The sequence below is a fragment of the Cydia pomonella genome, chromosome 15, assembly GCF_033807575.1.
Source record: "Cydia pomonella isolate Wapato2018A chromosome 15, ilCydPomo1, whole genome shotgun sequence".
Classification (NCBI taxonomy): Eukaryota; Metazoa; Arthropoda; class Insecta; order Lepidoptera; family Tortricidae; genus Cydia; species Cydia pomonella.
The window spans coordinates 6,572,167-6,860,524 of record NC_084717.1 but is presented as its reverse complement, the minus strand read 5'-3'; the positions used below and the strand labels follow the sequence as shown (position 1 = coordinate 6,860,524).

The window sequence follows — 288,358 nt, the reverse complement described above, 5'->3', positions numbered from 1 at the left end:
GATAAAATAGACTTTAAAACCGTCTTCGGTAAGCATGATAGTTATTCCTGAAATAAAACAATTCAAATAGTATAATTAATTATAAAAAACATTTTGACATTTATGGTCAACGGATGGACTAAGGAGAAATACGTAATATTCTGTAAAAAAAAAATCATTATGTAGAATTACTAATATACAAAATTACAACTAGTTGTAGGTACATGCAAAATAAAACTAGCTAATTCACATTATAATTGTTTTGTTTTAAGAGAGATACGTAGAAGTTCTACCCAGACAAAGTCGCAGGCGGAAGCAGTATCATTTATATTTTTGGCAAAAATATAATATAATATAATAAGTATGTATGTATAATATGTATGTATGTATGTATGTATGTATAATAAGTATAATATAGTAAGTATGTTATTAGGTATATTATAAAATTTGTTTTAGTAAAATGCCTCCATAGAGGTAGCTGCTCTGGAGAAAGACTTAAGGCGGGTGAACACTGAATTTTCTACTCTTGTAACAAATCCACGTCAGGCCACTGGCGATAATCCAAGAATTTGTGACCTCCTAAGGATGCTTCATGAATATAATCATACATTATTTATACTTATCGGCAGAAAGGGTTTACATTTGTCAAAACAGAGTAAAAAGCTTTCAATCTGGTCGACAATGATTTTGCCTACGAAATTGGAGGGTGGAGGTACTGGGTTCAAATTACGATAAGGTCATTAATTCCTGAGTTAAATACGGAGATTATTATGTATATATTATCTTGTCAAGTACCCGCAACAAGCTTAAGTATGGGACTTACTGTAGGACTAGGCATATTTGTGTACGATTGTCTCATTTTATTGAATAGTAATAAAGATGCTAGATGTTTTTTCTTAAAAATATATAAATGAGTACTTGAATTTGTTTTTCCTTTTAAAAATAATACAAATTACTGACTTATTTTTAATATCATTAATTGCAGCGTTTAAAACAAACTTTTATTTTTTGTGGGGGTATAATAAGTATGGTTATATACAGATGATTACTATAACTAGCTTATATCTAAAATAGGCCCTTGAGGCATTGTACCAAGGATGCTGGCGGCATTTCCTCGTTGTATCGCAATACTGATAGTATGGTTAATTGGTTAGAATGTTAACGCCAATTACACGAGATTTATCATTATCATTACACTAACATCATGAAAATGGACTTTCACAGAAATCGCAAACAGCTCATAATTTCACACGCGAAATACGAGTATTTATTTTAGCCTCAAAAATCCCCAAATTCCGCAAATGCGCCTTCAAAACAGACAAATACAAATACGAAGGGAATCCGCAAATAGGGAGTGATTACTCCGGCCCCCTTCCGTATTTCCTCATTAACTGTTTAGGGATGGTCCTTATTGTGAAGGTGTAAGGGCTATTGTTGTGGTACGTTTTAGGCCTTACCGTACCGGTTAATGTGCAGAGTCCGATCCTTCAACGTCCGAAACGCCTGCTCGAAGCGAATAGCTGACGTAATTAAAGTAGTTGACAGGTGCACGTTCAGCGGGAATGTACGAACAGAAATAGCTGAAAATCGAAAAATAGATGATAATTAAGTAGCCGAGCCTGATGCCTTTTATTTGAAAGCTTATTAGTCTTATAAATAAGATTTTATTTTGGTATTTGATTGGCGAGGCTAACAAAGCATAAACGGAACCTAGATACAAGGTGTAACAAAAATAGTGGGGATAAGTTTAAGGCTAATTCTATATCGTGGTCTGATAATAAAAAGTAAAAGAAAAAAAAAACATTTTTTTCTATGGAGGAGTTGACCTGTCAACCAAGATTGGTATACCCTTTAGACAAACAGCAAAAAATCGCGTAAAAAAATGTTCTACTTTCTTCTAATCGGAACACGATATCGAATAAGCTCATAAACGAATCCCCACTATTTTTTTTTTACACCTTGTAGTTTCGTTAAGGTCTACAGGGGTAAGTGCTGGCCTTCACATTAATTTGAACGTCACTTAGATATTCATGATTGATCACTTAGAATCAAAAGAGTAAAATTTCATATCGTACCCCTTAACCTAATTCATTTTTAGCACGTTTGATGTAAATTTATTATACTCATAAAACCACGCATCCGTAAGGTGCTACTTACCTACTATGCCACGCATGAAGTATTTTTTTTTTCATATTAATTAAATAAAATTTAATACTTGTCCCAGCATTTCCATTTAGCGGATGAAAGAGCTTAATGTGAACTCCTTTGGTTCTGGATAGTCATAGCAAAAGTCCTTTATGTTTACCCACACCGGTAAGTTACCCTGTTTTCATTGTAGGTAAATAAATACTATAAATATGTTAGCAAATGCTGCATACTAGCTCCGATGCAGATCGTCTAGTGAAAAAGAAATACTATTTTATTCATGTTAATATGTTTACACATGTAGATCAAAACGACGTTACTAAGTCCCATTACTATGGGACCACACGAGGCGTTATGTTTAATCAACTTTGTTTTAATTGCATGAGATTTTAATTATTGAAAATGGTCCTCTCCATTTGCACTTCTACATGCACATTGCACGGTCTCAAAGCAATATTGTCAGAGTTACGACCACGTTCGACGTGTTGCCTCCCTGTCACACTTCCGTATGAATGTACAAGTGCGACAGAGAGGCAACACGTCGAACGTGGATCGCGGTAGGCCCTCAGTACATCGGCAGACCCCTTTACCCTTCCCTAGTAATAGCCCTTTTCATAAATCTTTTAAATTCCTACCCAAAATAATAATAGAAAATCGGATTGTTTTCGCTTAGTACAATTAATATTTCTTGTCATTACATTTTGTTATTAAATAATCTTTTCATAGTTATAAAAACAAACTATGTTACTATTAATCTTAAACTTTTTTTTTTGTACATTGGGAGAACGTCATAAATACTTTTAACCGATGAGAAAAAGTAATAAAATCAATTGAAAATTTGTTAAAGCAAATAAAGTAGGGAAGATTAGCAAAACAAATTTATAGGGCAATAATTTCTTCTTAGCTACAAATAACTGGAGGGGAAGTTATGCCGCTTGGGCATAAAATTACTATTTTACGTGCCATAAAACTTGCTTCGTTCCTTGACATAAAATACATGCAAAAGGAGCAAAATTTTGGACGTAAATGAAATGATCAGATAAAGGTGTCATTTTAACAGTAGCTTACGAGTATATTTACATTAATTTTTTTTATTATAAAAGTTTTAAGTTTTTACATTAAAAATTGATAGTAAGGGCCACCCCACACAAGCGCCTTTTGAGCGTCGGCGTCTAATCAGCGCTATGGAAAATGGCGTCGCTGCGCAGTTGCGCCAACGTTGCGTCGGGCAGCAGCCATAGAGTTGACTAGACGCCGACGCTCGGGAGACGCTAGTGTGGGGTTCTAAACATCTAACCCGCAAACAAACACGATTGAAAATAGTGCTATAATATATATTTATGCTAATGGCAAGCCTCTAACGAATTACTAATAATTTATTTAACAACAACAAACAAGACCTAAGTGATTAATTATATTTTATTTATTTTTCAACCAATTAAACTTACAAAATGTCGAATAAAAACATCGACTTTTTCTTTTCTTATATGAACCTAATAGTGACATCGTTAAAAAATGCATTACGGTAGTTAAGAGTAGATAATATCGGCTGATACTTCCTGTACACACGCGCAGATTAACACTGGTAATTTAACAAATACGGTACGGAATAACGAAAATAGATTCAAAGTGTATTTACTCGTATGTAGCTGTCATGAGGTACAGTCAGCATCAAAAGTAGCGGATCAAATAACGTTTCATAAGTTGTGTGGGGTGGCACAAGCGCCTTTTGAGCGTCGGCGTCTAATCAGCGCTATGGAAAATGGCGTCGCTGCGCAGTTGCGCCAACGTTGCGTCGGGCAGCAGCCATAGAGTTGACTAGACGCCAACGCTCGGGAGACGCTAGTGTGGGGTGGCTCTAAATATCTAACCCGCAAACAAACACGATTGAAAATAGTGCTATAATATATATTTATGCTAATGGCAAGCCTCTAACGAATTACTAATAATTTATTTAACAACAACAAACAAGAGGTAAGTGATTAATTATATTTTATTTATTTCTCAACCAATTAAACTTACAAAATGTCGAATAAAAACATCGACTTTTTCTTTTCTTATATGAACCTAGTGACATCGTTAAAAAATGCATTACGGTAGTTAAGAGTAGATAATATCGGCTGTTACTTCTTGTACACATGCGCAGATTAACACTGGTAATTTAACAAATACGGTACGGAATAACGAAAATAGATTCAAAGTGTATTTACTCGTATGTAGCTGTCATGAGGTACAGTCAGCATCAAAAGTAGCGGATCAAATAACGTTTCATAAGTATCTACCATTCTGTAACGGCTTAACAAAAAATCATGTCTATAATATAGAACAACTAAGACTGCAAAAGATGTACTTTTGAGCGCGAATTTTAGAAATTTATCTATATTTGGAGAAGTTATCCGGAATATCAGATACTTTTGGCGCGTTGTTTCATCCGCTACTTTTGATGCTGACTGTACATAAGCAAATCTTCACACAATAGTTAGAAATACAAAGTGACCCGTTTTCAATGTTTTTGAATGCATTACATACATGGCTTTGTCATTTCGCTCTTTTTATTCTAAAGATATATATATATATGTCGGAATGGTCATTTATTCTCATCTCCGGATGCATTTAAAACTGCACGGCGGGAGAGAGTTATCTTAATTAAAATCAGTTTCGGTGCATTATGTTCAGGATTAATTTATTTCTTTCACAGATACCTCGAATTTATTACTGGTTTGGCAGTTATGCTTTATGATGGCAGAAATTTGTAACTGACTAGGATAGTCGACATAATAGCGTTATATATATTTATTTAGTCACCTGCAATAACAGTTGTGAATGATTGACGGTTAGTTTCACTAGACTTTAATTGACCGAGATATAAACCGTGATTACCTTTTATATTGTTTTTATGGAGCTCCCGATATTGTCAAATGTGTGGAATCCTGTGATTTGTTTATGTAAAAAAACATTGATATCCGAATCAAACACGCGTAGTGACACTGTGAGTGTGGTGGACTTAGATAGACTAACAAGTGTGGACGCGACCAGTGGTAACGTTGAAAGCGAACGCAGCCGACGCGCACGAATGAGAGTAGACCGAGCGCAGTCTACACAACTTTGACACCCACCCGCTATCTCCAGTTACCCGTGAACAAGATGCATGTAACTGCGTCGAAATATCGGAAGCTCCATAAAATCAATATAAATGGTAATCACAGTTTATCCCGGTCAATTTAAGTCACCTGCAATAATTTACGGGTGAATATATCGGTCATACTGAGCAACTTTTACTATGGGACCAACCCCGAAATCGCGCATAAAAAATGTACTCTCCCATAGAAAATGTCAAGGTCAGACAGCCAAAATATATGAAACAGCCAATTTTGTTTATACTATACAGGGTGTGTCAAAAATAATGGAGAACCGTTTAAGAGTATATTTGGTATCGTGTTCTGTAGGGCTAAGCTGGTCGGCTCTTTATCATTTGTCACCATACCTGTCACGTTCTACCAAGTATATAAGCTCGAAAGTGATGGGCATAGTGACAAGTGATAAAAATGGAGCCATGCTGCCACCGCTGATCAGGAAAAAATAGAAGAAAAGTTTATTTGACCTTTTAGGTATATAAGGTATAAGTTTGGGTATAGATAAGGTAAAGTTTGAAAAAAAAAAAATGTTTTTACTTAAACTTGTTTACGTGCAATAAGTGACACATATGTACAGTAACTGGATGCAAATGGCCCAGAACAGAGCGAAATGGGCATTTTTGGAGGAGGCCTTCACCTGCGGAGGGGATTAGTCTAAAAAAAAAAAAAAAAAAGTTTGTGTTATTCATAAATCTAGAGTTAATGTTTTTTTTTTAGCTATGGCAAAATGTATAGTCTTAGTTTGCAGGAAATAAAAGGCTTTTTTATTTTTTATTTTTATTTTATTTATTTATTTTATTTATGTACAGTAGCTGCAGAGTTAAGTGAAAGATCCCTGCATAGAAATTTGTTTGCACAGGGAGTCACTTAACACTGAAGCTTTACTGTTAACTGTACATTACATACATATAACATGCTGAGATGAGCCCATTTCGTGACGCTTTATTCTTTCTTCGTTTTTAATATTTCTATTTCATACAGGGATAGATGGTAGTCCTTGGAGGAAGGGGCATCCCATAAGGGGTTCTTGTTTGCTATAAACAGTTAATATTTTGTTATATTACAATAAATTACTGAATGAAATTGACATACTTAGATAAAAAAAAACTAATTTAAATATTAAGTAGTAATAGTAGATTAATCGTGTGATTAATAGTCGATTAAAAAGATCGTGATCACTAATTAAGTACTCTCGAAATAAAAAAGGCTTTTATTTTTATATTGATTTATTTTATACTATAAAGCAATGAAACAGCAACATTATTGCACATTTTCTTTATCTTTTTGCAAATACGAAACCCTTAAACATTAATACTTGTAAATCAGTTAGAAATATAAAATCCAATATCAAACTCGCACTCCAAACTTTTGGATCACTAAAAAACTTCACAAAGTTGTCAAAAGAAAACTTTCGGAGTTTTCCGTATCAAAGTGAAATTTAAACTATTTACGAATACACTTTGCTTTTTAAATTGCTTAAGGTTGTCGCACACCAAAAAGCTCGGCACCAGATCGGCACTGGCCCAACCCGACCCACTCAACATTTGTGAACATTTTATCTAAAAGTTTTAAAAACCAAATAGGTATTATGATATTGATTACTCAATATCAGTATTCTTTGCTAAGGCATATTTACTTTTTAAGGCGTTTTTACGTTCGTCTTGTCTTGCTTTTTGCCCTGCTTGTTTACCTGCTGTCTTGTGTGTTGTCGTGATTTTTAGTTTTAAAATGTTCTCAAGTAAAGTATAATCTACAGCTATATAGACATGCAATAGCAATCAACTTCATTTATTTATTTGATAAAAGACACCAATACAAGCGTGACAGAGTGGTCAGAAACAAGACAATGAAAATAATTTGTACCCAGGCCCGCAGTTCAATACTTAAACAGATACTCGTAGGAAATTTAATTTATATAAGTAGGTACGAAGCGGGATGCGCCACGATGTTTTTGTAATGCCAGTTTTACCCTTGTTAAAACAATACCCACAATAGTGCCCCACTATTTCACTGTAGATTTGTCGCTGGAGTCGAAAATTTAGTGCAACCTCTTTTAAACTTGACCTGTTAGTATGGACATGGGTAGCATGGAGTAGCTTTTATAAAATACTACTACTACTGTTTTACATCTTACGTGTGTATTGGCAATGCCACAAGTACTACATATTATATTCTGATTTTTAAAAGTTCTGAAAAGTGCACATTGTGGCAATATTATAGTTGCAGGCGGCTATAGGCTCCGGGGATAGTCGGGACGTACCTACTACGCTTATGTGGCAAAAAATGGTATAAAAATAAATGTGAAATTCACATTGAAACGTAATATTGTATAATTGATTACCAAATAACTTGAGACCTTACGGCTACCGCGAGTATGAAACTGACACATTCGCTAGCGTGTGCGTAACTTAGGGCTCATTTACACGGTGCGAGAACTCGCACGCGAGTTTACATTGCGGTATTTGATCGGTCGCCGAATTAGTTGTAACCTCAATAGTCCGCAATGTAACTAAAATCGCATGCGAGTTCGCGTGCCGTCTAAATCGGCCCTTTCTTTCAATATAACTCGCTCGCACTAAATATGCGAGTACGAGCGACATGCAAAGAATGTAAGTTACGCCAACGTTAACGAATATGTCAGTTTGCCTTAGCAGTAGTCGTGGTGCCCTGTGTCACTCACCAGTGAGTGATTTAAATGAATTATCTTTGATTGAACTCACTCACTCTTCAACTCACTTGAGATTTAATTCGCTCAGTAACTTATCTATCTCAGTGTTACTTGCGGTGTATTCCCATCTGTGCCCGCCCCACTTGACCACCGCCATACAAGAGACGGGCACAGATGGGAATGATTTGTATGTAGGTCTGTGCCTGGTGGGGACAAATGGGAATACACCTTACTTGCTCGCTATTTCCCACACATGATTCGAATGAGCCGGCCGAGCCTAACGGGTAAGACGTTGCGAATATACGAAACGACAGTTTCGGAGCGGTTCAGAAGATGTCGGGAAAACATGGCGCCATCATGGTCGTACTTATAGCTGCTGTGTGTATTAGAACTATCTCTTTTACGCACTCGACATATCCACTGAGCGAAATGAGTGATATATATCTCCGCGAGCGAAAGATATGAATCAATCTTATCAACTCAATGAAGCATTTGCGCATCTCTAAGTCGTGGTAAGACTAAAGTATTCTAATTAGAAATACCGTTTACTACCTGCTGTTCACTTCACTGGCATGTAATTAGATCAGCGAACGGTTAAGCAGAGTTTACACTTGCGTCTCTATGGACGCTTTCGTTCCGTGCCCATGGCACACACTACACGTTAGCAAACAGTACAGCGACGTCCACCTGAATAAGGCGTTATATTCATAATTGAAGAGTTCTTGTCACTTTTACCATTACTATTTTAACTAGTACATATGTTATTTGTGTGTTTAGGTAAACTAAAAGTGGGTAAATAAATTACCCGTATTAATGACATTTGTAAGTTAGGAATGACATATCGTGCCATGATATTTGAGAAGACATAAAACACTAATCAAATATGTATTATTATATAACCTAGATCAATTAGTGGTGGATCAAATAAAACAATCAAAGAAAAATTACTCAGGGGCTCAAGTCCAAATAATCTGATAGGACTAAATATCCGAAAAACTGACTTCATCAGTCTGTGTCAAGGTATATTCGCCATCGCCATGCAAGACAATTCCAAATACATCGTGGCAGCATTCTTGAAAACATACTTATTGTATTACCACGATTAAAATGAAAAAATATGTAAAAGCTGGCAACAGAAGGCATCGTGTAAATCGCCAGTAAAGGCACCAGTTACACGATGAATCCTTCTAATAGTTGTCAACTTATACTGCTAATAATTTTATTTTTTATTACATTTCATTTATTATTAAAATCAAACACTATTCAGTGCCTACCTATGTAAAGCAGTACCTATGTATTACGAATAGAGCCTTTGAAATGATAACTGTCAAATAACACCGCCTTGACAGCGAACTATGCGTCTGGTCTAGTTAGTAAGTTAGTTATGTTAGTTAGTTATTTTATTAACTTAGTTAAGAATTAGCTTTAAGTTTTTTGGTTGGGGACTGAAAATCAGCGGTCTCGCTGAGTCATACATTTAACTGCACAACTATTTGTAAATTCTACTTGGTTTTTTTTTTTATTGTACTTGAAATTCATTGTTTTTGTGTTGGAAATTACATATATTTTATTATTAAGAGGTTGCAATACTGTTTGCACAAAGGTGTCCTGTCCTAGCCCCCACATCCGCATGGCTTATGCGACACCGCGCCCGGTGCCATTTTATTATCTCCACCTATTTCTTTTGAAAAAACAAAGGGAAAACTCGTCTGTTTTCAAATTTTACACTCTCCTGCACCCGGCTTATAATGCGAAAAGAATTCGCAATTAAGTAATATAAAAAAGCGTTGTCATATTTTTCCTCTTCTGTGCGGACGTTCTTGTAATACCATTTACGTGTAAATGTAACCTATGGAGCTCTTTTTTGCTCGTGGCGCTTTTTCGTTTGTGTTTTGTTTTTAGCCAGTAAATTGTAATTTTATAAGAGCAACGTGTCTATACGTTTGGAATTTTGATATAATATCATATTCATAAAACATAACATGATCGATAGTTTAGATGAGAGAGATAGTTTTTAACATGAGAACACCATTTTTATTTTCAACGTTGGTACTCGTATTTGTCATGCTAGTTCAGTCAATGTCAGTATTTTGTGTAACGGAATTTACTGCAAGACACGTTCGTAAGTTTCCGTGAAAATACGATGGAAAATAATTATACACAACTGTTGTGCTAAGCAGTGTTATGTTGTCAGTGTCAACATTGTAACTAGTACTTGCCTGAAAATGCACAGGCCTAATAAAATCTACAAAACTAAAACAATATTTCGAAGCTAAAAACTGTTATTTTAGCGCTGAACTTGTAAGTGAGTTAGTGAATTGTGCACACAAAAAGATGGGAATCAAAGGATTCATTAGAGCCGCGGTTAGATGAAGTTGCGGGTACGATATGAATACAGTCGGGATTAAAATTTCAACTCGCTGCAGATTACCTTGTATAAAATTCTATTACAATAATAATTATTGCAAACGAACTCGTGGTGAAAGTTAGATATTGTTGATGTAAAATGTGGTTTGCGAGATACGTGCATGGTATTAATTGTATGAATAATAAATGCTGTATGTAATATCCCGGTTTCTTCATTGTTTCTTCTGCATTCGTCGTCATTACTAAGATATTGGTCAAAAGCGAGATTTTAACTGGTGGGATTCGATCTGGCCTTTTTATATTTTTTTTATTTAACTTGCCCTGTTAGTATGTACGTTTGCTAGTTAGTGTGGGTCAAATTTTAAGGCTCAGTTTGACCCACTTCCCGATATCCGATTGAGCTGAAATTTTGCATACATATACAATACAATACAAATCCTTCGCTTCAAACTTCGCTTCGTTCGCCATCTCACTATCTGAAGGTTGTCTGGAAGAGATCGCTGTTTAGCGATAAGTCTTCCTGTTGTTCCTTAATTGTGTTTAGAATCGTTAGAATTGTCTCGATGAGTATTAGTCGAAAGAAATGTAGGTACAAACAGCGATCAAAGCTTGTATCAAAAATGAAATTTTTGGCAAAAACTCATTCTGGACTAAAATAAATAAGTAGAGCAGTACCTACAGCGCGGCATTTTTCGTATTGCCTATTTATATTTAGGACTTTTGAATATATGGAAGAGAAGGCACATTATATAAGTTCATTCATTTTGTTGCAACAAAAATACATTGTTCCATTATTGTAGCGCTACCATTTAAAATAATGTTATCTTGCATTAGGATTTGAGTTAAGTAAACTTTTTTTACCTACCACTGCGTTTTGAGCATCGTTGTAAATTATTCCTAACTCAAGACCAGAAGGGTCTACCACCAACATGGAAAAATCGCGTCTACCTCTTTGTCGCTTGAATATGCAAGAGCAATAGAGGTAGATAATGATTAATGATATTAAATTTTTAGATTATTGCGGTAGGCCCTCAGTACCTGTAAAAAAGAGGTGACGTCCTGATTTCACCACATATGAAGGGATGTGTACTTTGATACTTCTGGGCATGCGTGGTGTGAAGCTCAGATGGTATTCCAACCACTTTCCTAGCGTAAGCAAGAGCTCGAGTTAAGTTGCCTACAGTAGCGTTTTTGCTGCAGTATTGGTGGTACAGTACGTGCAGTTTACCAATACTAAATATAACGCTGTACTGTAGCAGTAACACAGCTGCGGTGGCAATCTGAATGTTTTCTTTAGGCGAACAACAATAATAAGTATAATATTTATACAGTTACCCCCTTATTCATCAACGTGTACTAAAGTTACGATGCCGCTAATCATCGTTTGTCCCTTTCCATCATACCAATAGGTCGGAAAGGCACAAACGATGATTAGAGGCATCGTAATTTTAGTACACATTTATGAATAAGGGGGTTAGTCTTTGGAAAGAAGAAAGCTAATCAGGGCAGTCAGTTCCGGGGTATGGGTAAATACATGTAAGGCAGCTAAGTGGCATAGTTAATTAAAAAAAAAAAAATTTTATATAAAAAGTGGTTACTATTTGTTGTAACACGGGAATTACATTTAATTCAACCAAACAATTGAAAACTGTGACATATCAATGTCATTTCGAATATCAATCATCCGAGATACTCGTAGTACTAACGTTTAGTAGCAAATGAATACACTCGTATTAAACACTAATCTAAATGTGAGTAAGCAGGCCCCAAGGTAAAGGTATATGCTCGTCGAGTTAATTAAAATACCGGTGTCTTTGAGAAAGTTACTTAATTTAAGCTCAGGAATGCACCCTTGAAATTAATGGGAAAAAAAAACACGGTGTATAATATTGGTAAAACATCCATAACTCACGAAAAAACATACATATGTATATGTTAACCATACAAATGCCCTTTCCAGGACTTGAAGGCAGTGTTACTATCAACTAGAAGGCCATATAAACGCCATAGTGCTCACACCGCTGCGGCAGCTCATGCTGTTGTTCACGGTCACCTTAAATATCAGTCCAACGACCAGCAGGGCGAGAAGCAGCTATCAGGTTAGTCAGCTTTTACTTTCAGCTACATTCGCCAAATCTGTTTACCTGGCCCTAATTTAAGGGCTAGTGATTAAATCGGTATCGTTAGGGGCATAATATACCCACATGATTATGTAGTCAATGTGTGTGAATGTTCACAGCTGTCGATCAATTCCCGCCGAAGTATCTACGGTAGAATTTTGAGTAACATGCTGACACGGGCATGGGTATGGTAATTATTACTCGAAGCAACTCACACTGGTTCGAAAGTGTGAATACTCGCCTCCGCTAGGTAAGCGCTAGGAAGTTCGAGTCTGGAAGTGGGTCGCGAGATACTTGATGAAGGGGATGGCGCGAACATCTTGTGTTTACAAGTTTCGTAATAATGAAAGTTTTATTTTGTTAGATTTTAATTGATTATGATTTTCTTTTCTAAACTTCGCTGTACGTCCAGACGGATCTTCAATGTGTATTTTGTTAGTTTGTACACACAGGACGTGTTAAGTGAAATTTAGTTAAATTTAGACCATGGAGTCCATCATTCGACACATGGAGATATGTAGAGATGGAGTGGAGATGTGGAGATATGTATGTAGTGGTAGGTGATGGTATATGTGTGATCTAGGCACAATTCGAGGCTGATTAAATAAAAGATACCCATGTTTCGAAGTACATCCGTTCCCCAACCCAATGTTGATAAAGATTAGGTCATCGTGATAAGACACAATGAAAATCCGGATCAAAATTTTTTGATTTAAATATTTTGATTTGTTCATCATTGAGTTATCTTTGGGTTTTGGTGAATCATTGACCTATAGTTTAAATAAATTGATAAACGCAAAACACTATCCGGTACTAATTATGCTTTACTACCAACATAAGATAAGCAAAACTAGCAGTAAATTATGCTAAAATTTATGACAAATAAGATAATGTTTCGTTTATTTTATATATTTAGTTATGTAATAATATTGAATAGGAAGTTGCATTGTTCTCTGCTGAATAACGTTAATCAGTCCGTCAAGTGTGAGTGGTGCAACTGGCCCTAAAACTTAAGATCGTTACATAAGTTTATAACTTATATCTAAAGTTTTACATAAGAAAAAGTATTGGTATTGAATATAATGTGTGTACTTGTTTTTATTTTCCAATTAGTTCACATTTTATTTTATTTCATTTAACAAAAAACGGGCAAGTGCGTGTCAAACCACCCATAATGGAAGGTTCCGTAACTTGATGCAATACAAAAACCCATACAAGCTAAAGGGCATATTGAATAGGAACGGACGAACGGACAGGAATGTGTGATGGCGAGTGTTACCTGTTATACGTTTGTTTACCTATATATAAGTACACCTTCCTTAATTGTAATTACTTATTTACTACACAATAAGCATGCAGTTGAGCGGAGTGATACATTTGCACCACGCATAAACTTCTTTTAACAAGTTTCAGTGGTGTATCATAGATTTAATTTCTTTGTGTAATTTGTTGTGATATAAATAAATTAAAAAAAAAATATCTTCGCAACACTTGGTTTCAATAAGAAGATAAATGTTTTGGAAAAGCTTATTAATAGCTCAACCGATTCGATTCAAAATAATTATCATAGAAAATATTCATTAGGCCTGATTTTCAAACTATTTCAAATTTTTTGCACGCTTGGGTCAAAATTTAGAAGATTATTTCCAAAAGTATTAATGTATTTAATCAAACAACGCTCTTAGTAACTTTAATGTTATTTTTAAAGACCTGTCGAATGACACATGTATTGATTTTACATGAAAATTATATTTTCACTTAACTAAGTAGCGACTTACAACTTACACCTACTTTGCAAACATTAAAATATACCGAAGATTCCGAGTATAATTTCTGTGACATACGGATATTACGGATATGCAGACAGACGGACGGATAGAATGACCGGTAGCGATAAAGCTAGCTCACACCAGATCGTACAGTCGTCCCCAGAATGGACACAGTCTCCAATGCGGAAGAGACTTCACAACACCCAAGGAAGGATGTCGAATGAAACCCGCACACAAGGCCAGACAGATAAATATGAAGAAACTACCCAAACCAAACCCTGAAATGGTTGAAAAAAAAATTCAAACATACTTGTAATTATTTGAGTATATCGGGGTTTTTGTTGTAGGAATGATTTCGTGACTTAGTTTATTGTAAAATAATTACCAAACTATGAATGAAAAATAAGCTCTAAATGTGCTTAGAAATGTTAAAATAGTATCGATTTTTACAGTTTTGACCTACTTTTTGGGTAGTGTAAAACATTCCCGCACCGAAAACCCCGATGTATGCTCGTAATATACCGAAGTACATACCCTACCTTCAAAAACCGGTGTTGCAAATCTGTCAGTAAACTAAAATAGGTACTTACGTACATTAGACCTGACATGTTACGTAATTGCATTATCATAATTTACACTGGAATTTAATACATCGATCACATCGAAGCATGAAATTTCTTAATCAGAGTTAATTAATTGTTAATTCTTCTAGATTAGATAAATGTGACATATAAATTACGATTCTAATGTTGACAAACACAGTTCTTCCATATAATGAAGGTGTTAGCTGTATTGTTGACTTTGGCTATTGCTGCCTCATACGCAGATTCTGCTAGAGAGGTATCTGCTATAGGTTACCATGGAAAGATTGGTATCCCTTTGGCTAGGAAGATCAAACTGGCTGAAGAACAGGCACAACTAACACCGGAAGGTCAAAGGATCGTAGGCGGCTCTATTACAGATATCAGTCAAGTTCCCTATCAAGTAAGTTTTGCATTATTATCTTTCTGTACTGATGTGTTTATGTTCTGAATTACTTAAAGTTCTCGAAAAACGTTTTTACGAAAATTTATAGTAAAATACAATTTACTTATATATACTTATTATTGTTCTATACACAAGTAGGTATATAATGCCGCCAGAAAAATATTTATTTCTAGTTTTAGTATTTTATCTGACATTGGGGATCTTTTAAATCTCTAAGTTGATTAAACTTATATATGATTACCCAGATATTGGGTGTTGTACGAATATTTATAAATGCCGTTATGTATTTTGGATGTCACTATATGATGTCACTTAAAATTTTGTATCAATTTGTGAAAAAGCTCTTGTGGCACCCATACTCAACCATTTTCTATGATCGCCACAAAGGCGGTTTTGCCTTGTAGCCCCGGGCCGCAAGATGAATTTGCTTAAAGGTGATTGGATGGCAAGGAACAATACCATCATGATCACGTGGCGGGCTGCAGGTTAAGTTTTTTATTAGACTTACTACAGATTTGTAAGAGAACAAATATTTCTTATAGGTTGGTCTCGTCATCACAATCCTCTGGATTTTGACATCAGTTTGCGGTGGTAGCCTCATCTCCACTACCCGTGTGCTTACCGCTGCCCATTGCTACTACGATGGAACCTTCACCGCCAACTCTATCCAAACTGTCCATGGATCCAACTTGCTGTTCACCGGCGGAGTGCGGCACACCACTAACGATATTGAGCTCCACCCTAACTGGGATCCCGAGATGGTTGCTAATGATATTGCTATCATTCGTATCCCTGCTGTCACCCTTTCTAGTAAGTTTTCATTGTAAAACTAATCGTCTTTTAAATATTAAGGAGCGTGACGTCGTTTTTTTTTTCTTTTAAAGCTATGTCGCTGCGTCTATGCACCACTAATGCAAAGGCTTGTAATGATTTAGACACCTCAGCTCGGGTAGACAGTTTTTTTTTCCCAGGATGATAATGTTCAGCCTAGGTATTATAGAAATCTGTGGTAGGATATAATGACATGAAACTTTTAGTACAGCAAAGTAAAGAAAATAAAAGGGATTTGAACCAAATAAGTCATTAAGTAACATACAGTTAGTTATGAGTAAGACAGATTTTGAATTTTACAGCTTGTAACAGCTTTAAGGTTAACCTTACTCTTGCAAACGTTTATTTTTTTTATTTTGAATCTTTCAATTACAGATGTAATCCAGACGATCGCTCTGCCTTTCAATGATGCTTCAAATCTTTTTGTTGGAACTAACGCGCTCGCTTCTGGATACGGCCTACAGTCCGACGGTATGTATTCTTTTATAAAAAAAATAGAACCAAAATGATAAAGTGAGCAAATAGAATAACGACATAATGAATTCATACTGTTCTGTTAGTTCAGTATGATAGTAGTCAGTTCTTAGAAATGGCTGGAATCATTTATCAAACTTTATATCAAAAAGACATCTTAGGTATTAACGAAATCTTTTCTAAATGGAAACTTTTTTTAAACTTAGGAAACTGCTCATCTCTTTCTTCTTTTGCGTTACCATTTACTCCAGTTTATTTGTTACTGCCGTAGCCGAATTTAATCGAAAACCATAATTGCATTTTCTAGGTGGCAGCATCAGTATCTTCCAACGTCTAAATGCTGTCACTCTCCCCGTGATCGCCAATAGCGTATGTGATGAAGTCTACAGACCCTACATCACCAATACGAATATTTGCACCAGCGGCGCCGGCGGACAAGGAACGTGCAGCGGTGACTCCGGTGGTCCCCTGGCTCTTAACATTAATGGCGTTCCTACACTGGTATACTTTTTTTTTTCAATTTCTATGTTGAATTATATATCTGATCGCTGTGCTGATGAACGTGGCCACATATGTGCTGTGGATTGGGTCATGAGAATATGCGAAAAGAAATATCAGCGTTTTAAAAAGTTCATCCCTTAAAAGGGTTAAATAGGGGTTGAAAGTTTATATGGGGTTTAAATTTTATTTTAAGCTAGGAACTTGAAGCTTCGGAAAAGATATTTGATTGAAAGAGAAGACAACTTATTTTAGCGTTTTTAAAATGTGTCACCTAAAAGGGTTAAAAAGAGGTTAATAGTTTGTATGAGTTTCAAGTTTTATTTTGAGTACGAACTTGAAACTTTGTAAATAAGTACGAGTGTGTTCTTAAAATAAAAGAAAACTGATTTCAGCGTTTTTAAAAGTTCATTCCCCAATGTGGTGAAAAAGGGGTTGAAAGTTTGTACGGAGATCAAATTGAAACTTTGTTTAAAAGCATATTATTTGAATTAAAGAAAAAAATCTGCGATTTTGAAAATTTATCCCCAAGTTAGTGAAAAACAGGTTGAAAGTTATAAGTTAGGAAAAAGTCTTTGGTACGAGTAAATTTGTACAATTTTGTAGGTACGGTCGGCGCCCCAACTTAAGTAACCAAGTAGCTATACTGGTTGTATAGAAAAGTGGAAACTTATGTTAGGGAAGCGACTGGATTATTGGTCTAGATTTTAAACAATTCGTAATAACAAAGCTTTTTTTTCAGATCGGTGTGACATCGTTCGGCTCGTCTGCGGGTTGCGAAGTCGGTCTGCCTGCTGGTTACGCCAGAGTCACGTCCTATGTGTCTTGGATTACTTCCGTGAATTAATTAATTCAAGATGTAATGAAAATAAACTGTGCTTTTTTATGATATTTATTTATATGACTTTAATCCCTAATAATACCTATGCTAGTATACACAACCTACCTAGATATACACTACTACTTACCTTAATACTACCTACCCACTACTTAGATGCTTAGGTGCAGCTAGATAATACGATTAGGTACTTATTCTGTGCTATAGGTACCTATTTGCCATGGACAATTTACATACATGTAATGTATTTAGTTTTTTTTTATCATTTTATTAGTGCTTCGTACAAAACTTTGTTCACGAAGCACTTTTGTGTAGCAACTCTGTCTTATTATTTATACCTAAATAATTGTATCATATTCTTACAAAGCGTATTGCAATTAATTATAGCTAAGTAGGTACATATGCATTTGAATCTAATGGACAAACATGAAAATTACAAATGCTCCACTTCTCACTCCCCATCAACCACTTATTTTACTTACTGAGTATCTTCTTTCACGTCATTTACAAAATGAATCCTTATGGCAATCACAATAAAATCGTTTATTTCAAAATCTGACGACTGAGATAAGATGTTTTGAAAAGAAAGCAGTATTGCTTATCAAAAGCAGAAGGTCGTAACTTCCGTGATTTTCAGTTTAAATATGTCGTTTGTGTAGTGAACGTAGAATATTAGGTAATTAAGCTCACGTGTACGTTCTGTCGCTAAGTGCACTGCGGTTACAGGTTTGAGTGCGTTTATGGGGCACTAGAGAAGTTATCAGTTCCTGCTGCAGAGGAAGTAACACATTAGTGACCGTGGTTGTTAGTCACTGAACGCAACGAGTACGCTGTGATTTCAAAACTCTGTCTTTCACCATTATAATGAAATGCTCGAAAAATTATAGACGCTCTACCATACCAAAAATTAAAATGGAAATGATGTGGCCACGTAGCACGTTCCAATAAAGAAAAAATAACCACGCTATGTCGTGGCCCCACCGGGACCAGGAAACATGGGAAGCCCAAAGAAAGGTGGACCGATGAAATAGTGGTTACAGCTAGCAAATATTGGCCACAGAAGGCCAAGGATAGAAATACTTAGCGAAAACTGGAGGTGGCCTTCACCCAAAGAGGGGTCTATACGAGTACACATAAAGAAAACTTATATCTATTTAACATATACTGTAATCTCGCAGAGAATCAATAAAGGCTTTTTCATCTCGTCAAATTATCGAGAGTAGCGATTGAAACAACGCAGCAAAAGTATATGGCACCATATATTATTTTCCAAATAAAGATATATCTCTACAGTATCCGTTCAAAAGTAACTCTCACAACTAATTGTTTATTAGAAGAACAATAGAACTAACAAAAAAGAGATATATCTCTTTTGTTAAGTAAGTAAAGAATGGCTAGAGTGCCTAGTTAATAAGAAAAAATCTACTCATTTAAAATTATGTCCATCCCTACATTTTTGCAAATAAATATAATTTTTCTTTAAATATATATCTATCTTTGGATATACGTTTACCTTTCTGGGTTTCCTCTCTTATTTTTGCAGCCTTTGGTCACGCAGTTGGAGCATAAAACGCTTTTCACGTTAAATTTACTCTGCTTTCACGCCTCTGGCGATTAAACTGGGTCAAAATATGTTTGATCAACCCATCTGTAACCGCTAATGTGACGTGTTCATTTATAAAGTTTATTGTTCGAATCGGGCCGTTAGGCAGGGCGACTAGCGACTAGGAGACCGGTAGCAAGTGAAGGTTATTGATAAATTATTGTTTTTTTTTTTCTCACTTTAATTCCCTCCCGCTTAGTCATACAACTTCATAGTTAAGTAGTGCTCTAGATAACCTAAAAATTTCATACGTTTTATCTTTGAAGTAGATAAACTGGGTTCATGATAAAATGCGTATCTTCTAGATCACTAACAGTTAGACGTCTACAATATGATTTAAAAGACTGTAGTAACAAACATTTTTTTTGTTCATTTTATCAACAAACCGTATAACTTAACATTTAAACAAAGTCGAAAAACATGTTCAGCAACATGAAACTCAATTCACTAGTTATATTAATGTTTGCAGTAACAAATGCTTTCGTTATAAATTACAACTCAATATCATCAAATTTTAATGGTGTATATGGTTATCATCGAAATATCGGCATAAAACTGGCTGAGAAGATAAAGAAGCAAGAAAGTGAAATCAGCATGCAGCGGATTACTGGCGGATTAGTGACGGAAATCGAGGCTGTGCCTTATCAGGTAGAAACCATTTATGATTTTTAAATCCTTAATTAGATATTTTGTAGGTAAATATCATTACAATGTCATCACATTTAGATAATGTCAATACCAATAAAAGTAATTTAAGGCAAAGTTTGTCCTAGCCTCCTAAAGCTCACGGTCCTAGCTTTAGTATATAATATCATCAGGTGATAAGCAAAACTCACTAATTAGGTACTAAAAAATAATTAAACAAAAATCAACCTTATTTTAGTAGTAATATGGTTAATTATGGCTATGAACTTGTGGTGGTAATAAGTGAGTTTTGATTGTCAACTGACGATATTCAGTTTGATGAAATTTAAATCATATCCAGTTGAAACTGCGTTTGTTTTATTTCGTTCAATTTTTAAACAAAACAATATATAGGTTGAAATTTCAGTAGAAAATTTTAGATTTTTCATGTATATGGCTGGGTTATGGGAGGCTAAGTGCCACTTGCGCCAACCCACTAACTCGAGGTTACTGGTAACCATGGTAACTCCAAGTTTAACCAGTAAACTCGGGTTAGTGATTGGTGCAAGTGGCTCTAAGCTAAGCCAAAGTAGTCATGCCACGGCGCCAAAGTAAGTAAGTTAAGCCAAAGTAGTTATTAGGAGAACATAGTCAACAGTCACAATAACCTAGCCGCGGCCATACAATCGAAGTTACGCTTTTAATGATATTTAATGACACAAGTTGCTCAAAAATATCTCCCATAGCTCTTATATCAGCGAATTTAGAGTTATGGGACATATTTTTGAGTAAGTTGCGTGGACCCATATTTTTACACTTGACTGAACCGATTGGCTTTTTGGCGGAAGGCTCTTGTGAACCTTAAACCTATGACAATAAGGACTAGTATGGCTCGAAATCGGGCATACCGGTAACATGTATGTATCATATCTTAACTTTATTATAGGCAGGCATCCGAATATAAATATAATATACAGTCTAGTAGGTACATTTTATTCCATTAATCCTCAAGAGTATTTACATCCTGGTAGGCACTGTCCGTGTATAAATCCTCAAAATATGGGCATGAGCAATAGGTATTTCATTAAATTATGAAACGTATGTGTTGGTTTTATATCATACCGTACACGCCTTTAAAATGTCCGACACAATATACCTAATTAATTAACCGTGTACATGCGTGTGTAAATACTAACGGTTTTGAATAATTTGGATGCCTTGCCAGCTCTTAGGATGGACAGTATAATAAAACGATGGTACCTAAAACAAAACTAATTAAACTAATTATTTAATTAAGACTTAACTTAGTTAAGCTGATCTCCACTGGACTGTATCTCAACACTGAAATGAAAATAAACAGTTTTTTTTAGATAGATTCTGCAGCTGTAAGAAGTCCACGAACCATCGATGTTAACTATTGTACCTAGCCTAACTAGTCTAGATAACAACTGAAAAAAGTCATATGATTTTGGGTTAATCATTTAATTGCTCCCATCTCCCATCCCATAAAAAATGGTGTGGTTAATTTTTGTATGGGAGCAATCTTTTTTCTGCTGCGTTACTGTAGTAAATGTAACTTTTGTCAAATCAAGCTGTTAATTTTAATGTGTTAATGAAATTATTATGGATGTTATAATGCCCGTGTGAAGAAAAAAAGTAAAAATCTCAACATGGTTTTAGAAAAATCGATTTTTCTTTCTGAAATGGGTGATTAAAAACTGTCTACCTATAATTCATTACTACTTTCAGGCAGGTCTCATCATCTCCGTCCTCAACAATCTTTCTATATGCGGTGGCTCTATAATTTCTGCCACTAAAGTCCTCACAGCCGCCCACTGCTATGCTGATGGCAGTTCAACAGCTGAAGCCATACTGGTTGTCCTGGGCTCCAACCAACTTTTCTTTGGAGGCACAAGGGTAGATGCAGTAGACGTGGTTGCCCATTCTGGATTTAATCCCGTAACAGCAGAAAATGACATCGCCGTTATACGAGTGCCAAGTGTCGTATGTTCTTGTAAGCGTTTTCTCAAAATATTTATGTAACTTGAGAGTTAATTACAATACCGGGTCAACTGTGAATTTAAAAACGTACTAGTTAAAGAGTAGGTACAAACATTTAATTTCTAAAATTAAAATGGTTATATGCGAGTTTAGTACGTTAGTTCTGCTGGAAAGACTGTGTTATTAGTTAGGACATAGGATTCTGAGCCCCTAGTGTAAATTTATTCGATAGCGTGACGTGCGTTAAGTCTCATTTTATATGAGATTTAGAAACAGCGCGCCAAGCGGGACTTTTTGGAAAGTCAAAATCCCATATAAAATGAGCCCTTAACGCAAACGCGTAATCACGTCACGCTATAGAATTAATTTACACTAGGGGTACTGATAGCTCCGCTGTAGAAAAAATATTTGTAAGTTCTTCTCCTTGTTTGTCTTGCACAAATTATTACTCGTACAACTAAGTAACTCGTAAGTTATAAAACAAATTTAAGTCTACATTTCTCCGAAAAGTAAGTAAAATATGTTTAGTAATAAACGGAATACTAAAGTTTGCTCTTACTCGTATTTTAAAATTTCCAGCGCAGATCCAACCAGTGGCCCTTCCTTCGGGCGAAGTAAATATGGATTTCACTGGATACCAGGCGCTTGCCTCAGGGTACGGGATGACGAGCGACGGTTAGTAATTTATTTTACGGGAACTCTTCGACATCTGAGGCAATTAAAGATTAATAAATTTCAGCTATTAAACAATTTTCTATATAAGTGATAACTGTTTTAAAATGGAAATACGAGGTAAGTAATGACAATGAGTTCTATGAGCTTTACAAAAACAGATATATCTCTATATTATGTATATGTAACAAATAAATAATAAATAAACAAATATTATAGGACATTATTACACAAATTCACAAAGTCCCACAGTAAGCTCAATAAGGCTTGTGTTGAGGGTACTTAGACAACGATATATATAATATACGAGTATAAATATTTATAAATACTTAAATACATAGAAAACACCCATGACTCAGGAACAAATATCCATGCTCATCACACGAATACATGCCCTTACCAGGATTTGAACCCGGGACCATCAGCTTCGTAGGCAGGGTCACTACCCACTAGGCCAAACCGGTCGTCAAACACTTGAACCTATTAATAATTACATAAAAAATGTGTAAAATACTTGAACCTATTAATAATTACATCCACGCATCAGCTTTCAGCTGTAAGAGTATTAAACAATAAAATATAATTTAAAATACGTTTGAACGGGCACTGTAAAAATACATTTCTATCGGTGAAATTATTATAATGTCAGCAGATACTTTTGGTGTGTGTTCTATCGGCGACTCTTGATCTCTACTTACAGTCAACAAAATCAATCGTTTTACTACCATATAATGTAATTCAAGTCGAAAATTTTGTATTACTGCTTGTTATTTAATTATGTTAAATCAAATAACCTATTTGCACTTTAGCTACTAACTAACCAAGAAAAATAAAAATAAAATTCATGGGCAATAATCTAATTTTATTCTTTAACCACAGCGACCCATTCCACTTCTCCTCCTGGTAAGATGCGCTTTCAAAAAATAACTTATGTTTAATATAGATAAAGTAAACTTTATCAAATGTCGGAGTACAGTCAGCATCAATAGTAGCGGATGAAACAACTCGCCAAAAGTATCTGATATTCCGGATAACTTTTCCAAATATAGAGGAGGCAACGCGCATGTAACACCTCTGGAGTTGCAGGCGTCCATAAGCTGCGGTGACTGCTTACCATCAGGCGGGCCGTATGCTTGTTTTCCACCTACGTGGTATAAAAAAAAAAGATAAATCTCTAAAATTTACATTCTAAAGTACCTATATTTTTTACCGTCTTAATTGTTCTACATATAGAACCACCTCATTTTGTTAAGCTGTTTCAGAATGTGAACTTCTGAAACCTTGTTTGATCCGCTACTTTTGATGCTGACTGTACACTTTCCGTTTCAGCTGAAGACGTAGAGTTACTCCAAACTGTCAGTTCAGTGACAGTGCCTGTGATCAGTAACGCGGAATGTGCAGCAGTATACGGAGGTTTCATTCTAAGCCAGCACATCTGCACAGGCGGTGTGGGTGGTAGGGGTACATGCGGTGGTGACTCGGGAGGTCCGTTGGTGGTAAACCTTGACTCCAGGATTGTTTTGGTGAGTGAAGGCCAATCCACCGAAATAGTCGACTTAAACGCTACATTTTCAAAATTTTCGTCACACATCATTTGAAAACTAGTATAATGCTTAAAATATAACTACATGTTGTAGAGATCAAGCACTACATTTTATAAAACAAAGTCCCCGTGTCGTATGTCTGTCTGTATTTGTCTGTATGTGTCTATGGATTTTCAGTTGGTTCACCTATCAATAAAGTAATTCTTGAGACAGGTTTAGATGAATAATTTACCCGTGTGAAGTCGTGACGGATCGCTAGTGAAGAATATGTATATTGTTTACAGACAATTTTATCGTAACTTCAACCGTTTCTTAACCTTCAACGATTTTACAAGTTGTTTCTACTTCTATTTTTGTACCTACGTTTACATGAGCCACTTGCATGCAAAGTTTCATGCTTTTAACCGGATGGGTTTGTACTTTGAGCTAAGAACCCGGACCATGATAACTTTAATAACATTTGATAACTTGCGTTGAGTTCAACGATATATTTCTCATATTAATGTAGATTACTATGGTAACTGCCATACGGGTCATGTTACTGACAAACTTGTCGTTCTGGTGGAATACCTTTCTACTAAAAAAGAATTAGATTATTGAATGATTTGTAAGCCTTAGCGTCGGAACTTTGGCGAACAAGAACTAAATCCCGTAAAGCTTTTAACTCGTACAAAAATGCCAAGTGCGTGTTGGGCCACAATGGAGAGTTTCATACCTTTATACGATATGAAAAAGCCCTACAAGGATAAACAGCGTACCTTGGCGGCACTTACGTCTAGTTCTTTCTGGAAAAAACTCATTAATGGGTCACCCAATCACCTTCAAAACAATTTTTTGAAAAGTATTTATAAATAAAAATTGGGTCGCACTCTGGGAGTGTCATCAGAAGTGAAAACTTGAATATTAACGTTCTGCATTTTTTATATTTTGGAGAAATTGAGTAGCAGTTTTATAAAAGAGATATTTTATCTATTATAACTTACGTAAATAAATTTGAGTGTGGAAGATATTTTCAATTGCGAATTTTAGTGTTTTTTATATAACATATACAGAGTAATTCATGAGACGTGAGCAGAACTACAGCCAACACAATCAGTAAATGTTAATTAATCGTTCACCATCATATTAAGTAAAACAATCACGCTTCTTTTCTATTAAAACGTTGTGGTACCTAAGGAAAAATTTGAGTAGGTATCTACAATCATGGACACCCAACAACACAAAGATACAATACAACACAATTAACAAAGATTAAACCTCTTTAACCGTTATGAGAGCATTTTGATTATGAAGAAAATAAAATGTCACATTTAATGAGATACGATTTTTCAAAAGTAACCAGGCTTCGATGACATTCAATTTGCACATCACCATGATGTCACGTGTCCGTCTTACGAATTTTAAATCTGTCGGTCACGTGACCCCTGCCGAGAGTTTAACTTTTTTTTCACATCACAAAAAGTGCACAGCGCCGCTAAAGAAGATTTCACTTCAAAAATAATTTCACCTGATTAAAAATTTTTAAGAAGGGCTAATTTTTTTGGACTTTCGATACACAATATTTATTTATTTGATTGATCAAAAATCTTTTTTTGACTTTAAAGTATCTTAAAAACCTATAGAAAGTTGTACCACTCGTTGATATTTAAGTACCCAAAAAAAACCCTAAATTAACTAACCTAACCTACCCTAACTTAACCTTTGCCCTAACCTAACTTTTTTGTTTACAGGTTGGCATAACATCTTTCGGAGCCGAATTGTGTACGTTATCGTACCCGTCCGCGTATGTCCGAGTAACTGAGTTCTTGGATTGGATATCAGCACAGATGGACTAAGGTGTTACGTATTTACAAATACTGATTCGATATTTATAAATATCTCGTAAATAAGTGCTATACAATAAAAGGAAGAGAAAAAACTTATTTTAGTTGTTTTTCTAAGACCGAGCTGAATGTTTTTGTATAGTCGACTATAGCTCTATCTTACCAAACATTTCGAATGTTTAAAACCTCAAATTAGTTCTACTATGTCTAGGTTAATATGAGATGATTTTTACCATAGGAAGCCTCCGTATCGCAAAAATCTACACTATTGCCTATGTGCTAAAATATATGTCACAGTCTAAAAAAAGTGACTAAGTCCTGTTGCCGAGGCCTATTTCAGTTTATTATTATTGTAATTGTAGTGTGATTACTCAAAAACACAAATCACAATATTACATAAAATACATTTTATTCCCGTTCCTCCAAGTATTATCATGTAAATTATAAAATTCCCTATAATTATAAAACTACCTATTTGTTTTATGTAAGATATTGCCTTCACTTTTCAGCAGGAGAATCAATCAACCGATCATCATATTCCTACTTCCGCGTAAGAAAAGATTACAATCAAATATTCCTAAACTTTCTTAGAGTATAATCATGCAAATTGTAAAACTTACACATCCCAATTAAATTGCATTAAACTTAGCCACACCTCCCCTAAGCGAACAAAATACACCCGTCAGACGCTTGAAAAATGAATGAAGTTATCAAACCCGAGAAGGGAATAATTGAGAACGCGCACAATCGAGATATGATGGATCTCACACCTCTCCTGGCCCATCAAATCGCTCTTCAAAGGGTAAATCTATATTTAAGTGCCTCGAGAACTTGGTTGTAATTACATTTTTATGTTGTAGGGCCCGGGGTTGCTAATGCCCCTTACAAATACGAATATAATAGACCGCCGGGTTGAGATCTTATTCAGGCTCTGTTAAGATCTTTCTTCGTATAAATGTTTACATTTTATTATTGGACGTGTCGTTTTGTTGGTTGAAAATAAAATCTTGTAATGTGATGCGATTCTTTATTCAGACGCTATTATTATTTTTGCTTTGTATATTTTTGAATATAAATTAATGATCCCATTTATCTCCAAAATGGTACCTTAGTCGATTGCGGTTTTCGGTACCTACCTAAAGGTTTTACGAGTACGTGATACTCTAGAATGAATGCTGTGGCCCTAGTGAAAAAGGGTACAAGTCTCTGGCAGCGCAGGTGTAAAGGGGTGTAAGTTCCACGTAACACTTATGCCCTTATACACCTAAACTGCTAGAGACTTGTACCCTTTTTCACTAGGGCCACAGATTATGGTTTTTAGTATTAGAAACTAAATCAAATAATTTTATGAAAATATTTCAGAGGCCTCCGCACCGTAAGTCATTAAGAGATTGTATATACTTGAGAAAATTCGACCCATGCTGCCGTGGCCTGGGTGGCCGAGTGGTCTAGGCATCTGCCGCGAACGCAAAGAACGCTGCCGGCGTAGCCAAGGTGATAATCGCTATCGATACAACAACAAAACGCTTTGTGTCTCTCTATCACTCTTCCATATTAGTGCGATAGTAACATTTGAGTTTCGATCACTACGGAGCGTAAGCGATTTGCATGTTGGCTACGCGACCTGATTCGATTCCAGTCCTGGGCACTGGAGGCCTTGGTCACTTTTTCTTTCGTATATTACAGCTATTTCAGTTTAAGTATAATGGTTTTTAGAAATGTTTTAACTCACTGGATGATGCTGCGATAACCTTTTCGAGGAATTTTTTATTTAGGGTTAGGTAAGTATATTTATAGATATGTAAATACCACAGAATGGAAAATAATTATTTAAAAATCTATAATTTTACAAGACCTGTTTAAATGACTGTCAATTAAGTATGAAAAAAAAATAAAAGATATCTAGACCTACATACTTTAATATGTTTATGTTTACAACTGTATAGCTGAACTATCCAAGCACAACAACTTCGTATAGCTGTATTATAATATTCCTATTAGATTGGTCTTGTGGCATCTCCACTGGCTGTCAACGTTGTACCATAAGATCTAACAGATGGCATCAGTAGAGCCACTTCTATACAGAGTTCAACCTGGTATGAAGCGCCATACATCTCATACATCGCGCTTACGCAGTTCTCAATGTCAGTTGAAATAAATGTAACTCCTATCCAACTCACTTAGGACTTCGGTCCTGATACATAATATCCGCCTGAAGAGAGTACTCTTGCCCTCTCTACATACCACACTCTAAATACAGATTAAAACAACTCTGGGAGCTATAGAAAAGGGCAAAAGGCAAACTTACACGTAAACAACGACCATAATTCCGAGTAATCCAACAGTCTGGAATACCCTATCAAATTAATAGGGTTGTCACTTTTAACTGACGCAAACGACAAAACCATAATTAAATTGTATCTACTTTAAAGTAGATTTAATTATTTATTGTTTACTTAGTTAGTTGTTGCTATAAGTAAGGTTCTACTTAAGCAAAATTTAATGTACAACGTCTTAAATTGCTATATACGAAATACAATTACATATAAACTGATTAAATTAAAGTAAGATGATAGTAGTTGTTAGTAATGCAATGTTCTTCCCAGTTGTTTTTTTATCAACGAATGTTTTTTTACATATTCATAAAGATAAAGATAGTTTATTTCTAGTAGGCAAAATTACAATATTATGAACGTCAAAGCTACGCCGGCTCTAACCCTACACCTCTGACCCGAAAAGATTGAAATCCCTCCTAAATTGTAGGAGGTAGGAGGGTATCCCAATATGTTACTTCATTATTTCTGCATTACATTGTGAGAAATTTTATGATTTGGCACATTCTCCAAACCAAAACTCGAAAATGAATCTGCCAGGGTTTAAATTAACTAAGTGCACTATAAACGTCATATTTCATAGGAATTTGGCATAACCACAATCTATACAATTTTTAAATACCTTGATATTTTACGAGTACGCAATATACATACATTCATGCGGATCGTGCGGTTGTTTGCCACCATTTTAATAAAACAAACTATCTATACTTGACAACCCTAACTGCGAAGCCATATGACGGTGTCTCGTCGTGGTTACGACAGGGCGAAATGTACACTTACCTCTCATTTTATTTTATCACGTTGATAATTTTAGTCTAAGGAAAATGAAATTCTAAGCACAAAAAATAGTATTAGGTACAATATACAAAGATAAAACAGAGACAAAACCGCCCACGTATACAGATACGTGGGCGCCTTAGAGAATAACGGCTCTTCAGCGCTTAGAGCCCTTTTACAAAAACTCATTAAAATGAATTCATAATAATTATGTAAGTTATTAAATATTTTAAGTTCATTAACACCCTCAAGAGAGACCGTAGTTTCTGCTAATGACTAGTTAATTAACTACAAACCACATGTATTGTATCTGCAAGAGAGTTGAGGTTTGAGGTGAATGATTCTACCCACAGCTACAAAGATAACTAATCGCAAAAACATTATTGAATGAATTAATGTGACTTAAGTGCACGATATTAAGCTAAAAAAAACTTAAGGTAACTTTTTGATACATCTTGCAGCTGGCGTTTCAGCTTGCTATCGGTACGAAAAATGAATAGGTACTGTTGAGAACATACAATCGTTCAAACATATAAACTTTATTGTTATATATTTAAGTTTTAGTAAATAAATTCATACATTTCTTCTTTGTAAAAATAAAATCTATCACACCATAAGAAAAATAATTGGCATATATATCGTCAAAGTCAAAAAAAGAATTCAAAATCAATACGGCGATCAGCGGCCAGCAACGCATAAAGGTAGCACCAAGGAGGCGCTAACATACTCCCCCCCCTCGAGGAGGTAGAGCCTCGAGGACGGAGAAAGCTTCTTCCGGTTTGGGTAGTGGACATAGACGATGAACTGCTCTTCGTATTATGCCACGTGCCGTGCCAACATCCGCCACTCTGGATACGTTGTCTTGTCCGGGAACAATTTAACTATTCGGCCCATTCTCCATTTCATTGGAGGGACGTTTGTTTCTCTAACGACAACCACGTCGTTAACTTGAAGTTGTTGTGTGTTGACCTTCCACTTAATCTGTTCCTGTAATTTGGCCAGAAACTCCTTGTGCCAGCGATTCCAAAATTGCTGCCGCATTTTCTCGATGTGCTCATATCTGCTTAGCCGATTTGGGTTGATGACCAACAGGTTCGGAGAAGGTAAAGACATCAATGACTGTCCGATCAGAAAATGACCTGGCGTTAATGGGTCCAGGTCGTTGGGATCGGTCGATAAATAGGTCAGCGGTCGAGAATTCAGCATGGCTTCAATTTGATTGAAAAGCGTGGTCAATTCTTCAAAGTCATGTGAGTATTGCCTAGGACTCGTGCCATATGGAATTTAGCTGACTTGACTCCGGCTTCCCATATCCCTCCGAAATGTGGAGAAAAAGCCGGCGAGAACACGAACTTTATACCCTCATTAGCCCCCCACGAAGCTACAGAATTATTGCTAGACTTCAGAAAGGAAGCAAGTTCGTTACTCGCACCCACAAAATTTGAACCATTATCGCAATGAATCTCGTATGGATAACCACGACGAGATATTTTAAACCGTCGGAGACATTGAATAAAAGCGTCAGTAGAAAGACTACTTATGAGTTCTAAATGTAAAGCCCTTGTCGAAAAACAAACGAAAAGACCTAAGAAAGCCTTGGTTATCTTACAGCCTCGTCCTATACGATCTGTAATCAAAAGGGGTCCCGCAAAGTCAACTCCACAAACCTTAAATGGCAGACTCGGTGTGACTCTGGTTTCAGGTAAGTTCCCCATTATAGGATTTACAGTTTCTGCTTTCATAATCCAACACTTTTTACATTTATTAACCGTACTCCTAGCTAAATCTATCCCGCGTATAGGCCAAAATGGATTGCGTAGATTAATTATTATTAGTTTAACAGGTCCATGCAAAGTTTTATTATATTCACGCTAAAAAAGCAGCTTCGTAAATGTGTGTTTAGCATCTAATAATGCGGAGTGCTTTTGCGTGTAACTGCCTGAAGAATTCTGAATACGACCACCGACACGTAGTAGTCTGTCCTCATCTATAAATGGTAGAAGTTTGAGTATTCGAGACTTTAAAGGTAAAGGTTTATCTTTTTGCAGTAAGCAAAGATCATCCCTGAAAGACTCTAGTTGAGATTGCTTTATCAGATTTCTTCAATTGTATATAAATCTTTGCACATATGCAAAGACTCTTTGCAAAGTCGTCAACTTCGAATATCTTTCAAAGTCTACGACACAGTAGTTTTTATCTACTGTATTATCAATAAGAGTAAACGTTTTCATTTCGGGTATGCAACTAGTATCGCTGAGGTGCTGATTCAGTTATGGCCAATTTGACATACGGTCAGTAAGAAAAGACGGACCCTGAAGCCAAATATCGGCGGTACATACATTTTGACTTGATGCCAAATCAACAGGGTTCATCTCTTCTGGCACGTGTCTCCATGAACTATGATAAGACAATTCTTGAATCTCACCAACCCGATTTGCGACGAACGTTTTTAAACTCCGAGGTTCCGCTTGAACCTAACTTAAAATAGTATAATCTGAGGATACTACAGATTTCAAACTAGGTAACTCTTCCAGTTCCCAAAATTTTGACAACTGGTTTTTAATTTCTTGTGAAAAGTTACAGCGGATAGTATGAGAACTCGTAGAGTCCCTGGGCCTCCTCCCCGTAGGGCCAGCCACTATCCAACCTAGCTCGGTTTCTACTAAATATGGTCGTCTTATACCTAGCTTAATTTTTCTTTGCTCAATCAAGTCCCAGTATATATCAGAACCAAGCAAGAGATCGACTTCTGCCGGCGACTGGAACTTAGGATCAGCTAGGGTAATATTGTTAGGAATATCTACTTTTGTTCCTATCTTGACTGCAGGAAGCTCATCCGTAATCTTAGCTATGATATAGCACCGCACTTCAGCTATAAATGACGTGTGGAGTGAATGTAAATTAATGTCACAATATTCATTTATAAATAAAGGGATTTTGTTAAGACACGAAATGGAGCGATTTACAATAATTGTACTGCAACCAATCTTTTGTTCAGCCTTTTCAGTCATAAATGAAGACTGACTACCATTGTCTAGCAACGCGCGCAAAACAAACTTGTTTCCGTTAATAGTCACCTCAACTAGAGCTGTAGCCAACATAATATGACGGCGGTCTGCCGCTGTTAACGTGACAGTCGTGTCAGTCGAGTTTGTCAGGATAGCCGAATCACAAGTCTCATCATAGCTTGCGTCACCGCTACCGTCTTTATACATAAAGCGTGACTTGACCCACGAATCGGCGCGCGACAATGCTAGTCATGCTTGGGGCTTAGCTTCTTGACTTATGCTTGAAGGTGAAGAAGATGCTGACATTTGAGGACGTGAAATATTATTAGGTCCGGCAGCTGCTTCCTCTTCACCTTGCTGCTGATTAATCACTTCTCTATGCAATATGGTGTTGTGCCTTTTCTTGCAAACCCTACATGCAGTACTGGTGCTACACTGATACACAGTGTGGCCGGGGCGCAAACAGTTTTTGCACAACTTCCATTGACTCACCTGTAGGAAGCGGTCATCAACCGATAAGGAATTAAATTTGGGACAATCGTTTAGCCTATGATCCTGCTTACAATAGTGACAGTCATTTACCACTACGCTAGTCGAAGATCTCGGTGACAGGCCTGACGAAACAAAGCATTTAGTTGGAGTAACATTTTGACGTTTATCGTTTTTATTGAAATCCGTCTGAATATGACGTTTGTCGTTCCTCGAACTAGATACCGTTTCTAAAACGTCAGCTCTGTTACGAAGGAATTTATAAAACTCCTGTAATGACGGAGAAGTTATGTCACTACGAAACTCTTCCCATTTTCGCGCGGTACTAACGTCAAGTTTCGACGAGGCCATATAGATAACCAAGGTAACCCACTTATCGGTCTCCTCACCAAGAGACTTGAGTGCTTGTACATTTTTTGACAAATTATCAATTAATTTGCGTAAACTCTCATCACTTTCCTTCGACAAAGGCTCTATGCTAAACAAACCCTTTAAATGCTGATTGATTAACAAACGTTTATTATCATATCGCTCACGTAAAAGAGACCAAGCGATAGGATAGTTCTCAGCTGAGACGGACACAGAATTAATAACTAAGCTTGCGTCGCCTTGAAGGTATGACTTGAGATAGTGAAATTTACAAACGTCATCAATGTTCTCATTGTTATGTATTAAAGACAGGTAAAGGTCTCTAAATTCTAGCCACTTATCTGTCTTTCCATCAAAGGGAGGAAGTCTTAGCTGCGGGAGTTTCACATTTTTTGCTCCTCCCCGCTGACGGCTGCTCTGCCTGAAGAACTCGTCCCCTTGATGGTCCTTTTCCTTAAAGGCGGCGATTACCTCTTGGGCCTGAGCCATTGCACAATAAAACTCATTTTCTGTGGCCTCTCGAGCATCCAGCTCACTCTGAGAATCATCCTGTAATTCAATATTAGTTTGAATTTCATCGAAAAGATTAAATGCCTCCTGTAGTTTAGACAACCTAAAAGTGCATTCATTTACAAGAACATGAGTTAGATCCTTTTTATCTAACAACGGCGTGAGGAATTTTTTGAATAGGGTTAAAGCTCTCCGAACTTTTCCTCTTTGACGTTTGAGTTCCTCCATTTTGAGGGTGCGAGATTATTTTAAACTGGTAAATTATACTTGCATACGCATTAAAGCAAATTTAGGTACATAGAGGTACTTACAGTAATAATCTCGCGCTTCGTAGAATTACCCATTAATTACTTACGATAAAATAGCGATTGATAGTTGATGGGTACCAGCAATAGCCATCCGTGCTCTCACCGGTTTAAACTCACAACTCATCTGGTAATCGTTATTGGATAAACTGGGATATTCTCCGAAGGATACTCTTCATTTCAACTCAGCGCAATCTTCATACAAATATCAAATATTGCGTATTTGATCAAATAACGTCACGTCGATCACGTCGATCACGTCGGGGTCACCAAAATATGTTGAGAACATACAATCGTTCAAACATATAAACTTTATTGTTATATATTTAAGTTTTAGTAAATAAATTCATACATTTCTTCTTTGTAAAAATAAAATCTATCACACCATAAGAAAAATAATTGGCATATATATCGTCAAAGTCAAAAAAAGAATTCAAAATCAATACGGCGATCAGCGGCCAGCAACGCATAAAGGTAGCACCAAGGAGGCGCTAACAGGTACTAATTTCAAAAACTCCCTGTCATTACATGATTTTTATTGTTGTGTGCGTGACTTCAATTGTAGCTCGTGTCATTCACTGCCCATATAGATAGATCGTGTCATTCACGAAGACGCATCCCTTGGTTCGTATTGTCATGCCGTTAAAGGTTAGATTTGTCCAATTCTGAAATTCGTGCGTCATCGTAAATGACACGATCTATAAAGATCCTGATCAAATTTTTATATTTTTTTTCGAGAACAATTTTTCTCCTCTGTGCGCACCACACAAAAAAAAGAAAAGATACCGTCACTACCTACTTAGGTGTGTTGAGGTTAGTTTCTTACATGCCGAAGAACATGCTAAGTGGAAGAGAAAAAGTAAAGAGAGAGTCTTCCTAAGTCTAATGTGTAATTCAACCACGCAAATGCGATCTTTGTGAAAACAAATTTAACTTAGAAAAAATAAATAAGTATAAGTTGAGGCATATTTATAAGGTGACCTTTGCCTATATTTGAATAAACATTTCATACAGGATTATATTGTTGCGTACTATCATTGAGTACGTATTTTTATAGGAAAGCCAAGACTGCAGTTTTATAATATAGATTAAATAGGTTTATTATTAGGGGCGTATGTACGTTTAATTAATCTTACTATTTATTTCTAGTTTTTGACAATATCTTGTGTATAAATTGCATATAGAGATGTCAATCACAATGAAAAACTCAACGAAGATCAACTCCGGCCAACGTGAGACATCTGTATATGCAATTTATAGACTGTAATGTCGTACTTTCCACAATAAAAAAGGAATAGTATATTATTGCAGAGGCCGGGAAAGGGCAATTCGTGGATGAGTTTCGATTCGCGTCGTCCGACAAAGAAGACGAATCCACGAATTGCTGTTCCTGCCGAGGCATATATAGTGTTTTTCTCCAAACATGCGAGGAAATATCATAATTTAAACATGAACCACTCAAATCGAAACTTCACATCAAAAACGTCAAAAACAATTTCCCTCTTTAATTATTTTTTAAAAGTTAAAGGTACAACTATTCTGCCATTCAGTACGCTATAATAAGCTATATTTGCACACATGAGATCCTTAAAAAAATATTAAAGTTATATAGTCTGATTTGATGGCTCATAATACCGCTTATGGCTGTATGAGTTTTTCTTAGTGGATACATGTTTAAAAAAAGTAAAAAACTATACAGTAATAACATTCCCGTCCGCTAAAACATGACAATAATGGTTTGAATTTTTTTAATTTGAGTTTGACCATAACGAAGAACTTCCCGTACTATTTTAGCATATTCGAGAAAAAAATATTTACATTTAATATTTTGTGTGTTACAATATAAACCAAACGTCGAAAAGTCGGAATCCTGCATCGGACAAAGGCCTCAAGACCCCGCTACTACATTAATTAGTCATGAATCTTAATCAGCATGGTAATGTCGGTGTGGGCATTGTCTAGTGACGTCATGGTTTCGCCGGGATGTTTCCGTCCTATACGGATATGATGGTCGCACTTGTCCACGTCAAATCTCTTCAGTAACAGAGCGGAACCCTAAAAGTACAGATGTATAAGTTGCGGAAAGTTTAAAGTTGGAAACTTTCAAGGAAATTACACAAAATTTTCACAGGAAACAAAGGAATGTATCACCTTGGAAAAGTACAATTTATATTCCCATACACAAACACTTATAAAAAGTTTCCAAAAATATTCCCATGTGGAAATTTCGCAATTTTGGAAATTTGCATCAAGCTCGGTTTTCCATACAAACGTAATTACGCTCTCATTTTAAAACGACTACCTAGATTGCTCTAAAACTGTACTTGCAATAGGATAACGTGTATCTATTGCCTGTAATTAGTTTATGTAACTTCAGATACCATAGTCAAAGAAATACAGCGAATTAAAGTTTTTCATACAAAATTTATTTTGGCTCTACTTCGTTTGTTTTATAAGCTGCAGCTATACATACCTATAGATATACCTTACCGAAAGGTACTTACTTACCGAAACTCCGTTTGTATACTTTGTATATGTTAAATTATTTCAACAAATAAAGTTTGGACAATAATTAGATAAATTAAATCAGTACTTAGGTAGACAAATAGCTCGGAAACAGTGAACTGTGTCATAGTCCAACCATTGCACTCTGCAGATACCGTTATCAAAATTCATCTGCAAGTAAATAAGTATCATTATTAGCCACTCGTACGCATAACTTTCTACATCATTATATTCAAACAGTCTCGGCCGCGCCGTCGGCATGGCATCACGTCTTCACTATTTTCCACGGCTATCGAGGTCATGATCACACCATTAACACCGTCACCAGTATTTTTGTCCGTTACGAAATGACCACGTCATCAACGATTACCTCATACCTACCTATTATTAGATAACTACGCAAGCCGGCATCAATTCACGCCCTAGTAACCAATTCTCAGTGCAACAAAACGAACGCGTCCGCAAAAATGAGAAAATACGTTCTCTCCTATTTCCTTGCCACCCTATTCGTTGCAGACTGTTATAGAATTCTCGGCATATTCCCATCGTTGGATCGGAATAATTATCTGACTTACCGTGGTTTGTTTAGAGAGTTAGCTACGCGCGAGCATGAAGTGACTCTGATTACGCATTTCCAACTCCCCAATCCGCCAGCTTCGTATAAAGAAGTGCTGTTAAGTGATCAACAAGTGTATAAAGGACTATCGTATGAATCTGTGATCGTGAATGAAGTGTCGCGAGTGCCGTTCGAAACACTGGTGTCGACTAAGAACGGTAACGACGACTGCAAGAAGCTAATGAATAACAATCAAGTACTGCACTTGATCAAGACGCGACCTCGCTTCGATGTCGTTTTAGTGGAGTCGTATAACAGCGATTGTGCCATAGCATTGGCTGCCAATCTGAGCGCTCCGTACATTGCTTTCAATCCTCAGCCCGTCCAAGCGTGGCAGTACAACAGGCTCGGAATCAATTTCAATTCCGCATCCGTACCTTTAGCTAGCCTTCCGTATGGAAAGGATCCTTGGTACTTCGACAGATTGAAGAGCTATGTTCTATATCATATTACCAATTGGGTGTACTACGTTGGATCGCAAGTGACAGATCATGTATATTTGTACAAGTATTTGGGAGATGATTTGCCGAGTTTGGAGAGCATCGCGGCGAATGCCAGTTTAGTGTTTGTAAACACGCATCAGTCAGTGTTTGGCGGTGTTGCCAGGCCTGATAACGTTATTGATATCGGTGGCATTCATGTTAATCCGCCTAAAGCATTACCAACTGTAAGTATATCTGCTAATTATTTGGCTTACTTAATTATTTAAATACAATGAGTGCACTCTTATTTTATTATGTAAATCATTTTAATCGATTATCGCAAGTCAATTAGCATGCCTTTATCGGACCTGTGTATATGTATTATCATACGTCTTAATATAAGTAAGTAAAGTCTCTGTTTATACGTCAAAAACTGATAAGAAAGTTGGATTTTATCCACGAGAGTGGCAAAGTAAATACATTTACATTTACATTTTACATGTACATTTTTAGTTGTTTCCTTATATTGGCCGTTGGAATTGATTTTTAAGTAATGATTTTGGTATTTAGGGTTCTCAAAGGTTGGCGACGCATAAGTGGCTCCTCCGATGTTGCTATTTCCATGGCCTGCGATGACTGCTTCCCATCAGGCGGCTCGTCTGCACGTTTGATGCCTATGACATAAAAAAAATAACGATAAATATTTTATTGCATTAATTCGGATTTCATTTGTAATGTTTTACAGTGTCGGTGACTACTTTGTGTTTCACTCGGTATCATAGTTTGTTTAACCCACTTGCCTTGAAACCCTCACAACTCGCTACGCTCAATTTTTAAATCTTTCGCTTGCTCTTGTATCAATATTAAGCACGAGGAGTCAAATTGATAGTATAGTATACGTCTACTTTCGACAAATTTTAAAAGTGGATTAATAAGGGAAAGTCCATTCAAGGGCCAATAATACTTACCACTTATCTTTGCCGGGTTATGATAAATATGCAACAATTCCAACAACCTCATTATGGTTTTATATTACTTACTTCGTTCAGTAACATAATAGTAGTCTCAGAGTAAATTAAGTATTGAGTAGCCTTACCACGACTGCCTTAGCAGCAAGGCTTGGAAACCGGTTAAATTTCGAAACCGTGATCATATGCTTGGCGCAAAACCTTTTAATTTCGGTTTCGCTCGAAAAACGGTTACTTTTTAAACCGGTTTTATGAGAACAGTTCTTGTCTAATTAACCGGTTTAGAGCAATGAAACCCGGTTTCTTCCTATGTCGGTGTCTATGTTTACGTGACACACCACCAGGTCAGCCAGCCGTTTCGTCGCTCGTCGAATAAATCTTTTTTTAGGTTACAATAAAGTTCTTAAATCGTTCGCATTCTTATAAAAGTTTGGAGGATAACCGAAATAAACCGGTATTTTATAAACCGGTTCCGAGCTTTGCTTAGCAGTGTCAAACTGACTTATTCGCTAACGTCTGCGTCACTTATTTTCTAAACATCTCGCTCGCACTAATATGCGAATACGAGCGAGATACATACAAAGTAAGTTACGCACACGCTAGCGAATATGTCAGTGACAAACTAGTGGTAGCCGAAGAACTTCATTATCTTCATCCAGTATCTTAATAGGAAATTTCTAATACACATCACAGTTGACGTAAATTAAAAATGTCCCTATCTTTCCAGGAAATTGAAAGATTCATAAACGAAGCGGAGCACGGCGTTATATACGTAAACTTGGGCTCCACAACCAAGGACTCTACGATGCCAGCTGAAAAACTACGTGAACTGTTATCAACATTCAATAAATTGCCTTTAAGAGTACTTTGGAAATGGGACGGAGGCAGTATTGAAAATTTGCCAAGAAACGTGATGACTATGAGATGGTTCCCGCAGTACGATATTTTAAGTGAGTTATTTACTTAATAAGTATTATAGAGTTTTATTAAGTCATGAGAATCGAAATGTTTAACTGTAGGTACGAGTATTAACTTACTTTTAAGATATCTAATTGACATCAATGTTTCGAACATATCCTAACGCCCGGTGTCGCGTAAAAGCCCCCTTTAATTTTACTTGGATAAATAAATATTTGTGTAGGTATATTAATTCTGTTCACTGATATTAATTTTAGATTCAAGAGCAATGAAAAGTTTTGAGAAATTTTGTTATACATACATGGACTATACTGTTAACTGTATATGTATAGCTATATGCATGTTAGCTATTAAATTTTTTATTAAATTATAGTTACGGCATGTTTGAGTTTATCTCGTCATTATCAGCCTAAATACGTTCTACTGCGTAGCAAACAAATGTAAATAAAATGTGACGAGCTGATGATTAATTATTGAACGTAACCACATCAACTACGTACCTATACTCATGAGCAAAAGAGGAAAGAGAACGGCCGATTCTCCATAAAAACGTAGTCAACTAGGAACCCTTATAGTTTCGCCATGTCCGTCTGTCTGTCTGTCTGTCCGAGGCTTTGCTCCGTGGTAGTTAGTGCTAGAAAGCTGAAATTCGGCATGGATATATAAATCAATAAAGCCGACAAAGTCGTACAATAAAATCTAAAAATTTAATTTTTTTGAGGGTACCTCCCCTACACGTAAAGTGGGGGTGATTTTTTTTTTCTGCTTCCACCCTACAGTGTGGGGTATCGTTGGAAAGGGCTTTCAAAACTAATAGGGGTCTTCGACAAACATTTTTTGGTAAAGTGAATATATTCGGAGATAATCGCTCCGAAAGAAAAAAAAAAATGTGTCCCCCCCCCCCTCTAACTTTTGAACCATAGGTCCAAAAAATATGAAAAAAATTATGGAAGTAGAGCTTAAGAAAGACTTTAAATGAAAACTATAGCGGACATGATCAGTTTAGCTGTTTTTGAGTTATCGCAAAAAGTTTCCCCTTCATAGTAAAAAGACTTTAATTAGGTACTGATTATGCAAATTTGCCTATTTGTTTAACTCGCGTTTCATCCCTTGGTTAACAATTTACTATACTTTAACCTCCAGTTTAGCTTATTGTGACGGAAGAGTAACTACGGAACCCTACACTGAGCATGGCCCGACATGCTCTTGACCGGTTTTTATCTCTGGGTTTTGACATTTTGAAAAATATTTTTACGTAATTTGATGGATATTAACCATATCTATGCCCTTACGATTTTCCTTTTTTTTCGATTTTTAAAAATTATTATAAAAACTAGGAGCAAGAAATAGATTTAATTTTTTTTTAATGCTGTGCTGCATAGCTGTGGTTAATATACAAGATATTGCGTTATAAAAAATTCAACAATGTTAATATCCAGATTGGAAAATGAGGCCTATGTTTGTATTAAAAGGTGATTTCGCACTTTTGTCTTAAGCAATCTTTTTGCCTATTTCTTTCAAATACATAATAGTAAATATATTTATTTTACATATTTTACTGGATTCCAATGGCTCCATTTTACCGACCGCTTGCTGATATTCGAGCACGAGTATTTACCACATGATTTAATTGTCGATCGGCATAATATTGACATAATTTTAATGCCCTTAATAGCAAAAATGTAGCCCGCACTTGATTATTTACCTTACTTTTTAGTTTCACATTAATAACCCCAACTTGCATTTAGCACACACGAGACGCGGTCTTCAAATAGAAATTGTATTTGCGAGCATGACGTTATTGATGAAAAATATACACTCGTCGAAAGCTATTTTATTGCGCTCCGAAACTTCCTCCACATACTCGTATTTATTTTCGTACCTACTTGAATTTATTTAAAGTTAGTGTTCCGTATCCATTCTGATGGTTCTAGCCTCCTTTTAATATACAGGCTGGCCGAAAAGAACTTTTTTTTTCCACTGTGGCATATTGTAAGTTATTTTAACAAATATTGCGTTTGCGTACCAAAGCAAAAAGAGAACATTTTGAAAATAATACGTCATGTTTTATTTAAATGATTGGAGTTTAAAAAAATTGTGACATTTTGTAAAAGACGAATAAGAAAAATATCGTTAACTTTTTGGGCGCATGTGTTTACATATAAAGCCCGCCCAGAAATATATGACCATTGCCAAGAGGGCGCTGTTATTCTCATGTATAGGGTGACAGTTCAGTTTAGTATGAAAAATTTAGTTCCAATGAAATTCCGCAATATGGCGCGTGATCATATATTACTAGGTCAGGCTGTAAACAACTATAATATGTATAGGTCGTGTCATTCGCGACGACGCGTGCCTTAACTCGTAATGTCATGTTATTAAAGGTTAGATTTGATAACCTGAGCGTCATCGTGGATGACACGAACTATACTTATCTACCAAAATGAAACGCATATGGTTAGTAATGTCATAGTTTATCACAACGAATTATTTTTTTAAACAAATTCATTGACTTTTTAGTTCGATCATGCAGACCAAACGTTGCGACCAAACAAGACACAGCGTTGTTCCGCGTAGCATTAGGTATTCCCATTCGCAGTTTTCCCCACTAGAGTTTTTCTCCATTCATGTACTTGTACGTCCCTATGTGCATAGTACTCTAATACATTTTTATTCTAATCGTTTCTTTTCCAAAAACATTTCCTTCACAACGTAACTAGATGGAGCCCCGCGAAGCTCCTATTTCTGGACAAATAATCCTAAGCTACCTACCTATTGACTTAGTGTGACTACAGTGAAAACATTACACTTTGGGTAAAAAGGCGACTAGGATTTACACGTGTAATAAAAAGTAGTAATGTAATATGAAAATAAACGATTGGTTAAAAAATATATAAATGTGGAAAAATGCGACTGAGAATTTCGCTACACAGAACAAACGCGTTTAGGGTGTAGATCGAGCTACTCCTTTAAATGTCATCAATAATTATCAGATTTTAAAAATAATAATGGATTTGAATGATAAGGTGATGATGATGTCACCTCAGCTTATGAAAGGTTTAATTCAATTTTTAGATTTACAGAAGAAACAACTTTTTAAATTATTGATTAGATACCTTCACACTTTATGGATAAACGACGTTTTCACTATGAACAAAGACAATTTAGTATAGAGACGTATTGTTAAAGTTAATTAAATTTACTGCCATCTTTTGATACAGGACTAAAACTCATAGAATGGCATATGGCTATTTGTCCCATGTTGTTTCACTGATATGTGTTAAATATCAAATAGATTCGCCATCTACTCGAGTATAGACCAAAGGTATATTGCCATGTATTCTAGCATATATATATCTTTGCTATTAATAATGTTATATCACCTATTCGCCTCATTAGATTAAGTTATGCTAATATCTAGAGCGTACTTCGGAGAAGTGTCTCTCGTGAGCATACTCGAGAATAGAATTGCTTGTTTATAGTATATATAACTAAATATAGTTTAATACTTATATCTTAAATATATAGGTATATTTCTAATACGACTACAAAACATATTACTAATATCTAGTGTCTTGAAAAAATTGTACTTTGATTGTCATATGTGTACCGTTGTTCATCAAACTTAATTTGTATTGAAACTATATTGAACTAAGTAGATGGTGATGGTGAAAGCTGACCCCAAACCAACTAGCATATAAAATAAGATAAGATAAGAGGAGATAAGTTTGAACGGACGCCATTGACATTTTACAATAAATTACCTATACATATTAGATTACATAATACACAAGGTTCTCACGAGAGACCCGTAAGATTTTAACCACGCATCTCTGAGGTTAAAATAAGGGAAAAATGTAATGTGCGTTTAAGTCAATTACGCAAAAAAAATCTTTTTTGTTTATTTTTTTGAATGTGAATGTGAAAAAGTAAAAATATTTTTTCGTCAAACCTAGTTCTTGTAAAGTTTTACTTGTCACTTTTTGATATCAGTCAAAAAAGATATTTAGACTAGGCCAATATCGCCATCGAAAAGGCGTTTTGCACTAAGTAACAATAAAAATATATTTTTTTTTATAGTTATTAACTTTGAAATAAGGCGAATTCCAGAAAAGTTTATAGGACATTTTACTCTTTAAATATTAAAATAATAATTGGCCTCCATGTTCAAATTAATCGATGCAAAGAAAAAAACATTTAATTGTCATTTTACAGAACATGAAAACGTCAAGGCATTCATTTCTCACGCCGGCATCCTCAGCACAGTAGAAGCACTAGACGCCGGCATACCAGTGGTGGCTGTCCCGCTCTTCGGGGACCAGTATGGCAACGCGGCAGCTCTCCAGGACGCTGGGGTGGCTACCGTCGTGTCTTACCAGGATTTGACGAAGGAGTACCTCCTGAATGCTATCAATGAGGTCTTGGATCCGAAGTAAGCAGCCATTTTTTTATCAGCTCTCATCCTCAGTACAGTAGAAGCACTATACGCTGGTATAACAGTGGTGGTTGTTCCGCTCTTCAGAGACCAGTATGGCAACGCGGCAGCTCCTCCAGGACAGTGGGGTGGCAACCGTAGTCTCTTACCAGGATCTGACGAAGGAGTACCTCTTGAACGCGATTAATGAGGTCTTGGATCCGTTGTAGGCAGCCATCTTTTTTTATTTGTATTACCAGCATAAAAAAACAATAGTTTACTTGGCTAACTAGTAATACAGCCACTTTTTGAACTTACAAAATTTGGTATCATAAATGTTATCCATTAAGTACCATGAGAAATGCAACAAGTAACGTCACAAGGAATCCACATCGCTTGCATGAGTTTTTACCGATTTGAAACGGCAAAAACATTCCTGATTTACTGTATTTTAATTCGTAAATTTTATTTGATGATTGTAGATAAATAACTCTAAGAAACTAGGCTATTAATTTAATGTCCGTATCCTCCGTTATCCAACTTTATTGACTTAATTAAGTTTTCTAATTACGATTTAGCCGACCTTTGCAATTAGATCTTTTGGGATTGAATTTCTCGTAATAATTGTAGATTTGAAATTGAAGAATTAATTGTTTGTAACCTTCCTCAATGGCAGACAAGGTTAAGCTTTGTAATATTGATAGGTACCTATTTTGAAGGTGTGTAGGTACCTAGAAAATTGTCTTGTCACATTACATATACATATTTAATACCTAATGTACAATTGCGATCTTAAGGTTCAAAAATATTAAACCTTCAAATTCCGTGACTCTATATTAGAGTTCATAAATATGTATCCATTTTTTCACCTTATTGCAATGAATTAAGGTGAAGAAATACATATTTATGAACTCGGCTCTAGGTATTTTGTATATCGTTGGCTAAGAGTGTAAACCTGCTAAACCCATTTCTGAAATGTATTTCTATTTAATATTATTGTATATAAATGAAGGTACAAAATGCTTTATTTTTTAAATGAAATTAGCATGTTTCTTAACAATATGTACTTAAGAATATCGAAGTTGATTTAAATTGTCAATTTAATATTATCGAGTAGGTAACTCCTGTACACACTCAAAAGTGAGTAGGTATAACAAACCACATGAAAAAACACGATGTTAACTAATTTGTTAAATGCTTATCTTGTTATTTGTTATCCTTTTGTTTGTTTATTCAAATTATGTAGCTTAAAAGAATGTAATGCAAAAACAAAATCTTAATATTACGACCTAGTTAGTCATTGAAACATATAATGTCAGGTTGGACATATGCCCCTTTCTGTGTATACAATGATTATCAATAAATATATTTTTGTTTTTCCAGTACCCAGCAGCACGCAAAGTTTCTGTCTAGAGTATGGCACGACCGTCCAATGTCGCCTCTAGAAACCGCAGTATACTGGACAGAATACGTCGCTCGATACAACGGCGCGCCGAACCTCCTAGCGACATCTGTGAACAAACCTTGGTACCAGCAACTACAGCTAGATGTCTTGGCCTTCATAGCTTTAGTAGTCTATGTTATGAGCTACGTGTTACGCAAAATCGTCGGAGCGCTCTGCTGTTGCTGTTCTAGTGCCGAGACAATCAGCGCCGAGACGGAGGATAGGAGAACTAAACGTGTTAAATTCGAATGAAGCGAGTAAGTCGGAGAATAAAAAATAATGTGCAAGAAATTGACACAGAACTGAAATCAGCCTTTTCTGATTACTGGAATATTTTCTAGTACAGTAAGGTAACGTAAGAAGTGGACAGTTGTTGAGTCTCATTTAGTAACTGTACAGTAGGTACATATGATGCAACTTTACCGCACTGGTGCGATAATTAGCACATTACGTAACTACGTGTGGAAAGTTTACTGTAAAACGTTCTACGATACATGTGCGAATAGATAAATCGCAACTCGTCTCGATTTAAAATAGGTACTTACTCCCTTCGGTCGTGTTTTAGTTTATCGTCACGAGCGTTTCGAACTTCCTATTTTTCGCACTTGTATCGTAATGTACTATTGTATGTACTATCCTAATTTTATGATTTGTTTAATGTTAAAAATAATGATTCATGTAAACAATTCAACTCTTTTTTTTTTTTTTTGCATTTATGGCTTTTTGCCTTCCTTATAATTCGGGGAATTTTGTAACGAGTATAGAAATAGAGAGGCTTAACAGTAAGTGGGATACCTAACTAAACTAATAAGTTGCTATTAGTTACTATATAAAATAGGTAGTTACTGGTTTCTCATACGCCAATAATATTTTGTCTCATGCGCTTTAGCATTGTGACCAGTTGAGTTTCTACGTCATGTTACATGCATTGCTCTTAATTGTGGTTTAAAATTATAAAATATTTTTTTCTGCAAAGTACCTAATGTTAATTTCGGAAAATGCTCAATTTTTGTTATTAGACGTTCATATCTTAGTACCAACTGATAATTTTCATAAAAAGCCTATGTATTAAAAACAAAACGTTCCACAGAACATATAACAGGAGGCCAATTCGGACTTACATGATATCAAAATTATGTCGGTTTTTTATCATTCGCCCATGCATCTCAATACATGTACGAACGTGTACGCGTATGATATCAATATGACATTATAGGTATGTATATATGACATGTATTTACCTAAGTTCGAATTGCTGGCCTCCTGAATTTGTCGCCCATGCGTCTCAATACATGTACGAACATGTACGCATATGATATCAATATGACATTATATAATATATGACATGTACTTAAGTTCGAATTGGCGTCCTGAATTTGTGATTGAGCATTTTGTTGCAAGTGAAAAAACCGCGGCTTTTTACAATCGTAAAATAAATATATTGAGGTAATTTATTTTGTTAACTTTTTTTATAATTTACATAAAATAAATAATATTACTTTACACATTTGTCTATTTCTATAATCTTAAACACGCATCACCTCTATATTTAATTTTATTCAATTTTTATTTCCACACCGCGGAAGAGGATACTAGTCAAAGACTTATTAAGGAAATTAACGTCTTATTAGTTAAATCAATGCCACCTTCCTTTAAAGCCCTTTTTCCTTACCTTCATTGATTCATTGAAGCGCTGGTGGCCTAGCGGTAAGAGCGTGCGACTTGCAATCCGGAGGTCGCGGGTTCAAACCCCGGCTCGTACCAATGAGTTTTTCGGAACTTATGTACGAAATATCATTTGATATTTACCAGTCGCTTTTCGGTGAAGGAAAACATCGTGAGGAAACCGGACTAATCCCAACAAGGCCTAGTTTATCCTCTGGGTTGGAAGGTCTGATGGCAGTCGCTTTCGTAAAAACTAGTGCCTACGCCAAATCTTGGGATTAGTTTTCAAGCGGACCCCAGGCTCCCATGAGCCGTGGCAAATGCCGGGACAACGCGAGGAAGAAGAAGATTGATACTCGTATATCCTACTAACTATACAAGTAAATACTACTCAGCATACTCACTAGGCTTCTAGGAATCAACGTTTTATAAAGGAAAAATCTGATAATATGGAAATGTCAATTTTATATGTGCACTCGTTCTTTGTAGAAATTGACGTCAGATTTTTTTTTGTCACTTAATCTTTAAGGTAGTATACCAGCGTGGATTCAAAGTTCGGTGGTGTCATATAGGTAGAGCAGAAACAATCGTTTTCGAAAATAATTAAATTAAATTAATTTCAGTTAATATCATTTATTTTCAGGCAACTAAGGCCCATAGATACATACTTTACCAACGAACATATGTATGTTCGTTGGTAAAAATGATGATGAATGATGATCAATGATGGTGAATGATGAGTTTTCTGTTGCGCCTGTGCCGGTGCGGGATTCGGCAGATTTCGGTAGACGTGAGCAAATATGTCAATCTCAAAACTGGTGGTAACCGTATAGATCCTCTTTGAGGTCTAATAGGAAAAGCGCTATAATATAACAAGACGTGCTAATAGAAACCAGTACTTGTTATTTCTAATAGTTAACAAAAGGTGTACAATTTCATCGACTAAATCTATCAATTTGACATTTTTGCGACTAAAATCGATAACGACCTCTTAAGTAAGAAACAATGAATATTGTAAATAATGTTGTTAATGTCGGAAATTGTTAATAGTTATTTAAAATTGCTTATAGTTGTCATGTTTTCTGAATTATTTTTCCCACTGCACCCACATTCGAGATTTTTTGTTTTGCCCTATGGTTGACTGGTAGAGCATTAAGTCCGCCATTTATACTTACTTTTTTTGTGCAATAAGGTTTAAATAAATAATAATTCTTCCTAGCGTTGTCCCGGCATTTTTGCCACGGCTCACGGAAGCCTGGGGTTCGCTTGACAACTAATTCCCAGAATTGGCGTAGGCACTAGTTTTTACGAAAGCGACTGCCATTTAACCTTCCAACCCAGAGGGTAAACTAGGCCTTATTGGATTAGTCTGGTTTCCTTACGATGTTTTCCTTCACCGAATATCAAATGGTCGGGCATAGTTATGATTAAAACACATAAAATAGTGTAAAAATATTTTCAATAATGTTAATATCCAGAGAGGAAAATGGGGACTACGTTTGTATGTAATAGCTATGACTAAAATACATTAAATTCTATAAAAATATTTTCCATAATGTCAATATCCAGGTAGGAAAATGAGGACAATGTTTGTATAGACAATCGATCGTCCTCTTTCCTCTTAACACTTGGAGAGCGTTTTCACCTCCAAATCTTATTAGTCTCTACTCTGACATTGGGGATCTCTTACATCTCCAAAATGTATTGTTAACAATAGAGACTATATTATATTGCAGTAATTATTTATTTTAAGATTTTACTATGTAATGTTTACCCAGGTATTGGCTGTTGTATTTATAATGTTGGTATTTTTCATGTACCCTATGTGATGTCACTGTAAATGTTTTATTGACTTTTAAAATAGCCGTTGAGGCCTACTTAAAGAATAAAATTTTAATTTTGATTTTTTGAATTTTGAAGTGACATCGTACCTCACTTGGTCACACTCTTTGCCATGAGTTAAAAAAAAGAGACACGTGAAGGGAGAAAATAACATGATTATTTTACCTCTCTCTGCTGTCATCTAAGATAATAAAGGCACCCTAAACTTTTAGTGCAAACATCCAATAAGAACATTATCCTTTCCATAGAAATACCTATTGAATGACTCAACAAATTTTAATCGCTTTCTGGGTACTTCGAATTAAACTATTTTTTTTATCAATATAACTAATATACTAACGACTATTTAATTGATAATGACGTCGTTACCAAATAACATAATTACTTAATTGTTCCAATTACTCCAATAAGTGAGGTTAAGCTCAGTAATGATATCGATATTTTAAGCATTTACTAAAACCCTTCAGCAAACAATATAATCGTAAATAACCTTGTACAACGATAACATGAGGTAGGACAGTGCACATATCATGTTGTAAATTGATAGCCATTCTCAATGACTAGTATTATTATACTAGTTATTACGTAATATCAATGTTGCGTATACTTTTTATCATGAAATCATTTAGACTTATTATCATTTAGACTAGATACATACACACACACGCACACGCGCACGCGCCCACACAAACACACACCCACACACACACACACACACACACACACACACACACACACACACACACACACACACACACACACACACACACACACACACACACACACACACACACACACACACACACACACACACACACACACGTACATGAACATCCGTCTCAGTCGACATTCACACCTTAAATTTAATGAAACAAATAAGAATTAACAGGAACAGTGTATCTGATTCTTATTGCATGTCTAAGCAATAGGTTAAAAACTGTCTAACTAGTAAATCTGTATAATTACCCATACTTGTAGTTATAATATAATATATATATATGTATTAGTTGTAAATCTAGGGAAGAGCGGTGCCTCCCAACACAAGCATTGTTTTGCTTACCGGGCGGCTCCATCCCCTGCATCACAAAAATGTATATTATTAAGAAATAAAGAATTTTGTATTTGTACTTATACGCGGTATACAGTTTAAGAGGGAGGAAGAAGTTTGCGATCCTAGCGAAATAACGGTATTTTTTCTATGCAATTCCATTTCGGAAGAAAACGTTTTCCACTGACCAAATCTTAACAAATCACTTTGATTTTGATGTCGATCGCTTCAGTATAATATATTCCAGGTTTATAGATTTCGCTAAAAATTTTTTTTGTTTTGCAAATTATGAAAAAAAAGGAAATCTTATAAACCTAGTTTTTCATAGTGTCAATAACATACTAAAAATCATGGAGAATGGAAAATATTTAGAAGTAGAAAAACGTTTTCTCTTTTTATAGACGACCACGTAGTATACTTCCGTCTTAAGATTCGATACGCAGAATTACTTATATTATTTGACCTACGCTTTATGATTATTTTGTGCAACTTCATTAGTACTTTTGAACGATCAAAATTTTTTGGCAAATTTGACTTTGATTCCTTTCGGATTCTTATCTATTTTCAACGTGATCGGAGCAAAAGTGCAGAACGCTACGAAATAAGGCGTCGTTATAGGGGAATATTACGTAAGGGGCGCCAATAGCACTAAATGTAAACAAACCGCCTTGATGCATCAATATCATATGTTTTAATAGTAACAAATAATATATGCACACTTGTAACACTTTGGGGTATCCACCCAGTGTTATAAACAGCTGAGTAGCATATTATATAGGTACTTTATAGGTTAGAAAATGGTATGTTTGTTTTGGTAAGATTTGGTAGTTGAAATGTCTTCGACACGGATGTCATAGTGGGTCAGTCAAGAACTGAGACCTGTAGTGATATTTTCAACTTTACCTATACGCTTTTAGCTATATTGAGTGGACAAAACTTACCGGAGCGGTAGGTCAGTCTGTGCGTTCACTCCGTTGCATTTTGCGCATCCATGTCGTGTTCCTGCGTTGTGCTAGGACACAGGCACTTTGTTTGCGTTGGGGTATATACATTTCACAATTGAAATACATTTTAAAACATAGAAATACCACGTATGTATGATTTCGATAAAACCGAGCAGTTGTTTATTTCAGCGGTAGACACTGACGGCTGTCAATGTCATTTGGTTTTTTTTGTCCATGGTTCCGTAACAGATGGTCGGTCACACTTGTTGTACGGCAATAAACATATACTTGTGGTTCTTTTATCTTTTTATAATTTCCAATTATTAATAAAGTCCGTATTATTAGCTTCCCAAAATGAGTAACTCTTTTTATTGTTGATGTTTCGAATTATTCCGAGAGTCAAACCGGTCAGTCGTGGTATCCATTGAATTGGGAAGGTTTTCATTCATGAGTTTGTCTGTGGTTTCTCGGATTGGAATTTTGATAAATCATTGTTCGATCGATCTTCGAGATGTGAAGGATATTAGAAAATCTTTCGGCAATCAATCTTAGGGGTATGTAACCTACTTGAAGGTTTTATTTCCTAAAACTGTGGTAAAGTCAAGTTAGTAATCGTTAATGTAATTTTGTTACAGCTCGTCCCAAAATGTGCATAATTTAGCGTCTTAGAGCCTACCTAAAATGGCGGCTGCTAATCTTTTCCCTTCAATTTAACATAACTTGGTGAGTTTCCACACTTTTTAAATATATAAAGAAGGAAAGGCGGAGGTAGTGTGTCCTTTCGCAAATGGGTTAATATAGTGTTTTATGTGGATTTTCCAGCAAAACCTAATGTAACGTCAACCACCTCTTCGTCTTGCCACGCGGTCTGCAGGCGCCGTCGTTGGTATAGGAAATAATGGACCCGGCATAAACCCCGGTAAGTCATTTAATCGCTTCATTGCCTTAATTTAAATCGCGTTGTGCCTCAGTTTAAAATATAATTTTTCTATAAAACTAAACGTGTTAAAACATAATTTTTTTTAACCTAGAACATTTTCTTTGTTCTTAGGGTTTTTTCCTGGACCCTGGTTTTTTCCTGGACCCTGGTTTTTTCCTGGACCCTGGTTTTTCTGGACCCTGGTTCTCTAAGGCTGTGCCATCCGGTGGCAGCGTTCTTCTTGGCAGTGTCCGTGAAGTTAAGACTTTTATGAATATACCTTTAGTTAAATATGGATTCTTTACGCTGAACAGGTAACCTGTAATCCCTGTGAGCAATTGCTTACTGCTAAACATCCCCGGAGGTTGGGGCATAACTTTTACTTTAGACAGTGTTATGTTAGGAAGACAAATTTTGATATTGTTGTCCGTAGACACAGAGATGTCTATGATGTATTTAGTGTAAATTTCAAGAAATAGTGGTGTCACTAAGAAGTATTTAGTATTACTTATTTACTAATAAATAACTCGTGTTGACCGTAGCGGGTCATATATATTTAAGGAATAAAGGTGTGTATTAAATAAATTTGGGATTTTCATTTGGATATGTCATGCGCTTGATGAGGATAGTATCCTGGCGTCCTACCTTAAATTTTTGGATACCTATTCTCACTCCATAGTGGCCTGAACCGCGACCCTATCTATGATTGTAGTTAGCCGAAGGTATTTGTGAACTTTTCAGTAGTGAAGTTTGGTGAGTTCTGGATCACTCCATAGAAACACGTTTCCTTCTATGGAAACGGTCTTTAACAATAATAGAATCAGATCTTCTCCATATCCAGAGCTCACCCACAACTATTACAGTGGCATGCCCAACGTATGGCCTATGGAGTATGACATGTCCAAGTGAAACATTTTTGCATTATTTTAGTATTAAGGTTATTTTATGTAAAAGGGATTGCAAGTTATTGTTTTAAATTGTTGCTTGAGTTGGAGGTTAAACTTATAAATTTAACCAACTTATAAATAAAACTATACTACGCTAAATAATTAGCCTTACATAAGAGAAATTTTCTCACTATTTTAAAATACTTTAAAAGGGTTAAAATCTAATAAAGTTTTAACTTACTTTAAAATATTACAATTCAAAACCTGACACTGACTTACTTCTGATATTAAATATCAATCTTAAAAAATGGATTTCCTAAATGCGGGATGTAAAATCATACATTTACATAAAGACGAAATGGCACATGAACTGGCGATTCGCAGACTTCCGGTTAATCCTGTATCGCGTCGGTCCAGCTTATGTCATGCGTTAAAACAGACTGCAGATTTAGCCAAAAAGGGTAGTTTGAAGTGCCAGGACTTGTTAATAAGTAACGAAGTTGCCGAATTGGAGCTCTGCCAACGTAAGGTAGAGGAAATAGATTTAGAAGCGAAAGGAGACTTAACGGCGTCGGCGATTGATAGACTATCCTCGCGATGCAAATATCTTTTGTGTCGTGTTTCACGGTTACCTCAGGAGAACGAAGCGGTACTTCTGTTGAAAACATTAATTACTTCTTTATTAGATCGGTTGAATGAGCAAGGCTCTTCTGCGTCGTCTGGGTCAGATGATGATTTTCAATCTCCTAACGAATCTCGTATTGTTAGGGAAATTATTTATAAATCGGACAAGACTTTCAACATAAATTCCTTGAATTTGAAATTCAAAGGTGACACCTGCGTTCGTACGTTTCTGTCTCGCCTTGAGGAGTTGCGAGATGCCAGAGGAATCTCAGAGAGTCGTATATATAGGGGATTTCCTGAAGTTCTTGAGGGTCCGGCGTTGTCGTGGTTCCGGTCGCAACGTACGAAACTTACTACATATAAGGAGGTCACCGCGGCTCTACAAGAGGAGTTTGACATACCTGATTTGGATCACCAATTGTTGCAGGAAATACGGGCTAGGACTCAAGCAAAGTCCGAAACAATTGTCTTTTTCGTATCAACCGTGTTAGGGATGTATGAGCGTCTGACGAAGGAGGTTCCTGAGCAAGAGAAGCTGGATACTATGATGCGGAATATTCGCCCAGAGTATTCCAAGGATTTAGCCTTACACGACATAGAATCGATAGAGCAATTGAAGTCTTTGTGTAAGCGCATTGAATTGGCGCAAGTCAAGGCGAAGCAGTTTCGCGAACCGATTCTCTCAAACAAGACTAATGATTCTTCCTCTGACAATCCGTCGAAGAATGTAGAACCTCGTAATAAGTCGTTTCAGTCTCGTTTCCCTAATTCTTCCAGAAACTTTGTTGCTTCTGTGGCACAAAGCTCTTCTCACACGAAATGTTTTCGATGTGGTAGGTCCAATCATAACACTAAAGAGTGTAAGAGCTCTCGAGATATCGTTTGCTTTAAATGCGGAGAAAAAGGGGTGAAAACTCCAGAATGTGTTAAATGTAACTCCAAGACAAAAAACTAAATAGGGTCTTTTCTGCTAATAACAATTCTAGATCTTCTGCTCCCTGTCGTGCAGAAAAGACAATCTTCTTTAATCCTCCGAAGGGAGATGACAGGGTATATGCTCTCTTAAATATACTTAACTTGAATTTCAAGGCGTTATTAGATTGTGGAGCCAGTGTTAGTTTCCTGGGCCACAACAGCCATTTAGTATTCGCCACCGGTGGGATACCTATTCAAAAACATACTAAACCGGTTATGGTGAATGTAGCTGACGATCATCGAATCGTAGCCACTGAATATATGATTATACCAGTAAATTATAAAGGTCAAGTTAAACTTATACATTTTAATATTCAACCGGAGATTGCTACTCCAATGGTACTTGGTTTAAACTTTTGGAGAGCCTATGGATTAGCTCCTGGCCTCATTACTGATATAGAAAAGACTGATTCTCATTATATTGCTAGTCTTGACGTTTTACCGTCAGAGACAGGACTTACTACATATGATTCTTTATCTTCTGAACAAAAATCTCAACTTGAGACTACTAAATCTCTTTATGATCAAATTGATACGGATAAGGTTGGTCTGGGAAAGACTCACTTAATTGAACATGTTATAAATACTGGGGATACTCCTCCGATAAAACAAAAATATTATCGACTTAGTCCTTTTAAACAAGCTGCTTTAGCGAAAGAAGTTGATCGTATGCTGAGGGAAGGAATTGTCGAACCTTCGCATTCTCCATGGAATTCTCCTGTCGTTATGGTGGAAAAACCTAACGGAGATTTAAGACTTTGTTTAGATAGTAGAAAAGTAAATGCAGTTTCAAAATCTGATGCGTATCCCGTACCACACGTTCAATATATACTGGACAACTTACGCGATGCGAAATTCCTTACATCTCTTGATTTAAGTGCGGCATATCATCAGATCCCTCTTAGTGAAGACTCTAAGGAGAAAACTAGTTTTACTGTACCAGGGAAGGGATTATTCCATTATAAGAGAATGTGTTTTGGTTTAGTAGGTGCCTCTGCTACTATGCAACGTCTCATGGACAATCTCTTTACTTCTCATTTTGATCACAAGGTTTTCTGTTATATTGATGACATAATTATTTGTACTTCCGATTTTGATGAACATATAAGGTTGCTCAATGCCGTTTTTGAAAAACTAAAATCGGCAAACTTAACTATTAATATGAAAAAATCATCCTTCTGTAGGAGTGAACTTAAATATCTTGGGTATTTAGTTGATCGATACGGTCTGCGAACCGATCCGTCTAAAATTGATGTAATTTTAAATTTTCCTACTCCCAAAGATGCTAAGGATATTAAACGTTTTCTGGGAATGTGCGGTTGGTACCGACGTTTCATTAATAATTTCGCAAAAATAGCTCGTCCCTTATCTCGCTTAACGAGTAAGAAAGTAAAATTTGAATGGACAGATGAAGTCAACGATTCTTTTAACATACTTAAATCTGCCTTAGTGTCTTCTCCTATTCTTAAATGTCCCGACTTTAATGAATGCTTCTATATCCATACGGATGCATCTTCCTACGCCGTAGGCGCTGTTCTGATTCAACCTTTTAATGGAGTCGATCATCCTATTGCCTACTGCAGCCGCACACTTAACCAACCAGAGACGAACTATTCAGCTACTGAGCGTGAACTCTTAGCGGTGATTTATGGTCTTGAGCAATTTCGTGCATATGTAGAAGGGAGAAAATGTTATATTGTAACAGATCATGCATCTTTAAAATGGTTTCAAAACTTAAAAAACCCTACAGGACGATTAAATAGATGGGCGTGTAGATTGAGTCAATTTAATTTTGAAATAATTCACCGGAAGGGCAAAGAACATGTCATACCTGACTGTCTTTCTCGTATTCACGTTAGTTCTTTAAATTCTGCTACTATTCAAGATCCTTGGTATCTTGATCTATATAGAAAGGTGTCTGAAAAACCTACTCTCTTTCCCAACTTTAAAATTGAAAATGATAAACTCTTCCGTTACTCTAAGAATAAGTATCGTCTGACAGCTCAATTTGACTGGAAGCTGGTACTTCCTTATGAGCATCGTAATGAAGTCCTAAATAAGTGTCATGATGATCCTACAGCAGGTCATTTTGGCGTGGGTAAAACTCATTCCAAAATAGCCGACATATATTATTGGCCTACTTTATTTCAGGACGTGAAGGAATACGTCGACTCTTGTGAAATTTGTAAAACTTATAAACCTGTTAACTTAGCTCGTCCTGGTTTGATGGGTAATCCACGACGTATATCGTCGCCAGGCGAAGCAATATCTTGTGATATTCTTGGTCCCTTTCCTCCATCTTATCTGAGAAATCAGTATCTCTTCGTATGTGCTGATTATTTCAGTAAGTATGTGACTTTGTTTCCACTACGCAACATAACTGCTAAAGCTATCGTTAAGTGTATGGAAAAAGGGATATTCCTTATACATGGGGTTCCTAAATATATATTCTGCGACAATGGTGTTCAATTTACTTCCAAAGACTTTCGAGAATTAATGTCCAAATATGATGTCCCTCATATTTTCTATAACCCTAGGTATCATCCTCAGACGAATCAAACGGAACGAGTGAACCGTGAACTAGTAAGAACCATTGCCTCATACGTGCGTTCTGATCACCGTAACTGGGATAAGAACGTATCGGAAATACAATGTGCATTGAATACAGCTCGTCACGAAGTAACTAAAAACACACCGTATTTCTTAACACATGGTCGTCAAATGATTCTAGATGGTTCCCTTTATAATAGCGAAGGTCCCATAGATCAAAACGCGCTCGAATTAGATACCAGTGGTGCTTTTTCTGAAAGACTTAAAGAGCTCAAAACTGTATTTCAAAAAGTGCGTTACTCGTTGATTGCCTCCCATGAACGTAATGCTAGGTATTATAACATGAGGAAGCGTCACGTAGAACTGGAAGAAGGACAAATCGTTTATAAAAGATGTTTCCCATTGTCAAATGCAGCAAAACATTTTTCTGCTAAATTAGCGCCCCGTTATGACAAATGTGTCATTCATAAAAAATTGAGTCCTCTTGTATACTCTTTAAAATCCTTAGAAGGAAAACTTCTAGGTAACTTCCATATAAAAGACATTGTACGTCCTGGTGAAGCCGAGCCGTCTTGTTAGCGGTACTCGTCTTAACACCAATTGGATACTTACACTTGAAAATATCCTATGTGATACTAAATATTGAACGTACCTACTAAACTGAATGCGACCTGGCACAAGCTGGTTTTCATCAGACTGGGTATTTGTTCCATGCTTTTGTTTTTTATTGGTACCGGGTGCACACGGACCAACATTAATCTTTCACGTGTCCTGATAAAGACATAAAACTTTAAATAATCTGAATAAACTGCAGAAACTTACTTTACTTATAAACCCTAAACGGGCCTATTACATGAAATATTATTAATTATTGAAAAAGGGACTACGTTCTCGCTAAACTTTGTACTGTAACTGAACTTTTGTTTGTAATTTTAGGAATTGTGTAATAGCTAGAGAATGCAGCTTGTTACATACTCCCACTACTGTCGGTGATAGGCAATTTCTTTAATAAAGGGAAGGTTGTTAACGTTGCCGTCTTTGACGTTTTCTTTTAGGTTTAGGAAAGCGCGCACTAGGAATAAGAAGGTTCGAACCAAAATTAGTCGTTAGATTTCCTTGGTCGAACTGATCATTCACCAAGTCATAGGTATAACTTTGGTTGTAAGACTTGTTTTTCTTTATAGATTATCTATGGTTTCTTATTTACGTTTCGTAGGTTAAGGTGTTCACTTCCTATTGGGCGTATATCATTAAAAAAAAAAATTTTTTTTGAAAAAAAAAATTTTTTTTTTAACCCAACTAAAGATGAACTGTAACACTTTGGGGTATCCACCCAGTGTTATAAACAGCTGAGTAGCATATTATATAGGTACTTTATAGGTTAGAAAATGGTATGTTTGTTTTGGTAAGATTTGGTAGTTGAAATGTCTTCGACACGGATGTCATAGTGGGTCAGTCAAGAACTGAGACCTGTAGTGATATTTTCAACTTTACCTATACGCTTTTAGCTATATTGAGTGGACAAAACTTACCGGAGCGGTAGGTCAGTCTGTGCGTTCACTCCGTTGCATTTTGCGCATCCATGTCGTGTTCCTGCGTTGTGCTAGGACACAGGCACTTTGTTTGCGTTGGGGTATATACATTTCACAATTGAAATACATTTTAAAACATAGAAATACCACGTATGTATGATTTCGATAAAACCGAGCAGTTGTTTATTTCAGCGGTAGACACTGACGGCTGTCAATGTCATTTGGTTTTTTTTGTCCATGGTTCCGTAACAGATGGTCGGTCACACTTGTTGTACGGCAATAAACATATACTTGTGGTTCTTTTATCTTTTTATAATTTCCAATTATTAATAAAGTCCGTATTATTAGCTTCCCAAAATGAGTAACTCTTTTTATTGTTGATGTTTCGAATTATTCCGAGAGTCAAACCGGTCAGTCGTGGTATCCATTGAATTGGGAAGGTTTTCATTCATGAGTTTGTCTGTGGTTTCTCGGATTGGAATTTTGATAAATCATTGTTCGATCGATCTTCGAGATGTGAAGGATATTAGAAAATCTTTCGGCAATCAATCTTAGGGGTATGTAACCTACTTGAAGGTTTTATTTCCTAAAACTGTGGTAAAGTCAAGTTAGTAATCGTTAATGTAATTTTGTTACAGCTCGTCCCAAAATGTGCATAATTTAGCGTCTTAGAGCCTACCTAAAATGGCGGCTGCTAATCTTTTCCCTTCAATTTAACATAACTTGGTGAGTTTCCACACTTTTTAAATATATAAAGAAGGAAAGGCGGAGGTAGTGTGTCCTTTCGCAAATGGGTTAATATAGTGTTTTATGTGGATTTTCCAGCAAAACCTAATGTAACGTCAACCACCTCTTCGTCTTGCCACGCGGTCTGCAGGCGCCGTCGTTGGTATAGGAAATAATGGACCCGGCATAAACCCCGGTAAGTCATTTAATCGCTTCATTGCCTTAATTTAAATCGCGTTGTGCCTCAGTTTAAAATATAATTTTTCTATAAAACTAAACGTGTTAAAACATAATTTTTTTTAACCTAGAACATTTTCTTTGTTCTTAGGGTTTTTTCCTGGACCCTGGTTTTTTCCTGGACCCTGGTTTTTTCCTGGACCCTGGTTTTTCTGGACCCTGGTTCTCTAAGGCTGTGCCATCCGGTGGCAGCGTTCTTCTTGGCAGTGTCCGTGAAGTTAAGACTTTTATGAATATACCTTTAGTTAAATATGGATTCTTTACGCTGAACAGGTAACCTGTAATCCCTGTGAGCAATTGCTTACTGCTAAACATCCCCGGAGGTTGGGGCATAACTTTTACTTTAGACAGTGTTATGTTAGGAAGACAAATTTTGATATTGTTGTCCGTAGACACAGAGATGTCTATGATGTATTTAGTGTAAATTTCAAGAAATAGTGGTGTCACTAAGAAGTATTTAGTATTACTTATTTACTAATAAATAACTCGTGTTGACCGTAGCGGGTCATATATATTTAAGGAATAAAGGTGTGTATTAAATAAATTTGGGATTTTCATTTGGATATGTCATGCGCTTGATGAGGATAGTATCCTGGCGTCCTACCTTAAATTTTTGGATACCTATTCTCACTCCATAGTGGCCTGAACCGCGACCCTATCTATGATTGTAGTTAGCCGAAGGTATTTGTGAACTTTTCAGTAGTGAAGTTTGGTGAGTTCTGGATCACTCCATAGAAACACGTTTCCTTCTATGGAAACGGTCTTTAACAATAATAGAATCAGATCTTCTCCATATCCAGAGCTCACCCACAACTATTACACACTTATCAAAAAACTGTCTACGGTATAGTATATAATTATATACATAATTTTGTCCACAGCGCCATGAATACATATAAGCAGTAGTGGCCTTAACCTTTGCGAGGCCCCGGGCGGCCCTTATAAAAATCTGATCTGCGAGGTTGATGCGAGGCCCTGGGTGGCTCGCCACCCCCTAAGGCCGCCACTGCGTATAAGTGTTATGGCGTATACGTCGTCAAAGTAACCTTCACACTTTCAAGTTAACATTAGTTCGCATACGCCCGTGACCTTAGCCTGTGAGTGACGTTATTGTTTATCATGTTTTGGGTTCAAAGGGTTAAAATGATTAGGCTTTTACTGAAACACATTCGTAAATTTATTTTTTGCAGTTAGAAATGCATAAACACATATGCACCAACCAAGAGTGCAAAATAAAAAAATGTAGGTATTATTTTTTATTTATTTATTTATGCAATGTGAAAAAAATATGTATATGCACAAGCCTATTTTTAGGTAGTTTACCCTTCTGCTTTTAGGTACCTAGTTTACATCTATAGATACATAACAGACGCAACCTAAGTACTTACCTACTGTTTGTACTTTCTGCTTCCTGGGTCAAAGATCGGTTACAGACAAGCCTTTTATAATGAGCGTACTCGTACGAGCGTTTGCACGCTCACACTATAGACCAACTGCAAGGAAAAGTAACGCGCGCGCAAGGTAGTAAAAACCAAATGTAGTGAAATGTGATGCGCGTATAAGTTGTACCACCGAAACGACCGGTATACGCGCGTAAAAATACTCTAGTCTGAAACCACCAAAATAACTCGGCCATTTTTAGTTTGAGAGAAAAGTTTATTCAAATAAAACACTTTTATTTTAGCGTTTTCTATATGATGGAATTATACAATATATGTGTCATAATGACAGCATATACATAAAGTCCTCGGCCCCCTTTTATATATTCCTACTCTAACCTTATTTACCTGTGTCTTGAAATCACCAATATAGGTATATACAAATACATAACCGATCATTACGCTTGTTGCTCGTCAGTCACTCTCCTGCCTCGATACAGACTGCTAATAACATGAGAATAAAAGTGATATTTTTGGTAGCAATTTTAGTATATAGTTTAACAAATAGTGATGTGTGCTCTTTGAAAATTTTAGCAGTGAATCCGTATCAAGGAAAAAGTCATTATTTCGTATTTCAACCGTTGTTGCTCGAACTGGCAAAAAGGGGACACGATGTCACCTCCATATCGTATTTTCCTCAGAAACAAAAAGCCAAAAACTTTACCGACATCTCCTTAGCTGGTTCAGTAAAAATTTTGGAAGATGTCTTTCCTATTGAAAGATCATACAAAACCGTAATAAGTATCGGTTTGTTTTTAGCAACCAGTGGTAGTGATAATTGCAGAGAATTGTTGCGAAATGCAGAAGTGCAGAATTTATGGAAATCAAAAGCAAAGTTTGATGTAATATTAGTTGAGCAGTTCCAAAGCGACTGTTCCTTGGGATTGGCATATGTGTTGGGAGCGCCTGTGGTCGGTCTGACTTCACACACTCCAACGCCCTGGCATTTTGACCGGTTTGGCATGCCTAACAACCCATCATACGTTCCCTTCATGTTTTTCGAAGGAGGAACCAAACCATCTCTGTACCAACGTATAGAAGCATTCGTTTTTAACGCTTACTTCAATACTTTATACACATATATGCAAAGGACCGATCAGAATACTTTGGCTGAATATTTCGATGATGTGCCTCCACTGGAAAATTTGGCAAGAGATATGAAATTCTTACTTTTGTACAGAAACCCCATCTTATTTGGACCGTCGTTAATTCCTGAAAATGTCAAAGAGGTTAACGGATATCACGTCGCGACCCCAAAGCCGTTATCAGGCGTAAGTATTCCATTCATCTATATTATCTAAATGTCACCAACGCGGAGCCGAAACTTCGAAAACTAGAAAGTTAAATTTGCACACCAGTACCCCTAGTGTAAATTTAGTCGATAGCGAAACGTGACGTACGCGTTTGCGTTAAGTCTCATTTTGTATGGGTTTTTGAACAGCGCGCCAAGCGGGACGTTTTGGAAAGTCAAAAATCTCATACAAAATGACACTTAACGCAAACGCGTACGTCACGTTTCGCTGTCGAAAATATTTACACTAGGAGTACAGGTTAAATTTATAATGTGTACCTACAAGAAATGAGAAGCTATTTTGAGAAATTCAAACCATAATGGGATTCAAAAGGGGATCAAGTATGGGGTTCAAGTTTTATTTTATGCTAGGAATTTTAACCTTTGTAAAAACGTACTCTATTTAAATCTAAGAAAACGAATTTTAGCGTTTTTGAAAATAATCATCTTCTTAAAGGGTTAAAAAGAGGATGAACGTTTGTATAGGTATGGAGTTCAAGTTTTACTTTAAGCTAGGAATTTGAAATTTCGTTTAAAGGTATTTTTTTAAATAGGCGCAAAAAAACCTTATTTCAGCGTTTCTGAAAATTCATTTTCTAAGGAGTTAAGAACCATTTCGCTGCAACTGACGTTCCTGCTTACTGGCACCAGCTTGTTAAACTATGAATGTGTAGGTATCTTTCGTTAGCTAAACTAGCTAGAGCTCAACAAGGGGGGGGGGGGTAGGCGTACATGGGCTACGGAGACTGCTTACCATCAGGCGGGCCGTATGCTTGTTTGCCACCGACGTAGTATAAAAAAACGTATTAGTTGTTAAATTGAAATTACCAGAAAATTGACATTTTTGTGCGTTTCTCCCGCTATAAATTGCTGTTACACTGGGAAAAAAATACAGTAAGTGCTACGTGTTGTCATTTTTAGGAAGCATATTAGATAATGTATGTGTACTATGTTGCAATTTATCACAGTTATTGTTTTTTATAAGATATTCGCTCTAAAAGTTTGTGGTTCGTATATGACCCTCTGCCCGTTTGGGATCAAGACAAGTGGTATATATGTGGCCACTGCTCTGTAGGGTATTCACATAATATTTAAGGGTTAGACTATTAATATAAAAGAACCGTTTTTTAGGGTTCCGTACCCAAAGGGTCAAACGGGACCCTATTACTGAGAGTTCGCTGTCCGTCCATCCGTCTGTCACCAGGCTGTATATCATGAACCGTGATAGGTAGACAGTTGAAATTTTCACAGATGATGTATTTCTGTTGCCGCTATAACAACAAATACTAAAAACAGAATAAAATAAATATTTAAGGGGGGTCCCATACAACAAGCATAATTTTTTTGCTGTTTTTATAAATAATGGTACGGAACCCTTCGTGCGCGAGTCTGACTCGCACTTGCCCGTTTTTTTTCCAGTGACTAAAATAGCACAATATAAGTATCTTCTATTTTTACGACGTAGGGCCACTGGGCCCACTGGTAACGGGCAGTGAACATATATCGACCACAGGGTTTAAACAAAAAAAACTAGAAATTAATTTTCTATTAAATAAAATAAATAAAATGAAATCACTTTAATTCAGACAAAACTTATAGTAATAGTTGCTTCAGTCGATAGGTATGACTAGTCTCAATTTATTTACATTATTATTATTGCAATATAACACTGTTATTTGTTATTTATTTGTAGTTTTACATGTATGTAAAATGTATAATTGTTGGTGCAATAATGAATGTTTACTTACTTATTTATCAACCGCAATCCACACTCAAAAGTAAAAAAATTGTCAGACATGTTTAAGGGTTAAAAGGTTTTGAAAAAAGGCTGTGTCCCTAAAATTACCAATGTCTTTAGGCTACGGTATTTTTTTTATGAACTTAAGAAATATCTTTAAACACTTTCAGACAGTTCTTATATAAAAGTTTCGAAAAAAAGATGATGGTGAGGACGTGAATAAAAAATATATTACTTAATGGCCTATGCAATATTTCTAAGAACACTTAAAAGCTGCTTATAAGTTAATAAATCGTTTAATTATTAAACTTGTGATGTACGCTTCAACACAATATATCAAACCTTGAACAAGGTTAACTTAGGACACATTGTACACTGATATAACTATTATCCACAACGTGAATTGCATATTTTAAGCTCTTTATCAATAAACCGTCTACGCAAACAATCATTGTACACTTAAATAGAATTTGCGCTTGCTGCCGCTCAGTCAGTCTCCTGCCGCGGTACAGACCGCCAATAAAATGAAAATAATAGTGAATGTTTTGTTTGCAATTTTAGTGTGTAGTTTAACAGTTAGTGATGTGAACTGTTTGAAAATTTTAGCAGTGAATCCGTATCAAGGAAAAAGTCATTATTTCGTATTTCAACCGTTGTTGCTGGAACTGGCAAAAAGGGGACACGATGTCACCACCATATCGTATTTTCCTCAGAAACAACCAGTCAAAAACTTTACCGATATCTCCCTAGACGATTCAGTGAAAATTTTGGAAGATGTATTTCCTATTGAGAAGTCGTACTTGAGTGTATTAGGTATGGCCATATTTTTAGTTACCAGTGGTACGGATAATTGCAGAGTATTGTTGCAAAATAAAGAAGTGCAAAACTTATGGAAATCGAAAACAAAGTTTGATGTAATATTAGTTGAGCAGTTCCAAAGTGATTGTGCCTTGGGATTAGCATATGAGTTAGGAGCGCCTGTGGTTGGTCTGACTTCACATACTCCGATGACCTGGCATTATGAACGCTTTGGCATGCCCAGCAACCCATCATATGTTCCATCTTTATTCTTCGGAGGGGGCACTAAACCAACTTTGTATCAACGTATCGAGGCTTTCTTTTTCAACACTTACTTCAATACTTTATATAATTCGTACGCTCAAAGAACCGATCAGAAAACTTTGGCGCAATATTTCGATGATGTGCCACCATTGGAAGAGTTGGGAAGGCAAATAAAGTTTTACCTTATGTACACGCACCCTGTCTTATTTGGATCGTCGTTGATTCCTGAAAATGTTAAAGAGGTTGGAGGTTATCACGTTGCAGCACCAAAATCGTTACCCGGCGTAAGTGTTTACATTTTTTATCCTCATCTCAAGAGACTTTAAATTAATAAATTACGAGAGAATGCACTTAATAGTGAATTGAAATACGAATGCATAGCCTTGATCTTATTAGATCTTTGTGAGTTGTGACTCGCATTAAAACTATGGGATCAAATCCTGTCTAAAGCAAATGGATGTACGAAAAACGACTCTTCGTTGAAGGTAAACAAGGTTCAATCTCAAGTGAAAACAGATAAGCAGATCTATGAAGCAACATCAATCGTGGTATAAGTACGCCACACGCGTCGCTACCATGTGTGGCGACGACATAAATTTGCCAATTTATAAGTTCACACACAATAAATCTTCATTGACAACGAAATGGATATTTAACCACAATGAAGCCCGGTCAAGGCAATCACTCAGATATTTTCCAAGCAGGATAAAAGTTTTAAAAAACCGGCATCTCAGGGAAATAATGTGCTTAATTAGTTCACTTCTTTTTATTATTAATGTTAAGCATGAGGAAATAGGAATAGGAGGAGGAGAAATTATCATCTAAAACAAATTTCAATTTAATTTAGTTACCTATTAGCATGTTCATAAACATTTATGTAATACTAGCTTTTGCCCGCGACTTTGTCTGCGTAGAGTTAATACATATACCACTTTCATAAGTAATTCAACCCCGCCCCCCTTCACTCCCTTAAGGGATGATTTCCGAGATGGAAACTATCCTATGTCCTTCCCCGGGACTCAAAAAATCTCCATACGAAATTTCATCTATATCGGTTCAGCTGTTCAAACGTAACTGACAGACAGAGTTAGTATGGAGTGAAATGTAAAAAAATACCAAAACTGACTACATTGAGTTGTATCCGGCCTTATTGAAGAACTAGATAGAATTATGTCAATCTTGTAATCAGATTATTATGAATGATGATATATGGACGAATTAGGTGATAAGATACGTATTTTAAGCGATGACATGATTTTATTATTCGGTAACACAAATAGATAATATTATCAAAAATATTTTCCTTGGTATGGTAGTACGCAGGTATGTACGCATGTTGCTTCGTTTCCAATTGATTTTTATACAGCAAATGTTAGTACCTATACCTACATATTCTGAAGCCTTATTAAGTTATTACGCAATATCTGAGCTATAACGATAGGCATGCCTTGAGACTAGCCATAATTCAAGTCACTGTGGTAAACGGTTTTTAAATTAGATAAATCAGCTAAAATCTTAAACGGCGGCAAATGATAAGTTAGCCCTCAATTGAGTTTGTAACATAAGAACACATTAAGGTCCGTGATTTAAAATGATATTGGTCCCACTTATTAACTGCGAGTGTCCGCAAACTTGTCAAATCATGTAGGGGAAACTGTTGTACCTTGGGCCTAGTTTTACCTCGGACAGTTTGCAGTATTTCCACATTGCCACGGTTAATGAAATATTTCATTTATATTATTTGAAACGTTATTATTAATAATCAAAATCAAGCTATCAACGAAACTTGAGAGCGGCCGGAATATAAATAGTGTTATGAAAAGTTAGTATTTCGAATTTTACATCAAGGATGAATATTTCATGTTTTCAGAATCAGAATCATTTATTCGTGATAAACTATAACATACACAAGTATAATACAATAGGGAACTTTAGAACTCTAACTCTAAATACATAAGTTGTTTACCACGAAATGGTCCCGCCTCCCGCCTCAGCATAATTCTAACCCAAAGGTTTTGCTAATTGATAATAAAACTTAATATAATAGGTTAAAGACGTTAAAGTTCAGTTAGTTAGCTACTCGATTGTAGGCCCATTTCTAATTTCAGCTTGGAAGTGCTATTACGAAGCTTACTTTCCCGCTTTAATATCTTTTTAAAGTATTGATCCATGCGAAAAGTAAACCAGATTTTTTTGTAGAAAATTTTGGGTAGATTATTTCCGTTTAACAACGTGGTTACTATTGGCCACCGTTTACGAGTTATTTTCGAAAATATAGAAACGTGGACCATAAAATTGATTTTAATTAACTTTCCCGCTTTAATATCTTTTTAAATGTTGATCCTAGCTAAAAAGTGTACGGAATCTTTCTTGTAAGCAATTTTATATAAATTATTTGCGTATGAGAACATTTTTTGATAATATGGGCCACCGTTAACGAGTTATTTACGAAAAACTAAAAAGGGACCTTTAACCGTAATAAAAATAGTGGGAATCCGTTTAAGGGCATATTTCGTATCGTGTTCTGAGTAGGAAAATTAAGAAGAAAAATTTTTTGACACGAAAAAAAGTTCATTTTTTCTATGGGGCAGGTGATCTAAATGGGCTAATGCTCCATACAAAGGTCAAAAAAAAAAATATTTCTGAATAATATTTCTTCTATTTATCTGAATACGATACCGAATATGTCCTTATACGGATCCCCGCTATTTTTGTTGCAACCAGTATAAATATTATTTCTATGATTATATTATAAATTTAGTCATTAAAATTATCATGTCCGCGGTACAACGGAACATGTCCAAGGTATAATCATCCATCAACCATCAGCCGTAAAAGTGAGATGAATTCATAATTTTTCCATACAATTTCGCAGCTCACTGTACATCAGGGGTGTTGTTCCTTGGTCACTTTTTCCTTTTTTGTCGTCTACCTATCCTATATATAAATAACCCAATCCTTTAATTTTGTATCGTATTAGATAGTTTATTAATGTATCTTATGATATTTGGATAAACAACAATCCTGCAACCTCTAGTTTTTTTTTCTAAACTCATAAAAGAAAAAACTGTCCGAGGTAGAACAGGTTCCTCTACCTACATATGGACGTGAAAACAATATACCTACTACCAAGGTGGTCTGACCAAATACGTCAAAAAACAAGACACATCAAACATACCTAAAAAGGTATATTCAGGCATCGAAGATCTATGATAATATCCTATACATAATACCTATAGATCTTCCGCTCAACTAATGTGGTTGGTAAAAAGTTATTATTGTGTACCTATCCATGTAATGTTCCATTACGTTACTACATTTTCATCACACTTGCTCGTAAAAGATCTTATTTCATGCATATGTATGATATTTGAAATGTCATTGTATTTAAGAATGGTTTCGCTTAAAATTAACTTTCTTCTTCGCAAGTCTGATGAAAAATATTGTGTGTAACTCCGGGGGTCAGAATGTTGCAAACTCCGGTCTTTAATTCAAGACATGTCATTAAGTAACACCCTCGTTTCCGATATTTCACTTACCCCCCTCGTTGCACAATGTAAGTACTATTCTCATTTGGTATTTCACAGAACGTTTTATACGTGCGTATATGCTCGTTTTTAGAAGCGCGTGTAGGCGCGTACAGGCCAAATGTATCAAAATCTAACGCGCGTGCAAGCGCAAATGCCGAAATGACGCTAGAAAACGCTAGTCTGTAACTGCCCTTGAGCATAACTACTTATTTATAGCACATTTATTGCAATTAACGCTTTTTACGCTATGCATAGGTATGTGAACTAATAACCTCCATACATGCTAAAGAAGCTCTCCACTTGACTATTTACCTATCTTCTATGCAATCATGTACGAATACGAATTGACTGACTCTGCTACAAAAATGGCTGCTTATAAATCAAAAAAAGTCTTAGTCTTTATCCATTTACCAACGGGGTGTCAAAAAGGCTATGTCGACATAATATTACTCCAACACTAACACGGATTTCTAATAGCGATTCTCTCTGTTATCATTCTGAAAAACGTTATATGCTATGATAAATTTTGTAATACATCATAGTCGCTAAATATATACTAAAGAAACAAAATTCTAATGCTGGTTTTAATTACTAATTATGTTGTGGCTGATCTCGACCGACATAAAGAAGTGCACGTCATCATCACGGGTATCTCGACCAGTATATGAACAATACCTGAGTAGCATAATGTATATACATGTTAACCCTTTAACCATAGTCAACATAGATGGAGATCACATTCAGATTATTCTAGGCTAGGCCACTGCGGGACATACAGCTCCAATTACGCTCCAATAGCTTGTATGACATGAAATTCTAGGAGAGCCTCTCTGGCCCTTCCATACATTCTACTTTCTCGGCCTAAAAATCCTCAAACCTCATGCCAATACTTCACATCCAGGGACATAGTAAATTATATCTACAACTACCATAAAATAACCAAATACAAAACTTTCCAGGACCTCAAGAAATTCATTGACGAAGCGGAGCACGGCGTGATCTACATTAGCTTCGGCTCGATGCTGCGGGCGACTTCCACTCCTCGTGATAAGCTGGAAGCCATCATCTCTGCTGTATCCGAGCTTCCCCAGAGGATCGTGTTCAAATGGGAAGAACCGAACCTTCCTGGAAACCCGAAAAATATTTACGTGTCTAATTGGCTTCCTCAGAATGATATTTTAGGTAGGTAAAAGAAAAGATATTGCTATACCTACGCCGGAAAAAAGCGAATAGCAAAGTCTAATCAATGGAAAGGTTTGACATCATTCTCGTTCCAGGTTTGGAGCTGTTTGAATCATGTAATACGATATGTACATATCGCATGTAAACATGTCGCAGACCAATTGTAAGATTTCATACAACGGCCACAATGGCGTCGTCAATTTACAAACGTGAATAGTACGGAAATTGCCGAAAGTAAATTGTAAAGTGTTTGCATTTTGTAAAATCCCTTACGACTCTAAGACGACGCATTGTAAATTATGGCGTCAGGTATCTTCATTTATTTCAGCAATTACAAAACTCATGAAAGTTTTGTTTGGTGAACTGGTTATTCATGGTATCGACTTCATTTTTGTAGTTGTTGTTACACGATTTGTTAACTTTTATAGCAGAGAAAACCGTATCAATAGTTGCCTCTTTTTAAACAAACTTTTTATTTTATACAGGCAAATGGGATCGATTGAAGCTTCTAAATTTTCCATGAAGATTAGATTTACTTTAAATGGTAAAAACAGTTGTGCCGCATACGAGCTATAGAATAAGCTAGCGCAAAAGCAAATCAACTACGCGCAAAGTATCGGGATGAGCGCGGGATTCGGGATGCAAGCAAAGAAGCAAGCGCCGCATTTTTAGATTTTATTGTTTAACGATGCGTCACCTTAACAGCGCTGTGTGCAATTAGCAGCGGCATTTTGGTCGATTTAATTAATTAATTTACCACGCTTGACGCTGCACATCGAAACAACGAAAAACGCTGGGGTGTCCATCAGATCTGGAGTTTGTCGGACTTATTCAGGGCGCGGGAGGCGACGGAGGCTTTTGGAATTCGGTAGATCCGGCGCTGCGTAAGAGCCGCCTTTCCGCCCACGCGTGATGAAGCAGAGTCACTACACTCGGCTCCGCAGATTCGGCTTGCTGGTCGCCTGGCGAATAACTTGCGATACGACGCGGCGCGGCGGCCCAACGGCATTCGCGTTCACAAGGAGAACGCCCACGTAGGACACTTCCATAGGTATCAAAGGATTGAATTCACCCGCGCCGCGCCGCACAGCGAGCGAGGGATGCTCTCCCTCCGCGCCTCAGATTTCACAATTGCTCTCTTGGGGTAGGACAGACAAGACCACGCGGATAGTGGGGTGCTCTGATGCGGTTTTTGGTGACTTTGAGATTTTGGTGACCTAGTGGATGATGGTGTAGTATAAAAGTTAATATAAATTGATAAAACAGCAAACCATGATCACCCTGAGACAGCCATCACGTTTACTTTGACAGTATTGATTGCGCACTAACAATTTCCCTTTGGAAGTTTGCATAACGTTTCACGTTTGTAAAATGACTACGCCGTTTGTAAAAGTCCAAATCTTACAGTTTGACTGCGACTATACAATAAATGCCATTGTCTCGATCGCGATATTGTAAGAAATAAAAAGCGGCCAAGTGCGAGTCGGACTCGCCCATGAAGGGTTCCGTACCATTTATGACGTATTAAAAAAACTACTTACTAGATCTCGTTCAAACTAATTTTCGGTGGAAGTTTGTATGGCAATGTATATCATATATTTTTTTTAGATTTTTCATTCTGTTATTTTAGAAGTTACGGGGGGGGGGGGACACATTTTTCCACTTTGGAAGTGTCTCTCGCGCAAACTATTCAGCTCAGAAAAAAATGATATTAGAAACCTCAATATCATTTTTAAAGACCTATCCATAGATACCCCACACGTATGGATTTGATGAAAAAAGATTTTTTGAGTTTCAGTTCTAAGTATGGGGAATCCCCAAAATTTATTGTTTTTTTTTTCTATTTTTGTGTAAACATCTTAATGCGGTTCATAGAATACATCTACTTACCAAGTTTGAACAGTATAGCTCTTATAGTTTCGGAAAAAAGTGGCTGTGACATAATCGGACAGACAGACGGACATGACGAATCTATAAGGGTTCCGTTTTTTGCCATTTGGCTACGGAACCCTAAAAAGGCGTCTTCAATAAACTTGATGTACATGTATACAATATCAAACATTCCAGTTCATAAACTACTTACTTTAATAAATAGTAAAGTTTAATGCTTGCGCGCAGCTACGACGAACGAATAAATTTAGCATTACCTACTCTATTGATTGGAGGAATGGAATTGGAAGTATACCTCCAAACAAATTCTTTTTAAATTGAAATACTAATTATAAAATCTACTCGTAGGATCTAGGTAGTAAGTATCCAATTTTTGGTACATTCTAATTAATTTTTTTTTCTCATTCCAGCTCACCCGAACGTGATAGCTTTCTACTCCCATTGTGGCCTATTAGGAACGACAGAAGCCATCCACCATGGTGTTCCCGTATTGGGCATGCCAATCTTTGGGGATCAGCCCTCAAACGCAGCAGCAATTGAAGAAAGCGGCCTTGGCGTTCGGATCGACATTACGACCCTGACTAAGGAAGAATTGCTTAAACAGTTCAAAATCGTTTTAGATCCAGAGTGAGTAATTGTCATCTATCTAGAACACCGTACAAAAGGTAGCGGAAAATTTAACAACGCATTTTAATTAGTTTCGCTAATTTATTCTAACATGAAATCAAAGACGTTGACTACGCATGGATTAACTTTGTAACGCAACACAACTGGCCAAACGCAGTGTACCTATATAATGCAAATTCTGTGGCAGCAAGGGAAGTGAAAACATAATTATGAGAATTCACATTGGCGGTTTCATTTCCGTTGGGTTTTGTATTTTATAAGAATTTTATGCCAGCTTTTGACTTGACCTGTGCCTTGACATAAATATTAATTACTTTTTTTACATTTCAGATTCAGGCGTAAAGTAAAACGAATTTCCAAAGCGTGGCACGACCGCCCAATGTCTGCAATGGACACTGCTATCTACTGGATAGAATACGCAGTCAGAAACAAAGATTTGAACTTCCGCACGCCCGCGGCCGATGTGCCTCTCTACAAATACTTTAACCTAGACATTATAGCTATATTTACATGTATATTTTACGCTATGATTTATGTTATTAAATATGTGTTAAGTTTAAGAAGAACGCATCCGAATAAGCAGAGTAAGAAATCTAAGATGGCGTAGTTTTGTGAAATTGTCATGTGTGTATAGAAGTGTTTTTGTGAATGCAGCACAAATGTTTGACTGTTTAATAATGGTCTAAGATACGTTATAAGGAATAACTATCCTCAACTGTTATTTATTTGTAATAACTGTAATAAGAAATAAATGAGTAGATAATATTCACATTGACACATTGCAAATAGGTTGCCTAGTAAAATTGCGTTGACAGATTTTTTCACCTTTTTTGTTTGTTATTTAATCGTAAATTATATCAAATGACAGCTTACTTTATATAAAATCTAACTGTAATAGGTTTTCTTATAAAAAAGTTGGTCCAGTCCATGGCTGCCTAGATGAACCGATTTTTATCTATAATTATCCGTAGATATTCCTTATAACGTATCTCCTATGTATTATAAGAGCTGAGGTGGAACATTAAGATTATTCTGACAGAACGGGACCTATCGCGTATATTCAGGGTCAGGCGTTATAAATAAATGTTATTTATTTTGCCTGACCCTAAACTTTCAAACGCGACGTCGCTTTGTTGGTCGGACGAAGAGTTGTTACTTGACACACAAACATTCAGACGTTTAAGGTTTTTTCAGCCTTGTATTTGCTAATCTTTCGATTCCAAGACGACAGAATCTAAAGGAAGAATGAGACGTCACATCTGAACGTCATCGTTAGGAAAAATTAAATAAATATTATAGCACGCGGTTAAGTCCCATTTCCTTTCAATTATTATTATTTATTTTTTTTATACTACGTCGGTGGCAAACAAGCATACGGCCCGCCTGATGGTAAGCAGCCTCCGTAGCCTAGGTATGTACGCCTGCAACTCCAGAGGAGTTACATGCGCGTTGCCGACCCTAAACCCGCCCCCCCTCATTGAGCTCTGGCAACCTTACTCACCGGCAGGAACACAACACTATGAGTAGGGTCTAGTGTTATTTGGCTGCTGTTTTCTGTAAGGTGGAGGTACTTCTCCAGTTGGGCTCTGCTCTAGATCTGGAATGACATCCACTGGCTGTGCCCTACCACACAAAGCAAGATGACATTCACAATGCCCATACCTCTCTTTTGGACGTAGTTTAAGGACGTACCCGGGTCCAATTACCTTGTAAATCGATATTTGTATCGCTTTTTGTAATCACCTAACCGACCAGGATTGCCTGATGAAAAATGAAATAATGAAATATGGGTCTGGATCCCTTTTCTCAACTGAAACATTATTTATTATTATTTATTTAATACAGAATAATTTATTAGAAATATTGTTAAAAAATGTATTACTTTGACTGTTTTTTTATTTCATTTCAACATTTTCAGAGTAGTAGTTTAAGTAAGAACTTAAACTAAGAAATTGAATGTGTGACCCAAGTAAGTAAGGAAAATAATGGAAGTACCTATAAAGAAGTGGTCAAGAGTATTTCTCCTTCAATCACAATTTTGTACGAATATGCAGCTTTTTTCATCATTAAAAAAGTGACTTTCGTAGAAGCCATTGTAGTTTTCAAGTTATGATTCAAGAAACTACCTATTGCAAGGTATGTTTTTCTGCCATAATATGCTGGATCCTGTAGGGAGGACTATAGAAATTAGAATCCCAATAGTTCCAATGTTACATTTTAACAGTGTTCAAGGCAATGCCGGGAGGTTTAAATATTTTCGAAGGTAAGAAGAAAATACCATTCGTAGCGCCCATGCAGCGATGAAAACAAGCGATGATTATTTTAATTTTGTTTACGACAAACATGTCCGATGACACTGTGCCAATATTTGTGCAATTTGATTTCGCTAAGTAAAACGAGATAGAGTGCATCTACGGAGGTACGTGCGCCAAGACATACGTCATATGCCTTCATTAGTACAAGAAGGACCCGAATCAAGACATCATTACTCATGTGTTTATTTTAAAGAATATCTGGAGCGAATTGTTTACGGAGCTAGAGAGCGAGACGAAATTACCAGGAATTCTCCTGCTAATGTGCACTTTACCTGTCCTTACTTTACCTACCTCCGGAATATCTTGAATTCAAAAACGCTCTGTTGAGAACTCAACAAGTCAGTTATGCGCGGGACTCCCTCTGGTCGCATAACAACTTTAGTCATATTTTTAATTGTCATAACACTTTAGGCATAAAATTGTAAGTCATAAAAATATTTAGTCAGAATTATTCCTGAGCATAACTGGGTTTCTGTCAGAAATGAGCTATGCCATAATTTTAATTAATTAAATTCGCATAAAATTTTAGGTTAGGTTCGTTAGGTATGCACAAAAAATATATTACAACTGCTATGTATGTCATCACTCATCAAATATTATGGCTAAAAATGTATGACGCAATATATGTAATATGACTTTTCATTTGTATGCGCAATGATGATTATGACACAAGTTGTTATGCGTATCAAAGATATGACTTAAACTTTTATGCAACCCAATATGGACCCGTTCTGTACACATGAGAGACTTCTAGGTCAGAGTGAGACACAAGTCACAGAAGACGATGCTACTCAAAGATGCACAAAGGTAAAAAAAAAAACAATTTCAAACAGAATCAGAAGCTGCAAGTACTTACAACACCTAGTCTACTATCTTGTATACCGCTATTTGTGCCGTTCACGAGAAAATTCTCGCACGAGAACATTCCCCATACAAAACGGAGAACATTCTCGAGAACGGCACAACTATATGTATACCTAATTGAAAGCAATAAACATATACCTGCTTTACTATAAACTGTGTAATTTTTTATGGATTTCATCCTTTTAAAACGTTTCTACATAATATTAGGGCGTTACTACTTGGGCGACTTACAAGTTAGTATTTTGTTTGATATCTTGTAAACAAAAAATTAACAAAATTACAAGAAATCAAACAAAAAAATTTACTTGTAAACCGCCCAAGTACACCTAATATTATGTAGTACGAAAGTACCTACACATACGGATGCATAATATGTAGATGTACACGCACACATACATAGCTAGTCTCGGATACAAATTAGAGATAACCAGGAGATAGCGCTTCGAAATTAGTTTCCTTAAAATGCTTAAAGAGGGCTCTCTTTTCCTGTATACTTACTTTACTCTTTGCCCTATTTATTACCTAGTCATGATTACCAACGTTAATATTTTATGTCAAGTCACCATGATGTTATAATAACAGTTCCTCGAACAAGTTAGGCGCATGGCACATTACATCCGATTAGCACGTCACTTCGATGCTTGAGCGAGACAACGCTATGCGCGTCTTATAGCGTACAAATCTAATCGAAGAAATATTTATAAATATATTGTACCTCTAGTGTACCTCAGTGTACATTTAATAAAAATAGCTGTATCTCTTCCCACAATAAGTTACCCCCCTATAAATATTTGGTTTAAATTCGCTGAGGTCCACCCGCCATCCTGACGCTCACGGTATTTGAGGCAAGCTGAGTTTTTTTCTCATACTTCTCCTATCATAGCCTAACTCAGAACTGCCGGTCTGGATGCAGGGTAGCGGGGTTAAATCAACCCTTATATTTTTAAAGTTTTTTTATTTTCCCTGAAAATGTTCTTGAGGCAATCTCTAATTTATTATAAGTCAAATCGTAGTATTATTTAAATAGTAATAAAAATAATATGCTAGAACATTTGGTCGGGCCTTGCCATATGATTTTTGTTAAAATGAAAAGACCTTGTCTAAAAAATTGGTGATGGAAAACAGCGTAAGGAAACCAGACGATTCAAAATTTGGCCTGTTTTCCACTTTAGGTTGGACTGCCTTCAGTCTCTGATGAAAAATTTGTTCGTTTGGTGATTATCTTCTTCGGGATCAGGTTACAGAGTGGACATTAAGGCTCCTTTATAAGTATTAGCAAAATGCCGAGACAATACCAAGGTACTAAATTATTAGATAGATAAAACGTTTATTTGAATGGTGCAGAAACACACAATTTAATTAGCAGAAAAAATAATATCCAGAAAAACGAGAAATGGATTTACTTGCTGTACGCTGTGTGCATTGCAGCAAAATCAAAAGGGTTCCAATTCAGCTATAAGCTTCACTCTTTCGAGCAAAGCACTGATATTCTGCCGGATTATGATAAAAAAAACTAGTACAGTAGTGTAAAAAGGATGTGGTGGTGTTTATAAGTTCCGAAATTAAATACATACATAAAAAATAAATAAAAAAAATGGCCATAAGATAAAAGTGAGAAAGTGTGTAGGTTTGGTTCTAAATCTCCTAGATAACCTCTAGCACAATCGAAATAGAACAAACCTTGAAATCTCTGGAAAAGTCCTGAAATTTGGTATGTATGTAAATTAAAGGCCAGTTTTTCATGTCCTGGGACCTCAAGGAATCGCAGCCATCTTCGTAAATGTGTACCATCCTGGAGACATTCGCGTTTTACTCTAAATCTACGTTATCTAGGAAAATTATGGTGTAAGACAACATTTAAGCTTATTCAATTCTACACAATAAAGTTCTAGATATCTTTGCGGAAAAAATACATTTTGTTATAGCGCTTATACACTTCCAGGGGACATTCTCTTAATAGGAAACTCGGAGGAATATGAATTCCACTTTTGTCCACACATGATCTACCCCTAAATATTCCGGGGATTTATTATTTAAAACGCCAAATAGGAAACATATTAGTCCATAACAAAGTAAATAAAAGTTGGTGCCAAGACTCTACTTTGTTTAACCTTATGGAGTTAATTATAACCATGACATGAGTGTTAAACTTAAACAAAAAAAAAACCTAACGGAGATAAGACCACTGGTGTTGGATTTTTTATATTAAAAATTATAAACTTTAGTCAGAAAACTGCAGTTTATTCAATTTGCCAGAAACGTCAAAACACTTCACTTTAGCCAAGTTTACCCAAAATGTTTCAAGTGTGGTGTCGTGTTGTTAGTTTTTTTTATTTTTTTATTAATAATTCCTAACCTGGAAGAGTTCGATTGTTCTTTAATTACTCCTAGGTGCGTTGGATAATTCCATAATTTATATTTACCATATCAATTGATTTTATCTGCAATTATCGGCATGATAAAGCAAACGAAGTAGTATACGTATAATAATTACTGTTCTGACTTTAATCAATCATTGTGTTGGTATCATACGAGTCGAACAAAAAATGAAAATCGTCACCGCTTTATTCTTAGCATTAGTAACAATTAATTTAAATGAAGTTGACTCTTTAAACATACTTGGAATCTTTCAATATCATGGAAAGAGCCATTTCTTTGTATTCGAACCGTACCTTCGAGAATTGGCGAAAAGAGGGCACAATGTTACGGTCATATCCCATTTTCCTCAAAAACAACCCTTACAAAACTACACCGATATCAGTTTGGTTGGTAAAAAGGAAATATTAGAAAGTGTTATAAATATGGAGCAGAGTATATGGTCGACGGTTGAATTGACAAAATATATTTTCGACAGTGTTGTGGAAAATTGCAGGATACTAGTGGAAGACGAGGCTGTACAGCAATTAGTGAAATCCCGGACGAAATATGACCTAGTGCTTGTAGAAGCGTTCATCAGTGACTGTGCATTAGGATTAGCTTACAAATTGGAAGCTCCGGTGGTCGCTCTAACGACGCATTGTTTAATGCCATCGCATTACGATAGATTTGGCGTTCCCCATCAACTTCTACAGATTTGGCCAAATCCAGATTTCTTAACACGTTTTTTATTAACAGTGTTTTTACCACCTCTTAATTGGGTGTATCGATACTATCAAAATGCGGAACAAGCGATTCTGGCGAAGTATTTCGACGATATTCCACCGCTCGAAGAGTTAGGGCAGGATGTCAAGCTGCTTCTTGGATACTTTCACAATTCCATGTTCGGTCCTCGAGCTTGGCCCGAAAATATAAAAGAAGTCGGGGGATACCATGTCGCCAAACCGAAACCGCTGCCTGAGGTGAGTACCCAACTAGACTCTCTTTCTCTACATTTTGAAACTGCTATTTATTAAGGTTTTATAAACAAAAAGTTGAATTATTTTCTAATTTAACATTTAAAAATAAATAGGTAAAACGAATCTTAAAATTAACTACTAAAAACTATTCCCCTGCGGCATAGTGCCGTACCTAGATGCTAACAGCATTTCCTCGCTGTATCGCAATACTAATTCTTTGTGCGAGGAAACTTCCAGCTCTACGATCACCGGTGGCATCTGCTATTCTTTTTGACAAATCCTTAAATAGAGTAATCACATTCGAACCCCACGGGCCAAAGGTCTCGACACCAAAAGATACGAAGAGACCCCTCTATTTGGGATTTTTTAATTTTTCCGCCCCCTCTGCCGCCGCGCCGGCTTTTTCAGGTGTGCCGTGGAGATGAGACGGGGCCAGGGTGTCTGCACATGTGGCGTCCCACACCAGCACCCGTCCCATCTTCCACGGAATTAGTGTCATTCGATCCGTCCCTTAGTTTTATTTATTTTTAGGCCATATCTTTGACTGCCATGGCAACGCGGCATTTTGTGTAGCTTTTAAATCCCTGAGTTTAATAAAAAATACAATCATCACACTTGATTTATATATGTAATACTATATAAAAAAAAATTTCAAATAAAATTTTATACGGGACATCGCTTTTGGCTAATGGGTTAAAGTTATATTTAAAAATTCTTGTGGATAAAATGTTTCAGGCCATATGACTATACGAATAAGCTGTTTGTTACTTATTCTTGTTATTTCAGAAATTAAAACAGTTTATAGAACAATCGGAACACGGAGTTATATACGTAAGTTTTGGTTCAATGGTAAAACCGACAAGCCTTCCGAAGTATAAACTGGAAGCCATAGTAGGAGCGCTGTCGGAGCTACCACAACGAGTGGTCTTTAAATGGGGAGAGGACCAATTACCTGGGAATCCGAAGAACATATACGTGTCGAAGTGGTTACCGCAGAATGATATTCTAGGTATGTCAAAATCAACACAACCTCATCGCCATTGCGCACGTCTCAGTTGTTTCAATGAATAGTTGATGAATTTACAATTAAAAGTACAGTAAGCAATTCAGTTAGGAACCAAAAATATTGTTGACAGAGATCTTTTTTGTCTTCTTGTTTAGAAGAAAGCGTTTAAAATTACTTACTCCATAAAGTATTATTAAAACCGAAATAATCAGGATGTTTTTTTTTACTATGAAGCCCATAAAAAAATATGGAACGCTCATTCGCTTCTTGAACGCTCATTTGTACCTACTTCACAGTATTAAAAAAAATAACAGACTTATAGAAATAAATTGTTTAAGGCAAAAAAGCAGTATTTTTAATTTTTTACAATATAAGGACGTTTTGTATTACAACGTGTAAATCTAATAAAAATTTCAAAGCTCATCCCAATATCGTGGCGTTCTACTCCCATGGCGGGCTCCTGGGTTCGACAGAGGCCATACACCACGGCGTCCCCGTGGTTCTCACCCCAGTATTCGCCGAACAACCGCTGAACTCTATAGCTTTGGAAATGAAGAGATTTGGCGTTCGCATGCCGTTTGATGAACTTACCAAAGACGCGCTGCTAGAAAAATTTAAGACCGTTTTGGATCCAGAGTGAGTAGTTTTTGTGATCATAATTTCAAAATAATTAAAATGTAGTTGGCTGACTGTAGGAACTATAGGTAAAGCCTGACCAATAATATATGATAATGCGCCATATTGCGGAATTTCATTGGAACTAAATTTTTCATACTAAACTGAACTGTCACCCTATACATGAAAATTACAGCGCCCTTTTGACAATGATCATATATTTCTGGTCGGGCTTTACCTACAATAATATCAATAAAAAAATGCTCTTCATTTCTGCATTTGTGCGTATCTATGACATTAAAATAAGCAAAGAGCAGACATTTTTATTACACACTTTTAGCTTCACCGCGTGTACTCTTTGTATGTACCTCTAATATGTGCTTTAAATCTTGTACATGGAGCTGATCTGATGATGCAGTTGGAAGATAGCCAAAGGAACTCTTGTTGAAACACATAAACACATTGAGTTTAAGATCTCGAGAAGTACTTGTTACTTGATTGACATGCAAAGGAGAGAAAATACTCTAGATTGATATTTCAGTCATTCTAATTCATTCCAATTAGTTTCGAATTATCAAATTTAATTTGCATAGTCATTGTTAACAATAATCTTATGGATACTATGTCATGGTGACTGGCCAAACCTCTAGATTTAAATCGTAGAATTCAGCATTCGCATGTGTGATATGATGTAAGTACCTGATAATAGTCACAATTATCAACTGTTTTTCTAATAATTTTAGGTTCAGAAGAAGAGCAAAAGAAATCTCCAGGGAATGGCATGACCGACCCATGTCGCCGATGGACAGCGCCGTCTATTGGACAGAGTACGCCGTCCGCCATCCAAACTCCACGCTTCGAATAGCCGCAGTAGGCAAACCTTATTACCAACTTTCAGGGTTGGATGTGCTATTCACTATTTTTATTATTTTGTTTATTAATTTGTATGCGTTTGTTTTTGCTATTAAGTACTTTGTATTTGGAAAGAGAAAGAAATCAAAGAAGGATTAAAGTCGTGATTGGGTGTTTTAGTATAACAGTAATAGTAGGTTGATAACCATGAAATGAAAGGCATCCATTTCTGACGAGATTTATGTCATAATATAAAGGGGCCCACTGATTAGCAGTTCGCCGGACGATACGAGTATCTGCCTGTCAGTTATTCGATTCAAATTGTCAGCTTTTTCGAATAACTGACAGGCCGATATCGCCCGGTGAACTGGAAATCAGTGGACCCCTTTAGACCGAGGTTAGAATGGGTGCCTTTCACCCGAGTTTAACTTGTGTTAAAGTATGTTTAGGGAAACATACTTAATTTTTTTTTCGGGGTAAGAGAAACCGTATGAGGAAAGTCCTTCTTCGTAAGTATTTTAAAGTTAATTTTATTTACGAATTGGCTTTATTTTTAGTATTATAATTTAATTTAGTTTTTAAAATTGCTTACTGGGAGGCTCCATCCCCTGCATCATAACTATGTACGCTTTTATGAAATAAAAAAATTGTAATTTTGAATTTTTATAATTTTTGTAAAATAATTTGTCATATTTAGTAACTCTATTTTCCCTACAAGTGTCCACCTTAAGCCATAGTTCCTCTTACCCCACCTGACCTAATGGAGTAGGTAGGTAACTATTAATAAAGTGCTGGTAAATAAAAAAAAATAATTATGTAAATAAGTAGGTGTCAGTCATACCAGTGGTATTTCTAATAAACCGAAATGAATAACTTTTCGAATTTAAATTACCTTTAGTAAGTAAATTATTCTTAGGATAATCAATACCATCATTAACTCTACCTCCATTAATTACGAGTATAAGTAATATAGGCGAATTCATCGTAAGAATCGCAACGGATACTTAGTGTATAAAAAAATTACCGAGGATAAAATTAATTTAATATTGGACCGTTAAAAATAGTCATTATCGTCAGGACAACGCGAGGAAGAAGGAAGGAAGGAAGAAAATACTACGGTAGTACTACGCCTGCTTGTAAGTATATTCTGAACAATTCTACCTAGGACCAGAGAGAACTTGAAATAGGGGTGGATTGTTGTTATTGTTAACTTTTAGAATGCCATTTGACTTTGATACTTATTCATTCAATGTTAAATTTGTTAAATATCAAAAAGTGGCGCCATCTTACCGGACATAACCCAAAGGTTTATCGCTCGAAATGATGCCGCCACATACCTTTAGCCGTTGATCTATTAGATGGCGCCACTTTTTGATATTTATCAAATATAACACATATCAGTGAAGGTATAAGGATCAAAGTTAAATGACGTTCTAAAAGTATTAACCATGTGTCGAAAGATGGCAGTAAATTTACTGTGGCTACAAAGTTTGACAATCCACCACTATTTCAAATTCACTTTGCTAGGACAATAAAAAATTACATCAAGTAAATTAAAAACCCTTGTTCCGATTACGTTTAGATAACTATAGACACGCTATATTTGAATGATTTGTGATTATCAGCAACTCTACGCCCAAAAAGGTCACTGAACCCAACGCGCAAGCCCCGTGCTACGCCACGTGACTCCCTAAACATGTTTCCCGTTACGATCATTACGTTGGCTCACCGAGCTTCATTTCCATGGCCATTGGTCAGTCTGGATCGAGTGTGAGACACGAACGACGTATGATTTCACGCGTGCACCGGTTACTTCCGAAAACGATGTTTTAACCGTTCCAAACGAATAAGTTGTTAGTGAAACAGTGTAATTTAGTGACATTGACTGCATGTATGTAGTTACAAATAGAAAAGTTTTTAGCTGAAGTGTTTTGTTACATCCTTGCCCTTGAACGCAATGAAGTCAATCATCGTAGCATTCACTTTACTTATCGCACTAGCGCATACCGCTAATGCCCTCAATATCCTAGGTATATTTCCGTATCATGGAACTAGCCACTTCTTAGTGTTCCGCGTGTATCTTCTGGGACTCGTTAATAAAGGACATAATGTTACCGTTATCTCGCACTTTCCGGAAAAGAATCCGCCGCCTAATTATCACAGTATCAGCTTGGCAGGAACTATAGAAATACTTAAAGATGACATGCCGATAGAAAAGTCATATAAAACCATCTTCAACACAGGATTATTCTTAACATCCACTGGTAAGCAGAACTGTGAAGTGATGCTCAAGAACAAAAAAGTGCGTGATTTAATCGATTCTAAAGCTAAATTCGATGTGATAGTCGTTGAACAATTTAACAGCGACTGTGCATTCGGTATTGCATACAAACTGAACGCTCCCGTAGTCGGCATGATGTCCCATATATTAATGCCTTGGCATTATAGGAGACTAGGCATCCCATACAACACAGCGTACGTGCCTTTTCACTTCTTAGAAGGAGGTTCTAAGCCTACGCTATACCAAAGAATAGAAAGACTATTATTTGATGTGACCTTCAGAACCCTTTACTATTTCTTATCGCAAAGAAGCAACCAGAACACCCTCGCTGAGTACTACGATGATATTCCGCCCTTGGAAGATTTGGCTAGAGAGATGAAGTTCCTTCTTGTATACCACAACTTTGTGCTAACTGGATCCAGGCTTTTCCCGCCTAATGTAATTGAAGTCGGCGGTTACCATGTCGAAAGGGCCAAATCTTTAGCGGGCGTAAGTATCCAAACTATCACATAAAAAGCCTAAGTAAGACGGACCACTAACCGAAAGATTGACACCTGTCCTTATACCTTCATAACAGAAACCTACTTACTCAAATCTTTAAACACACACACACACACAGGCACACACACGCGCACACACGCACACACACACACACACACACACACACACACACACACACACACACACACACACACACACACACACACACACACACACACACACACACTTTTTTCATTTTCATTTTCATTTTTCATTTTCAAATGTTTTGGCGCTACACTGAAACCGCTGACAAAAAATACACATATATAAAATATCTACCCACTTACATCGGACAGCTAAAGTCGTCTTTTTTCCCTGTTAAATTACTTTAAAGCAAACTGTATCTACTAACTTATTAGCTGTTTTGTTTCGTTTGCAGTTCGTTTTCGCTCTTTCTTAATAGACCGCGAGCCAGGAACAGATTTCCATGACCAATCGCCTCCCGGGCGAAAGCTCGTACAGTGGTAAACGGCTATGTATGATGAACCCTCGTGGACTTCAACTGCCGCTCCGTTGGTGGGTTGAGGAATAGCAGCCACCGAAACACGTAAATAAAGAAATTTGTCATTGCCTCCCATTTGATACTTCGTCAGATGATAGTTTAGTGATATTGTTAATTTAAAAAATCGTCACCCGGTTATATCGCGGTAGTAAGAACGTCAGCTGGTCGCATGAACATGTAAAAATAAGCGCTTTACCTTTTTATGATAGCAATAACAAATCATGAAACTTTGCATGCATAGCATTTCATCAGGTGAAACGCCTGAAACGCCATAAACGGATTACGCAATTTACACATTAAGCATACTTTGCGGACATAAAGTGCTAAGGGGCGTATTTTTTACATTTTACAGCTGACGGTCTTTCCACCGCGATACAACCGGCTGTCGGTTTCTATTTATTTTCATCACACTTGCTCGAAAAAACCCTATTTCATGCAGGTGTACTGAAGGACAAAGGCCTATATTGTTTCCGCGGGAGTTATGGATTGAGAAAAAAGCCATAACTCCATAGGGAGTTATAACTTTTGTTAATTATGTCACTAATTCATACAAACCAAGTAGCGTAAATGAGTTTTATTTTTAAAATACTGTCGTTAATAATTTAATATGTTTGTTTATGATTTAAAATATTTAATTTGATTAATTTAATAGCCGTTAAAAATATTTTTACTTAATTTTCAATTGTGGCTGAATGCCGAATAACCGAATAATAATGCCTAACCTGTCAACAAATGACAATATGGCGGACGAATGTTTGACATGTCACCGTATTTAAGAATAATTTTGCTTAAAATTTGGTTTTTTCTTCGCAAGTGTGACGAAAAACGTGTGTAACTTCGGGGGTAAGAATATTGCAAACCAACCTGCGGCTGTCTGGAATTACCACCCTCGCTTCCAAAATTTCACTTACCCCCCCTCGTTGCACCATGTACTATAAACTAACATCTGACAAAGTATCAGCCGGGAGGCGATGACTGACGAGATATGCTCCTGGCCCGCGGTCTATAAAGTTAACGGTAAAGCTACAGTTACCTGTGTTATTAGCCTTTCTTCGTTGTTTTTTTACAGGCTTTGAAGACATTTGTTGAAGAAGCGAAACATGGTGTAGTTTATATAAGCTTCGGATCCGTGATCAATCCATCCTCTTTGTCTCCTGAGAGGGTGCAGACCATTTTGGACGTAATGGCCCAACTGCCGCAGAGGTTTATCTGGAAGTGGAGTAACAAGACTGTAGCTGTTGCTCAGGATAAACTTTACACTGGCAGTTGGCTGCCTCAGGTTGATATATTGGGTAAGCGTAATACCTACTTTGTAAATATAGTTGTATTGTAAAATATCTTGTTTAGTGATACCTAGTCATATTTAGTGATAACTTTGGGAACAAATTTATCAAATACCAAAAACAGAATAAAATAAATATTTAAGTGGGGTTCTCATACAACAAATGTGCAACGTTGCGTGCCGAGCGCGGAGAGTTTCGGCACCGGCAACATATTCTCGGCGACAATTTTTGACGGTCCGTGCATGGCACGCAACTTTGCTGCCGTTGCTGGTCGGTGGCGAAACGTGCCAGTGGGCATAATCATCCCATAGTTTTCAATACAAAGAATATTGTATCGCCTGACACGTTCCTATTACGGTCATGGTATGTTACGGTGTAGTGGACAGAGACCTTTTTATTAGTGATATTCAGAGTTATATTGTTAATAATGAAAGCATTGTTGCTAACTTCTCCCAAGTCTCTCCATTATCCGTCCTTATTATTTGTGATCAGGAATATATTTGGTATCGACGAAGACGATTTAACAACATGAACTTTATGCCCCACAAAAAATTTCACCCAAAAGACTATACTATAAACAACTTAAAAATAAAACTGTTGTTAATGTTTTTTTACAGGTCATCCAAATACGTTGGCCTTTTTCTCCCATGCGGGGATGGGTGGTACCACTGAAGCCATACATTACGGCGTGCCAATAGTTGCCATGCCAGTTTTGGGCGACCAGCCTGCAAATGGAGCCGCCATAGAAGAAAGCGGACTAGGAGTGCAAGTTCAAATAAGGGATTTAAATAAAGAAAATCTGCTGGCAGCATTCCGAAAAGTTTTAGATCCCAAGTAAGATTACCAATGCTTATTTCTCTTCTTGTTTTACCTAGCGTTATCCCAGTCTTTACTAGGGTCCGCTTTCCTACTTGCCTGCCACTTTGCACGATCTTGGCGTCCTCTCGTGTGAGCCCGTTTACCAATGCTTATTTTTTATCAATTATAATGATCAACTTACGGTGCCAAATCTCGGCTATCATTTGTATTCTTCTGTCCTGTTCCATTCGTTCATATCTTAATGTTTATCTTCTTTTTTCAGGTTTAGAGAAAGAGTGAAGCAGATTTCCAAGGCATGGCATGATCGACCAATGCGCCCGCTAGACACAGCAATCTACTGGACCGAGTTCGCAGCTCGGCACAGTAACTTCACATTTAGAGCTGCGGCTGCCGACACACCTCTATATCAACATTTCTACTTAGATATTATAGGCGTTTTGTTCATCTCCTTATATGTTATTACAAAAGTTTTAAGTTTGTTATTCAGCTTATGCAAATCGAAGCCAAGAGTCAAAAATGTCAAAGCAGATAACAAAAAGACAAATAAGAAGTCAAAGCGTGAATGACAACACAGGTAATAACAGTCACGCATTATAGTATTTTATGCAACAGTTGTATAAGAAGGGTCAAAAAAGGCGAGTGGCGTGAGTTACAATGTGAGCCGGAGCCGAAGGCGTAGGCGAACATTGTAAAGGAATACGCCACGAGAATTTTTTGACCTACTTATACAACGTTGCATACAATATTTTTCCTACGAGTCAACAAAAATAAATCTTAATTTAGGTAAACAAATTACAGCAAAAGTATATAGCCAAGACGCGCGAGCATACCTTGTTACGCGCCCAGCCCGCCCCGGGCCGCGGCCGGCCGGTCAGCGACACCTTCTCGTAACTCATGAGGCCCTGGTACTTGCTACTTGCAAAATTAATTTTTGGACAGTTTTTTCTCAATTTTGGCCACCGTAGCCTACGGAGACTAATAAGCAACGCTAAGCGGTCTTCGTAGTCTATGGGTGTTGCTATATTACGGGTGTCACATGCGTGTTTCTGACTTATGAAGTAATTATTTTTACTATGCAACCAAATGAATATTTTGTAAGTTAGCAGCAATGCACTTAGCTTAAAACTGTATTCGTTTTGGTTTTGTTAGGTTGGTAGCCATTAATCGCAGTAACATTATAGCTTATAAAAGCACAAGAGCTTTTATGAGGAATAGACAATATAGACTTTTCTTGAAATCTTTTATGTATGTTCTTATATTCGTGTTAATGAATGCATAAATGACAGATAACAGTAGAGGAGTAGGAAAAGTACTTTTAAAGGCCTTCTATACATTTTTAATATGAACCTGCGTTGACGAGAAGCCGCGGCGCGCCGAGTTGAATTTACCTCCTCGCATCGCTCGTCAACTCGGCGCACCTCAGTCAACGCAGGGTGGCGCGGCGCCGCGCCGCGGCTTTTTGTCAACAGACAGTTTCATAGTAAATGTATAGGAGATAAGGTTGGCTTCGACTATAGTCGAATCGAGCCGCGTTGAATTGAATTGTGTCGCATTTGTTCCGTGTGCGTTCATCACAGGCGAATTATTGCGATTCAATTCGCCTCGGCGAGCCTAGTGGACGCCAGCCTTAAATAAGTAGGTAGGTAAGCTAACTTTGCACTGACTTGAACAGAGTGAGAACGTGTCATTAAACGTCATATTTTCATAGAAATTTTACATTAATGATGACGTGGCCATAGTTTTTCATAGCAAATGCCATGCAAAGTTATTAGCTTGATGAGACTTGCTTGCTTGATTGCCGCTATAGTTACTTAAACAGATTATATGAGATTTAATCATTTTATTTCATCTTAAAGATCGTTTTTCATCATATGGAGACCTCGGACGTAAATATAAAGCGGGCCGTGTAAGTCTTTACTATTTTGCCAATCACAGTTGAACCGTATCACCGAGCAAGAGATGTGATCATAGAAGACTAGAGATAGCGATCCAAAAGTGTATAATCAAACCAGTTTAATTGGAACAATGGAACAATGTAGATTGACGGCTGAACATTATACAAAGTCACCCGCCAAGATTTGCATTTGCAGTGTCTGTGTACAGTCGCTATCAGATATATCGAGCGGTCAAAGCGCTTACAAATATCTGAACAATGAACATGCCTCTATTGTCAAGGCGTTAAAGTGCTTGTTCAGATATTTTTAGCACCTCGGCCACTCTGATATATCTGATGGCGACTTTAGGTACATGTGTCACTGCCAAAAGTGCCAAGTTCGTGCAAACTTGGTCGTTATCTATTTCAGTTCGAAAACAAACATTTCCAGCTAGGGGCCTAGCCAAAGTGACAATTGTACATCGACAAATTCCAAACGAATAGAAAAAATGTACGGGATAACAGGGCCTTTCTCTGTCACTCTAATTACGCCTTAATTGGAATAAAAGAGAAAGATGTCCGCAATTTGCGAACTTCGTGGCATTTTATATTAACAATTATCATCATGGCTAGGCCCCCTGGTGTTCAAAATGGTATCTCAAGTATTGGTAATTTATTTGCAACCATTGTGATATGATTGTGATGTACTTGAAATATAGCATAGATGAATTTATATAAAAAAAGAGTTTTATTGTTTTTAATTTCGCATAGAGAAGGGTGCTGGGCCCATAACCTGAAACGACTTTGTAGCGTGTGATTTAAGCTAGTGATAGACGTACAAGAAGGACCTTTTATGACATCATTACTCATGTAATAATTTTAAACAAGATCTGGAACAAACTGCAATTTTATTATTGCAAAAAAAAAATCCTACCTACTCTTATTACTATCTTTGTCTACCAAATTGACGTGTGTCATTTTCTACGTATTTGTGTCGTAATTAAATTACAGATTGGATTTTGTATGTAGTGAGTGAAAAGTGCGACTGTGGACCTACACGTTTCCCCCGCAAAAAATGGCAGAAAGATTTGTACGGTGAGATATCGCTTGGGCTGCTCCCTTCCGAAGTGTCGGAAGCCGGTGTTACTCGAAGGCCCAAGTAGACCAATTTTTTTTTATACGTTGCGTATAGACGGTGGCAAACAAGCATACGGCCCGCCTGATGGTAAGCAGTCACCGCAGCCTATGGACGCCTGCAACTCCAGAGGTTCCTGCGCGTTACCGACCCTTTAAAAACCTGTACACTCCTTTTTTGAAGAACCCCATACTGTAGACCCTCGGAAGAGAGCTCATTCCACAGCCGGAGCGTCCGCGGGAGGAAATTCCTCTTGAACCGCACAGTCAAATATTATGTAGGACGAAAGTATCCACATACATATAGTTTCGGAAGCAAATCGTCGCTATACTTACTCAAACTCGTATCTAATATAGATACGAGGTTGAGTAAGTAGGTATAGCGACGAAATTAGAGACAGTGCTTTCAAATGGGTTACCATAAAATGTATGGAGTGTGGAATTAAAAGAAGTGAAATCTCTTATGGTACATCTGTTGCAAAAGTGTCCAGCTGTCAGCTATAAATAATAGTTCCAAAGCTCTCCTGAGTACATAGCTAAGAACCTAGGCGTTATAGACGGAGTGAAGTGCGCTGTCTATGTTTTTTTTTAAGGAATCTAGGTATTGTAGCGCCACCTATTTAAGGTTTTTTGATGACACTTTTTGGGACATGGAGATTCCATTCCTTACCTCCACCTTCCATATATTTTTTTTTTATTATGCGTTTAAAATTTTGGGTCCAGTCCCCGCGAAGTTTACGGGCGGCTGGATCCGTAAGGTCTGTGGGATGTTTTATATCTCTAATTAATGATGTAACACGGTGATGTTGTGTTTATGGAGTGTGGATTTAAGAGGAGAGAAATCTCTTATGATAGAACTGTTGCAAAAGTGTCCAGCTGTCAGTTATAAATAATAGTTCCAAATATCTCCAGAGTAGCGCTAGAGTAGCTAAGAACCTAGGCGTTATTGACGGAGTGAAGTGCGTTGTCTATGATTTATTTTTTTGTTCAAGTAAGTACTCTAGGTATTGTAGCGCCATCTATTTAAGGTTTTTTGATGACACTTTTTGGTATATGGAGATTTCTTTCCTTACCTCCACCTTCCATAGTTGTGTTGTTATGAAAGGTAATGGTGGTAATGAATGTTAAGATGTGAAGATGGGTGGTGTAGATGAGTTTTTTTTTTTTTATGTGTTGTTGAACGTTTTTAGACTGTTTTGGATATTAGTTTGCAAAATTAGGTCAATGTACTTTCTCTGCTAATGAGGTCTGGGAGGCTGTAAGGTTAAATTTGGAGATTATGACAGATGATTTCATGGTTGAATCTTGCTATGCTGAATTTGGGGCATGATCGTAGAAGGTGGTCTATTGTTTGTGGGGTGTTTCCGTTACAGGGGCAGAGATCGTCAGTGATAATTTTCATTCTTTTTAGGTATTTCTTGTGGCAGCCGTGTCCGGTGAGAATTTGGGTTAGATGGAAGGAAATGGCGGTCTTGTTCCGGAGCTCTTTGATGTGGTTTAGAGTTGGTAGCCAGTTCTTTAGGTGTATTCCGGTAGTAGAGGTGAAGTAGTCGTTGCAGTGCGCTTTTTGTGTTTCTGTTTTACAGAGGTGCTTAATGTAGGAGATGGGAAAGTGGTCAAAGTCGGGTGCTCGGTGGAGAGTGGTGGCGGTTTTGGCTTCCTGGTCGGCTTCCTCATTTCCAAGCAGTCCTGCATGGGCCTTGATCCAACAGAACTGTATAGTGCCTCCTTGTGTGATTTGGTGGATTTTCACCTTCCATAATAAAATCTTTCAAGAGGACTCTTCACCTGTTATACTTACTTTACTCTTTATTACTATACACCTATTGAAAATAATTAATTATTAGGCTTAAGCATCTGCTCTTGATTAATTTATTCTAAGCCTTATTTATTACACGGAACCATGCTTAAAAGGTTCTTCCACACGTACCTATTGAACCTTTTAAGCATCAGCAACTACTCTTAAAAATATATTGACAACTTCTAGAAAAATAAATAAATTCCAATGACAAATATTCTTATGTCAAACATAACACTTCAAACAGAATGTAGGTAAAACAAGTATAATAATCGATTTAGATTTCACCTTAAAACCATTGAACATGTAATCTTTACAAAATTCCTATAATTACCACTATGACCGCGGACCAAACAACCTCTTCTGGGCAAGGTTTTAGCAAATAACATGACTGACAGTTTTCCACTCTAAAAATACCAACCTCCCAACCAACCAACCAACCATCCAATCCCAAACCAATAGGAACCTAAAAACATCCAACAGAAACCCGTTGCCGATCGCAAAAATGGCTTGTTGCTGTCAATCCTGCAAAAGTAAGTACTTAAGATACCTATTTTGAATGCTGTAACTTTTGCTAGCGCCATTGTTGCGACAAAATTTAGCTCCTTGTTGCTAAACACTACCGTAATAAGCGCTTATTACATCTACCCTTTTTCTAGTCTCAATTTCGAAAGGGGGCCGGTGTAGGTACCTATTTTCGATGGCCGGCCAGAATTGTGTGAACGAAATATTAGAACATCGTTAATATTACTTGAAATATTAAATGTAGGTACTTTGTCTTGAATATTTTATTGAAAGTAATTAGCCTAAATTATTCAAAGTTTTATATTTATACACAACTAAACTAGCAATGTCGATTGCGGAAGTAGTTTTTTTTTACGGTGTCCTATTACGTGGAAAGAAAAGCTGCTGTCAGGATGCTAACTAGGGTAGGGTCGGGTAGCTTCCGTTGGCCAGCCTCCCTACAAAAGTGCCCGACGAACGAGTGGATGTAATAAGGCTGCATCGTCATTTTACATCACCTATCTACTGCTAATATAAACAGCTACTGATAATGAGCTAGAGTGCGACCATGATAAAGTTTCCCACTCCAAGTGCTGCGTGATATGCCTGTGGAAACTTAGCGTAGACCGACTCTTAATACCAATAGGCAAAAAATGTTATTACCTAATAGGAACCTGTTCTACCTTAGACAGCTTTTTATTTTATGATTTGTAGAAAAAACTAAAGGCTGCAGAATTGTTGTTTATCCGAATATCATAAGATACCTACATTAATAAAATATCGAATACGATATAAAATTCCGGGATTGGGGTGCTTATTCTGATAAGATAGGTTGGCAAAAAAAGGCAAACGTGTCCAAGGAATGACACCCCTGATGTACCTTGGATATATCCCGTTGTACCTCGAACGTGATAATTTTAATTACTAAATTTATAATATAATCATAGAAATATTATTTACAGTACATATGGTGCTACTTTACCGCACTAGTGCGAAAATTAGCATATTACGTTACTATGTCGAACATTTAAAGGGCCATATGTACTGTAAAACGTTGTACGATACATGTGCGAATAAGTAATTCGCAACTCGTGTCGATTTAAGGCGCGGTGAATAGTAAAATGCGCTATTTTTAAATCGATATTAACAGGCTTGTACAAGGATTTCATCGATTATTTTCTAGTATGTATAACTTCAGTCCTTGAACTAGCCGTATGCTTGTCAGAAACACGATGGCTCATCTTTTTCTCGATAGATTTTTGCTTTGAAAATATGCTTAAAACTGTATTTATTTCGATATTTTAGAAGTACTATGACGAATATCAATATGAAATTTACTTCATTCAATAGCTTTTAAGTAACTCTAACATTTTGCTTGTCAGTTTATCGATGCGTTAAATTTTTCATTCATAATTATGAATTCAACATTTTGTCTACTAAACGTTACCCTGCGCGGCAATACCGTCAGTACGCCAGTACGCTCGTGACCACTGTCAGCGTCGGACCTGTGCTAGTTTAGCGGACGTTACATAAAATGGATAATCACACTATAAATACACAAATATGTTATACACACAATATTTTCATCACTCTTACGAAGAAAAAATAATTTTTAAGCTAATTGATTCTTAAATACGGTGACATTTCAGACATCCATCCGTCATATTATCTTTTTTGACAAGTTTTACACACGCACCTAATACAGCCACGATTAACCAAATGATGAAATGGTGCCTTGCACCCGAGTTAAACACTCTACTTTTCATTTTTAATACGAGGAAGGTAAAATACATGTACATTTTAAAAAACACTGCTAAGTATAAAATTCAGTAGTACTTATTTCGTGAGGAGTACTTTTAATTATCAATTTAGGTAAAATAATATTTTGAATGGCTATTACAGTAATAATCAAATTGAATACCTATTTTTAACGTAAACAAATAAAATTAATCCGCTTGTTTAATTTATATAAGTCATTATATTGGAACAGCTTCATTTTTAACACATACAGGATGCAGGAGATATACTGGATTTAAATATGTGGGATTTAAATAGTGCTTAGTGAAAGGTACCATTTCACGTTTTTGTGGAAGTGCTCAAATGGCTGTAATATTATAGTTTATGTTATAAGTGTTGAATTTGTTTGGTATTTCTGGTTTATTAACTTTCATATGGTATACACTTAAGACTTTATTTACAACATTTATCAACTATTTTATTTTGTAAGGTGAGCAGGAGTGATATTTACCCTTCAAATTCCATTCAAAATTTTGCAAGTACTCGGTTCGGAAGTTCATATATATTTGTACCTCTCGCCAATATTTTTATTTCACTGGTTAATTATTCTAGAAATTCAAGAATGTCACTAAATTCCATTTTTGATAATGTTAAACATAAAGTCCTTTGTAAAAGTTTGGTATAATACTTTTATACCATGCTATTTCTGTTTTGTATGAAATGAAAACTGGTGACATTTTATTTCTTTTTTCAAGTATAAATTTCGATGACACTCTGCCGTCAATTTCAGGTCTCAGCCAATTTTACCTTCTTCTTTAAAACCTTGTTATGTCTTTGTGATATGCTTTTACTATTTTTCCTGCCAATACAAAATATAAGTAGAAAAATCGATCGAAAGTTTCGCAAAATATATTTTCTTCATGTTTGCATTAGGGTGCTTATGTGTAATATGTATATATTAAAATAGTTTATTTTGAAATGAATCACTAGTCAAGGCCTATAGTATATCCCTTCAAGTGGCAGAAGCCAAAACGTAAAAAGTAGTCACGTGGCGGGGCCCCGTCGGGTGTTCAGCGCGGATTTAGAGAATATTACAAATTCAACTATTTAAGCTTATCTATGTTTAAAAGTATGCTTATCTATGTTAGAATAAGCACTAAATACGCTATTCGAATAGAACAATTAAATTATTGTCTTCTTCTTCTTGGTCCCTCAATGCTGAGGATCGTGACATCATGTCCTTCTGTTGAAGTTGTCCTTGTTGTTGTTAAATTATTGTAATGTTTATGCATTTCGCCACATGCACCTAACTAATCAAACCTAGCAACAGTGACAGTTTTCCAGTTTCCTTATTAAAAATGAGCACCACCACAAAACAAAGTTATGATTGGAGGTAATTGTTAATTAATTTTCTACGTAGGGCTTAAAATTCAAAGGTTAAGTCATAAAAAGTGCCCGTGAGGAAACGGAATTTTTTAACCACGTATTCCTGAGGTCATTAGAAGAATTTCATGTACAAGTTTAAGTCAAATTCGCAAAAAAGATTTTTTTTTTACTTTTTGTATGTTTTTAAACATATTAAGTTCATGTTCTTGGAAAATTTATGGATTAATATAAATTGGTACATTTTTTTTCGTAAAAATTAGTCTATTCAAATGGTACCTTGTGACTTTGATATCTGTCAAGAAGGTAGTCTAGACTAGGTCCCAAAGTGGCGACTGGCGTCATAGCCATCAAAAAGGCGTTATGCACTAAAACACAACGAAAAATATTTTTTTTAATTGGTATTAATTCTGAAACTAGGCGAATTAAAAAAGTTTATATGACATTTTTGCCTCTAAATACGATCCGGAATATACTGTTAAAATCTTTCCGTTTCCTCGAGGGTACCGTGTATTTACAAAATAACCTCTTTAAAAATCAAGACAGAACTCGACCTAGGCGTTCGATCCCGGATGAACGGTCCTTAGCAACCAAGCGTTAACAAGCGTGTGTATGTATATTTTCCTTGTCTAACTTGCTAGCTACTTTTGGGCGCTAGAAGAGCGTAAATATACTTCAGTCTTCAATTTTGCCACTAAATATGGCAACACCTCACTAACCACCGTCTGTTGGCCGACAGCTTTCTGGCTATCGCATCGACCCGTGAGTGGTGGGCCACCACTTGAAGGGATAAATAACATAGTTGACGATAAAATAATTTTGTTCATCGGAAAGTTTTGTATGTTATTTAACTTTACGGAACAGGTCTTAACTGTACTTCTTTCCAAAGGAAAATAATACTCATTGAGACAATTCTAACAACCTCAAACGCAATTTGGTTGCGATATTTTAACACAGAGTTCCTATGGCCACCTCCTCTCTCATGCATCAGATCAGCTCGATGGTACCATATTATTTCATTGTCACCCTACTTACATATGTATGCAGATTTTCAACTTCATCTGAAACCTCAGTGGGTCAAATATACTTGTAATATTTGATTACAGACAGAGTAGACAGACAACAGACTGATTCTTTATTAGACATTAATTAAAGTCAGTCAATTATACTCATTACTATATAACTTCGAAGTAGTAGTAGTAGTAGTATAAGTGCATTTTTGCCATTATAAACTTTAAATAATAAATAATAATAGCAGTTTTCTCGACTTTTGCATTTAAAATTTATAATCGTCTTCATTGTCGTCAATTCAAAAAATAATATAGAAATAGTCGTTACAGTTAGAGTCATGGTTCTTTTTTGAGAAGATAGCATAATTTATCTACTTTTTGGAGCTACATATGCTTGTGCATACCTTATGCTTATGTTTTCAGTTATCTCAATACCAGCAAAAACATGCTACCTTTTTACGTTCACTTCCACAAATTACTTAGCTTTGCTAGTATTCTTCCTTTTTTCACTACTTGCCCGAAATTGACTTCTATTGCATTTTTAAGGTCAGCTAAGTTTTGAATAGGTATCTATATATGATTTAAAGCAGACAGTTGTAACTTTTGTCTGAATTAGTAAGTAATATTATTTCGACACAAAACGATTTGGTATCATTTTACTAGGTTCTCAATTTGCCGCGGTATACTCTAGTATTATATATAATTATCAAATTTTTAATTTCATTAAGTTTAAATCATAATCAATATAAATTTCCGGAAAAGATCCCAGAACTAACAAACCAGAATACGGATGGCGTCAGAATAAGGACGTAGGCTTGCTGCGAGCGCGGCGCGCGGGGCGCCCGCCTGCCTGCTTTACCACTTCGTCTGCTTCACCCCCTCAAAAACCTAGAATCTGTCTATAAGAGCGCCTTAACAGTCCTAAAGCGGTTTATTATATATAATTTCATTTTAAAACGAAAGGGGACGACCGCCCCAAAACCGCCTTTCCATACAAACTTAGTCCCCATCTCCCTCTCTGGATATAAACATTATTGAAAATATTTTTACACTATTTTATGTGTTTTAATCATAACTATGCCCGACCGTTTGATTATTTTCGATTTTTTCAATATGAGTTATGAGCATTTAAAAATTTCCATGAAACCTGTTTTTCGCTCCTAACTTTTATAATAATTAAAAAAAACGAAAATTATCAAATGGTCGGGCATAGTTATGATTAAAACACATAAAATAGTGTAAAAATATTTTCAATAATGTTAATATCCAGAGAGGAAAATGGGGACTACGTTTGTATGTAATAGCTATGACTAAAATACATTAAATTCTATAAAAATATTTTCCATAATGTAATGTAATCCAGGTAGGAAAATGAGGATATTGTTTGTATAGACAATCGATCGTCCTCTTTCCTCTTAACGCTTGGAGAGCGTTTTCACCTCCAAATCTTATTAGTCTCTACTCTGACATTGGGGATCTCTTACATCTCCAAAATGTATTGTTAACAATAGAGACTATACATCACTATTATATTGCAGTAATTATTTATTTTAAGATTTTACTATGTAATGTTTACCCAGGTATTGGCTGTTGTATTTATAATGTTGGTATTTTTCATGTACCCTATGTGATGTCACTGTAAATGTTTTATTGACTTTTAAAATAGCCCTTGAGGCCTACTTAACTTAAAGAATAAAATTTGAATTTTGATTTTTTGAATTTTGAAGTGACATCGTACCTCACTTGGTCACACTCTTTGCCATGAGTTAAAAAAAAGAGACACGCGAAGGGAGAAAATAACATGATTATTTTACCTCTCTCTGCTGTCATCTAAGATAATAAAGGCACCCTAAACTTTTAGTGCAAACATCCAATAAGAACATTATCCTTTCCATAGAAATACCTATTGAATGACTCAACAAATTTTAATCGCTTTCTGGGTACTTCGAATTAAACTATTTTTTTTATCAATATAACTAATATACTAACGACTATTTAATTGATAATGACGTCGTTAACAAATAACATAATTACTTAATTTTTCCCATTACTCCAATAAGTGAGGTTAAGCTCAGTAATGATATCGATATTTTAAGCATTTACTAAAACCCTTCAGCAAACAATATAATCGTAAATAACCTTGTACAACGATAACATGAGGTAGGACAGTGCACATATCATGTTGTAAATTGATAGCTATTCTCAATGACTAGTATTATTATACTTGTTATTATGTAATATTAAAATTGCGTGTACTCTTTATCATGAAATCATTTAAATTTACACGCGGTATAACCATTTCAGTTTAAGAGGGAAGAATAACTTTGCGATCCTAGCGAAATAACGGTACTTTTTTTCTAAGAAATTCCATTTCGGGAGAAAACGTTTTCCACTAACTAAAACTCACTTTGATTTTGATGTCGATCGCTTCAGCATAATATATTCTAGGTTTATAGATTTCGCTTTAATTTTTTTTTTGTTTTGCAAATGAAAAAAAAGAAAATCCTATAAACCGAGGCCCTGGGTGACTGCTTTGCTCGCCACCCTATAAGGCCACCACTGCATATAAGTGTTATGGCGTATACGTCGTCAAAGTAACCTTCACACTTTCAAGTTAACATTAGTTCGCATACGCCCGTGACCTTAGCCTGTGAGTGACGTTATTGTTTATCATGTTTTGGGTTCAAAGGGTTAAAATTATTAGGTTTTTACTGAAACACATTGGTAAATTTATTTTTTGTAGTTAGAAATGCATAAACACATATGCACCAACCAAGAGTGCAAAATAAAAAAAATGTAGGTATTATTTTTTATTTATTTATTTATGCAATGTGCCAAAAATATGTATATGCACAAGCCTATTTTTAGGTAGTTTACCCTTCTGCTTTTAGGTAGTTTACATCTATAGATACATAACAGACGCAACCTAAGTACTTACCTACTGTTTGTACTTTCAACTTCCTGGGTCAAAGATCGGTTACAGACAAGCCTTTTATAATGAGCGTACTCGTACGAGCGTTTGCACGCTCACACTATAGACCAACTGCAAGGAAAAGTAACGCGCGCGCATGGTAGTAAAAACCAAATGTAGTGAAATGTGATGCGCGTATAAGTTGTACCACCGAAACGACCGGTATACGCGCGTAAAAATATGCTAGTCTGAAACCACCAAAATAACTCTGTCATTTTTAGTTTGAGAGAAAAGTTTATTCAAATAAAACACTTTTATTTTTGCGTTTTCTATATGATGAAATTATACAATATATGTGTCATAATGACAGCATATACATCAAGTCCTCGGCCCCCTTTTATATACTCCTACTCTAACCTTATTTACCTGTGTCTTGAAATCACCAATATAAGTATATACAAATACATAACCGATCATCAGTCAGTCAGTCAGTCAGTTGTTGCTCGTCAGTCACTCTCCTGCCTCGATACAGACCGCTAATAACATGAGAATAAAAGTCATATTTTTGGTAGCAATTTTAGTATATAGTTTAACAAATAGTGATGTGTGCTCTTTGAAAATTTTAGCAGTGAATCCGTATCAAGGAAAAAGTCATTATTTCGTATTTCAACCGTTGTTGCTCGAACTGGCAAAAAGGGGACACGATGTCACCTCCATATCGTATTTTCCTCAGAAACAAAAAGCCAAAAACTTTACCGACATCTCCTTAGCTGGTTCAGTAAAAATTTTGGAAGATGTCTTTCCTATTGAAAGATCATACAAAACCGTAATAAGTATCGGTTTGTTTTTAGCAACCAGTGGTAGTGATAATTGCAGAGAATTGTTGCGAAATGCAGAAGTGCAGAATTTATGGAAATCAAAAGCAAAGTTTGATGTAATATTAGTTGAGCAGTTCCAAAGCGACTGTTCCTTGGGATTGGCATATGTGTTGGGAGCGCCTGTGGTCGGTCTGACTTCACACACTCCAACGCCCTGGCATTTTGACCGGTTTGGCATGCCTAACAACCCATCATACGTTCCCTTCATGTTTTTCGAAGGAGGAACCAAACCATCTCTGTACCAACGTATAGAAGCATTCGTTTTTAACGCTTACTTCAATACTTTATACACATATATGCAAAGGACCGATCAGAATACTTTGGCTGAATATTTCGATGATGTGCCTCCACTGGAAAATTTGGCAAGAGATATGAAATTCTTACTTTTGTACAGAAACCCCATCTTATTTGGACCGTCGTTAATTCCTGAAAATGTCAAAGAGGTTAACGGATATCACGTCGCGACCCCAAAGCCGTTATCAGGCGTAAGTATTCCATTCATCTATATTATCTAAATGTCACCAACGCGGAGCCGAAACTTCGAAAACTAGAAAGTTAAATTTGCACACCAGTACCCCTAGTGTAAATTTAGTCGATAGCGAAACGTGACGTATGCGTTTGCGTTAAGTCTCATTTTGTATGGGTTTTTGAACAGCGCGCCAAGCGGGACGTTTTGGAAAGTCAAAAATCTCATACAAAATGACACTTAACGCAAACGCGTACGTCACGTGTCGCTGTCGAAAATATTTACACTAGGGGTACAGGTTAAATTTATAATGTGTACCTACAAGAAATGAGAAGCTATTTTGAGAAATTCAAACCATAATGGGATTCAAAAGGGGATCAAGTATGGGGTTCAAGTTTTATTTTAAGCTAGGAATTTTAACCTTTGTAAAAACGTACTCTATTTAAATCTAAGAAAACGAATTTTAGCGTTTTTGAAAATAATCATCTTCTTAAAGGGTTAAAAAGAGGATGAACGTTTGTATAGGTATGGAGTTCAAGTTTTACTTCAAGCTAGGAATTTGAAATTTCGTTTAAAGGTATTTTTTTAAATCGGCACAAAAAAACCTTATTTCAGCGTTTCTGAAAATTCATTTTCTAAGGAGTTAAGAACCATTTCGCTGCAACTGACGTTCCTGCTTACTGGCACCAGCTTGTTAAACTATGAATGTGTAGGTATCTTTCGTTAGGATATAAGTATACCGAGGGAGGACATTGAAACGTATTTACCCTACCCTTTTATCATTAAATAACACATATACATGTAGCGAATATGTTACGTTATACGTGGTTTACACACTTTATACCTACTTATCGGATTCCATTTTTCTTTGTGCCTTGTAGTTAGTGTATGTTTGTGGTTTTTATTATGAATCGTTTTATTTTTATTTTGCCTTCTTTTTCTTCTTGGGTTTTTTCTTGCTACTGGGCTGTACGAAGTTTCACTATTTTAAAATATTCTGGATTTAATATTTTTTTCTGTATTTTTAAATTTAATTCATTCGTTTTGATATATATATTCAAAATTCAAATTCAAAATTCAAAAAAATATTCTGCAAGTAGGCCTCAAGGGCTCTTTTACAAGTCAATACAAAATTTATAGTAACAGCATATAGTGACATGAAAAATACATAACAACATTTATAAATACAACTGCCAATACCTGGGTAAACATTACATTATAACAATCTTAAAATAAATAATTACTACAATACAAAAGAGATGTATAGTCTAATATATGATATGAGATGTATAGTCTAGTATATTTTTTATTACAATAACCCTTTTTTTTTTAGGGGAGAAAATGCATTCCGCTTACCACCCGGGTGCGGGGGGTGACCCGAGTGGTTATGTGGGACTCCCATCTAGGCTAATGGGGCCCACGGTATACCCACTAAAAACCCCCCTGTATGCCGCCTCGCCGCCCTATTGGTGGGGTTACAGGAACGCATGCGTACTCATCCGCGACCCCACCGGCGGCAGCCGCCCACGAGCGACTCCTTCGCTAAAGCCCGAAGGCACTTCACGCTAGGCGCGCCAGATGGTTTGACGCGCCTTCCTCCTCGGCCTCCGTCCAGCAGTGTAGCGGACCCCCCCAAGCCCGCCACAAGGAGGCCACGGGCGCCAGAAAACTCCCCGGCGCCCGGACAAAGATGAGGTCAATGGTTCTGCCGCAAACCGCAACTCGGCTGCAGAGGACAGGGAGAACGGCACACCGTAACACCGACACTCCTCTTCCTCTGCAGCCCCACCAACGCCGCTACAGCGGAACGGCCCCGCCAAGATCGCAGGGGATAGGGAGAGTGGCGCATCGTGATACCATCACGCCTCTTCCCCTGCGATCCCACCTCGGCCGTCGAGGATAGGGAGAACGGCTAATCGCAACACCGACACTCCTCTTCCCCGACGGTCCACCTCCAACGCGTCACAAGCGGGCTTACTAAGCCGACTTGGAGCGTCCTCCTCGGGCCAGCCCGCACCTCAAACAGGCCGGCCCTGGTTGCCTCTTCGCTTCACCGTGGGTGACCAAGCCACGGCTACTAAGCGCCTCCACCACGACAAGGTGGGAACCCGCGGGGGGTATTACAATAACTCTAACCTAACCTAACTTTAGTGCAATGGGAGAAAGGGCGGTGCTTAGTTTGGGACGCTACGTATGTCAAAATTGAGCTATTTACTACAAAATATTTTGCAATAACTGGAATCTTTGTGCCCAAACCGTTTCTCTTCCTTACAATTACAATGGTAATGAATTTTCCTTATAATAGAATTAAAATTGTTAATAGCTTTAGAGTTGTTTCTTGGTCAGTAAATAGCAACAATCGGCGGTCGAATTTAAACTGTCACAAGTACGACTAACATTGAACTAATTCTAACTGTTTGACGGTTTACGGTGAGCGACTAAAAATTCGTGATTTAAATATTTGACAACGCTTACCTACTTTTATGGTGCTGTAGGTTCAGAGAGCGAAGCAAACTTTATTTTTAGATCTTTCTCGAGGAATTTTATCGAATCGATGCCCGAGACTTTAACTTTCGCTCGATCGAAAAAAAATCACGAACATAGGTCTAAAATTCCCTTTAAATTTTTTTAACAAATTTTGCATAGCTAAAAATATGAAAAATACTTCTAAAAATCGGCAATATCATGTAACTTGTCGATTACTTTATTTTATTTAAAGGTACAAAAAACTAAAATATGATATCCAATTTCCCGGGCACCACATCCGTCTCGCTCACGCTTGCGCTCAACGAAAGTGAGAGCAGTCCATTCTACTAATTAAATTGAAAATGAGTGGTCAAACCCACTATTTTCAAATTTTTATCGCTCGTTTTTCAAAAATAGCATTTCACCGTATTCCACAGATTTTTGAGTGACGAAATCGAGCGCTCGAAATTCATAAATCGTCCCACAGAACACGAACGTCTGCGCAAGACTTGTACCCTTTTTCACTAGGTCTGCAGATTTGAATGTACAGTCAGCTGCAGAGAGAGGTGATCCCACCTGCATAGACTTATTGTATGCAAATAACTGCTATTTAAAATAAAACACTGACAATTATTTAGCAGCATCGATCGCACTAATTTCTACTAACATCGACAACTTATCCAGAATAAAGAGTTAACTGACAGTAGCGGGTGTGAAAATCTGATCATTTTTATGAGATAGATTTAATTTTATATACCTACCTGACTCAGCTGTTTATTCTTCCTATTTCTATAAGAATTATTGCGAACGGTTACTGCCGAATGCATTACCTACCGAGAGTTTTTTAACCCTTACGGCCCGTTTCGAAGAATGATTAAGACACGTTTAAGATCTTGGAAGGATCTTTAAAAGATCGATAACTAAACGTGTCAAAATTGACGTTTATTTCGATTCCGCTATGATCCCAATAAAATCTATCTACGATATTTCTAACGCCAAAGTGACATTGGTTGCCCGAATCGAGCTGCTTCTGTCAATTATGCGACATACAAACGATAACTAAATGAGAACTTATCTGAACCAGAACTTATCGTTATCGTATCGCCTTTAGTCAGGTAGAGATCACATATATAGCAAATGTTTTTTTTAACGAGCGTAGTTACTACTAGGACCACTAAATCTCATTTATGTAGTGGTATTAGTGATATTGTAATATCTATAAAGTTACCAATTTCCGAACGCAAAAAATGGTTGTATCAAAACAAATTGCTTTGACGTAGTGTTGCTCATAGTGTTGTGTTCCTGCCGGTGAGTAAGGTTGCCAGAGCTCAACGAGGGGGGGGGGGGGGGTTAGGGTCGGCAAGGCGCATGTAACTCCTCTGGATTTGCAGGCGTACATGGGCTACGGAGACTGCTTACCATCAGGCGGGCCGTATGCTTGTTTGCCACCGACGTAGTATAAAAAAAACGTATTAGTTGTTAAATTGAAATTACCAGAAAATTGTCATTTATATGCGTTTCGCCCGTTATAAATTGCTGTTACACTGAAAAAAATACAGTAAGTGCTACATGTTGTCATTTTTAGAAAGCATATTAGATAATGTATGTGTAGTATGTTGCAATTTATCATAGTTATTGTTTTTTTTTTAAATATTCGCTCTAAAATTTTGTGGTTCGTATATGACCCTCTGCCCGTTTGGGATCAAGACAAGTGGTATATATGTGGCCACTGCTCTGCAGGGTATTCACATAATATTTAAGGGTTAGACTATTAATATAAAAGAACCGTTTTTTAGAGTTCTGTACCCGAAGGGTCAAACGGGACCCTATTACTGAGACTTCGCTGTCCGTCCGTCAGTCCGTCCGTCCGTCTGTCACCAGGCTGTATCATCTCATGAACCGTGATAGCTAGACAGTTGAAATTTTCACAGATGATGTATTTCTGTTGCCGCTATAACAACAAATACTAAAAACTCCCATACAACAAACATTTTTTTTTTGCCGTTTTTATAAATAATGGTACGGAATCCTTCGTGCGCGAGTCCGACTCGCACTTGCCCGTTTTTTTTTCCAGTGACTAAAATAGCACAATAAAAGTATCTTCTATTTTTACGACGTGGGCCACTGGTAACGGGCAGTGAACATATATCGACCACAGGGTTTAAACAAAAAAAAACTAGAAATTAATTTTCTATTAAATAAAATAAATAAATAAAATAAAATAAAATCACTTTAATTCAGACAAAAGTCCATAATAATAATAATAGAATAAGGTAAAAATAAGAACTAAAATACAATAAAATTAAAGCTTATACATTAGTATAACTAACTATTAAGTTGCTTCAGTCGATAGGTATGACTAGTCTCAATTTATTTACATTATTATTATTGCAATATAACACTGTTATTTGTTATTTATTTGTAGTTTTACATGTATGTAAAATGTATAATTGTTGGTGCAATAATGAATGTTTACTTACTTATTTATCAACCGCAATCCACACTCAAAAGTAAAAAAATTGTCAGACATGTTTAAGGGTTAAAAGGTTTTGAAAAAAGGCTGTGTACAAGTTTTTAAATAGTCGTCAACACGCACGGGATATCCCTAAAATTACCAGTGTCTCTAGGCTACGGTATTTGCTTATGAACTTAAAAAATATCTTTAAACACTTTCAGACAGTTCTTATATAAAAGTTTCGAAAAAAAGATGATGGTGAGGACGTGAATAAAAAATATATTACCTACTTAATGGCCAATGCAATATTTCTAAGAACACTTAAAAGGTGCTTATAAGTTAATAAATCGTTTAATTATTAAACTTTTGCTGTACGCTTCAACACAATATATCAAACCTTGAACAAGGTTAACTTAGGACACATTGTACACTGATATAACTATTATCCACAACGTGAATTGCATATTTTAAGCTCTTTATCAATAAACCGTCTACGCAAACAATCATTGTACACTTAAATAGAATTTGCGCTTGCTGCCGCTCAGTCAGTCTCCTGCCGCGGTACAGACCGCCAATAAAATGAAAATAATAGTGAATGTTTTGTTTGCAATTTTAGTGTGTAGTTTAACAGTTAGTGATGTGCACTGTTTGAACATTTTAGCAGTGAATCCGTATCAAGGAAAAAGTCATTATTTCGTATTTCAACCGTTGTTGCTGGAACTGGCAAAAAGGGGACACGATGTCACCACCATATCGTATTTTCCTCAGAAACAACCAGTCAAAAACTTTACCGATATCTCCCTAGACGATTCAGTGAAAATTTTGGAAGATGTATTTCCTATTGAAAAGTCGTACTTGAGTGTATTAGGTATGGCTATATTTTTAGTTACCAGTGGTACGGATAATTGCAGAGTATTGTTGCAAAATAAAGAAGTACAAAACTTATGGAAATCAAAAACAAAGTTTGATGTAATATTAGTTGAGCAGTTCCAAAGTGATTGTGCCCTGGGATTAGCATACGAGTTAGGAGCGCCTGTGGTCGGTCTGACTTCACATACTCCGATGACCTGGCATTATGAACGCTTTGGCATGCCCAGCAACCCATCATATGTTCCATCTTTATTCTTCGGAGGGGGCACTAAACCAACTTTGTATCAACGTATCGAGGCTTTCTTTTTCAACACTTACTTCAATACTTTATATAATTCGTACGCTCAAAGAACCGATCAGAAAACTTTGGCGCAATATTTCGATGATGTGCCACCATTGGAAGAGTTGGGAAGGCAAATAAAGTTTTACCTTATGTACACGCACCCTGTCTTATTTGGATCGTCATTGATTCCTGAAAATGTTAAAGAGGTTGGAGGTTATCACGTTGCGGCACCAAAATCGTTACCCGGCGTAAGTGTTTACATTTTTTATCCTCATCTCAAGAGACTTTAAATTAATAAATTACGAGAGAATGCACTTAATAGTGAATTGAAATACGAATGCATAGCCTTGATCTTATTAGATCTTTGTGAGTTGTGACTCGCATTAAAACTATGGGATCAAATCCTGTCTAAAGCAAATGGATGTACGAAAAACGACTCTTCGTTGAAGGTAAACAAGGTTCAATCTCAAGTGAAAACAGACAAGCAGATCTATGAAGCAACAGAACTTCAATCGTGGTATAAGTACGCCACACACGACGCTACCATGTGTGGCGACGACATAAATTTGCCAATTTATAAGTTCACACACAATAAATCTTCATTGACAACGAAATGGATATTTAACCACAATGAAACCCGGTCAAGGCAATCACTCAGATATTTTCCAAGTAGGATAAAAAGTTTAAAAAACCGGCATCTCAGGGAAATAATGTGCTTAATTAGTTCACTTCTTTTTATTATTAATGTTAAGCATGAGGAAATAGGAATAGGAGGAGGAGAAATTTTCATCTAAAACAAATTTCAATTTAATTTAGTTACCTATTAGCATTGTTCATAAACATTTATGTAATACTAGCTTTTGCCCGCGACTTTGTCTGCGTAGAGTTAATACTTATATCCATATACCACTTTCATAAGTAATTCAACCCCGCCCCCCTTCACTCCCTTAAGGGATGATTTCCGAGATGGAAACTATCCTATGTCCTTCCCCGGGACTCAAAAAATCTCCATACGAAATTTCATCTATATCGGTTCAGCTGTTCAAACGTAACTGACAGACAGAGTTAGTATGGAGTGAAATGTAAAAAAATACCAAAACTGACTACATTGAGTTGCATCCGGCCTTATTGAAGAACTAGATAGAATTATGTCAATCTTGTAATCAGATTATTATGAATGATGATATATGGACGAATTAGGTGATAAGATACGTATTTTAAGCGATGACATGATTTTATTATTCGGTAACACAAATAGATAATATTATCGAAAATATTTTCCTTGGTATGGTAGTACGCAGGTATGTACGCATATTGCTTCGTTTCCAATTGATTTTTATACAGCAAATGTTAGTACCTATACCTACATATTCAGTACCTCTAGTGTAAATAAATTCGATTTTGAAACGTGACGTACGCGTTTGCGTTTAGTCTCATTTTGTATTGGATTTAGAAAGAGCGCGCCAAGCGGGACGTTTTAGAAACTCAAAATCCTATACAAAATGAGACTTAACGCAAACGCGTTCGTCACGTTATGATGTCGATAAAATTTACACTAGGGGTACTGAAGCCTTATTAAGTTATTACCCAATATCTGAGCTATAACGATAGACATACCTTGAGGCTAGCCATAATTCCAGTCACTATGGTAAACGGTTTTTAAATTAGGTAAATCAGCTAAAATCTTAAACAGCGGCAAATGATAAGTTAGCCCTCAATTGAGGTTGTAATTGTAACATAAGAACACATTAAGGTCAGTGATTTAAAATGATATTGGTCCCACTTACTAACTGCGAGTGTCCGCAAACTTGTCAAATCATGTAGGGGAAACTGTTGTACCTTGGGCCTAGTTTTACCTCGGACAGTTTGCAGTATTTCCACATTGCCACGATTATTGAAATATTTCATTTATATTATTTGAAACGTAAGAGACCTTTAACCGTAATAAAAAATAGTGGAGATCCGTTTAACGGCATATTTCGTATCGTGTTCTGAGTAGGAAAAGTAAGAAGAAAAATTTTTTGACACGAAAAAAAGTTCATTTTTTCTATGGGGCAGGTGATCTAAATGGGCCAATGCTCCATACAAAGGTCAAAAAAAAATTATTTCTGAAAAATATTTTTTCTATTTATCTGAATACGATACCGAATATGTCCTTATACGGATCCCTGCTATTTTTGTTGCAACCAGTATAAATATTATTTCTATGATTATATTATAAATTTAGTAATTAAAATTATCATGTCCGCGGTACAACGGAACATGTCCAAGGTATAATCATCCATCAACCATCAGCCGTAAAAGTGAGATGAATTCATAATTTTTCCATACAATTTCGCAGCTCACTGTACATCAGGGGTGTTGTTCCTTGGTCACTTTTTCCTTTTTTGTCGTCAACCTATCCTATATATAAATAACCCAATCCTTTAATTTTGTATCGTATTAGATAGTTTATTAATGTATCTTATGATATTTGGATAAACAACAATCCTGCAACCTTTAGTTTTTTTTTCTAAACTCATAAAAGAAAAAACTGTCCGAGGTAGAACAGGTTCCTCTACCTACTATGGACGTGAAAACAATATACCTACTACCAAGGTGGTCTGACCAAATCCGTCAAAAAACAAGACACATCAAACATGCCTAAAAAGGTATATTCAGGCATCGAAGATCTATGATAATATCCTATACATAATACCTATAGGTCTTCCGCTCAACTAAAGTGGTTGGTAAAAAGTTATTATTGTGTACCTAAACCTATCCATGTAATGTTCCATTACGTTACTACATTTTCATCACACTTGCTCGAAAAAGATCTTATTTCATGCATATGTATGATGTTTGAAATGTCATTGTATTTAAGAATGGTTTCGCTTAAAATTTAGTTTCTTCTTCGCAAGTCTGATGAAAAATATTGTGTGTGTAAGAATGTTGCAAACTCCGGTCTTTAATTCAAGACATGTTAAGTAACACCCTCGTTTCCGATATTTCACTTACCCCCCTCGTTGCACAATGTAAGTACTATTCTCATTTGGTATTTCACAGAACGTTTTATACGTGCGTATATGCTCGTTTTTAGAAGCGCGTGTAGGCGCGTACAGGCCAAATGTATCAAAATCTAACGCGCGTGCAAGCGCAAATGCCGAAATGACGCTAGAAAACGCTAGTCTGTAACTGCCCTTGAGCATAACTACTTATTTATAGCACATTTATTGCAATTAACGCTTTTTACGCTATGCATAGGTATGTGAACTAATAACCTCCATACATGCTAAAGAAGCTCTCCACTTGACTATTTACCTATCTTCTATGCAATCATGTACGAATACGAATTGACTGACTCAGCTACAAAAATGGCTGCTTATAAATCAAAAAAAGTCTTAGTCTTTATCCATTTACCAACGGGGTGTCAAAAAGGCTATGTCGACATAATATTACTCCAACACTAACACGGATTTCTAATAGCGATTCTCTCTGTTATCATTCTGAAAAACGTTATATGCTATGATAAATTTTGTAATACATCATAGTCGCTAAATATATACTAAAGAAACAAAATTCTAATGCTGGTTTTAATTACTAATTATGTTGTGGCTGATCTCGACCGACATAAAGAAGTGCACGTCATCATCACGGGTATCTCGACCAGTATATGAACAATACCTGAGTAGCATAATGTATACATGTTAATATACATGTTAACCCTTTAACCATAGTCAACATAGATGGAGATCACATTCAGATTATTCTAGGCTAGGCCACTGCGGGACATACAGCTCCAATTACGCTCCAATAGCTTGTATGACATGAAATTCTAGGAGAACCTCTCTGGCCCTTCCATACTCCTGCACTCGGTGCGCGTCACGGCACACCCTTCTACTTTCTCGGCCTGAAAATCCTCAAACCTCATGCCGATACTTCACATCCAGGGATATAGTAAATTATATCTACAACTACCATAAAATAACCAAATACAAAACTTTTCAGGACCTCAAGAAATTCATTGACGAAGCGGAGCACGGCGTGATCTACATTAGCTTCGGCTCGATGCTGCGGGCGACTTCCACTCCTCGTGATAAGCTGGAAGCCATCATCTCTGCTGTATCCGAGCTTCCCCAGAGGATCGTGTTCAAATGGGAAGAACCGAACCTTCCTGGAAACCCGAAAAATATTTACGTGTCTAATTGGCTTCCTCAGAACGATATTTTAGGTAGGTAAAAGAAAAGATATTGCTATACCTACGCCGGAAAAAAGCGAACAGCAAAGTGGTACCTAATCAATGAAAAAGTTTCACATCATTCTCGTTCCAGGTTTGAAGCTGTTTGAATCATGTAATAAGATATGTACATATCGCATGTAAACATGTCGCAGACCAATTGTAAGATTTCATCTTTTACAAACGGCGTCGTCAATTTACAAACGTGAATAGTACGGAAATTGCCGAAAGTAAATTGTAAAGTGTTCGCATTTTGTAAAATCCCTTACGACTCTAAGACGACGCATTGTAAATTATGGCGTCAGGTATCTTGATTTATTTCAGCAATTATAAAACTCATGAAAGTTTTGTTTGGTGAACTGGTTATTCATGGTATCGACTTCATTTTTGTAGTTGTCGTTACACGATTTGTTAACTTTTATAGCAGAGAAAACCGTATCAAAAGTTGCCTCTTTTTAAACAAACTTTTTATTTTATACAGGCAAATGGGATCGATTGAAGCTTCTAAATTTTCCATGAAGATTAGATTTACTTTAAATGGTAAAAACAGTTGTGCCGCATACGAGCTATAGAATAAGCTAGCGCAAAAGCAAATCAACTACGCGCAAAGTATCGGGATGAGCGCGGGATTCGGGATGCAAGCAAAGAAGCAAGCGCCGCATTTTTAGATTTTATTGTTTAACGATGCGTCACCTTAACAGCGCTGTGTGCAATTAGCAGCGGCATTTTGGTCGATTTAATTAATTAATTTACCACGCTTGACGCTGCACATCGAAACAACGAAAAACGCTGGGGTGTCCATCAGATCTGGAGTTTGTCGGACTTATTCAGGGCGCGGGAGGCGACGGAGGCTTTTGGAATTCGGTAGATCCGGCGCTGCGTAAGAGCCGCCTTTCCGCCCACGCGTGATGAAGCAGAGTCACTACACTCGGCTCCGCAGATTCGGCTTGCTGGTCGCCTGGCGAATAACTTGCGATACGACGCGGCGCGGCGGCCCAACGGCATTCGCGTTCACAAGGAGAACGCCCACGTAGGACACTTCCATAGGTATCAAAGGATTGAATTCACCCGCGCCGCGCCGCACAGCGAGCGAGGGATGCTCTCCCTCCGCGCCTCAGATTTCACAATTGCTCTCTTGGGGTAGGACAGACAAGACCACGCGGATAGTGGGGTGCTCTGATGCGGTTTTTGGTGACTTTGAGATTTTGGTGACCTAGTGGTTGATGGTGTAGTATAAAAGTTAATATAAATTGATAAAACAGCAAACCATGATCACCCTGAGACAGCCATCACGTTTACTTTGACAGTATTGATTGCGCACTAACAATTTCCCTTTGGAAGTTTGCATAACGTTTCACGTTTGTAAAATGACTACGCCGTTTGTAAAAGTCCAAATCTTACAGTTTGACTGCGACTATACAATAAATGCCATTGTCTCGATCGCGATATTGTAAGAAATAAAAAGCGGCCAAGTGCGAGTCGGACTCGCCCATGAAGGGTTCCGTACCATTTATGACGTATTAAAAAAACTACTTACTAGATCTCGTTCAAACTAATTTTCGGTGGAAGTTTGTATGGCAATGTATATCATATATTTTTTTTAGATTTTTCATTCTGTTATTTTAGAAGTTACGGGGGGGGGGGACACATTTTTCCACTTTGGAAGTGTCTCTCGCGCAAACTATTCAGCTCAGAAAAAAATGATATTAGAAACCTCAATATCATTTTTAAAGACCTATCCATAGATACCCCACACGTATGGATTTGATGAAAAAAGATTTTTTGAGTTTCAGTTCTAAGTATGGGGAATCCCCAAAATTTATTGTTTTTTTTTTCTATTTTTGTGTAAACATCTTAATGCGGTTCATAGAATACATCTACTTACCAAGTTTGAACAGTATAGCTCTTATAGTTTCGGAAAAAAGTGGCTGTGACATAATCGGACAGACAGACGGACATGACGAATCTATAAGGGTTCCGTTTTTTGCCATTTGGCTACGGAACCCTAAAAAGGCGTCTTCAATAAACTTGATGTACATGTATACAATATCAAACATTCCAGTTCATAAACTACTTACTTTAATAAATAGTAAAGTTTAATGCTTGCGCGCAGCTACGACGAACGAATAAATTTAGCATTACCTACTCTATTGATTGGAGGAATGGAATTGGAAGTATACCTCCAAACAAATTCTTTTTAAATTGAAATACTAATTATAAAATCTACTCGTAGGATCTAGGTAGTAAGTATCCAATTTTTGGTACATTCTAATTATTTTTTTTTTCTCATTCCAGCTCACCCGAACGTGATAGCTTTCTACTCCCATTGTGGCCTATTAGGAACGACAGAAGCCATCCACCATGGTGTTCCCGTATTGGGCATGCCAATCTTTGGGGATCAGCCCTCAAACGCAGCAGCAATTGAAGAAAGCGGCCTTGGCGTTCGGATCGACATTACGACCCTGACTAAGGAAGAATTGCTTAAACAGTTCAAAATCGTTTTAGATCCAGAGTGAGTAATTGTCATCTATCTAGAACACCGTACAAAAGGTAGCGGAAAATTTAACAACGCATTTTAATTAGTTTCGCTAATTTATTCTAACATGAAATCAAAGACGTTGACTACGCATGGATTAACTTTGTAACGCAACACAACTGGCCAAACGCAGTGTACCTATATAATGCAAATTCTGTGGCAGCAAGGGAAGTGAAAACATAATTATGAGAATTCACATTGGCGGTTTCATTTCCGTTGGGTTTTGTATTTTATAAGAATTTTATGCCAGCTTTTGACTTGACCTGTGCCTTGACATAAATATTAATTACTTTTTTTACATTTCAGATTCAGGCGTAAAGTAAAACGAATTTCCAAAGCGTGGCACGACCGCCCAATGTCTGCAATGGACACTGCTATCTACTGGATAGAATACGCAGTCAGAAACAAAGATTTGAACTTCCGCACGCCCGCGGCCGATGTGCCTCTCTACAAATACTTTAACCTAGACATTATAGCTATATTTACATGTATATTTTACGCTATGATTTATGTTATTAAATATGTGTTAAGTTTAAGAAGAACGCATCCGAATAAGCAGAGTAAGAAATCTAAGATGGCGTAGTTTTGTGAAATTGTCATGTGTGTATAGAAGTGTTTTTGTGAATGCAGCACAAATGTTTGACTGTTTAATAATGGTCTAAGATACGTTATAAGGAATAACTATCCTCAACTGTTATTTATTTGTAATAACTGTAATAAGAAATAAATGAGTAGATAATATTCACATTGACACATTGCAAATAGGTTGCCTAGTAAAATTGCGTTGACAGATTTTTTCACCTTTTTTGTTTGTTATTTAATCGTAAATTATATCAAATGACAGCTTACTTTATATAAAATCTAACTGTAATAGGTTTTCTTATAAAAAAGTTGGTCCAGTCCATGGCTGCCTAGATGAACCGATTTTTATCTATAATTATCCGTAGATATTCCTTATAACGTATCTCCTATGTATTATAAGAGCTGAGGTGGAACATTTAGATTATTCTGACAGAACGGGACCTATCGCGTATATTCAGGGTCAGGCGTTATAAATAAATGTTATTTATTTTGCCTGACCCTAAACTTTCAAACGCGACGTCGCTTTGTTGGTCGGACGAAGAGTTGTTACTTGACACACAAACATTCAGACGTTTAAGGTTTTTTCAGCCTTGTATTTGCTAATCTTTCGATTCCAAGACGACAGAATCTAAAGGAAGAATGAGACGTCACATCTGAACGTCATCGTTAGGAAAAATTAAATAAATATTATAGCACGCGGTTAAGTCCCATTTCCTTTCAATTATTTTTTTTTTTTTTTTATACTACGTCGGTGGCAAACAAGCATACGGCCCGCCTGATGGTAAGCAGCCTCCGTAGCCTAGGTATGTACGCCTGCAACTCCAGAGGAGTTACATGCGCGTTGCCGACCCTAAACCCGCCCCCCCTCATTGAGCTCTGGCAACCTTACTCACCGGCAGGAACACAACACTATGAGTAGGGTCTAGTGTTATTTGGCTGCTGTTTTCTGTAAGGTGGAGGTACTTCTCCAGTTGGGCTCTGCTCTAGATCTGGAATGACATCCACTGGCTGTGCCCTACCACACAAAGCAAGATGACATTCACAATGCCCATACCTCTCTTTTGGACGTAGTTTAAGGACGTACCCGGGTCCAATTACCTTGTAAATCGATATTTGTATCGCTTTTTGTAATCACCTAACCGACCAGGATTGCCTGATGAAAAATGAAATAATGAAATATGGGTCTGGATCCCTTTTCTCAACTGAAACATTATTTATTATTATTTATTTAATACAGAATAATTTATTAGAAATATTGTTAAAAAATGTATTACTTTGACTGTCTTTTTATTTCATTTCAACATTTTCAGAGTAGTAGTTTAAGTAAGAACTTAAACTAAGAAATTGAATGTGTGACCCAAGTAAGTAAGGAAAATAATGGAAGTACCTATAAAGAAGTGGTCAAGAGTATTTCTCCTTCAATCACAATTTTGTACGAATATGCAGTTTTTTTCATCATTAAAAAAGTGACTTTCGTAGAAGCCATTGTAGTTTTCAAGTTATGATTCAAGAAACTACCTATTGCAAGGTATGTTTTTCTGCCATAATATGCTGGATCCTGCAGGGAGGACTATAGAAATTAGAATCCCAATAGTTCCAATGTTACATTTTAACAGTGTTCAAGGCAATGCCGGGAGGTTTATATATTTTCGAAGGTAAGAAGAAAATACCATTCGTAGCGCCCATGCAGCGATGAAAACAAGCGATGATTATTTTAATTTTGTTTACGACAAACATGTCCGATGACACTGTGCCAATATTTGTGCAATTTGATTTCGCTAAGTAAAACGAGATAGAGTGCATCTACGGAGGTACGTGCGCCAAGACATACGTCATATGCCTTCATTAGTACAAGAAGGACCCGAATCAAGACATCATTACTCATGTGTTTATTTTAAAGAATATCTGGAGCGAATTGTTTACGGAGCTAGAGAGCGAGACGAAATTACCAGGAATTCTCCTGCTAATGTGCACTTTACCTGTCCTTACTTTACCTACCTCCGGAATATCTTGAATTCAAAAACGCTCTGTTGAGAACTCAACAAGTCAGTTATGCGCGGGACTCCCTCTGGTCGCATAACAACTTTAGTCATATTTTTAATTGTCATAACACTTTAGGTTTAAAATTGTAAGTCATAAAAATATTTAGTCAGAATTATTCCTGAGCATAACTGGGTTTCTGTCAGAAATGAGCTATGCCATAATTTTGATTAATTTAATTCGCATAAAATTTTAGGTTAGGTTCGTTAGGTATGCACAAAAAATATATTACAACTGCTATGTATGTCATCACTCATCAAATATTATGGCTAAAAATGTATGACGCAATATATGTAATATGACTTTTCATTTGTATGCGCAATGATGATTATGACACAAGTTGTTATGCGTATCAAAGATATGACCTTAACTTTTATGCAACCCAATATGGACCCGTTCTGCGCACATGAATGACTTCTAGGTCAGAGTGAGACACAAGTCACGGAAGTAAAAAAAAAACAATTTCAAACAGAATCAGAAGCTGCAAGTACTTACAACACCTAGTCTACTATCTTGTATACCGCTATTTGTGCCGTTCACGACAAAATTATCGTACGAGAACATTCCCCATACAAAACGGAGAACATTCTCGAGAACGGCACAACTATATGTATACCTAATTGCAAGCAATAAACATATACCTGCTTTACTATAAACTGTGTCATTTTTTATGGATTTCATCCTTTTAAAACGTTTCTACATAATATTAGGGCGTTACTACCTGGGCGACTTACAAGTCAGTATTTTGTTTGATATCTTGTAAACAAAAATTAACAAAATTACAAGAAATCAAACAAAAAAATTTACTTGTAAACCGCCTAAGTAGACCTAATATTATGTAGTACGAAAGTACCTACACATACGGATGCATAATATGTAGATGTACACGCACACATACATAGCTAGTCTCGGATACAAATTAGAGATAGCCAGGAGATAGCGCTTCGAAATTAGTTTCCTTAAAATGCTTAAAGAGGGCTCTCTTTTCCTGTATACTTACTTTACTCTTTGCCCTATTTATTACCTAGTCATGATTACCTACGTTAATATTTTATGTCAAGTCACCATGATGTTACAGTAACAGTTCCTCGAACAAGTTAGGCGCATGGCACATTACATCCGATTAGCACGTCACTTCGATGCTTGAGCGAGACAACGCTATGCGCGTCTTATAGCGTACAAATCTAATCGAAGAAATATTTATAAATATATTGTACCTCTAGTGTACCTCAGTGTACATTTAATAAAAATAGCTGTATCTCTTCCCACAATAAGTTACCCCCCTATAAATATTTGGTTTAAATTCGCTGAGGTCCACCCGCCATCCTGACGCTCACGGTATTTGAGGCAAGCTGAGTTTTTTTCTCATACTTCTCCTATCATAGCCTAACTCAGAACTGCCGGTCTGGATGCAGGGTAGCGGGGTTAAATCAACCCTTATATTTTTAAAGTTTTTTTATTTTCCCTGAAAATGTTCTTGAGGCAATCTCTAATTTATTATAAGTCAAATCGTAGTATTATTTAAATAGTAATAAAAATAATATGCTAGAACATTTGGTCGGGTCTTTAACTTGCCACATGATTTTTGTTAAAATGAAAAGACCTTGTCTAAAAAATTGGTGATGGAAAACAGCGTAAGGAAACCAGACGATTCAAAATTTGGCCTGTTTTCCACTTTAGGTTGGACTGCCTTCAGTCTCTGATGAAAAATTTGTTCGTTTGGTGATTATCTTCTTCGGGATCAGGTTACAGAGTGGACATTAAAGCTCCTTTATAAGTATTAGCAAAATGCCGAGACAATACCAAGGTACTAAATTATTAGATAGATAAAACGTTTATTTGAATGGTGCAGAAACACACAATTTAATTAGCAGGAAAAATAATATCCAGAAAAACGAGAAATGGATTTACTTGCTGTACGCTGTGTGCATTGCAGCAAACTCAAAAGGGTTCCAATTCAGCTATAAGCTTCACTCTTTCGAGCAAAGCACTGATATTCTGCCGGATTATGATAAAAAACTAGTACAGTAGTGTAAAAAGGATGTGGTGGTGTTTATAACTTCCGAAATTAAATACATACATAAAAAATAAATTAAAAAAATGGCCATAAGATAAAAGTGAGAAAGTGTGTAGGTTTGGTTCTAAATCTCCTAGATAACCTCTAGCACAATCGAAATAGAACACACCTTGAAATCTCTGGAAAATTCCTGAAATTTGGTATGTATGTAAATTAAAGGCCAGTTTTTCATGTCCTGGGACCTCAAGGAATCGCAGCCATCTTTGCAAATGTGTACCATCCTGGAGAAATTCGCGTTTTACTCTAAATCTACGTTATCTAGGAAAATTATGGTGTTAGACAACATTTAAGCTTATTAAATTCTACACAATAAAGTTCTAGATATCTTTGCGGAAAAAATACATTTTGTTATAGCGTTTATACACTTCCAGGGGACATTCTCTTAATAGGAAACTCGGAGGAATATGAATTCCACTTTTGTCCACACATGATCTACCCCTAGATATTCCGGGGATTTATTATTTAAAACGCCAAATAGGAAACATATTAGTCCATAACAAAGTAAATAAAAGTTGGTGCCAAGACGCTACTTTGTTTAACCTTATGGAGTTATAATTATAACCATGACATGAGTGTTAAACTTAAACAAAAAAAAACCTAACGGAGATAAGACCACTGGTGTTGCATTTTTTATATTAAAAATTATAAACTTTAGTCAGAAAACTGCAGTTTATTCAATTTGCCAGAAAGGTAAAAACACTTCACTTTAGCCAAGTTTACCCAAAATGTTTCAAGTGTGGTGTCGTGTTGTTAGTTTTTTTTTTTTTTTATTAATAATTCCTAACATGGAAGAGTTCGATTGTTCTTTAATTACTCCTAGGTGCGTTGGATAATTCCATAATTTATATTTACCATATTATATCAATTGATTTTATCTGCAATTATCGGCATGATAAAGCAAACGAAGTAGTATACGTATAATAATTACTGTTCTGACTTTAATCAATCATTGTGTTGGTATCATACGAGTCGAACAAAAAATGAAAATCGTCACCGCTTTATTCTTAGCATTAGTAACAATTAATTTAAATGAAGTTGACTCTTTAAACATACTTGGAATCTTTCAATATCATGGAAAGAGCCATTTCTTTGTATTCGAACCGTACCTCCGAGAATTGGCGAAAAGAGGGCACAATGTTACGGTCATATCCCATTTTCCTCAAAAACAACCCTTACAAAACTACACCGATATCAGTTTGGCTGGTAAAAAGGAAATATTAGAAAGTGTTATAAATATGGAGCAGAGTATATGGTCGACGGTTGAATTGACAAAATATATTTTCGACAGTGTTATGGAAAATTGCAGGATACTAGTGGAAGACGAGGCTGTACAGCAATTAGTGAAATCCCGGACGAAATATGACCTAGTGCTTGTAGAAGCGTTCATCAGTGACTGTGCATTAGGATTAGCTTACAAATTGGAAGCTCCGGTGGTCGCTCTAACGACGCATTGTTTAATGCCATCGCATTACGAGAGATTTGGCGTTCCCCATCAACTTCTACAGATTTGGCCAAATCCAGATTTCTTAACACGTTTTTTATTAACAGTGTTTTTACCACCTCTTAATTGGGTGTATCGATACTATCAAAATGCGGAACAAGCGATTCTGGCGGAGTATTTCGACGATATTCCACCGCTCGAAGAGTTAGGGCAGGATATCAAGCTGCTTCTTGGATACTTTCACAATTCCATGTTCGGTCCTCGAGCTTGGCCCGAAAATATAAAAGAAGTCGGGGGATACCATGTAGCCAAACCGAAACCGCTGTCTGAGGTGAGTACCCAACTAGACTCTCTTTCTCTACATTTTGGAACTGCTATTTATTAAGGCTTTATAAACAAAAAATTGAATTATTTTCTAATTTAACATTTAAAAATAAATAGGTAAAACGAATCTTAAAATAGACTACTAAAAACTATCCCCCTGCGGCATGGTGCCGTACCTAGATGCTAACAGCATTTACTCGCTGTATCGCAATACTAATTCTTTGTGCGAGGAAACTGCCGGCTCTACGATCACCGGTGGCATCTGCTATTCTTTTTCACAAATCCTTAAATAGAGTAATCACGTTCGAACCCCACGGGCCAAAGGTCTCGACACCAAAAGATACGAAGAGACCCCTCTATTTGGGATTTTTTAATTTTTCCGCCCCCTCTGCCGCCGCGCCGGCATTTTCAGTTGTGCCGTGGAGATGAGACGGGGCCAGGGTGTCTGCACATGTGGCGTCCCACACCAGCACCCGTCCCATCTTCCACGGAATTAGTGTCATTCCATCCGTCCCTTAGTTTTATTTATTTTTAGGCCATATCTTTGACTGCCATGGCAACGCGGCATTTTGTGTAGCTTTTAAATCCCTGAGTTTAATAAAAAATACAATCATCACACTTGATTTATATAATACTATATTTTTCAAATAAAATTTTATACGGGACATCGCTTTTGGCTAATGGGTTAAAGTTATATTTAAAAATTCTTGTGGATAAAATGTTTCAGGCCTTATGACTATACGAATAAGCTGTTTGTTACTTATTCTTGTTATTTCAGAAATTAAAACAGTTTATAGAACAATCGGAACACGGAGTTATATACGTAAGTTTTGGTTCAATGGTAAAACCGACAAGCCTTCCGAAGTATAAACTGGAAGCCATAGTAGGAGCGCTGTCGGAGCTACCACAACGAGTGGTCTTTAAATGGGGAGAGGACCAATTACCTGGGAATCCGAAGAACATATACGTGTCGAAGTGGTTACCGCAGAATGATATTCTAGGTATGTCAAAATCAACACAACCTCATCGCCATTGCGCACGTCTCAGTTGTTTCAATGAATAGTTGATGAATTTACAATTAAAAGTACAGTAAGCAATTCAGTTAGGAACCAAAAATATTGTTGACAGAGATCTTTTTTGTCTTCTTGTTTAGAAGAAAGCGTTTAAAATTACTTACTCCATAAAGTATTATTAAAACCGAAATAATCACGATGTTTTTTTTTTACTATGAAGCCCATAAAAAATATGGAACGCTCATTCGCTTCTTGAACGCTCATTTGTACCTACTTCACAGTATTAAAAAAAATAACAGACTTATAGAAATAAATTGTTTAAGGCAAAAAAGCAGTATTTTTAATTTTTTACAATATAAGGACGTTTTGTATTACAACGTGTAAATCTAATAAAAATTTCAAAGCTCATCCCAATATCGTGGCGTTCTACTCCCATGGCGGGCTCCTGGGTTCGACAGAGGCCATACACCACGGCGTCCCCGTGGTTCTCACCCCAGTATTCGCCGAACAACCGCTGAACTCTCTAGCTTTGGAAATGAAGAGATTTGGCGTTCGCATGCCGTTTGATGAACTTACCAAAGACGCGCTGCTAGAAAAATTTAAGACCGTTTTGGATCCAGAGTGAGTAGTTTTTGTGATCATAAATTCAAAATAATTTAGATGTAGTTGGCTGACTGTAGGAACTGTAGGTAAAGCCTGACCAGTAATATATGATCACGCGCCATATTGCGGAATTTCATTGGAACTAAATTTTTCATAGGTACTAAACTGAACTGTCACCCTATACATGAAAATTACAGCGCCCTCTTGACAATGATCATATATTTCTGGTCGGGCTTTACCTACAATAATATCAATAAAAAAAATGCTCTTCATTTCTGCATTTGTGCGTATTCTATGACATTAAAATAAGCATAGAGCAGACATTTTTATTAAGTACCTACACACTTTTAGCTTCACGGCGTAGGTATACTCTTTGTACGAGTATGTACCTCTAATATGTGCTTTAAATCTTGCACATGGAGCTGATCTGATGATGCAGTTGGAAGATAGCCAAAGGTACTCTTCGATGGAAAAACATAAACACATTGAGTTTAGGTTCATTAGAAAGATCTCGAGAAGTACTTGATTGACATGCAAAGGAGAGAAAATTCTCTAGATTGATATTTCATTCTAATTCATTCCAATATGGTGCAAACTGAACCGCCTGAGGACTGGGTTCGGTAACTGTTCGTACCTTTGGCACAAGTGGGGATGGAGCGAATCGGCGGCGTGCGAGTATGGAGATCCGGAACAGACTATACACCACATGGTGTTCGAGTGCCCCATTACCAAATACAATGGACCTGCTGAAGATTTCAAAAACCTAAACTTTTTTTTTTTTTTACCAGTGTGTAACAGCCATACGATAAATAAATAATTCCAATTAGTTTCGAATTATCAAATTTCATTTGCATAGTCATTGTTAACAATAATCGTATGGATATTATGTCATGGTGACTGGCCAAACCTCTAGATTTAAATCGTAGAATTCAGCATTCGCATGTGTGATATGATGTAAGTACCTGATAATAGTCACAATTATCAACTGTTTTTCTAATAATTTTAGGTTCAGAAGAAGAGCAAAAGAAATCTCCAGGGAATGGCATGACCGACCCATGTCGCCGATGGACAGCGCCATCTATTGGACAGAGTACGCCGTCCGCCATCCAAACTCCACGCTTCGAATAGCTGCAGTAGGCAAACCTTATTACCAACTTTTAGGGTTGGATGTGCTATTCACTATTTTTATTATTTTGTTTATTAATTTGTATGCATTTGTTTTTGCTATTAAGTACTTTGTATTTGGAAAGAGAACGAAATCAAAGAAGGATTAAAGTCGTGATGGGTGTTTTAATATAACAGTAATAGTAGATTGATAACCATGAAATCAAAGGCACCCATTTCTGACGAGATAATTATGTCATAATATAAAGGGGCCCACTGATTAGCAGTTCGCCGGACAATACGAGTATCTACCTGTCAGTTATTCGATTCAAATTGTCAGCTTTTTCGAATAACTGACAGGCCGATATCGCCCGGTGAACGGTGAACTGGAAATCAGTGGACCCCTTTAGACACATAGTATAGTCAAGTTAACGAAAAGTATGGAAGTAAGTCGTGTAGTCGTGCTTTTTTTGGATTCGTTAGATGGCGCAACTAGATTATTTCCCCCGAGTTGCACCGTTTCTATTATGTACGGAAGACCGTTAAATTTTAGGTATAAACTATAAAGTGCCGTAATTTTGGAGTAAATTAAAAGCTATTGGGTTCAAGCTAAGTACTGTATAGAGAACACCTTGGTGCATAGTATATCTTAATTAAAAAGATGTGCAATGTATGATACCCTAAAAAAATTTTTTTTTTTCGATTGCGGCTCGAGGATTAGTCAGTCGGTTGGTGCAATCTCAAGTTAAGCTTTTTAAAGCATTATAAACATTCAGTTAACTTTGCACGCCTGGGCAAATTATGGAACATGTATTTTTAATTATTTTGTACATTGTGCTTCGGGGGAAATTAAGAGAGACGTGAAAATTTTAAAAACGGTACTTATCTAAAGACACTACATTTGCACTAAATAAAAAATAGATTTTTTTTACCGGAAGTTTGTCAAAAAGTAAATAGAATTAATCGCAACGAACTACAAGCGAAAGTGGTTGCCGCACACGGCGCGGGGCGCGCGGGGCGGGGAGATAGCGCAGCGCGCAGCTAGGGTTTGCAATATCCGACAATTTTTCGGATCCGGATACATAGAAATAGGATATCAAGAACGACTGTCAAACTTCAAAAGTGCGACCAAAAATGAAATGCAAGTTCGTGCGTAAATTGTCTATGTGAGATCAAAAATAGTGATGTCATGTTACAATATATTAATAATCTATCGGAGTTTGACCGCTTTATCGACTACTTATTCAAATGTGTTTGATTGTATAAAAAAAATGTTAGACGAGTAGGTATGAAGGCGCTTCCCTTAGGGTCATATAGGGCCCAAAAGGTGCCTTTGATGAAACCAGCACCATATTTTAGTATGTTGTTAAGCATGTTATTTTGACAAAAAAACCATCGGGAGACAGTTTCTAACGTGGTTAAGTCACCAGTTATGACGTCATCAAAATGGCCGGTGCCGTGTTCAGAATATTGCGTATACCACAGAAAGTATATCACATGTAAGCTTGTGTGGGGTGTCATAAAAAGCAAAATTAAATGCGCTACAATATCGTTTATACATTTGTCCTTGTAAGTACCATAGTTTGCGAGAAATTTTAAGTTTTATTTAAATTTTCCCGAAAAAAAATCCGTTTTTTGTTTTCATCAACTTTACTAGTAACTTTACAGGAAAACATTGTATCAAGATATGAATGCTACATTAGTAAGCTATTAAATTCCATTAAAATTTTGAAAATCGGTTTATAAACAAGCAAATTACACTATTTTTGTTCCATACCGGATGACACCACCAAGAGTCGGATGGCTGTTTCAATACAATTTGCAAGGCAAATGATGTTTAAGTAAAGGTAACTTGCTGAACGATATTTATAGTAAAGTAATATTTTCGATAAAAGTATTATTATTATTTTTTTTTTATTATTATTTTTTTTTTTTTTTTATATTATAGGACATTATTACACAAATTGACTAAGTCCCACAGTAAGCTCAATAAGGCTTGTGTTGAGGGTACTTAGACAACGATATATATAATATATAAATATTTATAAATACTTAAATACATAGAAAACACCCATGACTCAGGAACAAATATCCATGCACATCACACGAATAAATGCCCTTACCAGGATTTGAACCCGGGACCATCAGCTTCGTAGGCAGGGTCACTACCCACTAGGCCAAACCGGTCGTCAAAATTATTATATTATATTATCAAAATTAAGAATACTGAAATCGTTTTATTGTAATTTACTCCGGATCTAGCTAATTAAAGTTACACACTAATTAAACATTTTTTTTTTTTGCAAGAATCTAGCATTTGTGGGTCGCTATTCAGGTAAATTGGTCCCAATGTGGGTCTGTTAAGCCCTTTTTATATGCTGTAAGAGAGCATCCTGTTAAAGGAATATACTCGATCGCTCTGTTTTTAGGGTTCCGTAGCCAAATGGCAAAAAACGGAACCCTTATAGATTCGTCAAGTCCGTCTGTCTGTCCGATTATTTCCTAAACAAGATCCTCCTCGCAGTATTTACATTACCTATTTGTGTCACTACTGGGTGTCACTACTATATGTAGGGTTTGCAATTAGAATATTGTTATATACTAATTATTCGAATATCCACCAAAATAAATATCCGAATAAACGGATTTAGATAACACAGAAATAACGTTTTTAACTATGTTTTAATACAATGATATTATCCCAACCAATTTTAAATGATTACTTGATTATTATAATAGCTAACATAATGTTATCTCTAAAACCGTACTAAATAAGGAGGGTTTATATCTGGATCAGCTGGTGCATAGTTGGAAATACATCCAGTGCCTCACCTCGTGTTCATTCGTCATGAAATACTAACTATAAAAGCAATACTTACTTACTTCACTGGATCAGTGACCCAAAAAGAATCTTGGCCTTTGACACAAGTACAACGTCACTCTGCTCTATTCTGCACTGCACATTGAGCGTACCTGTATTTAATTTGTTGACTGTCTGTTTGCATACTCAGAAACCTTTTACGAGAGGTATGGGCATTGTGAATGTCATCTCGCTCTGTGTGGTAGGGCACAGCACAGCGAATGTCATTCCAGATCTAGAGCAGAGCCCAACTGGGGAAGTACCTCCACCTTACAGAAAATCGCAGCCAAATAACACTAGACCCTACTCATAGTGTTGTGTTCCTGCCGGTGAGTAAGGTTGCCAGAGCTCAACGAGGGGCGGGAGGGGGTTAGAGTCGGCAACGCGCATGTAACTCCTCTGGAGTTGCAGGCGTACATAAGCTACGGATACTGCTTACCATCAGGCGGGCCGTATGCTTGTTTGCCACCGACGTAGTATAAAAGAAAAAAAAATCATAACTACTCGTGCCTCAAGAGCCGTGCTTCGTCGGTGCATCTACGCGCGTTTCTTCTCTTGCCACTAATCACGTGCTTGTCGCTTCTGTGTATTTATTGCTCTACGTTTTTGGTACTTGATTACAAAACTGCATGTTCCGTATAAAAATGCCAATTTTTTAAGGGGTGCGAATGTAAACAAAATCAAATGAATATGATTGCATCAATTTCCAATAGTATTAAAATTTCCCCCGAAGTACAACGACAGTAAAACATGAAAAACTACTTTCCGGGTGTCGCACCCTGGTGCGAATTTGACATTGGATTTAGATATTTTTTCTAATTATTTACTCAATTTGCACCGAGTACATTACTTTCCCCAGACCCGCAATGGCCAAAATAGATTTTTTTGTATGTTGTTTTTTTTTTTACCTGTTCCGTAGCTTAAATTAACATAAATAACACGTGCGAATTTAGATATAAGTGTTGTAAAACGTACGCCAAATTGCACCGAGTACACCTTTTTTCTCTTCTAAGTTACAACCATTACATTATTTTCAGCCGATTTCACCCCTTTCCGGGGGGGTGAATTTAGTAACGATTGTATAAAGTTCGATTTTTAGCCCATACAAAACAATCCGTAGTGATTTTATTAGTCCTTAGAATTAGTTCCTGACTTTAGTGAAATTTGAGTTAATTTGACCGTACTAACAGGTTAGAATGGGTGCCTTTCACCCGAGTTTAACTTGTGTTAAACTATGTTTAGGGAAACATACTTCATTTTTTCTCCGGGTAAGAGAAACCGTATGAGGAAAGTCCTTCTTCGTAAGTATTTTAAAGTTAATTTTATTTACGAATTGGCTTTATTTTTAGTATTATAATTTAATTTAGTTTTTAATATTGCTTACTGGGAGGCCCCATCCCCTGCATCATAACTATGTACGCTTTTATGAAATAAAAAAAATTGTAATTTTGAATTTTTGTAAAATAATTTGTCATATTTAGTAACTCTATTTTCCCTACAAGTGTCCACCTTAAGCCATAGTTCCTCGTACCCCACCTGACCTAATGGAGTAGGTAGGTAACTATTAATAAAGTGCTGGTACATTAAAAAAAAAAAATGTAAATAAGTAGGTGTCAGTCATACCAGTTGTATTTCTAATAAACCGAAATGAATAACTTTTCGTATTTAAATTACCTTTAGTAAGTAAATTATTCTTAGGATAATCAATACCATCATTAACTCTACCTCCATTAATTATAAGTAATATAGGCAAATTCATCGTAAGAATCGCAACGGATAGTTAGTGTATAAGAAAAATTACCAAGGATAAAATTAATTTAGTATTGGACCGTTAAAAATTGTCGTTATCGTCAGGACAACGCGAGGAAGAAAGAAGGAAGAAAATACTACGATGGTACTACGCCTGCTCGTAAGTATATTCTGACCAAGTCTACCTAGGACCAGAGAGAATTTGAAATAGGGGTGGATTGTCAAAGTAAATTTTGTAGCCGCGTTAACTTTTGTTGTCGTTGTTAACTTTTAGAATGCCAATTTACTTTGATACTTATTCTTTCACTGGTATGTTAAATTTGTTAAATATCAAAAAGTGGCGCCATCTTACCGGACATAACCCAAAGGTTTATCGCTCGAAATGATGCCGCCACATACCTTTAGCCGTTGATCAATTAGATGGCGCCACTTTTTGATATTTATCAAATATAACACATATCAGTGAAGGTATAAGGATCAAAGTTACATGACGTTCTAAAAGTATTAACCATGTGTCGAAAGATGGTAGTAAATTTACTGTGGCTACAAAGTTTGTCAATCCACCACTATTTCAAATTCTCTTTTCTAGGACAATAAAAAAAAGTACATCAAGTAAATTAAAAACCCTTGTTCCGATTACGTTTAGATAACTATAGACACGCTATATTTGAATGATTTGTGATTATCAGCAACTCTACGCCCAAAAAGGTCACTGAACCCAACGCGCAAGCCCCGTGCTACGCCACGTGACTCCCTAAACATGTTTCCCGTTACGATCATTACGTTGGCTCACCGAGCTTCATTTCCATGGCCATTGGTCAGTCTGGATCGAGTGTGAGACACGAACGACGTATGATTTCACGCGTGCACCGGTTACTTCCCAAAACGATGGTTTAACCGTTCCAAACGAATAAGTTGTTAGTGAGACAGTGTAATTTAGTGACATTGACTGCATGTATGTAGTTACAAATAGAAAAGTTTTTAGCTGAAGTGTTTTGTTACATCCTTGCCCTTGAACGCAATGAAGTCAATCATCGTAGCATTCGCTTTACTTATCGCACTAGCGCATACCGCTAATGCCCTCAATATCCTAGGTATATTTCCGTATCATGGAACTAGCCACTTCTTAGTGTTCCGCGTGTATCTTCTGGGACTCGTTAATAAAGGACATAATGTTACCGTTATATCGCACTTTCCGGAAAAGAATCCGCCGCCTAATTATCACAGTATCAGCTTGGCAGGAACTATAGAAATACTTAAAGATGACATGCCGATAGAAAAGTCATATAAAACCATCTTCAACACAGGATTATTCTTAACATCCACTGGTAAGCAGAACTGTGAAGTGATGCTCAAGAACAAAAAAGTGCGTGATTTAATCGATTCTAAAGCTAAATTCGATGTGATAGTCGTTGAACAATTTAACAGCGACTGTGCATTCGGTATTGCATACAAACTGAACGCTCCCGTAGTCGGCATGATGTCCCATATATTAATGCCTTGGCATTATAGGAGACTAGGCATCCCATACAACACAGCGTACGTGCCTTTTCACTTCTTAGAAGGAGGTTCTAAGCCTACGCTATACCAAAGAATAGAAAGACTATTATTTGATGTCACCTTCAGAACGCTTTACTATTTCTTATCGCAAAGAAGCAACCAGAACACCCTCGCTGAGTACTACGATGATATTCCGCCCTTGGAAGATTTGGCTAGAGAGATGAAGTTCCTTCTTGTATACCACAACTTTGTGCTAACTGGATCCAGGCTTTTCCCGCCTAATGTAATTGAAGTCGGCGGTTACCATGTCGAAAGGGCCAAATCTTTAGCGGGCGTAAGTATGCAAACTATCACATGAAAAGCCTAAGTAAGACGGACCACTAACCGAAAGATTGACACCTGTCCTTATACCTTCATAACAGAAACCTACTTACTCAAATGTTTTGACGCTACACTGAAACCGCTGACAAAAAATACACATATATAAAATATCTACCCACTTACATCGGACTGCTAAAGCAGTATTTTTTCCCCGTTCAATTACTTTAAAGCAAACTGTATCAACTAACTTATTAGCTGTTTTGTTTCGTTTGTAGATCGTTTTTGCTCTTTCTTAATAGACCGCGAGCCAGGAACAGATTTCCATGACCAATCGCCTCCCGGGCGAAAGCTCGTATAGTGGTAAACGGCTATGTATGATGAACCCTCGTGGACTTCAACTGCCGCTGCGTTGGTGGGTTGAGGAATGGCAGCCACCGAAACACGTATTTTTTACATTTTACAGCTGACGGTCTTTCCACCGCGATACAACCGGCTGACGGTTTCTATTTATTTTTCCGCACATTTGCTCGAAAAAACCTTATTTCATGCAGGTGTACTGAAGGACAAAGGCCTATATTGTTTCCGCGGGAGTTATGGATTGAGAAAAAAGCTATAACTCCATAGGGAGTTATAACTTTTTTTAATTATGTCACTAATTCATACAAACCAAGTAGCGTAAATGAGTTTTATTTTAAAAATACTGTCGTTAATAATTTAATATGTTTGTTTATGATTTAAAATATTTAATTTGATTAATTTAATAGCCGTTAAAAATATTTTTACTTAATTTTAAATTGTGGCTGAATGCCGAGTAACCGAATAATAATGCCTAACCTGTCAACAAATGACAATATGGCGGACGAATGTTTGACATGTCACCGTATTTAAGAATAATTTTGCTTAAAATTAAGTTTTTTCTTCGCAAGTGTGACGAAAAACATGTGTAACTTCGGGGGTAAGAATATTGCAAACCAACCTGCGGCTGTCTGGAATTACCACCCTCGCTTCCAAAATTTCACTTACCCCCCTCGTTGCACCATGTACTACAAACTAACACAAACAAACAACCAACAAAGTATCAGCCGGGAGGCGATGACTGACGAGATATGCTCCTGGCCCGCGGTCTATAAAGTTAACGGTAAAGCTACAGTTACCTGTGTTATTAGCCTTTCTTCGTTGTTTTTTTACAGGCTTTGAAGACATTTGTTGAAGAAGCGAAACATGGTGTAGTTTATATAAGCTTCGGATCCGTGATCAATCCATCCTCTTTGTCTCCTGAGAGGGTGCAGACCATTTTGGACGTAATGGCCCAACTGCCGCAGAGGTTTATCTGGAAGTGGAGTAACAAGACTGTAGCTGTTGCTCAGGATAAACTTTACACTGGCAGTTGGCTGCCTCAGATTGATATTTTGGGTAAGCGTAATACCTACTTTGTAAATATAGTTGTATTGTAAAATATCTTGTTTAGTGATACCTACACAACTTTGGAAACAAATTTATCAAATACCAAAAACAGAATAAAATAAATATTTAACTGGACTCTCATACAACAAATGTGTTTTTTTGCCGTTTTTTGCGTGAGAGTCAGAATGACGGGTGAACCTAAATAAAATTAAATGAAAACCATACCATATTTTTGTACCTAATTTGTACTATTTAGTACCTCCTTAAAAAAAATTGTACAGTCGGGTTCATAAATATGTATACATTGTTTCACACTATTGCAATGGATTAAGGTGAAGAAGTGTATACATATTTATGAACTCGACTGTACCTCACGGTACTTAAAGTGCCTGTTTTTTTGGTGATAAAAAACAGTACACCCGCCATCCTGACAGTCAGAATGGCGGGTGTACTTTATTACGCTATGTTCCTGTGGTTATTGATAAATTCTATAAAAGCCAAATTTTTGTACCTTTTTTGTACCTTCATATTCAATTATAATACGAGTTATTTTATTTGTGGTTTCCAAGTTTTACTAATTTTATATTTTGCTTGCTATTACAGTTTTGCAGGCGTTATAATTTTTCAAGTTATCGATTTCATTTAAAAAAAAAAAAACGCTAAGGTACAATTATTTTTATTACGCCAGGATTTAGTACCTTTAATGTTTAATCTGTTAAGTTCAAATAACTCAGTAAATCATGTCTTAAAAAAGGCTAGGCGCCAATTCAAAGAAATCTTCCTAAGAAAAATCATTTAAGTTCATTATTAACAATATAACTCTGAATATCACTTGAACTTCTCCCAAGTCTCTCCATTATCCGTCCTTATTATTTGCGCCCGGGAATATATTTGGTATCGTCGAAGACGATTTAACAACATGAACTTTTTGAACGGCCCCCCAAAAAATTTCACCCAAAAGACTATAAAGAACTTAAAATAAAACTTTTGTTAATGTTTTTTTACAGGTCATCCAAATACGTTGGCCTTTTTCTCCCATGCCGGGATGGGTGGCACTACTGAAGCCATACATTACGGCGTGCCAATAGTTGCCATGCCAGTTTTGGGCGACCAGCCTGCAAATGGAGCTGCCATAGAAGAAAGCGGACTAGGAGTGCAAGTTCAAATAAGGGATTTAAATAAAGAAAATCTGCTGGCAGCATTCCGAAAAGTTTTAGATCCCAAGTAAGACTATTACATTACCAATGCTTATTTCTCTTCTTGTTTTACCTAGCGTTATCCCAGCCTTTGCTAGGTTCCGCTTTCCTACTGGCTTACCACTTTGCGCGATCTTAGGCGTCCTCTCGTGTGAGCCCGTTTACCAATGCTTATTTATAAATTATAAAATGATCAACTTATGGTGTCCAATCTCGGCTATCATTTGTATTCTGCTGTCCTGTTCCATTCCTTCATACCTTAATATTTATTATCTCTTTTCAGGTTTAGAGAAAGAGTGAAGCAGATTTCCAAGGCATGGCATGATCGACCAATGCGTCCGCTAGACACAGCAATCTACTGGACCGAGTTCGCAGCTCGGCACAGTAACTTCACATTTAGAGCTGCGGCTGCCGACACACCTTTATATCAACATTTCTACTTAGATATTATAGGCGTATTGTTCATCTCCTTATATGTTATTACAAAAGTTTTAAGTTTGTTATTCAGCTTATGCAAATCGAAGCCAAGAGTCAAAAATGTCAAAGCAGATAACAAAAAGACAAATAAGAAGTCAAAGCGTGAATGACAACACAGGTAATAACAGTCACGCATTAAGTACTTTTAAAGGCCTTCTATACATTTTTACTAATGAACCTGCGTTGACGAGAAACAGCGGCGCACTAAGTTGAATTTACCTCCTCGCATCGCTCGTCAGGCAAATTTCTGCAGCGACGCGCTTCGATTCGACTCGGCGCACCTCAGTCAACGCAGGGTGGTGCGGCGCCGCGCCGTGGCTTTTTGTCAACAGACAGTTTCATAGTAGATGTATAGAAGGAGATAAGGTTGGCGTCGACTACAGTCGAATCGAGCCGCGTTGAATTGTGTCGCATTTGATCCGTGTGCGTTCATCACAGGCGAATTATTGCGATTCGATTCGCCTCGGCGAGCCTAGTGGACGCCAGCCTTAAATAAGTAGGTAGGTAAGCTAACTTTGCACTGACTTGAACAGAGTGAGAACGTGTCATTAAACGTCATATTTTCATAGAAATTTTACATTAATGATGACGTGGCCACACTTTTTCATAGCAAATGCCATGCAAAGTTATTAGCTTGATGGGACTTGCTTGCTTGATTGCCGCTATAGTTACTTAAACAGATTATATGAGATTTAATCATTTTATTTCATCTTAAAGATCGTTTTTCATCATATGGAACCCTCGGACGTAAATCTAAAGCGGGCCGTGTAAGTCTTTACTATTTTGCCAATCAAAGTTGAACCGTATCACCGAGCAAGAGATGTGATCATAGAAGACTAGAGATAGCGATCCAAAAGTGTATAATCAAACCAGTTTAATTGGAACAATGGAACAATGTAGATTGACGGCTGAACATTATACAAAGTCACCCGCCAAGATTTGCATTTGCACCAAGTGTCTGTAAGTACAGTCGCTATCAGATATATCGAGCGGTCAAAGCGCTTACAAATATCTGAACATGCCTCTATTATCAAGGCGTTAAAGTGCTTGTTCAGATATTTTTAGCACCTCGGCCACTCTGATATATCTGATGGCGACTTTAGGTACATTTGTCACTGCCAAAAGTGCCAAGTTCGTGCAAACTTGGTCGTTATCTATTTCAGTTCGAAAACAAACATTACCAGCTAGGGGCCTAGCCAAAGTGACAATTGTACATCGACAAATTCTAAACGAATAGAAAAAATGTATCGGGATAACAGGGCCTTTCTCTGTCACTCTAATTACGCCTTAATTGGAATAAAATAGAAAGATGTCCGCAATTTGCGAACTTCGTGGAATTTTATATTAACAATTATCATCATGGCTAGGCCCCCTGGTGTTCAAAATGGTATCTCAAGTATTGGTAATTTATTTGCAACCATTGTGATATGATTGTGATGTACTTGAAATATAGCATAGATGAATTTATAAAAAGAAAGAGTTTTATTGTTTTTAATTTTGCATAGAGAAGGGTGCTGGGCCCATAACCTGAAACGACTTTGTAGCGTGTGATTTAAGCTAGTGATACACGTACAAGAAGGACCTTTATCACATCATTACTCATGTAATCATTTTAAACAAGATCTGGAGCAAACTGCAATTTTATTATTCCAAAAAAAACTACCCTGTACCTATGGCCACAGAATAACTAATAGTACTACTATGGCGGTGCATGTTGTGAATCGTCCATACACAAAAAGAGATCGACGTGTGCAAGATTTGTCTTTGACGTGTGTCATTTTCTACGTATTTGTGTCGTAATTACAGATTGGATTTTGTATGTAGTGAGTGAAAAGTGCGTCTGTGTACACGTTTCCCCCGCAAAAAATAGCAAAAAGATTTGTACGGTGAGATATCGCTTGGGCTGCTCCCTTCCGAAGTTTCGGAAGCCGGTGTTGCTCGAAGGCCCAAGTAGACCAAATATTATGTAGGACGACGAAAGTACCCACATACATAGTTTCGGAAGCAAATCGTCGCTATACTTACTCAAACTCTTATCTGATACGTATATCTAATATATAGATACGAGGTTGAGTAAGTATAGTGACGAAATTAGACAGTGCTTTCAAATGGGTTACCATAAAATGTATGGACATGGAGTGTGGAATTAAAAGGAGTGAAATCTCTTATGGTAGAACTGTTGCAAAAGTGCCCAGCTGTCAAAAAAAAGTTCCAAATCTCTCCAGAGTAGCTAAGAACCTAGGCGTTATTGACGGAGTGAAGTGCGCTGTCTATTATGATTTGTTTTTGTTTTTTTTTCAAGTATTCTAGGTATTGTAGCACCACCTATTTAAGGTTATTTGATGACACTTTTTGGGACATGGAGATTCCATTCCTTACCTCCACCTACCATAATTTTTTATTTATTTATTATGTGTTTAAAATTTTGGGTCCAGTCCAGTGGATCCGTAAGGTCTGTGGGATGTTTTATATCTCTAATGAATGATGTGACACTGGGGTGATGTTGTGTTGTTATGAAAGGTGATGGTGGTAATGAATGTTAAGATGTGAAGATGGGTGGTGTAGATGAGTAAATGTGTTGTTGAACGTTTTTACTGTTGATTATGGTCCTGGATAATTTGCAAAATTAGGTCAATGTACTTTCTCTGCTAATGAGGTCTGGGAGGCTGTAAGGTTGAATTTGGAGATTATGACGGATGATTTCATGGTTGAATCTTGCTATGCTGAATTTGGGGCATGATCGTAGAAGGTGGTCTATTGTTTGTGGGGGTGTTTCCGTTGCAGGGGCAGAGATCGTCGGTGATAATTTTCATTCTTTTTAGGTATTTCTTGTGGCAGCCGTGTCCGGTGAGAATTTGAGTTAGATGGAAGGAAATGGCGGTCTTGTTCCGGAGCTCTTTGATGTGGTTTAGAGTTCGTAGCCAGTTCTTTAGGTGTATTCCGGTAGTAGAGGTGAGGTAGTCGTTGCAGTGCGCTTTTTGTGTTTCTTTTTTACAGAGGTGCTTAATGTAGGAGATGGGAAAGTGATCAAAGTCGGGTGCTCGGTGGAGAGTGGTGGCGGTTTTGGCTTCCTGGTCGGCTTCCTCATTTCCAAGCAGTCCTGCATGGGCCTTGATCCAACAGAACTGTATAGTGCCTCCTTGTGTGATTTGGTGGATTTTCGCCTTCCATAATGAAATCTTTCAAGAGGACTCTCTTCACCTACTTTACTCTTTATTATACACCTATTAGAAATAATTAATTAGGCTTAAGCATCTGCTCTTTATTATTTTATTCTAAGCCTTATTTATTACACGGAACCATGCTTAAAAGGTTCTTCCACACGTACATATTGAACCTTTTGCAAACGTCAGCAACTACTCTTAAAAATATATTGACAACTTCTAGAAAAAGAAATAAATTCCAATGAGAAATATTCTTATGTCAAACATAACACTTCAAACAGAATGTAGGTAAAACAAGTATAATAATCGATTTAGATTTCACCTTAAAACCATTGAACATGTAATCTTTACAAAATTCCTATAATTACCACTATGACCGCGGACCAAACAACCTCTTCTGGGCAAGGTTTTAGCAAATAACATGACTGACAGTTTTCCACTCTAAAAATACCAACCTCCCAACCAACCAACCATCCAATCCCAACCCAATAGGAACCTAAAAACATCCAACAGAAACCCGTTGCCGATCGCAAAAATGGCTTGTTGCTGTCAATCCTGCAAAAGTAAGTACTTAAGATACCTATTTTGAATGCTGTAACTTTTGCTAGCGCCATTGTTGCGACAAAATTTAGCTCCTTGTTGCTAAACACTACCGTAATAAGCGCTTATTACATCTACCCTTTTTCTAGTCTCAATTTCGAAAGGGGACCGGTGTAGGTACCTATTTTCGATGGCCGGCCAGAATTTTGTGTTAAACGAAATATTAGAACATCGTTAATATTACTTGAAATATTAAATGTAGGTACTTTTTCTTGAATATTTTATTGAAAGTAATTTGCCTAAATTATTCAAAGTTTTATATTTATACACAACTAAACTAGCAATGTCGATTGCGGAAGTAGATTTTTTTTTACGGTGTCCTATTACGTGGAAAGAAAAGCTGCTGTCAGGATGCTAACTAGGGTAGGGTCGGGTAGCTTCCGTTGGCCAGCCTCCCTACAAAAGTGCCCGACGAACGAGTGGATGTAATAAGAGCTATAGGCTGCATCGTACTGCTAATATAAACAGCTACTGATAATGAGCTAGAGTGCGACCATGATAAAGTTTCCCACTCCAAGTGCTGCGTGATATGCCTGTGGAAACTTAGCGTAGACCGACTCTTAATACCAATAGGCAAAAAATGTTATTACCTAATAGGAACCTGTTCTACCTTAGACAGCTTTTTATTTTATGATTTGTAGAAAAAACTAAAGGCTGCAGAATTGTTGTTTATCCGAATATCATAACATACCTACATTAATAAAATATCGAATACGATATAAAATTCCGGGATTGGGGTGCTTATTCTGATAAGAGAGGTTGGCAAAAAAAGGCAAACGTGTTCAAGGAATGACACCCCTGATGTACCTTGGATATATCCCGTTGTACCTCGAACGTGACAATTTTAATTACTAAATTTATAATATAATCATAGAAATATTATTTACAGTACATATGGTGCTACTTTACCGCACTAGTGCGAAAATTAGCATATTACGTTACTATGTCGAACATTTAAAGGGCCATATGTACTGTAAAACGTTGTACGATACATGTGCGAATAAGTAATTCGCAACTCGTGTCGATTTAAAACACTCCCTTCGCACTTGTATCGTAATGTACTATTATTTAACCAAAGGTTTAATATTTGCCGTAAGTATTTCTTATTATTGGTTATCTGCGTTGTAAGCTACCAAGTAATCGATCTTGTATACTGTAATAAATATTGTACACACACATGTACTGTAATGTAACATGGGTTTCGGTGTCCGAGGTACAAGGCAACTTTTTGGACAAGTAAGCTACGAAATAGCACTTCCTATTGAGATTAGGCTGAAAAGATCCTACCATCGAGTAGCTAATTAACTGAACTTTAACCTATTATACTTATTATCTATTAGCAAAACATGAAATAATCATCCTTGATGTAAAGTTCGAAATACTGACTTTTCATAACACAATTTTTTATTTTCGTTTTTTTCTTGAGATACCGGCCGCTCTCAAGTGTCGTCGATAACTTGATTTTGATAATTAATAATAACGTTTCAAATAATACATATACATGAAATATTTCAATAACCGTGGCAATGTGGAAATATTGCCAATTGTCCGAGATAAAACTAGGTCCAAGGTACCGTTTCCCCTACTAGATGATCTAACATAATACTTGTAGGTACACTACTGCATTTAAGGATTGTCTGCAAAATATAGTCAGGTAGGCATATAAAGTTTCTCCTACTTCTAATAGGTACTTACTAGGAACAGCAGAAATCACCATATTTGTTTGCAGATAAATCTTCATCCAGCTGCCTCGGCCGATGCGACCTGCCGAAGCACAGATGCCTGGAAAAAGAGGAGGTCAAGCCTGGACCCGTGCCCAAACATATGGGGTGGATGTACTGCGCTAAATCTTCTCCTCGGTTTCAGGTAAAACACAACAAATCATAGAGTTAAGGGGTCCACTGATTAATACCGGCCGGATTGAGACCGGTCAGTTATTCGCGAATAGCTGACAGGCCGATATCGTCCGGCGAACTGGTAATCAGTGTGCTCCTTTTCCTGCGAAAGCAGTTCGAATATGTCCTCGGCCACTGCAGGCCTTAGTCACTTTTTCTTCAGTACATTACATGCGATTCATTTTATAGGTAACTCTTAGTAAGTTTGTAAGAAAACTATGATGCATCTTTACTTTGGATCTTTGATTGCACCCTAGGACCGCTCGCGACAGTAATTGGTCTCATGATGCTGTCTTAATAATTAAACATTGCGCACTCCTACGTTATTTTTACGCTAGGTATACAGTAAATCGGTGATATCAATGTTATTGCTTTTAATTCGCAGCAAAGATGTGGCTGGCGTCCTGGCCACATTTCCTGCACAGTCCTTCGCCGAATCGAAGCTCACAACGGCTCTCGAGAGACCTGCGCAATTTGCCCTTCGAGATGCTCAACAAGACCTTGCCCATCTAGATGCTCATCCAGACCTATCTGCTCCCGTCCTTGCTCCAGAGCATGTCTCTACAAGAGTTGCTCAAGAGCCTGCTCCAGACCTTGCCTCAAACCCTGCTTCCCGCCGCCTTCTTCTTGCTCTGGACCAACTTGCCCACCTGGAATGCCTCTAATCAGGATCGTAAGACACGGAGGCAAATACAAAATATGCACGAAGCCTTCCAACCTCGACAATTCGCCTTCCGGCCCGTATCCTCTTAAATACGTACTGAATGCGGACGCCAACACTTCTTCGACTACGAAATTCAGCATCGAGGCCAAATTTAACGATTATCAATATGATTACACGAGTTCGCAGACTTCGTTTATATTAGACTTCTCTCCGCCGCCGACGTCGTGCGCCAGACCTTGCCCGAAGAGGAGTATTTTATGCATGTTTGGAAAGTGCGCCAATTCCTGGCCCCCTGCCATGAGTGATGAAAATGAACCTAAAGTATCTAAACCCCTACAAAACGAACCTAATAAATACAAAGCAGGTCCTGCCGTCCGCACCACCCCCAAAAGTGGCACCACTAAAAAGGTAGCCAGTGATGACAATTGTTGTGTGTCGGACTACGCTTCCAACACTGGCGCCACCAAACGTGATTCTAGTGCTGACAATTGTGTTGCAGACTACAACAATGCGAAAGTAAAATAGATACTTTAGGTTAGGTAACAACAATTTATGTAACTGTAACATCCTTTTCATTAGATTTCTAATACATCGAGCATCTAGTTGTTTTATTTGCTTTAAGTAGGTATTTAATATATTCAGGCGCCCCCCACGTTCATTTCGTTTCTTCGAACTTCATATACAGTCGAGTCCAGAAATATCTTTACAAGCCTATTTGCAAAATAGTAAAGTTATTTGTTTTACAAGAGGGCAAAGTTGTTGTTTAACCGCTCGTGCCTATATTGATACCAGAGCAAGCGTAAGATTTCAAAATTGAAACACGAGCGTAGCGAGTGGTTCGAGAAGCCGAATCGTGAGCGTTGCGAGGGTTTCATGGCACGACGGTTAAACAAACTTTGCCTCCGAGTGAAACTATTTTCACCACACCAACGCGAGGATAATACTATGAAATACCAAAAAAATCAAAGCAAATAAAATGCAAATTAACGTAATAAAAAATGTATCATTACAAATCGTCATTTAAAAGTCAATTCTACCAGCCACACAAAACAAAATCAAATGAAAGTTATTAAATTTAACATTCAAAATCATAAAAGTCAATTCCACTTGACAACATAAGGAAAGAACTCAAAATTTGCATCTGATTACTTTGCCCCACATGTCGATAAAATGCAACTTTCTCATTAAGAGGGCCTTTACCAGTTGGTGTGGTGAAGATATATTTACATGCATCTAAGACACTGACAATAAGGTCGTTTATATTTCCACGATAATTTGCTAAGGCCTAACTAGTTCAAAAAACTGATGAGAAAGTTGCAATCCACAAGAGTAGCAAAGTAATTGATACAAATTTTGAGTTGTTTCCTTATGTTGGCAAGTAGAATTGACTTTTATGATTTTGAATGTTAAATTTAATAAAGTTCATTTGGTATGATTTTTTAGTTAGTATTTTCCTCGCGTTGGTGTGGTGAGAAAATCTGTGTTTCACTCGGTGCCTTGGCCCTTTAAACCCTCGCAACACTCAAAAGCCACTTTGCCTCTTTGGAAAACAAATAACTAATAGGCAATATTACGCGAAACTCTCCGTAGGGGCCTAGGGGGCGCCACTACCACAATCCATCACAATCTAAGGATCTACCGCGAAACAAGATTTTGTTATCTAACCTCTCTATCACTCTTGCTTATTCGTAAACCAATTAGATGAAAGTTGTTATGAAGATATACCCCATTTGTTTAGATTAGAAATTTTATAACCTCAAAAGTAGTGTTTACTAGTATCCTCCAAAATTAAATCTGAGTAAAGAGAAGTGCAATACAAATTAATTTAAACAAATATGACAGATCTTTTTAGCATTTGACAATAACCTAAAACACCGAACACTGTCTATGACCGTAATCTGATAAAATTCATATACTAGCCGTGTCTTATTCAACCTCGACATTGGCAGAATCATCAACACCTTGATGTAGCCATAACACGAAAAATTGATTGATTGAATAACCTAAAAGGTTTACGATGGTTGTTGTCATTGAAATTTTAATAATTAACTAGTAATCACATGGCTAAATATAAGGCAAATTTTCTAACTCATTAACAATTTTATTAGTCTTCACTGAAGACAACAAATTCTAACAAAAAATATAATAATTAAGTGTGAAGTCACTACTTAGATGAGTTTCTTCAGCAGGAATTAGCTAGGGTTCCCAGCTTTTTGGGCCATTGCAAGCATATTCTCATTTGCTATCATTTGGAATTCATGGAACCTTTGAGATACTCTCTGGTTCATTCGCAGGTATTTCTCCATGCAGTTTGAAGTACATTTATCCTGAAAAAAAAAACACAATTTTATATCTTTTTCTATTCTTTCTATTCTTTTTCGTTTCTATATCTTTATATCAAGATACAACTTAGATATAAAAAACTCAATAACTTATTGAGTTTAAACAGGACAAGAGTTGAATTTAACCTTAACACTTTCGGTGCTGGGCACCCCGTTTTCAGTACAAAATAGTTAAACAGAACACTTAAACTACAAAAAGAGGGTCAAAGGTTTCGTCCAATATTTTTGATGTTGCTTTGGCAGGGGATATGTGATTCTGGTTAGGATAAAATACAAAAAAGAGCGAATAATACAATCAATAAGGCAATAAATTGACCCTTGAATCCATTCACTCTATTACATTATTATCAATAATGTTAACTCAAGCAAGACTTGGTTAGAAAAAAATATTACTTTGCAACATATCCGTATACAAATTACCTACAATGTTAATTTCGAGAAGACTATGGAATGTTTACCTCAGAGGACTTCAGAGATCTTGAAGTGAAATCATGAATGCAGTCATTGAAACACAGTTCTGACAGTTTATTGTATTGCACCAGGAAATCCTTGAACTGGAATTAAAAAGATTACTACATAATAATATATAAAGTACTTTTTTTTAAGATTTTATTTTTATCAATAATACTAGAAGTAATATTCGAAAAAGTGCTCTTCATAATTGAAGATTTAGCAATAACAGACAAGAACTTAAGTATATAATATTATATTATTTCGGAAGTCTTATTATGAATATTGGATTAAATCGAAAAGTGCTTGCAAATGGGATAGCATTTACAAAACAATTATTTTACCGTCTTGATCTGATCAGCTTCACTAATTTCGGCTGCCATGCTGAATGGTAATAGATAGGAACTTAAATACAGACAGGTTTAGCGTAATAGCTTCTAGTTAATAAACAACACAGTTAACTATTTCATTGACTAAAATATTAGAACAGTAAAATTTGTTGAGAATTTTAGGTTACAGTGTTTTTTTTAATAGTCTGAAAATTTATTGAAGCTTGCGCGAGAGCGCTCGTGATGATTGTGACGGACGCTCTATTATTACTTGTCATTTTGTCTTTTCAATTGATTAAATGGTTAGAATGTTATTTCAAGAGCTATATGGGTATTTTGATATTATACTTTTAGTAAAATACTTTTTTTTTCAGCAATTAATTTATTAATAGTTAATTTCCATTAGTACGTTTATCAAATCAATCATCAGCTATTAGTCAGAAGCGGCTGAATGATCTCGAATCTTCGAAACTTCGAAAGTATTATTGAAAAAAATGTGTAGTGTTGCCTGCCTTCTATATACCAATCATTTCGGTGAAACAACTTTTGGATTGAACTATGTATTTAAATAATAAATAGTTAAATAAATAAGCCTTCTATTATTTCTAGGTTTTGTACATGCAGTGTAACATTTTTTTCATATACATGAAACAAAAAATAAGAATAATAATAATAAAAGTCCAGGGCCGGATGGATTGCACAACTTCTGGCTAAAATGGTTTCGATGCTCGCACTCGCGCTTGGTTCTCTCCCACCTTCCTTAACAACTGGTGTCACCCTCCTGCTCCATAAGTCCGGTTGTACTACGGAAGCGAAGAACTACAGACCCACCACGTGCTTGCCTACACTTTACAAGCTCTTTACATCCATTTTGAGACCAAAAATCAACGCGCATATTGTCGCTAATAACATTTTGGCCGCCACTCAAAATGGATGTAAGGTTGGATCCCGTGGTACTAAAGAGCTCCTCCTCATAAACATGACCATTTGCCAATAAATCCAACGGAAATGGAGGGCCTTCTCAGCCACTTGGATTGACTATAAGAAGGCCTATGATTCGGTGCCTCACTCATGGATGGGGAGGGTCTTAGAGCTGTATAAAGTTGATACAGCTTTAAGAGTCTTCCTGAGCGCGTGTATAAGGCAGTAGACCACAGTACTTCGTTAACCAGGAGGCGGGGATGACCGCCCCAGTCCACCTACAAATACCTTGGTATGTCACAGTCGATGGGTATTGAGGACGAGGGTATTAGATGGTCGGTGAAGGAACGCTTTTTCAGTCGGCTCTCAAAAGTTCTTAACAATATTTTGTCAGGAGGCAACAAAGTGTGCGCCTTCAACGCCTGGGTAATGCCCCTACTCACATACTCCTTTGGCATACTAAGGTCGACTCAGACCGAGCTGGATACCCTGGATCGGAGGGTCTGGCTACTGCTCACCACACTCCGTATGCTACACCCACGCTCGTCAGTTATGAGATTGTACATCCCACAGAAGTGTGGAGGTCGAGGCTTCCTAAACGCCAAAGATCTCCACAACCGCGAGGTGTGCAATCTAAGTTATTTCCTTAACAACGAGTGTGGGATACATCGTGATGTGGTGACTAGACAGGAACCTCACGCCACTCTCCTTGGCAAACGAGAACTGGTACAAATCTGTGTTACTAAGTACTGCGGACCGCAAGAAGAGGGCATGGGAGAGTAAGGTGCTACCCAGGCGGTTCTACAAGGCCCTCACGGGACCCGACGTGGATCTGCTCGGGTCGGTGAACTGGTTAAGATTCGGGGCCCTCTTCGGAAAAACCGAGGGTTTTGTCTGTGCAATTGCAGACGAACGACAAAAATAAAAATAATAATTTTCGTCGTGTGCAATTGCATAACGAATTATGATGACAAACAACTACCGGAAATATATTCTGAACATTTGTCGGGCATGCGGCGTCCCGGAGAGTCACTCAGGCATATCATTTCCGGTTGTTCTCATCTTGCTAACGGCGAGTTGCACAGACATAATCTCGTAGCCAGGATTATATATGATCATTGTCAAGAGGGCGCTGTTATTTTCATGTATAGGGTGACAGTCTGATCATATATTACTGGTCATGCTTTAAACTATTTAGGGTTTTTCTGAGTTTTGGTACTGGCATCATTTTTCTGACATGACTGTTATGGCTCCTCTACACGATGGCCCAGCGTAGGCCAGTCCAAGGGACGCATTTATGCGTTAGAGGGAGCAAGTGATATTGCTATCTCATTCCACTGCATAGCTACGTCCCTTAGACTGGCGTACGATGGGCCATCGTGTAGAGGAGCCCTTATATGTGGTGTTTCTTTCAACTGATGACTGACGTCACTGACGTAATGACGTTTCAGTGTTGATTTGACAGTAGCTTAGACAGCAAGCTTCTGTTTTTTTTAGGATTTAATTGTAAATATTTAGCATAATGAACGAAAACGATGAGGACCTTACTACATTTTGTGATTCAGCAGTAAGTTAACTTTCGAATGATGTATAATTTATCTTTGTTTGTGACAAAAAAAATCAACTCAAAAATTGTTTCCAGGCTGCATTGGTAGAAGGCTGTAGATTGCCTGTTCGCATGCAGGGAGGCAATGACTGGCCTTTAGCAGAAATTATTAGCATTAAAGAGATTCGTGGACAACGAGGCTACTACGTGCATTATGTTGACTGTAAGTTATCTTTATTATGTTTTGATATCAAACAAAATCATTGTCACTCCATAAAAAGTTTATAAATCTCTGCTAGAAGTCACATTTCAATACATCTAAAATTATCCCGTATTGTATTTTGTTTAAAATTCAAACTTGCGTAGTTTATTATTACGCATATAAAGAATGTCTCACTATTATGAATTATGAATCGCTAGCCTAATACTATGAATATTATGTGAGTAATGATTTCAAGTAATTTTTAGTTAGATTACTATATTAAGTGATGACATCTTTCCTGAATAGGATTTTATAGACAACCCTAGCAATCCATTGGATGTAACCGGGGCGAAATCACATCTGCAATACCCTTTTCTTTTACCCTTTTTGACACAGTAATGGATATATCAGCACTATAGGTTCAACGCCGAAGACAAATTAATCTGTCACAGGTCTGCCTAGATAGACCTACATGCATATACTCAAAGTTCAATTTCAGTTTTGACACTATATTGAAATTGCGTCCAAGTGACAGCTTTTGTGTTTGACACGGCATCAAAAAGGTTAATGTGTATTCCCAAGGTAATAAATTGTTTTGGCTCTATGGGGCCCCCTTATTATGAGACTGTGTGTAATAATCATTTTCTTTAATGTGATTTTATACCAAACCAAGTCAAGCTGGGCCTGACAACACTACAAAAAAGGCGTGAACATGGCGACTTGATCGAGACATTCAAAATAATTCATGGATACTACGACTGTCCAGAACTAAGCGACCTGTTCCCTCGAAATCCAAACGCGCACAAGAGGACACTATCTTAAACTAGTAACAACAAAGCATAAAACAAATATCAGCAAAAACTTTATTGCAAACCAAATAGTAAATGCCTGGAACAAATTACCCTCTGAAGTGTAGCTCTTGTAGTGTGAATCAATTTTAAAACAACCTTGACAAACTATATAAATAGTGAAATTGTGCTAAGTGAACTCTGATTTAGATGTACCAGCATCAGCTGCCTGTCTAAACCTAAATAATAATAATAAATCATAAAATTTCAGTCAACAAGCGTCTTGATGAATGGGTGGCCGAGTCCTGGCTGGATACTCGCAAGGTGCAGTTCCCTCGGAGAGATGGAGCCCCCGCGCCAGCCGGAACCACCACTCCAAAGAAGACACACATTGGTTCAGGAGGTGGCATTATGCCTCATGTTATTAGTATGTGTTTTGCTGTTTTTAGTTTCAAAGTCACTGGTACATGGTTCTTTGCACAGTTAATATTAGTTGTAGTTGGTACCTGCTTTTGAGAAATATATTTTAAAAATGCTTTTTCTTAAATTTTAAGCTGACAAGATAAAGATAAAGATAGTTTATTTTCCAAATAGGTATATTACAATGTGTGTCGTCAAATAAAGCTATGCGCTCTAACCCTACACCTCTGATTTGAGAAGATTTAAATCCCTCTAAGTCATAGGAGGGTATCCCAATATGGAACCGGCAAGAAACTCGGCGGGACACATCTTTATAAAACATTACATCTTATATTTAACATGCATTAAATAAAAAAAAATACAATTTAAATTAATATGGAATTTGAAAAAAAATCATAAAGTAACATTATGTATTATTCATCAAGATTGATGAATGCAGCAAATTTAAAGCTGGGCTATTGATATCAACATTAACTGGGCTTGAAAATGAATTCGTGGATATAAAGTTCTGAAAATAATAATGTGCACATCAGATTTTGTTATGACGTCAATGATATTATACATATGTTTAGATTAGATGTTACTCTACAAATCTTAGCCTAGTCAGTAGTGACCCTGCCTATGAAGCAGGAGATCCTGGATTTGAATCCTGCTAGGCATTGTGGAGGAGCTGGGGTGGTTAGAGTAGCGCTACCTCGTTTCACGCAAAATAGGCACAAAGGTTGTCGACTTGCGGAAAATGCCCAGAAGCACTAACTAACTAACTAGCCATAGTTTATACCAGGGGTTCCCAATCTTTTTCAACATGCGGCGCAGTTACAAGTTTAGTATTTTGCAACGGCGCCCTTGTAAATTTAAAATCACGGTCTAAAAAGAGTGACACGACGCTATATTATTTAACGCTGCGAGCGCTCAAATAGGTACCCGCGAATATTTGTGGTTTCGGATAATGACAGAACTCACGGCGCCCCTCTTTACTTTCTACGGCGCACCAGGGCGCCGCGGCGCACACTTTGGGAACCCCTGGTTTATACAGTCACCATCAGATATATCGTGGTGGCCGAGGTGCTCAGAAATATCTGAATACGCACTCTTATGCATTGACGGCGTGTTCAGATATGTTTGAGCACCTTGGACGCTCCGATATATAATATGGCGACTGTACGTAAATATTATTAAAATGTTATAAAATGTACGTTGCTTTTGTTCCTAAAGATATATTGATTTTTATATTTGCACTCATTAACTATTAGCTAATGATCTGGTTTTGTTGTAGTAACAGTGGCATTCTTAAAATATTGATGCAACCTGTTTAATAAGACATCAAAACAGATTTAATTAGGAGCAAAAATCAGGCGCCATAGGTTTTATTGCATGAAAATTATTACAGGTAGTAATTTTTTTTTGCATGCTGCTATTGGTGATTGATTCCTTCCATTTACTTTACAGCCAAATGATTGTTACAATTGTCATTATATTGTCACATTTGTATGCTTTGTGCCCAGGCAAAATAAGTGGCTTATTGTTTTCCAAATTTATGTGTGCCATTTATTAAAGTGTGATTTGCAAATGGCAAGTCATATTATGGCTGTAAATGTGATATTTTGTTGGCAGATGATAGAGTCTGCAATGACATACCGAAATCTAGTAGCGATACCAATAGAGAAGCTAGTGTGACACCGTTACAGCACAAAGCCCCAGAAAGAACACATTTTGGCGAAGCGCTCAATGGTTCCGTTCACAAAAATGCACCTGGTATGTCCACACATTATCTTAAACTTTGCAATATGTGTTGTTGTTTATATTGGTTATCTATAATTCTATAAGGAATATTTTAACGCTGCTATTTTACACATTAACCTTGGTAGTAGTTAGTATGTATTTTTTAAATTTTATTTACTGGAGTGAGTACAGCTTAACCCTTTTCCAGGCATAGTACGATTTATCGAGCACATACGCGCCATTAGAATTTCGACTTTAGCATTCCGATTTAAGGTTCAAATAAGATTACACTTTCAGGAAATGTTACTTGTCTTCAAATGAATCATCAAAGCTGGATTAAATGGAATATATCTGGATTTTTTGGGAAAACCTTGTAGATTGGTGCAACCTGGAAAAGGGTTAAATTCGAATTAGCCAAGAATTAAATATTTTTGACTAAAATAGTTTGGTTTGTGTAATTTATAAGTATGTAGTAATAGCAGTAGTCTAGCAAGAATATTAACACATTCACTGCCAACGTTTTCGTAGCGCTATACTCGTAGCCGATATCAGCGTTTTCTCGCTTTGTTGAGGAAAGCGATTCTCAATGTGTTAAGCATGACATGCATTGAAAATTATACTACTTTACTATAGGAGGAAAACTGAGTAGTTCTTTACATATTATAAATATTGACTTTTTTACTGTTCATTTTCTTATTTTTTTGTATGTTACTAATAATGTGTCTGTGTTTTTCATTTAGCCTATGGATATTTGGATAAACAACCCACTGAACAAGTTGGGTTTGTGTGTGTTTTGTTGTTTCTTATTTGTTTTATGCAAATATAGGTATATAAAATTTTTGTATGCTCCTACTATCATGTCTCCTACGTCAGGATCTAAACATATATTCCTGTGTTTAACAGTATAATATTTTGTGGGCAGGGGATAAGATACTTATTGAACTAATTTGCATATGAGATTACTAAAAAGATTGGTGGATCAACTAAGTATTTTTTGTTTTTATTGTGTGCTGTCACCCAGAGCAGAGTACAATAATATCACAGTATGTAGGATTAAATATTGTACCACTTTCTTCTGATATGCTTGGTAGATTTCCAAGATAAGGACCCACAACAACATAGACTATAACTAAGGGCCCATATGTACTTGCTTTTGCAACCGCGGCGGCGCGTGGAAAGGCGGCGTGCAGTTCGATTTTAGTGTGCGTGGTCGTACAGTCACGGACTTCAATTGCTAAGCCATTTCTTCTTCTTTGTCGCTGTACTCTTTGCAGAGCGCCGTGGTCAACTGCTGACATCAGGCGCAGATGTTGCTTGTCGTACGACTTCTCGCCATTGTTCGCGGCTGGGGGCGGTTTAGAGGTTACAATGTCCAATATAAGGACATTTCATACCTTTAGTATTAACAATCAAATTAGCTTGACCCCTAAATGGATCAACAATTAAAGTCTGTCCCCCTTATTCATAAACGTCTACTAAATTTGACAAGCCGCTAATAATCGTTTATCCCTTTCCGACGTATTGGTATGATGGAAAGGGACAAACGATTATTAGCGGCTTGTCAACTTTAATAGACGTTTATGAATAAGAGGATGTGACCGTACGGACTTAACCACCAACTGACAGTGACGCGGTTGTAACTGCTTGTGCGTCAGTTCGTACATGTGTAATGAAGGTATGATGACGTGTTGTGTCAGTCCCCGGCACGCCGATGGCGGAGCCGCGGGCGCTGGTGTCGCGGCCCGCGAGCCCCACGCTGCTGGCCGAGCCGCCGCTCGTCAACGGCCAGGCCGTGCTGGCCGCCGCGCTGCACAAGAAGATGAACAGGAAGCGGAAAGCTAACTCTATAGACAACGAGGCGAGTATTCTTTTTATCTAATATGGCGTTGCTAAAGGAAGGCGCCGTTAGGCTCCAAAGTCAAAATCATTACAAAATTTTAAAAAGTCGGGCGATGTGGGGTGGAATAATATCTATATATGCCTTCTATTGTCTTGTCTTGCCTTTGCATCTTCATACTAATTTCGCGACCTAGACAAAATGCGGCTCGACGCTGATATATGTGATTCCGCACGTACTCGACGTTCTGAGCGCGCTTGGCGCGTTTCATTGCCGGGCACCTTCATGCGAAGACGTCGGGCTAAACCCAAATTAATACTTTCTGGCATTTCTACTGACACACCTTTCAAACAATTTTTTTTATCGATTTTTTTAGTCTAGGTAGTTATAGTAGTTATTCCTTGACTATAAATATGACTAAATTGAGTGTTCGTAGTTCAATCGTAATATTCATTATATACCCTCTAGCAAACATATTTGTTTATTTTTTATTATTATTTAATAAGGAGTTAGTTGTGACAAAAAAAAGAAGATTTCGCTAAACATCATCGTTTTCCGTAACCATCACATTTTTTTGTCACATGTCACTGGAAAAAGGTGACAAACACGTCGGCCCAAATGTTCGATCTCCTATACAAAATTTGTTATTACTTTACTTGAATTTACTTAACTTACGTATGTTATCTAATAAACTGTTTACAGTCAGAAGCTGGCGAGGAAGGTGACACTATCGCATCGGGAGCGGCCACGCCGACCACCAGACCGCGGCAGTCCGGCTCTCTCGTAGCTCACGGGCATGATGACTTGGTGACCCGCATGAAAAACATCGAGATGATAGAGCTCGGCAAGCATCGGATCAGACCCTGGTACTTCGCGCCCTACCCACAGGTACGTGTGTAATATCCATTCGCTTAATAAATTTGACTTAGTTCTTATCTCTCCCTCTCACTTTTACCACGCCGATGTGAAAGAGAAGTTTGACACGACCCCTGCCGTTTAATACGGATACCTTAGTTACCCGTTTTACCGGCCTAAAATGTAGTATTACTCGTGTTAGTGGCATGTAAGTTTTTTGTTACACTCGTGACCTTATTAGACCGCGAGCCAGGAATAGATTTCCATGACCAATAGGCTACCGGGCGAAAACTCGTGAAGTGCTGGTTAAGGGCGACGTGTAATTAATTTTTAGGATGTTACTGTGAATTAAAAAAATCGTCAGCCGGTTGTATCGCGGTGGTGAAAAGATCTTCAGCTCTTTGCATCAACATGTAAAGAATACGTGCCATAACTTTTTATTAGTTATATCAAAATCATGAAACATTGCATGTAGAATTTTTAAACTGTTTCAATAAATGTCTTACGCAATACGCGTACTTTGCTGACATAAAATGGCCAGGCGTATTTTTACATGTTTATGCGACCAGCTGACCGCCTGTCCACCGCGATACAACTGGCTCACGGTTTGTTTATATAGTTTTTTTTTATATATGTTTACTTTACAAGGTGACTAACTTTCCACCGCGATACAACCGGCTGACTATTTTTTTTTTAATTCATAATAACATCTAAACTATTATGTGATAAAGTATCTACCGGGAGGCGATGACTGACGAAATTTGCGCCTGGCCCGCAGTCTATATAGAAACCATCGAATTACCTTTGCAATACTTGCGATACACATTTGACGACCGGTTTGGCCTAGTGGGTAGTGACCCTGCCTACGAAGCTGATGGTCCCGGGTTCAAATCCTGGTAAGGGCATTTATTCGTGTGATGAGCAAGGACATTTGTTCCTGAGTCATGGGTGTTTTCTATGTATTTAAGTCTTTATAAATATTTATATATTATATACCCTCAACACAAGCCTTATTGAGCTTACTGTGGGACTTAGTCAATTTGTGTAATAATGTTCTATAATATTTATAAAAAAAAAACATCAGACATCTGGGTGTCAGACGCTGGAGATCGGAGATCCAGTAGTACCTGTTAAGTACGTAGAGCTTACGATCGATTTATATTATTTCATTTTCAGGAAATGGTGAATCTCCCCTGCATATACATATGCGACTTCTGTTTAAAATATAGGAAAAGTAGGAAATGCTTGGAAAGGCACCTGGTAAGTACCTACCTGTAATATAATCGTTTAATGGAAATTGGCTTCGCTGCTACTAATTAATGCTTTGCCGAACTGACACCCGCAAACCACTCGAAGAAAATAAGAACAAGTCCGGGCAAAGAAAAAATCCCGGCCAAGTGCGAGTCAGAATCCCACACGAAGAGTTCCGTACCATTACGCAAAAAACGGCAAAAAAATCACCTTTGTTGTATGGGAACCCCCTTAAATATTTATTTCATTTTGCTTTTTAGTATTTGTTGTTATAACGGCAACAGAAATACATCATCTGTGAAAATTTCAATTGTAACTATCACGGTTTATGCGATACAGCCTGGTGACAGACAGACAGAAAGACGGACAGCGTAGTCTTAGTAATAGAGTCACATTTTACCCTTTGAATACGGAACCCATAGTAGTTATTCGTTTTAAAAGGGGGCAAAGTTGTTGTTTAACCGCTCGTGCTAATATTGATACTCGAGCAAGCGAAAGATTCCAAAATTGAACCACGAGAGTAGCGAGTGGTTCGAGAAGTGGAATTTTGAGCGTTGCGAGGGTTTCAATTCACGAGGGTTAAACAAACTTTGCCTCCGAGTGAAACACAAAATTTTTCACCACACCAACATGAGGAAACTACTAACTATGAAATACCAAAAAAATCAAATGAAATCAAATCCAAATGAACGTTATAAAAAAAGAATCATTCAAAATGATCATTTAAAAGTCAGTTCTACTAGCTAACATAAGGAAACAACTCAAAATTTGCCTTTGATTACTTTGCCCCACGTGTGGATAAAATGCAACTTTCTCATTCGTTTTTGTACAACCAAGAGGGCCTTTACCAGTTGGTGTGGTGAAAAAACTTTTTAGATACCGTAAACCTACACAACTATAGTCCAATACTGCAACTATGGTCCACAAGTTCGAAAGGAAATTAAGTATCTATACCAATGTTCCTTTTGGTTTACTCCTAGTTTTACCTTCCATTTATAAACATCCTTGCCTTAGAACTACAAAAATATAGTAGAATACACACCTGAACGAGAAAAATTTAGTTTATTTGTGGACCATAGTTGGGAGCTTTGGACTATAGTTGGGTGGTTTTACGGTACTTTTAGTTGACATTAACAGGCTGCTCTTTCTTTGAATCAAGCAAAAGTGATTTTTAAATACCAATATGTAATTAACTTTTCATCAAACAATGACATTTGGTAATAGTAGTACCAGAAAGTTGTTTTAAAAACATGTTTTTTTTATTATTCATCAACAGATCAAATGCAAGCTAAAACACCCTCCCGGCAACGAGATCTACCGCAAAGGCAGCATCTCGTTCTTCGAGATCGACGGACGGAAGAACAAGTGCTACGCGCAGAACCTCTGCCTGCTGGCCAAGTTGTTTCTCGACCACAAGACCTTGTATTACGATACGGATCCATTCCTGTTCTACGTTATGACGGAGTTTGACTCTAGAGGTATGTGGGAAATATATTATATTCAAGCTAAAACACCCTCCCGGCACCGAGATCTACCGCAAAGGCAGCATCTTCTTCGAGATCGACAGTCGCAAGAACAAACGCTACGCGCAGAACCTTTGCCTTTTGGCCAAGTTGTTTCTCGACCACAAGACCTTGTACTACGACTCTTGAGGTATTTATGAAATATTTTATACTGAGCCCTTCCTATTCTACCTTATGACTAATGACGGAGATTGACTCGAGAGGTATTTATGAAATATTTTATACTGAGCCCTTCCTATTCTACCTTATGACTAATGACGGAGATTGACTCGAGAGGTATTTATGAAATATTTTATACTGAGCCCTTCCTATTCTACCTTATGACTAATGACGGAGATTGACTCAAGAGGTATTTATGAAATATTTTATACTGAGCCCTTCCTATTCTACCTTATGACTAATGACGGAGATTGACTCGAGAGGTATTTATGAAATATTTTATACTGAGCCCTTCCTATTCTACCTTATGACTAATGACGGAGATTGACTCTTGAGGTATTTATGAAATATTTTATACTGAGCCCTTCCTATTCTACCTTATGACTAATGACGGAGATTGACTCGAGAGGTATTTATGAAATATTTTATACTGAGCCCTTCCTATTCTACCTTATGACTAATGACGGAGATTGACTCGAGAGGTATTTATGAAATATTTTATACTGAGCCCTTCCTATTCTACCTTATGACTAATGACGGAGATTGACTCGAGAGGTATTTATGAAATATTTTATACTGAGCCCTTCCTGTTCTACATTATGAGTATTATGACGGAGTTTGACTCTAGAGGTATTTATGAAATATTTTAAAATTATGTTTGTTAATTTATGACGGAAAATGTTTGCTAATGCAATATCTTACAAAGGTTACAGAATACAACTTGTCAGATAATATAACTATGTACTTGATAAATACCATTCACGTATTTTGGTGTATTCCCATCTGGACCCGCCGGCCACAGGGACAGGCGGCGTATCTTTACTGTCAAATAAGCTAAATTATGCTAATGTCTAGTTCCTCCAATGAGAGGCCACTTCAGCTATATTTGGTGTTGATTTTCCTAAAGAATAAGGGCCAATTTGTGTAGTTTACTGTCATAATCCTATCATCCAAAGGTGTAATAAAGGAAAAAAAGAAAACTCCGTTAACACATGCCATATCAATGGTTTTATTGTGCAAGGGTCTAAAATTGCTAGCAAAAAACCACCTTGATGTGATGACCGTGATGACTCACGCAAAATAGGCACAATGGTTGTCGATTTGCGGAAAATGTCCAGGTAACTAACTAACGACCTTGATGTTTAAAATTTATATCGCGTTATTAGAATCTGGATTATTACTCCTTTATATAAGTACCACTTACAAACAATTTTTCATATTATTCTTCAATGCTTTTCCGTTTTGTTTTCAGGATTTCACATAGTAGGATATTTTTCAAAAGAGAAAGAAAGTACAGAAGACTACAATGTAGCTTGTATATTGACTCTACCTCCATACCAAAGAAAAGGATATGGAAAACTTCTAATAGAATTTAGTAAGTATACATATAATCTGAGCTATAAATTATTACTCACTTAAGATCGAAATTATAAACATTAACAAACTGTTTATTTAAGTAGGCAACGTTAATAAAAGTAGTTATACTTACACCTTTGTAATAACCTCTGCATATTAGTACTTATAACATTGTAGGTATTAACTTATGTATATAATATTCTTGTGTACCCCGTGTGGATGTATGTACGAGTATCAACGAACCTGCCCGTGCATACATATACATGGAAGAATGAATACAGATTCACTCAAGTTACTGATAACTTTATTGTTACTAACTGATAACTTTGATTTCCGCTTACTGCTCCTAGACTAGCTACTTTAGATTAAAACATATTATTATCAAGGTAGGGCACTCAAGGTCTATTAACACATTGCTTATTATTATTTTTTTTGTATAAGACTGTTTGTTGCCTAAATAAATAAATAAAAAATAATAATTAATTTGAAGAACGCTTATAAAATCCTGTTTGATCTGTGATTGAGAAATATCAATAATAATAAGGTCTATATAACAGGTTGATTCATGAAAGCTGATATGAAATAAATAAATAAATATTATAAGGATATTATTACACAAATTGACTAAAGTCCGACAGTAATCTCAATAAGGCTTGTGTTGTGGGTACTTAGACAACGATATATATAATATACAATATTTAGAAATACTTAAATACATAGAAAATACCCATGACTTGGGAACAAATATCCGTGCTCATCACACGATATATATCATATCTTATTTGAAAAAATCATTGCTCTAGGCGACAATATAAATACGCATATAGATAAATTCATACTTATATACAGAAAACACCCATGACTCGGGTACAAATATCTGTGTTCATCACACAAATAAATGCCCTTACTGGGATTCGATAGGCCAGACAGGTCGTCAAAACTTCTTCGTTAGCTGCTCTTAAAAACGTCTTTGTTATTAATTGAAGATCAGCATTTCTGTACCTTACTTAACTAAATAGGCTGAGTCTGAAACTAATTTTTGTCTAACATCTCCGCAGGTTATGAACTATCCAAGTTTGAGGGCAAAACGGGTTCACCAGAGAAACCACTCTCAGATTTAGGACTCCTTTCGTATCGGAGTTACTGGGCACAGACCATTCTCGACATTCTGATGCACAGCAAACCAGTCGGCGATAATGAGAAACCCATCATTACTATAAAGTAAGTAGCATTTGCTTTCAGCTACGTTAACTCTAATAGAGAAATTACCACTTTCTTATGTGACTTTTCTAAGTACTTTATGAAAATGGAACTTGGTTTGCTATACGTATTCGTATGACGAAGGATTTACATCGCTAAATGGAGAACTCTAGCGAATAGCTCAATAATTCTTTTGACTAAGTAGTGAAATGTGTCATAACGGTTCCACCTAAAATAGTAGACCCACTAGCCAGGCGTAATCATGACAAAGAGTAAAAAGATGTCGACTCATCCGTAAATGACACCATCAGTGCTGCTGGTTCAGCTGTGGAGTGTGTGGCTAAGCAAAAACATACGAAGGAACCAGTGACTTCATACCAGTTGCGGTGGAGACTGCAGGATCGTGGGGTACGGAGGCTAAGGGTTTTGCCTGGGCATTGGGTCGGGGACTTAGAGGGCTTGTGATCCTCGCACCTGGTCTAACAGATCTCTTTGGCAATTAAACGGGGTAACGCTGCCAGTGTCATGGGGACGTTCGGACCGGCTACAATCAGGGGTAGCACTTTAACCTAAGCTTAATTTGGTGGTTAAGATTGACAAATCCTTTTGCGGATTATATCATTTATTAGTAGGTTCATCAATCCGCTCTAATCCCCCTATTCGTATAATTGACCTCTAGCATAATACGTATTTGCTGCATATCAATTTGCAACATTGATCTTTATTATTATATTCCAATTTGATGTACGGAACAAAATTATCACGGGCACCAAAATACAAACATGTCCCGACCTGCGCACGGCAAACGACTGAGGCGTTTCTGAGCATGCCGCGAACAACCGACACCGAGCGGCTCGGCCAAGCTCGCGCTCGCCCGACGGAAAGGGAAACGACCACACTGGCCGTTTGCCGCACCAGGAAATTGCCTCGTGAGGCTGCTCGCTCTGTGTGGACCCGCCTAATTACGAATTCTAATCGATTTACCCCTTAAAAATAATATCTCTTTATTGCACGAGCTTCAACCATTTCTTCCTCCCCCTAAAACCACATATATTTTTCCAGTGAAATATGCGAACTGACCAGTATTAAGAAGGAAGATGTGATAAGCACGCTCCAGAACCTAAACCTGATCAACTACTACAAGGGCCAGTACATCATCTCTGTCAATCAGGTACTGTGTTGCCTCCACCGTATGGTTGCCGCGACCGCTCAAGAGTCCTTCATAGTAGAATCCTACTCCAAAACGTTCATTACCAGACCTGAAGACGAATTATTTAGCACGAACCAAATCTTTAATTTTACTTAAAATCCAGAAAAATAATGCGTCCTATTCATTATCCTTACATATCCAGTGTCGTGACTCGTGAATTGTCGTTTTCGCTTTTGTAACCTTATGTTTTTGCATGAATGTATGAAAAGATTGAAAAGTGACAACTAATACTACTCCTGAAATCTAGTAGAATGCTATTAGAGCAAAAATTGATCATTTTGTAAAATTAGAATAAATGAATGTTCACATTTTTAATGAATACAATATTCTTTTTTCTTTTTTTACAATAAAAAAATACATCAAAATGGATTATAAACAAAATAAAATCAAAACTAAACTCAAACAAAGTCACAAATACAAAACCTAGTCAGACAAACCGTCCCGAGTCCTTCCAGACGCAAAGGTGCCCATCACGCTCGCATCTTTATTTCACAAATCGTTATTTCAAAATTGATAAAATACTTAGGTATTAATTTCTATTGGCTCTTAAACGGTCGCGGCAATAGAATTATACTGGCCATCAGTAAAATCGAGCTTTATTTTGAGTGGTATTTTATTTATATTTAAATGATGCCCCGTTCTACCACTCCTTACGCAAAAATGTGTCTTATTGTAAATGCTTATGACATAATTTAATACAGTCGATAATGGAAGCTTGTTTACTTTTGTTGAAGTTAGACATACGTTAGTACATTTACCAGTAGTGTTGAAGGATGACATAGATGGCGTTGCACGATGCCATACGTATGAGTTGGTCATAATCTTGACGGTCTGGTCTGGCCTGGGTAATGACCCTGCCTATGAAGCCAATGGTCCCGGGTTCGAATCCCGGCCAGGGCATTTATTTGTATGATGAACACAGATATTTGTTCCTGAATCATGGGTGTTTTCTATGTATATGTGTATGTATATTGTCGCCTAGTATCCATAGTACAAGCTTTGCTTAGTTTGGGCCTAGTTCGATCTGTGTAAGATTGCCCCCAAGATTATATATATAATATTGTATCAAGTGACTTTTCGTTGCCTCTATACATTTTCACTTCTCGATCGACGTTTGTCGATGTACGATTGTCATTTGTCATCTTTGCTAAGCGCCCAGAACACCTACGCCATCTATGTTTTCTTATAGACTCACATTTCGTTGTGTTTGTGCGTTGCGCCTTTAGATGTGAGGTAAGTGTGGCTGGCCTTTACATTGGGGCGAGTATACACATTGATTAGTGTTTATTACGAGTTCATATTGCACAGTGAGCTGCGAAATTGCATGGAGAAATTATGAATGAATTCATTCACAAAGTTGCCATGCACTTTTACGGCTAATGGCACATTGCTACTCGCGTCAAGTGGCAACTATATGAAATAAACTCGCACTAAACAGTAATCAGTGTGTAAACAGGCCCCCATGTGAAGGCCAGTAACATTACCCAGCAGCCACACTTACCCATATTGCCCTTAATTAATTAGTGTTCGTACTTTTAGTTATGTTTGTCTTCAACAATTGTATAACAAGTCGGTGTTTGTGGTGTGCCTGAGCTTGCTTAACTTATTACCCCCTTATTCATAAACGTGTACTAAAGTTACGATGCCGCTGATCATCGTTTATCCCTTTCCGACGTATTGGTATAATGGAAAGGGACAAACGATGACCAGCGGCATCGTAACTTTAGTACACGTTTATGAATAAGGGGGTAAGTCAATACCACACAAAGGAACACTAAGACTCGTTAAGTTGTGCAAAATGTTGTAGCCGCCAATTTGATAGCTGTCGTATTTAGATGGCGAAGAAAGTTGAATGCGCGTGAACGGCTTTCCATACAAACGTAGTCACCATTTTCCTATCTGGACACATTAACATTATAGATATGTTAACATTATAGGGATGTTTTAATTATACTGAATTTTGACTCTTAGTGACTCTATACATCTCTAAGGATAATTTGATAAAAATAATTTAGTTCTGACATTTAGAGATATTTACACCTCTAAATAATTTTAGAATTTATTTTTATATCTGTTTGTGTTTTTACTATTATTATTTTGGTTTTTTTCTAACTCGACATTTAGAGACTTTATACATCTCTAAGTAATAATAATATTTTACTTATTCTTTAAACAATAATACTTTATTTTGCGTTAATATTTTCAATGAATTGTATTTTATAATTGTTGATGTGCTTGTTTTTGCTTGTATGGACATTCGATGTTGACGTGTAAAAGTGCCCTTGTGGCCTATTTGCTGAATAAATGTTGAAGTTAAAGGTGTGGTGAAAAATTTTGTGTTTCACTGGGTTGAAAAAAATGTTTAACCCTCGTGGCTTGAATGAGACCCTCGCAACGCTCAAGATTCCACTTTTCGCACGAGCGTAGCGAGTGGTTCGAGAAGTGGAATCTTGAGCGTTGCGAGGGTTTCAAGGCACGAGGGTTAAACAAAATTTGCCTCCGAGTGAAACAACATTTTTCATCACATTTCGAGGAAAATTATAACTATGAAACACAAAAAAAAACCAAATGAAATCCAAATGAAGTAATTAAATATTTATCATCCAAAATCATCATTTAAAAGTCAATTCTACCAGCTAACATAAGGAAACGACTCAAAATTTGCATCTGATTACTTTGCCCCACATGTGGATAAAACGCAACTTTCTCATTAGTTTTTGAACAATCAAGACGGCCAGTTACCAGTTTACCAGTTGGTGTGGTGAAAATTAACAACCCTTTCGTTTGTTTTTATAAATTATTGTCAAAGCTAGGAGTATTTACATTTTTTATTTTATTTGATTTTCTTTTATCCACCATTGCGTAAAAATATTCTCCATAATGCCAATATACAAAGAGGAAAATGGGAACTACATTGGTATGGGGAAGTCGTTCCCCACTATCTTTTTAACGGTGGATAATCCATATCTATTGTCAAGGCGCTAGAGTGCGTGTTCAGATATTTGTGAGCACCTTGACCGCTCCGATATATCTGACAGCGACTGTACCACAAAACGTATGTCGCCGTAAAGCGCTATTTACTTCAGCTTGTAACATTTTCAGCGTCATAATTTTTGCATTACGTTACGTATTCAGTATTCCTTTGTCTATGTCATCCTAGCTGCTTACTTTTTTTTTTGCACGTGTTTTCGAAATTGTTTTCTGTCATGCCGATTTTATTGATGGCCAGTACGCAGTCCATTCCCGATTTGATATCTCTCGACTTATCCAGGAACTTATGCAGCAACACGAAAAGAGTATGGAGAAACGGACGCTGAAGATCGACCCGAAATGCTTGCATTGGACGCCTAAAGATTGGTCGAAACGTGCCAAATGGTAAGTTTTATTGAGTAATTTTGTTATAGAATATAAAGGAACTACTAAATTTTAGAGTTTTTTTTTTAGTCGGTGCGTTCCATTATTGGCTAAATTATATACTTAGATATCGATTCACCAAAGCGGGCGTTAATGTATGAAATAAATATCAAGAGGCTTCTATATCCTCCTAATCCAATTTTGCCAGTGAAATTTAAACCTATAGCGTAGAAAATAGAGATGATTTTAGTTTGGATGAAAATTTAACGAAACAACATTAGTACGTTATTGTCGAGGCTCGAAGCCAGCAAGTAGCCTTCCAGCCAAGTCATTGGGCCAGCGTGGGGACTATAGCCTAATCCCTGTCGCGCATGGGCGCCTATGCCTTGCAGTGGGACCTATATAGGCTTAATCATAATTATTTAGTATTTAAAATATGGTTAGGAGTAAACCGTTAAAATCCTTCATGGTCCTAAGCATCCTTGTCTCCAACATGACATGATAGAATGTCACTCTGGCAATGATTTTCATTCGTTTAGTTCATGCTATTCACGTCAACTTTGGTGAAGCGGTCCGTACGATCGGTCCCGAAAGCCGCTGTGCGCTCCAGTACTCCGGGTACCTGGCTCGTCGATATCTGAGACCTTCGAATTTTATAACCAATGTGTAATCAACGCGTTGTCGATTACATATATCAAGGTGCGAAATCGCCCAGCTACTTTTGAGGCCGATATCCTTAGAAAACCGGTTAGACTTTCAAAATTCTTGATTATCTGGACCTCGCGTTGTGTTCTTCGTAGATTACATTTACCATTCACATACTCGCGATCGTGGACCGTGATTGTGATGATAACAAATATGATATTTACAAAAACAATGTATTATAGGTACAAACAAAAAATCAGTTAAATGATATTTGCATTAGCTTCGAAACTTTTGGTATAGTCGAGTTTATAAATATACAGGGTGCTCGCGAGGAACCCATATAACTTTACCACCATGTTCTTGACCATCTTTAGAAAATAAAATGTCATATAAAGTAAACTGGATTCGGCTTAGTTTGCGAGTAATTAATATTTTTTATTTAAGAAAAAATCCAGTATAATGCACCTTTAGGATAGCGACGTTGCAAGACCGCATCACATTATCTGTCTGACGTAAATTGCAGAAGCTCGTTCCTGTCACTATCATCGACATGTGTCATTGAAAATAAATACGTAGAATCTTAAAATTCTATCACTTAATCCAAAGTATGATCAATGATCATTGCTTTTGTTAAGTCCACGACTAAAACAATGGTATTAGTGAAGTATTGATAAACAAAATTACTTAACGCCCAAGAATTGATAAATTTAACCGTCTTAGTTTTATTTAGTATTTATTCATAAGAATGCATATTTCTTAATGATCGATTGATTTCTTATGATGGCAGAACAACGAAGCTAAGTTTTTGCTACTTCGGGTAAAAATTGGACACCTATTCAGTTTAAATCGTGAAAACTACACATGAAACTAAATAAACAGTTCGAAGTGTTTTTATTACCCATACCATTACTGTTTGATTGTATTAAAGCTAAATAAAGTAACACAAATTTTAATAAGATTATTTATTTATTACCCTACAAACAAAAAAGTATGATCACTGTCAGGAATTGCAATAGGTACCCTTCTCATTCTACCAGCTTGTTCGTCTACGTGCACTTCGTAGAATCCGTGAATCCGTAACCACTCAACTAGATACTGCTTCAGTATTAGTACTCGCAGTATTTTCTATTACAGCATCCTTAATACATTTTTCACTGAGCAGCAAAAACCAATTTACTCTCCTTTCCACTGATTAAAAAGTCTGCCGTCTAAGTTAAACCGCACGATTTGTCCAATTATTAGGAAAATTATTATTCGTCGCACTGTTTAAATAAATGTTATAAACGTGAGACATCATATTGATATTAGAATCAATACCAACAATGTCACCCATCGTTCATGTGACTGATGTCATTATTTAAAGTACTTATAAAACACACTCGAAGGAAATTTCCAAGTGGCCAGTATGTATCATAATCCATGAAGATTGATAAAATATTACTAAAATTATTTACGTATCGACAATAATAGACTGGTAATAATTTTAATGCGTACTTAAAACATTTATTTTCACAGTGCGATATTTTTAACTAATCCTAAAAATCACGGAAGCCGCTCAGAACCTGAAAGACTGGCCAGCTCAACTAAACCAACAAATGCGTACAAGAATAAATTTATGTGTTGACAAGGGAGGATCCCACTTTGAAATTTTTTTACCTTGAAGAGTGGTGAAAGCAACCGTAAAAGTTAAAAGCTTTTTAAGAGTATTTAAGTTTTTTGATAAGAATCGTAGTTATGTTGTTCTCCTTATGTAGTTTAAATGTTATTTTTAGTTACATCTAACAACAAGAGGCGATTCTCGCTGAAAAAAGGCAATGTTTACATTTCGTGAAGTCTTTTCTTTTCTTTCTCTTCTTTCTTCCCTTTCTACAGTGTTCTGACAACACTGCCAGATATTGACTTACAGATTGAAAATATGTTTACACTTTTGAACCTAATTACAAAGAAATAAGGTGAAAAATTGTAAACATATTTTTGACGTCGACTATACAACTACGATTTAAATCGCCGGTGGTTGATCATAATATTCATAATTATCATAATCCTGCGGGCGGAAATACTAGTGTGTGGCAAGCCTTAAATAAGTAAATCATACATAGGTAAAGAGATCCGATTGCACATTATGTACATTCTGGTTTGAAATAATTTGTTTGACAAGAAATGTCTATGTGACTTACTTGCCGTTCTAGTGAAAAGAGATAGAGACAATAACAAACGTTGCCAGCTCGTCCTAAGGCATTGTGTTACTGGTGAACCAAAAATAATTTATTTAATTTGTATGAAAAGTTAAAAAAGTTAAAAATCTAATTTCGACCTATGTTTATATAATGTTTTTTAATTATTACGACCTCAGCTATATGCTGGTAAAGTTATATGGGTTCCTCGCGAGCACCCTGTATATACAATTGTTCATTTCAGTAAGGTGAAAAAATGTATACATATTTATGAACTGGACTGTACAATACAATCAATATTATGTACCATTTCAAATCTACAGTTTATCCTTAGCTTGGAATTTAAACTCAGCATACTATCCACGACCGCGTAGTAATTGTCTAAGGGCCACCCATCTCCTGAACGTCGGCGTCTAGTCTACTCTATGGCGCTGCTCGACGCAACGTTGGCGCCACTGCGCAGCGACGCCATTTTCCATAGCCCTGACTAGACGCCATCGCTCAAAAGACGCTAGTGTGGGGTGGCCTTATGGTGCCGACACTAGATCCATCAAGACCTCTTTAATTTTTATTTCTGAGGGTAAACTTGGTTTTTCTTTGTCGCCAGTGTTTGAGGAGCTGCGAGATATTACTCTGGCTTCCGACACGTACGCATTTTGTTCATTTTGTATTTAACCTACATATTTAAATATTATAGGACATTATTACACAAATTGACTAAGTCCCACAGTAAGCTCAATAAGGCTTGTGTTGAGGGTACTTCGACAACGATATATATAATATATAAATATTTATAAATACTTAAATACATAGAAAACACCCATGACTCAGGAACAAATATCCATACTCATCACACGAATAAATGCCCTTACCAGGATTTGAACCCGGGACCATCAGCTTCGTAGGCAGGGTCACTACCCACTAGGCCAAACCGGTCGTCATATTTAATGGTCTCATTTATTTATCTTGTTGCGATCCAATCATATATTATGCCACTGCTTTTTGCTATAATCTACTCTTTGGACTTTGTATGTAATAACTAACATATTCATACAGGTTGATTATAAATATTATAATTTGAAGTTCACAAGTGAGAGAAGTTTGGTGCGTCTTTAGAACTATCTACCTAATATCTTAAGCTTTGATAAACACATGTGAAGGTAGATAAACCGATATTTATTACTCTCATTGGAGTAATAGTTACTTATTTATTATAATATTATATCAGTGATAAGACAATGATGATTGAATAACCTAATGCGATTGAATTTTTTTTCGTATTAATATTTAATTAATAAATCGACACGAATTTTGTTCCACTCTTTGTGAACTATATATAAACGTTGTAAAAGCATTTTTTTTCACGCTTTATCTTCTTATTTATCTGTGTGAATGTATATTAAATATATACATACGTATTCTAATACTACTTACAAAAAAGTATGTATGCCGGCGGCCGATCGTAAGATCAGACACATCATGATATTCCTAGGCATATCGTGAAACGTGAAAATCTTTGTCTCGTTCCTTAAGTCGATGGGCGCCTATTTCTGGTCAGTTTGCCCATCGGGCATCTGCCATCTAACGAACCTACCCTACCTACCTATTGGTTAAATGTGACTACCGTCAAAACACTACACAGGAACATTACGATCTGCTTGATCTTACGATCGGCCGCCAACATGTATACTAAAACTCCTATTTGCTGTGAATTGTTCAAGGCTACACGTGCTAAACAGAAAGTCATTCAAATTTGAAATGTAAATGTTTGTTTACACATTTATTTAAAACATTTAGCTTAGAAATCATCATGCTTGGTATCCATACTTCTTCTAGTAGACGCTTTTATCTATCGTCGCTTTTCATATTTAATCATTCATGCCATTGTTATTTTAGATACTTGTGATTGTTTCAGCTGGGTTTCTTTCATTACGCATACATCTTACAAGTTAATCGGCCAATTATATTCTTTCGCCGAAAACGTCTTTTCTCATATCTTCAATCCAAACAAATATTCGTGATATCTTTTTAGCACATTACAGAGATTTGGCTAGGGTTACATTTGTTTAATAAATAACTGATAAGTCGTTAGTATGTTAACAATTCTGAGAAAATATGAATTCGGCGAAATATTATATTGGGGAAGGAAAACACACGTGGAACATGTGTGAACTCATTTCAATCTTTGGTTCTAAGAAATAACATGAGGGCATCTTTAAGTACCCATAGATTACTTTTTTAACCTCTCGAGGCACAGCGTACAATTTTTTGTACACGTTCCACAGTCTATTGATCTATTCTCAACTTTTATTGAGTAACTAAGCGTTCCATAATCAAAGACAAAACAACTGCTTCTTAGTCATGTACGTCTTAAGTGGTCACTTAAAGACGACGATTAGTTTAAGTTTGTATAAGTATAGTTATTTAATATGTATGTACCTGTAATTAAAAATCATAATAATTATAAAAACAAATACATTACCTAAACCATGAACCTCATATAATAAAATGAAATAATTACAGGTAGCCGAATTTGGAGCAAAAGTCTTCATAGAAGAATAGGTAAATATTTGTCTTACAACTAGCATATATCTAATCTGACTTCGCTACGGGTTTGAAATGATTCAATGCAATTATATATTGCACAATATTTTATTGTTCTAATACATTATACGTTGCCTACTGTGAACTTTGTTGTACCTTATCATGGGCATGATGCCAACAGAATAATTTGGTACTAGCTTACTCGTATCTATCTGATCAAGTTCTAGTACCTGTACAGAGTGATTTTGGTATGTCTGGCCATACTTTCTGCGAGGGATGGATATGTAGGTCATACTCATACGCATAGTTTATTGATAATATAAATGACAGGTCAGGCTTATTACCTTTATGATTACCTTTAGGTAATTCATATTAGTCATGTAACTAATATGAATTACCTAAAGGTACAAGAAAATATACAAGATTCGTACATTTGAGAAATAAATAAATTCCATTAACAAGTCAATTATTACGACATTATTATTATTTATTGAACTACATATATTTAGAGGTCAAGTATTCCTCGACACAAAAACGGCCTCTCAATAAGCCAATTTTTGAGTTTAGCCTTGAAACTCGCCAGACTAGGCGCATCAGTTATGGATGCTGGTAAGTTAGTACACAGCGGGGCCCATGACGTGTATAGATTTAGCCGTTTCGGCTAGACAACGTGGCACTGCCGCTAATTTGTGTCTATAGCGAATTAAACGGTCGCTGTCATACTGAACAACTTATATTTGATATTACGCAAAACTCTTCGTAGGGCGCCTCTATTACATACTGAGGGCCTACCGCGAAACACGTAAATCGAAGTTTCGTTATCTGCCACTATCACTCTTGCATATTTGAGCGATAAAGAGGCAGATAACGAAATTTCAATTGTCGCGTTTCGCGGTAGGTCTATAAATAAACTGCCTTGATGCATCAATGTCATAGTGAAAACTTCCCAAAAACTGTTTCAAGGCATATCTATAAGTTACTCTATAGTTTGTGTGATAGTGCTGCTCTCTGGCGGCAGAACATTGCAGTAATACTCCCTATTCTGGCGAATCATTTGTCAACGTTTTTTATGCAATAGCAGATTATTATTATTTTTTTTTCGATTTCGCGGTTAGCTTCATAATAAAAGTAGTTTACTATGACCTTCATATTCACCCCTCTCAGGAGTATGGTCAGACATAAAAAAAACACTAAAATGATCTTCAAAAATTCTTGTTACTGCTGGAATGGGATTTATCATTCTTAGTTAGAGTCAAAATGCCTTTTATGTAAATCGTAAATAAAGTCACTTGATTTCTGTTAGGATGTTGGTGTTATTTCTTTTGACTAAACTAGATGAGAGAATTTAAAAACCAAGACGGTTATGATATCGTAAGGTGACCACCAAAACTAACTAATAACTAAAAATCATTAAACAAAAGTCGACCTTGACTATTGTACTATTATGGTTCACTATAGCTATAAACTTGTGGTGGTAATTAGTGAGTTTTACTTTACTACTAATAAATAATTAAACTAAAATCAACCTTATTTCGGTATTAATATGGTTCACTATAGCTATGAACTTGTGGTAGTAAATTAGTGAGTTTTGGTAGTCACCTGACGTTATGGCTCTTAGGTTTTAGAGTCATACTGGTATCACAGATTCATTCATTGTTTTAAGATGTGTAATATCTAAGACAAATTGTAGATGGTACTGTACGAATCTGTACATGGTGCGGGAGCCCTGGTTATCAAACCATGACGGTTGGCAATCCGGTACCACAAAACATAATAATATGGTGAAGTACTTCTTGGTCCTCGCGTTATCCCGTTACGCGGTATCGGTTTTCTTGACTTTGAAGCGGCATCGCCGACAGACAAGCCAAATTCTTTCACGTCCTGGACGTTCGTCAGCCACGTAGTCTATGGTCTGCCCTTTCCTCTCTTTTATGTAGTCATGGAAGGCACATTTTAACAATATGGTCATCGTGTACAGCGGCGATGGCGAAGTACAGCGCCATATATTTCAGCAGTGAAACTACGCCATGTTTTTTTTCCCAGACTGTTTCTTCACATTCTCTATATATCTATTTGTTGGTTTGTTCGATATTGAGCATATATATTAAACAGTATTTAATAAATTCATTGTAAGCAATTAACGGATAAATAGAAGTGAAATTTGTCATGTCATTACTCAATTAGCGTATCAATTGTATAATTTATCGTATGTCAAGATGACTGTATTAGCGCTTGTACATATAGCAGTAAGACTAGATATTTGTTCTAAGCCTAATTGTGATATTAAAATATATCAATATAGTAAAACTGGTTTGTTTTCACTCTTTGGTTGTCCTTCTTCAAGTTTTGTTAGAATTTTAGAGCACATTAGAGTTATTAGACTTACATTTTCGGCGTATTATCTGATATTCGTAAACTAAGGACGCTAATAACGAAAATATTCGTACACTGACCCGTCTTTTTCTGTCTCAGTCGCACGCGCATGATTTTGTGCCTGTCCCGATCGCATAGTGGCATGGCCGCCAGGATCATCTTCGGGACAGCTATATAATTATACTTGTTCGATAGAGATAGGAAATGGCGTGTTAAGGTACGAAATTCTTCGTACTTAGCGTCCTTACTTTAAGTAGATGTAAACTTTCTTTTATAACCTCGTACGGCCCAAGGTCCTACCTATGAAATTTAAATCATATTCAATTGAAATAAAGTTGAATTTCTTTTGTTTCGTTCAATTTTCTAACAAAACAAAACTATTCCCCACACAATAGGTTCAAATTTCAAGGGCAAAATTTTGGATATTTCATTTGTATGGCTGGGCAGGAGGATAAATAACTTCCTATTATTACTAACTAACTATGAGTCTAGTGCAGAGGTCGGCAAACTTTTGAGAAGGCCAACCGCAGAAATCACTAGTTTTAGGAACCTTAAAGAGCAAACGTTGTTTTCCTTGGTTTTGGATGTTCAACTGTTAGTATTTTGAGTGGGTTAAAGAGCCGCGTGCGGCTCGCGAGCCACGGTTTGCCGACCCGTGGTCTAGTGTAAACGTTCTCAAATCAGGGGAAATGCAATGAAACATAAAACTATGCAATATACGATTTATTTTTTAATATTTGTAAGCACAATAATTTTGCTTTGTCTGTCATATGCTTTAAAGAAGCAGGTACAAGTGATGTTTACAACACTTAAAACCTATACACATTTCACAACTGTGTTAAAATGTCTCAACAATGTGTCTTACAGTATTCATAATGATAATCACTTTGTGACAAATAGTACCAAAATGTTTACGTTTTTCCATCAGAGATCTATGAGGATGCTTAGCGAGGGATGCTTGTTATGAACCAATAGAATCACTGAATTTACTTATCCTCGCTCAGCGCAGTTCTAGCACAGAATAAATAATAGTACTACCGTACAGAAATGACACTTTCTACAAAACCGATGTTACACCGATTCAGAGACGAATCATGCTATTCCTTTTTAATGTAGGGCACTATCCCTTTTGGCTATTTAGGGTTGTCAAAATTCAAGTCATTATCTTATCTGTGGTGGTGCACGCAAAGGGACGTCAAGTTGTGCCAACCCTAATAATTGCTCGGAGCAATACGAAGCCGAGAATAACTGAAAGGTGTCGCCCCACTGGTTCTAGTACGATATTATATGGGTCCATAACAAACACATCCCCCGCTACGCATCCTCGCACATCTCTGTTAGAAACGCATCCTGAATGTGGTATTATATTTATAAAAATATATCATTAACGAACGGTACTATTTCATTCCATCTGAGTCAGAGAAGCATTATAATGATTTAATAATAGACATAAAAATAATATGTATTAAATAGTTGTATGGTATGGTACTTATAATTCTTCCGTTTCAATACGATATTTCCTGTAATCGTTTCATAGGTATCAAGAATACGATCGTTCAAAATGCAAGAATTATAATTAATAGTAAGGAATATAAATAGATACATCTATATTACAACAATAACTCTTAAATAAGGTGTAATACTAGCAGTTATATAACAACCAAAATTCATGAAAAAGTAGTTACTTTTATACTTATATATCATAGAGCAAATATACTAATTTATCTGTTCTGAAATTGACCATTCGGACAGATAATTTAGTAACTGCAAAAACGCGGTACAGTTAGCAACAGCGGTTAACATTTTGAACTTTATCTACATGTTAATAAGGTTGAAAACTTAAACGACTCGTTGCTTAGACAGAAAGCTTTCTTATACGCTACTATACCCTCTAAAGTTAATCTTACTTGTAAGATTACTGTGACGGTACCTTCACACTTCTAAGATGCAATGAGCTTTAATTATACAATTTTTATTTACACTTACACAAGGTATTTTATTGTATGAATTTTCTCAAATGATTTTTACGCGTCAGACCTTAATTTGTTAAACAAAATCCTTTGTTTCTTTTGTGCAGCGGTTACAAATGCGGTAGCACCAAACTCGTTTAAAAGAAAGTCTACCGTCCTCTGATGGTTATACATCACCCAAACTCCTTATCTCAGAATGAGCAGTTGCATAAATTTGAACCTTATTACTACTACAATAGTTGTTTTTAACGACATGGTTGCTTCGGCACGCGCTTAAGGCGCCTCTCCATAAAATAAACTAAGGCTTTCGTTTAACGGATAATGGTCTGAGGCGTAAAAATAATTTGAGAAGATTCATACTACAATTCAAATGTGACAACAACGAAAAATCTGAAACTGTATGAGATTTATATGTAATGCCCAAATTAATAAAATCGAAAATAGATTGACAATAATAGAGTAAGACAAAATGTATTTCTAAACAGAATTCCAGCTCATTGCATTTCATTAAATAACATTCTTGTTAAACAAGAGAAATCATATATCCTTAAAATTGTGCTGTCAATAAATAGGTATTTAAGTTAACTTTTATCACAATGTATTTGTATTACCAACAATATAAAAATAAATGCTTGCGCGACTTGGCTCTCGGGGAGGCCAAAAGACTAGGGACACTGGTTTTATACGCGAAGGCACTGCTGTCAGTATTGGTTTGCAATACCATGTATCTGAGCTACAGTAAACTTAGACCATTACTATGTTGTCACGTACATTTTACTCAAGCTTTGTATGCAAATTAACGAAACTTGACCATTTAAACACACAAATTCATAAAAACGATACACGCCACGTTATTGTAAGTATTCATAGGTATCTAAGTATGTGTCGCGCACCGGAGTCGGCTTCAGGACGGTTTTTAAAGGGTAGATACGAGTACTTACCTAAACTCTATAGGTAACATAAGTTATTGTATTAGGTACTGACAACGAAAATATTATAGTTTTTATTAGTTGAGGAAAAACGCGAGTTAGAGGCAAATGCACAGAGTACAGAATTTCCACGGTACAAATTCTGTACTTTGCGGACAATAATCAGTTCAATGTTTGCCAATCTAAAACATACATTCCTATATTCTGATAGCTTAATAATTGCGAGTAAAACACAATTTTATTTCTCTTGTCATTCGAATATAAGAGGTACAGTCAGCTGCATAGAAAAGTTACCCCCCTGCATAGAAATTTGTGTAATAATGTTTGTTTGTTTGTATGCAAAGGTGCCAAGCGAATAGTATTACTGACTCTACAATATTGGACTTTGATATTTAATTATAGTAATTGGTAAGTTCTCGTTTTTTTTCTAAATTCTTTCGTAAAATTACTCGGCAAAAGCACAACTCCGGTTATCGGCTACACCATGAATAACAATAATAAGGGTAATCTTTAACAGATGGTAGCTCAAATACAATCGCATTTATCGCTTAATATGGTAAAATCGTACAAAAATATAACATTAATATTTTACAACAAAACGGTAATATTCCTGATTGTGTTTAATCAAAGGCACCATATCATAATAAACTATTCTATAGCATGTACGAGTATATGACGTTTGTACATCGAAAGAAGGCTCAAGTTTCCGCTTTACTGTATTTCAAGGTCTTGCTCAAAATCTGCTTGCAGTTTGTGAATAAATTAGGCACGTTGAATTTTCAAAAATATTTTAAATCAAAATTCGTAGACCTCCATACTCGTAACTTACGCGGTTTAGTGCCTTTTTTCGAGGAACCTGACTATCATATTTTTGATACCTACCAAAATATTTACATTTAACATACTACGATCTTCTTTTTATTACTACTCGGCAACTTTAGAAGTTCGTGTAGCTAAACTTATTCATAGGTTCCTACGCTTATGTCTGTCTGAAACTGGAAAGGGGGTCGTAAAATTTCTCTTTCACACTTGGCTAGTTGTAACTAGAAAGAATGAAAAAGAAATTCACCCTGATTTTCACATCTATTGACGGAGAATACGGTTTATTTGAAATAAGTTATATCAGAGATACATTCACAACAAAAAAATATACCTATGATACATATTATTCGACACCTTACTTATAAAGCCATTAAATTTTGTTTCCCTTCATATAACGCCATGTTTATATTCTATCAGTTGTATTTTGTATTAAAGCACCTTACACGCTAATATTATTTTTTGTATAGCTACAACACTTATCTACTTATATAAATCATGTAAGTTTTCATCTTTATAAATCTATTCGTTAATAATCTGTGAATATATTTTAGCAACAATACAATATACTTTCGGAATATCAACGGGAGGTATTTGTAATTCTAATTACCTATTGGAAGATAAAATATTTTAATGTGATGTATATTATTTTAGGTATTTTCTTTGTTTTGTGCAAGATATTATATATACTTTCAATCAACAAAACAATTTGTAACGTGCAGAATTTTTCATCGTGAGATACTTACTTTCATTCATTTAATCTCATTTATCATATTGCACCTCATAATCAGATCTCAACCAGTAAACTTATTTTTAAACAGATCAAAGCAAAATTATTTAACTTAAAAAAATAACCGAGAGTGGTACCTAATCATATGTTAAGAGTTAAACATCTAGGTAAAAATAAAATAGGGGGTACCTACCTATCAACTGTTTCACAGTTTCCATTGAAGTGTTAAGCAATAATTTTATTATTTCACAACGCGGAATAAAATAAACATAACAAAAATAAATGGTCATAATGTCGAAATAGTTGAAATGAAAATGTTGATACCTACCTAAATGGAGTAATCTTTCGCCAATACCCTTTAGTTTCACTCGTCATACGCGATACAGGCACCATACTAATCTATGCTGTTGTTCTACACAGTAGACATACGACTTCGTTTCGAAATATACCTCCCATCCCTGCTTTAGCTTAAATTTCTATATATTACGAAAAAAGGGCAGCTTTTACTTCACTTTTAAAGACAAAGTTATGAAAAATTATCACATTGGACATAGAAACAAAGTGAAGTAAAAGTTGCAACGGTGATGACGCTCTATTCCGAATTTCTCAATGCTTAAACATACGTATACTCGTGAGACGTTAGACCAGGCAGCCGTCGTTGAGGCCGTTGTTGAGTTTGGTTTGCGAGTCGGGGACGGTCGCAGGGTACGTATGGCACTGCTGCGTGCTCAAGTTGTAGTTGGCCTCGGCGTCGTAGTACTCTTGTTCAGACTCGATCGGGACGAGGAGGTTTGTGGTCTTAGATATGAAGCCGTCCGTCGTGACGAACGTGTCAGGGTTGGTCTGTAGGCTGAGCACGCTGTCGGGCCGGGTGTAGTCGCCCTCTATGATCTGGGACATGTAGAGGGGCTCGATGGACGCGATGGGTTCTATGTCCCCGGGGAAGCTGGTGGCCGAGGCGAGGATGTTGGCGGATTCGGGGCGGATGTAGGGGCTCTGCTCGAAGGCGGGGAATGTGTTGGTGTCGTAGCGGACGAGGTTGTAGCTGGGGTTCGTGGGCGAGGCCCGCGCTCCGTTCTTGACGCACGAGGCTTTGTGCACATTGAGCATTTCCAAGAGCTGCCGCCTCTCCACTTCGAGGTCCTGAAGAGATAAAACATCAGTTAAATTCCAACTTAATTTTTTCATCATATGCATTCCAATCTTGTAATGACTCGATATAAATAATATGTAGGTGATACGTTGAACAAATGTACACCTTAGTTTTGGTTGTTTATCAGTATCTAAGTCTCCTCATATACAAAGCATGAAGAATCTTCATTGAAGATACGGTAGGTACATACGTAAGCTCCAAAGAGACTTGTGTTTTAAAATAAGTGAACAACCAAGAAAATATCCGCATACTCTCCCTACTTACGTTCAGCCTAATCTCGGCTTATCTTAACGAGTTGGGCCATAAAATAACGTGTTTGGGCATTTGAGGTGATAAATGGCATGTGTCCTTCTGTGACTTTAACTCATCGTCCAGGCCATATATCAACTGCAAAAAATCGTTTTATTTATTTATTTATTTATTTATGTTACAGAGAACCAACAGCTTTAAACTTACAATAGGACAACAAGATTAATACAGGAACTCACAAGTAATTACCAAAGTATACAAAAATATGAGGAACGAATGTGAGCGTTTCAGTGAGTGGAAGTCTCATCTTGAAACGGTGATTTTTGCCTATCTGCCCTAATATAAACGCTCCCTAGAGAACTCGGGGTAGGTCTGTAACCAACTAAGAAAAAAGCGTCTTTTGACTGAAATGGTGGTAAGTACCTTCAACTGCGCCTTCAGGTCTATGTTCTGGTTCTCAAGCACCTCGCTCTCGGAGACCAGGTTGACGGTGCGCTCCCGTTTCTTCAGTCTGCACTTGGTGGCTGCGATTTTGTTGCGCTCTCTTCGTCGCCGCCGCCGTTCCTCGTCTTCGGGCGTAAGCTGAGGAGGGAACATACTAATAGTATGACATTTTGAAGAAAAAAAAAACCCTATCGAGTCTATTATAGACTATACAAGTAGTACAATTAGAAGTATTAGAACAAATTAAAATATTTTCAGAAAATATTTTAATTTGTTTTTATTTCAAGTAGCAACACTACTATATAAACAAGTACATTAACTACTTCTACTAAGTGTACTTTTCAGTTTATACAAGTAGTGTCCGATAGAACGACAACGTTTTTCGTGGCTGTGTAATGTAATGGCCCAGTTTCATTGGGCGATAACTCGGTCGATAATAACGATATGAGTGAAAGTCGCTAGGTGGTATAACGACTAGCGAAACTTATAATACGAGTAGCATGCGTTTTGGAAATCTCCTGCACCCCGCATACGGGCCCTGTCGACCAATGAAAACAGTTCCCTAAATTCGGGCCCTATGGCATGCTTTATGAAAATCTCCCGCACCCCGCGGGCCCTATCGACCTCTGCAACTGAGCCATAAAGCAATACGGGAAACCACCACAAGCCTGGCAGGTGTAATGTGCCCGTGGTGAAAAAATGTCGTGCTGATGACGATAGGCTCGTATATCGAACAGAGGAGTCATTCTTTCAAAATTTTCAATTTGATTGAAGTTTTTTATTGCCGATTTAAATTAGGTGTCTGCTACAATTTTAAGCCACGGACTGTCTTTTGCACAAAAAAATAAATAATAATTTATTAATTCGATTTAAAGATCCTAAGAGATTAGAATACTAATGCTGATGTGCAAATGAGGCTATAGGTAGCTAAATAAATTATTCCGACGCCATAGTTCTTTTACAACCACGTACTATCGAGGAAGTGAATTCACACGTAGCGGCGGATATTCAATTCGCTTGCCGAGTGCATTGCCTCTAACGAGCCAGTACTGGCTAATGTTGGAAATGGAATGGAACTGTTGACTTAGTTACTTAGTATGATAATATGTATAGAAACACGACAGTTCACATTGTTGCTACGGCTAGCTTCGTTACCATTATTTACACCATTACACCGCGCACATAGCCATAGGTATGACTAAGATCCATTGTCAGACTTATGTTAAATATGTGATGTTACTGATGTTTTAAAACAACTGTTAAATAGGGAATTAGAGACGCGCGTCATTATTTGAGAGACCTGATTTTACCGGACACAAGATACATCGGCTCCCTCCGTACCCGTAGCGAACGATACGCTAATGTCTCTGTCGCACTAATATGTAAGAGTGATAGAGAGAGATCCATTTCGTTGGCTACGGCGCAAACGATTGGCATCTCGGCTAGGCCCTCTGATCTTCTCTGTATGCATCTAAGTTTAGCAAATACGCTGTGAGTGTGCAAGTACTCGTATTTTTGTTGTAGATTGTGCACTTTTCGCAAGCCTTGCACGACTTGCACTAATTAAGCGTACAATTTGAAGTAAACATGCTTGCGTACAAGTGTACTTGTAAGCATTTTTGTAAAGATGTCCACCAACTGCAAGCCTAGTAGGTACATAGCCAACGTGTAGATACATAATACTGGTTCACGAGGCGATGAGTCTAACAAATCATGAGAATAATATTTAGTGCATTCACAATCAAGCCTTTGCACGCTGCTATAAAACTTCAATAGCACCGTGCATTACAATGCAGCCGCCGTAGCCATTAAAGCTAGTTAAGATATTCGCAATCGTTCGTTTCTGTCTATTCCGAGCATTGGACTAGGTTACTCATAAACATTTTACTGCGTTTTTGCTTAAGGTCAAGCGTGCAGTAAGTTATAAATTAACTGATTACAAGTAAGATAATACAAAGTAAACACCTTGTGTTTCAGTGAATAATCAGGAGCTGATATTTAACCGGCAGGAAAAATCTTAGATCAATTTAACGGCGTAATTGCCACGGCTACTTTAATTTTTTAAATCTAAAATGGTTTAAATGTTCTTAAGTTAAATCAATCGGTTGATTTAATTTAAGAGTTCGTTTGTTCTTTTTACTAACGCCTATGTATAGGTACAGGGTTGTAAGAATACCTACCTATTTAGTCTGGCTTCTTTTGTAGCTTTCAAACGATTTAATTGACTCATCAGTTTACTTATTTTTTGAGGTGGCTTCTTTAAACCGGTTTTGTAAGACACATAATTATATTAATTGGTAGGTAATTAAAATGTCCATAAAGTTACAATAATACTAATAATTAATTAGCATAGCGTTTTGCAACTGAAACGAAAGATGGTTCGAGTCAGACCAAGATAAGTTGGCAGCGATTTTGACAGTCCCGACAGTGCGTTATTTTAAACGTCAAACAAAGTAGATCATAATTTCATGACGTTTACTTAACACTTGCACAGGCTGGGCTATCAAAATCGCCGACAATTTATCTTGGTCTGACTCCATGTGGATCTATTTTGGCAAAATTTTCGTCGGAACTTTTGTGCTATCTTACTGCTAACAGGGACAGGAAAACAACTATGTATGCCTTTCGCTGTCCGTCTCATCAGAAACGATAGATATAAATGATATAGGTAACAAAGCCCCATTTACTCGGTGCGAGCACTTGCATGCAATATTCGATACATTGCTAACTACAGAGATAGATCGACCAAATACCGCAATGTAACGAAAATCGCATGCAAGTTCTTGATTCGTCTAAATGGGGCTTAACTCCGTATAATAGTAATGTCAACCACGTTTCAAATGCTTACCCCTTCGCTCTTAGTCGTGTGCGTGTGACTGCTGTCATAATCCTCATCGCTGTCCTCCCTCTTCATCCTCTTGATGCCTATGTCCGTGTCGCTGCCGGACATCTTGCGTTTCGACTCGATGGACAGCTTCAAACCAGCCTTTATTAGTTCCGAGCAAGTCTGTAAAGCAAAAACAGACGTATTAATTAGGTGATGTGTGATGTGTTTGTAGATATAGTCGTACCATGCTAAATTTTGATACCAAGTGTTATGTCAAGTATGGAGCTTGTAGGTTAAGTTAGCCTGGTTGGTTCGTAAAGGGGCTAACATGGTCGATTTTATGTCCGATATTAAGGACAGCAGTCGTCACTTGTTAGCAAGTATCTGTGTGCTTGCATAAAAGGGCCAAATACTTAATATTGGGCATTAAAGCGATCGTTTTACCTTATCTACTATTTATTGTGACTGCAGATGGCCCAAAAATACGTTGAAAAATGCCACTGTATATTGTTGATAATTTTCACAAACGTGCGTTTGTGTATCAAAGTTAAAGACTTCACCTTAAGATAATTCGCTTTTTTGTAAAATGATATAAGTTCAAATTTTAATGTCCTTTTGTAAAAAATAAAAACGTTCGAGTAAATAAGAAATAAAGTCCTAAAATATTTTTGATCATCTTATTTTTGGGCCGTCCTGTACTTGAAGATATAAAATAATAGCGGACAAACATACATACATACATACATACGGGTCTAACTGAGAACCTTTTTTTTGGAAGGCGGTTAAAAAGTACTTTTATATTGTATGCCTTTGCTAGATTTATATTGTAGCCTTTTACGCTTTTCTGTTTCGCGAGATCTTAAGATCTTTGCCAGTTGCCACCAAATAATTCAATTAAAATGTAAATCCATGTTGATTTTTATGTATAGCTCATGTAATGAATAAAATCGGATGTAAAACATGAATATATTTACATTAGCAAATTATTGTTACGTTACACCAACTAAAATTATGCTCAGAGCTATGATGCAATCTATGTGTAGCTCAATTAATAGGCAAAATCGTGATAAAAGATTAAGCAATTGCGTGTACAACTCAAAAAGAAAATTGCTGATTATTATCCGACCAACAATGGAAGGACATCTAGACCCGGACATTGAGTATGCAAATAACATTGACATAAACTTTGCTGGTCTACCAGCCTATCTTGTAATGGTCATCATTCTTAATTCTATTAGAATAAAGCTAATTTTTCAATGGCATGCTAAGCATAATAGAGTTGGGACTAGGGTTAGCAGATATCATGAGTATATTTATTTCTTTAAATGCAAATACATATGTTGTGGCCAGAATTTACAATATTATTTCATGAGGTAGCAATCATTTAACCAAATGATAAAAAAGCCACTTAATAAAAAAGTCAAACCTAAACTAACCATATTAGGAAGTTATCAATTCCTAAATGGCATTTCATGAAATGATCAAATTCTATCATCTGGCCACGACACATATGATTGTTGGATAGGCAGCAGGTACTGAGGCCCATTTCTCGAACGGTATAAGGCTAATATTATTAGTTCACGAACTGTCAAATCGTATAGTTACCATGGCAACACACTAATAATATTAGACCAATACCGTTCGAGAAATGGACCCCTGCCCTCAGTAATAGACGGAACACTGCGCATATCCCACCCCAATCGCAAAAAGCAGTACCTATTATATGTTAAAACGTGTATCGGTATCTGTCTGTAACATCATAGCTTCCAAATGGATGAACTGACTGAAGTACATTTTTAAAAATCTAGTATTATATTATCGAGATGGTCTTTGTGGCCGCATAAACATCTACACGCGAGTGATATGTAAAGTGTGAGGTAAACTGAAATACGCTCGTTCCCAAATACCCTTTACATATATTTGTGCAGTTATTTATTCTGTCTCTTTCTATATTATCATGATTTCAGTGAAGGGTAAACCTAAATCAGCTCATTCGAAACTACCCATTTAGTTTATGTCAATGCTCTGTCTCTCCTATGAAAACCATTTGTTAGTTTTATAGGTAGGTCGATCTAAATTACGTTAATCTCAACTACCCTTTTTCCAGCATACTTACATTCTGGCTCTTTCTTTCTTATGTGCTCAGTATGTTTGTTGCATGTCTACAAATTAGTATATAAGTAACACGGTTTGACAATGACAACTCACTACACCCTAGCTACAGAAGCTCCTACCTCAACAGTCTTATATAGACTTTATTTCGGTAAATGGATCGTAGCTGTTATGTTACCTATTTATATATATTTTTTAATCTTATTTATTTTGTAAGCCATACATCTTAAGATTAAGTACCTATTTTATTTTATTTAATTTAATAAAGATTTATTAAATCTATACCTAGTAGAGTTAACAACCTAAACATACGCGTTTAAGTTTATTCAGCAAAATTTATTAAAAACCTAAACAGCGGAGTTAACAAGCAATTGTTCACCTGAAGTCGCTGTGACTTTTACATGGCATGATTTTTGTCAATTAGCCTTACCCTTACCACGACTGCCTTAGTTACTGTCTTAGTTGTGTCAAAGGACGTATTAGCTAACGTCTGCGTAACTTACTTTCTACACATCTCGCTCGCACTAATATGCCAATACGAGCACGATACATAGAAAGTAAGTTACGCTCACGCTAGCGAATGTCATTGTCAAACTGGTTGTAGCCAGATAGGTATTTTGTCAGGTTGTCTATCCCGCAACGCAACCCTAGATGTGTAATTTTAATGGTTATTCAACATGTATTAGCAGTTTTTATGCGTGAGATTCTCTATCAATCAATGCCAATTCGTATTCAATGAATGTGTTTTTTTTTTATCTGCGCAATGTTATGATTCATGATCTGCCTTGATAGGATAAATTCAAGGTTCTGATTGAAAAACCATAATAATCTTAATATGTCAATTACTTTACAATTGTAATAACTGTATGACCATTGTGTGGAGAAAAATTGTTTCTTTTTCTCATATTTTAAACGTCCGCTCATTGTCTAGGCTGGTGTTAAAAGGTATTCAACTCACGCAATTTAACTTTAATGCAAGACATTTAATGATTTTACCTGTACAACAGTTTAGTTATAAACTATACTAATTTAAAAAAGTTCCAACATCAAATATCTTTCTTAAGCCCAAACACTGAATAAGAGGTCTGAGAGGGTTTTGAGCTACATAATACATTTGCATGCACAAATGCCATAGCTTTTAGTGTATTATCTTCTTCTACAACACCACTGAAACCACACCTGTCTTTTTTTAATATACTACGTCGGTAGCAAACAAGCATACGGCCCGCCTGATGGTAAGCAGTTACCGTAGCCTATGGACGCCTGCAACTCCAGCGTTATATGCGCGTTGCCGACCCTAACACCTCGCACCCTCGTTGAGCTCTGGCAACATTACTCAGCGGCAGGAAGACAACACGATAACACGGTTTTCTGTAAGGTCCTCCACCTTACTTCTCCATTCTTTTTTTTTTTTTTTCTTTGTTATCTATATATATCACTATTGTACAATTTATAGCTGTTGGTTCTCCGAACAATAAATAAATAAATTACAGTTAGGCTCTGCTCTAGATCTGGAATGACATCCGCTGTGCTGTACCTCACTTAGTGATATATAATTCACATTGCCCGAACCTCTCTTTTGGACGTAGTTTAAGGGACATAGCCGGGTCCAAAACCTACCTATACCTTATTACTAATTAGTGACATAATTTACACTTCACGATAATGTTATCTATCTGACCTGCCCATTATCAAACTTCAAACGTGAATATTAACGATTAACTTTAATACGCATAATTACTATTATAATTATCTCGCGATAGCCAGCGGTCGGCATGAAGACGATCAAACGTGTGCGGACAAGATAGCCTTGTGCGAAGCGGCAATTAGCAGCCAGCACTGAGCGCATCGTAAACTAAGGTATTTCAAATCATTTGAAGAATTCATAGGTACGATTATATTTTTTTCTTTGTAGTCACTGAATATGGATGATGCGGTTTCAGGAAACTCGAAACTTACCTATTTATAATGTTAAAAATGCTTGAAGAATCACGTTAATAAGGATATGTAAGTAACTTTTTTTATACCACGTCGATGGCAAACAAGCACACGCGCGTTGCCGACCCTAACATCTCCTCCCCCCCCTCGTTGAGCTCTAGCAACCCTGCTCACCGGCAGAAAAGTGGCATATGCTATGAACTTACAGTTAATAGTAATAATTGTCAAATGAACCTTTATACCCATTTACGTGCAATCTTACAATAATCGCTGAAAGTTCAGGCATCCATATTCATTAGGTACCTACATCTAGCGATAATTTGTGTCAAGGCCTACATAAAATCCTGATTTTACGCGATTAATCTACAATTGTTAATTAACCTATTTCAAATTCAAATTGGAAGCAGAAGTAAGAGAGTGCTATAAAATTTTATTTCGTGGAAACTATGTTTCATCAAACGCTAGTCCCTAAGTCTAATTATGGGATTACATTGTTACTGTGTTTGGTTTGGACAATGTCTCTATTGTATGAACTATCTAGCGAAAAGTGTTCTACATGTTTCTTGTATAAAATTGTATGGTTATTATGTATGTATAAGACATTTTTATGCTATAGGTCATACTTTACAAATTATTTGCGAAAAAAGAAAGAAAAGGAACTTTGAAATTATTTTAACTAACTCCCTCTTTGATATGTTTTGAAATATTGATCCTTTCATAAAGTTTACTGAATCTTTTTTGTAGAAAAAAATGTGTAGATTATTTACGTTTGGCAACGTTTTTTGCTATTGGCCACAGTTTTCGAGTTATTTACGTAAATATAGAAAAATAGACCATAAAATTGATTTTAATTAATTTTCCCACTTTAATATCTTTTTTAAATGTTGATTCTAACGACAAAGTGTACTGAATCTTTTTTGTAGGCAATTTTATATAGATTATTTGCGTGAAAGAACATTTTTTGCTATGGGCCACCGTTTACGAGCTATTTAAGAAAAACTAAAAAAAAAGACCTTTAAAAGGAAGAAGTGGAAGGTCTAATATTAGAATAAAATGTAGTTAGGGTACCTTTTGTATGCTGGGCGGAGTACCGGAGGCTGGCGACGTCGCCGACGAGCCGTTGGACATGGAGGAGTTGGAGTCGTTCCCGCTCGCACTCTGAAACACAAAATACTGTTCACAAGACGCTCTTCAATTTAGCTGGTTATAATTGCCGTTGGGACTTTACTTCTCTATCCTATATAATACAGCATAAGGTATCTACACCATTCAGTGATCAAGAGAAACGCAAAGAATTTTAATATCTATGACACTAGAGAAACAAATCCTTCCCTTCTTTGTAGGGTCAGAGGGCCTCCAAGTTGTCAATCGTTGATAGAAAACGCCAACCGAAACTTAAATAATGTATGGAAATAGTTACATGACTTTTCGAAGCATCTGCCGGCCTAGCTAAGGTGACAATCGCTATCGCTTCGACAACGAATCGCTTTGTGTCTCTCTATCACTCTTCCATATTAGTACGACAGTGACAGTTGCGTTTCGATCGCTACGGAGCGTAAGCGATGTGTACGTTGGCTAAGCGGCCTCACATCCCGATATTTTTTTTCTATTCGGTTGGCGGTTGTCGATATACGATTCTCTTCTTGGCTCGAGTCACTGATTTAAACATAAACAACCTCTCCTCCCCCCGCCCCTCTTTTAAGCATATTATTTTGTTTTTGGGAATGAATTTTGTATTGTAACCTACATGTATGGAAATAATTATATTCTAAGAGAACTATTCCCGATTAAACCGAGGCTTCTAGAAACTACGAATTTCTTTACCAGAATTGATGGGACAGGACGACAGTGGTTTCGGATTTCGGCCTTTCTGTTCGCGTCTCGCTGTGTCCGGCTAATGGAACGGCTTCCGGTGTAGCAGCGTGACCAAACACGACAAGGATAATTTTCCTGGGTTCTCGAAATCGATAGGCATAGAAAAATAGTACTTAAATATTTGTAAAGTTCAGCTATCACTTTACTAAGTGGAACTATTGAACAACGTCATACTCTACGAGTAAACTTTTGACATTGGTGAAATGATCATTTAAATATGATGGAAGCCATTTTTTAAATGAAGAAGAAAACATTAATATAGAATCTTGTAATGTCTGCTATGTGCACGGTAGACCCACTGAGCATTATTACTGAGAAACTTAACTTTTTTTTTCAAATCTTGCGAACCATTTTTCAACCACTTCCTGATATCCGATTGAGTTGAAAATTTGTATACATAAGTAAGTATGTAAGTCAGGTGACAATGCAATATTATGGTACCATCGAGCTGATCTGGTGATGGAGACTCCTAGGTGGGCCTACAAGTTCCTATGAACTCTGTGATGAAACAACGCAACCTAATTGTTTGGGGTTTTTAGAATTGTGGTTGCGTTGCGCTTTTTTTAAGACATGCCACATTAAAATTGCGTTCCAATGACGCGACGCAACGCAACGCACCAGTGTGGCCTGGCCCTAAGTAGCCCGTGGTAAGAAAAGTACAGTCAGCGACAAAAGCTTGTGCTAAAAAATATTTTTTTATAAGTAACTTGAAACTCGATAAAATTTACTGTCATTCTATAAAAGGCTCACATTTATGCAGCAGTGTTCACTGTGGCTTTCTCTCATCACTTTACATACCTACTAGCCATAGTAAATACCTACGAAGTTGGTCACTTTACGTGACAGGTTTTTATTTAGGCAAATATAATTATATTACATTTTAGAATATGATTGCCAAAGCTATTGAACTCAAATTCGTTTAATAAAGGGTAGGTAGGTAAACCAACTTATAATTATGTACTTAAATATTTTTTTCTCGTATATGTATTTGTTAGTAAGAAAATAAAATTCTTTCAAATACGGCTAGACCATGGCTAGACGATTACTTCCCTACGTGAACTAGTTAAGCAAAAATTTTTTAACAGAGTGGTTTTGTCAGTTTAATTTAATTAATCTCAATATTTCAACCGCAACGATGATTTCAAGATTGGTATTTAATTATGTCCTGCGTTTAAATGAACCCTTCTTTTATTCTCACAATAAACATCATCAGATAACATGTCCAAATGCACCCAAAATGACATTTTAAATAATATGTCCCCTTTGTCCTTTCACGCTCTGAATGCGCCATCCCGTCCCATACATAATTATACTCATTCACAACACTTCCATGTATGAGATAATCTGTACAAATAATGTGTATTTATACGATAACTAAATATAGATAAACTGATACGGAGGCGCCATTGAGTCTGCTTAACGTATGTTGTTGCACTCGGCTGCAGAAATGACGTATGTTGATGCAACTGCAATACAGATACGACTTTGTGAACTTAAACTTCAGAATGCAACAAAAAGGTGCATGAACTCATAGCGTGTTGGCATCTCTTGGCGTTATCCAATGTTTATAAAGGGGTGGTGATAGCTGTCACGTGACCGTCCCCATTTTAGAAATATGATCTATTTTCCTAGGAAACTGCCGTCATTTAGGACCTTTTCTCCAAGACGCTTGGGCTACGTTATGTGATTGTTACTTGGCAGAGGTTCAAGATACTTGTAACACTTATTTTGCATTTAAACAGTCCATCTGCATGCGTTAGATAGCCTAGGCACTAAGGGATCTCTTTGCATTTTGATAGCTCAACACAATGTAAGGGCTAATAATAGAGAACGGGTGCTGTGCTGAGTCACAGTTCTGTTGGTTTCGTTGCCAGATTACATATTATCTGTATGAAAGTCGCAAAATATCAAACCATATTAAATTACAAATAGCTATGCCATATGGCACGTACCTATTTATTTCGTTTTATATGGGCAGGTTGTGCTATATGTACGAGTAGGTGTAATAAGTACTTACATGTATAGCGTTTCCGGCAAAACGGTCTAATTGGATAATTATAACAGTAATATCTAATTAATTAGCTTAAAAACGGGACTTGTATTGGATTAATTTGCTTTATTTTCCTACTTTAGGTGTTAAATCGTAGGAGTCTGCGAATCGAGTACAAATGCGAATGGTAAACATATTAATATTACCTTGAATCCTGAAGTCTTCTCGCTGTAGTTGTACTGGTCCAGAGGATTCGTCATGGTGATGACATCGTTCACGATCTCCGGCGTCCGCAACGTTGTATTCGCAGACTCAGCAGTTAGGAGACCTATGACCGACGCGCTCAGGTTCACGTTGACGCTCAGGTTGTACGCGCCACCTGGGTCGTCTGCCCCAGCGCCACCTACCGGCGACGCCACGTCCTCACACTTTATCGTCGGCACAGCACTCATGCTCGACTGATTCATTATATCCTTGTAAGGAGCCAGTTTCGCTGATTTTTTGGTAACGTTTGTAAAACTAGATTAACACTTTAATATCACTGACACTAACGCTAGTTTAAGGCTAAATATCACTGTGTGGTAAACTGGTTGAATGGCACTTTAGTCTTCTTTGCACGCCGCGGATCAATCTGAAATGAAAGAAATGCGTTAATCACACATCCGACTAGTTGACAAACGGAAAATATCGAGAAAGGTAAATTAATTAGCAGCTTTTCCTAGCCGAATCTTTCTTTCATCTGGGCATAGGTATTTATTAGGTACAAATATTTGATGCAAAATAAAGTAAAGTAACTTAGGCAACTGTATGAATAGGTACCTTCAAAATACAGTAATTCCGTAATTGATTGTAATGAAATGTCCACATGGCCACTGTTTTGGCCATAAAAAACAAATGATTCGGTAAAACAGAGGACAGTGTTCGTTTCGTAAGTTCTTTCGCAAGAGTACGCGTCGGGTTTTAATTAGGGCTATCTGGGCATCGCGGCCTCGGGGCCAGGATGCGACTCCAATAAAACGCTTTTTTACAGGCCACAATTGAATGTGCGCCATAAAATTGAAATTAAGCGCGTTTTTACGACGCGCTCTGCTCTTCCGTGTTGCTCATTGTCACGAGGCTGTAATCCGGATGCGAGGACACGCATAGATTAAGGAGTCTAGCTATTATGTGGAAATTAGGTCTAAAGTCGTGACCGAAAAATCCTTAGCGAAACGGGAGCTAACGTTTCCATATATAGGTGCGTTGAAAGCTGTCTGGCGCCTTGACCTGCTGCATATCTGTATATCTCATATCACAGACACGTAAACACAATAAAGAACTGTAACCTAGTTGTGGCGAGTTTGCTTATTCTGTGCGCGATGGAGGATAATGTGTCGCAGAAATATATGCTTTAGGTAATTTAATGGATTTGGAATCTTTAGGATTTGTTTTATGTGGACGTACCTAAACCACAAATATACGGGAGTGCGAAGTGCAAATCATTATTTTAATTAACGTAGACACCGTCGAATTTTCCTGGTATCATTTATTCCAAATACGTAGGTATCTACATATATCTATTGATATTTTCCTCGTAAGTTATTGTCAATACATATAACGATTTATATAGTCGTTAATAGCTATTATCTAAATCTCTGTGATAATTAGATTAATTAGTATAACCACGTATGAAATTGTTTATAGTTTAAGCTCATTGTAAGTGAACTTTTGTTCTTTATGAGTAATAAAAAATCTTTAAACCCATATGCAAATAAAGTTCCTGCTCGATCAAATGTACCTATTAACCGAAATTGAATTGAACTTTGTATGAAACCTTGTTTAACTTTCTGTTGCAAAAACTCGTTGCCTCTAGGACGTTCGCAAACATTTTACGCAATATTAAATCTCATACATCATCGAGTAGCGACTAGCTGTTTGGTGAGTAAATGAAACACAACTGAGCAAACATGTAACGTGGGCAAACGTCCATAAAGTTCGGAACAACGGGGAAAGCTCGGACATTAATTTTACAACTAATAAACAACCGTACGCGGCATTTTCTTCTTGTACAATTTTGATGTTCATTCAATATTACGAATGCGAAGTGCTATTCAATTTTTTACGAAACATACCCAAATTAACGTTTTAAAGTTTATCACCGCTCCTAATATGTATTAAATCATTTGTACTAGATAAAAGTCGCAAGTAAAACAATTTAAAAATTCGACCTATTAGCGTTAAAGCGTAGAATAAACATAGAAAAACAAGATAGTTTGGTATTCTACAGTATAGCTAGTCAATCACATTGATATATTATTTAAATATACCTAGGTGTGTGTGTAGAATCGTGCGATGCATTAAATAAACAAACCAGGAAAACAAACCGAAACAATGGACATAAAATCACATCGAAACACATATTTACCTACCTAATTGTTTCTATAAAATTTAAATTATTTGATACGTATTACTATATGTACAATTTTACAGCTTTGAATAAAATAATTTCATAGTTCTTATAGGTCATTAATGTATATGAACAGAAGGCCTACCGCGAACCACGTTCGACGTGTTGCCTCCCTGTCACACTTACGTACGAATTTACAAGTGCGACAGAGAGGCAACAGGATTTTATGTGTTTATATACAATGTATATAAACACATAAAATCAGCTTCACCTTCATCTTCAACGTAAATAATGTGAGTGAAAATAGAAAATGCACTCTCTAGATTGCATACAAACATAGTTGCGACGCCGTAAAGCGGCTTAAAGATCATAAAACCCGCTACATTGTTGGACGAGGTGAAATTGCACTATCAAATAGACAACGCATTATTGTGAGGAAAACGTCAAATCTACTTTGATCAAATCAACTACCAGATGGAGCATGGAAAACTCTTGGTCACCAAATAAAGGCGCTTCCGTACTGGCTGGCACTCATCGAGGGAGTGCGACCACTTAGGTACTTATGTATTTCAGTTGCGTTTACGATAATTTATCTACTTACAAGAAATAGTTCTAAAGATCAATATGCTATAGTATAAAATGTTGTAGGATTAGTAGCAGCTGATCATGCTCACAGAGTAGCATTTACGAATAAAAACGCACCTATGATGATGACCTCAAACTCCGAAAACCTTTCATAATGCGGTGTTTGTTTAGTCTGTGGCTTTCAGCTTTCTACGCGTTTTCACCCCTTAGGTCATGTTTCGTGCGTCGCTAACAAAGACAAAGGAAAGAGGGGAGAGTTTTGTAAGAATGCGTCATTCATAGGCCCCCTCGGTAATGTTTTGCTATTGTTATTGTTCAAAAGTAACTTTATATTTTGATAATGATAATATATATTAAATAGTTTTCACTAGTCAATTTGGGCGCCTGCAATTAGATTTTACATAGATCAGATACTTAGGTGACATTGGTCAATCCGTGTCACGGATCAACATTAAAAAAACTATAGACCTCGGTACACACAGTTACATATGTATGTATGCCTACAATAATATGGTACCACACCAATTTTCTTAAGACGTAATCCTTGTCGTCTAAACGGGAGATTAACCAATTCTATTATAAATTAAAAATTAGCTTTAAATATCTTACACTTACAACAAGATTCTAGAATTAATGACCATTATTATAATTCCAATGGAAAAACCGTCTAACAACGCCAGTTGATGTTAACTTATAGCATAATTAACACGCCACAAGCAGCTAACTTCCAAATTACTTAAAAATAAAACAATTGAATAACAGTCAATTGTTAGAGTAGCTATCGTATTCCCACGGTATTTAGACTTGTTTAACAAATTGCCCGTTATAATGCCCACCAATTTATTTGAAATCAAGGTCCATTTTTCAACGATTTAGGAAAGGTTTAATTTGTACACTATTATACATACTCGGACTTAAATCATTACGGAGCGTAGGTGTAGAACCTTTTGTTTTTTTCGCAGCAAGACCTACCGTACCTACAGCTTCCTTGTTTTTTTTTTAAGGCAACTCAACACAAAAAAACGTAAGTTTTATAATTTTTGAAATAAGTACGTGAAAAATATTGTTTATTAACACAGCATTTATAATTCTATGAAAAAAAAAAACTATTAACTATGTAACTAAGATTATTCGGTTTTTAATGAAATTTCGTTTGGATTAATGTACACATTAACAAAAATTAAAATATTGCCAGTCAAACAACGTTGTCAGTAAAAAAAGGGGCGAAATTCAAATTTTCTATGAAACGATTACCCTTCGCGCCTCCATTTTTTTTAATTTGCCGCTTTTTTCTACTGACGGAAATGGCTTGACAGACTATATGAAATCAACGATAGTTAAGCACTTACGATGATTCTTTAGGTAACAGAATTTATCGTGTAAGTTGTAGGTAATAACAGATCGTAGATTAATATTAAAAACGCCTCTTCAATCTACTTAATTACTCACAAATCCCCCATTTAGGTTGGTACCAATTTTTTTTATTCATCGGTATAATTATCATGTCCATTCGCGTTTAAACTTTTGGAGCCAATCGCGTGGGCCAGCGATACGATGCAAACATGTTAGTAGGACGTCCGCGACCGATTATGGGAAATGAAAAATTATGCGTCCGGTGTGCGTAGGATTCGAGAATCGTGCACCTAAGGTGTTGGGTCTTGTAAGCTGGTGAACTAAATAACGATTCTACGTAATAACTGTAGCCCTTCCACGACTGCCTTACAGCCCGATTAGAAGAATGAAATACGATAACGATAAGTTCTGGTTTAGATAAGTTCTCATTTAGATATCGTTTGTGTGTCGTATAATTGACAGAAGCAGCTCGATTCGGGAAATCAATGTCACTTAGACGTTAGAAATATCGTAGATAGATCTTACTGGGATCACAGCGGAATCGAAATAGACGTAAATTTTGACATGTCGCTTAGTTATCGATCTTTTAAAGATCTTAAACGTGTCTTAATTATTCTTCGAATCGAGCCGTTAGCAGTGTCAATCTAACAAATTTGCTAACATCTGCGTAACTTACTTTATATATCTCGCTCGCTCTAATATGCGAGTATACTGATGTGCTGTGGGAATTTTCCCGGAACAAGGAATAATTCCTTATGGAAAATTTACGCTGTTCCCGGGAATATTCCCCAAACTCCCCGGGAATGTTACTCATTAAAATTATTAGTCGCAAAAACCCTTCAGCATTAGAAGTTCAGACCAAAACAAGTTAAAGCTACTATCAAAGGTAAAAATAAGTATGTGGGTTAAACATAGAAAAACTTACAAGCACCCATGTGTTACGGAACTTTAACACCGACGTATTTTAAAAGCGCATTAAAGTGCCAAGGACAGAAAGCTCGGAACGAGGTTACGAGCTTCCTTTAGCGAGGTCGAGCGGTAAGTGCTTAGTCGAGTATTTACTTGCTAACTTTGTAGGCAATTAGTAAAAATGCCGGTTTTTGTAACATCCACTTGGAGTGGCTTGACAGGTGGTTATTTTAACGAATTAAGGAAATTGTTTATGTAAGATATTGAAATATTGACAGGTGATTTGAGTAATTTATTTTTCAATACAGGAACATATAATAAAAAGGCGTTTGTTAGTTTTGATTTATGACCTTGCGTAGGTAGGTAACTTTGACACATGGTAGTAATTAGTAATATGTAGTTTAGTAGGTGTATCTAGAATTCTAGACTCTCTAACTCTTGTCATAAAATTAAAATAATTTAAATATAAAGGTAGTGGTCCGTCCCAGTATACCTTATTTAACGTTTCCTTAATTATCTACAAAAAATATATAACGCAATACAATATCATATGATTACGTTTATCATATGATAGTTAAGTCCTAACTAAAGTGGGGTAAAATAGATTTGTAAGATATGAGCAGATTCGTCATAAACTGAAATTGATTTCACAAACGGAAGAAAAAGTGAACAAGGCCTCTAGTGCCCAAGGCTGGACTCAACCAGCATCTGCATTTGTGGCATTTGTCTACGAGTAGACCGCTCGGCCACCCGGTCCACAGCGCTGCCGTGCTAACAGTAAACGCAGTATGCAATTTCTTATATTACCCCTTCCATAAGGTTTAAACGATATTTTTCATGCAAGTACTGCATATGCCATAAGGAGGGGCAGAGCGGCATGGATCAAATTTTCTCAAGGAAAATGCAATCTCTTAAGGGCTTAGGTACAACGCCCTCTGGCCAGCTCTACATAAATTAAAATATTTTCTAGAAATAATTTAATTTGTTTCCTAATAGCAAAGCTAATAACAGTATCGATTTGTCATAGACAATTATAAATAACAATTAAATAGAAACTTGTAAAACATGAGCGTCTATTTTTTCACAATTCGCTTTTCAATGAAACAACAGGATTGAGTTATTCAATTCTAATAACCGTAATTGGTCATCGTTCCATTGACTACAGCTAGAGAATCATTGAAATGAACCATTACTATGTATTTGATTGATAGGTGGACATAAACAATGTTTGTGCTGTAGGATTTATCACTTTGGTATGTTTGCGGTTTACCTCTGGGGTTTAATCCTACTTTTTTCCTACCTATAGCACAGAATAAATAATAGTACAACCGTACAGAAATGACACTTCCTACACAACCGAAGTTTGTCAGCGATTCAGGGACGAATCATGCTGTCCCTTTCTAATGTATGGCACTATCCCTTTCGGCCATTTAGGGTTGTCCCAATTCAAGTCATCATCTTTACTGTGGTCGTGCACGTATAGGGACGTCAAGTTGTGCCATCCCTAATAATTGCTCGAAGCAATTCTGAACCGCACGGAGCCGGGAAAAGCCGAAAGGAGGAGTGTCGCCCCCTGCCTACAGTAATTTTAGGTGCATTCGTTTCAGCTGGAATTTCCATTTCGCATGATGACCCAGTATAATAGGTAATCTCTATTTTATTTTACATAGGTAAATGAATGACCTCAATTCACGTTTGACTTACGAATATACAAAAAACAATTAATTATTTCAGTTTGTAGTGCTTTGATTCATCGGACACGTGTAACTCCGACTTACGACTCGTATTATCCGATATCCAATATAACAGTTTCATTGTTTTGCAAGCAATTTTGGTCGTTTATTGCTAAGATGAATTGTTTTTCTACTTTAATATTTCGGACTATGTATAGGCAAAGGCGAACATATCCCATACATACTAATAGTAAAGGGCACTAAGAGAATTAAAGTTATGTACACTCAGGAACAATGAAAACGGATCACCAGTTAAAAATGATATAATGATATAATGTGACCATTTTGTTGCTCTTTATAATTATAGTAACTCAATTTAGTCATAATCTTTTGTTAAGTAAAAGTGTTAAATTGTAGGTACTTAAGGCTTAGAGGAAGTAGATACAGGGTCAAAAAATACGTTGACAATTTTTTTACAGCGGCATATTGTATATTTGATAATTTTAACAAACGTTCGCGTGTGTGTGTATGCTGAAAGAGAACATTGTGAAGATCATACGTTTTGTTTTAGTGAAATGTTAGTAGTTTTAATTTTTAATAGCATATTGCGTTACGTGTAAGAATTATATTCCAAAATTTTTTTGTCAACGTATTTTTCGGCTATCCTGTAAAATCTAGGTAGTTAACGATATGTTAACGATAACTACCGCTAGAACGGTATGAGCCCGGGCTGGGGCGCCTGACACTTCTTTTTCTATGACAGTTGACGGTGCTCACGTGACGCTTTCTATAGAAAACTGAAGTGTTGGACACCCCGGCCCGACCCCGGACCTCATTTAGGGTTTACCTTCAAGTTAGGGTTTGCTAGTATTGAGCAACTTTTTACAAGCTTAGATTTTTAATGTCAAAGTGCTATGCTATGATGATATTAATTTTATCTAAAATTTTATTTATAAAAATACTTCAACTCAATATATCTGGTAGGGAATAATGCAATTAAACGGAGTCCAATTAATCAGACGGGCTAGGGCGGGGTTCGAACTGGGTCACCGAGTCAACACCGACGCGTACAGATGAGCACAATGAAATTAAAATGTAAATATTGTTGACGGGTCACAGTACCGTGGAAAGCAAAAAGTTAATAAAACTTAGCTTTAAATTTTCCTAAATATCCGTCGCCCGTCGGTGTAAAAGCAGTGTATCACAGTATAGAACGTAATACAGTTTCTAGGTGTAGGTAAAGTGACACATTGCGGGGGTATTTTAGTTTTTATTTAACAACATCAAGTTTATGAAAAGGTAAGTAAGGTCAGATATGGTCTTGAATACCGAAACCCCTTGCATTTCGGATGGGACACTCCCTGACCACTCGTACCCTGGAGGAGGCATGGGCCGCAGAATGGGAAGCCCTCAGAGACCAAGTGAACCCCTCCTCTGCTCTACCCCTGCTAGTACCCCCAGCAGGCTTCAAGAAACCCCACCAGGTGTGGTCTGCTCTTAACCGCCTAAGAACAGGAGTTGGCAACTGCAGCCACCACTGGTATAAATGGGGCTGCAGCTTCTCTCCTGCCTGTAATTGCGGGCACCCAGACCAGACCATCAACCACATCATTCTGCAGTGCCCCCATACCAGATACATAGGCCATGTAGACGATTTTAAGATCCTGTCAGAAGAAGCAGTCGCAAACCGGGGAAGGGCAAAATTCTAACTATAAGTTTTTCTATGTAATCCTGTGACATGAACATATGCCATAAGATAAATAAATTGGTCAATATGGGAAAGACCATCTAAGAGTAAAGGTCTTTCGTAATTTAAAACTATTGCGGTTGTTCACATACTGCCACTTACAGAAGGTCAGTGGAGAAGCAGGAGTGAAGCATTTCCTTTCTAACTATGTGCGAGCGATATACGTATACAACAAAAAAATATTGAAAATTCGGAGACGATCCATAACATACACAAACAAAAGGTTATGCCAAGTTCTAAAGAGAATAACTAATAACTTCATAAATACATATATACTTCTTGACGTTTGTTATAACCAGGCAAATGCGTAAGGTACGTTTATATGTAAATCTATCTTTAATTACTGTTCTTTTATGTACTTTGAAGAATCTATTGAAAATGCACACTCATAAATTTTCAAGGTAATGGATTCCACACTTCTAGAGTTGTAATATCATTGACTTCAAGCCATATCATTATATCTTCCTTTAACTCGTGTAACGAATCGTATTACAATAAGATTAGCATAACAAAAACCGTTTTACAGTCAAAACAAAATACATAAGCTCCAACAAACCGATTAAGGGAAATAAAATGGAGACCAAAACAAGGGCCTATTGTTTAGTTACAATAGTGCTGATTATATTATACTGTACGCTTTAACGCGTTTGAAGGTAAATAACGCTTGACCATTAATAACTGTCAAACAACGCACGATGTTGATGTGAGAATTCCGTTCAATGCATCCGTCAAACTAAATCTTCGATAAACTCACTTATATAGAGATCACCCACACGTTGTTTAAACGCAGAATAATGCAGTAGGTGACAAAACGCATCACGCCTAATACCGGACACACCATACACTTGACCAGGAACTGCACCATAAATACAAACTTGACCAGGAACTGTACTTTAAATTAATATATTATCTCTTTATTCGAGTAAGTTCGAATTGGCCTCTGTCGTATTTTTAAGCAGGGACATGATGCGTAAGTATATGTATTAAGCGTGAAATATATGTACTTGACTTGACGTTAGTTTAGGAGTAGGTAACGATAACATTGGTTCATCAATCGTCCTTATAGAAAATAAGTTTGAAGAAGAAAAGTTTGCAAGTCTGATGAAAGTTGCGTTTTTTTTCTTCTTTGACAATTCTTTTAGCGTAGAGTTTTTCACGTTTCTGATTAATTCTATAACAGTTTGTTCTATTGTTTTTTTCTGAATAATTACAATAAAAATACCAAACGTCCTTATAAATCACAACGAAAGTAGTATGTAAAGGCTATGAATGTCTAAAGGCTACGTTTACTGATTCGATACGCCTAATCGAGTTGGAATGCAAATAATATCGAATCGAATCGAGAAGATCTACCTAATCAAACGACCACCTGGATTTATTTATGGTCGTAAACATTTAATCAACGACAATCGATCGATTTTGGAATTGGAAGCGTAATTAAGAAGCCGTTCCGAATTTGAAATTACCTTAAAAGCAGTTAACAGATTAATTAAAAATTTTAACGATATAACTTAATTGGAACACTTAGAATATTAAACTAATAGAATACAAGAAGAAGTGGAGCTATTTTTTTATGTTACGGTTTTACCTTTAGTTACCTTTTGGTGGTTCTATATCAATTCCATTAAATTGTGACCACGGCCGGCAAAACAAGCCACTTTGTCGCTTGCCACAAGGACGCCTTGACAGGTTATTCGAATAAAGAAACAAGCAGATCTCGTCCTAATGGCAAGCGACAAAGTGGGACGTTTTTTCCGGCCGCGGTCTCAATTATGTATGGATACTGAGCAAAGACAATAAAACTTGCCAATGCCAACGCATGCAATTTCGATTTCTTAAAATTAAATTTCTAATTGAAATGCAGAGATGACCTTTATAGTTTCTAGGCGACTACAGGTAAAAAATACTAACTCTAACTAACTACTTTTAATTTAAAAAGTTGTGACATGAACCTAAAATATTGAGGCAGAACAGAAAACGTAACCAGAAACAGAGCCAAGTCGTAACAGCTATTTGGCCGCACACAACATAAACATGATGCCATTACACTTTTTAGAGGATGCGCATACGTCTACTCAGTGATAGACTTGCAATATCCGGAATACTGAAATACTGCTCTAAACTAGAGCCAGTGCCAATTCAAATCTATATTCTTAACAATGCATGCGCAACTTTCAACAATTCGGGAACTATCAAGTATTTTTTTATTAAACATTCATATGTTCGGGTGGCGGCCGCGATTGTTCGATCTCTGATCCGAGTCCTGGGCATGGGCACGTTTCTTTCGTATATAACATCCATTCCACTACTAATGCATGCAATTATTACATTAATCTGTTTTTATTTCGCCCTTTGGTTTACTATTTAGCTGGTCATACATTTCTCCGCCAAAAAAATCTGACAGGCTAAATCGGACTGGAAAACTGTATATCGATTCGATTCCTATTTTCAATTCCCTCCCTAACTTTGTTCGGCTTTTCTACTCGTATTTGAACTGTTCAGATTTTAAGACAAGTAATTTTACCAAAATTCGCCACTCAAACGTGACCGCAACAAAAAACAAATGCCCAACTGAAGCCAATTCAAAGCAGATGTACAAAAAAAGCATCGCTTCTTTCTCTAACCGACGTTAAATATAACCGAGTATTCGGAACGTGGCAACAGAGGCGTCCTTGACACTGCCGCGGACAAAAACTCGCGTCCGACGGCCGTAATTCGGCTCGTGGGTTCGCCGGTGGGTGTGTTCGCCATACGCCGGCCATAGAGCAACGTGATGTAGACGAGAGACGACTTAAGTTTTTCACTTAACTTGAAAGACTGGTGGTATTCAGATGTGATGTGTGTAACACCTACTACTGAAAAGCTGAAAACAGTTTGTTAAGGATTATGACTTTAAAACTTTAGTTTACGAACAAGTTAAAAGAGCCGCAGGCATACCTATATAGGACAAGCGACGAATTTATTTATATCTACTTACGAATCTATTATTAAGACGGCTAAAATTAAGAATATATTTTTAGGGTTCCGTAGCCAAATGGCATAAAACGGAACCCTTATAGTTTCGCCATGTCCGTCTGTCTGTCCGAGGCTTTGCTCCGTGGTCGTTAGTGCTATAAAGCTGAAATTTGGCATGGATATATAACTCAATAAAGCCGACAAAGTCGTACAATAAAATCTAAAAATTTAATTTTTTTTAGGGTACCTCCCCTACACGTAAAGTGGGGATGAAATTTTTTTTTCGCTTCAACCCTAGAGTGTGGGGTATCGTTGGAAAGGTCTTTCAAAACTAATAGGGGTTTTCAAGAAACATTTTTTGATAAAGTGAATATATTCGGAGATAATCGCTCCGAAAGAAAAAAAAATGTGTCCCCCCCCCCTCTAACTTTTGAACCATAGGTCCAAAAAATATGAAAAAAATCGTGGAAGTAGAGCTTAAGAAAGACATTAAATGAAAACTATAGCGAACATGATCAGTTTAGCTGTTTTTGAGTTATCGCAAAAAGTTTTCCCTTCATAGTAAAAAGAATTACTTTAATTAGGTACTGATTATGCAAATTTGCCTATTTGTTTAACTCGGGTGAAAGGTACCGTTTCATCCCTTGGTTAACAATTTACTATACTTTAAGCTCCTGTTTAGCTTATTGTGACGGAAGAGTAACTACGGAACCCTACACTGAGCGTGGCCCGACATGCTCTTGGCCGGTTATTTGTGATATCTATTAGATTCAAGAAATATTCAACAAACTACATTTCTGTGTGTAAAAAGTTCTCAGTTTTAGGTATTAAGTACATACACCCTATTCTTAAATTCATTTTCTTATCATTGTAGATACTATATGATTTTGGAGCTTATTTACTTGGATACTTACACTTTTTAATGGGGCATCTGCACGTACGTACCTACACCTTGTCCTAAATACCTTTTTATTCATTAAATACTTTACGTTATATTTCAATATTCAGAAGGAATATTACAATATTACTAGAGCTCTTTAGAAAATAAATTTTCCTAATTTCAAATAGTTTCAGCAGGTATCATAATTTTCGTATGTAAGGCAAGATTTAAAGTGGATTACTCTATTAGGTTTGTTTTCATTGAAAACATATTGATATTTGCGCTATTGGGGATCGCTTTTTCCATTCAAGTTATTTTAGTTAATACAATTTGTCACATCTACATGTTAATGATCTATAATTCGGCGCCTCCTCGTATATTATAGGTATTCTCATATACGGAACAAAGGAAGTTTGGCAACGTATTGTTCCTTCGATTTTCTCGTCTGACTTCGAAAAAAATATATTTGCAATTCAAGTGCCTGTCTTAACACCCACGATATTGTTGTCTTAGAATATTGGCGGTACTTGTTTATTTTATTTCAAGTTAAACAGGTGTTATTACAAAAATAAGGATATAGGTATTAGGTATTATTCGATTTTGTCTAATTTTGTGTTACCAAAAACGTCACTTTTGACACTGACAGATCACATCCATATATAATCCTGATTCGTATCCTGTTATTAAAATTAGAATACGCCTGTTAGTATTTTACTATATGGATAAAAGTACTTAGACCAAATTATCTAAACGCTTAAAGAGTTAGGTAATAACTAAAGGATTTTCATTTCATACTTTCTGGAAGCAACAGTATGTTAAAATGTATTTTCATTAATATTATTTTCGTCGCACAGAAACTAATAGGCCAAGTCTACCCATTTATAATTCGTGCGTCGTGGTGTATCCGGAGATTAGGAAATGTGATTGGTAACAGACGTCCGACGTTTTTATACACGTTTATATTATACGCCCGCTCGAAGAATAATATCGACGCTATCTGGACACGTTCCTTAATGTGTCCGGCCAAACTAAAAGCGATTATATTAACCAGAGGATATATTTATTAATAAACTAGTTCTGGAGTAAATATGAAATATACAAGGAATTTTACAGTATTGATTGTTGAATGAGAATGACACATTACTTTGCTTAGTGTCGGTAAACTTATTTCTTCGGTAACATTGCTACGAGTATCTACTTATGGCATAATTAGGCGATGATGTCTTGTCAAAATAAGAACCCAAAGTTACTATATTGTTCTATTGAGTATCAAGTTTGTTGTGGGGCCTTTAACACAATACATATAAAGACGAACAAAAACTATGGCAAAAGCAAAGGCGACTACAGGAGAATAAAGATAAAATACAATTTATTTTTAATTGAATAAGTTTGTCTCATTATGTTGGTTGATAGGTATCTACATTATAACGTAGATGTGTTTACTACTTCACATTAAAGATACTAGATAAGTTTAAAACAGCCTTCACCGATTTTATGTCTGTAGTTATTAACATTTATGCACTTCTATATGTGTAGTCACGATTAATGTGGCCGATTAGAATGTTAATGTATATGCTTGAACAGTATTTTTATTAAAATCATGTTTTATTTGTTTATTTACATTTTACAGTATATGTTCAAGTAGCCATTGCCGCACACGTGTATAAAATAAATAATTAGATGAGTCGAACATAACTTTTATTGCTTGGAGATAAAATCGTGCAATGTTTTTATAATTTTACATAATAATGTACGATTAACGACTAAGATCTCAATCGTATTTTATTTCTTATCATAATCAAGTTGTGCCATTACAGAGTGAAAAAATACATCCCATGTTTTATTAAATATATCAAAACCTTATTCGAGTCATAATCTTTATTAATAATTTAGTCACTTACCTACCTAATTAAAGGGTTTCAATGACTATGCACCATTGTCTCGCCGCATATATCGACGTGGAATCGGCTATAGCCGATAGGAAAAAGCTTTATGTCTGCACAATAAGAGCGATAAAGACGTCGTCGCGTCGGAAGACGGCTACCGAGCCGATACGAGCCGAATGCCACTTTTTACTTATAAAGCCTTTTCCATCGGCTTTTGACGATTCCGTGTCGATATCTATATATATCGACGCGGATTTAAGGGTTTCCCTAAATAGACATGAGATACCTTCTCTATTAGTTTGAAGTAGTAGGTATCTATGTTTTATGTTTCGTTGGTGGTTGGTACATTATCTATTTTAAATGTGTGTAGTGTACCCAGTTCCACTTAATATAGTTACATTAGAATTATAAAGGAAGTCTATGTAGCTACCTACCTCTCCATCACCAATATATCTTAGGCTCCAAAGGGGGGGAGGGAAGGAGGCTGGAGGACGCCGCAGAGAGAGCTACCTACGCCCATGCTGGAAAATTTTCTTTACATTTACTAAATTTTCGGAACCCCATTTATATGAGCTGTTCTCCACCCACACATCGGAAAATGCAGCATCCCTATGATCACAGTGTTCACACTGCATGCTTTGACCTCGAACCGTTTACGACAGGAAACCAATAAAATGATAATACCTGGAGGCACACAAAGCACAGACTAATTACAGAAGTACTTTACCATACAGAAACTAATAGGCCAAGTCTACCCATTTATAATTCGTGCGTCGTGGTGTATCCGGAGATTAGGAAATGTGATTGGTGACAGACGTCCGACGTTTTTATACACGTTTATATTATACGCCCGCTCGAAGAATAATATCGACGCTATCTGGACACGTTCCTTAATGTGTCCGGCCAAACTAAAAGCGATTATATTAACCAGAGGATATATTTATTAATAAACTAGTTCTGGAGTAAATATGAAATATACAAGGAATTTTACAGTATTGATTGTTGAATGAGAATGACACATTACTTTGCTTAGTGTCGGTAAACTTATTTCTTCGGTAACATTGCTACGAGTATCTACTTATGGCATAATTAGGCGATGATGTCTTGTCAAAATAAGAACCCAAAGTTACTATATTGTTCTATTGAGTATCAAGTTTGTTGTGGGGCCTTTAACACAATACATATAAAGACGAACAAAAACTATGGCAAAAGCAAAGGCGACTACAGGAGAATAAAGATAAAATACAATTTATTTTTAATTGAATAAGTTTGTCTCATTATGTTGGTTGATAGGTATCTACATTATAACGTAGATGTGTTTACTACTTCACATTAAAGATACTAGATAAGTTTAAAACAGCCTTCACCGATTTTATGTCTGTAGTTATTAACATTTATGCACTTCTATATGTGTAGTCACGATTAATGTGGCCGATTAGAATGTTAATGTATATGCTTGAACAGTATTTTTATTAAAATCATGTTTTATTTGTTTATTTACATTTTACAGTATATGTTCAAGTAGCCATTGCCGCACACGTGTATAAAATAAATAATTAGATGAGTCGAACATAACTTTTATTGCTTGGAGATAAAATCGTGCAATGTTTTTATAATTTTACATAATAATGTACGATTAACGACTAAGATCTCAATCGTATTTTATTTCTTATCATAATCAAGTTGTGCCATTACAGAGTGAAAAAATACATCCCATGTTTTATTAAATATATCAAAACCTTATTCGAGTCATAATCTTTATTAATAATTTAGTCACTTACCTACCTAATTAAAGGGTTTCAATGACTATGCACCATTGTCTCGCCGCATATATCGACGTGGAATCGGCTATAGCCGATAGGAAAAAGCTTTATGTCTGCACAATAAGAGCGATAAAGACGTCGTCGCGTCGGAAGACGGCTACCGAGCCGATACGAGCCGAATGCCACTTTTTACTTATAAAGCCTTTTCCATCGGCTTTTGACGATTCCGTGTCGATATCTATATATATCGACGCGGATTTAAGGGTTTCCCTAAATAGACATGAGATACCTTCTCTATTAGTTTGAAGTAGTAGGTATCTATGTTTTATGTTTCGTTGGTGGTTGGTACATTATCTATTTTAAATGTGTGTAGTGTACCCAGTTCCACTTAATATAGTTACATTAGAATTATAAAGGAAGTCTATGTAGCTACCTACCTCTCCATCACCAATATATCTTAGGCTCCAAAGGGGGGGAGGGAAGGACGCTGGAGGACGCCGCAGAGAGAGCTACCTACGCCCATGCTGGAAAATTTTCTTTACATTTACTAAATTTTCGGAACCCCTTTTATATGAGCTGTTCTCCACCCACACATCGGAAAATGCAGCATCCCTATGATCACAGTGTTCACACTGCATGCTTTGACCTCGAACCGTTTACGACAGGAAACCAATAAAATGATAATACCTGGAGGCACACAAAGCACAGACTAATTACAGAAGTACTTTACCATACAGAAACTAATAGGCCAAGTCTACCCATTTATAATTCGTGCGTCGTGGTGTATCCGGAGATTAGGAAATGTCATTGGTAACAGACGTCCGACGTTTTTATACACGTTTATATTATACGCCCGCTCGAAGAATAATATCGACGCTATCTGGACACGTTCCTTAATGTGTCCGGCCAAACTAAAAGCGATTATATTAACCAGAGGATATATTTATTAATAAACTAGTTCTGGAGTAAATATGAAATATACAAGGAATTTTACAGTATTGATTGTTGAATGAGAATGACACATTACTTTGCATGCCCATTTGTGTCCTATATATTATACTACTCTTTGCCCATTTGTCAAGTAAAGCCAGATTGCACACGATAAGGCAAATTGCTGTGCATTGTCAGTGCTGCAACATACGAGTACGCAAATAGTAATCACCCAGGTTTTTTTTCATCACCCAGATACATTGTAAATGGTCTAGAAAAAGAAATTGATGGTGGCAGGCGACCTTTTGGCATAACGTTGGTAAAAATGGCAACAATCGTTTCCTTGAGGATGCATACTGTTTTCTTTCATATTCCATTTTACGCAGTATTTAAATATACGCTTCCTAGAATTATGAGCGCGAAGCATTATATCAAATCGACAATGTGGTCAACATGAGATCATTTTGTGTAAGTACTAGGTCTGGTATGTTTAAGGTTCTCACATGTATCATAATGTTTATGAGTAATTATAGGTATAGGTAGAATTTCATAATAATTCCTCATTTGGTACACGTGATTGTTTTAAGGACTTTTATTTTTAATCTTTTTATATTTACTTGTATCAAGTGTCAGGGCACCTCTATTACCTACATCGATAATTTGATACTCTGTATAGTGAATTATTATTATATAACAGAACGGGAACTAAGTCGGTAAACATTTAACAGAGGGTCATTGATTATACTTATGTTAAGTGTGTTATTTATTTTTATCAAAAAAGTTTTTTTTAAGTACTTGTAAAGAAATTGTTTTACTGCAATCAACTTATAGTGGTTATAGTTAAGTGTGGGACCGTATTGTAAAATGTATAAAAGCACAAAGATGTTTATTGCATGTGAATATTTAGTATAATAAAAATCCTCTTGCAGGCCACAAAAATAACTTCATTCAACATGCCAGTCACCATATACTCGTACCTACATATTTTCGACTTTTAAACTTTTGCAAATGCCAGCGGGTTTTGGAGTTTCGTGGGCGTGGAACCAGTTCCGTCGCGGGCCCAGGCACATTCACAACGCTTACCGAACAACACGGTTCAGCTAAACTAGTGTAATGTGGTGTCTGATTACTAAGAGTAGATACGGGTGTTGAAGTCTCATTAATAATGGTTCGCTTTTAGCTATATATTCGGTAAGAGATGGATATAGTCCGCAACGCTACAGGAGGTCTATAGGAACTTAAAAAAATATCATTTTATAATGTTATTGATCTTCTCCGCATTTTTATACTGGTACAAGCGAGACGCAAAGATATCTATAACAGATCAAGATGAAGATGAGATTTTTTAAATTCTGAATGTCTCTATGGCAGTATTAATGGGACTTAAAAACGAGTTTCCAGTTCAGAATGACAGAGCTATCTACCTATATGTATAGTAGTATTTTAAATATAAGTAGTATTATGTGGGAGACTGATAGCGAATCATATCCGTTTCCTTTTTAGGGTTCCGTAGCCAAATGGCATAAAACGGAACCCTTATAGTTTCGCCATGTCCGTCTGTCTGTCTGTCTGACAGCATCTGGTCGTTAGTGCTAGAAAGCTGAAATTTGGCATGGATATATAAATCAATAAAGCCGACAAAGTCGTACAATAAAATCTAAAAATTTAATTTTTTTTAGGGTACCTCCCCTACACGTAAAGTGGGGGTGAAAATTTTTTTTCGCTTTAACCCTAGAGTGTGGGGTATCGTTGGAAAGGTCTTTCAAAACTAATAGGGGTTTTGAAGAAACATTTTGTGATAAAGTGAATATATTCGGAGATAATCGCTCCGAAAGAAAAAAAAATGTGTCCCCCCCTCTAACTTTTGAACCATAGGTCCAAAAAATATGAAAAAAATCGTGGAAGTAGAGCTTAAGAAAGACATTAAATGAAAACTATAGCAGACATGATCAGTTTAGCTGTTTTTTTGAGTTATCGCAAAAAGTTTTCCCTTCATAATAAAAAGACTTACTTTAATTATGCAAAATTATGCAAATTTGCCTATTTGTTTAACTCGGGTGAAAGGTACCGTTTCATCCCTTGGTTAACAATTTACTATACTTTAAGCTCCAGTTTAGCTTATTGTGACGGAAGAGTAACTACGGAACCCTACACTGAGCGTGGGCCGACATGCTCTTGGCCGGTTATTATAAAATACAAATGTCTTATGAGAAACTGGTCGTCCAGCACAATCATATTCTATGACCAGACGTTAAAAATTGGACGAAAATATGAAAATAATTACTTGAAATATTTTTATTTTATTTAGGATCACCAACATCATGAAAAAATAATCTTTAGCTTACATAACATAATGATAAATGGATTAATTGATTTGAATTAATTTGCACTTTGCGACAGAAAAGTGACGAAATAACATAAAATTGACATTAACGCATTCACTGCCAGGGGGCGTGGCCTAGGAACAAACTTGTATGACGGTGAACGCATATATGCGTCGGTGGCAGTGAATACGTTAACATATATTTTAAGAAGATATACGAAATACGAAAGAGATGAATACAATACTATATAAATGTAACTGTTACAGTCTAACCTAACATGCATATTACCATCTCTCGGAGTCCTGGAAGCTGAAATACTCCAGGTCTTTTCTTTTAAAATCTATGAGGCTGTTACCAAGTATAAGGAGCTCGGGAAATGGTTGTAAGTATGATAATTAACTTACAATAACATAATTAAAGGTTTAAATTATAACCCCTTTTTTCATAAAACTTAGCAACCTCTCTTAGAGGGAAAAATACCTTTGCGTACCTAACGCGTTATTTCGTTACACGTACATTTTCTATGAAATTCCATTTCGGGAGAAAACGGTTTCCACTAACTAAATCTTAACAAATCACTTTGATTTTTATGTCGATCGCTTCAACATAATACATTTATTCTACGTTTATAGGTTAAGCATTAAAACAATATTGTATTGCAACTATTTGAAAAAAGGAAAACCTATAGACCTAGTTTTTCATTGTGTCATCACATACAAAAAAATCATGGAGAATGGAAAATATTTAGAAGTGGAAAACATTTTCAATTTTTGTATGGACGAGTATGTGGTATACTACCCTTTTAAATGTTGTGTGTTTCTAACAACCAGAAATGTCAAAATGACGAATAGGGATTAACGGTTTGTTAGATTTGACAAATGATGTCATTAATCTCCTATTTAATTCAGGGATCGGAAACCGGTATTTTTTGTATGGGAACGAAAACGGTGTTTTTTCGTTCTTTGTTAATTACTTCATTTCTAATTAGGCAATCTAATAATACGAAGTCGTTATCTGAAAACACAACTGAGTCCTACATTTAGAGTATAAAATAAACCGAAATATATGGTTATATCGATGTTTTTGCAAAAAACCGGTTCCGATCCCTGATTTAATTTGCATCGGGTAAGATTTTTCTGCATGCGTTAAACGATTGCAAAAAGGAGAAATTTCTATAAAACGAAACAAATAAATATGTTAAATACATATAGCATTTTAGGAGGTTAGGAAATGATTTTCCTCTATCGAAATCCTGAATATGAAAACAAACACTCGGGCATAAAAACGTGAGATATGGCTTGATATTTCGGGTTGCTGTAATGTAAATAAATATTGCCATGGCTATCGCTTTATTGATTCGAGTTGCAATGTTTGTCCAGGCATTAACAGCTTCGATGCAATGTTTGGCGATCATGTATTTAACGTTTTTTTTAAACTACGTTGGTGGCAAACAAGTATACGGCCCACCTGATGATAAGCAGTCATCGTAGCCTATGTACGCCTGCAACTCCAGAGGAGTTACATGCACGTTGCCGACCCTAACATTCCGCACCCTCGCTGAGCTTTGGCCACCTTACTCACTTAATGGTGCTAGTTCAGCGGTGTCACTCACGAATTCGAGCTAACCGTGCAGTCTAACGCAACTAGTTGCGACTAATCGCGTACGTGATGCGAACTCATCAACCAATCGCGTTGTGGCGTTAGAATGCACGATTGGCTCGAATTCGTGTGCGTGACACCGCTGTACTAGCCCCATTCTTATTGTCCGTAAGGCCCGTCCTTAGATATATGTCAAATGGTATTTATGAAAGGTTTATTAAAAATATATGTATTATTAGTAATGTAATGTTTATGTACGTAATGTATAATAAAAATATTCAGTAGCTGGTTCATTTCCAGTCTAGGTAGAGACAGTATTTATAGGCTTGTGCCCAGCAGTAGTCGGCGTATAACTTACATGTACAGCATTTAAACAACAATTGACGAAGTTAAAAGTTCATCTGGTTCGGCAACAGGTTTAAACGTTTGAGTAGAATATCATTGTTGACAGAAGCACCTAATATCTATTTGTTGTTCATGCCATACGGCGACCACTTACTATTAGGCAGGCGTAACATGTTTACCATTAATGTGGATAAACTTCAAATATTGACAGTTGTTACTTTAAGTTACGACGCGTTGGTTTGTATAGCGAGAAGTATGCTCAAGATAAAACAAGATATATTATATTGTTAGTATGATAAATTAAAGCAAAGATTCTTAACAAAAGTACCCTGTATTACAAGTGGTAGTACCTACTATGGTTATAGGCAGTGCAACTATAAAATAAGCCAATTCAATCAGATACATTCAAACACTTCGTCAACCAAAAAAATCCAATATTTAGCCGTCACGTCCAGAGCGACCTATATAAGTGCCTAGTGGTCCGCCCAATCTATCCTGCCCACACCCAAATGCCTCAAATGTCAGTACTGATAACACAAATTGCGGAAACCCGATTCATTATGTTGACACGTTGATTCGTTGATGGTCCAAGACGATCAATATTAAGTTACTCTTGCCCACGCTTGACGTAAAAAATTGGTCAAGTGTGTGATTTGATTGCGTGGGGTTCCGTCATTGTTTTATCAGCTGGCGCGTTGCGATGAGTCGCGTTTGCATTTGGTATTTGTATTGTGCGTACAGTTTATTGATGCAGTCCTGGGATTCAATACCAACTGCGAAAGTTGAGTCGTGAATTATTTTTACAACAACATCAAACAAATCTCAATTATCAACCACACTTAACAACCTCGGGGGTTTTATCATTCTAACATAATATCGCCAAAATAGTTCTTGCAACTCAACATACACATTGTCAATTTTGATAACAACTAAAATATTATTAAACTTGAGGTGCTGTGATTTTACTATTCTCCTCCTAGCTCATGTTCCTCATTGCTGGGTCGTGAAATCCTTATGGAATCACCAAATCAGCTTCTCTTTGACGGTGTCCCGCCATCTGTGCCTCTTTTTGGCATCATGAAGCGCGACGTGCAGTCGGGTGTCCAGGGTAGAACGGATTTGATTTGCCCACCTTGTTTGCCATCAACCATTGCCATGATTTTACTATGTACGAAAAGTTGCTACTACCTTGGCAAACCCAACTATTAAAGTACTAGCGAGGAACCCCAAAATGCTAACAATAAACTAGCGGATATTTACAATGCGGTGCGACCTCGAGGCACGTTAATTGCATTGGGGCCGTCGGAGAAGATAATAATCAATATTTTGCGTTTTGGCTGCCCAAGACGCAAAGACTTTAGCAAATAATAACAATAATAGCATTTATTATCTCATAATAAACTTAATGTTAAATATAATAGCGGATTAGTCTCCTCACACTCATATAAGTATTAGAATTATCAACGCAAGTTCTCGAATGTCCAGCCAACAAAACGTGTAGATCAAATCTGGCAATGTGTCGCTGTGAGAATTGGCGGACAGCTACACCGAAACTGTTGTTTTACAGGTTAGCTGCTGCCAGAAAAACAGGAGGTGTTAATTATACGAGTATTTACATAAAATTCTTGTATTTAAGAAAAAAAAATATATTAAAATTACCAATTATTATTCCATAATTAACCTGCTGTGGCCATAGCAGCGACACTGTCTCTTCATATTTTCGGATTATCCACGCACGCTCTCAAATTCGTAGTAGAAGTCTAGGACTAATTAGACAGGGATCGGAAACCGGTATTTTTTGTATGGGAACGGAAACGGTATTTTTTCGTTCTTTGTTAATTATTTCATTTCTAATTGGCAATCTAATAATACGAAGTCGTTATCAAAAACCACAACCGAGTCCCATATTTGGAGTATAAAATAAACAGAAATATATGTTTATTTCAAAGTCTTTCCAAAAAACCGGTTCCGATCCCTGTAATTAGACAATCTATTCTGTTAATATGTATACTCGTTTGGTATGAGTTGATAATTGGACATCAGCTTCACAGGAACCAAATAAATTGCATGAATGTTGCCATTTCAAACTAAAAGCTGAATATAGTGTCATCTCATACTGTCAATTTGTTCAATAAATGTCACCTTGACCCTGACAGATCAGTATCAGGCTGTCGTTGAGATTCAAGATGGCGAAGACGTTTCGAGAATATTTTTTTTGTATTTTGCTCATTAATGATGTTTAAAGTGTAATATTGATAGCTTATTATGCAGTGAACTATCGTAGAAGTGTGCAGCTGATGAAAAACTAATCACGAAACGCGTTTAACCATGTTTTAATCAACACACGGCAATCCATCGTGGCTTTTAGTAAAGTCCAGCTATCATCTCTTTCTTAAAAACAACTACCGAACAACGTCATGCTCTACGAGCACGCTTAAAAGTTACTACTGAACAACGAACTTGACATTGGCAAAATCATCATAGATTCGGTGGAGGTCATATTTTAAAAGAAGAAGATCGGTATCATATCGGAAACAGATAAAATAGCTAAAATTCGAATATGCCTGCTATTTTATGTCACAAAACGTAACTTTCTCTCTAAAAGTGCAATGAAGAGACAAAAATCAAAACAGGCAAGTCCTAAGCAGATGGAAATAAATTGATAATTTATACTTGATGATCAAACTTGAAGTGATGTCTGATCGATATTATATGACTTATATGAGTCACTTCATTGGAAGATATAAATTTATATTGACCATGTAGTTTCCCTATTGGACAGGTAGCATCGATTTCTAGTCTTGAATCATTTGTAAAATAAATCCACGCCTATTTTAACTACCCTGCATGCCGCACTGAATAACCCCTAATGCAGGCTCCAACGTGTCCGGCATTACACGCGCTCTCCATAACAATTTATAGCACACTTAAGAGCAGTATTAGATTTCTCGCTTATTACACCATTGAAAGCAACTTAATATACGAACATAACCAGATTACGAACAATAGACTGTCGTTTAAATTAATGTTTGTAATCAAAATTGATTTTACGACCGATATCTTTGTTGCTACGACACCTCAATATATTATATATCTATATTTTATTAGGTTACTTGTACTGTAAGTATGTTATATTGACAAAGTATAGAACGCTAAGACTAATTCATATAATTTTGACATTTATTCCCAGTCATCTAACTTTATATATTGATAATTACAGCCCCATTCCACATGGAATGGATGGTTGCCGGTTTTGTAGGTATAAGTATCAGATACTTAAACCTACAAAACCGGCAACCATCATTACTAACTCTTTATTGTGGTGTTGTTACTTATTCAGCGAATGGCCATATCAAATCTTTCCACCATCCATTACTTTTACGAACCCACGTAACTACTGCGATAAGAAATCAAGAACAATAAAAAAAATGCAAAACCTTGAAAATTGTTGCGGAAATCAATTTACAGTTTCATTGTGCACCGTAACATTATAAACGTGCTATGGTAGTAAAATGTTTCCAACACCCTGATACGACAATAATTTATTAAACGGCTTTGTTAAACTTTGATGGATGTGTTTATAGTTTGTAATAACCAGTGAGCATTGTATCCAATAGTTCCAGTACACTGCATTCCAATATAACTGACTTGAAGTAGATAAGATTAGATATCATTAATCAAGGGATACTTAATGGTCTAGTTTCTAGTTCTTCGTAAAGGTAGGTCATAGTTGCTAGTGTAAATAAATTAATAAAGATAACACTTAAATTCTATTATATAAAACTGTCTATTGTGCCAACCAATAAAAATGGATGCGTATGTCCGCCCGCTCGTTTAATTAAAGTTTAAAACGGAAATGGGAAATTATATTTTTTGTAAGATTTTGATAAAACTTGGTAGGTTTGAAAAGCTCCTTATTCTGGTCGGAATAAACACGAAATTCAAATTTGGGCCAAAAAAGGGTATGAAAATTCTTACATTTTTCAACTCAGTGAAAGATTTTGAAGGATATGCAGTGAATTGCGCTTATGTTGTACAGAATAAGAAACTCTATCGATCCACCAAACTTTATTAAAATACGAGATAAATTAAAAAACGACAAAATAAAAAATCGGCCAGATAAGTTTAAAATTTAACGTTTCTGTTTTTTTTTATTATCGCTAGTTGGCTTATCGATAATAATCGAAAGTATATGAAACACCTTCCTTAAGAACAGTTTCCTTAAAAACAGTTACCTACGAAGTAAAAGAACTGGCATATAAGATCTTACCTATACCTAGAATAAATTAAAGTGAAACAAATGGTAATGACATTTCTACAATACATATTATACATTAATACCGTAACAATACGTTAATTCACCGGCAAGATGTTTATGCTGAAATATTTTCATTTTACATTTGATGACACCAGCTCAAACATTGTTTGAAACGGTATTTAAGGAAAATGACTATACAATAACGACATTCGACATTATAATTTATAAATAGTATAAGACTAGTTCAAGTGCACGACACGATACTAAAACCACAAAAGGAGGATGGTAATACAGTTTTCAATGGAACTCGTATACTTTATTTCTAATAATCATGTTAATAGGTCACGCAGGCTAGAGCTGTGCCATTCTCGAGAACGTTCTCCATTTACTAAGAGAAATATTCTCAAGCGAGAATATTTCCTACAGAAAACAGGGAATGTTCTCGAGAACGGCACGACTATACGCAGGCTCTTACTTTTAATGTGTCTTGTCGTGAGCCTATTGTTCGGTACAGACATTGAAATTGGGTCATTGCTTCTTATTGGGAATCTTAAATGTTTCAAGTTGGCTTTGTTTCATGTCTTTTGTGGCGCCACTTTGCTTTATCGTAGTAATAAAGTTATTTTACTGTCATATTTTGTGATGAATAAGTATTTTGATTGAATAACTGTCTCGTTCTGGATGCAATTAATGAATTATTTTAATTTAATACGTTTTAGTAAATGGCCATGATATCACAAAAAATAGGTATTCCAAAAATTTTACAAAGGGAACTTTTCTACTTGCCTAGGGATGAAAATTCCGAAAAAATAAGATGCTTTTTTCGGAGAATATTACCAAATTTAGTTTTTTCGGTTTTTCCAGTTTTATTCAGAAAAAATAAATACGTCATACACAACGCCACTGATGAGTGATGAGTGTGATGACATTGTAAAAGTCAATAAAATGCCACAAATTAACACATTAATAGACGTGCAACCCACCTGTTAAAATTCCTAAAGATATAGTATATTAAAAAAAATCGTTTTATTCGGAAGTATTGTAACTGCAATTTGCATCAAAAGCAACTTGAAAAAAACGAGCCGTTTGGAAATTTTCCCGTATCTTTCCGAGTTTTTTCAACGCTATACTTGCCAGCGTGATATTAATGACAGTGATCGGTGTGTTTTTTTCAATCTGGCGGTTATGAAAGTGAAGTTCGTTTTAATCACGTGGATAACTCCAATTGGAGTTTTTAATTAAACAATGGATATTATTGCCTTCAGCTGTCATTTTTAACATGACATGACACATTTTATCTGCCACAGAACTTCCGCAGTATTGTTCTGATGGTACAGTCGCCATCAGAGATATCGGGCCGGCCGAGACGTTCACAAATATCTGAACACGCCTCTATTGTAAAGGCGTTAGAGTGCGTGTTCAGATATTATTGAGCACCTCGGCCGCTCCAATATATCTGATGGCGACTGTACGTTAAAGTAGTTACTAAAATATTGCTAATGACTGTCCTGTCTTGATCATGACTACGCACAGCCTTCGAATATTCAAAAAATTGTGCCGACAGACGGCAAACCATTTCATTATCTAATAAAATAACATATACTCGTAGATTTATTTCTCTCATCTCGACACAATGACATATGGGTGTGGTGACCTTGCCTAGTCGTGATTATTAACTACTTCCCAATACATTTTATATGTCACGATTATTTTTCTGTAATAATTAATGATTATTAATAATGCGATGTTTTAAATACTAACCTGCTCACCTTTATCGACGGTGGGAAATAGGTGATCGCCGAAAAAACTTTAAATATAATTAATCGTTATAATCATGGAGTGTTCTTAGATTACAAATAAATCGTGACAAATAACCATATGAGGAAAAACAAAAAACTATAATCTATGCCTACTCATATACGAATAGAATGTAAATTACTTACTTAAATTGCACTCGTATCCAGAAATTCCAGAATCACAGAGTATTATGTCCAAATTCTAAAGGATAAACTGAGAGTTACGGGCGTGAATTTCATGAAATTACCACGTTGTCATATAATTTTGAATATGTCTTTTACCTATATATACCTTTACGCTGCAACAAAACTAAAGTGGTATTATGTATTAATTCCAGTAGCGGAGCGTTAAAGAACTTTATTTCCACCAGTTTGCCTAATTTCAGCTTGTGGATGAATTCAAGGCAAAATTAGCCACGGCTTCTCTACAAATAGGTAAATTTGACGCGCCGCCATTGATTAATTTAATACTAAAATAGTAACTAAATTTAACTTGCGAAATTGTCTATGGAAAAGTAGCTTCCAATGTCGTGAGTTGAAATCTAAAGATGTTTGATATGACCTAAATGTTTAGTCACAAACATATCTCATCTCTCTCTTCATGTATTCCATCCTGTTAGAGACATATTTATTGTTAATTGCGTGTCAAGAAAATGATTTTCCATTTGACCCAAATACTTCAATTTCTGTTTAATGTCAGTGAAAAACGTGAGGTAGGTTAGGTAAGTTCTTGAACTTAAATCTTTATTTTCTCTATAATATAAATAAATCTTGCAATATAACTTGAAGGATCCTCCAAAGAATATAAAAAGAATACCCCGAAGTTTCCCAAAAATCTGGGAGCTGAGAGTTATGTAAAATGTTTACCACTAGATGTATATTTGTAACACGTCTCGCGTCGGATGATGGTCCTTGGTTGGAAGTTTTGACATCCTACAAGCCTCTTTTGGTTGGACTTAAAAAAACAATAACTAAAGGAATATGTTTTATCGTACTTTAACTACTTAAATGTTACATTTCTAAATAAATTGAATGTGCAAAACTTTCAAAAAAATGTCTACAAACATTTTACGTGACAGTAACTTAACTCCGTATAAAAATGAACTGTCATAGTAACCATCATTTGTCACGACAGGTATAAGTCATAACATAAATATATGCGCTTAAGCATTACTTTATTTCCTTTATTCTACAAGATGTATCTATACATATAATAAAGCTGAAGAGGGTCGAAAGTCTGTACATGGAAGATATTCGAAAAAAAGTTGGCTGGGGATACTTAGAATCGATAACAGAACACGTTACAACAGTTTTTAGAATTTTTGTCTGTTTGTCTGTTTTTCTGTTTGTCTGTTTATTTAACCGCGCATCACGTGAAAACGGCTAAACGGATTTTGATGCAAACTTTACTAATCTGTCGAGAAAATCCGCGGCCAAGTTATAGGCTAAAAAAATTCAAGGGGTGGGGGGCGTAGCCACTACACTCGATTAAGTTTGCACCTGAGTCTTATGGCGCTAAAAAAGGGAAGAAGAATGTGCAAACTTTTCTTGGTTTTTTTTTTGGTTTGAAGGAGGTGCAAACTTTTTTCAAATATATGCTACGACTATCGAGTACCCTGCTAAACTAACAGATGGCGCTAAAATTAAACCTCCGAGAAAGGATTTTGCCAAATTAACTCTAAATTTAGAAGAGGGGGTACATATATCAACAAATTTAATGGTATTTAACAGTAAATTGATTGTCACACCAATGTGTGACAATGACACAGTGCCATCTTTTGAGGAACTGAGTAAACATTTAGTAATCATAATCAAGTAAACTAAAAATGAGTTTACTTAAATACTTACGAATTAGTGGTAAAATCAACACGCGCATAACTGCATAATTATTTTAAAAAATATTAATTTTCTCCGTCATGAATTATACCTAATCGTAATTATATCGCATCCATATTCATACGTATAGCCTTCTTTAAGCACTTAATGATGGCCACGAAGGTGGGTACTTTGAAAAAAAAAACAGTTTTCTCTGACGTTTGCGGAGTAAATGTCAAACGATTTAGAACTCGCATTTTATACGCGTTTAAATGCCTTCCCGAAAAAATGAAATCTTTCGCGAAAGTCTCGTAACGAATTAAGGCTACAAGGGGCACGGTCTCAGGAGTCTGAGGAAGACCACGGTTAGAGACTCAGTGGCGCTCTAGCCAGGCAGGCCGCTTCACTTTCCGCTGAAACGGCATGCCAGCGCGAGTCTCCGTTGCGATCCCAAAGACATCGTACGCAATCTGTGAGATCGCTCGAAACTAGCGACGATCGTGATTTCAAACGTAGCCGCGACTACCAGAGACGTTATGCAGAATCGTTCCTTCCGTCCGTGAAAACCTCATTCGGAACGGAGACCTGACACAGGTGACGCAGCGTGAGAAATCTTGGGTTTGTGAGAGAGCCATACTCACGCAAAAAAAAGGAATAGGCAGCGGCAGTTAATGCGCGGAAATTGAAGGTGAACATGCAGTATATAATTCCTCTAACACTGTCTTGGATGAAGGCAACGTCACAACATACCCGGTGGAGTTTCTAAACTCATCGAGTGCTTCAGGATTCCTAGCACACGTTATGCAACGGAACCCGGCTAAAAGTAGTGCAACTGCAGCGAAATCTCATCGAGGCGCAGATCCTGATGGGGTGCGGCGCCGGAGAAGCCGTGTTCATCCCGCGCATGCCCCTCATCCTGAGCAAGTTCCTGTTCCGCTTCAAGCACCTACAGTTATCCTTGAGCGTCTGTTTTTCCATAACCATTAACAAGTCGCAGGGGCAGACATTGCGCGCCGCCGGCATGGACTTGCGCACGGGTTGCTTCTCGCACGGGCAGCTCTACGTGACGTGTTTGCGCACGGAGCTATTCGTGCTAATACCCGCCAGGGAGACTTACAATGTGGTGTACAAAGAAATATTGTAAAACGTCAATGTTATGTAAATATACTTTACATACCTACTTATTTGTATGTAACTGTAGATATAATTGTATGTATATATTTGGGTGTGCATACATAAACATAACTGTAATTAAAATGCAAATGCTCGGCCTCAAGATTTTGATATCTCTTCTCCTTTACTCTCATCTTACTTCTAACTAACATTACACCTTAATCCGAAAGTATGTTAGGAAGTATGGATTTCTATGTGTATATTTCTTACCTTTTCATGGACCGATTTGGATGATATTTGCCATGGACATGATTTGGATAGGTACAGTCAAGCACGTAAAAAAAAAATACAAAAGTGGAACTGTATTGTCCGATATACATCTACTACTCTATGTCGTTTAAATCACCTCAAAAATTTGAATAAGCGCGAAAAAAACTTTTGATTTTGGAGTGTACTTTAAGTGGTACCTAATTGTAAAATATTTTATCTGGACTATAGTCCTCTAGCGTATCCATCTGTCAACTTTACTTCAAGTTCCACCTCCATGGGAGAGGGAGAGAAATTAGGGGCGAAATAGCCGCTTAATAACAGAAACCGAATTCCACGCGGGCGGAGCCGCGGGCACAGCTAGTCAATAATAATAATGATCAAACATCATCTTTAATGTTTCGAGATAATCGTCGATTGTCTCTTAAATCGTAAATTGCAAATACGTGAAGAAGCTGTCGTGACGACCTCTACGTTATTGGTGCACAGAAAATATGCAATTACGCAATTAAGTGTGTTATAAATTAAGTTTACATAGAGCGGTGTCAGTGCGCAGCGTGTGGGCGTGGCCTCGTGGAAATGGAGGTCTGTGATTGGTGGGTAGCGATACTTGCATTTTCACTTCGCACGTGGTATGATTGCTAAATTGCTGAAAGCGCATCCGTTTGACATTTTAACCCTAAGGCATAGGAATACTACAAATTTTGTTGTGTGCAAGCAAGCTAGCTTCTGTTTATTGGTTTATTTTATTTTTCAGTGTCCTTAAAATTCCATTGTCATAAAAATCAAACATGCAACCATTACAGAGACACGACACCAATAAAGCATTAACAAAATGGCCGGTTCTCATATATCAGAGGCATTATAATAAAAGGTATGTCTCTTTGATCACGCGTCGCATCTGCACAGCTATTTAATAAACATTTTTACTGTTTATTATCTAGTATAAATTGAGCCAGTATTTCGTAACAATTAAGCATAGATAGAGGTCAACTTTTAACCGGTTCTTGGTAGGTACTTTGTGAGTAATAACGTCCTCCTAAAATATAACGTCCTACACACTATTTATCTTAATACAGTTTTTCATCATCTATTTAACGTTAGTCATATTTGATAAAACTACATGACATAGGCGGGTGTGGAAAAATCACATGTCATGATAACTTCACGGTCACTCTTTGTCTTTTTGTAAAAGAATACATAAATGTGACAACAAACAGTTGAACAAAAAAATATTTCTTTGTCGTAAATGCGACATCGAAGATATTTTGTTTATAGCTGAATTATATACCTACTTATTTTTGATGTATGATTTCTACCCTTTATTAAAATGGCAACCATGTTTTTGTTTTTATTTTAGTTACAAAAATATCTACCTGCAGTATATAAATCAGATTCTTTAATTTTAAATGCCACAAATTTCCGTACAGTTAAGGTTGTTTACTTCGATCCATCATATTTTCACTAAAAGAGCCGAAATATTATTGTATATTGCCGACAACGCTGACCCCTGCCCTAGTGCGATAAACTCGCATGTAATTACAACTAATTTATTGATAAAAAACAGTTTTCATGATACTGAAAAATTATCTTGTCGGCGAAGTAACAAACAATATAGTCTTATAACAAGTACATATTACGTGTCCAAGTCCCAATGCGCCGCCCGCGGTGCGTTCGACTTAAAAGGCTTTTATGAGAACGTAGGCAGTACATTATACTCCGGGTACGATATACAGAGTGGAGAAAAATAATGGGTCCTGAAGGGAAAGTGCCTTAAAACCTTAAGGTAGCTCATTTTACTTAATGAAAACATTTTTTTATTTTTTTAAAGATATATACAAGCCTCTAAATAGCAAATTTCTATAAGTAGTGTACAAATATACATATATTTACCCACCCACTTATAACAGGAAGAGAAACAGAAGAAATTCTTAGTATACGTATCTATTATGATTTATGATCATTAACACCCAACATACGACTAATTAAACAGATAAAGTACGAAAAATTAAATTAATATTGTATAAATAGTTATTATTTTTAATTCCTGTAAGTTTTTGCTCATCTTTTTACCAGTACACTCCAACATACCAACTCTTTAGCAGTAGAAAATGTAAGATTCAACTGATTTTTAATTCAAAAGTTCCACAAACAAGCTCTTTAAATAACACGAGCCACGAATTAGTACTGTTCCTAACCGAAGTTAGTGCATCTATACAAGAAAAATTCCCTAAGCAAAGAAACTATACATATATATAATCACGCCTATTTTCCGGAGGAGTAGGCAGAGACCACGGATTTCCACTTGCTACGATCCTGACATACCTCTTTCGCTTTCTTCTGTTTCATAACATTCGTCATACACGCTCGCAGGTTTAGCGTTCTCTTGAAAGATGAACTTCCTCTTCTTCTTTTCATGGAGAAGAACGACTTAAGTTCAATAACAATTTTCAATCCAAGACACTTAAAGTTGTTTACGCCAACCACAAAGGTACCTTAAGCTTAAATATAGTTTGTTTTGGTTAGTGCGTGGGCGTATATCGTTACTTTCTGTTGTGAGGACCAATAAGGTTATCTTTATGCATTTTATCTTCATATTAGAAAGTTCTCATAGAAACTGATAGTGTTAAAATAATGTTAAGAACAAGCGCTATTTAGTTTACAGGTTAGCACCTATTTATGCTAGTAAGTAACAAATATTTTTTTAGATATTATTATTTATTAGAATTACTTAAATAAGTCTACAAGTAAGTCTAATCTTGTTAGACATTTTCCAGGTATTTTTATTATCTTGCAGTGACTAACAATGATAAATAAACAATTCTTATCCCTTCGCACAACAGACTACTGCAAATATTTGAGGAGACAATAAGACAATCATCTTACACAAAGGGTTTCAATAGATAATCTTTCAAAACAAATACTCTGGCCGATGCGCCGATGTTTTTAAACATGTGTAAACAATTGGAGAGCCTAATTTGATTACAGGTGCGGACGGTTAGAAACATTGAATTAATATTCAGGATATTTGAATAGTTAGATATCTCTTTTAAACTATGTAGGTATCATTCTATTGGAAAATACAGGCATTTACCCACTTAGCAAACTAGTGCCGTAGGTAGTCGCCGAGCGGACCCCTGAAGGCGTACCGCGAACACCAAAGTTCGCAAATTGCGGGCATCTTTCTATTTTACTTCAATTAAAGCATGATTAAAGTGGCAGAGAGAGATGCCCGCAATTTGCGAACTTCAGTGTTCGCGGTAGGCCCTCTGGCTCCCTTGAGCCGCAGCGAAATGCCGGGATAATAAACGCCTCTGATTAAACAATTATGTACGTAAATACTTTGTAAATACCAAAATACCTAGCTTGTACATATCAAGCTTGTTAACCTACCAGATAAATAAAGTTATGTATAAAATGAACAGAAGGTGCAGGGTAAAGGAAAGGTCATGAACCGCCTGTTTATTGTTTATAAAATACCTGCAGCTGCAGGATTCGCAGATTCCTAGGCGTGTTCGTGTGAATCACTATTGTTATGACTTGTAATCCGATACTAATAGAAATCCATACAGCCGGTATCAAAAGGAACCGTTTAAAATGCAACCTAATTACTTTGATACAGAGCTGGAATTTGTAAGGTTGTAGGGATTAAAATGTTGATGACTGCAATGTGATAGTGTTACATGATTCGACAGGGCATTCCCCTTCTCGCTTTGAAAGATAGGTACAAATTTAACTAAGTAGGTATTTTGGGAGAAGGTAACATGTATAAAAAAAAAATCAGTTAGTATCCCCCCGAGGTCTGCAACGACAACCGTTTTATGGAATTTAGAATCTACCATGATCACTGACCATTAAAATTGTCCTCATAATCCTAGACAAGTACTACAAGTAGACACATTGATATTTGTTTTATCAAAATTATTAGTTTCCAGTCTTATTCTAAATGCGGTCATAAGGAATCGACCCACATAAATGATATTAAACCTCTTGAAAGTGAAACTCTTTATTCTTCAATTTACAATTACCACCAGTTCTAACACCCTGCCCCGCCACAGTCCCGAGAATATACGGGCTGTTGGCTACAGCCAACAGATTAAAAATATATTGATCGAAATTCGGTCTGGAATACTTAATTCTTTTGCATTCTTTTCTAGAACCATTTTTTCTGCTCCATATAGCATATACACACATATGAAAGCTTAAACGTTTTATAAATAACAAAAATGTAAAAGAGATCCATGAATAATGGGGTCACGCTCGATTAAAAGTGTTAAATTTAATCACGTTCCTTCACAAATTACGAGGAATTGAAATTCTAATTTTATAGAAAAATCACAACACTAAGCAATATTTTACAATAATTTGTATTTTTTGCTTTAGTTGGCACAGCGCCCGTGTTTATTGAGCTGCAGGGAAACCCTGCTAATGTATTATAGAAAGCAGGGCTGTAGTTATTTTTGTACCAATTCGTTTAGACAGCGAAAGTCAAAACGAAAAGTTATAAGCCGTATATACAGACAGACCGTAGTATTTCAATATTTCGGTCCGGCAATTCATAATAAAAAAAGTTGCTGCAGCTTTACTTAATACAGTCCACTTCAATTTTCTACTAAATATATCTATTTAAAATCTAGTAAATAGCGAAACTTTGACAGATCGCCGATTCTTTCATTACTTTGACTACTCTACTATGAAATCGCCATCATGAGGTCGAAGTTTGCCATGTCATTAGTTCTCATAAAATTGTATAGATTCATTTAAGAATAAGCTGTTCAGGCGAATTGCTTATTTAGCTTGGAATTGATGTACATAAATAATGGAGACAAACAACATTATACAATGTCACAAACACCCACAGGAGCCGCGTCTATACCTGTCAACTATCGGAATATGAAAAATGATCCAAAAAGCAATACAAATAATGTTTATCTACTGCGATATCGAATGTCGACCCAGTTGCCCTATCTTCTTCCCATCGCTTCATAAACTCAACCCTAACCTATATAAGTGCGACCTCGTGATTCGTAACAATTAGGTGGAATTGGGGATCAACATATATCTGACAGATTCTGTCGATAGGATGAGTATAACAGCGCCTGGCAGCGCGCCCGCCGTTTTCGCGGGACGAATAGTTCTGATAAATCATTATCATTAGTCAATGTGACTATACGATTATCTATAGCTCCTTGATTGGATATTAAAAAGCCATAAAACAAAGCATTTGCACGCTATCATGTTTTATTTGTGGTTATCTTTTGCGATGTTGTTTTGATAAAGAATAGCTACAACTATCAACAAATCTTTTTGTCCAATAATTAAATATAACAAACTATTTAAACGGATTATAGGTATCGCGTGAATGAATTTAAAATACATCCTAACGACTCAAAATACATTTTAAATACTTTTATTTTATTAATAACTATCGCGGTAACCAGAGACAATATTACAAATTAAAAATAACACTTGGAGTTAAACCTGGAGTTGGTTACAAGTACAATTTCACTGGGTTAACGGTTTATCCGCTTAACCCAGGGTTATGGGCCACTTGCACCTATCACCAATCAGGAGTTAACCGGTTAAATCTGGAGTTACCATGGTTACCAGTGCAATATGACACTGGGTTAGCGGTTTAACCGGTTAACCCCGGGTTAGTGGGATGATGCAAGTGGTCCTTAGTGTTTAAGAGTACTTTCGAGAATTTTGACGTTTAATCTGCGAATTTCAGTAAAGTCCAAACTAGCTGTAAAAATACCCCAGTGTAACGGGATCGACTCCCTGCCATTCTCAATATTTTTTAGGCGTCTTACACTCTACGACTTTTTGCAGTGTTATAAAGATTATAAAGTACAATCGTGTTTCAGTCTCGATGTGGTAGCAATACAATTGCGCAGCTGTCAAATCAATAGCGCTGCAAAAAGTTGCAGTCGGCCCGATTCGAAGAATGATTAAGACACGTTTAAGCTCTTGGAAAGATCTTTAAAAGATCGATAGCTAAACGACATGTCAAAATTGACGTTTATTTCGATTCCGCTGTGATCCCCGTAAGATCTATCTACGATATTTCTAACGTCAAAATGACATTGGTTGCCCGAATCGAGCTGCTTCTGTCAATTATACGATTTACAAACGATATCCAAATGAGAACTTATCAGACTTATCTAAACCAGTAGGGCTAAGATGGTCGGCTTTTTATCATTTGTCACCATGCCTGTCACGTTCTAACAAGTATGTAAGTGCAAAAGTGACGGGCATAGTGACAGGTGATATAACTGGAACCATGCTGCCACTGCAGTAGGGCTAAGATGGTCGGCTCTTTATCATTTGTTACGATGCCTGTCACGTTCTAACAAGTATGTAGGTGCGAAAGTGACAGGCATAGTGACTAGTGATAAAGATGGAACCATGTTGCCACCGCTGAAATTATCGTTATCGTATCTCATTCTTTGAAACGCGCCGTTCGTGTTGCCCTTAAACTTGCCATACCAAAACTCTCTGCGATGTTTTTGTGGTTACAGTAGTCATTCGTAGAATCTTACCTGGAACAAAAATTCGTATTATTAATAAATAAAAATTAGGACGAAAAAAACGCTTGATGGGACAGTCGGTGCCATAACATTTACTTATATTTCCTTTCTAGCTTTCATATACATACCACATTTTTATACATATAGCACCTGTACAGCTTTTATGGCGACCTAGGTATTTATGTTGGAGAACTTACTGTACTTAGTATTAAATGGCTTTGTTTCTAAAAGTTTCAGTAACAAGGCCGAATCCAGTAAACTTTATACAACATTCTCGAGTCTATAGTAAGTACCTATCTAAGGTTCTCCCAAACACATTTTATAGTTTACTAGCTGTGCCCGCGGCTCCGCCCGCGTGGAATTCGGTTTCTGTTATTAAGCGGCTATTTCGCCCCTAATTTCTCTCCCTCTCCCATGGAGGTGGAACTTGAAGTAAAGTTGACAGATGGATACGCTAGAGGACTATAGTCCAGATAAAATATTTTACAATTAGGTACCACTTAAAGTACACTCCAAAATCAAAAGTTTTTTTCGCGCTTATTCAAATTTTTGAGGTGATTTAAACGACATAGAGTAGTAGATGTATATCGGACAATACAGTTCCACTTTTGTATTTTTTTTTTACGTGCTTGACTGTACCTATCCAAATCATGTCCATGGCAAATATCATCCAAATCGGTCCATGAAAAGGTAAGAAATATACACATAGAAATCCATACTTCCTAACATACTTTCGGATTAAGGTGTAATGTTAGTTAGAAGTAAGATGAGAGTAAAGGAGAAGAGATATCAAAATCTTGAGGCCGAGCATTTGCATTTTAATTACAGTTATGTTTATGTATGCACACCCAAATATATACATACAATTATATCTACAGTTACATACAAATAAGTAGGTATGTAAAGTATATTTACATAACATTGACGTTTTACAATATTTCTTTGTACACCACATTGTAAGTCTCCCTGGCGGGTATTAGCACGAATAGCTCCGTGCGCAAACACGTCACGTAGAGCTGCCCGTGCGAGAAGCAACCCGTGCGCAAGTCCATGCCGGCGGCGCGCAATGTCTGCCCCTGCGACTTGTTAATGGTTATGGAAAAACAGACGCTCAAGGATAACTGTAGGTGCTTGAAGCGGAACAGGAACTTGCTCAGGATGAGGGGCATGCGCGGGATGAACACGGCTTCTCCGGCGCCGCACCCCATCAGGATCTGCGCCTCGATGAGATTTCGCTGCAGTTGCACTACTTTTAGCCGGGTTCCGTTGCATAACGTGTGCTAGGAATCCTGAAGCACTCGATGAGTTTAGAAACTCCACCGGGTATGTTGTGACGTTGCCTTCATCCAAGACAGTGTTAGAGGAATTATATACTGCATGTTCACCTTCAATTTCCGCGCATTAACTGCCGCTGCCTATTCCTTTTTTTTGCGTGAGTATGGCTCTCTCACAAACCCAAGATTTCTCACGCTGCGTCACCTGTGTCAGGTCTCCGTTCCGAATGAGGTTTTCACGGACGGAAGGAACGATTCTGCATAACGTCTCTGGTAGTCGCGGCTACGTTTGAAATCACGATCGTCGCTAGTTTCGAGCGATCTCACAGATTGCGTACGATGTCTTTGGGATCGCAACGGAGACTCGCGCTGGCATGCCGTTTCAGCGGAAAGTGAAGCGGCCTGCCTGGCTAGAGCGCCACTGAGTCTCTAACCGTGGTCTTCCTCAGACTCCTGAGACCGTGCCCCTTGTAGCCTTAATTCGTTACGAGACTTTCGCGAAAGATTTCATTTTTTCGGGAAGGCATTTAAACGCGTATAAAATGCGAGTTCTAAATCGTTTGACATTTACTCCGCAAACGTCAGAGAAAACTGTTTTTTTTTTCAAAGTACCCACCTTCGTGGCCATCATTAAGTGCTTAAAGAAGGCTATACGTATGAATATGGATGCGATATAATTACGATTAGGTATAATTCATGACGGAGAAAATTAATATTTTTTAAAATAATTATGCAGTTATGCGCGTGTTGATTTTACCACTAATTCGTAAGTATTTAAGTAAACTCATTTTTAGTTTACTTGATTATGATTACTAAATGTTTACTCAGTTCCTCAAAAGATGGCACTGTGTCATTGTCACACATTGGTGTGACAATCAATTTACTGTTAAATACCATTAAATTTGTTGATATATGTACCCCCTCTTCTAAATTTAGAGTTAATTTGGCAAAATCCTTTCTCGGAGGTTTAATTTTAGCGCCATCTGTTAGTTTAGCAGGGTACTCGATAGTCGTAGCATATATTTGAAAAAAGTTTGCACCTCCTTCAAACCAAAAAAAAAACCAAGAAAAGTTTGCACATTCTTCTTCCCTTTTTTAGCGCCATAAGACTCAGGTGCAAACTTAATCGAGTGTAGTGGCTACGCCCCCCACCCCTTGAATTTTTTTAGCCTATAACTTGGCCGCGGATTTTCTCGACAGATTAGTAAAGTTTGCATCAAAATCCGTTTAGCCGTTTTCACGTGATGCGCGGTTAAATAAACAGACAAACAGAAAAACAGACAAACAGACAAAAATTCTAAAAACTGTTGTAACGTGTTCTGTTATCGATTCTAAGTATCCCCAGCCAACTTTTTTTCGAATATCTTCCATGTACAGACTTTCGACCCTCTTCAGCTTTATTATATGTATAGATTTCACTCCGTCATGTCTTTCCGATAGACATCACAAAGTTAAGGGAATGTAAAGCTAACTTTGACGCTGCACCCTTACACCCATACATTGTTTTAGAAAAACGGGATATATAATATTATTATAAATATATGTACCAGAGTCGTTGACTATTATTATATTGTCCGGTAAAATGACCTTTCTTTTAAAATGTGTGTTGACCCATAAACATGTATTGTATAATTTAACAGCACTTAGGCCATCAAATGTAGTAGGTATGTGCCACCCATAGTGTTTAGAAAATTACACAAACTAAGATAAATGGCGATTTGTAATTACTTTCACCTTTACCTGTGGATCAGTGCCAATTGGGGGGACCACCCAACTGACTAGGTATTCCTTACACCACTTCTAACGCGCGATGACTGAACAAATGATAGATTAAAAGAAACTGAGATGAATTTCTTAAAATGAAAAGGGAATATTCGCGGAGTTAAAATGATTAATCACATCACAGGAGTTGACAACCACATAGTACTGTGTGGTTTAATTAACTTAAAAATATTTTTAAAAAAACACGCAAAATAGGCATTCGTTTCAACTTCAAATAACGTACCTAATATTTAACGTTTAAGACGATATAAATGTGAGAAACAAAACAAAAAATAGTGTTATTTCACTCATAATAAATAATAGCTAGGCAAATGTTAATACGGAATATAAATATGCATACACGTGCTGTATTTTAAAGACGACTACGATTTTTTTGTGTAAAAAACGTTATCCTACGTTTTTGCAAACGGTAGCGTTCTAACGATATAAATTATGGCGCGTACTATTAAATTACAAAATAAGCTTAAGCTTTTTTAGAAAACAAAACAATCACGATCTGGCTGTTCGCCAAACGGCACTTTAAGGCCAGCGAGATTTGCAGCGGCATCTGAAGCTGAACTGCATGGCCGTGAACTAGGGAAAATGATAAATGGGCTCGCCTGACACTTATATAGGGTTCTATACCTCAAAACGGAACCCTTATAGCTTATAGGATCACTTTGATGTACAGTTCGTCAGTCAACCCGTCAGTCCGTCCGTCTGTCCAGCATAATTTATCTCGAGAACGCGTGGAGGTATCGAGTTGAAATATAAACAACATTATCAGATCTACAGTCCGTTGAAGCAGTGAAAAAATGAAACTTCTAAGTTAACGGAAAAAAAAAGTACGGCCGTTTATGCCGTAAAAAACGTATATCTCGACACTCTCTAGGGAATCAAAATCCATAGGTCCCGTTGACCTAAAACTATGAAATTTGGCAAGTAATATCGTTTTACGTAAAATGTAAACATACAATAAAAAAAGTTAAATTTGTGAACTTTGAAAAAAGTGTAAATTTTGTAACTTTGTGTAAATTTTGAAAAAAGTGAACCCTCGGTGGGCGACTCCGACTCGCAATTAGACAGTCTCTTATACGTAATGTTTTTATTTATTTCGTGCACAGTCAATGGAGCTTGATTTCGCGTCGTCTTCAATTTACTCGGCAGATAATAAATGGGTGTCATTATAATTAACTAAGCATAACTCTAGTAGCTACAGATTTAAAGTTTTCTGGAACAATGTTATTTTGATCTGTTCACACACGTGTCCCGCAAAAGTGAACAGTTTCACACCCGATAACTATTAAATAATAAATAGCTCAAGGCCCGTCCGTTATTTTCGCTGTATAACTTATAATGTTTCCGATGCCATTAATTTCTACATATATATTTGTTTTCGAATTTGAGGAACGCTGATTTTTCAGTTTCTATTTTATTTTGGTCGGGAGGGATAGCGGATGAGTTTTGACAGATGTTGTAAACAATTTTTTTTTTAATGGGAAACTTTATATTTTTCATCTCTACATAAGTTTTGTTATGGTACATGGATGTGTCCGTGTTTAGTAGAGGATATAATTACGGTTGCCACATTAGTTAGTGAGTTAACGTTTCGGAACATATAATTTGAAGCAATAAAATTTCAAACGCTGTGTTGACTGATGCCGCACCCGCGTGCTTGATGCGATTGTGGTGTCAAACGGCATCATAGAAAACCCAATTTGGGTACCAAATTGTAGATTTTGGGATGTTATAATGAACAATCATATACGGTGTTAGGAATAAAATATTCATAATAAATCACTCAAATTATAAATATAAATTAAATTCTGAACTACATTCTCTGTTATTATTTTTTACATTTAATTCGTGAAGCATAACGTATAAAGCTCTTAAGAACGTCAAGAGATTACCATCGCTACGGAACAATAAATCTCTGTCTTCAGAAGAACCAACATACGAAATTCGGCGAAGTTTATTTTTATAATCAGTTTATTATTATTTTTATTATCTCTTGAGTTACAACATCTATAAGAATGTATTTAGGTTAACTTTTAAGTTGTAAAGTAGTTGTAAGTAAGCATAAATGGATTTTCTCTAAAATATAGTTATACATACCTATACAATAAACACTATACGAGTTTATTACGTATATAACTATGTTGTACGTGAAAAAATGAAGCCGATAAATACATAATTTAATATAGTACTTAGTTATTGTAATATAAAAAGAGAGTATCAACAAAAACAAGTAATAAGGCCAATGGCGTGTTTGTGAAACTAGTACTAAAATATTGCAGCGACCCTGGGGTATTGATAATGATAATGAATTGGGCTTGTCGCCGCCTAAATTAAATTCACTAGCGAAATATGCCTCATTTCACTAAATTTACGTTGCTATATTTTATCAACATTCATTTTTTCCGACAGAAATAAATGGAATCGAGCAGAGTAGGAATTAAATTAAAAGGTTGTCTGTCCCTGACCTCATACTATTATACAATCATTGGTATTGTTCACAAATTAATTTATAGTCATAACTTCCGCTCTCGTATGGCCTTTAAATATCCACGAGTATTCTAGGCTGACACACTTGAGATGAACCCACAATCTTCCACAAGGCTCGTAGCTAAACACAATTAATCAATATCCGATTAAATTAACATATTTATGTTTATAGGAGCCCATCAGAATATATTAAGCTGCGTCTCCTACATTATCTGAGATATTCTTGAAAATAAGGTAGTGATTTTCACTTTAATGTGCCATAAAAAAGTACTTAGCCTCGACCGGAGTTGCGTTAATTGAATAAGGTGACAAAATTAATCCTATAACTAATTGAAATGTCATGTTTTTTGTGCGTATAGTAATATTAAATACATATTTAAAATCATAAACATTTGACAGATTAGCTTTGCGCATAGGTAAGTTAAAAATACATTTATCTAAACGACTATTAAGTATGTATTTGGTATTGACAGATCATTTTAAATGGGTTTAACATATACCTAATTGTCTACCCTGACATAATAATCTTCAGTTGTTTATTATAACCGATTTTTGATTAATGTGTTGACGAAGCGTGTTGTGGATGTTTTTTGCTTGTTTGCGTATATATATTGACGAAGACTACGTCGTAGATCTTGTCTCTGTCTTGGTAGGATGTTAAATTATTTTTTTAAAAATAAATTAATATTAAACTACTCCGAAACATGCCACTCACGTGACATATTTCGGAGAGCCTAGCCTAGGACTCCTTTCTCAAGCACTAACAGACGTGAGTTTAAATTCGATTAGGTAAATTAATATCAGGTCACATGTTTGAAATTAAACTTTAGTTTATTTGCCTTAAGGTAAGAAATTCAATTTAAACATGGTGAAGTTAATCGAATCATTAAAAGTTCACACCTCTGATTACCATGCATAACCTATTCGTTCGTGATTAATGTGTGATTCAAAAGCTTCAAATTCAATAATAATAATTCAATTCAAATATAAATTCTAGACAACTCGTGTTAAAAGCAACCTTCACAAAATGGACAGGACTGAAACTAAACGCTCATCAAAATCTGACCGACAGATGACAGTGCAGACATTTTTATAATGCGAATGGAATGGACCAGAGGTTAGCCACACCTGCTCACAAGGTGAGATCGGCAATCTTTCTTTAATAACAAACATTATTTACGATCTGTCAGTAAGTACGTAATGTACATATGAGGGATAATCACTTGAACTAGTGATATAATTATTTATGATTATACTTCAAGCGTAAGTATAGAAAAAAATCTCGTCGATACGCCGTTTGCACTATGTAATAATTTAAACGTATTTAAATTAAAGTAGCTATAATTTCTCACGTAGTGTAGTTCTTCTTCTTTTCATCCTGTTACCCTCTGCTGGGGTATATATATATAGCTCAAATCATATTATTCCACTGACTCCGGTCTTAGGAAGTTTGGGTAACCTCCCACCCCATACACTCAGCTCTTGCTGAATAAGGTTAGAGCCACCAGGTCAGGGCCACTTTGGATAGGTGGGTGTCAGGTTTCCTGAGGATATGCTCAATCCAATGCTACATCCGCGTAATTCTTGTGTACGGGTGTTACGCAGCGGCTTACGTGAGCGATGATTCGCGAATGCGACGCGGCGCGGCGCGGCGGCCCAACTGCATTCGGAGATCGCCCACGTAGGACACTTCCATAGGTATCAAAGGATTCGCGAGTTATTCGCTCACGTAAGACGCTGCCTTAGTCCTGTTATTGTCCATAAGTGAGCGTTTGTGATCCAGTAAGGCCAAAAGATTTGCCTTAAGCATTTGTTCACAAAGACTTGCCCCCTTATTCTTAAACGTTTACTAAAGTTGACAAGCCGCTAATAATCTTTTGTCCCTTTCCGACATATTGGTATGATGGAAAGGGACAAACGATTATTAGCGGCTTGTCAACTTTAGTAGACGTTTATGAATAAGGGGGTTGGAGTTATGTTATTAGGTAAACAATAATCTGCTTAAACTATATATTATAGAAAATAAGGAATTTAATTGAATAATTAATACAGCGCGGCGGGTTTAAAAGGTTCATCAAATGAAAAAGTTTATAGAACGTTACTCCAAAATAAAAAGTATACGTTTGCCCTAGGTATTTCGTGAAGTAGAATGACATCAATCAATTTAAAGTGGTCCAGTTATCTCTGAGAATAGTTAATATGAAACCTTTAATACATTTTAACTAAATAACTTATCATTAGTATGCAAACAATGATACGATGCTCATAAAACTTGTCATTGCAACTACATTACAAACAAATAGTTGACCTCTTGCGTTACGAGGCGTTATGTTTGTAGTTTGTACCAGCCCTTATCGCAGCAACTTATACTCATAGATTACTCCCCCTAGAAGAGGTTTACGGATTTATTTGATGACCCCTCTGCCACTCATGCCCATGCCAGAACGAGAGAGCAAAATTTATGAAGTGTTAACTTATTTAATAGCAAAAAAACATGCGATTAACATGCGGTTTAACCGCCTAATGTGAGATACCTCCTCCTCCTCCTTGCTATTCGGAATTGAACCATTAATTAGTAATAAGTTAAGAAATTGGGATACTGGTAAAGTTGTAAAAAATGTTAAAATAAAGTTCTCTAATTGATGTAGGTAAATTAGTTGGCAAATTAATTTAAAAAAAAAAAACCTTCTATATCTGTAAACTTACCAATCTAGTATTACTGAAGGCTGTGAGTTCTTTGACTTTACCACCCTGCACAATTTTAGCTGGAGTCAATCTTTGACCCTCTATAGCCGGTAGGATAACGCTCCATCTAGTTGTAGGTATTGATCTGAGCTTGGACCATCGACAAATTATAATAGAGGCCGCTCGGCCGATATGTTCGACATTTCGACCTTTTGCTTCTTATCGTTATCGCTAAGTTGGTACGAAAGTTTCTAATTCATGCAAAGCTTTTAGTCTTATAGGTTTTCATACTTGGTCATTTTTTCGTTGTAAGTTTTTTCCTCGTCGATATAATTTGGTGAATCAATAGAGAGAGCTATTCTGTACAAAAAAAGCGCAATTTCATCGTAAATCCTAAAAAGCTTCATCTGAGCTAAAAAAACGTATGGAATTTTCGTAACTCAAAGGAAAGTTCCATTAAGTTTTTGGGAGATGATTTTGTGCTAATTCCGCTCAGAAAGAGGAGCTCATCAAAACAATAAAATTTAACCGATATAGGTATAAGAAAAAAAATCGATAACAAAATTAAAATCGGCCCAATTATTTGTAATTTGCGTAACATAAGTTTTTGGCTTTTATTGCCGACTGTACTTTTCTTCCCACTGGCAACTATACTCATCGAGACAATTCTAAAAACCCCAAACACAATTCGGTTGCATTGTTTTACCATATAATTCCTATGGCCACCTCCTGTCTTGATCATCAATTAGCTTGCATATGTGTGCAAATTTTCAGTTTCATCGTGAACCAGAAAGTAAGTCAAATTTAACTTGCAAGTTTTTTTCCCGTACAAACATAGATACATAAATTTCAAGTTAAATAAAGCTTGTAAAAAGGTCATGTATAGTATTTTAAATAAGAAGTTCCTGTAATTCACTTGATAGATTAATTGAATGGACTTTATAGCCATAACAATATTGTTTTGTGAAACTTGAAATCTAAATTGTAGTAGTATGTAAACTACCAAGTCTCTCCGTAGACACAGTTTGTTTCTCATAACATATTTGATTATAATAGATAATATACATTTTGCTAACGATTATATATGTACGTTTAGGTCGTGGTTTGAATAACTAATGTGTTTGAATCTAACACAATGGGTTTCATTACAACGACCTTGACAGTCTGGGTTTAGTTTAGGTAATCCTAATTTTGGACAATGATATTATATAACTATACACAAGGACCACAAACAATATTTCTATATTTATTTAGTTGGTTATTTTTCGGATGAAATTCATCTTTATTACAGTTATTGTTGAATATAAGCTTATCTGTTTCTCATGGGGATTGGGGTATATGGGAGTTTTTTAGCACGTCCACATCTCTGGCTTGCCTAAGCTCGACTAAGAGCAACTGTACAATTTGTACAATTTAAGCGAATTTTCGAACGCCTTTAAAAGTTAAATAGTAGGAGTTAGTCAAAGTCAAAGTCAAAATATTCTTTATTCAAATAGGCCTAGCAACAAGCACTTTTAAATCGTCAAATTTTACAAATATCATCTTAATCTAAATATCAGAGCAATTTATTGATGCAGTTATTATTGTTCTAAAAAAAAACATTGAACTATTATAGATATGGTAAACTTAATAATAAGAATTTCACAACAAGATCGTCAAACATCAAAATTGTATAAAAATACTAGTCTAGAACCTTACTAGAATAAAATCTAAATGTCAAAAAATACGGTATATATATACATTGAATTATCAATTTCATCATTAATAACATAACAATAAATAATTCATTCTTTACAATCACACTTAATCCCACGGTGTTTCATCATTCATGTAGTCTTGTGTGCTATAATAGGCTTTAGAGATAAGCTTACGTTTTACATAATTTTTAAATTTACTAACAGACAATTCAGTTATAATATTAGGAAGTTTATTGTAAAATCTTACACAATTACCCATGAATGATTTCTTAATTTTATGGAGCCTAGTGAAGGGCACTGCGAGCTTATGCTTATTTCTAGTATTAATATTATGTATTTCACAGTTTTTCTTAAAACTGGCAATGTTTTTATGTACATACAGATATATTATATATATTCTCATAAATATATTGACAGTGCACTGTCATTATGTTAATGTCCTTAAACTTATCTCTAAGTGTGTCTCTATGGTACATATTATATATTGCACGAATAGCCCTCTTCTGCAGAACAAAAATGGTATTTATCTCTGAAGCACTACCCCATAGAAAAATACCATATGACATAATGCTATGAAAGTAACTAAAGTAAACTAATCGAGCTGTTTTCACGTCTGGTAACTGACGGATCTTGCTCACTGCAAAAGCTGCAGAACTCAGTCTATTCGAGAGATTAGCAATATGGGGACCCCATTGTAGTTTAGAATCTAAAGTTATACCAAGAAAAACTGTGCTATCTACTAGTTCCAATTCCTCATCATTGACAATGACACCTGTTTGCTCATTCCTTATGTGACTTGTAACAAACTTAATGCACTTAGTCTTTTTCTCATTTAACAATAAATTATTAACATTAAACCAATTTACTACTTTAGAAATAGCATTGTTTACATCACTGCAAGCTTGTTGCTGTCGTTTGACTTTGAAAATAAGTGAGGTATATAGGTATGAGGTAGTTAAATATATAGTATTTGGTATTAATAACAGATGTGTTTAAATTTAACACAATGGGTTTCATTGCAACCTTGACAGTCTGGGATTTAGTTTAGGTAAACCTAATTCTGGATCTAGCAATTGTGGTTTGGTGTTTATAAATTCTATTTATGCCGCGGTTGTGATCTCTTTCGATGAATATTTTTAAGAAGAATTATTTTTTAAATAGCTTTCTGATTATTTCTACCATATTTTCATTGAAAGACGAACAATTTACATTCTTATTTGTGCTTAGTTTCTTTCGTAACAAGTGGTGGCGAATCAAATTGTATTGTTTACTGTTAAGTTCCGCGATATTTCAGCATTCTTAGCCATTATAAGCTGAAGTAAAGTTACGAAATAATTTAGTTATGAGCTATACTGTTGATTTTACCAATACAAATACATCAATACCAGAAAATGACAGGAATACAAGTATAGGTAAACATTATCGCTATAAAGCGATCTCTTTCAGACATCTTTTAGCTAGCTTACTACTTTAGCTTTAAGTAGGTTACTTATTAACTAGCAACTAATACTCATCGAGACAATTCTAAAAACCCCAAACACAATTCGGTTGCATTGTTTTACCATATAATTCCTATGGCCATCTCCTGTCTTGATCATCAATTAGAAAATGACAGGAATACAAGTATAGGTAAACATTATCGCTACAAAGCGATCTCTTTCAGACATCTTTTAGCTAGCTTACTACTTTAGCTTTAAGTAGGTTACTTATTATTTATAACCTAACATACAGCTAATAAAATTCGTGATCACCTATTTGGAAGGCGCCAGCGGGTTATGGTCGAGAATACCGTTTTCTCATGGTGTGAACTGACCGCGGGGGTCCCTCAGGGACTCTACTTTTTTCCTTATTCATTGACGGCATCACGAAATTGCTTGTTACCTCGTAGCTCGTACCACCTTTATGCAGATGACCTGCAAATTTACTCGGCGGCTAGTATTTTATATATATTAATTTAGGACCCTAATAAGCCAAATTAATAGGGACATGAACTCTATCCGCGACTGGGCATCATCTTTTAGCCTCATGGTTAACGCGAAAAAGTCGCAGGCAATTCTCATTGGGAGTCCTCACTTCATCTCTAAGTTGTCTGAACTTCTGAAGTGATAATGCCTGAAATTCTCTTCATTCGTTTCTCACCCACCGTAAGAAATTTTGGCATTGTCATGAATTAGACTCTTTCCTGTGTACTACATGTGGCTGAAACTAGTAGGAGACTTTTAGCTTCCTTGCACTCGCTTCGACGTCTCCAGAGTATCCTCCCTGGCCACACGAAAGTCATGCTAGCACGTTCTCTGCTGATTTCTCTTCTTGATTATGCGGTCATTGCTGTTCTGGATCTCACTGAGGAGCTACTTGACAAGCTTGAACGTTTGCAAAACGTTTGCATCAGATATATTTTTGCCTACGTAAATTTGACCACATTTCATCATTCCTCTTCCAACTCATATGGCTGCCCATTCGGCGTCGTAGAGACATACATGTACTTTCCCTTCTTTTTAACGTCATATTCTCTCCTCCCACTACAGATTTTGTGCGGAAAGAGAAGAGTCGTGGAATATATTGAGCCCATACATTCCACGACTCTTCTCTTTCCGCACAGACTATATTGTAGGTTAAAGGTTTACCTATCTATTAGAAAATTTATTGTTTTCATTATATGCCGTTTAGTACAGTTTTGATGTCTACCGTTCTCCAATTCTTCCTCAATTGCTCAAAGGTTAAGAAAAGGTTATCCCAGAAAGGGATAATTTCGTTTTGTACAAATGATGTGTGTTTTTCCTGTTTTATGTTTCTTTCTGTACAAAAATTACTACTAAAATTAATCTAACTTTGATATAATTAAACTCTAGCTAGCAACAACAACATTATAGCGTTACATAAACAAGGTCACAACCAGGATCTGTACAACTCATTAAATCATTAATCTCCCCCTGAAACCGTTCGCCTCATTACCAACACTGTCGATTGACTTTACAAATTCCCGAGCTTTAACCAAACCGCTACACAATTCACATCTAAACAAAAATGGACTATATAAGCATTAAATTAGGCTCCAGTTTTGCTCATCAATTGTCGTACTTAACCTATTCTAGTTGACAAGACATATTTACCGTCGCGACGCCGGCGCGTTTGAACCTAGATAATTACACAATTTATGATCGAATGCGTAGTTTTTATCGCAATTAAGAGTGCTATCAACCCACTTGGGCTGTTCAGTCTTTGCGCCAATTCACCAAGTGTCAAGCTTATGTACTGGCACGACTCGAAACAATGTTGAACCGATTGAACAATCAACAGCTATACTTTCCTTACAGCCTATAAAGTTAACAAATTGTGGTTTTCTGATGGAAAGTTCCTTATGCACATTAAGCATAAGGGCCCTTCTCTGTAGAAAGCCACAATTATTTAGAAGTTTTAAATTATGTAGTACCTATGTAGTGTAGTTTAGTAAAGTATTAACAGCAACACACTTAAGACTTGATCTCATTGCTATAAGGTTTACGACCTGGACCTCTAGTGTAAATTTATTCGATAGCGTAACGTGACGTATGCGTTTGCGTTAAGTCTCATTTTGTATGGGAATTTGAGTTTCCAAAACGTCAAATGAGATTTAACGCAAACACGTACGTCACGTCACGCTATCGAATAAATTTACACTGGGGGTTCTGGTCAGTTAACTATATCAACGATGATACATTCGACATCATATATATCGGAGCGGCCAAGGTGTTCAAAAATATCTGAACACGCACTGACAATAGAGGCGTGTTCAGATATATGTAGTAGATTTGAATAAACTTGGGAATTGCAAGAATCCTCTCATTGAATGCTGATTATCGTTACTTGACCTTATAGGTTGTAGGTATACAGAGAGATTCATAGAATCATAGTGTTTATATATCTATACGCATCATTAACCCTTTGAACGCTTTATGTCATAAACACAAACAGTACTCAAACGCCAAGGTCCCGGCCGCAAGGGCTCTAATGTAAACCTTACTTGAAAGTGTGAAGGCTGCTTTGACAGCGACCGCCATAACACCTACAGTTGTCCTTAGCGTTATGGATGTTCAAAAGATTAAGTGACAATTTAATGTTTAACATTCAATTAATATATTGTTTTTTTTTTTCATTCTTTCAATATTAATTTTATACAATTTTCAAGTTTATATATATTGACGTAAGGTGCTGAGTAGTGGCTGGTTATAAGATGTTCCTATGGCCCTTAAATTTAAATAATTTCTGTAAAGGTCATTGACTAATTATTACTTTATATAGAGAAGCCATACCAAAACAATGAAATCGTCACAATTGCAACCTGTACCACGTGATCACAACGTCTTAAGCGCCGTGAAATTCCTGGCGCCTTTTGAACCTTTTTAATTTTGTCACTGCTTGATACTTGTTATTGATCTTTGTACTTTTATTACATTTATTTTATATTTTATTTTCTCACGTTACCATGGAGATCTGTCCAGAACGTGACACTTTTTCGTGCATGCTACCGGTGTTCATCGATTTAAAAAACGTTACCACGTCAAAATGTATTCCTAAGACATTTCGTTCTAGACTATCTAAACATGTCAATGTCACCTTACTCCCACAGGGTAAGTAACGCGTTGATCAACATATGCAATTATCACGTATCGAATCACGGCCGCCGGTAATTCGAGCTAATAACCATTTAACGAGAGCAAACGTTTTACAATCCCAAATAAAATGGCTAAATGGCTTGCAAGGCTGCGGTACAGTCAGTACGGCAATTCATTCATTTGAATATGTCGAGTGCGGTTTTTGTGGTATGTCGGTGGCAAACAAGCGTAGGTCCAGCCCAATGGTGGATAACGTAGTATAGACATGAGCAATTCCAGGGATGTCACTTTCATATCTTCTTCTTTAATTTAAGAGCAGGGCTCATGTCGGTGCCGCTTGATGAAGTTGTCTCCACCTTGGTCGATCCGAAGCCAGCCCTTTAGTGTCCTGGTACGACACATGCTGCTTTACTTGGCTCATATAACTGGCCTTAAAAATCTGTACACCCCTGTTAGAACAAGCGGTGTTTATAATTTTTTTTAAGAAATAATTATGGCAATTCTTTAGTCTCATTAGTGATTATCGAAGTCTAAACTGTAACTACGTAGAATAACAACAGTGAGAATATTTTTCGTTTCATTAAAGGACTAAAATGTTGCCATCTAAAGGCTGACTCTACATCAGGATCGTTAATAAGCAGCCACATTCCGTGGCCGACCTGTAGCCTGATTAGGATTGCAGGTCAGTGGCGGAGCGATTCAATCTTACACTAGTGGGCCCACTTCTTTTTCCTGATTTACTAGTAAAATAGCCAATGTAAGGATGTACATCGAGTCAATAAGAATTCGCATTCCACGCCCGACCCGTGGCCTAATTAGGACTCCAGGTCAGCGGCAACGTAGCGATTCAATTCTACACTGGTGTGTCTCCATCTCCATTATTTCCTCATTGACTAGTAAAACAGCAATTTTTTGGCAAACTGTATTCAAATGCGTCAATGAGAAGCTCGCATTCCGAGCTCGAAGCGTGGTCTGATTAGGATTGCGAGTTAGTCTTGGTGCAGACTGCAGACATTCAATTCTGCAAATGAATGAACCCAGTGTTTTTCCTCATTTACTTTTGGAAACTGGTACTTTTAAGGTATATCCATATCCATGCATGGTTTTATTTAATCTTTATTTCCGCTGTAATAAATGACAATGTTTTGCTTGGCATTGAGGAGAGATTTTTTTTAGATGTCCGTATCCAAAGTGGCATTTATGGTTATTTCTACCATATAAATAACCTACGGAGACAGTTGTTGAACAAATGTCTTAAATAAATCGCTAAAATAATAATTTATAATCATGACAGTATGATACTGTTAATTCAATTCAATTGTTTTCATTTCAGACCTTGCATCCATATCGAGTTAGGGACAAACAAACCTTAAATTAGCTTAAATTCTATTAAAATAAATATTTCATTAGTCTTAACCTACAGGCTTGAAATGGGTAAATCCGAATCACCCCATGTAATTTTTCCTGCTAAAATAGCCAAATGTAACTTTTACGTTAGATTTCTGTGTCATATGGAAAATCAGGTGAAATTGCAAGTTTCGGTTTTACCTGTTTGTATACCTTGTTACGTATCAACCTCAGAGTCATTGGAAATTTCGCACGTTTTCTGATTGATACGTTTAAACTAAACTCATGTCGTCATGGCCCGGTATTGAGGCCAATCAGTAGCTTTTTTAAAGAGCTCGTAATATTACAATTTACAATCCTACGTGGTAGCAATTTCACAAAATATTGCCTATGAATTCAGAAATAATATTACATCAATAGTATTCTATTCGTCTTAATGCATTTCGATTACAAATTAGTAACTTATAACATGTAGGTATATTAAAAAAAATTGCCGGTAATTACCACATGCCATTTTTTTATGTGATAGCAAACGAGCCTTCTAATGGGAAACGTTTATCATCACCCATGGAAATAAGCAGCCAAAGGAGCCACTTAAGCATTGCCGATCCGTGAGAACCCTAAATACCAGCTTCTTAATTAAGTAACCCTCCTTTTACATCACTACGATTAAGTAATGCAATGTCTACCGCTGATGATGTTTGCATTGGATCTCGAGTCTTGAAACGTAAAGCTAAACGTGACAGGGTCTTAAATAACGGTCGTATAATACGTCAAGTCCTGGCACAATCTGATAAATGTCCTAAAAGTGGGTTGTCTGAAAATAAACGAAATTACGCGGTGCACTGTCATATGAAAAGGCAGTAAATTAATGAGCTTCGTACCCGGTGTATAATACCTGCACAATACAATGTTGATCAAAATTTAAAGACTTATTACTATCCCATTGTTGCTCGCTAGTTCACTTAAAGTCGTGTAGTAACGCTTGCTATCTCTGGAGCAGAAAATTATCAATATTATATAGTTGTTAAATAATGAAAATAATAGAAATCGAATTGATCGACTCTATACCCATTCACCAATTTTTTTGACGATACACTGGAACACAACAGACAAACATTCCATAAACAGCTAATATAATCATCCTTCTAGTGTCCGCGTAAAAAACCATTCCACAGATAATGATAAAAATAATTAGCATGATTATGCAAGATGAAGAATTAAAAAGCAATTGTTTATGCAGTACACCTTAATACGGACACAACTGTGAAGAATCTCGTCTTGACATAAGCCTTTTTACATTTAATAAAATTTAAAGTCCCAAATTAGTAACTCTCGAAAATTTTCATTAAATATTGAACCTTGAACATAAAGTGGTACGGTTGAAAATAAAACATGAGCAATCTGAAGTGAGTCTTTGTATTATTTAAGCGTTTTGGGCTACAGCTGGCATATGCTTCCGCCGCAGCCAGAAATTGGGGCCTTGAGACTCTAACGAGACGTTCATTTGTGGCAAATTCAAGTTCAACATTGTTTTTGTACGAAAATACTGTTTTGATTTTTAGTCTAGAAGAAAAATATGAGATCGTCCGGTCGTCAGACGTAACCCAATAATAAAATTTAGTTGGCATCCTGTTTTTCGCCTCTATAACTAAGGAATAAATTTGAAGGTAACTAAAGGGGCAGCGTCAAGCTCCAGCTCCAGCTCCTTCCAGATGATAATTCAGAAGAAAAGTTTATAAGTACCTTATAAAACGGAAAGAGATCTAGAAACCAAGATTTCTTCATTAATATATGAAGCTGATAAAAATAGTGGGTGCATTCTACCGTGATCGTAAGCAAATCACAGACTGGGTCACACAGACATTTGCTGAATTGTAGAGGAAGACCCGGACCCGGGTATGTCCTTTAACTACGTCCAAAAGAGAGCTCAATGTGAATGTCATCTCGCCTTGTGTGGTAGGGCACAGCACAGCAGATGTCATTCCAGATCTAGAGCAGAGCCCAACTGGGGAAGTACCTCCACCTTACAGAAAACCGCAGCCAAATAACACTTGACCCTACTCATCGTGTTGTGTTCCTGCCGGTGAGTAAGGTTGCCAGAGCTCAACGAGGGGGGTGGGGTTAGGGTCGGCAACGCGCATGTAACTCCTCTGGAGTTGCAGGTGTACATAGGCTACGGAGACTGCTTACCATCAGGCAGGCCGTATGCTTGTTTGCCACCGACGTAGTATAAAAAAAAAGAGAGAAATAAACTTTGATTATCCTGACTAGGTATATATTAGACTAACTTTTATATATAAATCTATCTCGTTACTTGAGCCAAAAATCACGTGTGCTAATTCCTTACAGCTATAAAGCACTATACACAGCTGTATCTGACCATATAAACGAAGTAAACGGATAAGGCTGTTTGCTCGAAGAGCCAATATTTGAGATCTCGCAAGCAGGTCGTGTGTTCTCTTTACTCACCAAGCGCTAGCCAGTTGAGATTCCAATTCGACCAGTGTGACTATTGCCTCCAGAGCTTTAGAAAACATTCACAATCAGGGAAGTCTTATATACTGGTTATGTTGAGCGCTCGAGTCGTCTAAGATTAATAAACGATGGCATTAATACCCCAGGTCAGCTCAACGGTCGGCCATTTGCAAGTGCAAATTTTCCGAGATAAAACATCCCATAAACTCGACTGAAAATGTTAAGATAACGTTAAAGGCTATGGTAATGCGATGGACTATTAAATACATTAGTAGATGTATTCGCGTTGTAAATTCAAAGTGATATTCGAACAAATGTTTCTTGATGTTATTTTTTCCATCAGCAAAAATATTGTAAAGCAGTTTCCTTAGTAGTTAGATTAGAAGGTACCTCTGTCTGTTAATGGTATAGAGTTATAATGGTTTAGTAAGCTTGCTTGTGTGCTTAGAAGATACCTCTGTCTGTTAATGGTATTAATTTCAAACGGCTTAGCAGAATATCGCAAAGAATAACAAGATAAAAGCGATAAAACATTTGAAGAATGATTTTCAATTGACTGCGAATACGATGAAATGCAAGGCCTCTTTTAAACATGTTTCGCCACGGGTGTCATAAGTTTCGTTGCATAGAAAGATGTCTAATTTGATATGGCTATTGTATACTGAAACTATAATGTGTAGGTACATTAGTACGTATAAAACATGTTTCATGGTAATCATGGTGTAAAATAAATAGAATAGTTTCTCGGAATTGCTTAAAGACCAATATGAATCATGTCGCGAATATATATGTATTGTCTTTCCTGAAGCAACTGAACCATTAATTATAATTCACTACAGTGTACTTAATGTCATTAATAATTTACAGCAATAGGTGCTAGTAAACAAACAATGTATGAACTATGGGATAATGACAAGATAGGTGACAGTTTCTGCGTAGGCGCTAACCGTCCTTCGGCACATGTGAAGTGTTCGACAGCTACTTGAGAATTAACGAATACACAACAACTAAGATGTAAACAAACGTTCATAGCATCTAATAACGTGTGTTGTAACCGTGTATCCAAACGCAGCCTAATTGACCTTCTGTCAAGGGCACGAGAGGCTTCAAATTGAAACACCCAAAAGCGTTAATTTATTATTTCTTTAAACGCCTGACTTCCGCCCTTTGAGCTGTAGGAAGTGATTAAGCGTTGGTTTCTATAAAAAATAACAAAACTTTGAACAAATGATTCTCACGATTGCACTAGCCAAAAAGTATGTGTGAAGGTAATACTGGCCTTATTAGTGTATGTATAACGTCTATTTTTCTATGAATGTATGATACATATATACAGTGTAGATGATAGCTGTGTAAACAAGAAAACTTATGTGAAAATGCGGGTTTGAATATACATAATTATTGTCATACGTTTTGATTTGTACAAAAACACTCACAAATTTTATACTTAGACATTCAAATATGTGAGTTCCGTGTCCGCAGCTCCATGTGTGCGTTGCGTACGTATGAATGTGTTAAGTTAAAAACAAACATGTCTAATTATCATCCATTCATTCTCGCCGAGGCCTTGTCGGTGAGCGCTTATCAACGTGCACTTATAACATAAAACATGTGCAACTGCAGAAATGGACCAAATTTGCATTACAATTACAATGTTATGCATACATTAAATTGTAATTTGCTTGGTGTAAAAGGATGCACATATTTTAATATTAAAGGTGGTACTAGCCAAGAAAAACCACTGATTAAAAAAACAATGCCAAGTTTTCGACCTTGATTAGTGTGTCCTATCAGCAACAAACAATTATCCACGAAAGCAGTATAGGAGTTATATTGAGTAAACCAATCAAAGGGCTTGGTTCAATTGCATTTAAGTATCTAATATGTGTTATAAAGGATAAAAACCTTATGGCAGGGTCCAACTTTAACAGTTTTTTTTTCCGAAATACCTTCAACAAAAGTACTAATAAAGAAAAAACGTTACAGCTGTAGCTAAGTCCGGATTAATCCATACTAAACGCCGATTATTCTGTAAAATAGTGGTGAATGAAGGGAAGAAAGGATAAATGTATCCTTCCTGTTTCAGAGTCCGAATCTCTTTCACACTTTGTACTAAAAGGCTAATCACCCTAATAATTATCTTAGCTCTATCACTTAATTAATGCTATCACCATAATCCCGAAGTTCGTAACAAATAAATAGATAGGAACTATCTATTCCAGAATCTTTCTTTTATCCTGTCTTCGTGCACTATGCACGCTCGACCTCTATTGGGACCGAGGACAGTACTGTTAAAACAATTATTTTCGAGCCGTGGGCTATAAAAACAGCCGCGTGGGCGCAGGACCATTCATGAAGTGTCCAACTTCGTGAAACGGCTGCATATGTCACGTTCTCGACGTATATTACGAATTTCTTCTTTTGAATGGATATTGGGGTTTATGTTACTGGGCATTGGTATATTTATTAAACGAAAATCGGTAAACATGCCAATTATTATGCAACGTCTTCCTGTCAGGCTTGGTTAAAGAAAATTATTCTGATTAACTGCAATCAGTGCAAACCTAATACTGGAAACATGACAAAAAACTCTGCAAATCAGTCATTATGTAAAGTATCTTATGCAAAAGTGAAAAAGAGAATCGGAGATATAGTAACAATAAGTGTTAAATTTACATCTCAAAAAACCCAAAGCTTGATATATGCAGGACTGCAAGTAGGTACTTAATTTTATTTGGCTTGTACCAAAGCCGTGTGTTTAATCTTTGAAGTCCTTAACTCAGATTAGGAAACAGTAAGTACAATTATTAATAAGCACCCACATCTTTGTATTACCAGACACATACGAATATATATTTAAGTGGACTTGAACTTTGCCAATTTAAGAGGCTGTCAACACCCAATGTCCTTGAAATTGATGTTACTTAACCAGTTTTTGAAGAAAGACTATTTGTTTTAGTCAAGTAAGAAAAATATATGTTCATATTAATTATATTTCAAAGACCGTGGTTGTACTCGATACATGATTAAACAAAATCGGCTCGATAGAAAATAATTGCAAAGATTGGTCTTAAAATCACAATTAAACGGTTCTATGTCTTTATTGTTTTAACTTATGGGTCTGCAATTAAAATCACAATTTCAAAACATTTATATCTAAACCGTGGTTGAGTAAAATATTACACTAATAATCCACTTTTTTTTTTATTTAAATATTTTTCTTATTATTCCCTTGCCCAGGCCCAGTAACATGCGACAGTGCTATCTCATTTACTCCGATAGAAATAGACAGTGTGCGCGCTTTAGGTATTGACAGCCTCTTAAGTCTACTTCATATACATTTTATGGCTACTTCGATTATTATTTGAAATGAATACCTGTACCTAATGTATATCTGTCAATGTTTTGCAAGTCAGTAGATTCGATTAGATTATCACATTCGTCAATGGCTTTTGATAATCTCATTGCAAATTGTACACAATTTGCTTCAGATTATAACACAAATACACAAAAGGAAAATCGCTAAACATTAAAATCAGGTGAAAATGCGTAATACGTTCAGGATAAAATACCGCAGGACGAAGGGGGAAACTTTGGACATAACTATCTGCCTTTCCCTATAGCATAAGAAGATGTGCGTCATTTTAGAAAATATTTAGTATTATTTGCTGTATAATTGTATACCTATAATTTGATCTGCAATTACTGTTATCATTTTAGTTATTGAAGGTGCGAAGATTGCGTTACATTTTTTTTGTATAAGTAGAGTTTGGTCTAGATGTAAGGTCGGTGACAAGATTTTTTCTTATTGTGTACTGCCCTGCCCAGTGCCCATGAATCTAGAAATTGACGAGATAAAATTAAATGAATCTATTTAAGTTTCCTGAACAAGTGGTATATGCAATAAGCGGTCTAAAAACGCGTATAAATTTAAAACGAACACGAGGCCATTGGCCAAATATAGCTTGACCCTAGACATTTGCCACTTTATTTTTAGGTCTTTTAATTATTCCGCGACATTACTTCTATTGTCAGAAACGCTTAATGAAATGAGGCCACAGTCAGTGGGTAAATCCAAATGATCTTTAATTTCTTCATTTGTCTTCAAAGAATAATGATCGAACTTCGTTTTCCCCTCTTCGTTCCTAGAAACGTCCTGACCTGGACCAAGGACTTTGAGGGTTGAAAAGTTTAGATAGAAGATTTCAGAACTCGTTTGCTACATTGCTGAATACTGTGGCACAGAGAATTTCATCGATCTATCAAACACCGCAATGTATTGAAATTATGCGAAATCGTCCTTATAAATGAGCCGTGCATATCATAATGGTTCGCAAATTATTGGTTAGAGAAAAAAGTTGGCATTAAATAACCCTTATGAATCTTACTTATTGTTTTGTCTACTGCGTGCACTGTAGGTACTCGAGGGTTTATCACAAGTATAAGTATAGGTATGTTGAATTCTAGTGCTTGTCTTTTTAAAACCAGACTTTTATTATCTTTCTCAAAAAAAGAACTTTGTTTACGTTATTACCTTTTACCCCCTATCCTCTGCGATTGGTATGTAAGGCGCATAATGCGCCGCGCATTGCGGGAACTTCGAAAGAGGGGTAATTTCTAAAGTAGTAAATACACCGTGTGTTTATTGAATTCCTTTAACTTCAGAGTATGGGTAAATAAGTAAAAAGAATCGTTAATTTAAAAAAAGTAATTAAATTATGCACATAGCGTACTTGTCACACGGGCAATACAATTAACTTAATCAAACAATTGAAAACTGTCACATATCAATGTCATTGCGAACATCGATCGTCCGAGATAGTTCTTACGTTTTTAGCAAATGTATAAACTCATACTAAACACTAATCAATATGTAAACAGGCCCTAAGGCAAGTGTACACGCTCATATCGTAGGAGCCTTATCAGATAAAAATAAATTATTGATTATCTCTGAAATGGAGTTAATTAGAATACCGGTGTCTTTGAGGAAGTTACTTAATTTAAGCTCAGGAATGCACCCTTGACATTAACGAACCCAAAAAATACACGGTGTATATGTATACAAAACTAGAAGCACTTTCTACAGTAGTAACAGTAATCTAGATGCCTTGGTAGGCGTTGAAGTAGCGTATGTGTAAGATTCTGGTTTTACGTGTAGATATTTGCAATGCACACGTTATGCCTTTAATTATTCTAAGAATTATTCATGTCTAGTATTACCTTCTCAAACAGTAATCTCGCTTCTACCACAAATAATAATTCCCTTGGTTTTTCTAGTCGTAAAACATTATTTATTTGCTATTGGTCATTGTTCTTTCGGCACGGCGTGCGTGTCGACTGTCGACTACTTATACGGTTTCCAATTGCTTGTCATTTGTTTCTTTTTATATTTAAAACAAAGAATTGCCTTTGCATATAATAATTTATTGAACGCATATTAAAATTACAGTAAGGTCATCTGGGATTAGAGAAACAGTTCATTTTGTTCGGGAAGAAACCGTATGAGAACCATACTAATTTTATTTCATTTTATTTATTATTGTCACCTTTGAAATTATGATGAAGTCCTTTAAGATCTACAGATAGTTAATGTTAGTTATGAAACTAATTTTGACCAGACTACGGCGTAGCAAAAGGAGGGTTATGATTTCGACCGATATCTATGTGTATGTTGATCTGTTCCCTCATAACGATATAAGCATTCGTTAAGGCTTACTTACACACTTGAAAAAGTGCATTCTCAGGTAAGCTCTATAGTTCTTTTTTTTGCATTAGAAAGAAGCTAAGCGATATTTGTGCATCTTTTTATTACAAAAACTCTTTTGAAAAACAAGTCACACCAAATATGTAACAATTAAAAATCAAATACTTAAGATTATTTACATTATTTTGCTTTCATAAGTAACGAACTATAGCATCAGTACAAACTTACAAATAGTGGACCAATATTTTAATCTTGATTTTACGAAAAGGAATCACTTCTTCGACGTTAATTTTCAAATTAAAAGCGAAACCTAAGTTCAAGCTTTAATTTTCGGTTATAATATAAATTATGCATAAAGCCTTGCAAGTAATTTATTCATACTTGGTTCTTACAACCGCGTGGTAGCAATAATATCGGCGTTAAATCATTCGAGTCACGTATGGTCTCTTCATTGACGCCTGGACAATAGAATGTACTTATTTTGTATTTGATTAATGGTTTAACAGTTCAAGTTTACTCTGCTTATTTTTAAATTTGATCTATACCCTTGACAATTAATTGAAGCAACCGCATTATTGTAACATAGTAGAATCCGCTTCACATCACACAGCGTCTGAAGCGCCAATTACATCCACACTTCCCGATATCGGGCCCGAAATCAGTCCCCGATTTCGGGACTGATAATCGTTTTCCGTTTCACGGAATATCAGCACATCGTTAACAATATTCGAAATGTAAAAAATAAGTACTTTGTCTCTAATAGCCAAAAATGTTGATATTGATATGGTCGATATTTTTGCATATGAACCATTTTTTTTACATTTCAAACGATGCTGATATTTAGTGACACGGAAAAATACTTTTTCTCGGGCCCGAAATCGAGTCTGATTTCAGGCCTGATAAAGTATGGATGTAATTGACAATTTACTCTTTGCAGGGAAATACATGAGGTATGGCCACGAAAACAAGCGAAGATGTGAATATACTCGTAACCGGTCACAATTATAATATCATGAAAATAGGACTAATAATAGGTCATATAAGCGATATGTCATTATAAGGGAAATCATCTTATCCGACTTTGTTACAAAGAATTTTATATTAAACCAAACATCGCCCTGTAATTACTTCATATTAACCGGTTGGTCAATATTAAGCAGAGTCACAATAAACGGATTCCACTGTATTGGTTAAATGTAAAAAATGTGAATAATTTACTATAATTGCCCATCGCTTAACCTTTCATAGGGTGGTAAATATAGTTGGTTTAAACTTCGGTTATGCTGTATCAAGCTGTACACTCGTAGAGCAAAAAAAACGTACTATTAAAAAATGCATAAAGATGACAAAAATTCGGTCATGATTTCATGATCCTTATCATACTTATCGTACACAGGTCAAAAGTCTATTATGAGACAACAGGTTCAATTTAATGCAATGTTTGCGAGAAAACGACATTTTTGATAAGTACATATTTTATTGGAATGACAGGACTTAAATTTTAATAATTAGGTAAGCAACTATACCTATAGGGAGTTCTTCCAGTACTGGTTTTCTATACAAATACAGTACCCGAACCGGGAATTCCCGGTTCTCATACAAACTCAGAACCGGTAGCATTCCCTCAAAGTTCCCTTAATACCTATACACTTGTTTCACCAGAACCAATAGGTACTGCACGCAAAATGATAGCTATACAAAAACATGATTTATTTATCCAATTATTCATGACATCATGAAGAAATCTGAAATGTTCCTAAAAACTGGTTAGAAATTAACTATCTTTATTCTCTATCTACTGACGACTACTATTGTTTTTTCAGCTAATAGCAACAAAACAAAGCGGACTGAAACTGAAACAATTGAAATTTTAATTATATGAGCGCATGCTATTATATATGTAGTGTATATATGTAGTGAGAGTGGCCATGAAATTTTGTTACTATGTCGATTGTAGATGATATTTACTGTAGCTTTCTCGTAAAATGACTGCTTAGGTGAAAAATAAAACATGCAAAGCCTTTACATAAGAGTAGTTTTACCTAAAAACGAAATGAAGCGGATTGTTAAGGATATAAGTAATAAAGATAAGAATGATTAGCGATTGCAGAAAGAAAATACCAAAAGCAGTGTTAATATAGTTAAGCAAAACAATTAACGAAAGAGGGTTTGTATTTATTTACCTCAGACGCCGGCAGTGTCGCGGAGTAACAAGTGTGTCATGATCCCGACACTGATGTCTCCAAGTCCCAGAGGCCACAGCAACAGCCTGCACAGCCTCAAGCTCACTGATATCACCAAAAGAACTCCGACAACATCCACTACCACTCGTCGACCGATCAAAGCATAGCTCTCACGAAACTTTTCGACACACAGACTCGATTTGCAAAATTTATTCATCGCATCCGCCCGAAAACACGTATAATTTTTATTAGCCGCACGAAAATCAAACCCGGAGTATCCGAACGGCACACACAATGTTTAGTTTACGCCCGGAACGAATTAGCACCGATAAACTGAAAGGAAAACACCATGGAAAGCTATTACAATTCAGCAGCGCTGGAAACTCTTGTTTCGCACGTGAGTCCGTGCTCAGTGCGCGCGCCGGCTGCTGCCTCGCTCGGTAAACAGACCAACGCGCGCCTCGACAACACACGCACACACCCACATTCCGCGTACAAACTTCTAACTCACACATGCGTGATCCGCGCGCGCGTACTCGCCAAGCACCAAAATAGCTATCACGTCATATTGAACCAATCGGAGCGCGCGAATATCACGACATAGCAGCCCGCGATTGGCGGAGGCGCCGTTTTGGATTACCTACCACAATACAGGTCCAATTTGCGATTAACCGCAAAGTTTTTGATAAAACTGATATCAATAGAGACGGAACGATCTGGACATTCATTTTAACTTATTAAATAACACATTCATTGATTATAAAGCTGATGAATGAAAGGAGGAGCGTCTGAAAATGTCGCGCGTTCTGAAATGGGTGAGAAAAATAATGGCGCGAATTCGAAATCAAAATCGTGGCGCAGGCGGCCAGATCCGGTCGGCTCGGGTATTCGTTAATTTTTTAACCAACTTTTTTGTTTGGGAAACTTGTTTTATATCTAAAATACTAAAGTTCATTTTAGTGCGCAGCACGTGTAAAGTCTGAATAAAAATTATTTAATTGTAATTATAGAAATCGCCCACTCAAATAAATGTTTCTTCATCACGTTTCTAATTTGTAATCAAATTATATTGACTCTACATAATTAATTGTTTTGTAGTGTTAATGTAATGAATGAGTTTAATTTATAATCAGGAAATGTAGAGTTAAATAAAAACTTATTTAGGCAAGGATGGTAGAGTTTTAAAGCAATGATATGAAGTTGATTCTTTGCTTGAACATTGAAATCAGGGGTCGTCAATACGATTAATGAAATGCCTACTCTTATTGACAAGGTACAATACACTGTATTTGCTTGTGTATTTGGTTGAATTTACATTGGGGCTTGTTTTTGAACGTGTAAGTGTAGCTAATAACTTGGTCCACTCGTGCGCAAATATTTACTACTATTGTCGCGATTATTTATAGATTTGTGTAGATTGTATTGATTTTTAGATTTGTATAATAAGAACTACAGTACCAGTTTTTTACTTTAGGCATTAGTAATTTAGAAAAGTTTTGCGATATTGATTAATGTTAAATAATTATGTAGATGATCAATGAAGTCATTCATAAATTTCATAATTTCTGTATGCAATTTTGCAGCTCACTGTACCTACTAAATAGAAATCACTTAACCTTTAAAAGGCAAGAGCACTTACATATATAAAATAGCTAACAAATGAATATTATTATCATATTTTTAATAAATATTTCCACACGTTCTTACTTAAATTTACTGAGTCCCACAGTAAGCTCAAGAAGGCTTGTGTTGTTGGTACTCAAATAATATAACTTTTGATTAAAAACTTTAAAAATAATGAAATCTTTAGATTTTCTCTTTTTCATACAAATTAAATATTATTTCAATGTACAGTGTGTTTGATGTCGCATGTCACGCTTTAAACATAACAAAATTTGCAATACATTGCGTCTTAGAATAAACTTGAAAGTTTAATAAGAATAACGTATAAGTTGTTTAAAAGTCGCCAAATAAATGTCGGTCAGTTTCAGGTGTACAGGCTACAGTTTAATTTATTGCTCCTGTTACATGAAACATCCGGTATCTATACATATAATAAAGCTGAAGGGGGTCGAAAGTCTGTACATGGAAGATATTCGAAAAAAAGTAGGCTGGGGATACTAAGAATCGTTAACAGAACACGTTCCAACAGTTTTTAGAATTTTTGTCTGTTTGTCTGTTTTTCTGTTTGTCTGTTTATTTGACCTCGCATCACGAGAAAACGGCTGAACGGATTTTGATGCAAACTTTACTAATCTGTCGAGAAAATGCCCGGCCTAGTTATAGGCTATAAAAATTCAACCCCTAGAATGGGGGGTAGCCACTACACTCGATTGAGTTAAGTTTGCACCTGAATCTTATGGCGCTACTTAGGAAGGAGGTGCAAACTTTTGTGCTACGAGTATCGAGTACCCTGCTAAACTAACAGATATGGTGCTGAAATTAAGCGACCGAGGAAGGATTTTGCCAAAATAACTCTAAAGTTAGAAGAGGGGGGGGTACGGATATCAATTCAATTTCAATTGTGTTGATGTAATAATACAACGAAATTAAACGACAGTAAATTCATTGCCATACATTGCAGAGTGCCATCTTTTGGGAAACTGAGTAAAAATTTAGTAATCAAGTAAACTAATAATTTTTAAGAAAAAAAAAACCGACTTCAATGAGATAGACCGGTGAAAGAACGATTATTGTTGATTTTTGATTTCATACAATTAAATTAAAAAAAACAGCGTCTTACGCCTAATTATGTAGAAAAGGAGGTAACATGTTTTTTTTTGTCACTGCACCCATCTAGACACATTTCAGATTTGCCCTATGGTTGACTGGTAAGATACCCGCAATAGGGTATTTGACTGTAGTCGATGTCGAGTTTAAGATAAATTATTTCACACCATGCATGAAATAAAGCACCAGATAATTATTAAAAAAACTAAATAAGATAGAAATATAAAAATGTGTCTTGAAAACCTAACTACTTGACAAACATGCACAGAGAACAAATTGCCAAACGTGAACTATGCATCGTTGAAGAATTCCATTCTGTTCATCATGAACAGTTCCACTTCATCAAATGTCACTTCTACAAATGTAAATACTTGATTTGTTGATAAAAATACAAAAATCACTATATCTATGCCTTTCACATTTGAAGAGTTCCCTCGATTCCTCATGGACCCCATCGTCAGAACTCGAACCTGACAAAAATTTGTCTTGATAATCTAATTTACTTAACAAACACAGCGAAGAGGACAAATCGTCAAACGTGTACTGTGTATCGTTGAAGAGTTCCATTCTGATCATCATCAGCAGTTCCACTTCATCAAATGTCACTTTTTTAAATGTAAATGCTAGATTTGTTAAAGAAAATACAAAAATCATTATATGTATGACTTTCATATTTGAAGAGTTCCCTCGATTCTCCTCCTTTTGAAATCTTGAAGTCGGTTAAAAATGAGTTTACTTACATAGTTAAGTAGTGGCAAAATCAACACACATATCAATGCACGCGTATAACTGCATAATTATTTAAAAAAATATTTTCTCCGTCATGAATTATACCTAATCGTCATTTTATCGTATCCATATTCATACGTATCGCCTCTTTTAGCACTTAATAATGGCTGCGAAGGTGGGTACTATGAAAAAAAAAATCTCTGATGTTTGCGGTGTAAATGTCAAACGATTTGGGACTCGCATTTCATACGCGTTAAAATGCCATAAGAACTAAAAACTGAAAATGCCTTCCCGAAAAAAAGCGAACCTTTCACGAAAGTCTCACAACGCATTGACGTTACGAAACTATAGCGACGATCGTGATCTTAGGCGTAGCCACAACTACCACAGACGTTATGCAGGATCGTTCCATCCATTGAAAACTTCATTCGTAGCGTGTACGGAGACCTGAGCCATTCTTGGGTTTGTGAGAGATCCATCCTCACGCCCATAGAGGAACGGTCCATGCTCACGCAGAAAAATGAGCAGGCGGAAATCGAAGGTGAACATGCAGTATATAATTCCATTAACACTGTCTTGGATGAAGGCAATGTCACAACATAACTAAGGAACTCTACCGGGTGGTAGAGTTTCTTAGTTCCTTAGCTCATTGAGTGCTTCAGGACTCCCAGCACACACATTAACCCTGAAAGTTGGAGTTCCAATCATGCTTCTTCGGAATTTGTCGCCACCGAAGTTATGCAACGGAACCTACTATTACATACCTATTATTACATTATTAGTATTACCTAATTATTAGTATGTAACTGTAGATATAATTATATGTATACATTTAGTTGTATGTATGCACAACATAACTGTAAACAAAATGTAAATACTCGGCCTCAAGTTTTTGATATCTACGAGTATTCTCCTTTCCTCTAATCCTACTTCTAACTTATAGGTATTACACCTAAATTCGATAGTGTTCGGAAGTATGGATTTCTATGGGTATATTTCTTACCTTTTCACGCTTAGACTGATTGGTCTGGAGCACCGATTTGGATGATATTTTCCATGGACATGATTTGGATAGGTACAGTCAAGGACGTAAAAAAAATACAAAAGTGGAACTGTATTGTCCGATATACATCTACTACTCTATGTCCTTTAAATCACGTCAAAAATTTGAATAAGGACGAATTTGAAAAAAATAACAATTGATTTTGGAGTGTAGTTTTATTAAGTGGTACCTAATTGTAAAATATTTTATCTAGACTACAGTCCTCTAGCGTATCCATCTGTCAACTTTACTTCAAGTTCCACCTCCAGGGGAGAGGCAGAGAAATTAGCGGTGAATGAGCCGGTTACTGACACAGACCGAATACCACGCGGGCGGAGCCGCGGGCACAGCTAGTAATATATAAATACTTAAATACCTACATAGGAAACACCTATGACTCAGGAACAAATGCTTGTGCTCATCACACAAATAGATGCCCTTACTGGGATTCGAACCCAGGACGATCGCCACCATCGGCTTCATAGGCAGGGCCGCTGCCCCGACTAGACCAAACTGGTCGTCTAAAAAATATTTTAAATGGTAATCCAATGAGTACCTAAATAGTGTATAAATATTACTTTCTGGTATATATGGCAGCCATGGCACACACATGCACTAAGGTCTCGAAGGAGAAGCAAGAAACGAACATTGATTCAAGTTCAACTATCTCTAGAGGCGTTACAATAATTCTACGAATACGAATACTAAACTGAATTATAATAACTAGCTTAAATTTAAAATAGACCCTTGAGGCACTGTACCAAAGGTGCTGGCGGTGTTTCCTCGTTGTATCGCAATGCCAGCTCTTCGGTTACCAGTTACGTCAACCAGATGCTTCGCGATTTTTGCAAAAAAACTTGTGCGCGCTGGGACCCCATGGACCTATAGTTTCAACGCCAAAGCCCAAATGGTACTCTCTAACTGAGGCTGTTATATTTATTACGTTTTAAAAATATATATACAATCTCTACACAACTATTCGTAAATATCAAATAACTTTTTTAATTAAGTACTTTTTTTACAAATTTATAGTATTCAGATTTTTTCCTTTATTTTATTTATAAGACGATATTACTTGCCGAATTTCATAGTTCTAGGTCAGCGGAAAATATCCTATAAAATTGATTCCCTTGAGTTGAGTGTCGAAATATAAGTTGATTTTTGCGCCATAAACGGCCGTATATTTTTTTTTACGTGTACTAAGAAGTTTAATTTTTTCACAGCTTCAAGGAACTGTCGACCTGAGTAAGTATATAGTTTTAATTGAAACTCGATACCTTTGTCGTTTTTCCGAGATAAAGGGTCTTGACAGATAGATGAACAAACAGACGGTCAACGAAGTTAACCTTTTATGGATACCGTTCGTTTCTTCACAAGAAGTACAGAACCCTTAAAACAAGTATAATATCTTATGCTTGCTATGATGGTGAACAAACACTAGCGCGATGTAGGATATACGCCGGTCGTAACAGCGCCATCTACCAGAATATGGGGTAAACCCCTGTTAAGCGTTTTGTACAAAGCTAATCTATCGATGGCTTGTAAAAAAAACGTAGCTCTACTTATCGTGTTAGATAGAAAATTCAAATAGAATACAAGGTGGATTCGAATAACTGGCTATAATTTCTCGAGCCGAGCTTAGTTAGACTAAAAATAAAAACAGCTACGAAACGAAATTGAAATGTTTTGTTCTAACGGTGGCAGCATGGTTACATTTATATCACCTGTCACAATGCCTGTCACTTTTGCACTTACATACTTGTCAGAACGTGACAGGCATGGTGACAACTGACAGGCGATAAAAATGCGACCGTGCTTAGCCCGCAGAACATACTCAACCTTTAATTGATTTAAGGTTTTTTTTTATCTTTTGGATTGTTATTAGTGTCCATATAACTTGATAGAAACTCGAAACAAGAATTTGATTTTTCCCAGTAAATGTAGCCTTGGGCTACCTTCCTTACTAACGACTACGTTGTTTACTTTACCTAATTCACACAGCTGAAGTACACAAGGTAAATAATAAGGTTTTTGTGCATAATGAGTCAATTCATCGAAGTACATTTGAGTATGATTATGACGACCATTTCTGAACATTTTAACAAGGACATAATATAAGTTAGTTATAATATTATCGTAGATAGTGTAGGACGCTACGTACTCGAAAGTTTATTTAATTGCGGCAAGCAAGCTTTACATTTTTTGGTAGATTTTGTAACTTCTTTTAGATTTAAATTTCAATAAAAAACTTAATATGTGTCCGATGCATACTATTCTGTCGATGCCTTTTTCGAGACCTAACACTGTGTCAAGTGAGTAAAACTATATAAAACAACTGGTTCGCTAACTCAGCCTTGCCTCTCACTCAACTATGAGTATTATTAAATTATAAGACTTAGCTATCAGCACAATGTACCTGACATGTAACAAATTATTTTATCAATACGAGTAAAGTATTGAATTGAATGACGCAAGACAACAAGATAGTCTTGTCCCTTCTTGAAGTCATTTTTATTCAGAAGAAAGGAAACGGCTGCTTCTCCATACACGCTTCTCCGTATACTCCATACACACACTTCTCCACACCGTAGTCCCCATTTTCCCCTCTGAATATTGACATTATAGAAAATATTTGTACATACATTGATGTATATTTTTTTGATTAGGTATTGTAAAACTTAGGTGCGAAAAACAGATTTCATATAATGAAAAAAGCTGTGGATGAAATACAACAAATTGTGTCAAAATATTGTCAAAAATGTTAATATCACGAGACGAAAATGAGGACTACGTTTGTAAGAAACGGCGATTTCGCGCGCCAACCCACACTTATAGCGTCTCCCGAGCGTCAGCGTCTAGTCTACACTATGGCTGCTGCCCGACGCAACGTTGGCGCAACTGCGCAGCGACGCCATTTTAGCGCTATCGCTGCCTAGACGCCGACGTTCAAAAGACGCTTTTATTATTTTACGCTAAAATCCCATTTATTTGTCCGAAGGAACTATATTGTTTTATAGTAGAAGTACCTATAGTCCGTTTTTTTTCGCATTAGAAAGACGGTAAGCGATTTTGACGTGTCTTTTTAAAAAACACTTTAGATAAATAAATCACGGCAAATTATAAATCATATACGATCGTATATTTCGTTTACATTATTTTGCTTTTGTAAATAATAGTTATAGATAGTTATTAAGCATTTTTCAATAAAAAGAGATGTAAAGACTCTTTACGAGTACCTTTATTCAAATTCTAAAAAGCGAACTATACCTATGTAGTAAATAATTAGTAGAATAAGAACTTTGTTCGTCTTATCGCTTTAATCAAACTTTGTAAAACACGGGAAGTTAAATGGGATTAAACTTAAGTCAATCACCGCTTTAGATTCAAGTCAAACATGTGACATCAACATACAGAACTTTTATTATTAAGCGCCGTCATCACTAAAAGGTTTAACTAACTAAACTCATAATGTCGAGGTATCTCTTAAGGATCTCGATGCTGGTCTTCCGTGGAAAACCTTTCAAGAGAGCGCATCAACTACACGCTGAAATACATTTTTTATAAAAAAAAAATGTAAAGTCAGGTTTTTCCAAATACATTTTTTAATTTTGCCTAACCTTTGAAAGGAAACGCCAGCTAAAGTTGGAGTAGCTAAGTATGTTGATCGCAGTTGTCGGAAATGTCAGGTTCTTATCACGGACTTAAGTGCTATCGCGGTGATTAATTCGTAGGCTGCCAGTCAGTTAGGATTTACCTACTCCAAGACGTTCATAATATTAACCTGCTTTAGCTAATTCAACCGTAGGTAAAGGCGGGATTCCATCAGTGTGCTGCACTGTGCACTGTGCACTGTGCCCGCTGGTGGAATCCTGCCTTTGGAGGAGCTGCAGGGATTTCATGTGCGAACATTATTCTAGGAGCGTATCGAGAAAAAATTTCTTACTTTACAACTTTGGAGGAGCTGCAGGGATTTCATGTGCGAACATTATTCTAGGAGCGTATCGAGAAAAAATTTCTTACTTTACAATTTTCTTATATTTAAAAAGCGTAGTTTTTTTTGTGTTTGTTGTCTTCATGAGTTTTTGTGTAATATCTGTAGTAGTCATTCTTTTTCTTGGATTTTTTCTTTGTAATGTTATATTGTACTGTATGTGTTCTATGTCATAGCATCACTGAATGGCTTCTACGGAAGACCAACGCTGGCTTCATAGCATTATGCTGAGTTGGGTCCATTTCGTGATGCGCACTTAATGCTCCGTTTTTCTGTTTTTGTTGCCTGTACATGTTCGTAGGTACATTTTGGTAACTCTCTGTCACAAATAAATGTCTATTATCTACCTATATGTTTTTACTTTAAGCTACCAATTTTCAAGCAGCCAATACGATTATGATATAATTTTACCGTATTTTTTTTTAGCTTTTTCTCATAGGTGGAGGAGGGCTGGTCCGAAAGTTGCTAGCTGCTCTGGTACTCATGCGATTTGAATGGTATAACCCTGGCCTTGGTTCGCCTGCTATAGGATTTGGGTTCTTAAGAGCAATTCCTAGCTGAGCAACTTTTCAAATCTCGAATTTTTGAAGCTATGTTTCTGTCGCGCTGCGGTGGGCGGGAGCGGGAGCTATCTAAGTGTGAGTGCACACACACAGACGCGAGACGTGAGCGCTCACTCATTGCGCGCCGTTGCGTCGACATGTCGACGTCGCCCGCGAGCCGGACGGAATTCATCCTGCGCTGCCCGAAGCAAGTTGTTTTTGGTCTCATATTTTGATCACATAATATTGTTTACAGTACATATGGGGCTACTTTATAGCACTAGTGCGAGAAGTAGCATATTATGTTACTGTGTCGAACATTTAAAGGGCCATATGTACTGTAAAACGTTGTACGATACATGTGCGAATAGGTAATTCGCAACTCGTGTCGATTTAAAACACTCCCTTCGGTCGTGTTTTAATTTATCGCCACTCGTTTCGAATTTCCTATTTTTCGCACTTGTATCGTAATGTACTATTTTCATTTTTATATTATACTGTATCTATTAATTACCATATAGGTAAAAACTGCAAAAAAGAATGATGTCCCTGCTTCGGTCGTCGTCGTACAGTCAAGTGCAAAAATATGTATCGAAAGAATCTTCTCATAAATATGGTACAACGCTCTTATTACACTGGTATAAGATGCTATGAGACATATTTTTGAGTAAGATGTGTACACCCATATTTTTACACTTGACTGTACCTATCCGTGACAGTAAGTTGGGTGTGATCATGGTGTGTTGTGAAATTTTGTAAGTAGGTATAAATATATGGTTAAACTACAATCTATTTTACTTGTAGTACGATGGGGCTAAACTTGGGTCGCCTTATTGAAGAACGTATCGCAATGACAATCTGAGTAAAGTATGTTGGGTTAATGCCGGACAATTTTGGGACCAATTGAGAGAACTCGTGAAAAAACGTTTTTTCAAGATCTCAGCACATGATAGATTCTTGAAGTACGGAGCAAATCGTTAAATAATAACCGTAGATTCGGCCTGAATTTTGGTAATCTTCAATATAGAACGGTTTCAGTTTTGTACCTGTGTAAAGATGAGACATACTTTTTTTAGGGTAACGAGTGTTTTGCCATCAAGGGAGAACATAGGATGGTGAAAAAAAGTTGCTTCTAATGGAAAGAGAATAAGATATCACAAAAAAATAGGTCCGGTTTCTACCCTTCTCGAATGTATATAAATTGCAGCCACCAATAATTACAAACTTAAAAGTTGTCATCGAAAGTTTTTAATTCGTATTTTAGAATCCGATCTTAACCCTGATACAAAAATTGGTAAAATTGTGGCTCTCAAACTTTGATACCTATGTCAGAAGGAAATTGTGGCTCTCAAACTTTGATACCTAATATAAGGCAATTTGATATGTAAGCAATGTGCTAAGAAACCTCTTATTGTAAGGTTTACCCGAAGTAATAAAATAATAAAAACGACTAAAATAATAGATAGGTTTCGAAGTTTTGACAATTTAAGATCTCGTGAACTGTACAGGTTTAGTGAAAGTGTAAATGTATTGTTTATTGAAAGGAATGTACTGGAAGATATTACGTGCTTAAGTAGGAGGGACAAAAATCGGAATAAAAAAATAATCGTACCCAGTCATTTTTAATGAAGGTCGCCAAAAAAATAAGAATCAAACTTAGAAATCAAAAAGACTAAGTAGTTCTTTAAAAAGGTCAAAGTCACTGAGAGCCCATCTTGAAGTATGGAAAATAAGTAAAATTGCGATTTTATTGGTATAATTTTTAAATTATATATATAGTTGATATACAATCTTTTTTTTTATAAAATGTAAGGATCGTATGTAAAGAGTAAAGTAAATATATAGGAAAAGGGAGCCCTCTTAAAGCATTTTAAGGAAAATAATTTCGAAGCCCTATCTCTATTTTGTATCCGAAAGTAGCTATGTATGTATGCGTGCACATCTACATATGCATCTGTATGTGTAAGTACTTTATTGCAAAAAATTGCTCATTTGCTATCTATTTTACTCGATTTTGTTATAAAATTCAACATGTATCATCATCCCTATACAATATAAATACTCTTTATTGCACACCTCAATAAAAGAAAACAATACAAAAGAAAACAGAAACATAAGCACAGGTAAACAACATGCGGTCTTATCGCTAAAAAGCGATCTCTTCCAGGCTACCTTTGAGTTGCGGAAATTAAAAAAATTACATTGTCCGTAAGTAGGTGTACATACACATACAATATACATACATACAAAATAGACTCCCAAAATCTCTTCCTTTTGATTTACCGTCGCGTTGGTAGTGGTACTGGATAAAAATAATGGTACGAAAGTGTGATCAAGAAAACAATAAATGTGATAATTAAGTAGGTCAGTAGGTAAATTGAAGAAAATTTAAAGTTTGACAATCACTGCTGTTTTTTAAATAGGTAAAGATCGGGTTGTTTCTCTCGGATCTTTACCTGGAAGGGTCAAGATCGGATATCGGTCTGCAGCAGTCCTAGGTCTGTTTTGATTGGATAGTTATATAAAAAATATCGAAAAAGAAATTATACATTAAAACAAAAACAGTTTCGTCACAATACGCAAAATAAATTACAGGGCGAAGATCGGATAGAAGAAAAAAATTGCGAAAATGTTTATTGTGATTATACGTAGTCAAAGAAATTGTGATTAATTGATTATTAAATTCGCAAAATGCTGTCGTTTTATTTAAAATAATGAAATAATTAGACCAGTTCCGAAAGTACCGGGAAATCCCTGTTCCTATTTCCACCAGTACCGAAAATCCCGGTTCTTTAAAACAGTACCGGTTCTGCAATCCCTAATAAGGATGTTATGCCCATCACTAATCCGTCTGTGTACGTATATTTATAAACTGTCTCCGCCTCCAATTCGTGCGATAAGGACAACTGCAGCTCGGACTAAAATTCACTCGCAAAAAACTCAAAAATCGAGGTTTCGCTCTCGACTGTTTCCTCCTCCAAAACGCAACCAATCATTATGAAATTTTGGAAATTGCAAGAGGAAGAAATAATCTATGCCGCTATGTTTTGATTTTTTGGATATTTATTGTCATATTTGTATACTGTGCCTTTTTTTACAGCCAATTCAATTGAGCCGTTTTTGCGATTTTTGAGGCGCTGTAAGTTTCTTCAAAATAAAATAATCCAAAAAAGCAAAACATAGCGGCACAGATATTGATGATATTGATCTTATTTGAAAAAATCATTGCTCTAGGTTCAAAATCCAGGGAGGAAATAGTCGAGAGCGTTTGTATGGAAAAATCACCACTAGGAATTCCTCTTAATAGTTATAGGAGGATTTTTTGAATTGCTTGGTGGACTGCTCGTTCTTTCATAACCTGTTAATATTGATTAACATAAATAAATCGTATATGGAAGGCCTCTTTTGATATGTTTTGTGTATCGGCATGGGTTTTAGTAGCTGTACTTACTGGACCATACCAACACGTAAATCTCTTAAGAACATTTTGTATAAATTATTCTCAGAATCTTACATACCTACTTATAATATAATATCTAGCCAAATCGAAAATAGCAACTAAAAATAAGAAGTATCTATTCGTATTAGTATAATTCTTATATCTCTTATATCTTACATGGTATTTATATTTTATACTCGTACCGACGTCAATACATAATGTTATTATACATATATATTAGTATTAGTTATTAACATCACCGCATTCACCGCTTCAAACTTAATTTTAGGAGTTAATTATTACGAACAATAGCCATAGTGTTACAAAACAAACTTCAATCAAAGTCTCGCCCTTTTGTTCTTTTTGTTGTGTTTTTGTTCCCTAATCTCCCCACTCAATTTTTCTTTGTTCCTCGTTAACCATTCGTTTCTGACACTAGACAATAATTTACTGTCAAAGTAGAATTTAGGGTTGAGGATAAATTTGACATTATGTCGACACCCGCGTAAACGCGCTTGACATATTGACGGGACAAAGAAACTATTCGTAGGAGATTTATCTGCCGAGACGTATGGTAACAGTGTTAGAATGTAGAAGATAAGACGATATGTTCTATATCAAACCCCTTTAATCTTTTGTGTTTGAGGCTATCCATTTTGTGTTGGTTTGCTATCTGTGTTGGATACAACATAATGTTAAAATCATTAGAATGAGTTTTTGTAAAAATAAATCATGTTTGATACAAGCTTTTATCACTGACTGTAGGTACTTTGCTTTCCACAAGCAACTAATACTCATCATGACAATTCTAACGACCCAAAACACAATAAGTTTGTGTTGTTTTATCACATAGTTCCCACTTCCCATGGCCACCTCCTGTATCGATCAGCGGATCAGGTCCATGTTATCATAATATTGCATTGTCATTCGATTTCCATATGTATGCAAAATATCAGCTCAATTGGAAATCGAGAAGTGGGTCAAATTTAGCTTTCAAGATTTGACCCACACTAACAGGGCAAGTTTAATAAAAGCTTGTAAAAACCGTTCAAGTGCGAACTCGCAATTTGCGGTCGGAGTGTTTTGTATGGTAAGACAATTTTTATAACTTTTTTTTATCAAAACCGAGACCGGCGCACAATGCCGAATCAGTCATTCATTTTAATATTTTATGTGATGTGGTTAATTTTTCTTTACAATCGCATTATGTTTGAGGTTTTTTTGATTAACTTTAACCTAAAAAATCGGCCAAGAGCATATCGGGCCATGCTCAGAGTAGGGTTCCGTATTTACTCTTCTGTCACAACAGGCTAAACTGGAGCTTAAAGTATAGTAGATTATTAACCAAGGGATGAACTGTGGATGAACTGTACGTCTTTTCACTATGAAGGGGAAACTTTTTGCGATAACTCGAAAACAGCTAAACTGATCATGTCCGCTGTAGTTTTCATTCAAAGTATTACTTAAGCTCTATTTCCACGATTTTTTTCATATTTTTTTGACCTATGGTTCAAAAGTTAGAGGGGGGGGGACAGTTTTTTTCTTTCGGAGCGATTATCTCCGAATATATTCACTTTATCAAAAAATGTTTGTTGAAGACCTATATTACTTTTGAAAGACCTTTCAACGATATCCCACACTATAGGGTTGAAGCAAAAAAAAAAAAATTCACCCCCACTTTGCGTGTAGGGGAGGTACCCTAAAAAAAATAAAAAATTTAGATTTTATTCTACGACTTTGTCGGCTTTATTGATTTATATACCCATGCCAAATTTCAGCTTTCTAGCACTAACGACCACGGAGCAAAGCCTCGGACAGACAGACAGACAGACGGACATGGCGAAACTATAAGGGTTCCTAGTTGACTACGGAACCCTAAAAAGGGGATTTCGGATGGCACCTTATCATTCCTGGTTGCGAAGACACGATGCCAATCGTTAACGCTCCGTCGCGAAGGAAACGCAACTGTCTCTGTCGAACTAATATGGAAGAGTAATAGAGAGAGATAACTACGCTATGCTACGGAGCGTGAACGATTGTCATCTTGTCTACGCATCCAGCATCACTTATGGCCATCCTCCATAATGTTTAGTTTTACTTATTCTCTAACCCATTTCATAACGGTTGTTAAGATGCAGTTTTTTGACAAAACAGACAGTCTGATCGGCAGACGACCAACAGCGGATGCATTTTATTTCAAAATCATAACGAATAACAAAATACAAAAAAAAATCGTAAAAGAAGATGTCCATACATACACGGTGCTACATGAGGAAACCGAAAGATTTTGACAGCGTATTACTGATCACATTTAGAGACTAAAATGTCATATAAACTTTTCTGGATTTCGCCAAGTTTCAGAGTTTTATAGCAATGTAAAAAAAAATATCTTGTTATCGTAACTTAGTGCAAAACGCCTTTTTGATCGCGATGATGGCATTATGGGGCGTAGTCTAAATATCCTTATTGATAGATGTCAAAAAGTGACAAGTAACCTTTGCAAGAACTAGTTTTTACAAAAAAAATCGTAAAAAATTATTTTCAGTGCCAGTTTTACCACAACATTAACTTTTTATGTACAAATACTTTTTATGTTCAAAAAAATAAAAGACAAAAAAAATTTTGTTGTGAAATCTACTGAAACTCATATAACATTTTTTCCTTCTTTTGGCCTCAGAAGTACGTGGTTAAAATACTTAAAATCCTGCGGGTTCCTCGTGAGCACCGTATATAAAGCAACAAACGAAGGCGGAACGCCCAAGAAAACGCTCCAATCAAATTACGAGTATTGTTATCAGTACATTATATCAGCCCCTATAGAGTTATAAACTATTACATTTGATAACTGTAATCAACATGCTTACTTTAAGGTCTATATTTAAGTTTGATGTCATTATAGGTATATTTTGCTCAGCGTAGAAAAACAAATCATAAGTTCGCGTCGTGAGTTGTTTTTATCTGTTTACAGTTTCGGTGCACTCAAAAAAGCAGGCAAAAGAATCCTTGGACTAAAATCACTCCATTTCATGATTTAGTAACTTACTATTATACTTACTTACATTACCTGTGTTCTGGATATTCGCTCGCGAAAAATGACGTAAGTCTGTATGAAGCTTAATAGAGTTTACTGCCTTACGGTTTTGCTTTATATACATACCCACCTGTTTTGCTAATTACAAGGTCACACTATTTCCTTTATTTGTTAAGTGATTCTTGTGGATTGCTTATATCCTGTGCAGTATAATGATAGGTACATACATTAGCACTTTCCGAAGAGCAGTCGATGCTTAGTCAAGACTAGACGAACGAAACGGATGCTATTAGCACTACATTCAGGCTTCCATTGTGACATAGGATACGTAAAAGTTAACTCGATTAGAGTGTTTAAACTTTACAGAAAAGAAATATTTTTTTCGTGGAACTATACGACTGGAGCCCGACTGGGGAAGTGCCTCCATACAGAAAACCGTAGCCAAATGACACGAGACCCTACTCATAGTGTTGTGTTCCTGCCAGTGAGAGTAAGGTTACCAGAGCTCAACGAGGGTGCGGAGTGTTAGGGTCGATAACGCGCATGTAGAATACTTACCATCAGGCGAGCCGTATGCTTGTTTGCCACGGATGTAGTATAAAAATAAAACCTTTAGGAAAATTCCTGCTTGGAATTAGTAATACGACTACTCAGTACCCGATAAGTTTTTCCGGCATCCTTTTGTAACTTTCCATAGGTACAAGTATACCTAGGGGAGACCGGGGTATGTAAGTTAACACAAAGGTAAGTTGACACATAGTCCATATCTCGCCAACTATAGACGCTAGAAATATGACTCCCAAGAAAAAAATGGCTCATTTTCCATTCTAACCAACTTCATCATACCTATATGACATAGGGCTCAGATGAGCATTTGAGGTTTTGCAGGGGCTTGAGCCAAAATATTGCTAAAAGTAAGTTTCTCGACATTTTTTAAAGTCCATTTCTTTATCGGTTTCAGCAATTTTTTTATACTACATAAGTATATGTTTGGAGCATTATGGCAGTGTTTTTTTAATAATTTATTTTTGATTTATCAACGTTTTTAAGTTAAGTCCATGGTTTGTAAGCTAAAAGTGGAAAGAAATATAAATATCTGAAAAATAAAGGAGTGAAACAAGGTGTTTCAACCTACCTCGTAATTTTTTTGTTTGAGTTTTTCAGAGGCTGTTCATACCAGACTGTAACACTTTTTAATTTTGTTTTTATACTTTGGTTACAATTTGAAATCTCATTGAAAAATACGTGTATTTTATATTTTTTATACTACGTCGGTGGCAAACAAGCATACGGCCCGCCTGATGGTAAGCAGTCTCCGTAGCCTATGTACGCCATGCGCGTTGCCGACCGTAACCCCGCCCCCCCTCGTTGAGCTCTGGCAACCTTACTCACCGACAGGAACACAACACTATGAGTAGGGTCTAGTGTTATTTGGCTGCTGCTTTCTGTAAGGTGGAGGTACTTCCTCAGTTGGGCTCTGCTCTAGATCTGGAATGACATCCACTGGCTGTGCCCTACCACACAAATGGAGATGAAATTCACAATGCCCATACCTCTCTTTTGGACGTAGTTTAAGGACGTACCCGGGTCCAAAAATTATAGTGCTTCAATCACTAACTATTAATTTACTCAACAAAAATCTTGATCAAAGTAGCATATTTTCAGGTTGCGCTACCGCAGTCTAATTTTAGAAACGCTATTAGGAACCAGTAAAAGACGAAACTAAAAACTTTAATTCTAAATAACTTGTAAGTTGTGGCATTCTGGCCTCGAATGTCCAATTCCCCGTACGTCCAGTCTCCGTATGTCCATTGCCCCGAACGTCCAGTCCCCGAATGTCCATTGCCCTGAACGTCCAGTCCCCGTATGTCTAATGCCCCAAAGGTCCAGTCCTCGTATGTCCATTGCCCTGAACGTCCAGTCCCGTATGTCTAATGCCCCCAAAGGCCCAGTCCTCGTATGTCCATTGCCTCGAACGTCCAGTCCCCGTACGTCCAAATACACGAACGTCCTATTCATAAGGTTCCGCCCGTAGGCCAATTAGGGTAAGGGATCTGCAAATCCCTACCCGTTACCCTAATTAACCCTACGATCGCTGATTTATTTGCCATTATACAACTTTGTCACAGTGACAGTAGTATGAGATTTCTTATGGCTGTCATACTAACGTTAACTACATTTCTAAGTGTCGCCCCATGAGTAAGACTGACTGGAATGAGCTACCTTCTGAGGTGTTTCCCTTGCGCTATGACATGGGGTTCTTCAAGAAGCAGGTATTTGGGGTTCTCAAAGGTTGGCAACGCATAAGTGGCTCCTCCGATGTTGCTTATGTCCATGGGCGGCGATGACTGCTTCCCATCAGGCGGCTCGTCTGCTCGTTTGCAGCCTATTACATTAAAAAAAAATTGAACTGTGGTTATCGCTGAAAATTAATAATTAACACTAGTTTGTAATTTATTGTTTAAATCCATAAATTATATATGTGTGTCAACATACCTCCGTACCTGTTTCAAGTTACCTCGGTGTGTGTTTTCTGTTTTGGGTAAATCTAGCTAAAATCCTACTTTGTCGCTTGCCATAAGGACGATATTTGCTTGTATCTTTATACGAATAATCTTGTACAATAAGTACACAATTTTCAATAACGCTATTCAACGTAGGTATATGTACATACAATTTTAGATTAGACTACAAACCCCTGGAAAACCCCTCGTCGCAAATTAGTACTAAAAGTTGCTATGTTAAGGTATATTCCCATTATTTTCTAACAACACGAAATAAAATCCCCACACCAACACACACCCGTCCCATAGTTCACATGTCACTTCGAGAATTGATGTGCTGTGCGCAGTAGTAAATCTAGCAGGCAGGAGTGTTTGGCGTCTCCGTTAATAATCGGGGGAATCTCTGAAGGATGACAACACCATATGGGCTGTTAATTAGAAGATTTTACAATGGGTAACTCGCAATGTGTATGTAACAAAGAAAAGATGTTTGAAATTTGATTTTATTTGGTAGCTGGGAGCAAGTGTTTCGTTACCTATTACATTTGAAATTATGAGTAGACTGTTTTTCCACCTATGATTAGGTGTAGTTTTGGCTTTGTAGTAGGTACATAAAGTATCAATCATTTTGAATAGTTAATGGCATCTTTACTATGTACGATATTGAATCTTTTTTTATCGAAGCAGGAGCAATTTTGATAACTTCATTAAGCGTTTTACGGCAACAAGCTACTGAGCTGGTAGTGGTATTCGGACCTGGGCTATAACCGCGAAAATCAAAGTTCGTCAATTGCGGGCATTTTCTCTGTCACTCTAATTACGTCTTAGTGAGAGTAAAAGAGAAAGATCCCCGCAATTTGCTAATATCGGTTTTCGCGGTAGGCCCGCAGATGGCCTGCCATGCCGTTTGTTCGTTGATTTGCCTATCTATCGTTCGAATATGCCAGAGCGATAGACACACGGAAAACGAAGCAGTTTTCGCGGTTGGTTTTATGAACTATGTACCGAATGTTCCCATTCCTAGCACTAGGTACCGAAAATAGCAGTTCAAATCTTAGTAACAAATTTTTTATTCAATAGACGGAGTGAATTTAAATAAAAGCATGTAATAACTAATAACCAATCGTTACGTCGAGTTATGTTTTATAGGAGTTCCTCCCAGTTATGGCGCCACGTGCGTGTTAATGGGAATACATTAAAAGTGTTCAAAGTTCAAATTATTAATGACTGTGACAAAGGAGGAAAGTGAAAGATACTAATGACTTTTTGTAATGATGTCTGTAAAAAACCATTCATTCAAGTTGTGTCTGAGATCTTCGTCGTGGCTTAATTCTACAAAAGCTTTTGTTAGAATTATTTTTACTGTATGTATCAGAAGCACCGGTTTTTAATATTTCCGACGTTATAGTAACCCCAAATTTAATCTTCTGTTCTGTTCTGTTGATAGATCTGATAAAGTTCTGAAATGAAATGAAACCATTTTTCGAAATTTTTTAGTGAAATTTTTATATCAAAACAAGTGTTTTTAAAAGATGACTTCTGGTAAATTTCTGAAAGGAAACCATTTTTTGATTTTTTTTTGCCAAACTTCAGTATCAAAACAAGTGTTTTATTTTATTATGGTAATTATAATAGTTATTTATTTTATAAATGCAATTCCGGCATTTTTATAAACATGTTTTTAAATTAAATTGTGACAAAATGATTAATGGAGTAATTAATTCAATATTCTCGTATTTGCGTATCAATTTCATAACGTGTTCCTCCGAGAATAGTTTGTTTGCATCAAATCCAATCTTCGTCATTTTAGATGTGTTAATTTGTCATGTTTAGTCAAGGTTCATTGTCAGTTTGATTAATTTTACCTAAGTATTGTATTATTAGCATACTGTGTTTGTGTTTCGTAATTATTAAATTGATATGTAGGTAGACACCTGAGCAGAATGGCGCAGGATAGAAATAAGTTCCGAGAGATGGTCGCCGATGTCAGATGAGGACATGGCACAACAAGAAGAAGTAGGCACTAAAATTTCAAAGTTTGTATTTAGTTCGAACAGCTAAACTAGTGTACCTAAAAGTATATAGTTATATAACACTTTTCTTGGCAATATATCTTATAAGATAGGTACATAATTGTTGACCTACTTTTTGTACTTCTTCATAGATAATTTTTCCCTCTTAATTAATATGTAACAGACTTATGAGGGTAACATAACTATCTCACTAGGTTTCAATTGTGAAAAACGGGAAATAATTTCTGGATACAAAACAAATCTCAATAAGAACATAATGCTTTTGATTATATATTTTATATTATCTACCTATTTTATAGCATTGTTATGGCCTTACGGTATGAAAAGATCACTGTAAAAAAAACATTAATATGAATGGACAAGAACTTTCATACGGCACGTGATGGTTGTTAAGTTTGACCATCATCTACGTTGCCCGGGCATACCCAATGCAGTGGGTTAATAACTCCACAATGGGTGATCTCGTAGCAAGTTTAGTAATTCGTAATCTTAGCACTACACAACTCGAATACCTACTTGGGTATAGTCACGGACTTTAATTGGCGAGTCATTTAGGGTTTACTTTACATTGGACACTTCATACCGTTAACTTAGACAACCAAAGTAACTTGTACCTTGTACCCTAAATGACTCAGCAATTATTATTTTTTATTAAAAACTTAAAGTCCGTGACTGTACTTATGTACTTACCCCCTTATTACAAATACATAAGTCTAAATAACAGATAAAGACAAACGATGTTCCTAGCGAATATGGTGCCTAGCAAAATAATTAGTTTTATTAGACATATTGGCATTGCGCCAAGCAGGGATGCATGGAGTTTGAACAAACTCTTCTGAAAATCAAAAAGTGTGGCGAAAACAAACAATTTTTCGCCAGACTAGCACCCCAACAAGTACAACTTTCATCAGTTTCATCAGTTGGTACTTATATCCACCCAGAAAAAGTAAAGCTCTTGTTTAGACAAGCTTAAGTAGAATAAAACCAAGTAGTTAGCTACTATGTTTTATATTACTTAAGTAAGACTTAAGCTAGAACGCTCCTGGTCAGGGCCGAGCCTATCCGACACTTCAGTTTTTACCCCCGACGCAAAAAGAGGGGTTAACACGTCACGTTAACACATATGTTTAACGCCAATGTTTGTCTGTCTGTCTCTGGCATCTTAGCTCTCCAACGGATTGACCGCTTGCGGTGGTTCTTAGCTATGTTTGATAGAAATCGATCCAGCAGTTTGAAGAGTAACAGCTCTTTTCCAAAATGATGTAAGGTATTTTTGTTATGATTTTTTTATATAGCGTAGGGTTTTTTTTTTGTTAATAATATCTATATAAATATGTATATCACGTGACCACCCATCATTCGCCATAGATAAACGAAATGTTGAAAGCTTCGGCCCGGACCCGGGCCATTCTAACGTTAGTCATCCTTAATTCAGATAGAGGTAAGTATGTTTGGTTTTCTGTGCTGAAGACCCTGAATTTCTCGTTCCTGAAAATCTAGATACTGGTTCGCAGCAGCCCTTGTTATCTCGAGCTCAGAGAGATGTAGCTTATGCAATTCTATGCGAACAATGTCTTGGACAATATCCTATAGTTTAAGTATTAAAAATGATTGGTATACCTATCAGATTCACGGTCAACGATGATTCACGAGAACTTTAAGTCAACACGCTAAGAGTCGTATTAGTTTGGCTGGATGTTAAAGTTCACTGATTACAGTGAGTTCACACCACTGTGTGATGACTAAAAGGATGCTGTTTCAATGCAAAATGGAGTATACATTTATGTGCTTCATACACGCTTAGTTCGTTTTTCCATTGGCAAGGATTAGGATCCTCCTACAGCAGGACGTGGTGGCCGTGACTCAATCCTTCGATGATGCAATCACTTTGTAATTGATTCGATGATTCGTTTATTACGATTGGAATAGTGTTGGGACGACTTGAAACGTTATCGATATGGTCTAATCTAGATTTTAAATCACAGCTTTGAGTTAAGACTAAGTTAAGTGGTTGAAAAAACCTTGGTTTAATTTGCAAAACATAAGGCGCTTAGCACACTAGATCCGATTCGCACGTCGCGAGCGGTATGTTGCTATAATACACGCATAGCGTTGTCTTGCTCAAACATCGGAGCGTGTGGATCGGATCCAGTGTATCGGATTGAGCCTAAACTGCATAGCGGCTTGGCAGCGTACAAATATAATCTTGACATCCTACAAGAGAATATGTATGTCATTTTTCCGTTTTACAGCCTCTCGTGGGTAGGTAAGCCAAAGTTAATTTATTCAGTCACTGAAACGATTGAAATATTTATAAGTCTTCCAGGACTTATATATATTTCAATATAGGACTAGCATTTTTAGAAGACTCCTGACTTCGTTTCCAGATTAAGTTTATAAGAAAAATGGACATTCATATACTTAATATATATTAGGTATCTTTTCACAATAAGTCCTACCACCATGCACCAGGATGTAGTTTAGTGAAAAGGATCCATCCTTAAAAATACATTTAAAATTACTGACTTTTATTTTGGTCAGAAACGTAAAATTGACAAATGTTTGTGGATTGGATCCTTTTCCCTAAATTTATCCCTGTGATACCACACATTATCTTACATTTTCTTTCAACGTTGCGCTTCACTACAAACTTTTATAAAAACTTCAAATGAAGAATAAATTACCAAAACAAACCGAACAATATGTCAATCCATCATCAAATTCATCTAAAGGTTACACGACTTATCCCTGATAACTTGAAAATGACTTCATCCAAGTAAGATGTAAAATCGTGAGCATTATTATAAAAATGCTTACGTGAAGGTTGGAAACATCTTGATCGATGAAAGGCCGTGTGTTTACATACAAGAGATCTTGGGACTATTTAAATTGAAATTGTTATGAAGAGATCCTTTATTCTCAAGTATGAAAAAGGATCAGTTCTGTGTTCATTTGCTTATGTCATAGCACTTTGTTTTATGCTGCATATAGGGTTGCTATCCGGATCCGAAATGCATGAAAGTATCCGGATCGGTAGATCTTCCCATACATTTCAGATCCGTCGTGCATACTGCATGGTTCACGTCCCTGATTATCTTTTGAGGAACTGCATAACTAACTGCAGGCGCTTTTTCACTGAGACGGAGTTGAGAAGGGACGTGTGGGACTCGACCAAAGCATATGGTTCTCTTTTCCGCTCTGCCGGATTACAACCAATGCTTAATATGGATAATTTCCGCACATTTCTCATCTGCGCCTCAGTGATTTCGGCTTCTTCCAGGGTAGGGTGACCGGTTTTCCCTTCCACTTTGAACTAGCCTGTACAGCTATAACTTGTCAGGATTTCGGTGAGTAATAATGTCTAAAGTGGCTGTGATAGACAATTTATTAATATAGTTATATAATCAATTGTGTAGTACCTACCTACAGAGTTCGTCCACCTTTTAAGAGCCCTTAATCCTTGGAGCGTTCTCCGATTTCACGAAATAACGCTCGATAGATGGCGTTGGCGCTCGGTACGCGAGCGCCGGCAACGCGACGCGCGTTTCAATGCAGACTAGAATAATCTTGATAGTTTTCAATATAATTTCAAGCAACATTAATTTTAGTGTCATATGATATCATATGGGCACTCTTTATTTTATTGTATATGCACAGTAGTTTTTTATTTTATTTTATGTACACTACTACTAAGTGTACAGACTACAGAGTGTACTATAACCCTTGCTCTTTATTCTGTCTCTTTCACACCAATGGAAAATGAAGAAGTTACTAAATGACTGCAGGTATAAATAAAGTATATTAGTGCGATAGAGAGACAGATAGTGTTTCGTTGTCGTATCGTAAACGATTGGCATGTTGGCCACACACTTGCTTAGTGCCTAGCCAAAATACCAATCGTTTGCGTATATTAGTGCAATAGAGAGAGAGTAGTGCTTCGTTGTCGTATCGTAAACGATTGGCATGTTGGCTACGCACCCATGATACCTAGCCAAGAAGCCAATCGATTGCGCATATTAGTGCGATAGAGAGACAGATAGTGTTTCCTTGTCGTATCGTAAACGTTTGGCATGATGGCTACGCACCCATGCTGCCCAGCCAAGATGCCAATCGTTTGTGCATATTAGTACGAGAGAGAGACAGATAGTGTTTCGTTGTCGTATCGATTGGCATGGTGGCTACGCACCCATGCTGCGTAGTCAAGATGCCAATCGTTTGCGCACATTAGTGCTATAGAGTTTCAGTGTTATTTGAAATCACGTTAGGGTTTGTATTATTATTTTTGACCCGAATGAAGTCCATCCAGGTTCTTATGATGGAGTCAGGAGTTGGTCACCAGAACTCCTAATCTACTCGTTATAATTCCATCGTGCTTGGGCTCAAAAGATTTGCCCTGACGAACACCATCGATCTAGATGAGGTCCAGGGTCTCATGACGGAGTCAGGAGTTGGTCACCAGAACTCCCCAGAACTCCTAATCTACTCATCATAACTCATCGAGTTTGGGCTCAATAGATTTACCCTGATGAGCACCATCAATCTAGATGAAGTCCAGGGTCTCATGATGGAGTCAGGAGTAGGTCACTAGAACTCCTAATCTACTCATTATAATTCCATCGTATTCGAGCTCAATAGATTTGCCCTGACGAGTACCATCGATCTAAATGAAGTCCAGGGTCTCATGATGGAGTCAGGAGTTGGTCACCAGAACTCCTAATCTACTCATTATAATTCCATCGTGTTTGGGCTCAATAGATTTGCCCTCACGAGCACCATCAATCTAGATGATGTTCAGGGTCTCATGATGGAGTCAGGAGTTGGTCACTAGAACTCCTAATCTACTCATCATAACTCCATCGTGTTTGGGCTCAATAGATTTGCCCTCACGAGCACCATCAATCTAAATGATGTTCAGGGTCTCATGATGGAGTCAGGATTTGGTCACTAGAACTCCTAATCTACTCATTATAATTCCATCGTGTTTGGGCTCAAAAGATTTGCCCTGACGAGTACCATCGATCTAGATGAAGTCCAGGGTCTCATGATGGAGTCAGGAGTTGGTCACCAGAACTCCTAATCTACTCATTATATTTCCATCGTGTTTGGGCTCAAAAGATTTGCCCTGACGAGTACCATCGATCTAGATGAAGTCCAGGGTCTCATGATGGAGTCAGGAGTTGGTCACCAGAACTCGTAATCTATTTATCATAACTCCATCGTGTTTGGGCTCAATAGATTTACTCCGACAAGCACCATCAAATTACCATTATGATGAATAGATTAGGAGTTCTGGTGACCAACTACTGAGTCCATCATGAGACCCTCGACTTAATCTAGATCGATGGTACTCGTCAGGGCAAATCTTTTGAGCCCAAACACGATGGAGTTATGATGAATAGACTGGGAGTTTTGGTGATCAACTCCTGAGTCCATCATGAGACCCTGGACCTGATCTAGATTGATGGTGCTCGTCAGGGCAACTCTATTGAGCCCATACACGATGGAGTTATGATGAGTAGATTAGGAGTTCTGGTGACCAACTCCTGACTCCATCATGAGACCCTGGACCTCATCTAGATCGATGGTGCTCGTCAGGGCAAATCTTTTGAGCCCAAACACGTTGGAATTATAATGAGTAGATTAGGAGTTCTAGTGACCAACTCCTGACTCCATCATGAGACCCTGGACTTTATCTAGATTGATGATGCTCGTCAGGGCAAATCTATTGAGCCCAAACACGATGAGGTTATGATGAGTAGTTTAGGAGTTCTGGTGACCAACTCCTGACTCCATCATGAGACCCTGGACCTCATCTAGATCGATGGTGTTCATCAGGGCAAATATATTGAGCCCAAACACGATGGAGTTATGATGAGTAGATTAGGAGTTCTGGTGACCAACTCCTGACTCCATCATGAGACCCTGGACCTCATCTAGATCGATGGTGCTCATCAGGGCAAATCTTTTGAGCCCAAGCACGTTGGAATTATAATGAGTAGTTTAGGAGTTCTAGTGACCAACTCCTAACTCCATCATGAGACCCTGGACTTTATCTAGATTGATGATGCTCGTCAGGGCAAATCTATTGAGCTCGAACACGATGAGGTTATGATGAGTAGATTAGGAGTTCTGGTGACCAACTCCTGACTCCATCATGAGACCCTGGGCCTCATCTAGATCGATGGTGTTCATCAGGGCAAATCTATTGAGCCCAAACACGATGGAGTTATGATGAGTAGATTAGGAGTTCTGGTAACCAGCTCCTGACTCCATCATGAGACCCTGGACCTCATCTAGATTGAAGGTGCTCGTCAGGGCAACTCTATTGAGCCCAAACACGATGGAGTTATGATGAGTAGAGTAGGAGTTCTGGTGACTAACTCCTAACTCCATCATGAGACCCTGGACCTCATCTAGATCGATGGTGCTCATCAGGGCAAATCTTTTGAGCCCAAACACGTTGGAATTATAATGAGTAGATTAGGAGTTCTAGTGACCAACTCCTGACTCCATCATGAGACCCTGGACTTTATCTAGATTGATGATGCTCGTCAGGGCAAATCTATTGAGCCCGAACACGATTGTGATGATTCTTAACTAAATGAGGCTAAATTCGTTGTTATGGCGGGTAATCATTTTAATAAAACGTCGCTTGATGATTTGTAGTACCGTTTATGTCAGTTTTAATACCCTTTGTAATAAATATGTGGAGTTAGAATCCGGTATTTTGTAAAAAAGGTTTTAACATATTAAAAATGTTGAACTTGTATGATGTTCAAGATGGCAACACTGGGAGATACGATGGAGGAGAGAGGGCAGAATAGGTAAAATGTCTGGGAGAAACGAGAAAACACTTGTTAGTTATATTTGTTAATTTGAGATTATGCTAACCATGAATAATTGTAAGAAGTTGTAATACTTATCTAATAACAACTTAAAATAAAAGGGTTTGAAGTTTTAAACAGAGTTTGGATTTATGAAAACTCAAAAGTGGGGACGATCTACGCGCTAAAGAGGTACGTTCATTATGAAGAATTTTGATTTAAATATTCAACTGAAGTGTATAATATTACGTTATTTTCCCTGTTTTTACTTTAATTCCTTATTTTGCTGATGAATAGTTGAATTATTTCGATTTTGCGAGGGTTTTCAAGAAAATGACATACCTGCCATTCGAGTTTGTGTATGGACCATTTAGTAATAAGTGTGTGGACCATTTCACACTCCATATAACGTTTCACTCCCTATCTATATTGTCGACATTTTTTTGGTTTAAATTGCTTTATAAATGTCCGGATCCTTGAGAGTCGTTATATCGGTTTAAAGAAATTTATTTTTCTCATAAGAATATTTACAATTCACTTACATGAGAAATTAACACTAATTTAACTATGATATGGTGAGCGTATACATGCGTATGTTTAGATTTACAAAAATCGCCTTAAATTATATAGGGTGTACATTACACAGTACTTTATAGTTGGCTTCTGCTGAGAGTATATTGAATGTGGATTATTGAAGTGTACCTACTTGTACTTAATCTATATACTTAATTCAATTGGGTTTTGCAAGTTGTGCCTACCATTAAATTATTGTTTAAGTACATTACACATGACAAAAGTAAAAAGGGAAGACAAGCATTGAATTTAATCTTATATTGACTGCAAGTGGTGATTAGAAGACCATATTTATCAGAATCGTACTCATGTCACTGAATTGAGTTGTTTTAAGCTGGCTCCCATGTGTCCCAAATCTAATATAATTTGTTCGAAGTTGGTTATTGAATGTGTTTAGTCAACTCATAGATTTCTATTAAATGAACTCTGTGTTGTTTTTTTTAATTAACTTGAATTAAATCTAAGTCGGCTCTATTATTTATAATTCAACTCTAAATGAGTATAAGTCGACTCTTATTTTATTATATATTCTCTAAGTTGGATCTATAATTTCTAAGTCAGTTCTAAATAAGCTCAAATTGACTAGTAAAAAGCCTAAGTTAGCGTTAAACTAGCATAAGTTGACTATAAGTTGGTCTATACTATCTTCAAGTTGGTATAAGTAGACTCTATAATGTCTTTATCGACTCTAAATTAAACTAAGTCGATTTAAATAAGTCTAAGTCAACTTAGTGTTGCACTAAAATGACCTTAAGTTGGTTCACGTTACAAAAATGGACACTTAACTAGTTTAAGACGACTTTAGTTACGTCTTGGCCAACTCTAAGTTGATCTAAGTCGAGTCTAAGTTTTTATGTCGACTTCAAATTCTTCTATACAGCAAAGTTTAGGGAGCCATGTATGCTTTAACGGAGCTATGTATGTTCCGTAACAGTATCAGGCCAGGTGTGTCTGAGCGGAGCTATGTATGTTCCGTAACAGTATCAGGCCATGTGTGTCTGAGAGGAGCTATGTATGTTCCATAACAGTATCAGGCCAGGTGTGTCTGAGCGGAGCTATGTATGTTCCGTAACAGTATCAGGCCATGTGTGTCTGAGCGGAGCTATGTATGTTCCGTAACAGTATCAGGCCAGGTGTGTCTGAGCGGAGCTATGTATGTTCCATAAAAAAATATCCGGCCATGTGTGTCTGAACGCAGCTAAGTATGTTAAGTATTTATTTTATTGGGCCATGTGTGCCTTAACGGAACTGTAATGATGTGTATTATTGTTGTATTTTATTTAAATTTATTAATATTTTAATTACTTGGAATCCAATGGATATCAACTTAATTATTAACCTTTTGACATGTTTTTTTTTTAATTTTATGAATACTAATATGTATGTCACATAATTGTGCCATGTGTCTGGTGGGGCTATGTATGTTCCAAAACTGTAGAGGGACCATGTGTGTCTTATCGGAGTCACGTATGCTCCAAGTGACCGTATGACTCACGATAGAGCGAGCCATAAATATCCAATACCTACAACTTTTAAAAAATGGAATTCATACGAGAATAGTTATCGAGCATTTGATTAATGTTGTTCACATATTCAAGTATAATTACTTATTCCTTCTTTTTTTTCCGAGGCAATGGAGAATGATGATGAGTACCTATACCATGAGTCAAGAGGGACCGAATCGTAAAAAAAGGGACGTGACGACCCTGCGTCTTTCTTGAAAGCCAAACTCAGTCGCAAGCTGGCAAGGATGTCGCTACAGCATGGGTTATAGAAGAAATTCCACCAAAAGCAGCGCCGACTGAGTCGCAGCGCCGGCTGAGTCGCAGCGCCACCGGCTTCAGCAGACTCTGTCGCAGCCCGATCTCGTAACATTACCGACAGAACCAGAGGATCTCCTGACTTTTCTCAACTCTCAGGGAACCAGTGATTTACCGTACGTTAAAAAGCATAGTTAAAACGTACCTACAGCATATTTTTTCTACCAATAACATGTCATAACTAAACGTATTATGTTGACGTAGTATGCTTTAATTGCCACGCGAAGGTATACACTTTTTATAAATGCCCAAATCCCTTAATTAAATGTCGAAAGTGTTTTAGAGTACGGCATGATTTGGTAGAGTGTAAGCTTACTCCCTTGATTATACAAATTACAGATCCTGAATCATTTGGTACATTACTTTACTAATGTATTTGTAAAATCTGTGGATATAAAAACCAAAGGTACTTTTATGTTCTTGAAAGCATATTTTAGATCACCTTTTTGAATTTATTCTGATCAAAAGACTTCATACACTTCAGGTACTTTAAAAAAGTTTTGTGGCCTTCAGCATAAATGATTTGCAGCAACAGGAACAAATTGATTATTTTCGTGGATGTAACAAAAAAAAAGTAAGTCGTTTGAGACTGTTGTTGCCGCGGATCGAATACAACCCTGGATAAAAACTAAGCCCATAAAACAAATACTACAAGTCTAGTAATAGATTCCCTTGAGGAGTTGTCAGATAAGATAAGATAAGATAAGATTTTATTGGCAAAGATTGTATATTTTTATTCCATTAACATAAGTGTTCTTTTTTAGAATGTAACTTGAAGGGCGAACTGTGCATATATCATATCTGAATTGAGATCGTATATTTTCTTTAGAATTACATTTTTTAATAAAGATGTTGTGTTCTTTAACAAATAAACAACAAATTTTGAATATATATACATGGCAAAGCAGTATTATATGTCTAAAAAAAAAGGTCTAAGCGATTCCATTGTTTTTATTTCGCAGACATTTTTTTTGGAGAGCAAAGGTTGATTTAACATTTACTAAATTACTCCTGAATATGATGGCACAGGTTAATAACGGATAAAAATTACCGAAATATGCTTGTTTGGCAACCTCTGTTGATATTATGTTGGTTAAGATAGATATCGCTTAACAGTTACTGGTGATTCTTTTGTTTGTTTTTTTTTCGATATAGAATTTTCTATTTTAGGTTGTCATCTATAGTGATTCCTAGTAAACTAGTACTGTCTACTTGCTCAATTGTTTTATTGTCAATGGTAATGTATATACTTTGCAACACCTGCTTGGAGTTAGTTAATGTGTAAATTTTGTTTTTTCAAGATTAACTCTTAAATTTAAAGCTGATAACCTTTGTATAACTAATCTCAGGGTCCTATATATTTCGTCACTAATGTCACAGTATTGTCAGATATAAATATTGTAGCATCATCTGTGAACATAACACATAAGTGGTCCATTATTAGAGGAAACTCGTTTACGTAAACTGAAAACAATAATGGGCCCAGGACGCTTCCTTGTGGCACACTCTGAGGATTATGTTCGTTATTAGACTGTACTCTTGTCAACTGTTTTCGTTGTTTATCATATAAGTCCAGTACAATAGCTTGTGTCCTATCCATAACGTAAGTTCGAGTAAGTTTTAAAGCAGGCCCTCGAATCCCAAAATAGTACTTTGTGTTGTGACAAACATAGTCGAAAGCCTTGGATGGCTAGGTATAAAGAGCCCAATAGACGTCGTTTTTTTACGTATATCTTCCCATAGTTGCCGCAAAATGTAAATATGGCTAATGTAGTATTCTTCCCTTTTTGTAACCCTAGCTGATTTTTATTTAAAATATTATATATTTTTTTAATGAATGACAGTATTCTGCTTAAGATAACTTTTTTCAAATATTTTAGAAATTTTTGGCAATAATGGAACAGGTTTATTATTATTCACATCTTGTTTACCTTTTTTTGGTGCAAGGGTTTTATTAGCGCCTTTTTTTTTAAATCATCAGGAAAAACTCCACTTTCCAAAGTTAAGTTTATAATATGAACCAAGGGTCGCGCAATATATTAGACACTAGCTTTAATTAACCATATTGGAATTTGGTCATATCCCGTATTTTTTTTAAAATTCTTTAACTGCCTTATAATATTTATTATTTCTTGAACAGTCGCTGGAGTCATAAAAATGCTCGTTAAACATGGTTCAGTGATTGGCCTGTTAATATGCCCTTCATTGGGGTATGGTTATTGTTATTAATGAAATAATTATTAAATGTGTTTGCAATTTCGATAAGTTCATTTATTACTATGTTGTCATTCTTTATGGATTCTACTGTTTCTTTATAGTGCTTACATAAGTTGTGTTATTTTTTATAATTGTCCATGTTGCTTAGCTTTGTTTTGTATACATGTATTGCATTTAGATTGCCTTGTTACTACTGTCAAGACCAGGCAGTATTTTTTTTTGTAATTATTTTTAATTGTATCGCTATTAGACTTCATTGTCTGTAAATATAATTGCTTTTTGCGTTTACTAGCTCTTACTATTGCTCTTGTTTTCCACTTTAGTTTACTCTTGTGTGTCACCTTATTTTTTGCATGGTATACAACGATCATACATTTTTTTTTTTTTTTTTTTTTTAATTTATTTAGGTAAACAAACAGTCACTACAAGAAAGGCTTAAATATAAAGTATTTTAAACAGTGTTTACAGTATGTGTGACCAACACCGTTCACCACTTATTAAACACCGTTCACCACTTATTACATGACCATACATGACCATACTTATACATGAGAGTAAACCTATCAATGAAACCTCTATATCCATTATCGTCGTGCGTCAGATTATGACAGTGACGATAATTTTGCTATATCTAAACAACAACAAAAGTGTCAAACGAGTCTCACAGGAGATTTAAATTATAGACCGAATGTGATGATTATTGTTTAATGTGTCTTATCTACTATTCCTTGTATTTTATTTGTAGTAAAATGTCAATTGACATTTTAGCAGACATGTAACTGTTTTTATTTTAATTGCCATCATAACTTTTCTACAATATGTTCAGAAACGATAAGCTAAATGGTCTAAACCTGTATTTGTAGTTCTTAATGTTTACGTTTAAAAAAAAAAAACGATAACTGATACTTTAATTACATTCAAATTTAGAGCAATTTGATTTGATCTCTATTTTAATGTAAGTCGAGATGACGTTTTATTCTAAATGAAGTTCAATTGCAAACAATATACGATTTTAATTTTAAGCAGCAGTCACACAATAGACCACCTATTATCAGACTTCCTCCACGAGTAATGAGCTAATGCACCGGGAGTTGCACTTGTACGGATGGCCGAATGTGATGATTCTTAACTAAATGAGGCTAAATTCGTTGTTATGGCGGGTAATCATTTTAATAAAACGTCGCTTGATGATTTGTAGTACCGTTTATGTCAGTTTTAATACCCTTTGTAATAAATATGTGGAGTTAGAATCCGGTATTTTGTAAAAAAGGTTTTAACATATTAAAAATGTTGAACTTGTATGATGTTCAAGATGGCAACACTGGGAGATACGATGGAGGAGAGAGGGCAGAATAGGTAAAATGTCTGGGAGAAACGAGAAAACACTTGTTAGTTATATTTGTTAATTTGAGATTATGCTAACCATGAATAATTGTAAGAAGTTGTAATACTTATCTAATAACAACTTAAAATAAAAGGGTTTGAAGTTTTAAACAGAGTTTGGATTTATGAAACGATGAGGTTATGATGAGTAGTTTAGGAGTTCTGGTGACCAACTCCTGACTCCATCATGAGACCCTGGACCTCATCTAGATCGATGGTGTTCATCAGGGCAAATCTATTGAGCCCAAACACGATGGAGTTATGATGAGTAGATTAGGAGTTCTGGTAACCAGCTCCTGACTCCATCATGAGACCCTGGACCTCATCTAGATTGATGGTGCTCGTCAGGGCAACTCTATTGAACCCAAAAACGATGGAGTTATGATGAGTAGATTAGGAGTTCTGGTGACCAGCTCCTGACTCCATCATGAGACCCTGGACCTCATCTAGATTGAAGGTGCTCTTCAGGGCAACTCTATTGAGCCCAAACACGATGGAGTTATGATGAGTAGAGTAGGAGTTCTGGTGACCAACTCCTGACTCCATCATGAGACCCTGGACCTCATCTAGATCGATGGTGCTCATCAGGGCAAATCTTTTGAGCCCAAACACGTTGGAATTATAATGAGTAGATTAGGAGTTCTAGTGACCAACTCCTGACTCCATCATGAGACCCTGGGCTTTATCTAGATTGATGATGCTCGTCAGGGCAAATCTATTGAGCCCGAACACGATGAGGTTATGATGAGTAGTTTAGGAGTTCTGGTGACCAACTCCTGACTCCATCATGAGACCCTGGGCCTCATCTAGATCGATGGTGTTCATCAGGGCAAATCTATTGAGCCCAAACACGATGGAGTTATGATGAGTAGATTAGGAGTTCTGGTGACCAGCTCCTGACTCCATCATGAGACCCTGGATCTCATCTAGATTGATGGTGCTCGTCAGGGCAACTCTATTGAACCCAAACACGATGGAGTTATGATGAGTAGATTAGGAGTTCTGGTGACTAGCTCCTGACTCCATCATGAGACCCTGGACCTCATCTAGATTGAAGGTGCTCATCAGGGCAACTCTGTTGAGCCCAAACACGATGGAATTATAATGAGTAGATTAGGAGTTCTAGTGACCAACTCCTGACTCCATCATGAGACCCTGGACCTCATCTAGATCGATGGTGTTCGTCAGGGCAAATCTTTTGAGCCCAAACACGATGGGATTATAATTAGTAGATTAGAAGTTTTGGTGACCAACTCCTGACTCCATCATGAGAACTTGGACTTCATCCGGGTCAAAAATAATAATGCAAACCCTAACGTAATTTCAAGTGAAAATGCGTTTTTCAGAAAATCGCAGCCAAATAACACTAGACCTTACTCATAGTGTTGTGTTCCTGCCGGTGAGTAAGGTTGCCAGAGCTCAACGAGGGGCGGGAGGGGGTTAGGGTCGGCAACGCGCATGTAACTCCTCTGGAGTTGCAGGCGTACATATGCGGGCCGTATGCTTGTTTGCCACCGACTTAGTATTAAAAAAAAAGTAACACTGAAAATCCATCAATAAGCGAGTCTGTTAGGCATGCTGTAAAAAATGAACTTTTATTAAGATTTTCTAATCGCAGTATATAGCACTTCTCGGAACTCCGTAGCTGATTACGATCGCAACGAATGCCTGACAATCGAGCACAGGTCCGTCCTCTAAGCGCGCTCCGCGCGGACTGAGAGCGGGGCGTCGCTGCTGCGTGATTTATACGTGTTTTAAAAAAATATAAATTTACGGCAATGTAGGTCCCATAGTTACGATTTTTTTTTTATAGGTTAACATAAAGTTACAGTTTGCTATAATATTATTTTTAAAGCAAAATATGCGTACAATTTGCGGAAATAAAATATAATAAAACCCTGTTTTCGCCAAAAAAATGAAGAAAACTCGGAAGGTATTTTATCAGTTTTTTCAAATGAATCTTCGATTGTTAATCATTCCAGCCCCTCGTACGAGATATGTTGAATCAAATTGTCGTCATTCATGTACCAAATGATTCTTGTTTATAGCAAAATTGAGAACCGAAACGCCACATCTCACTGCAAAATTTGGAAAAGACTCCCAAAAAACCTCATTAAAAAAGAGGTTTAAAAGAGAAAATGAAAATTTGAACTGTTGGAGCCCCTAGTTTAGGAAACGATTATTTAAGTACGTTATCAGTTTTTGAATAAATACTAATAGTTACGTCGTAATCTTGAATGAAAAAGGAAGCATTTTACAAAATACGCTCGTCTGTAGGAATAAGGACTCTTAACAACAAAAACCACCTACAGAAGAAATCATCAGTTCCAGCAAGGGAGAGGGATATCTAGATATAGGTATTATTATTAGAAGATTGCATTAATAATGTGCTGACAAAAATAGTTTGTCAATGACTCCTGCATGTGTATGAAAATTATATTATAAATATTACCATAAATGCGAATAGGTAAATAAGTCATGAGGTCATAAAAGTCAAGTATTTCATCGTGACTTATGTATCCGTATTTTTCCGTACCTCTGATATACGTCACTACTTGACTGTTGGATCATCTCTTACTGAGCGTCACTCAGCCTCATATAAGCAAGACCTCTAGTTACGCATAGTTGTTATGTATCATTAGCTCACATTTGTACTGGTCTTGTGGTTTGATTGAAGCATATTTTAAAGGGCTATTAGAATAGTGAGCTGTTCGTCATCTTTATACCGTCATCAGACCACAGTCAGAACAATGACGGCATTGCGTTTTAAGAAAATTGTATGACAACGAAAGTGTTAGGCATTGCGCTGTGGTTATTGTGATGTGCCAACGGTTAGGTCATTATTGGGGCATATATGGAGTTGTTTACATACAGTAGTGACCTAATGACTGCAAAAGTGGTGGGCGGATTTACTCAGCTGATTAATAGGTACTTGTAGTGGATCCAGATTATCATGAAATATGACTAGTTGAATATAAAAATGGTCAGTTCTTAAGGAATTGGAACTTTTAAGGTGTAAGTAAAGGACAAAATAAATATATAAAGTGTATTTAACTTGTTTATTGTTTAAAAGAGATTGTGCTATCGCAGTCTGATTACTGTTGCAAAGAGTTGAGGTACCTATCCGTTTTGCAATTACCCATATAAGGAGAGATGGGATAAGAAGAAGAAATGTTTGTCTTGCCTCGAGCAATATTAAGTACGTTATTCTTACCCCATCTCACCCTATATTCATACATTTCGGATGATCAGATGTTGATGTTTTCTATAGGATAACCAATTTCTTTATAGTCATATCGGGGCCGGGGTTGGTCCCTTAGGGAAAGATGTTCAGTATGACCGACATCTTCATCATGCAGAGTATGTATGTGAAAGGATTGATAAATCATTCAATATAATAATTAAAAATATATATATTAACCGGTAGGTACAATCTGTTCAGCTGTGTAACTTCTCAAAGTTTACGGGTCCGCCTTTGTCACTCCCATTTCTTAAAGTAATAACACGTTTTAAATTGCACAAAGTATAAAGCCAAGAATTGACAATCAAAGTTTCAAAGGAGTTTAGGCTCTTTTCCTTTCCAATAAGAATCTTTATGCTAACGAAAGTAATATGCTGTAAAGGCAAAACCAATTAAGTTAAAGTGCGTAAGCTTACTTAGCATAAAGTTCACGCGACGCCAATGCATACCACGTTCTCTGAGCTCATAGCCTCTTATAGAATTCTTAATCAATTCAGATAGTTCAACTACATTATAGCTATTGGAGGCAAGGGGAAACCGAAGCCGAACCTAGCTCTGACTTCATAATGAAAGGTGTGTCCGAGACATAGATTTAAAATGCAATAGATGCTGCAACAAAATACTTAGTTATAAAAACAAAAGTAAATTTTCAGCGGCGCGGCATTATTATTATTTATTATTATTTATTTATTATTAACATAAAATCATACATCTCAAACAGGTACGGAGTCCCACAAAACAGTTTACACGGTTTGACTGTGGGATCGTGCAGTCTCTACTCTCTTATATTTATTATTACAATGAGATTCGTTTCTATATGCTCAATAATTATACATATAATGTTCAAATCGAGGACATAGACTCGAATTTTACTTGCAATAAGGCAACGATTTTTGCAGAGTATAATTTGGCATTTACCCGTGCGCTATTTTCCTTCTTTGGCGAAGGAAAATAGCGAAAATATGAGTATATCGAAAAAATTTAGAATCGGAACAAGTTAATACAGTTGCGTAACTTTTTTGAAAGCTATCTTCTAATAATCACCATAAGATCAGCTATAAAACGTCCGTCCACTGCAGGCACTGCAGGACAAAGAAGAACTCACCCACCGGTTTCCTACGATTTGGACAAGATCATCGTCGACCTATTCAGTGTCAACACTATATATGGGAATAAGATATTTTCACTGAATCTTAGGATTCGATTTCTGGGCGAACCACGATATTTAAAAAAAAAACATTTTGTGTTCGACCTTCTTCTTTGGTTCAAATTTCTGTGGTTGAACCGCTTACGCAGATTATTCGCTCTATGTCTATGGTCTAGGAATTTGACCGACACAGAACAGGCGTAGCGCAGTAAGCGGGGTCACGATGCATTGTCGTCATTGGATGTAAGTTAATTTGCATTATTACCATGTCCTAAAGGTCTTGCCATTTTGAGAGTAAAGACATTTCCATTTGTCAGCGACGGATAATAGTTAGCTCATTTTAGTCAAGGAGCGTTAATCGACTTTATTTGATGTAGAAGCTTAGTTCGTGACATAACATACAATCCGTGATAAATAAGTAAATATTTCCATATCAAGTTTTTTGAGTGTGTATTTGCATACAGTGAGCGTGTATGTAAAAAATTCGCTATATTATACAATATGTATGTAGTATAGCGATGTTTTTACAAAAGTATTATTTCGTAGAGTACTCCACTAATTTACTCGTTTTGTTACGATTATTTATGACATGAATAGAGATCAAACAGGGGGTAGAATACAACCCTTAGACTTTTAAAGAGTAGCCAATTTTACCCATTAGTATCTAATAAAAACGTTACCTACTCAAATCGTTACAAAGACAAGTGTCTTTATTTGTTTTGGTTAGTTTGAGTTGTTTATTTTGTTTTGTACCATTGTATTGTTAGATAGACGCGATAAAACTATCAGAGGGCCCAATGCGAAAATCAATACCTACTGTAAAAGAGATGCGGCTTAGTCGTGGTGGAGAATAAACGCCGATGTAGATTTCCACCACAATTACCCCGCACTTCCACCACGTAAAAGAGATGCGGCTTAATTGTGGTGGAGAATATCGCATACATAGATTTCCACACAACTATCCCGCGGGATGCGGCTTAGTTGTGGTGGAGAATAAACGCAGACGTAGATTTCCACCACAATTACCCCGCACCTCCACCATGTAAAAGGGATGCGGCTTAGTTCTGGTGGAGAATAGACGCAGACGTTGATTTCCAGCACAATTACCCCGCACCTCCACCATGTAAAAGGGAAGCGGCTTAGTTGTGGTGGAGAATAGACGCAGACGTAGATTTCCACCACAATTACCCCGCACCTCCTCCATGTAAAAGGGAAGCGGCTTAGTTGTGGTGGAGAATAGACGCAGACATAGATTTCCACCACAATTACCCTGCACCTCCACCATGTAAAAGGGAAGCGGCTTAGTTGTGGTGGAGAATAGACGCAGACGTAGATTTCCACCACAATTACCCCGCACCTCCACCATGTAAAAGGGAAGCGGCTTAGTTGTGGTGGAGAATAGACGCAGACATAGATTTCCACCACAATTACCCCGCACCTCCACCATGTAAAAGGGAAGCGGCTTAGTTGTGGTGGAGAATAGACGCAGACGTAGATTTCCACCACAATTACCCCGCACCTCCACCATGTAAAAGGGAAGCGGCTTAGTTGTGGTGGAGAATAGACGCAGACGTAGATTTCCACCACAATTATCCCGCACCTACAAAGAGCATATAATCACTACGTTTTACGCACCTCCACCATGTAAAAGGGATGCGGCTTAGTTGTGGTGGAGAATAAACGTACACGTAGATTTCCACACAACTAACCCGTGAGATCCGGCTTAGTTGTGGTTGAGAATAAAATAAACGCAGACGTAGATATCTGATTCTATATATTTTTTATAACATTTAGCTAGATTACAAATATTACAATTTCAACTACCCGTAATGACTGCCACCTTCGGAATGCCCGCCTGCAAATATTTAATCATCTAGCAGGGCGATAGTTTTGAATTCAAATACATAATCGTTGCCAGTTACCTACCAAAAGACTGTGAAGGTTTCATGCAAACCTTCACACTACCTACTCAAAAATTCGTTACAGCCTCTACTAGGGTCTGTTCGGAAAGAGAAGAGTCGAATGTATTGGGTCCCATACATTCCACGACTCTTCTCATTCCGCACAGATTCTATATCGCTCGAATATGCAAAAGTGATACATTTTAATTATTGCGATAGGCCTTTTCTAGTACAGTTAGTAAGTGCTCCAACTTAAGTACCAACGTCGCCATATTAGTTGTATAAAAAAAGTGGATACTTATTTCATGACGCCGACTGCACGCTACTATAACTGCCGAGGGGCTGTAGCGAAAATCAAAAATTTCGATATCACCTCTCTATCTCTCTTGCGTATTCGAAAGGTAGAGAGGCAGATATATAACGAAATTACGATTTTCGCTGTAGGCCCTCAGACGAAGACGACGTCTAGCATGCCGCCACGAATGCTGAGCATTCTTCGGCCGAAAGTGGGGCGAATTCAAATAACATTTCTGGGAAGCGCCGCCGCCGATGCCAAGTGCCCGATGCACCATTGCCATTGCCAAGCTTTGGTTGTCGATACGTTGACATTGTATCGCATTCTTAACCTTTTGAACGTTAAACGCCAATGCTAAAAGGCATACCAATTCGATTGTTTAACCTAACCTAAATTGATTGACCATAATGTGGATTTTAATTAAGAGGAAAGAGGACGGCCGTTTCTCCATACAAACGTAGTTCTCATTTACTCTCTCGATATTGACATTATGGAAATAATTCTTACATAATTTGATGTATATTAACCATACCTATGCCCCTATGTTTGACTTTTATAATTTTTTTGAATTTTGTAAAAATTAGGAGCGAAAAAAAGATTTCATATAAATTTTATAATGCTCCTAACTCTTACATTGAGTACTTAAAAATTCGAAAAAAATCAATCGTAGGGGCATAGTTGTGGTTGATTTAGAACATATTGTGTCAAAATATTTTCAATAATGTTAATATCCAGAGAGGAAAATGAGGACTACGTTTGTATGAAAAGGTGATTTCGCGCGGGTCCTTCTCTTTCGTCTTAAACTTTTTTGGTATCTTGTCTTCTACATAGTTGGGCGATTCTTGCGCCCGATCCACTTACAGGGCTAACTTTTAACCTCTGCGAGTGTTTAAAAAGTTGTCAAGCGATATGTAGCAGAATTAGATGGTAAATATACGTGTTCCCTCTAACGCATAAGTGCGTAGGTACAGTCGCCATCAGATATGTCGGAGCGGCCAAGGTGCTCACAAATATCTGAACACGCCTCTATTGTCAACGTGTTAGAGTGCGTGGTCAGATATTTGTGAGCATCTCGGCCGCTCCGATATATCTGATGGCGACTGTACAGTAGATTCTTCAAAATTGGCCCAATATGTAGCAGCATAAGCATTTCAACAGCTGATTTCCCACTCTTCTCTAACCTATCAAGATCTTACCTTAATTGCTTTACAGAGTTTTATCTGCAGATACTTTTGGCTTGATATTCTATCCGCTACTTGATGGCTTAAAAGATACATCAACTCGCCTTGGTCGTTGAAAGGGTTAAAATATACTTTTAATAAGTACCTAGGTATTACCTACCTTACCTCCATATCTGCGCGTTGTAGACTCCAACTTCTGTGCGTAATTGCTCCCACATAAACCTTATGTAAGGATCTGACTGTGAGTTGTATGTAGGTGTCAGTCAGAGTCGGAGGTATAATTGCCTGGCTAGAGACAACGTCTTGGATACTTAAGTAGCTAGGTACCTACAAATATAATAAT

The 288,358-nt window shown here is 36.5% G+C and overlaps 12 protein-coding genes and 1 long non-coding RNA gene across 23 annotated transcripts; 11 read left to right on the top strand and 2 right to left on the bottom strand.

Moving 5' to 3' along the window:
* Window positions 1–14,937: 14,937 nt before the first annotated feature.
* Window positions 14,938–17,863, top strand: LOC133525666 (brachyurin-like). The gene is made up of 5 exons (XM_061862004.1): window positions 14,938–15,166; window positions 15,712–15,979; window positions 16,376–16,471; window positions 16,782–16,975; window positions 17,715–17,863. Exons 1-5 carry the CDS (start codon window positions 14,957–14,959, stop codon window positions 17,817–17,819), a joined length of 873 nt encoding a protein of 290 aa, XP_061717988.1. The 5' UTR covers window positions 14,938–14,956; the 3' UTR covers window positions 17,820–17,863.
* Window positions 17,864–19,193: 1,330 nt separating this feature from the next.
* Window positions 19,194–26,177, top strand: LOC133525850 (brachyurin-like). The gene is made up of 6 exons (XM_061862255.1): window positions 19,194–20,061; window positions 21,787–22,076; window positions 22,187–22,190; window positions 22,530–22,713; window positions 24,040–24,233; window positions 25,985–26,177. The coding sequence occupies exons 1-6, from the start codon at window positions 19,834–19,836 to the stop codon at window positions 26,087–26,089; spliced, it is 1,005 nt and encodes a 334-aa protein (XP_061718239.1). The 5' UTR covers window positions 19,194–19,833; the 3' UTR covers window positions 26,090–26,177.
* A 10,442-nt stretch (window positions 26,178–36,619) lies between these two features.
* On the top strand, window positions 36,620–46,663 carry LOC133525665 (UDP-glucosyltransferase 2-like). The gene is made up of 4 exons (XM_061862003.1): window positions 36,620–37,659; window positions 39,110–39,332; window positions 43,516–43,732; window positions 45,098–46,663. The coding sequence occupies exons 1-4, from the start codon at window positions 36,844–36,846 to the stop codon at window positions 45,408–45,410; spliced, it is 1,569 nt and encodes a 522-aa protein (XP_061717987.1). The 5' UTR covers window positions 36,620–36,843; the 3' UTR covers window positions 45,411–46,663.
* A 10,675-nt stretch (window positions 46,664–57,338) lies between these two features.
* On the top strand, window positions 57,339–59,651 carry LOC133525664 (uncharacterized). The gene is made up of 2 exons (XR_009800606.1): window positions 57,339–58,701; window positions 58,783–59,651. It is a non-coding gene; the product is annotated as an uncharacterized LOC133525664 (long non-coding RNA).
* Window positions 59,652–60,553: 902 nt separating this feature from the next.
* LOC133525658 (UDP-glycosyltransferase UGT5-like) lies at window positions 60,554–73,753 on the top strand. Of its 2 annotated transcripts, none has more exons than XM_061861995.1 (4): window positions 60,554–61,817; window positions 69,127–69,349; window positions 71,650–71,866; window positions 72,197–73,753. In XM_061861995.1, exons 1-4 carry the CDS (start codon window positions 60,999–61,001, stop codon window positions 72,471–72,473), a joined length of 1,536 nt encoding a protein of 511 aa, XP_061717979.1. In that variant the 5' UTR covers window positions 60,554–60,998; the 3' UTR covers window positions 72,474–73,753. The 2 variants fall into 2 exon arrangements, with proteins under 2 accessions (XP_061717979.1, XP_061717978.1); XM_061861994.1 differs by lacking the exon at window positions 60,554–61,817 and adding an exon at window positions 64,039–64,921.
* Window positions 73,754–77,504: 3,751 nt separating this feature from the next.
* On the top strand, window positions 77,505–89,119 carry LOC133525849 (UDP-glycosyltransferase UGT5-like). Its single transcript, XM_061862254.1, has 9 exons — window positions 77,505–78,383; window positions 79,167–79,389; window positions 79,806–80,022; window positions 80,745–81,009; window positions 82,775–83,623; window positions 85,246–85,468; window positions 86,077–86,293; window positions 86,541–86,874; window positions 87,589–89,119. Exons 1-8 carry the CDS (start codon window positions 77,592–77,594, stop codon window positions 86,842–86,844), a joined length of 3,090 nt encoding a protein of 1,029 aa, XP_061718238.1. The 5' UTR covers window positions 77,505–77,591; the 3' UTR covers window positions 86,845–86,874; window positions 87,589–89,119.
* A 1,852-nt stretch (window positions 89,120–90,971) lies between these two features.
* Window positions 90,972–138,408, top strand: LOC133525661 (uncharacterized). Of its 2 annotated transcripts, none has more exons than XM_061861998.1 (3): window positions 90,972–91,616; window positions 136,983–137,119; window positions 137,534–138,408. In XM_061861998.1, the coding sequence occupies exons 1-3, from the start codon at window positions 91,589–91,591 to the stop codon at window positions 138,335–138,337; spliced, it is 969 nt and encodes a 322-aa protein (XP_061717982.1). In that variant the 5' UTR covers window positions 90,972–91,588; the 3' UTR covers window positions 138,338–138,408. The 2 variants fall into 2 exon arrangements, with proteins under 2 accessions (XP_061717982.1, XP_061717981.1); XM_061861997.1 differs by lacking the exon at window positions 90,972–91,616 and adding an exon at window positions 134,866–135,216.
* Window positions 99,158–114,659, top strand: LOC133525659 (UDP-glycosyltransferase UGT5-like). Its single transcript, XM_061861996.1, has 4 exons — window positions 99,158–99,991; window positions 110,034–110,256; window positions 112,558–112,774; window positions 113,105–114,659. The coding sequence occupies exons 1-4, from the start codon at window positions 99,173–99,175 to the stop codon at window positions 113,379–113,381; spliced, it is 1,536 nt and encodes a 511-aa protein (XP_061717980.1). The 5' UTR covers window positions 99,158–99,172; the 3' UTR covers window positions 113,382–114,659.
* LOC133525663 (UDP-glucosyltransferase 2-like) lies at window positions 117,362–122,391 on the top strand. The gene is made up of 4 exons (XM_061862002.1): window positions 117,362–119,269; window positions 120,041–120,263; window positions 120,680–120,896; window positions 121,885–122,391. The coding sequence occupies exons 1-4, from the start codon at window positions 118,478–118,480 to the stop codon at window positions 122,150–122,152; spliced, it is 1,500 nt and encodes a 499-aa protein (XP_061717986.1). The 5' UTR covers window positions 117,362–118,477; the 3' UTR covers window positions 122,153–122,391.
* Window positions 127,149–133,136, top strand: LOC133525657 (UDP-glucosyltransferase 2-like). The gene is made up of 4 exons (XM_061861993.1): window positions 127,149–128,425; window positions 129,603–129,825; window positions 130,824–131,040; window positions 131,296–133,136. The coding sequence occupies exons 1-4, from the start codon at window positions 127,613–127,615 to the stop codon at window positions 131,597–131,599; spliced, it is 1,557 nt and encodes a 518-aa protein (XP_061717977.1). The 5' UTR covers window positions 127,149–127,612; the 3' UTR covers window positions 131,600–133,136.
* Window positions 138,409–139,892: 1,484 nt separating the features above from the next.
* Window positions 139,893–141,199, bottom strand: LOC133525662 (mitochondrial import inner membrane translocase subunit Tim9). Its single transcript, XM_061861999.1, has 3 exons — window positions 140,949–141,199; window positions 140,613–140,708; window positions 139,893–140,139 (listed from the first exon to the last, which is right to left on the bottom strand). Exons 1-3 carry the CDS (start codon window positions 140,985–140,987, stop codon window positions 140,005–140,007), a joined length of 270 nt encoding a protein of 89 aa, XP_061717983.1. The 5' UTR covers window positions 140,988–141,199; the 3' UTR covers window positions 139,893–140,004.
* A 2,092-nt stretch (window positions 141,200–143,291) lies between these two features.
* Window positions 143,292–165,945, top strand: LOC133525655 (histone acetyltransferase Tip60). 9 transcript variants are annotated; one of them, XR_009800605.1, is made up of 14 exons: window positions 143,292–143,421; window positions 143,497–143,623; window positions 144,662–144,817; window positions 146,425–146,565; window positions 148,230–148,390; window positions 149,072–149,257; window positions 150,401–150,484; window positions 151,752–151,953; window positions 153,410–153,532; window positions 154,572–154,734; window positions 155,776–155,884; window positions 159,195–159,298; window positions 162,704–162,784; window positions 163,045–163,359. XR_009800605.1 is itself a non-coding variant. In XM_061861989.1 (14 exons), the coding sequence occupies exons 1-13, from the start codon at window positions 143,377–143,379 to the stop codon at window positions 162,708–162,710; spliced, it is 1,584 nt and encodes a 527-aa protein (XP_061717973.1). In that variant the 5' UTR covers window positions 143,292–143,376; the 3' UTR covers window positions 162,711–162,743; window positions 164,620–165,945. The 9 variants fall into 9 exon arrangements, 8 of the variants coding, with proteins under 8 accessions (XP_061717973.1, XP_061717969.1, XP_061717967.1 ...); XM_061861989.1 differs by lacking the exon at window positions 163,045–163,359 and adding an exon at window positions 164,620–165,945 and having other exon boundaries at window positions 144,662–144,793; window positions 162,704–162,743; XM_061861985.1 differs by lacking the exon at window positions 163,045–163,359 and adding an exon at window positions 164,620–165,945 and having other exon boundaries at window positions 159,207–159,298; window positions 162,704–162,743.
* A 1,776-nt stretch (window positions 165,946–167,721) lies between these two features.
* LOC133525656 (activating transcription factor 3) lies at window positions 167,722–247,880 on the bottom strand. The gene is made up of 6 exons (XM_061861992.1): window positions 247,393–247,880; window positions 184,256–184,680; window positions 181,253–181,342; window positions 176,156–176,314; window positions 173,287–173,445; window positions 167,722–172,604 (listed from the first exon to the last, which is right to left on the bottom strand). Exons 2-6 carry the CDS (start codon window positions 184,514–184,516, stop codon window positions 172,101–172,103), a joined length of 1,173 nt encoding a protein of 390 aa, XP_061717976.1. The 5' UTR covers window positions 184,517–184,680; window positions 247,393–247,880; the 3' UTR covers window positions 167,722–172,100.
* Window positions 247,881–288,358: the final 40,478 nt, after the last annotated feature.

Coding starts and splice junctions, on each gene's coding strand:
- LOC133525666 (XM_061862004.1), top strand. CDS start 14,957: ATGAAGGTGTTAGCTGTATTGTTGACTTTGGCTATTGCTGCCTCATAC. Junction 15,980..16,375: donor CCCTGCTGTCACCCTTTCTA/GTAAGTTTTCAT, acceptor TTTCAATTACAG/ATGTAATCCAGACGATCGCT. Junction 16,976..17,714: donor TTAATGGCGTTCCTACACTG/GTATACTTTTTT, acceptor CTTTTTTTTCAG/ATCGGTGTGACATCGTTCGG.
- LOC133525850 (XM_061862255.1), top strand. CDS start 19,834: ATGTTCAGCAACATGAAACTCAATTCACTAGTTATATTAATGTTTGCA. Junction 20,062..21,786: donor TCGAGGCTGTGCCTTATCAG/GTAGAAACCATT, acceptor TACTACTTTCAG/GCAGGTCTCATCATCTCCGT. Junction 24,234..25,984: donor TTGACTCCAGGATTGTTTTG/GTGAGTGAAGGC, acceptor TTTTGTTTACAG/GTTGGCATAACATCTTTCGG.
- LOC133525665 (XM_061862003.1), top strand. CDS start 36,844: ATGAGAAAATACGTTCTCTCCTATTTCCTTGCCACCCTATTCGTTGCA. Junction 37,660..39,109: donor CGCCTAAAGCATTACCAACT/GTAAGTATATCT, acceptor CTATCTTTCCAG/GAAATTGAAAGATTCATAAA. Junction 39,333..43,515: donor CCCGCAGTACGATATTTTAA/GTGAGTTATTTA, acceptor GTCATTTTACAG/AACATGAAAACGTCAAGGCA.
- LOC133525658 (XM_061861994.1), top strand. CDS start 64,100: ATGAAAATAATAGTGAATGTTTTGTTTGCAATTTTAGTGTGTAGTTTA. Junction 69,350..71,649: donor TCCTCAGAATGATATTTTAG/GTAGGTAAAAGA, acceptor TTCTCATTCCAG/CTCACCCGAACGTGATAGCT. Junction 71,867..72,196: donor AAAATCGTTTTAGATCCAGA/GTGAGTAATTGT, acceptor TTTACATTTCAG/ATTCAGGCGTAAAGTAAAAC.
- LOC133525849 (XM_061862254.1), top strand. CDS start 77,592: ATGAAAATCGTCACCGCTTTATTCTTAGCATTAGTAACAATTAATTTA. Junction 79,390..79,805: donor ACCGCAGAATGATATTCTAG/GTATGTCAAAAT, acceptor AAAATTTCAAAG/CTCATCCCAATATCGTGGCG. Junction 85,469..86,076: donor GCCTCAGGTTGATATATTGG/GTAAGCGTAATA, acceptor GTTTTTTTACAG/GTCATCCAAATACGTTGGCC.
- LOC133525661 (XM_061861998.1), top strand. CDS start 91,589: ATGGCTTGTTGCTGTCAATCCTGCAAAA. Junction 91,617..136,982: donor TTGCTGTCAATCCTGCAAAA/GTAAGTACTTAA, acceptor ATTTGTTTGCAG/ATAAATCTTCATCCAGCTGC. Junction 137,120..137,533: donor AATCTTCTCCTCGGTTTCAG/GTAAAACACAAC, acceptor TTTAATTCGCAG/CAAAGATGTGGCTGGCGTCC.
- LOC133525659 (XM_061861996.1), top strand. CDS start 99,173: ATGAGAATAAAAGTCATATTTTTGGTAGCAATTTTAGTATATAGTTTA. Junction 99,992..110,033: donor CCCCAAAGCCGTTATCAGGC/GTAAGTATTCCA, acceptor AAAACTTTTCAG/GACCTCAAGAAATTCATTGA. Junction 112,775..113,104: donor AAAATCGTTTTAGATCCAGA/GTGAGTAATTGT, acceptor TTTACATTTCAG/ATTCAGGCGTAAAGTAAAAC.
- LOC133525663 (XM_061862002.1), top strand. CDS start 118,478: ATGAAAATCGTCACCGCTTTATTCTTAGCATTAGTAACAATTAATTTA. Junction 119,270..120,040: donor AACCGAAACCGCTGTCTGAG/GTGAGTACCCAA, acceptor TTGTTATTTCAG/AAATTAAAACAGTTTATAGA. Junction 120,264..120,679: donor ACCGCAGAATGATATTCTAG/GTATGTCAAAAT, acceptor AAAATTTCAAAG/CTCATCCCAATATCGTGGCG.
- LOC133525657 (XM_061861993.1), top strand. CDS start 127,613: ATGAAGTCAATCATCGTAGCATTCGCTTTACTTATCGCACTAGCGCAT. Junction 128,426..129,602: donor GGGCCAAATCTTTAGCGGGC/GTAAGTATGCAA, acceptor GTTTTTTTACAG/GCTTTGAAGACATTTGTTGA. Junction 131,041..131,295: donor CGAAAAGTTTTAGATCCCAA/GTAAGACTATTA, acceptor ATCTCTTTTCAG/GTTTAGAGAAAGAGTGAAGC.
- LOC133525662 (XM_061861999.1), bottom strand. CDS start 140,987: ATGGCAGCCGAAATTAGTGAAGCTGATCAGATCAAGACG. Junction 140,709..140,948: donor AAGCTGATCAGATCAAGACG/GTAAAATAATTG, acceptor TTTTAATTCCAG/TTCAAGGATTTCCTGGTGCA. Junction 140,140..140,612: donor GATCTCTGAAGTCCTCTGAG/GTAAACATTCCA, acceptor TTTTTTTTTCAG/GATAAATGTACTTCAAACTG.
- LOC133525655 (XM_061861983.1), top strand. CDS start 143,377: ATGAACGAAAACGATGAGGACCTTACTACATTTTGTGATTCAGCA. Junction 151,954..153,409: donor GACGGAGTTTGACTCTAGAG/GTATGTGGGAAA, acceptor TTTTGTTTTCAG/GATTTCACATAGTAGGATAT. Junction 155,885..159,194: donor ACATCATCTCTGTCAATCAG/GTACTGTGTTGC, acceptor CGACTTATCCAG/GAACTTATGCAGCAACACGA.
- LOC133525656 (XM_061861992.1), bottom strand. CDS start 184,516: ATGAATCAGTCGAGCATGAGTGCTGTGCCGACGATAAAGTGTGAGGAC. Junction 176,315..181,252: donor CTCCGCCCAGCATACAAAAG/GTACCCTAACTA, acceptor TTTGCTTTACAG/ACTTGCTCGGAACTAATAAA. Junction 172,605..173,286: donor ACCTGAAGGCGCAGTTGAAG/GTACTTACCACC, acceptor TTATCTCTTCAG/GACCTCGAAGTGGAGAGGCG.